We start from the raw sequence: 252,938 nt of genomic DNA, 5'->3' as shown, positions 1-252,938 counted from the left end.
CCATACAAGTAGAATACTTACCCGAAAGAAGGACTACCTCCTCCCACGCACCCTCACAATCCGCCTCGCCAAATCCGTCCTCCCGCCCAACACCTCCCTCCAAAAGGACGCGGTATTAGCCCTCCAGAAGGCGGCGACGGTGTTTGTCTCGTATTTGAGTTCGCAGTACGTTTCTTCCCCCCGTCCCCTGCATTCTTTTCTTGAGGTCACTCTACGGGCAAGTGTCGGGGTGGCCGTGGGTTGGGATAGGCGATGCCGGGCTTTTTGTTGAAGGCTGGGGCTGGGGCTGACGTTAAACGTGTGTAGCGCCAACGAGGCAACCCTCAAACGAACGGTCGCGCCGGCGGACGTGTTCCATGCGCTAACGGAGTTGGAGTTTGATTCGTTCCGCGGGCGGTTGGAGAAGGAGTTGGATGCGTTTACGGAGTTGAAGGCCGGGAAGAGGAGGGGGAAGGGTCAGGGGGGTAGTTCGGGAACAGCGGTGGCGGTGGGAGAGAAGGGTGTTGCTGGTGCTGGTGATGCTGATGCTGCTGCTGAGATGATGGAGGTGGATGAGGAGGACGAGGATCGCGGGGCGAAGAGGGTTAAGAGGGGTGCTGCTGCTGCTGCTGCTGCTGCTGCTGCCGCTGCTAGTGCGAAGGATGATCAGAAAATGTCAGATGGGGATGAGACGCAGGAGGAGCCGGGGCGGGGGGATGGGGATGGGGATGAGACGGAGGAGGTGGAGGAGGTAGAGGAAGAGGATGACGAGGATGAAGACGACGACGAAGACGAGGAGGATGAGGACGAGGAGGAGGGCGAGGAGGAACCCAAGGAGGAGGACGATATCGACCGGGTCGAGGATCTGGATGGAGGCGACGCCAGGCATCGCGCCAGAGTCATGAACCCGGATGTCGACGGGGATGAGACCGACAGTGAGAATGAGTCTGGGCCCGGGAACCAGCTGAGGGGGGAATTGGGTTGACCACTTTTCAGGAAAGATCCGTGTCTAATGCTTGCAATGTACAAATGCGTGTTGATACCCAAATCAACTACAGTTATCCTAATACTTCAAAGTCGTCATATGCCATAGAACTTGCCTCCGACAACGCCAGCGGTTGCCATATTATGCATTGTGATAGTACAGTTGAACCCGTAGGCTCGGGTAGAGGTAGAAACAACTGAGCTAAGCCAGAGCGGACGCAGCCCTCCCTTCCATCAATAAATGCTCTCGTGGACATCCTCCATTTCCTGCCGAACACCTGAAACGCCAGCACCCCGAATAGTCTATCATTGGTATCTCCGTAAACCAGATCCGAACAAATCCCCGACTGAAATCCCGCAAAAACAAAACATCAAGCAGTATTTACGCAGCCGGCTCGTTGAGAAGGCTGCTCATCCCATTGGGAACCGATTTCGGCGAGATGGTCTCCGGCTGTTGCCATCGGCTGGTGCTCCGAGGAGGCGTCGATTCGCCCTTGCCCACCAGCTGAGGAACCATCGGGCCATTGTTGCGCGCAGCGCCCGGAGGCAGGGGAACCATCGGCTTGCTGTCTTCCTTCTCCAACTTGACAGCCTTGTCGCCGTCGGCCGGGACCTTCTGCGCCTTAGTGACTTTTCCGAAGTTGTTGATCTTCGAATTCTTGGCCGGCTCTGTCTTCCTCGTCCGCTTCTTCGGCACAGTTTTCTTGGGCGCAGCCTTCCTCGTGCCGTTGGTCTTGGAGGCTTGGAGGACGTCCTGAAGACTGCGTCCGCGGCTAGCGGGATTGGGACACGCGGATATGGATAGTGCCTCGGACAAGTCCTTCGAAATCTCCTCGTCATGGCTGGAAGACGGAGTAAGAAACCCAGTCGGTGTGCGCTGCTTCTTCCGGGGCGTCTGGATGACAATCTCGACTTCTCCTTGCTCATTTTTCACCCGCTCGGCCTCGGACAGATTGCATTCATCAAATACCTCCTCTGGAGCATCCCAGCGCTTGAGCCCTGCGAGCCGAGCGACTTCTTCGCAGTCCCCCTTGACCATCAGATCCCAGCAGTCCTCGAATTCTTTCCCACTGGGGGGTTCGTTATTGATCCACATGGTCACACCGTTGCGACGACTTCGAATCACCGAGCACAGGCTCTTTACTAGGCGACGGACACCGGGGATTTTCAAACTCGTGCCCACCACAATCAAAGCATCCGGGCGAGAGCGAATGTCTGCATTCATGACGGAGGTGATGGCTTCTTCATCCGGGTTGTGTTCGTTGTAGAGGACGAGGCGCGGTCGCATCTTGCCGATCCCGTGACTTCGCTGGCCCGTGTCCATGCGGAATTGGTTGTTGATGACGCACTCGGGACACTCAGGGGCATCCGGCCGATCGAACAAACTCCCATCAAAGTTGCTCAAATGGCGGCACTTCTGACACACCATTTTCTCGAGACTGCCGTGCAATTGGATGGTGCGCGGCCATGGCGCTTTGACATTAAGAGGAATCTGGGTGGCCAGCGGGGGCATTGATGTCTCAATCCCATCAATGTTCTGAGTGTAGAGGCGCGTCAGGCGGTTTTCCTGGCCCAAACGAGCCAGCATGTGGTGGAACGCGGTCGGGGAGGTGTTGGCAGCCTCCTCCGACAGCGACCGGACCATGTCCTGGAAAGAAGCGGTCAAGGTTTCATCCTGATACACCGCAGCATCGAAGAGGAGCTTTCCCGACGCTTTGAGGTTGTGTTTCTTTTGAAGAGTTTTGAAGAGACCATCGCTGGAGCGAAAATCGGGAACTAGCAGGAACAATCAAATTAGAATTAAATGCCATCATTGTGGTGTGGGGGGTGGGGGGGCTAACGAAGGGGGGGAGGAAGTATAGGAAGGGTTTCTTTTGAGGCAGAGTGATGATCAGGGCAAGGGAGGTTGCATACTTCCTGCAGACGTGGAAATGCCAGCACCGGCAATGACGACAATTTTGCGATGACGGCGGAGAGTCTTGACGAGATAATCGATCTGCGACTGCTGCTGATCATAGGAGAGGGAGGCGCCAGACGATAGGTCAAGATGCTGAGTGCAGCGTTCCTTAGGGGCGGCCACCCGACGCTTCTTCCGAGCGGGCGGCAAGTCGTCTTGGCTGCGGGCGGCAGCACTACCACTACCACTACTAGCTTCCTCCGTTTCTTGCTGCGATGGGGGCGGCGACGGATAGAACTCCGGTGGTGTCATCGGTGAGGGGGGAGCTGAGCTCAGGCTCGAACAATCCGAATCATCATCCATGCCTAGAGAGGCTAGCTGATTGTGTGGTGTTGAACACGAAGAGTTGAAGGAGGAGGTGGTGGTGGTGTTGGAGGAGGTGTTGGTCTGGGTTCGAGATCGTGAAGTAGGCGCCATTTGGTCAGACCGGGAGGAGGTTGAGGAGCAAAGAGAAACACAAAAAGTTTGAATCACACGAAAAAAGGTGGCCGGTCGACAGCAACGGCTTTTGGGACGGAAGTTGTCGGGTACTCGTACTAGAGATCCGTGGAGAGTAGCATCGAGCACGGATGAGAGAATTGGAACATCAATTGCAGACGAGGAAGGACCGGTAAGGGGCGCGGGTTCCGAGCAGAGAATTTAATTCCCTCCAGTCTTCCTTTGTTCGGAGGGGAGAGGGAGGGGGGGGGCTGGAAAGAAATTGGCAAACGACCTGGAACCAGACACGGAGAAGTAAAGATATTTAACAATCAGAAGGGGGGAAAAAAAGAAAAGAATAGCGACTCAAACAGAGAGGAAGAGGGAGAAAGGGAAGAAGAAAGAGGACGAGGACGAGACACCAGAAACAGAACAGAACACTCGAGCCCCGTGACTATTGGGGGTCAAGGGAGAATGATGAGGTCAAGTGGGATGATGGTGGCTGAATAGGTGAACAGATGAATGGAACAACAAGGGAGAAAGAAATCTAGCCAGGAAGAGGAGAGGAGGAAAGGAACTAGAAAACTGGAAACGCTGAAGGAATTGGAACTGGAACACCCGTCCGGCTGCCGGTCAGATCCTCTCTTTTTTCGCTTGCAGCGTGTTTATTTTGACCCACGGGCAAAGAGAGGAGAGAGGAGCCAAGTTGTCGAAGAGAGAGAGAGAGAGAGATAGGGCACAATGCCAATGCTGGCTGCTGCTGTTGCTGTCGGGAGTCTAGTGGGTAAAAGGCGGGGGTGGAAGTCCAGAGAAGAGAAAACTAAGAGAAGACAGCAACGGTCGGTATGTTTCGAAGAATGTATGAATTAATTGGGTTGACGGTTATAGTTGGTTGGTATCTCTATAGATGCTATCTGGCTCGTTGTTGCATGGCGAGGCTGTGATAACTACGGTAGTTATATATTATTATATCATCGGACAGGGCAGGGCAGAGATGGGAAAAAGGAAGAGGGTAACGAAAATTCTGGTAAAGCCATACGCAGTGGGGGAGTGTGTTTCCACAGTGTTGGCTGATCTCGTTACCGGACTCTTACGCTGCGAAGAGAATCGCGGTTCGACACTCCCGTGTCTACTTCCTCCTCCACTTCGTCTGATTGGCGGAACCAGCATAGTTTTTATAGTCCAGGTTAGTTAACTGGCGCAGTGAGTGAGTGAGTGCTGCTGTTCCCCCTCCCAAAGTCGCCCGGTCGCATTGTGTCTGGCAGTCCATTGACAAGTCATCGATCTTCAAGTAACATGTTCCTGGGACTGACGGTGGTCATCAACCCATATTTTTGATTTTCGTGATGTCTATTGAAGTTGCTCAGGGCTCCAGCTGGCTAGTAAAACTTCCAATTTCAGCTAGCCCCCGTCCGCTCAACACTTCCAGCTCGATAGCATGGATCCCATGCTAGCACACAGGATGATATCCCAACATGATTCCTTTTCTGGGACCCTAACAACAACACACCGAGACGCGTCTTGAGGTGCAGATCTCACTACCTGAGTATCAGCCACATCCAAAGAGCTGTCCACTTAATAAAGACCAATCTCTAGTAGATTCCGTACATCTGTCGTAAAGCACATGTAGAATGGTTACTGCCGAGCAGCGATCTCTAATCTAGTAGTTCGTAGTTACATTCTGTCCACAGCTGCATCCATCCATCCATCCATGGAGACGTTTTGACTTGGATCAGGGTTGATGATGTCGCGTGAATCGGAAGTGGGGGAGGGTTTTGATTGGCTCGCCCGTTGGCCCGGCTACGGCAGGCAGCACATGATCTCACATGACGCTGACTAAGGGGCTCCGGGGAGGGGATCCACCCACGCCCACCAACTAGTTAGTCAGTTAGTGACTTACAAATGAAACTAACATCATGAGCATCGTCTGGATTCATGCTTTTTGTTCGCCCTGTGTGTGAGTAAGGGTGGATTACGAGCTTCGCAGAGTGGGAGGTTATGAGGTACTTACTTCTCTGATCTCTGAAACAATTCCCAATTTTGCCCTGCCTGGCGTCTGCTAGTCGTGTTCTTCAACACCCCACCCCCCGTTGTGACTGTTTCCGGGGTCTATCGCTTTAAACTATGCTGCCGGGCCAGTGCGATATCGCTCTCCCTTTTAGGCATTTTGATAACTGTTAATCAAACCTTTCCCCGACCCCATCATGCCCCTGATGATGGAGGACGGTATCAATGTTGACGATCTCTTCGGGGAGCCTGCCTCCTTGGAGCTGGGCCTGCCATCTACCACTTCCACTAAAGGCCTGGCCGAGCGCTTGGATGAAATGCGCTTGCTCGGTTGCTGCCAGTGAGTCGCAACCCCCCCCCCCCCACAGCAGATCATCTTCAGACTTTGCCAGCTAACATCCGAACCAGGAAAATTGCATGGTCCAAATTAGGCTGCATTGCCTACGTCGCCCAGGATCCGTCCAAAGTGCATGTCCGTTATCTTCAGTGCCAGCCGACTGATGGCAAATGGACGCTCAGTGATGAGACACCCTTGCTGCCTGTCACGGAAGCCCATGGTGGCACCGCCTTGGTGCATCTTAGTTGGAACGAGTCTGGCTCTGAGTTGGCTGTAGTTGATCTGTCGGGCCGACTCTCCATTTATTCAATTCCGATAGCGCTCAACAGTGTCAACGGGCTTCGACCACCGTCCTTGGAACCCGACGATAGTGCGCAGATAGTCGGGATGCTGTGGTTGAACACCCAACGCTCCGTGAGTACCCTAGGAAGCTTTGCTGGAGTATGCTCTTAACCTTCTTCAGGTGCACGCTTTTTATCAAGCCGCCAAAGTGCAAGGTCGCTGGGCTTATTCGCCATATCGTCGTCGGCCAATTGGTCCCTTCCACCCAGCCAACAAGGCTGCGCTGGTCTACATCACCAGGTCTGGAATGATCAAGCTCTTGTATCAAAACCCGGATGGGAAATGGGCCGAGATATCTGCCGAGCTGAAGAACACCAGTTACTCGGACCGGATGTTAACCCACGCGGCATTGGTAGCGACCCAAACTGGGATTCTCGTTGCCACATACTCAGCTTGCCAGAAGATCTGTGTCTACCGAGTGCACATCAACTGGAATCCTCCTCAGTATGATCCTGCGCAGCAGCCTAAACAAACGCCTCCCCAATTTCCGGTTCCCAGCTTTCGTTTCGCACATTGTAAGGTCGAGACCTCCTGCAATGTTCCTGGTCCCGCGCGAAACAATGGGGATCCCTCCGATAATCTTCACCAACCTTTTCCTAACTCTCTTTACTGTCTCACCCGCTTGGACGTCATCCTTCCAACGTCTGATAATGCGGCAGGGTCCTCTGCAACCCCGTGGATCGTTGCAACATTTTCCATCCTCCCTCAGATCGCCCCTGACCATCCACACCAGCAGGGACCGTCGAGTATTATTGTACGATGGCAACTTGAATCTGCGCCCCTCACTCTCCACCCCAAATTCGATGAAGTCACGACAAAGAGAAATAGCATGCAGATCAAGGCAAGTCTCTCGCAAAAAGCGAAAATATGGGAATGAGAAGTGCTAACATACGTCCAGGCCAAGGCTGTCCTCAATCGATTAGACGATATCTTTTGTGATAGATACGTCGTGTCAATAGATCACATTGAATATGCCAATGTGCTAGCCGTGATCTACGATGACAGCTCTATCTCTTTTTACGATCCAAAAACCATGGCTGCATTCAACGGAGTTGATGATGCGAACACGGTGACTAGCCTGGCCCAAGCAGGTTTCCATTATTCTCCCAACACTCCAGGTCAGTATTCATTCTTTCCCTCGATACTGAGTATCACTAAGCACTAGATTTAGGCCTTCATTTCAGCTTTTCACCCAGCGCCTGTGCTGCTGTTATGTTGGACAGCAGCGGGCACGTCCAGCTTCGGGTGATGGAGCACTCATATGGAGCAGACAATGGCCTCTACGACGAGAGTACGTCCTTCCACCCAAGTCAGACCGGCTCATGCTCTAATATCATGATTCAGATAAATTCTCAGCAGCTATCGCTTCATTGACATTGGCATTCTGTCGTGGATGTGGAAGTGAAGTTAACACGGACGATATCTTATTAATATTAATACGTCAACTCTCCTCTGGTCAGTTACCTTCTTGTACTTTTCATGGCCATGTTTTGAGACTAACGACAATTACAGACGCTCAAACCTCCTTCATCAACGAAGTCTACCGCGCGCTGCCCATCAATTGCAACTTCACCGTGGAACAGGACAAGCTCATGAACCACCCGTATATCCCACGTTGTCTCAGCATTCAGGCTGCACTGGGCAACAAGGGTAAAAATCACCAGCGAGGCTTCGCATCTTCTGTCTCGTGGTTTATCCTCCAACTGCGCCACGCCTCAATTCTCTACCCGTTCTTCTTTCAGTATAATAAGGGGATTCAAGCAGAGCCCCATGACCCTGGTATGATCACTCCGTGCGCCCAATTGAGATCCTCACTAACCATATACTACTCATAGATGTTCTTCGTATGGTCCTCGGTAACACCAAATGGGCCCTTGACTTTTCACTTTATATCCTCCACGAACTTTTCAACCTTGCAGACGAATTCGAAGATGTATCTTCCGACCAAGAGGCTTTCAACCAGAAACGTAAGTTGGCGACTCTTGTCTTAGGAATGAAAGTTAACCTCAATGTCTTATGACAGTCAAAACCACCAACTCTCTCTCTCTCATAATCCTCCTCTCTAGCATGTCTCGGGCCTTTCTTCGCTTCATTTGCCGTGGCCTGCGCGGCATTCACGCCGGCTACGCCAATGCCCCGCTCACGGGCGAAGCTCGCGTGTATTACGCGGAGATCTGCCAGGCTGTAGAAACGTCGCCTGCTGCCATCGACGTGTACGAGAAATTCCTCGCCGGCGTCGACTCCGCCGTCCGCCACGCTTACCACGGCGCCGGGTTTGGCGACGCAGAACGCCCCGGCCCCGAGAAGGAGTTACTGGTCAACGCGCGCATTCCGCCGGTCCTGGTGACCGCCGTCTCCACCATCCTGCGGCAGACGATCCCAAGCCTCCGGTCCGACGTGAACCGCATGGATATCTACATGCGTGACTACAGCTGGCTTGGGGTGGACTCGGATCGCCCCACGGAGCTGTACCGCCGCACCCGCGGACTGGACATCATCAAGAAGATTCCCATCCGGCTGAACCCCGCCACAAATGGGACTGCGCAACCGTCGCTGGGTGAGATCAAGTCGAAGGACGGCCATGCGGCGACGGGGGTAGCGGCCGGCCAGCCGTTACGAAGGAGGTGTGTGCGTTGCTGTGAGGTCTCGGAGGGGTCGTATCCGCCGCGCTCGGTGCTGGCGTTCCGGATGATCTTCAAACTCGGACATTTACGGGCGTGCATTTGTTGTGGGATGTGGATTCTGGAGGCTGGATCTGGTTCGTCGGAGGCGGGAAAGCCGATGGGCGCTTAATTCTTTTCTTCTCACTTCCGCGGAAATCTAGAGTGGACTCCAGTTAAAGGTCCCGGGAGGAATTCAGGTATGATATATGATGTATGGACAGTTTAGGTCACGAGCGTGTGTACATAGACCAATTGTCTTGGCACTGTTAAGTCTGAAGTTGGACTTTACTCGTAATAAGGGTGGTGAGAGCAACGGACATCCTGATAGCATGAGAAGGGCCCGCAGAGCAGCTACGTAGTCTACTATCTGAAGAAACTACCAATGCCCGCCGTCATCCTACTCTACACATGGGAAATGACAACCCTCTACTACTACCCGTTGAAGCAAGATAAAAGTTTGGAAAAGGTGTGTGGTATCATGTCATGTAAAGCCTTTCATTGAAGGGAGAGAGAGAGAGACCGAAGAGAAACAAAAATTTTATAGTCAAATGATTAATTTGCAATCTTTACTTTTTCCGCAAGACAACAAAAGTTTAACCAATTTTCAATAAAAATTTTTTATTTCTTCTTTCTCTTCTTCCCTAGATGGATTAACCGGACCCCCTTTCCCACACAAGGTTGCCACAGGTCAAAACCGCGCCCCTTTGTTCCATCATCAAGTCTTTTTGGTTTGCAGAACAATTGGCGTGTTCCCCCGTCTTCAAAGAAAAACAAACTCCATCCCTTTGCCCCTTAAGGTTTCTTTACATTTAAGCCTGTATGCGGAGAAAGAGTTAGTGTGGGTGCTTTTTTTTGTGGTGTTCCCATTCGTCGCCCGAGGGAAGAACAGGTTGGCTTGGTGGGTGGTAGATGGTGGATGGTGGATGGTGGCATATCGTACCTTAACAGCGTACTTGCGCTGGGGGAAGTGGATCTCCTTCTTGCGCTGGCGCTCGGTCTTGAGGGTGGCCTCGTGCTTGGTGAGGCGGCGGCGGATGGCGCGGGTCTGCTTGGCGCGGAGGTCGAGGGGAGCGTACTTCTTGTTCTGGTAGAACAGGCGGAGCTGGGCGCGCTGGTTGGCGTTGATGACGGTGAGAACGCGAGCGATCGACTTGCGAACGTCGTGGCTGTTTTTGCGAGGGGGAATCAATCAGCATTTCCAGTCCTGAAATTCCTTTTTTGTTTTTGAGGTGCTGTGAGAGTCTTGTCGGGATTGTGAATGCGATGCGAAATTGAGAATTGCGCCTGTCTGATGTCGAGTTTTTTTTCTTGTCCCTTCTTCAGGGTGGATTCGAATGCGGGGTTTGATTGTAGTTGATTTGATCGAATTCCTTCCATGTTGAATCGTGACTCCTTCTGATGTTCTTATCCCCGCGGTGTTGTCGGAGTCGCTCTCAATTTGTCGTGGTGGTGTGTATACCGTATTATCGAATCCCCTTCTCCATCCTCCTCCTTTCCCTCCGGGTTTCCCGACAGGTCGCAATTTCTCGCATCACAAACACATACACACACACAAAGACAAGGGGGCAGAAAACAGGGCTATAAAACGCACATTCTCGTGGTCTTCGACGAGGCACCGTTGGCGATCTTCTGGACACGGAGCTGGCTGAGCTCGGTCTTCAACTCCTCCAACTGCTTGGTGAGGTCATCCTTGCTCTTTCCCCAGAGCTGACCAGCCTTGACCTTGGACGACTATTTGGTGGAAAATATCAGTTCCCTGTGCTCGTAGCTCGAACAGCAATCCAACATACCATGGTGGGCGGCTTCGTGTCGGTATCGTAACGGGTTGTCGACGTGAAGGGGATTGAAGATGGACCGGGTCAATTTGGTGATGGTCGTTGTGGGACTAGGGTTTGATTTTTTCTGGGTGTGCGGCGGCTTAAGCGGGCACGTGATGTGTGGCTGGTGCTGTCGGGGGGAGAAGGTGTGGATGGTGGGCGGTGGGCGGTGGGCGGTGTAGGTCTGGGCGGTGTAGGTCTGGGTGCCTGGACTGTCTGACTTTGACAGGGCGGCGCCGGCGCCGGCGCTGGCGCTGCGGACGGAGGGCGGCGTCATCCTTTGACTTGGCGGCCAGTCCAGTCCAGTCTCCAAAGCTATCCTCATCTAGTCCGTAGACTAAGTCAACTACAGCCCGTGTGTGTGTGTGTGTGTGTGTATGTTGATGAGAAACTTAGTTTCCGCAGGCCGGACGGAGGTTCTCTGACTATTCATGACTTACTACTTTACTGGTTCTACTTACTTCTTGATCCACACACCCCATTAATCCGTCAACCTCGCTATATTCATGGCTACATCAACCGGTACCGGCTGGGCACAGCTGCGGCAACAGGCCCGATCACTGGAGACTCAGGTACAGTACCACCCCTCTCACATCCAAACTACGTATTTTCGTCATCACAACACATATTCTAACACCCTCCAAAACAGACCGAAACCCTCTTCCACACCTACTCACAATACGCCGCCCTAACCAAACCACCCCCCACCCCATCCGAAGAAGAACTCCGCACCGAATCCCAACTGAAGGAGATCCTCGATCGAGTGCGCAAACCCACCTGTCCCCTCCCCCTCCCCCATCTTCCGCCTCTCACTAACTCCCCGGAAAAAAGCGAGAAACAACAATAACCCACCTCTCGCGCCTCCTCGACAGCGAAGCCACCCTGACCGCCTCCGCCCTGAAGCAGAACAACCTCGCCCGCCACCGCGAGATTCTCGCCGACCACCGCCGCGAGTTCGCCCGCATCACCGCCGCCATCGCCGAGGCCCGCGACCGCGCCAATCTGCTGAGCCATGTTCGCCACGACATCGACGCCTTCCGCTCCCAGAACCAGTCCGAGGCCGACTACATGCTCGAGGAGCGCGGCCGCATCGACGAGAGCCACAACATGATCGACGGCGTGCTGAGCCAGGCGTACGCCATCAATGAGAACTTCGGGCTGCAGCGCGAGACGCTGGCGAGCATTAATCGGCGGATCGTCGGCGCGGCGGGCGCCGTGCCCGGCATGAATGCGTTGATTGGGAAGATTGGGAATAAGCGGCGGAGGGATGCGGTGATTCTGGGGGCGTTTGTCGGGGTGTGTTTCTTGGTGGTGTTTTTCTTGAGATGAATTTTCTTGCGGTGAGGGTATATCGCATCGGATGGTTTGGGAGGGGAGGGGGGTGAACTGGGAATATGGGATATACTGGGCCGGGGATATGGGCAGGGTGGTGGTGGTGGTTGTGGGCTGAGAGTGAGTTTGATTAATTTGACGGTATGAGAAGGCGTTCGGGAATGTTTCTTGTCTTGCTATACAGAGTATACTAATAGGAGAGGGGAGATAGTTTGTATCTCCCTCTTCGGTGTTGGGAGAGGTGTCTCGATATTTTTGCGTGCTAGCATATACCTAGTATCTATCTTACAGTGCGGCATCCCCCAACCAATGCTACTTGATATGTACATACACATCCAACCGCCATATGCTTGGCTATCATGGCTGCCCCAAATCAAGGCACCACAACCCTAGCCTTCTTCACCTGCTCGGGCTTCTGCTCGCTGGCCCACTCCGCCGCCGGCGTCTCACTCTCCACACTCACGCGGCGCTCCTGCGCCAGCTTCCGGACGCCGTTGTTCAGCGCCTCCTTCTCCTCCGGCTCGGCGTTGCCACTGCCCGCCCACCGGATGCGGCAGTTCTCGTCCAGCAGGTAGACATACCCGACCTTGGAGTTCATCATGCCGATCGTCTCGCGCAGCCGCTCGTCCACGCCCTTGGTCACGAGGAAGTACTTGTCGTGCTGCGCGCTGGGCAGGTTCCGGCGCATCGACCACATGAACATCTTGACGATCGCCCCCTTAAGCGGGTTCTGCTCGAGGTTGATGTCGACCTTCTGCACGATGTTCTTGTCGTGGGAACCCTCCACTGCTGCCTGAAACGCCTCGTACAAACCCGGGTTCTTCTCCCGGTGCGTGAACGTCGACGTCTGGTTCTCGGCCCACAGGCTCGAGAAGATGTTGACCACGGTGATGCGGCCCCGGAAGAGCGGGGTCGTGTCGCGCGGCTGCCGCTTCGAGGCCAGCGTGATGCCCCGCATGTTGGGGAAGTACAGGGCCTTGTCGCGCTTAAAGAGCCGCGTGTTCGCCACGAAGCTCTTGCCTTCGTGGTGGCGCATGTTGTTCCATTCGCGGAAATACGGCTTGGCTACTTGGTGGGCTCTGTGATGGCGGGGTTGAGTGGTTAGTTATGTCTCTTCTGTTTTTGTTTCTTCGTGTTGTAAAGAGGAGGTGGGGGTTGGAGGGGAGTTAGGAGGTCATGAGTTTTTGGCGGGGGAAGAGGCAAGTGTATAGAGATGGACCTTGCGACGAGGTGAGATATCTGCCCAGAAAAAAGGCGACGTACAGTTGTTTCCGTCTTTCCAAGTGTCTCTCATAGTTAACAAAGTCATCTCGTCGTTGCCCGAATGATCGCTCGTCGACACCGGTGTTTTGTCCCTCACTCGGAGGCACGGGAGACCCGATGGGTCGATCTAGAGGCGGAGGCACGAAGTCTTGGCCGGGTGTTGGGGTTGGAATCTTGGAGGCTGTTGGAGAGTAGACGGGTTTGGAGGGGACTTTGGTTGTAGCTGGCGTGGGCGAGGGTTTACTGCTGCTGGCATAGTACCGCAGCGCAGGTCTGTCAAGGTGCGCAGTCGCCTTGCGCAATTGACAGCTGAGACAGCGACCATTTTGCAAGTCTGAAAGAGACGACAGCAGCCTATTAGGCTTCCACATGGTGATGTTTCTTGGGTGGAATGGATGAGACAAAGACAGTGCGGCAATGCTTGTTGTAAGTCGTTGCTTGCTGGAGTACTGTACAAAACTGCCGGTCCGCACTACGGAGACTCGGTCGGAATGAATGGGGCCCACTTCAAAGCCCGTCCCCGAGTTTAATTGCTTTCCAGAGGTCCCGTGACTTGGTGGCATTTTCGTGGTTCGGGCTACGCGTGACTGTCCTCGCCGGTCGTGTCATCCCTCGGTCATTCCTCTTTGGTCTCGGACTGAATTTATGTGAATGTGAGAGTGAGAGTGCTTTTTCTAAGAGCCTTGCTGTCGCCTGCTAGGCCGCAGTCACGCAGAAGACTATCACTCATGGCTCGACGGTCTCTGGCTCTGGGCGTCGGGACCTCAGCCACCATACCATGGCGTCCGCGGATGCGGCCAAAAAGGCCTTCTTTGAGGGCTTGGAGCGGCTGGATTCTTTGTCCGAGGACGAGGAAGACCGAATGACTCTGAGATCTCATTCAAAGATCAAGAAAGTGTTAAGAGATGAGGGATCCGCTGTCATGAAGCTTAGGTCTACCGTCACGAAAACTGAAGTCCGAGTGATTGCACCTTCCACTCTTGAAGCTTGCCCTGAGCGTAAGAAACGCCCTCGTTGCGTTGCTGCTGCTGCAAGATCAGACGAGACTTTCACAGAAGTGACTGTGCAGAGCACCTCAAGGACAGCGGGAGAGATGCCTCGAAATAAGAAAGCTGTGCCTGTCTCGGGCAAGGGAAAACGACAATGCTCGTCCAGGACCGTTCCGGAAGAGCAGCAGATCTTCAAAGGTCTTGTCTTCTGTAGGTCTTCCTTCACTTTCGGGTTCTCATCTTGGATTCTCGAGCTTACCCCGTTTGTATCTCAGTCTTCTTTCCGAACAAGAGTGCCTCAGCCCTTCGACGCCTGCGTATCCAGCGCGCGCAGGATTACGGTGCTTCTGCTGCAGAAAACTGGGGCGACCAAGTCACTCATGTTATAGTGGATAAGGGAATCACTTTTCACGACGTCAAAAAGCATCTCCATGTCGAATCATTTCCGGTAGGTGAAGCAGACAACAGGCCTGGTGAGACCCATTCTCTGTTGACACGGACACAGTCCACTGTCGCGCTCGTCGACGAAAGCTACCCTTCTGAGTGTGTCAAGTTTCGCACTGTGTTGAACACAGCTCAGGTTCGGTTCCGCGTCAGCGGTACACCTGTCCCTGCAGGAGATAAAGGCTCTTCGCCTGTGATTGAACCCTCAGGTGGTGATTCCTTATCGATCAAACCGAGCCGACGAGAGCAGCAACAACAACACGAAACACAATCGCATACCGAGCTACACAGTCTGACTACTGAAGGACAAACTGCTGGGCGGCAGGCTACCGAACAACAAACCTCTGAGCTGTATACTGCGGAGCAGGTGGTTGAGTGCTCGAATGACCTACATACTGTTTCCGAACCTGTTCGAGAGCAGGATGCCTTGGATGATCTCATCGAAGAAGCAAAGGCTGTAAAAGATCTGGTAAGGACCAACAGAAGAAGCCCGCCTGGATTGTCAATCTAATAGAGAGTAGCCGTTAGATTCTGAGGATGAGCAAAGTACGGCTGAAACATCTGATCCCGAGGCGTCTGACTCGGGCGAATCACAGCCGAAGAAGAGGAAGATGAGCGCACGTAGGAGTGAGGCGCAATCTGACTGGCAGCAGAATTTTGTATGCATGCAGAGGCATGATTCAAAGGCCAATGCTGAAAATGCAAACAATCGGACCATTGCCGTCCTACAGCAAATGCTGGACTACTATGATCGATCAGGTGACCAATGGCGCACGCTCGCCTATCGCAAGGCGATCAGTGCCCTTCGGAAACAACCGAAGAAAATTGCCACCAGATCCCAGGCTTTGTCACTGCCAGGGATTGGCACACGTCTGGCCGACAAGATTGAAGAGATTGTGTTCACGAATCGCCTGCGTCGGTTGGAAAACGCCAACAGCACTCCTGAAGATCGGATACTCCTGGAGTTTCTAGGCGTCTATGGGGCTGGCGTTTCCCAAGCCTCGAGATGGCTTGCTCAAGGCTACCGGTCGCTGGAAGACCTGAAAGCCAAAGCGCCCCTTACGCAGAATCAACGGGTGGGCGTGGAGCATTATCATGATTTCGCCCAGCGTATTCCACGGAACGAGGTTGAAGTGCATGGAGAGATCGTGCGGGAGGCAGTGCGAAAGGCTGATCCAGAGATGCAGGTCATTATTGGGGGTTCCTACAGACGTGGTTCGTCCACTTCAGGCGACATTGACCTGATTATCACCAAGCCCTCCGCTACGATAGAGCAGATTCGGACCATCATGATCGAAACCGTCGTCCCGGGACTCTTCCAGGCAGGCTTCCTACAGACCAGCCTGGCTGCCACCTCCCGCGGCGATGGATCCAAATGGCACGGGGCCTCGAAGCTTTCTAACGGTCGGCTCTGGCGACGGATCGACCTGCTTTTCGTGCCCGGATCTGAAATCGGAGCAGCTTTGATCTACTTCACTGGCAACGACATCTTCAACAGGAGCATGAGACTCCTGGCCAGCAAGAAGGGCATGCGGCTGAACCAGCGAGGGCTTTACGCCGACGTGCTACGCGGACCTCAGCGAGTCAAACTGACCACAGGCCGGCTGGTCGAAGGACGCGATGAGCGGCGAATCTTCGAGATTCTGGGAGTCCCTTGGTGGCCTCCCGAGCATCGCATCTGCTGAAGTGCCCAAAATATATTTTTTTTGGTTTGGTTTACCTCAAGAGACACGTAGGGACAAGACGGGGAGCCAGGGTGACAGATAACATCGGAGCTGCCAGTGGGGATCCATTGATGATGCATTTGCTTTTTTGTCATCCCAGACCGACTTCTCTCCGTGCGTCAGAACTTTTCGCTGTATGTGCTTGACATACATACACGGCAACAGCAGCGAGGAGGCCCGAAATTCCCGCAGTGGATATGGAACTGGACGGCTGGGATGGAAGGAGCCGGGGAGGGTTTTCTTTTTGGGAAACCTTTTTGTCTTTTCTGTTCTTTTGGCATTGATTTGTATTTACGTTGAACTTGAGATAGCCACTAGTAATAATGATTCCACTATGTGTATATTCGTGTTTGTGTAGTAAAAGATAGTAATGTTATACTTTGTTGTCCATCCAAAGTTTGATTCGGAGCCGAGACCGAACAAAAGGCGGTCACCGAAATTCCCTAGAATCCATAGTTGAGAGTGAGGGCAGCCACCGAGTACGGAGAGAGAAGCGGAGAGAGGAAAGAAGGCAGTGGTGGCAGTCAGTTAGGGAGTCCAGTTTGGGTGTGGGAGGTGGACCAGCCAATTAGCCAGCAATGGTCGCACAGAAAGAAAAGGGTTTCTTAGCGAAGTGGTTGATGACGAACAGACCCAAGAGGAGCGGCTTCAAGTTTCTTTTTTTCCTTTCATCACCAAACCCATCGGGGATCAAGCTCCAGCTTGGATCTACGGAGTACTTCTGAATCTGATTCCTCGCAGTGTGCATTGCCCATTGCCCATTGCCATTCACCGAGTTCATCACCGCCTTTCATGCGGTGAAGCGCATCCCAACCGAAACCCGACCAACCCGTGACTTTGGAGGGCGGCCAGTGACAGACCGCCCGTGTAAAAGTCGGTGTTTTGCCGCGACTCGTAACATTAATCCCTTTCATCCCACTCCCTCCTCTTCTCCCCTACACCATTCCTCCCGTTCATTCTCATCTGCTGCCCCTCTGCAATTGCTGTCACTGCATCGCCACTGCTTCGCGCCTCTGTAGCGACTACTTCCATCTCTTTTGACCCGCGGAAACCTGATTTCGAGCGGTCAAGAGCCGGTGGTGGGTTCTGCCGGTCGGGATTGTGGCCAACTGCTATTTTGCCATCCGCTCGCCTTCTCCCACCCCTCGTCCGCTTTCCCCTGTGTGCGTCACTTTGGCTCTGTCCCCCATTTACTGCCGGTCTTTCACAAATCTATCTATTCAAGGAAATTCAAAAACAACGGTGATTAATCTACCCCCCCTCCCCCCCTCAAAACAGGGTCTGTGACTCGAGAGACTGTACTCGACTCCTTCGACCCTCGGATTCACAATCCTGGTGTCTCTTCTGCCCACCCACGCCTTTCGCAATGGGCAGAAAACCGAATCAGTTGATCCTCGAGTTCTTCATTCGCGGCCAGAAGCTCGAGGACGCCAGCAATCGCTACCAACACACCTGCAAAGCGTGCGGCGAGAAATTTCCCAAAGGTCGCATTGACAGCTTGACCAATCATCTCGTCAAGAAGTGTCAAGCCATTCCCTTGCGCGATCGTCAACGCGTCTTGTTGCGACTACACGAACTTCCCGATCTTGCCGACGGTGACCAAAACAAAGACGGAACGGGACCGAACAAAGGCAAGTCCGGGGATCTGCCCTTTGCAGCAGCTCGTCAGAACTTTGACGGGCTCAACGTGTTGGCCGAGGCCTCGAGACAGGTGGGCGCCTCCGACTCAACCAAACGGGGCGGGCCCGCGTACACTCAGTCGTTGACGGTTGGAGGCAAGATGGTCGTCGTGGATCCTGCCCTCGAGGCTGAAGGCTTCCAGGGCAATCCGACTCAGCCAGAGACAGTGGAGGAGGATGCGAAGCCGCCTGGTAAGCACTTTGTTTTGTTTTTAATTTCTAGTCTTTGCGATTTTCATGTGTGCATCGAACTCAGTAACACTTCTGCTGGGCTCTCATTCACTAATACTGTCTTCGCCGCACAGGGACCCCCCAACAAGCTGCCTCCAACGCCTCGTCTCTACCTTCCCTCCCTGGTAGCTCCCCAGCCGAACCACAACCATCCGCATCTCCTGCAATGGCGGAAGCGTCTCTTGCAACTGACTCGGCTGCCAACGCGCGCCAGTCACAATTATCCATGATCGCCGCTTCAGCGAGTGAGATGGTCCCACACGGACTACCGATGGACCAGGACTCCAACGTCGGACTTGGTGATGGACTTGCTAAGATGAGTCCCCCATGGAACCAGCAGCTATCCACCCAGGAACAGCTCCTTTTCGACAGCCTTCATGAACACGATCCTACCTTGACTGCTGCTACCCAGCGCGCCGCATCTTTTCCCCGTCCGATTGCGATGAACCCGAACTCGCAAACCAAAGGTTTTGTGAACGAGTTTGGGAACTCAACCAAGCCTACAAAACCTAAAGTGCGCGGTCGGTTCTCTGCTGCACGACGCCGGGAGGTCCAGGAGGTCAGAAAGCGGGGTGCTTGCATTCGCTGTCGTATGCTGAAGAAGCCGGTATGTGCTGATCTTTCAATATCGATCAGCGTGCGGCTAACAAATCTATGCCTAGTGCTCCGGAGACAGTCCTTGCACCACATGTGCCAGCGTTGAGAGCGCTCGCCTGTGGAAGCACCCATGCATTCGTACTCGAATTGCGGAAGAATTCGAGCTTTATAACGCAAGTATGTATTGTTTGTGGTCCCGTTCATGCCTGGATTGGAGCTAACTGTCGAAGACTTACACGCTACGCTGGCCTATCACGATGTGAGCAGCATCCGCAACCAGGTCAAGTTCGAACATTACGCTGGTCGTATTGAGGTTACTCACTTTGAGGAGAGCTTGGTCTATGTCACATTTAGCGGACTACAGGGTCACAAGCCTTCTGCCTCGACACTTGATCCCCAGCTACAGGGCCTGGGCGACGAGCCACAATTTCAGGGACCTCTTTCTGAGCTCTATTTGCTGGATAGTGATACCGATGATTTGCCGGGAAAGATTGAGATGTACATCAAGAAAACCGCACCATTCTTCTATGAGCGTGAGACTTCAGAGTTCATGCGGCCCACTTTGATGCTTGCTGCAGAGCTAAGTCAGCAGAAGAAGGTAAATACCGCCCATCACTGGATCTCAGAGCTGCGCCGCTAACAGGTGTAGGATCTGTTGTTGGAACGTGTGTTGGAGTTGTGGATCGCCACTCACATTCTAGTGGATTCGGAACTGCAGTGGAAGACGTACTGCAACCCAACTCTTCCGCCTACCTCGGTGCATTCTCTCGCACAGCCCTCGGACGACGGTAGAACACCTATCGACGAGGTGACCAACACTGAGTCGTATGCTCTGCTGTGCAGCCAGTTGCGTGCCGCGACCGAGAAACGTGCGTCTCAGCTGAGCAAGTCGGTGATGAACGATTTGGAGCGACGACTGCTGCAGCGCCAGCAGAGTGGCTGGTTTGAGACCTTCCTGGTAGCGATCATCTTGTTGAACTGTGTTGAGAGGACTTGCTGGCTGTTCCGCTCATGGGAAGACGAAAATTTCGCTCAGCGTGTAAGTTGTGCACCATTTGAGATGTGCTCCGGCATTCTAATGTTTCAGCAGTGGCCTCTGGATAAGCGCCCTCCCTACTATGCCAGCCAGGGCGATCGATTCTCGGATATCCTACATATGCTGTTGAAGATGCGCAGCTTACCGCCCAAGGCCACTCCGCGCCCCGACACCGGAATTCTCAAGGCGGTGGACGGTAGCGACGAGAACGCCGCGCGCTGGTTCGACTCCATCAAAATTACCTGTAAGAACTTTCTTTCCATCGTTCACAAACACATTCTCATGGCATCACTAGCTCTTTTCCTCGAACAACGTCAAGCCACCGTCTTCGACCCGGCCGACTCTCGTTCCCTCGACCTGCGCTACGGCGCCAAACTCCTCCCTCCCTCCAACGTCTACACCTAATCCTGTTCCCCTCGTCTACTCTATCTTACCTACCTATCTAACGCCTAGCTAGCTAGTTGAAACAATCGTGTACCATCACCATCACAATTATCATGTGAAAGAGAAGTAGGAAGAATGACGCGCAAACCAAGCAGACCCAAGAAGGAAAACCTGCGGAACGACCCTGATGATGAAGAAATCTCAACCGAATCCTAACTTTGTTTTTCTATGTTCTTGCTACTACTATTCTACTATACATTAAGCGGGTTTTCATTCTCTCGCCGATTTCCTTTCCTTTCCTATTTCGGTGTTCCATCTGTGTGTGTGTGTGTGTGTGTGTGTGTGTGTGTCAGAGTCGGGAAGTCTGTTTGACTTGTTTTTCTCCGTTATTGTTATTTCCAGTAAAAGGGTTTTTTATATCCGACGGAATCAAGGAGAATTGTCATGTTACTAAGGGTGGTTGGGAGGGGGGGAGGAGTCTTGAGTCTTGAGTCTTTTGTCGGGAGGTTCATGGGGAGGGTATGGTTGGGCTTTAGTGTGTCTCTTCAGTCTTTCCTTTCCTGTCCAACGAGACTTTTGCTTGGGCGAAGGTGTGGAAGGGGGCGGCTTGTTAATGGATCTGAATACCTAAATCAATCATGATTTCTTTATTTACTATGGCTCTCTCTCTCTCAAGCTTATGGGTTCTTTTGTTGTCATAGGGAGGGAATGATTGTATATACCAGTGTGGGTGAGGTGTATGGGATTAGTGTCTCTTCATGATATTCCATACAATTTGACAACGGGTCAGAAATGGTCGTCGACCGATTTATCCTTTCACTTCTTCGAATCTTCATTTGCGCATTAACCTTCGCCTGTTGGACACAGCAGGGACGGCTGGGTAATCGAGGGAAATTTTTGGGATCTTTTTTTTTTTTTTTTTTTTTTTTTGGTTTTAAGGAAGGGGCGGTGACGGTGCTGCTGTTGTCCTTGACGAGGAGGAGCTAGAGCTGTATCTGGATTTGCGCAGCTCTCTCTTTCCCCATTTCCCATTCCCCATGCCCCCCTCTCCAGGGCGAGTCATCGCCCGTCCATGAGTCCAAGATCCTTGGTGTTATGTCCAATCCAAAGAGAAGGGAGGAGGCTATGTTTTGCCGGACTACCCTGGGAGTTTCTGAATCCCTCCCTCTTTCACCCCCCTGCCCCAGAAACAAACCCCGAGAAATGCGCATGATCACAGCCCAGCCCTGTAAGCCCCATGTCATGTCCGAATCTAGCCCGGACTCTTGGCAGGGACGGTGTTTGTTTCGCTGGATCGAGTGGAATGGTTGGGAAGTTCCAGCGACTGAATGGTTTGGATGCTTGGGATCCAGAACTGAACAGGTACGTGGGGCGATTTCCTGCCCCTGGGTATTGTTGAACTTGATTTCGAGGTACGTGGTATGTGCTGCGCTTGGAGGAGTTGGCTCTGGCGCTGTTCATCTTTTTTTTTTGGTTTGGTTCTTTGGTTTGGAGGTCGTGTAGGCTGTTGTATTGCAGCTGGATCGAGGATGTTTTCTTTTTCCTTTTTCTTTGTGGGATCCGTGAGAAATGTGGTTGGGCTAGGTCTTTGGTTCGGTCAATGGACATTGTATGGTTGGGTTATTTTCTGGGGAGAGGAGAGTATTGTTGAGTTCGGTCTTGAGCTTGATATGGGGTGAGGAGCTTGGTTAAAGTCTGCTCTCTTGATGGCTTCCGGGATTGGAAGTATGGTTGCTTTGAGAGAGGACGGAGGAGGACAGGGGAACGTGTTTGATGCTGATCTTGTTTCTCATGGAGGTTGCGGTTCGTGTGGATCTTATTGATGCTTGGTTTGATGAATAGACGACTTCGACGGTTGTGAGTGAGATATAACCAACCGTGTGGAGACCGTGAATATCGGTCAATGATCAGACGAGTTGGCGATCAAGCGTTGGATGGGTGTACCCACCCAATCGAGTATGCCCCTCCCCCCACAGATGACTGAAGTCCGATAACGAACACCGACACATCATTTCGCCCCCTACTCTCGCAAGGGAGTAAGCGAGAAGACCGGACGTTCAATGACCTCGCCATCAGGGTCGCGGTGGCGCCGGGTCCGAAGGTACCTCGGACAGATCCGGATGTCGATGTTCGTGACGGCCGGGTGGAAGCGGACTCTTTTGTGCTTCTTTGTCCGTGTTGGCGCTGATGAAGAAGGTGAGCAAGCGACGTGCATGGATCGGGGGCCCGAGATCTGGGGATTGTGTTGGCAGTGGTTGTAGATCGGAGAAGAGATGTCGTTCACGAAGAGGTTCTTCCAGCTGTTGAAGCGGGTGAGTCGGTCGAGCTCGAGGGAAGACAGGGCCTCGAGATTTACACTGGGAGGGGAAGAATCCTCTTCCAGCATTGGACGACGAGTGCCGCGTTCCGAAGAGTGATGGGGCTTGGAGGAACAGGATTGCAGGGGATTGATGATGGTGCTGTTCGAGGCAGGGGTTGCGGGTTCGCTGGGTTTCTTTCCAGGCGGAATTGCAATACTGAAATGGGGAGGCGCTGGGGTAGATTGGGGGGCTGTGCGAGGGAGTCTGAGGTGAGAGACGGGGGTTTGAGCGTTCTTTTTAGGGACAATGGCTCTGGGAATAATAGTGGTGTGTTCCTCGTGTGTAGCAGCATGTTGCTGCTGATCGATGTATTTTTTCAGTTCTTCGATTACTTCGTCGAAGGAGGAGGCGGGCTCATGTGTGAGGTTGTTGGGGAGAGAAGTGTCGTCGAGTTCTGGGTCTGTAAGCCAGACCTCCGAGAGCTTCTCGTCAAGGGTCCCGGTCAGGAAATCATCTGTGTCGATAGTGGAAACGCTAAAGGTAGGGCAGGCGCAGGAGGTTGTCGGACTGTAGGGGAAGGGCGTGAGTTCGGTTTCATCGTCAGAATCTGGGTATGGCTCTGAGAGATACTCGTCAAGAAGAAGATCTAGAGCACAGCTTGACTGAGAGTCGAACGAGTTGAAGTTAGAGTCAGCCGCTGGCTCGCAATCATCAACCAATTTTGGAGATGCGGTCGAGAATGCAGTCTCAGATGTTTGAGAGGACGGAAAGTCGGGTGAGTCCGAGGGATAGTAGCGGTAGTCATCAAGTATATCATCCAGAGAGTCCCAGTCAAAGTATTCAAGGCTGGAGACAAGGTCTGGAGGAAAGAGAGTATCGTCTGGTGTATCAAACTCGAGGGTTGCCAGCTCCTCCTCTTTGATGGATTCGGCCTTGTTGATAACGAAAGTGGAAGGCCAACGGTTCATCATGATACTGTCGTCTGCTAAGGCATTGGAGGCCCTAAGCGAGGCAGCATATTCACGAAGCTCATCAGGTGAAGTCCCAGTCTCGTATTTGACGTCAGTCAGTCTCTCCTCCTTCTCCTCCTCTTTCTCTTCCTCTTCCATCTTCTCGTCTGTCAAGTGAACCCCAACATCAACATCCCGCTCGGCCCACTTCCGGAAACCCTCAACAAAAGGCACCAAAACCCACTGAAAACCGAGCACCAGACACCAAACAATCTTCCTGACGCCAAAATATCCATCCGCAGGAGGGCTTGGGGTCGCGTCCGCGCCAACGTCTTCATCTTCAACTTCATCTCCATCACGACCATAATCGCCATAGCCATACCCGGGCACATCGCCATGAACGCCATCCCACACATGTGGAAACGAAGGATAAGGCCCCAGCACGGCCTCCCAATCACCTACAATGGGTGTCTCGACGACGACCGTGTTGTTTGTTTCGAAGTGCACGCTATGGTGCATGTGACTGGCTAGATAGCTGCCGCTGAGTAGGAGCCCTAGTAGTTAGCTTTGGGTTTTCGGGCAATGAGGGGGTATGTACCATGCTGCTAGGAGGATGCACGCGCGCATTTTGTCGGTGATGATGCCTAGGAGGTCTAGGGTGGTGAATAGCAAGATGCTTGTGAGGGGGATGAGCAGGTCGATGTTCGGTGGGGAGAGGGAGGGGCTGGAGGATGCGAGGGGGAACTCGGTGGTGGTGTAGTTGTTGTATGACATCTTGGGTTTGGGTGTTAGCTTTTGTAGGAGGTGTGTGTGTGTGGTTAGTGGTGTGGTGTGGGGTTGAGATGCTGGAGGAGGGGAGGGGGCCTTACTTTGTAGATGGGGAGTTTAGATATTGGATGATGAGGTTTTGGCTAGATGGCAGGCAGGTACTGTTACTTGTTATTATTTGAGGATAAGCTCGGGCGAGCTCTTGATGACTGGGTGGGATGAGATGAAGAGGTTTATCGGATGATAGTGGTTGGTAGCAGGATGCTTACTTTGTATGGAAGCAGGTTGAAGATTGAGTCTGTTGGAGTTCAGAAGGAACGAGAGAGGAGGGAGAGGGAGAAAAGCTCGAGAAGCGAACCTCGTGAGATAATATACCCATGGTAGGCGTGAGCCAGTGAATGCAATTGAACGAGGTTTGGCAATTTATGGTAGTATATCCATGATAGTTATCCTCATTCACCGGGAGGTCGAGGCGGTGGATGGCTGTAGACGGCCATTGAAATGATGTCCACCACTACGCCCAGAATCGTCCGAGACAAGCAGAAAAGCACTCCTGCTTACATCCATTCTCGAGCTCTCCTCTGGTTGGAACGTACAGCAAGGGCAAGAGTCAAGTAGAAACCTCTCTTCAATCGATATACTAGACACATGGACAACCAGCCCAAACGGAGAAACAGAACCAGCCGACTCACAATCCAAAAGCGCAATCGACGCTAGGACCTCAATTCCAAGACAAACGGGGCTATATGATTCGGAGTAGGTAGAAATCAGTCACAATCTCCACCATAACATAAGACAAGATACAGTACTACAAATGCCGACTCCTCGACCCAGACGCAAAGCAACTCCACCAACCCACTCTAATCTATCAACAAGTAGACAAGCAGCAGAGCCAACTATCATACCTTCAAATAATACACGTATCAAGTATAGCATAACACATAGACGCCCATGGAAAAAAAATAATGAACATCAACAACAGCAGCAGTGACCACTTCCCGCATTCCAATCTACAATATCGCTCCCATCGAATCCGCATGCTGCGCCGACGCCGTCTGCTCCAACACAACAGCATAATATTTCCCTTCCTCCGAGGTATCATGGTACGGCCCCGCAGCCACAATAGCCCTAATCTCGAAGGTCAGCGGAACCCCATACCCAGACTAAGAGGCATGCGTAGACTAAGAGCCTCAAACTTGAAACAACGGGGTGGGGGGGGGCACTCACCATCCCTTATACTTCGGCTGGTTGAAGATCTCTGTAAACGCCTTCAGAATCCTCAGCGGCAATTCCAGGATGGAGGGTAGGTCCGGTCCATCACCGCAGATGGGGAGGCCCAGTTTGTTCACGGGCAAGTACACGACCTCGGCTGTCTGGGGGTGGCGCGCCTCTTGGAAGATGAGGAGGCGGCGGGATGGGGGTGGCGGCGGAGACATGGTTATGCGATAAGATGTTGGGGATGGGGCTTGTTCTTTCAAGCAGATTGAAGGAAAGGATCTCTCGTGAGGATGAGAGTCTCGTCCTCGAGAGTATGGAGTCGACAGGGGTTTTGGCGGGGGACCCTCTTATCGCCGTTTCACAAGCTCGACACAAGAGAAAAAAAAAATTCTCCGTCTTGCGCTTGCTTTAATCCGCCCTCGTTGGAATAAAAAGCGATGCGCACGAGCAATTGAGCGCTTCTTCTCCCTATATAGAGAATGAATGTAGTCAGGTCCTCGTCGTGTCAAGCCTGTCTGCGTTGGTCCACTTAGATGTTTGTAAATATCTGTGGCTGAATGTCAGACGGAATTATGCGATTCGAGATGCGGGGCAAAGGAGGCATCAGAAATTGAGGAGAATTGACACCAACCAGCACACAGAGTCCAGCTCAGTACGGGATCACTCAATGGGTGTCCAGGGCTCAAAGAGTAATTCCAAAGGACTGATGATGACAATGGCAGTGGCCCTCATTGCCATAATGGGATTATTTACTTTCAGGGTTGAATGTTGAATGTGGCTGCTGCGCGTGGCGCTTCGGAGATCAAAGCATTGCGAAAGCACGTGCACGGATGGGGGTGGGGCCAACGGCACTCTGTATACAACGCCTGTTTGCTTTTGAGTATCCAATACCTGCAACTATAGTATACAAGAACAGAGGCTGCATTGGCCAAATCGAGTATCGAATATCGAATATCAGGGTATCATATCCAAGCTTCCACCTGGACTGCTTTAACAGCAAAACGCAAAAAAACAATAGCACTGTCCACCGAGCCCCCATAACTATTCCAGAATTGTTTTATTTACTCCTTTATACCTAGATTTAGGTGTCCAATTCTCCGTCCAGCACTCGTCGAGCGGCGTCTAGTCGTCGTCTCAACAGCCGCACCTGTTTCGGATCCGGCTGCGCAGAGGTTGTAATCGTCTGAAGCTCCGTACAAACATCCCCCAAGCTTTGGAATAACTGTTCCAAAAGTTTCGTATCATCGTCATTCAGCCCCATATTGCCATTGGCTGATGCACTTGGATGGGCGCTGCGTACTGTTGACACAAGCGACGACGCAAGGGACGTTGGGGTCGCGGCTCCTGTCATTGCCGAGTCGGATCGTGGTGAGACTGTGGGGGCCTTGAGAGACAATGCGCTGTTTACTCGTCGACTGGGCTGTCGGCGAAAAGTACGAAGATTTCCTCCGGTTTCCAAATCAGCTCCCTTCGAGCTGTCGATGCCCGGCGTATGGCGACCTTTAAATTCTAGACAGGACATTAGCACAAGTCCGAGCTGTAAGTGAAACACAGGAACCTACCATCGTTGAATTTCCGATCCCAATAGAGAACGCTCTCCAGTCCATCGTGGTTGCCCTCAATGGCAGTTTCAAACGTCGCAACGGAAGAAAGTGATGTTGCACTGTTGGCCCGGGAGTGACGAACGGAGCGGTGGTCGGTTGGGCGCGTGGTTTCGACCGAACTGGTCGATAGATTGCTCTCACGGCGCGTGCGAGCTTGGCTATAATTGCCCAGGGCGCTATGCAGAATGAAGTGCTCGTAGTCAAAAGCATCCTCTCGCTCCTCATGAGGTTTGTCCTGCAAACTTTGTGGTACGGGAGGGAAAGCCTCCAACGTATCATCCAAGTTATTATCCACGGACTCCTGGTCGAGACCAGATGTCAAAAAGCCGCTCTCATCATAGTCACCCTCTTGTGCATCCTCATAAAGACTCTCGTTCACTGACTGCGCATCATCGAATTCGTAGGCATCATCTTGTTGATGATGCGTCTTCCCCGGGGATGAATGTTCTAGAGCTTGTCTGTGTGTTTCGGCCTGTCGAGCCTTCACATCAGGCTCGTATCTAGCGGAGCCAGATTCGTCGCTGAATTGATTTTCTGCAGAGTGGGCCGGTGACTGACCCTGACCAGCGCTAGGTCTAGGATTGCCCTGGCGGCCTCTTAGTTCCAAAGCATTGGGGTACCATTGGTCAGCAGCATTCAAGGGACTCGGGGTCCGCAGGCTCTGCATACTACGACGGCGCAAATTATCCTCCTGGGTTTTGACTTTCAGACTGGAAATTTTGATGTGAAGGCCCTTCATCTGATTGTGCAGGTCCCGAACTTGCATTTGCGACTGGGAACGAGATGGCGGGTCCTGCGCGGGATAGACTCCGTTGGACCCCTCCGTGCTCGAGCTGAGGTTCTCAGTCTCCTCCTCGGTAGATATGCCTAAGCCCCTGGGTGACTCAGAGGATGCTCGCTCCTTCACCATTGTTGGTGAGCGGGCCGATGGCCTCTGCATGGACGAGATAGAAGCCCGGTGGGTCAGATACGACCGCGAGGGGTCATAACGGAAAGTCCGCTCATCACTTCTATACTTGGATGCACTAGTTGATCCCAAGGCACTGAGCGACCGAGATAGACTGGTGTCGGATGTGGGAAGACCTGGGTGCGCCGCTGATGGCAATTTGGTCTCACTGTAGACGCGCGAATGGCGGTTGCCCGTCGCATCTTGGGATGAGGTATATGTTGTGCGTGGACGATGATTTGAGGCCCGACGGTCCGCGCGAGAAATCGACTGATACAGGCCGCCGACGGGTTGGCCCAGCCCCAGATGCGACTGCCCCATAGGCGGCGTTGGCGAAGTGGGAAGCGACGGAGATACTCGCACCGACGTGCGAGCCCGATTCAGGTTCCCTTCCATAAGCTACAGCAATTGTTAGCGATTGCTTTCATAATCCACAATCTTCTCTATCTCGGACATACCGTCAGGCGCTTCTTCGCGTTCTCGAGGATCCTTTCCGCCTCGGTGCTCAGTACGGCCGATGACAGCTCCACTCCCGACCCATCCTCCTGTGTACTTTGTACTATGCGTGGAGTTTTATCATTGCCATCGACAGCTTCTGTGGCACTGTCCTCCAGCGGGTGCTGGTGGTCCTTGGCGCCGTGACCGTCCTGGTGGCCTTTCGTCCCGTCCCAAGACGAGTCACTAGCAGCACTAGCTGTCGAGCTAGACGAGCCACTCCATGTCCCCGTCTCCCTAGTCTCCAACTCGCCCGTCTCGCGTTGCGAAACGGGAGACCCTCCCGCCCGTCCTGTTTGCGGAACAATTCGAGATGCACCAGAGAACCCAGGGAAGTGCGCATAAGATGACGAAGAGTCCTCCTCTCCGATATCCGACAGACGACGAGCATCATAGCCCTCTTGCAGCCATGTATGCCGTGGGTATAGTTTGCTCTGGGGGCGATTGCCGTAAGACAGAGCAACACCCGGTTGCGCGATTCCCTGAGTCTGGTCCGTATTGTCATCGAGAGCGGGACGCCTTGCGTAGAACGCCTGCAGGTTGGATAGTGAAGGTAGGTTGAACGGAGGCGACGGGGTGGAGGATTCGCGCTCGTTGGAGTCAAACGGTAAGATCATGTCGGGGTTGGATAACGTCGGCGACGGAGGTATGGGCGGGAGATGTTGACGAGAAGGGTGACCAGCGTCCTCCCCGGGGGACGAGGTGACCATCATGCTTTATGCCTGCTTGGCTGACTGTTCGGGTCAATTGAGGCATTCAATACTTTGGTACACGACAGGAACTATTCCGCTCAGGCCCAAGCCATCTGCAACCAGGGAAGGGGGGTGGTTGTGCGAGTTTGGTTGCACTTTCGACGGCCCGGGCGGTGCAGATAAAGTTGGGAAATGAAGGGATCGGAGTGTACGTCCTGCGAAAGACTGTTGCTGGGGAGGGGAATTGAACGATGCAGTCGCAGATGAGATCTGAGACTAGGCAGGCGCAGGCTTCTCGACGAATCAGATGAGCGCGGGGGGATATTATATCGCGAAAGCAAAACAAAAAGAGATGATTAGATATTAAGAATTAGAATTAGCCATAGTAGAAGGAAGGTATGAAGGGAGCACCAGCGACGCGACAGGGAACGAAAGAACGAAGCGAGCGAAGAGAGGAGCGAAAGAAAAAGAAGAAGATGATGAGAAGGAGAAGAAAGAAAGACGATGGAGGCGAAGGAAGGAATTAATTAGATTAGCACACACGCCGGACTGACTACTCGATGCTGACGGAGAGGGGGCATTGTTGGTTTCTACTCGTGTCCCTTTTTTTTTCTGGCCAGCCCCAATCAGGCAGGGATCCGTTGCCGTCACGTCCTGGAGATCTTCGGCCATTGATTAAAGGAAGACCGATAAGGAGGTCTTTGCACGGGATATTGTTTCAATGGAGAGAAAGCAGCAGTAGATGTAGATGTAGATGTAGATGTAGATGATGAAAGACAAGCGAGATGTGATTGAGATCAAGAGAAGTAGAGTCGATCTGGGGAAAGAATACAAGGGGTGGGTGGGATATGCATAAACGCTCTCCCGTTTGCTAGACTAAAGGTAATCATCCTCGTTCTGGCATTCGGCGGGTAGCGACAGGATCGAGGGGATCGAGGCACTCGAATCATTCGATCAACAATCAACAACAGTCAACAGATAAGGTCATGGGAATGAGTGGTCCTCTTTTTTTTTTGCCGATACGTAGTAGAATGGATACTAGAATAGAACTAGTTAAGAGTCAAAGATTCAAAAAAACAAACCAAGTGAGTGCAATGGCAGGAGAGATGGAGATCGTCATTTAAAGATCAGCCAATGTTGATATCTGCACCTGCTGGTTCCATGGTTCCCCCCAGCAGCTTAAGCCCTTTTCAGCGGCAAAGAGACGTCCGAGGTCCTTGCGTTCGGCTGCCACCACGCCATAAGTGTAAGGTAAGGTATTCGACGGGAAACTACTAGGTACAGTACCACCCCTGAAAGGCTGAGACGGCTCTCTCCCGTCTCAATGCATCACTCAGTGCGTAGTCAACTATAACTAGGCCTGCTTTGCACTCTGACACTACTTGCACCTTTGTACTACTATCTCCTTAGCAATTGACAATTGAGCCGGTCCTTGGAGCAAATGCTTATCCACGGAAGTCAAGTCATTTCTCACCTAGCAAGTGAAAACATATTGTTGTCTGCGTGCTCTTCTAGCTGCGCTCAGGGGTTTTTCTTCAGCCTCACCCAGGAAAAACATACTGAATTCTACGGACTCATCGCCTATAATGCATGCTACTAATGGACTGACGTTGCCTCGGGACGAGTCAATTTGGAACCAGAAAAAAAGATTATCGAGTACTTTTTGGCTTCATTGATCCCAATAAATTTATCACAGATCCTGTACAAGCGAAGAATAGATATCTCACGGTATAAAAAGAGAAAAAGAAAATAGTATAGAAATAAGAATAGAACACCAAAGAGATATGCTTTTGCAGTCAACCGGCCGATATTACGAACATGTCATGCATCCTGAACTGGTAGAAATTGGCTCCCCTGCGGACTCTACCGGATCTTCTCCAGAAGGATCTTAGCACCACTGCTGGCAGGGCTGCCCTTCTTGCCATCCTTGGTGGTCTCTGAGGAGGCCTTCTCCAAGGCCTTCTTGTTCTTCTTCAGCGTCTTCAGCAGGTCGGCCTTCTTCGCGAAATCGTCCGACTCCGCAAGAGCCACAACAACGAAGGTATTCGAACCGGTGGCCCACGACATGATCTCGGGCTGAATCTGCTCGTACAGCAGATCGTGGAAGTTCAGTGCTGGCTGGACCTTCTCGATCTTCTTCTCCGCGCTGTTGAACCGTCCACCCTGGACAAGCGACTTCAACAACCGGCCCACGAATGGGGCCTCCTTGGTGTCCGCGCGGGACTTGGCCGCCTCGGCGACAGCAGCAAGAGCGGCGCTCTTGTCGCCATCAGCGTCGAAGAAGACCTCAGAGATGAACTGACAGCCGAAGCTGGTCTCCAACAGGGAGTCCGCACGAGCTGCGATCAGCTCGAGAACAGTGGGGGAAGCGGCCTTGACCAGCTCCTGTCTGCGGACCTCGGGCTCCTTCTTCGACGTTTCTGCGCGGATCTCGCGGATCTCCTTCAACAGCTCATTATCCTGCTCGGGCAGAAGCCACTTGGCGCGGTCGCCAGCGAATGGATACAAGATGGGGATACGAGCCGTCAGGTCAGTCACTTGCCAGAGCAACTCTTCGTTGCGGGCTTCAGCGTCCATTCCTTGGTTCAGAAGCTCGGGGAAAACGAGTTTCGAGGTAAGCTTGGTATCATCGATGACTTCGTAGGCTGCCAAGATGACCGTGTGTCCATTGAGGTCACCTGCCATCATCTTGATCGTATCGCGATAGAAACGGGTCAGAAGCTTGCGGTCCTTGGCGTTCGAGTAGGCAAGAGCCCGAGACATGACTCGTGAGCCTGACTTGGTGAAAGCCAAGTTCTTGACAAGATCGCCCTCTTCATCGCCCTTCAGGAGTTCAACAAACTCATTGGCCTCCTCGCTGCCGACCTTCACGTTGAGATAGTATTGAAGCATAGCATCGTGTAAAATAGTGAAACCCGAGGTCTTCTTCTGGATCAGCTGGTTGATGAGCTCAAACAAAAAGTGCATGATAGGTCCTCTCTTCTCGGGGTTTTTGCTCAGAATCTCAGAGAGCTCCGCGGTTCCATCCTCCTGCTTGAAGATAACGAACTCGGGTCCGTACCACTCACGCAGAAGGTTGGCCCTCTGCTGCTTCGTCGCGACCGTCCGGTAGATATCGTCGAGAATCCAGGATCCCTCGGGGTGTCGGATGAGGCGCTTGACGTGTCCGTAGAATTCGGGGATGATCAAGTCGCGAATCTCATTGTCGCCGTGAACAATCAGCTTGCCAACCAAGAACTTGGCATACCGGCTCTGAGCAAGCTCACGGTAGCTGCCCTTGAGCTCTGTTGCGATCTGTTTCCGTTGCTCGAGGTTGGCATATTTCAGAGCGGTCTGGATGACACGGACCGAGTCGTGCTTGAACACAAAGTCCTTGACACGGCCGGTGATGATCTCAAACAGCTCCTTGATGAGCTTCTTCCGCTGCTCGAGGGGGACGTGGGATTTCCGACGCAGCTGCTCCCAAAGCTTCTTAGACCGGGCGATGATATCGGCGTTGGGCTTTGCGGCTTTGCGCTCTTGCTGCATCGCCTTCTGCTTGATATGCGATTCGCGGGATGTGGACTTGTCTGCACAGTTGAAAGAGAGATCTGGTTAGTTCCCAATAGCTTCAAAGCAGTAACCTCTGAAAAAGAAATCCACCTACTTGGATCCGCCGCCTTCGCGGGCTTAGACTCCTTCTCCTCCTCCTCGTCCTCTTCGTCGTCTTCCTCAACACCACCCATATCGACGTCCTCGTCCTCCTCAGCCTCCAGCTCATCCAATTCATCAATCTCCGAATCCTCAACATCATCCAAATCGAACTCGTCGTCGTCTTCGTCTTCGGATTCTTCCTTCTGCACCTTCTTGCCCTTCTTGCTGCTCAGGTCTTTCTTGTCCTTCTTTCCACCCTTGTCGCTACCCTTCTTGAAGTCGGACTTCTTCGCCGACTTCACGGGCGCCGACTTGGAGCCGCCCTTCTTCGTCGGCGCGGACACGGCAGTCTTGGTCTTCGTCCGCTTGCCATCGCGATCATCGCCGTTATCGACGCGGCGCTTTACCCCGACCATGATGTGTGGAGATTTGAGATTTCGTCAATGGAAAAGAAAAAGAAAGAAAAGAAAGGGTCAGGAATAGACTGATTTGGGCGGGATCAAAGAATGAAAGGTGATATAGGCCGCCCGCGGAGTCTAGGTTTTCCTGCTTAAGATTATCGCCGCGGCCGCCCGTCCTACTTTTTTTTTTCTTACATTTTTTTTGCCCGTTCGAGGGCGGTCGACCGCTGTTTGTCTGGTTTGCAGGCTCACCGATAAGGCGGGTGTGCGGGATAAGGACGGAGCGGGCAGCCATCTTTCCCCTCTCCCGTCTGTCCACATGGTTTATTTTGAGGAAAAGAGGTCGGAATAGAATCGTAGCATTGACGGAAATAGTCATATAACGAAAGTCTTAAAACTATGTACATGAATGATTATCTATTGAGGTGGACAGTAAAATGCCAGAATAGTGAAGTTCGACAGCATGAGAAACACGCAATGCATTCCGTTCGTTCGTCGAGCCCGCAAGCAAGCGGGGCTGACTGACAGCAAAACTCATCGGCGAGTCCCACGAATGGAGCGATTTAAAAAGCAAACCTCGGTCACTGGCAAATCAATCATCCCAGTGGCCCCCGAGTCATGGTATATTGGTTACAGAAATCCTGCGATTTGTATCATGCATCATTAGTTTCGGATCCGGCACTCGCCGGTGGGGACTTGAAAGGGCCTAACTCCGAGCCCACGTTGCTCTGTCCTCGTTTGCGGCCAGGGATGTGAAACCCCAGAGACGAGGATTTGGTGGTGCTGGATGAGTGCGAATCGCTTGTCAGATCGCCGAACCGAGAGAAAATGCTCTTCCTCTTGGGCTTAACCTCGGTTTCGTCGTCAAGACCCACGTCCTCGAATTGCTCCTCCTCCATCGATTCGGGCTGTCTGCAGAGGCCTGTGTGTAGTGTGGATGGCGGTGATGTCATTCGAGAGACGCGCGAGTCGAGCGATGTCCGCGAGGGCAGTGCGTCGGTGTAGCACACAGGGGAGCGGGCGGAGATGTCCTGGCATACAGGAGATTAGTCCCGAGGTCTATAGGTGCGGAAAGTAAATGCTGATTGTGCGCAGACTCACGAAGGAACGACGGTAGGAGTCGAACGACTCCCGCGATATCGAGAATGGTTCGTTTTCATCGACAAGGTCGCGATGATGTGAGGATTTGGGTGAACCGGGGTATTTGGGCCAGAAGCTCTGTTTCTCGGGTGGTGATGGCTGCATCGAGAGCAACCGACTTAGCAATCATGTAGGATCAATGCGCGACATGGTCAGTGGGACTGTAGAGTAAAATACCGGAAGATAAGCGCCATTGGCATCGACGACTGTTTGCAGATAATCAAGTTAGCGGGGATAAACCTCCCGACCCTCCATGCCCGTTCAATGATTTCATACCACTCAGTTTATATTCCGGTGGCTCTTTCTCAAAGCTCTTCCTGAAACTCAGAGGTGTTGAGCGCTGGCCGTCAATTGATAACCGGCTGGTGCTGGTATTGTCAAGGGTGGTGATCTCCCCGCCATTGGATGGTGCGGCGGATTTTCGAGACAGGAAGTTACGGAATGGGGCCATTGTGAGGGAGTAATTAAGGAAAGCAATAGGGATGCGTGGCGCAAAGCCAGTTGCGTGGGCGCAATCCAGAAAAAAAGAGAGCCGAGAAAGATATAAGGCTGGAGGGAGCGTACAGCGCAAGCGGCAGTGGTCAGATCCTCTTAAAGAGAGAGTTGGATTGGATGTACTGTAATAATGCACGAACACTCGACCCTCACATGATCGGCGGCCTCGGGCGTCGGTTCATTTTATGAAAGGGTGGTTCATCCCACCTGGCAAATGGATCAACAACATGAGAAAATTCTATTAATGAATCTGTGGTTGGGGCCCCCTCTCTGATCCCCTGGAGAATGTTACTCGTACCATAGACCGTGGCTATGTTTGCCACCGCGCCATGTGCCTGACTTCAATCGTTATCATTAGTGGAAAACTTGGTTGTACGTATATCATCATCGTTTAGTCTGGAGTTAGCCATGCCCATAGCGTCATCAGGAGGACTAGTGAACTACCAAGTAACTTCCCATCCATTTAAGTTTCCAGGATGAGGAGCACTTATGCAGCTTATGCGACTGTAACGTGATATATCCGCATAAGTGCAGTACAGTACATAAATAATGACGAGCGCCCGAATACATAACTACTATGCTAGGAGCTGTTTCATGTTACATTCTTTGAGTTCAATTCATACATTTAAGTTTGATCATTGTTGTGTCCGATTGCACATGAATGATGAGATTTGTTATCAGTATAGGAAGCACTAATCGGCTCGCATGGCTTAGATGGTAAAGCGCAGCACTAGTAATGCTGAGATCCTCGGTTCGAGTCCGAGTGTGAGCATCTCTTCTTTTTGCCAATCTCTGGGTCGTTCTCTCTATATTGTATCCAAGGAGCAATCGCAGAGCTACACAGACTTTTTGAGTTGAGGGGCCTTCGTAGTCACATCTTCATCTTGTCCTTGTAGGAAGGAGAGAAGGTCGACAGTGTCGATGAACCTAGAGCAGTCTCAAATCCTGTGAGCAGTTGGACAATAGTACAAGCATACATTTTGGAACATTGAAATACCCATTGGTGTTGCGTTGATTGACTATGCCGGTGTTTACCACGGCTCTGGTCGGAGCTTGGTGTGCCCTTGAGAAAGCAATAACTAACTATCCGTCATCTCTGGTTTTTACGCGCTCAGATCGTACTGCATGAACAACGCCCTGCTCGATATGCGTAGGCCGGCACTAAAGCTGGGGTCCCTGGGTGTTTATTTGTATTCATGAAAAGATTCGGTCAATCAATGGCCGGCAATGACGATAGGACAACGACAAAGGAGCTTCTCTGCGAGTCCTCAACAGGCTGGTCTCGCTGACAAGAAATAATGTAGCCATAGTTCCATTCAACTGCATACCTTGAATCTCCTCCTAATGGGAAGTGCCGTATGAGTAGGTACGTATTACCTGCCGTGCATTGATGTCCAGGGCGCATGAAGAGAGACTAGGCAGTCGCTGCACGGAAAGCCGTTGCTTCCTATCTTATTTCGAGCCTGCCTTATCGTTGAGTGTGCAGTCCACTCCTTCCCATCTAGATCATCAGGTCGTAGGGCCTTATAACCTCAGCCATCCCTCTCGGGATTGTAATCATCCTCTCCCTCTACAACATCCTCCTATCCATACATCTACCCATCCAGTCACTCATCCCCACATATCCAGTCATTTGGTTACTCAGACAACTCCTGCTTAGCCATACCTATACCCACACGGACATATACTTCTCGATCAAGGTACCATTCGAATTGTCTGACTCCTAGATCGGGAATGTGTAGGAGCGGGCGTGAGTAAGGATTGAGCTGACATTTCTCTTTTCTTCCCAGTCAATCCTTTCGATCGACAAGCATCATGCCTAGCCTTGCGACTTCGATCGTCTCCGGTGTTGCCGTCCTCATGGTCATCGGAGGAGTTGCTGCGAGTGCCGTTCCTCCTCATACTCAAACACGAAACCTCACGGTGGCCTACCCCGGCGTGCATGTTGACAGTGAGAGCTATCGCTCCCTGCCTATTCTGGATCGAGGAGATGCGGAGGGCTTCGTGGATGCCACCGACGACGAGCTAGACTCGTCCGCGGACAGCGATGCCGCCATCGATACCTGCTACAACAGATCCCAATGCGAAGTCGGATACACATGCCTCAACAGTCGTTGCACTCTGAGCTGCATTACCGACAGTGACTGCTCCCGTCTGCATACATGTGCCAATGGGACATGCATGGATCCTCGTGGCGGAGCATGCCTTTCGAACAGAAACCGCTGCACTCATGACTATCAGTGCTGCTCCGGCCGATGCGACCGATTTGTCTCTGTGTTTGGCAGCAAGAAGTGCAGAAGCTCCATCAAAATCTTCCCCTGAGCGAATCAGCCTGTGGATCGGACGGGGTGGTGTCCTGTCGTTTGGCAGTGCTCGTTTTTGTTGATCCTGGATCCTTGTTCATTCTATTATTGATATGTGCCTGTGGCGGGGATGTGAGTGGTTGGTCTTCCTACCGGAGTAGAGTGTAGGAGTTATCACTCAAGTAATACTATTCCTAATGTGAAATTCAATCGTCTCTTGTTATTGTACTGGACTTGTGGATTGACGTAGCTTCATGAGTGTGTATGTGCTGGATATAAATTGCTGTTGATACCATATTCTTTAATCTGTTATGGATAGTCCAGTGGGAGGTCGGCCGTTAAGTCAGTAACCTTGCTTAGGTAATTGCCAGCGGGACCGGTGCCTGGTACGAATCCGGGGGTCGTCGTTGTACTCGTGCGAGTAGTCCACGATTGCTACACGGCGCTAAGCAATGGAAGTGACCCTTGAGGGAAGCAATTCTGCAGAGACATTTCCACCCTAGGATGGCGTCACCAGATTACACCGTCCCGTTACAGGGAAGTTGGCAGTTTGGCTGGACAACTACTTTTTGTTTTTGGTCTTTATAGACTGCCTCCTCACCACTATAGCGCCCTGCATTCTATTTCTTTCTTCGACTACTCATTTCTTCTCGCTAGCTTTGATTATTGACTGATCCTCGGTCTCGGGCGTAAATATTGCATTCATTGACTATTGCAACATATTACTCGAAGTATATATGTCCACCGACAAAAACCGCTCTCCGAACTTCGAGTCACCGTAGCCACTACCCTGCAAAATCTACACTGAGAATACAAGATCGCATTCCAAACAGCTATGTCACACTGGACCGTAGCAGTCTGAAATCATCACCCAGTACAATCATGCCTGTGTTGACGGACGAGCGGAACTAGAGTCACCTTCCATTTACGTACATCACCCTCACAGAGCGCTCGTACTTTCCGCCCTCGATTGTGTTGAGAGTGATTGCCTGTGTCCCACGACAGCTGAACCTCTTTCCTAACAAACATGGTGGCAATACTTCTCACCTCTCCCAAGAGAGCTGAAAAGAAAGGCATGCTGCCGGTACTCTCGTTCTGCATCCATTCCATAGCCCACACAGGTTATAACCACGTTCATCACCAACGCCGGACACCCATCGAATACACCTCCGAGGTGGCCCCGAGATATCCTGGCATAGCCTAAAATGCGGTTCTGGTTCGGATGGGCGCTGTGGGAGAAGCTGAGCTTCGTGAGCCCCCTTGACTCAGAGTCAAGAAGCCGACAAATATGGCTAACGAGAGAGATAGGTACTTGCGGGTCTTCTGGTAAGGTGCTAAGTCATGTACCACGGGCCGTATGACTGATGCAACAAGGCCATCGTTCTGATCTATTCATTCTGTGTTCTCGCGTACAACCGAAGGGTGACAAACAAGTACGCTGCTGCCGAGGAACGTGAGAGGACCGAGCAGGCCACCGAAATGCAGAGGATCTTGGCCGAGACAACCGAGATTCCGTTCGGTGCCAGGGCGCTAGAAAAGGGCATCCAAGTCGAAGGCATTTGGACTCCCAAGGAGTATTCACCGAGGCAGTCCATCATTATGCCGGGAGATACGCCAGAACTCCCCAGTCCCGCACAGAGTCAGCCATCGCTTGTCCCACCAAGTGGCGTCCAGCGGCCAAGCCGATCATATCAATTGGCGCCAAACCATAACCTGCTCAACCCACGCCTTTCCATGAAGATCTCAGACATCGAGCTCGGGGCCGAGGCAATGCGTGTGTTCTCCACACACAGCGCATCGCAGCCAACAATCCGTGCCAACAGTGAAGCCGAGACGCCCGTTGACCCAGGAAAAAAGAGACGGTCGAGGGGTTGGTTCCATCCTCGGAATTCCTGGGTAAGAAAGCCGTTCGAGAGCTATAAGCGCATGTCAAAACTTGAAGGTATGTCACGTCGAGAAAGTAAGCTATGTTCGGATGAGGACAGCGCTCACTGTTGCTCAGGGCATCATCGAACCTCATCCGAAAGCTTTCGACGTAGGATCAGCAAGCTGATCGACGAGAGCATTCAGACAGGCTCGACTGAGACATACCAGTTGAGACCCATCAACCAGGGACCCATCAAGCAGGGGACCATAGATAGCCCTAGGATTTAGTGACTGGACAAATGCTACACTGCAATGCGTCGGAAGCATGGAGCAGGCTAGTCTGTCTTCATGATGCCTTTGTCACATGTCACCATCAGCAATCATTGTATTTGGGGGTAGTTTATGAGAGCTTTTCGATTCATAAAGCCCGCGAGGCTCTAGGTCTCAGGCGAAGCGCTGGTGAGACATTGAGAGATAAAGCTTATTATAATATGGCATCCAGCAATCGGTCTTACTCAGTATCGAGGAAGCCACTAGACTAGGCCTTTCGCATCTGTAATTGTACGCATGCTAAACCCGAAGTAGTCGGTTGGCCCCGGCCCTCAGGCAGCAACGCCTGATAGGCATCAGTATCGGCACGTGACATCGCGCCTGCCTCAACGCGTCCAATTTCCATCACTGTTGAGAGATGAGCAATAAGGCTAATTCGCCACCCTCCCTTCAAAATCGCCAGCGTCCTGGGAAACAGCAGGATCAGAAAGACAGATATACTACAGAGCTCATTACGCTCCTATCACCATCGGCCCAGTCAATTCTGATCCAGGACGGCACGACCGATCTAGAACACGCGTCTCGCGTTCAGCCCGTCCGCTTTGTGCATTTCCTAGTCATCTCGCAAGTCGAACAAGTCGAACAGGCTGTCGGTTGTCGTCAAACTGAAAGCTCAGGAGAAAATGACAGCAGACATAGAGACTCAAAATGACTACGAGGAAGGACTTCCTGGTCCTGGGGCCCCAACGCCGCTCTCAGCCTTAGAGGTAAGCATCTGGTGGCATCGTGGGATCCTTGGAAGCAATAACGCGGCCTTCCGCATTGCACGAGGTGTACTGATTAGTCTTACGAAAGGGAGTTGCGGGTCTAACTGGCCGAGATATCAAACTGTTCGTTGACGCTGGCTATCACACGGTTGAGTCAATCGCATACACGTAAGTCAACTGATAGTGGATTCTACAAGTCATTGCATAGTATCTTCCGAGATTACTGACAACCGGTTTTCGTGCTTTTCCAGTCCGAAGCGCTTGCTGGAACAGATCAAGGGTATCTCCGAACAGAAGGCTACCAAGGTTCTTGTTGAAGGTAACTCTGACGTGATCCTGACAAGCATTCACAATAACATAACTGACGACTATGTATCCTGCAGCGGCGAAACTCGTACCCATGGGATTTACCACGGCCACGGAGATGCATGCGCGGCGAAGCGAGCTCATATCGATCACAACAGGATCCAAACAACTAGACACTCTCCTTGGCGGAGGCATTGAGACAGGATCTATCACGGAGATCTTCGGCGAGTTCAGAACAGGGAAGAGTCAAATTTGCCATACCCTTGCGGTGACCTGTCAGCTTCCTTTTGACATGGGCGGTGGAGAAGGAAAGTGTCTGTATATTGATACCGAGGGTACTTTCCGTCCCGTGCGCCTGTTAGCGGTTGCGCAACGATATGGGCTTGTCGGCGAAGAGGTTCTCGATAACGTGGCATATGCTCGAGCCTACAACTCGGACCATCAGCTTCAGCTGCTGAATCAGGCCTCCCAGATGATGTGCGAGACTCGCTTCTCGCTGCTCGTCGTCGACTCGGCCACTTCATTGTACCGGACAGATTTCAACGGCCGTGGAGAATTGTCCACGCGCCAGACCCATCTGGCGAAGTTCATGCGCACTCTGCAGCGCCTTGCAGACGAGTTCGGAATCGCGGTTGTTATCACAAACCAGGTCGTCGCCCAGGTAGACGGCGGCCCCAACATGTTCAATCCCGACCCGAAAAAGCCCATTGGTGGAAACATCATTGCACATGCTAGTACGACGAGATTGAGTCTGAAGAAGGGACGAGGTGAGACACGAGTATGTAAGATCTACGACAGTCCATGTCTGCCGGAGAGTGACTGTCTCTTTGCCATCAATGAGGATGGAATTGGAGACCCAAGCCCCAAGGATCTGGAGCATGAGTGATTGATGGAGGGGTGCATATAATATTATCTGAAGCTATGAATTAATGATTATGCTATGTATAATTTGTACTGTATGATGCCTCTTGTCGCAAGCACAAGGTTAGCACATGGCAAGCACATATGTCACGTAGAGATATTTCTTGGTAGACAACCGGCAAAGGCGGTGGAGCGACTTTTTGGGCGCGTTGCTTCCGGCCGCGCCAAGACCTGTTTTTTGGAGGCGGCGCAAGAGCTGCGGCTTCTGCCCTTCAACTCCGCTGTGTTGCGATACTCTTTCTCCGCTTCTTCTCCAATCGGCCATGGAGACTTGAGTTGACCTCTTTTCATTATCGCGGAGAGTGGTCATATCTCAGTTCTCGATTCCATCATGGCGAAAATCTACAAGGATACCCGGGTCGACCTCCGACCGCACTCCCCTAGCACGGTCGTTAACATTCAGATTCCAACAGAAGCGAGCACCCAAAGCCGAGCTCGTTTCGCAATTTCCACCTTCAGCAGCCAAGAGCTACCGGTAGCGAGAGACGAAGAGGACTTCACCAAGCGATACTTGGCGACACAAGGATCGATTTACTTTCGCAAACGCAGCGTCTACCCCCGGGCCTTCCTCTGGCGAGTTGTCGATGACAGCAAGGTTCTGGAAATCCAGTGTGTCGATTTAACGAAGGGTGGGGTCGAACACCACGAATTCAATGTGACTTTGCGCTTGGAATTTGAGGAAGGCATCGTCCCTTCGGGTGTCGATCTTGCAGACTTAGAAGAGCACGAAGCGTTGAGCGTGTTCGTCCTTACGGCCGACAAGCACTTGCACACCTTGACCCTACGCCCTGAGTTCTTCCGGAGGACGGAGGCGATCGACGAGAATATCTCGGACTGGTGCAAGTCTTATGTTCCGGCGCCGCTGACATTTACGAATCCTCATCGACTACACGCGAGTAGCCCGCTGGAGTTGTTCATTTCTCTTGACAATGGCGCCCTGTTGCGTTTAACGAGGAAGTCCAGTGATGACGGTAACCCTTCCCCAGTTCCTTTCTCACTATTTAATACCCAAAATTTTGATTCTGGGTTACAGTACTAATGCGTCCGGTATTTAGGGTCAAACTGGACATCGATTACTTTTGACGAGAGGACATGGGGTGCGTCGATCCGCGGCTTGGTCAGATGGCAGGCGCAGCCTTCAATAAGATACAAGGGGCGCACGCTCGATACGAATGTCGCGAACGCCATCACAACGACGTCTGACCAGACCTATGTTTTCGCCGTCTGCCTCAATCATACCTTGAAGATTTGGAACCTCGCGACCAACAAGCTAGCTGCCACGAAAGATCTGCTGGACCGTGAAATCCAGCAGCCAGACGAATCATCATATTCGCTGAATCCGGCCGAATCGTCGTTCATTCGGGTCTTCAACATGGAGCGCGCGTTGGATGGAGGCTACCGCTATTATGTCGTCACATATTCGCCCTTCGAAGACGGCCGCTTCAAGTTTTGGGCGGTGAAGGGCGGCCTGACTTCGCCGCTGGTGATTGAGGACCTGTACCCCGGGGTGGCTCTGAAGCCGGTCGACCCAGATTCAACCGGAAGTATGTTCTGGAGTATTGCCGATTTCCAGATCAAGCCGGCCGAGGAGGGCAAGCGTATGGAGCTGTGGGTTTTGTGGAGGAATAGCAGTCTCTATCAGCTGTATACGCTGCACTTCAACTTTGAGTCTCTGCCCAAGGATTGGAATACCAACTGGGTATCCACCGTCATGGACAGCCGCTGGCAGGAGCCGCCACCCGTCATAGCCACTTCTGATGTTGTTGACCCAACGGAGAAATGGCTGGAATACTTGTTGAAGCCGAATAGGTTCTCGCCAGAGGTCCTCGAAACCGCTCTGGCAATCTATCAAGAGGCCCTCAAACCAATGTCGCCGTCCGGTTTCCCGAAGAAGACCCACAGCCTTGAAGAGCGGCTTTGTTTCACTATTGGTGCCCATGTATCTCTTCGAAAGCACGCCGATGATGAGATGGATTATACTCGCTATCGCATGGACACAGATTCCAAATGGCGCCAATTCTGGCAGATTGCGGATGATGTCAACAAACGGCGTTTCGAGCCGGTAGCCCTCGCGTATGACGTTTATTATGAGACACCCTGGATGCTTCTCTCGGACGGCTGCGCGATTATTCGTGAATGTAGCTCTGCGGAGCTTATTCTGCACAACTCTGGCGCCGAGCTTCGCTCAGATGGGCCGGTCATTGTTGATCGCTGGAGGCATCGCAAACTGGAGACAGATATTGGCAGTCTATTCGAGCAGGCGTCCCATCTGATCACTGTTGCGTCCGGTTTCCGCAAGGCGTTCTCCGCTGAGCTGGAAGCTGCTTGCCAGGAGGCCCTTGACGCCGAGATTTTCACCGAGCCCTCTACGTCTGTGCAAGACAGGATGGATACTTTCCGCGAGCGGTGTGATTTCGGAGAGCAGGTATCTAATAAAGCATATGATACTTTGGTCTCCGTGATGAGTGAGCACCTGAACATCTCCAGGATGCCTAACGACGTGTTCTACACCATCATTGATACTATTCCGCTCGACTTCCCCGGCAAAAACTCCGATCTCTTCCACACCCATTTTGGAATTAAGGTTATCGTCAATGGTGTCCAGGAGACCATTATACTGACGCGGAAGACCCTGGCGGACCTTCTCTTCCTCGTTCTGTTTGTGGACGGAGAGGTCGAGCAGGAGGCCGGCTCGGACTTCGATGCGGCGGATCTGTTCGTGACTCTTACTACTCTGCTGAGGGAGTATGAGATGATGTCCTGGTTAAGCTCGCATTCACGAAAGTGCACCGACCGACCGACCAAATCGCCGGGTGGCTCTTCTCCTGTGGCCCTGAAGGACTCTTCTCGTAAGGATAAGGGACAAAGAACGGCCACCATTCTCGAGGATTTGTTTGCCAGTGACATCAAGCCGCGCCAAACCATCGGACTTCCTCAAAGCTACACCATTACCCTGGGAATCCGTGATATTCTGTCATGGGTCACCCGCCAAGGGGAGGTTGCCTACCCCAATGCTTTGGTTTACATACAATGCGACCTCATCGCTAAGAACAACATTGACCTTGCTTGGGACTTTCTCCGGTTCCAAGCAAGCACGTCTTGGGCGACCTACGTCAAGGGTCGACTATATGTGGCCATGTCTGAATACGACACTGCGGCTTTGTACTTCCGCAAAGCTGCTTACCTACTTTGTAAGTCGAATCGGCCCAGAACTGATCTGGAATCCGCAGTAACTAACAGAACTTAGCTTGTGGAAAGCCTCTAGGTAACTTGCACGAGATGTCGTCAACATTGCTGGACATTGTCGCGGTCGATTGCTTCCACAACGGCCTTCCCAAGTACTTCCAGCACATAGTGACGATTTTCGAACATGCACGCTCGTTCTCGCATGTCGCCGACTTTGCGAGCCTGGCGCTGCAGGCACTTGCAAGTGAGCACGGGAGCCAGCAACATGATGTGGACTACTCTAGCCTGCGCTCAGATCTTCTCTCGCGCTTGTTCTATGCCTCATTGCAGAACTGCCAATTTGACCAGGCATACTCTGCTCTTTCCAGATACAAGGATCGAACTTTGCAGAAGTCCGCCCTGGGCTCTCTTATCACCGGCATTCTGACGGCCTCAGGGCCCGGCACGGCGGGTCTCCGGCAGATTCTCCACTTCCCCACGACTCTCATTCCTAACATTGCATCCTACGTGGACGAAGCTTTGACTTCCCTTGCTCAAAAGCAGACCTCCTTCACCTCCTACCTTGAGTCGGACAACAAGTGGAGCGACGGCACTCCGGACTACCAACGCATCCTACAAGCGTACCGTATTGAAAGGGGCGATTACCGTGGCGCCGCTGAGATTGCCTACCGGAACGTGCAGCGCCTCCGCCACGCCCGCGACGTTTCCACGCATCTCATTCTCACCAGGGCAAGAGAAGCCGACGACAGTCACCCAATCGAAGAAGATGACCCAGAAAGCAAGGAAATCCGACATGAGCTCCTATCGCTCATTAACCTTCTTGCTTGCGTCGACAAGAGCGAATCGTACATCCTCGTGAACAAGGAGGACCCCCAACAGCCACTACCGTCATCTCCCGAGGCTAGACGCCGCAGCTTCCAGCACCATATGCAGCCAGACCACGAGGGCAACCAGCCCATGGATGACGCCGTCGCCGCCTCTCCTTCACCCAACCCCGCCCCCATGGGCGGATCCCCCTCCGGGCGCCGTCTCAGCGCTAGCGCGACGGCAATCCGGCCCTCTAGCCGCCGCGACAGCAAGGCCTCCATCAGCAGTGCCGTCTTGAGCATCCCACAGAAGCGGGTAATAGTGACGCTGGATCACCTCCGTCGTGAATACCAGGCCGAATTAGACCGGGTCAGCCGGATCGAACGCGGTGATTGGGAGTTTGGGCTTCTTGATCCTGTTGGCGCTGAGGATGGCCACAACCACGACGAAGACACTACAATGGTGCTCGGGTAGAGTTGCCCATGTTGACTGGGGTCTGATTTCTTTTTCTTCGTGCTCTTTCAGAAATCCGGGTTCTGGGCGTCTGTGTATATCCTGTGTACAACTAGTTTTTAGTCTCTGTTAAAACTAGACTAGTAGCTGACTTGGGTCACTTTTTTGATGTGTATGGATGTAGTGTAGTGAGGTATGCTTTGAGCTTACTTCTTGTCGCGTGTCGATGTTCTATATTGAAGGAGAGCCTGGAGTAGAAGGTTTCCATGCTCTGATTGCAGGCTTGTTGCAGTGAAGCCGGCGGCGGGCAGCAACAAATCTTCGCATACTCAAACTATAGTCAATTCAATTCTCTGACCACAATCAATCCAGAATTCAGACACCATATCAGTTGACCACCTCCAACAATCCAATCCAGTGCAACCCCCTCCCCAAGGCTAGATCGACCCCCGCAATGATACCGCCGCGTAGGAACCTGATCCCCGATTCCCCGATCGATTCCCCCCCTCGATCCAGGCTGTCCCTGGACAATGAATTCCAAGCCTCAAGAACCATGGCATCATCGCGGGAAAGGAGTAACAGTGCCGAGTAGTACAAAGAACCAACCAAAACAAAAACAAAAAACCCCCCCAAATCCTGAATGCAGATCCTATCCAGCAAACGCTACAACTCTACGAGCAAAACTTGGTAAATCAGTCTAGATTCTCGACTCCAGGCGTGCTTCATTCAAGGGCTGCATTAGCCGAGCACATTATGCCGGGCTATCCCGATTCCTGTTTTGCGGCGGGGATGGCATGCCGGTGGAGTGGGGGAGTCTCTCTCGCTTAATGCGCAAGCGCAATCCCATTGCTATGGGGTATGCTAACTTACTGACGATCATCGCTTGGTGTTGTGTTGGATGTGGCGATGATGTGATGGTGCTGCCTGGGTTTTTGGTGTTGTATACAGGGTTGAGACTGGACTGGACTGACTGCAGGTGGGATTTCCGTTTTGGGTGTGGGTGTGTGGGTGCCCGTGCAGCTGGGGATTGATCTGCGGTGGAATACTACGGTACCGGTCTGCTACGCTATGAGTACTTGTGACGTGACTTGACTTGGGGTCTGGATTTGTGATTCTGGGGGTTGGATGCAGTGGTTTTATTGAGGAATAATAAATTAAATTGGAGCAAATGCAGGGAAACTTCAGGAGGGAAGGGACAAAGGACAGCCAGCTACAGGGGAACGGGACAGGGCAGGGCAGGGATAACTTTTTTAATCCTTGTGTCCTTGGACAATAGTTTACCTTATTTCTCGGGGGCAGAATTTGTACATGTACAGTTTACAGCTGGAATTAGTGGTTGGTTGGAGGTAGCTTAGAGCTAGGTACCTAGTTACCGTGGACTCTTGTGGGAGGTTAGATGGGATGCTACGTTGGTTGTTTTCCCTTGCGGGCAGGGCTGGCCTACTACTAGGTACCAAGTTAGGTACCTGGTTAGGTAACTAGTTACCCACGACGAACAGGTTGCGAGAGCGCAAAGTCACGAAAAGGGCACGGTAACTTAGCCGTCTTGGTACCATTCAGCACCAGCACAGTACCCAAAATACAACCGGCCTCCGAACTAACTCAAAGTACTGTACTTTCGAACAGCATTATTGCCGATCTCAGGCCCCATCTGCAGGGATCATAAATGATGTTCAAGCACAAAGGCAACAGCAAAGGAAGGAAACCTAGACTACTGGACTATGTGGAATCGGGGACGGAGCTACTAGCTCAGCAGCTACTTAACTACACCTACGCTAGGCAGGGAAGTAGGGCTGGGTGGATGGAAGCAAATCCCGAGGGGTGTAAGTAAGCGCTAGACTGACTAGCCTAGCTTGAGTGGCAGGCTAATTTGTGCAAAGGATTTAGGTTCTATTCGGCGTCTTTTGGTTGTTCGTTCGACTATACGACGGCAGTAGTTGGAAGAGAATCATCTTTATCGGTACTCTCTCTGGAAGGGGGCGGAACGCAAAAAAAGTAATGGCATCCCGGACCCTGGAGATATTTTCAGGACAGGCAGTCCAAAAAAAGGAAATCGGCCCGAGCCGCGGATCGAACGCGGGACCTCTCGCAGATATGCTTGGGGTTTGTAATCCCTAAGCGAGAATCATACCACTAGACCACCCGGGCGAATTGTTGGAGTTGGCATTTTTCTTTGGCCTTCTGACGAAATTACAAAAGGGTAAAGGTAGGGCTGGGACTTTCGTGGGCTCAGGTGGTAGATGTGCTTGGCTGCTTGAGGGGGTATTTTGAGTCGGGTGTGGCTTAGTGGAGGTATGGCCGTGGAGTGACATTGTGTGGTAGTTGAGGTGATGTTGGACTGTGCTGTTATCTAGCATCCTGGGAATTGCTTTGGGGTAGATATATAGACCATGGGAGGGCGGGTATGCCGGCCAGTATATGTACTGGGGCTGGGTATTGAAACCACCACGGTAGCTCGGCCTTTTGTCTTTCCCATAGACCACACATACATGATTATTATTACATTGGATACAGATGTCCAAAAACACCCAACAGCCCTGAAACTCAATAAGACCCGAAGAAAGAAAGACAAAAAGAAAGGTGGAAATCATTACCATGAACCGAACACCATTGACAAGGCCTTTCTTTTTATGACCACAATGCACCGCGCACCCCATCACCGCGTTACTCTTGAGCCTCCCCATCTGTCGAAAGACTAGCGTACAGCCTGCTAAAGTGCGACTTGTCCGAAGCAAGCAATTCGTGCGGAGCACCGGTCTCCACGACGCGTCCCGCCTCCATGACAATGATCTTGTCATAGTCGAGGATGGTATCGAGCTTATGTGCCACCGTCACAATGGTGTGGGCGCTGAACTTCTCACGGATGACCCGTTGCATGGTATGGTCGGTTTTTGCGTCAACACTACACGAGCACATTAGACGATATCCAAACAGGAGGTGAATAGATGTATGTACCTGCTCGTAGCTTCATCCAGCACGAGGATGTTACCCGGACGAAGTATAGCCCGCGCCAGACAGAAGAGTTGCTGTTGTCCATGAGATAGGAAAATTTCAGTGATATCGGTGTCCAGATCCCCCTTCTCTTGCATCTGGGAGTAAATGCCCACACTCTTGAGAGCATTGCTAATGGCCTGATCCGAGAAAACACCCGTGGGATCCATGTTAGTTCGTATACTGCCTTTCATCAGAAACGGACTCTGGGAGACGCCATTCAGGCGAGAGCGAATCTCCTGGCGTGGTAGTTTAGTGATGTCCAACCCGTCAACCAGGATCTGACCCGAGCTAATGTCGAGCATGCGGAACATGCACATGACGAGGGAGGTTTTGCCACTATGATAGGATTTAGTAACATGGCGACGTTCTCTGTGCGCAGTGGTAACGTACCTGCCCGTTCTTCCGCAGATGCCGACTTTCTCACCCGCCCGAATAGATAGAGAAACATCGCTGAGCACTGGCTCAGATGGTCTATGGTGACGCGTTAGAAGATCATAAATTGCGACGAGGTGACTGCGACATACCTGTACTCAGCGAAAACACCGTTGAATTCGATGCGCCCCAGCGACGGCCAGTCCGGCGGAATCTCATCCCTCTCCGAAGGTTGGTTCTCTGACGGTATGTTCCGCGTGAACCACCTCACTCTCTGTATCGAGCCGATATGTGTTTCGAGATTGGTCCAAAATGTGATCAACAGTTTGATGCTCTGGCTGAATTGGATGACGTTAAGAAGTGCGACTCCGACGTACCCTATGCTGATGGATCCGTGCAAGACGACAACAAGGGTGATCAGTAAAACGGCAATACCTGCCACTACCATATCCAGGGTGAGTGTAAGCCAGCGCTGAATAGAATATAGAAGATAGAATGGTCTTTGGGAATAGTCCAACAGCCTGTTATTCTTTTCCTGGAACTCGCGCTGCCACCCGAAAGATCTAAGGGTTACCAGACCACCAAGGCAATCCGTGAAATGAGAGAAGAGCGGCGCTTTTGCTTCGAGGTCAAGGTATCGCAGCTGACGCGAAGTTCGAAGGTAGATCTTCTGTATCAAGTAGACAATGGTGATTACCACAGGGAAGGAGATCGCCACGTATTTGGAAGCGACCGCCATGAGTATCATCTGAGCTATGCAAAGAGCGAACGCTGCAGAACGATGAGCGCAAATCAACCTATGGCAGCAGGCAACAACTCACTAACGAATGTGTTTATAGCAGCGATTGGAAGCTCCATATCAATGAGCTGCAAGTCTTGGCTAAATCTATTGAGAATAGTGCCGGTATCCGTCTTGGTAAAGAATGACATGGGTGCACTTTCAGGTCAGTCTCATCACTGCTGACTGGATAATCTGAGAATCTTACCTCAGAACTGTGCTCAGAAGAGCTTTGTGAAAGACTTCACCGGATCGTGGCACCATGGTTATTACCATTTGCCTATGCGAAATCAGCCAAATAGCCCCAGAGGAGCGCAACAGAAGAAGACTGACCAGCACCCGACAATTAGGGATATCATGCCGATAGCCCCAAGCATCGCATAAATCCCCATATAGAACCCTGTATGCTTACCAGGCTCTGCATCGTTTGAGCTAGCCCACCATTTCACCCAGATACCTGTTTTGGTATTAGCAGATGTGAATGAAGATGATATCCTGCGGGAGGCCTACTCGGAAACGACAAACAGAAGACGAAGCTAAGCATAGCAACAAGAAAAACCATCGTGGGAAGCCATCCGATAGCACGGACATAGTACAAGTAAATGGACACGTCGCCACCTTTCTCATGCGTCTTCTTTTCAGCTTCATCAACCTTCTCAACTGTCTTGACTTGAACATCCGGTGCAGGTAGCAAGCCGCCTTTATAGCTCCAATCTGGAAGGCTTAGGTTAAAGCTCGAGATGTAGCCTCCAGCAGAATCAAGAGACTTGAAGCTCCCCTGTTCTGCGGCGCAACCGTTACTGTCAAGCACCAGGATGTGATCTGCATAAGGAACACGCTTCACTGCTGCATTGTTAACGAAAATGCGCAAGAATGTCTCATTAGAATTGGCATACCTGAAGAGGATGCAAGTATGACAGTGGAGCCAATTGAGCGTAGAAGACCATGGGCACCAAGCAAGTGATGAAAGATATGATCCTCAGTTGTCGCATCAAGACTACTGAACACATCGTCAAGTATAACGATGTCTTTGCGAGCGTAGACAGCCCTTGCAAGTGCCTATACGCAAGTTCAGTAACCGTGGAACCCAACATAGAAACATGCATACTCACAATTCGCTGACTTTGACCGCCGCTGAGAGCTATGCCTTTGCTCCCAATGACTGTTTTATCGCCACGGGGTAGCTGCTTGAAGTCCTCCGCCAAAGCACATGCGTATATGACAGAGCTATACCATCTGGCATCGTACCCAGCTATTGCCACTATGCAATCCTCAATTGTCCCATTCGTATGCCAAGGCGTCTGCTCACAAAATGCAATGCTCTGGGGTAGAACTTGTATGCTACCACCCAGACAGGGCACCTCACCGAGAATGGCCTTCAAGAGAGTGGATTTCCCGCAACCGGACGGCCCGATGACAGTAACAAAGCTTCCATGAGAGATTGTGATGTTCAGATTCTTCAGTATGGGTTTTTTTGCAGTATCCCACCCAAAATCCCCTCCCTGAATTGTAACAGCATTGTGAAATGACGTCGAGGAACTACCTTTCCATGATTTTGAGGACGTCGATCCGTTGGTCAGGGTTTCGGCATCGGTTATCACAGACACTATTTTCTTATCTTCTGGCACCAGCATGGGAAGTTCGGATGATCGGTTTCTTGGATCCGAGTGGCTATCCTTCTCCAGGAAATCTTGGACTCTCTGGAATGAACCGACCGACGCGACGTAGTTCATCAGAGCCATCACAAGTGAGAGGAGGGGATCCGAAAGAAGGGAGAATAGAGATAGAGCAGTATACACAACCGAAGTTGTCAGGGCGCGGTCATCACCTCGATCGTGAGCGATTCCAACAAATGCTCCAAAGGCGAAAATTGGAGCAAAGATTCGAGTCGACCATGCTGAGACAGGTGAGTACACATCATCCCAGTGGGTTGTAAGGCAACCGGCTTACCTAGAGCCATATTCCAGACCAAGAGCTTCCGAAAAGCTCGAGAAATCCTCAACTCATCTATCCGCAGGTTATGGACGCATGTCAAAAGCGCAGATTGTAACCCAAGCATTTTTATCCCTTTCATCGAAGCAAGCATCGAAGATGTCGAGGAGATCCGCCTTTCAATCGCTTGCAACCACGAAGCTTGCTTTAACATAACTGAGGACATTGCTATAATCGAACCAACAAGTGCCACTAGAGAGAAACACGATTAGTCAGTGAATGGCTCCAAGGTGGCATTAATTGGACACCCACCAACGGCAACGGCAACTGGAACCACACATGCAACTCCCAGCTGTCTTTCAAGAAGATAGATGGCTAACGCAATCTCCAGAGCATTCCCCCAAATATCGTGCATGGTCTGCCAGCCTTGAACGATCCGCTCGATATCGGCACTCATTAGAGTAACAGACGCAGCAGGATCGGCGTCTTTGGTACTTAAAGAACACGCCTTCTTGTAGATCATTGACACAAGCGCACCTCGAACCATTGTGATAGAGCGGTATGTCAGATGCTGGTACTGACCCATGGTGACCTAAGAAGAGCGCAGCGATTAGAGACAAGGCGGAACAAAACCGCGGAGCGCAAAATTCATCGAACTCACTGCCAACCCAGTATAGACCAAAATGTAGGCTCCAATCAAACCGTAACCGATATTCTTCGTGGAAGGATTTGAAGCTTGCTCGGTGAAGGTCAATGATCTCTCAAGCAGCAAAGGCTGACAGATGTTGAGTGCTGCCAGCATGAGTCTTGGTGGGATCACCGCGCACACGTGCCATTTGAATGACCGTAGACATGCAGATAATAAGCTACTCGAGCAATTGTTCCGACCTATGTTGGTTCAGACTGGATCAGCATGTCGCAAGCGTATCGGACTATGCGAAGCCGCATACCTTTCTTCCATTCGGCTTCGACCTCACGGTGCAGGCGCTTAGCCTCCAATTGCTTATCGAGGACAAAGAGGTCATCCACAGCCAAGATCTTGGAGAAGCCACTTTTGAACAAAGGATTGAGCCACCAGAAGAATGATCTATTGTAGATACCAGCAAGAGCTTCCGGTGAGTAGCCTTTGTACTCCGGCCTGAGGAAGCGTCTCTTCTCCAAGGCTTCAAGTAGGAACAGCAGAGATTTGATGCCAACACCGAGCGAGGTGACAATGGCGATAGATTTGTTGATTCCGCCCGGGTCGCGAAGCCATAGTGTTCTCGTCTTTGCGATGTCAAAAAGAAGAGTGACCGCAAGATAAAGATTAATGACAAAGGACGGTCTCACTGAGCGATTGTGTTCGCTATATGAAAGTGCACCAAGCACCAGAGTACCCACGATGGTAACGGCATTAACCGCGACTGAGGCTTGTGTTCGTGTTACCAAAGGGAGCGCCCAGAGAACAGTAAGGACCAGTTGCGTGACACCCAAGGCGGTCCATAGTATCTGCGGAGACCAACAACAATCAGCATCACGGGACCACGGTAGTAGTAGTAGTAGTAGTAGTAGTAGCAGGAAAAAGTCACGCACCAATTTGGCCCAGAAAGGCCAAGAGCCTACCACCACCTTGCGCACTCGCCGGGCATCACGCCATAGTTGCACGCATGCCAGTACGATAAAGATTCCCAGAGGCAAAATGCCCAGAATCAGCTCCTCAAACAGAAGAGAGAAGTCGAATCCGCTCCGACACGAGGATGGAGGGAAATGTAACGAGTTGTCCACTCGTTTGCACGTTGGGTTTACCGCCATGATTGACCCCGAGATTCCATATACAGCCGCCGAGGAAGCCTGAGTGGGAATAATGGCATGCAGGAATCCTCTTCCACACTTCACCGCAGTGCTTGTGGAGATCTCGGCTTTATGTTACTACGATTATTTCACGCACATTGATGTCGGACCATTGACGATAGTTTCTTCTTCCTGTCTTGCTTTCAGGGTGACATGTGTTCGTCCAGGCTAGTTATGTTCATGGGCAGTCATGGTACGTACAGTGTGTATTGCTCATTACCAGGGGAGGAATTAGTAGCCTGACCTCGCATGAGATGATAGATTCTGGCCCCCCTTCCTCGCGTTCTTCACCTTTCGAGGCGTCAAAGGCGATTAGCTACAATGCAGCGCTATAAAAATGCAGATTGCCACTGCGCCTTGGGCTGAAGATCCACCACCCAAGTATGCATGGGACAGGCTAGCGGGGCAGTTTGAAGACCGGCGATTTGGCTTGTTCCACTGGGGGCTTTGCTAAGAGCTCCTTTTGCTTTTTCCGTATGCTCCTTCAGCTCTGCTTTCCTGAGAATTATAGGCCATCAATTTTCCCTCCTCCTCATCTGCAACGTCAAGATGACCTAAACCATGCCAACACGAGTTCCTGCAAAACATCGGGGCTGGCGGTGGCCAAGGCTGCGAGGGCAGGCAAAAGCAAAAGGTCAAAATTTGGACAATGAAAATTGGATTTGTTAATATCACTCATGCATTGGATATGCACACTATAATGAGAATCCAGAAAAGAACACCCGTACTAAAATTAACAAGAAAATAGCGACACGAGAACCTTGCCAACTAGCCGATTCCACCAAATAGCGCGAACTGATCCAGTCAGCGACTGATGTGCCTCCCCCCACAGGCCCAGAGCCACCGACGTCTCCTCTGCCACTTGAGGCTTTGTGGGCTACCACCGGAGCACACCATGCTGCATGTATGTACTTAGTATGCACCGCTTGAGTCTTTTCGCCATCGCGTCCCGGTAGGTGCATGCTACTTCGGGATGCCAGTCAACCACGAGCGGGCCAGATTGTGACTAGAATGCCTTGAATCAACGCCTCCCGGCACCTGCTCAGAGTCATCCTCCGTGAAGGTATAGTAGGACTGTAGCTGATGACCGTGGAGACTGGCGACTTGGGGTGGGCGGAGGGTGCTGTGCTCAGATCCAAATCCCGAGTGACACAAAACGCCGCTCCACCACCAATCATGGATGGTCACCGTCAATGCCTCATCCGGATGACTTGCGGAGTGGTTGGAGAATTAACCTCGCTTTGCGCCCCTCTTGTGGGTGTACTGTATCCTGTGGATTGATGGTGGGTTAGAGTTGACACCTGTGACTTGGAAACAGAGGACTGTCAGTGTCATGCCTAGGAAGTGAATTCCAAATTGCGCCGAGCAAGCAACTCGGGGTGGGCTAAGCTTGATTGGAGTTGATGGGATGGGGATCTGCTCTTTACGTCAGATCCGACGGGAATCCCGACCAGCCAACTCAGAGACAACTGCCAACTTTTTCAACAACAACTCGTAACCACCTAGATTCAAGTGGATCCCGGCTAGCCTTAGTCCTGAGTACGTACCTAGTAGGTACTACTACATGAGTGTGTACTAATATGTAGTAATCTGACAGTAGGTACATACTCCAATTACCGGTGAAATACCCGCAGTCGCAAATCCTCCTGCCGATGGTCAGCTCGTTTCTCCTACCCTAGTACCGATACGAGCACAATTGATGGGATCATGGATGGTTTCATCACGATCGCTCCTATGGTGGACTGGTAACCCACCGCTGTCAACGACCAGTACGTACTTGGTTGATGCTCCGCTGCGGAGGAGGCGAGAAGCTGGCAATAAACAAGGTAGCACGGAAGGGGAAGGTACCACAACTCACCTAGACGACTAGACTACTGAACTACAGGGCACAGGATCGAGCCCATTCGAGATCAGTTACTGGTTCAAGGATTTAGCAGACTGAGAAGTCATATTGTGTACTGAGTAGGTAGTTAGTTCTGTGGGGATCCTCCTCTGCGCTAGAAAGCTCCAGGCTCTCTTGTTTGTTGGGAGATCGAGAACTGCGACCGACTAGAGTGCACAAGGATTAGCCAAGCGAGCTGGAAAGACCACTTGATCATCCATTCTTCCCTTGCTGCTTTGAGGCCTAAAAGACAGATGATTGAAGGATTTATAGCGGCTGCGGAGGGTGCAAAATGCCACTATCACTCGGTAAGGAGAAGGTTAGTAGCTAGAATAAATTAATTGTGCTTGCTCGGCTGCAATTTACTTGAGTTGCGGGTGGTGGAGATCAGATTGCACACAATCGCAGTTGCAGAGTGCGGTAATTGGAAGAAGTGGCTTGGTTCCTGCCTATACCTACCTTAGTAGTAGTCTGTGTGGGCGGAAGACTTCCGACTGCCGTTACCCGCTCCCCCATGCTGGGTGACTAACCCATCCATTGATGACTATCGAAGAATTTGACTAGTTAGTGTCCCTTTATAATCTACGTTATTATGAGTACTACTGTACTACTGCTTATTATTCCATCCATCCGAAAATCCTGTCACTCCCTGAATCCCGAAAGTACGATCTACTGAAGGTCTGTTAGTCTGATGGGGTCTAGAAGATGTAGCGCCCAGCTTCGAATTGAAGATGCCTAATTAGTATGCCCCATCTCTACGGGCAGGAAGGATTCATTCACTACCTAGACTGAAGGTTCGGAATTAACATGAAAAGCATATCGACTCTTGCTAAGCTGGTCCACCCACGCACAAGGCAGAAATCGGCCATCTTCTTGCAGCCTGTCGCTTCCGTTTACTCTTTTCTATGGTGTGTTTCTCCCTCGAGGAGGTTTGAGCGTCAGATCTCCGATGACGATGGTGCTAAGATCGATCATTTCCCTGATTCAGGTCGTTTGTAATCCTCCGGAATTTAACCTCTGGAATATGGATTTTGGGCTTGAGTCAACCATGGTACGTACCAAACACTAGCCGTCATCGGTTGCTGTCGCCCGAGTGGGTAGAGATCAACGGCCCCCGAGCCGCCTGTACCTGAATTAATCATCAGTGCTTTTTCTTTGTTTTTTCCCCGACCGACCGCTCTTAACGAGTTTGCTTGAGGTCCTGGTGAGGATCAGCGTCCGCCCCCGACCGCCGAGCGGTAACAAGCCTATTCATAGAAATTTTCTCTCCCGCCATGATGTTCCGCGTCGGAGACCGCGGTGCAAGAAACCTATCTACATGGTGCTCATGTCATATGCCGCAGTTTATGCAGACTCCCTTGCTAGCCACCAATTGTCCAAGCACATGCATGTATGTAGAGTTGTGGCAAAGGGCTAAGGTAGCTACACCTCCAACATACCGGTACTCCGTACAGACTGTAGAGTTTTGTTCACAGTTCCCCTGCAGTCCTTGCATAATAACCAGAAGTTTAGTTCATTTATGCCCCCCCCGTGACCTGTGGACAATAAGAAGTCTAGAAGAGTTTGAATCTTGCCCTAAGGTAAAGGACCGAGTCAGAGGGCGTATCCGCGCAAGCCAATGGGAATCGGCGTGGAAAAGCAGGAGCCCAACTCTCTCCCCGCCCCTCTCGGAATTCCTTTTACGAGTGCCAATTATAAGCCGGGCTATGTACAGCGGTCAGCTGGAAGACTAAGACATACTACCGAAAACGTACATCAGATGCGATAGATATGTACTCAGTACCTTAGTTGTCGAGTTTCACCTGTTTCTCAATTCGCCCCTCCCCTTGATAAATAGTACATCTAAGCTGCATAAGCGAAGTAACTCCGTGATATGTCCGCCATATGGCGCCTATGCTATAGCATGCCTGTATAACGCCTAGCCACCTACTCACTCGGAACGTGACGGCTAATGTCGGTTCTCCCAGAGCGCTAATCTCAATAAATCCAGACAGGCTAGACTAGTTAAATAGAGCATTGTGAGGTCGCTGCAAATTTCGTTTAGAATGACGAATCCGTGGCTTTATAAGCCAACGTAACTATAACCAAGGCGAGCAAATAGGTTTGTTTGCATTTTCTGACTCTATAGCACCCAATAACTTATGGCGTTTGACCTAACCTTCGCTTGTCTGTGCGCGTCAGGGGCTCATAATGAATAGTCTGTGCTGAATTTTCCGCCTTAAGGGTGCTTCAAGAAGTCTAAACTGACTTTATGAATAGTATGAGTCTTTGTTTCCATTTTTGTCTCACGGATAGACTTTTTATGCTGTGGTTTGTGTATTGTAGTCACGTGTAACTTCGCTGATCTGCTTTTCCATTGTCGTCTCCTTTCGATCTTCCTCTTCTTGTGACCTCTCTGGGACATGAGACGAAGCTGCAGGAGAAAATTAGTGATGTCTGCTACTGTGCAGTGACTAAGTTACGGAGTAGAGAATGTCTACTTAGTGTCGGTTTAGCTGGCTTAGGTTTTGTTTGACAGATAACTACTAGTAACTAGTTACTAAGCTAGACTGGCTTAGTCAGTTGACACTTGTACCTTGGTACTTTGAATGAGCAAGGGTAGGCCAACTCCGCTGTTAATAACTCTATTTTCTCACTCCCGCGAAGGTGTTCATTCCAATGAGCTTCTTTTCTCTTCTGGCGTAAAGTCTATATCTATGAGTACTAGAAGAGGGGGATGTTCAACGTTACGAACTTCTATGACGTGATGCGAGATATCGAGGCCATGTGTAGGAGAATTCTCCGGCGGACCACGTATGCTGCTGCCCCTCTACCAACTTTTGTTTTTATCACATTTCTTCTCTTGCAACTCATGTGGAGAGCGCACGGGTGTTGAAGCTGGAAGACCCATGGGATTCGGGACTGACCATGGCCAGCCAGGGAACCTGTCGACCTGCGCTGCCACTCATGGACGTCGGAGTGGATCGGGCGGACTCATTAGGGCAAGTTTGCACGGGTGCGCCAATGAGGCCGCCCAAACTTCCGCTTCCCGATCAGGAACCGGACTTTTGTGACCTCAGTGGACCCTCTCGGTCTGGGACACGGAATTGATTTTCGATGTTTATTTTTCGATTTATTCTTTCTTTTTATTTTCTATTTTTTATTTTTATTTTTCATTTTTTATTTTCCCATACTTTTTCTCTCCCTGTTTCATTTTCACATTCGATTCCATGCCTGGTAACTAACTGCTTCGGAGTACAAGTCTTCAACATAGGTGATCATCGGCTTCGATCGTCTTTGACCAATTTCTTTATGAACGCCTTTTTCTCATTCCGTTCGACATGTAGCGTTGATGTAGGGTTCTTCTCTCGTATGTACGGAGTACATAGTACTCGTACGTAGCACTCCGTACGGGGTATTGCATCTGCTGCCAAATACGGATGGCAATGGAAACTCGAGTCGGGTAAACCTCCGCTCTCGGGGCCCCTCCTTCACTCCGCTGATAATCGATTCCCAATTTCTCCGGGCTGTTAACATCACTACCGGTCAGCTCGCAGATTCGTATATGTACTTGCAAGCATATTCTCCCGTAGGCACTTACATACTATGTAGTAGGAATTAGTGTGTTTGCAGATAATACAGTCTAGCCCACCAGAGGATTTCGTTAATTACGTACATAAACACAATTCTATTCGCCACCCCCTACACCCTGATCTCCGAGCCATCAAATATGGTGGGTCTTCTTTGTCTGGGGCCTGAATTAGTAAAAGTGGATGGGCTCTCCGCGAGTTCACAGTATATTCGACTCAACTCAACTCGTCGTTCGAGACTGACCTCGAAGTTCATGATGTTGCTGCCATTGCTAGTCAGGGCCAACGCTTCAGCCATGAACGTCATCCATGGCTGGTCGCCTTGATTTTGACAGCAACTACTCCATCCTTCTCCCTCTCCTTCTTCTCTTCTCAAGTTGGGCCGAATCATAAAAAAAGATCAAATTTTGATTTGATTTCTTTTTTGGAACTTTTTTTCCCTTTTCTAATTAATCCACTTCGCTTTGCCCTCTTATACTGCACCATATTCCTCTAGTGCTATCCCTCCCTGGGGTGATATTTTTGCCCCCCTCGTCTACACAACCCTTCTCCACTTCCTCCCTCCATGCCCATGGGCAGCCAGATGATCATTTCTCTCTCTTCCCTCCACCCCTGGACGTGCTCCACCAAGCAGACAGTGTCCGCTTCAATGGCATAGGGGCTTACCGCCCTGCAGAGGCTTGGTAGGAGAAGCCATGGAGTCAATTCCCTGTCTGTACCTCCAGCTCTAGACTAAGCAAGGGTATAGTGGGGTGGCCACGGTTCGAGCCATGCTTCAATGCTTTTTTTCACTGCCTCCAAACCATTGGTTGAGATGGGGGCGTTTCGTATCCTCCCTAGTAAAGAAATGTCTGGTAATCCGCAAGCCTTTCAAACCGTTCCATGCAATAGGGTCGTGGTCGACTCCATCGATCCATCCATCAATCTATTTCGGGCTAAGGCAATCGAAATTCCATGGCGATGCGAAGAAAAAACCCGAACATGTGGGTGTGGTGCGGCATCGGTTCCAATTTAAAGGTTAGATATAGTCGAGCTTTCGTCGTGGTGGTGGTGCTCTGCTCCTCGAATCTTTTCACAGCATTTCTTCCCAAACTTGCTCTCCCCGTGGTCGTCTCTCTAGGCAGGCAGACTTTTATTTTTTCTTGGTATATTCTTATTCCTCTGGAGTACCCAGTAGTTCCAGACTTTTTTCCCCCTCCTCCTTAGAGTCGACCATGGCGCAACCGATTCCATGCTGCCTGCCTAAGTTTGGCAGTGGTCACTCCGGGCCGAAGCGGCCGGCTTCTCTGAGGACCAGAATCAGTGGTGCGCAGACCAGGCAGTTACTGTCCGCTTGGGACCAGGGTCAACTAGACCCTCTCCTCCAGGCCTCCTGGGCCATTCTCTTACACCACTACACCGGGCTCGAAGAAATCTGCTTCGGCTACCAACCATCAACATCATCATCATCGTCATCTTCGATTCCATCTTCTGCTGCACATAATGATCTGAATGATCTTAATCACTTAATCTTTAATCTTTCAATCGCCGAGGATGATTCCCTGCAGAGCGTTCTGCGTAGAGCAGAATATAAGCACCATGGCTTCGGGGATGGTGACGCCGAGGGATGCGAAATCGCTTCCCCTGTTCATAGCGGCTACACTCTGTTCAACACCATTCTCATGCTACGCGATTGCCGCAAGCCGACACAAGATACTAGAACCCTTGCCATGCAACCGGTCTTGGCCAATCCCCTGCCAGAAGAGGTAAACCTTGTGTTGCATTTGTTCTTCATCCCCCCCCTCCAAAGTGTTTTCAACCAGACTGACCCAGCAACCGTCTCTCCCAGTGCCGAGTGAGGCTTCACGTGAAGATCTTGCAAGATGATGTGCGCATCTTCTTCGAGTATTGGAACCACGATATCTCTACCGAGCACGTGAGATGTGTCGCCGATTACTTCGAGGTGATCCTCGCCCATCTGCTGTCAGCGACGGATATTGCCGTCAAGGACGTGAGCCATCTCTCGGATCGCGACTGGGCCCGTATCTGCAGGTTCAACTCCGCCATGCCGGAATCGTACGACCGCTGCATCCATGAAGTCATTCAGGAACAGGTCTTGGTGCGCCCGGACAGCGAAGCCGTCTGTGCTTGGGACGGGAGTTTGACGTACAGAGATCTAGATCTGCTGTCGTCTCAAGTTGCATACCACTTATTCGCACAGGGAGTTCGACCCGAAACATGCGTTGCCCTGTGTTTTGATAAGTCGGTAAGTTGCCAGTTACTGAAACGCTATTGAGTCTTTCCGATAGCCATCGCGCGAGGAGCATTCGAAGGCTAATGCTGTGACTATGACAGAAATGGAACGTTGTGGCAATGCTAGGTGTTTTGAAGGCTGGCGGAGCCTTCGTTCCTATGGATCCAACTCATCCGCTTTCTCGTCTACAATATCTGGCGGGCGCCGTGAAGGCCGATATCTTGCTTTGCTCTAGAAATCATACGGAGGCTTTGAGTGAAGTCACCAAGACTATAATTCCCCTTGACCAGGAAACAATCGATGGCTTGCCTTCTATCGAAAATGCTGGTGCTTTACCGCAAGTGGAAGGTCGCAACGCAGCTTATGTGATATTCACTTCGGGATCCACGGGGGAGCCAAAGGTGCGTTTCCCCAGAGTTATTGCGAAATTCCTCTGACCTAGATAGGGTACCATGCTGGAACATCGGGCCTTTGTTTCGAGTGCCATGGCCCACGCTCCAAGACTTCACGTTTCTTCCACCAGCCGCATCCTACAGTTTGCAGCACACACTTTCGATGCAAGTCTGGTTGATTTGCTCACTACCTTGATTGTGGGTGGTTGCATCTGTATACCAAGCGAGGAGGAACGTTTGGGGGATATAGTCAAGGTGATCAACGATATGAAGATCAACAACGCTAGTTTGACCCCTTCGTTTGTTGAGTTTCTCGATATCTCGCTCGTTCCAGGATTGGAGGTTCTTACTCTGGCGGGTGAAGCCATGTCGCAGGCTCAGGCGTCCACCTGGTCAAAGATCCGTCTTGTCAACGGCTACGGACCGACGGAGGCCGCTGTTGCCGCCGTGATCAACTCCAATGTTACCGCGTCCACCGATTGTAAAGACATCGGCCTCCCCGTCGGCGCCCGTTGTTGGGTTGTGGCCCCCCACAACCATGATCAGCTCGTCCCTGTCGGTGCGCCCGGTGAATTGATATTGGAAGGCCCGACACTTGCCCGTGGTTACCTGAACAACCCGCAGAAGACGAACGAGTCCTTCATCTTCGATCCTGCTTGGACTAAACTGGACACCACCCACAACGCCACCCGCAGATTCTACAAGACCGGCGACCTGGTAAGGTACAATTCCGATACTGGCTCACTAACATATATAGGACGCAAAGACACGCAAGTCAAGTTTCATGGTCAGAGAATAGAGCTGGGAGAGATTGAGAGTCAGTTGGCGGCTGACCCCAATGTCAAACATTGCATGACTTTTCTGTCGAAGTCCGGGTTTTCATCGGGCAAGCTCGTTGCAGTATTCTCTCTTTCCGTTCAGTTCGAAGGCCAGCAAAGCTCAGACAAAGCACCACTCGAGCTCATTGATCCGACTAGAAAGGCACCCATCGTTGCTGAAATCCGGGAAAGATTGTCGACTTGCCTGCCGACCTACATGATCCCGGGCGTGTGGCTTTGCGTGGAATCACTGCCCTTGCTCGCATCCGGCAAAATCAACAGAAAGGCCACTGAAAAGTGGATTGGGGAGATGCCGGAGGACCCAGACCGCCAGGCTGTTACACTGGAGGCAGCAAACACGACCATGCTCCCAACTAGCACCACTGAGGAACAAATAGCTTCGATCTGGAGCCGTGTCCTCAATATCCCAAGGGCTCAAATCGGAATGGACCAGGGCTTTCTAAGCCTTGGTGGCGACTCGATCGCAGCAATCACTTGCTTGGGATTCTGCAAGAAGCTGGGGATGGGCTTAGGAGTACAGGATGTTCTCCACAGCAGATCGATTAGAGAATTAGCAACACATGTCAAGCGGATCGACCAGTCAGTTGTGTACGAGGAAGAGGTCGAGAAGCCCTTCGATCTTTCCCCGATTCAGAAGCTCCATTTTACGGTTCGAAACGAGGGACAGGGCCACTTCAACCAAAGTGTTCGCACACGCATAAACAAACACATTCCAGAGCATGACCTGCGATGTGCTGTCGAGAAAATCATCAGCCGCCACTCCATGCTCCGCTCACGTCTGGAGAGAAACAATGTCGATGGTGGCTATCAGCAGCGGATCACTGAGGATGTGTCTGGCTCGTACCGCTGGCGTGCACATGATGGTGTTAGCCAGAATAAGATTGATGCAGCCGTTGCCGAAAGCCAGTCTTCCATGAATGCTTTTGTGGGTCCGGTTTTTGCTGTGGACCTCTTCCATGAGAACGGCGTTAATACTCTGTTGTCCTTGGTTTCTCACCATATGGTTGTTGATATCGTTTCTTGGCGCATCATTCTGGAGGATCTGGAAGACTTGCTGTTCAACCCCGATCAACCCGTCTCCCAGAACGGATCTCTCCCCTTTCAGACTTGGTGCCGGCTGCAAGCCGAACAATGCCGACCCTCGGATTCGAGAACGATGGAAGAACTACCTGAAACTCCGGAGCCAAACTACTCTTACTGGGGACTTCAGCACAAGCAAACCACCTACGGTGATGTCGATTGTGAAACTTTCGAGCTTGATGCCGAAAGTACGCGCGCTGTCCTGATGGACTGCCATCAAACCTTTGCAACCGAGCCAATTGATGTTCTCCTGGCCGCCCTCTTGCATTCCTTTGGAGAAACATTCAAAGACCGTTCCTTGCCTGTCATTTACAACGAAGGCCATGGACGAGAGCCGTGGGACTCGACCATCGATATCTCGCGTACTGTTGGGTGGTTCACGACTGTGTATCCCATTCTTCTCTCAGCCCTCCCATCATCTAATCCATCCGAAACAGTTGTCCGTGTCAAGGATCTTCGTCGTCGCGCCGCCGACAATGGTCGTCAGGAGTTCGCTCGGCGCGTCTTAACAACTCGCGAAAACGGGACCTCCCTGCACTATAGCCCTTTCGAGATGTCATTCAACTATGTCGGCCAGCACCGTGACCTTCAAAGAAAGGATGGGCTCTTCCAGCTCATGAACCAGATGGCTGGAGAAACGGGTCAAGGTGGAGGTGCAGCTGACTTTGGTGCCGACACTCCTCGATTCGCGCTCTTCGAGATATCTGCCATGGTTGTCCAAGATAATCTCCGGTTCATATTTTCCTTTAACAGACACATGCAGCACCAAGCGCTCATCAAGGACTGGGTCCAGTGCTGCCGAAATTTGCTGCAGTCCATAGGTCGAAGTCTCCAATCTGCCCATCCAAAGCCAACACTGAGCAGTTTCCCCCTACTAAAGCTCTCATACGATGAATTGGATACTATAATCGCGAAGAAACTCCCGGACCTCGGTGTAACTTCATTTGAAGACTTGGAAGACATTTACCCCTGCTCAATGATGCAGCAGGGAATTCTTCTGAGTCGTTCCAGAGATACTACCCTCTATGCTGTACACGGTACTTTCGAGGTGTCAGGATTGAGAGGCAAGCCCACCGTGAATCGTCTGACGACAGCATGGCAAAGAGTTGTGGCTCACCATGCAATGCTGCGGACCTTGTTCTTGGAGAACCTGACAAGCAAAGACCTCTTCTGTCAGGTAGTTTTGAAGTCCTACGACGCCAAACCTCAATACTTGCGCTGTGGATCCGAGGCGGATGTACTGTCCACTCTTGATGCACAGCCAGCACCACTCTACGACCATTCTCATCCGCACCACCGATTTACGATCTGTGAGACCGCCAATGGGAAGCTGTTCTGTAGGCTTGAGTTTAACCATGTTGTCATCGATGGTAATTCGATTTCGATCATCCTGCGCGATCTTCAGCTGGCTTATCAAGGCGAACTTGAAGAGCCAAAGCCGAAGTTCAAGAACTATATGCAATACCTACAGCAGACGTCGCGGCGAGCTAGCATTGACTATTGGCAATCCTATCTAACAGAGATCAAGCCCTGCCACTTCCCCGTGCTCAACGATGGTAGCACTTCTATTAGGGAGTTACGGACCAAGAGACTGAGCCTTCCTTTCTTCAAAGAGCTTCGGAAAACATGTGAAGCGAATGGACTCACGTTACCCACTGCTTTCAGCGCTGCATGGGGTCTGACAGTTCGTGCTTTTTGCAATTCTGACGATGTCTCCTTCACATATTTGGCATCATTGCGAGATGTTCCTGTAGAAGGAGTTGAATCAGTCGTTGGACCCGTCATCAACACACTGACCTGTCGCATACAATTTCCTGCAAATATTCTGCTAAAGGAAGTTCTCTCTAGAGTTCAGAATGACAACATTGAGAACCTACCTTACCGGCACCTTCCTCTCGTTGACATCCAAAAGGCTCTTGGAATCTCGGATTCTCTTATCAACAGCGGCATCTCCTACAGAAAACTTCCGACATCAGATTTGAGGGCAAGAGGAGAAATTTGCCTTTCCGAGGTGGGAATAATTCACGATCCCGCCGAGTCTCCCGTGTTTATCAATGTCGAGGCTACTGATGAGAATGCCAATATTGAGTTGAACCATTGGACGGATCATCTCTCCGTTGGACAAGCTGAACATGTTGCCAGCACATTCCTCAAATCTCTTGAGAACATTGCTTTCCACATCCACGAGAACGTCCGCAAGCTCGATAACTTCAGTGACTTGAACAAGCAGCAAATTGAGGCCTGGAACAAGCATATGCCAGGTGCTGTGGATATTTGCATTCATGAAGTGATCGAGGCATATGCTAAGTCGACGCCGGACTCACCAGCCCTCATCGCTTGGGATGGAACTTTCACATACCACAGAGTTGACGAGCTTTCCTCGCTTCTTGCGGCCTATCTCATCAAGCTTGGTGTGAGCCCTGGCGATATCGTGCCAATTGACTTTGACAGATCTGGCTGGCAAATCATAGCAATCCTGGCTATCTCAAAGGCCGGAGGTGTCTGCGTTCCACTGAGTGATGACTTGCAGCAATCCATTGAAGACTGGTCGGTACTGGATGAGGCACAAGTTGCTCTCGTGTCCCCGACCCGTGCGCAATTCCTGGAAGGAACGGTTCCTTATGTCCTCCCTGTAGAGGAGTCTTTGTTTGAGTTCCTGCCTCGGACAGATGTGAGTTCGCAGTCACCTGCTGTCCCGTCGCAAGATGGATACGTGGTGTTCACCACTGCGAACTCCAAGGCCGTTGTTCTCAGCCACCGTGCAATCATGACCCGGGCAAGATTTTTCGCATCGGAGCTTGGCTTGAACAACAAGAATCGCATGTTCCAGTCGTCCCCTTGCACTTCAGATATGTTTCTGCAGGAGGCATTCGGTACGTTTTTGGCTGGTGGCAGTATCTGTATCCCGTCCAATACTAGCTCGGAACATCTCGCACGCGACTTCAAGAAGCTACAGGCAAACTCCATTAGCCTGGCGATATCAGCCGCGTCGGCGCTGAAGCCAGCATTTTTCAATAGTGTCGAGGTTCTCGCTCTGTGGGGCGAGGGCCTGACGAGGAAAGTTGCCGACACTCTGCCAAAGAGAGCCAAGGTTCGTGTCTTCTATGGAACGACTGAGTCCTCGTCTGCTTCCATCCAAGCCTCTGATTTCGCAACGTCTGATGACTATCTGGTCATTGGATCCACTGTCGGATGCGTCCCGTGGCTAGTTGATCCCAATGACTCTAGCGTTCTTGTTCCAGTGGGATGCGTGGGAGAACTAATCTTGGAGGGCCCTTGTCTCGCTCGCGGTTACCTCGATGACGAGGAACAAACAAAGGAATCTTTCATTGATAGCCCGGGATGGAGCTTTGGTCACGACAACGAGGCCGGTGAAGACTCCGAACCAGCACGCTGGTTGTTCAAGACCGGAGACCTTGCTCGTTTCAACTCGGACGGATCTCTTGTGTATGTGGGTAAGAAGAATGGCGGTAGTCGGACTGAAAGTCTGCATATTGAGCAGCGCCTGTCCACGTTGGCATCTATCAATACTCCATACGCCGTCGAAAGCATCTCTAAGAGCGGCGAACAGAATTCTCAAGAGGCCACGGCCGTGTTCATGTTCCATGGCGCGAAGGCCAACGTTGCTGAGAACCAGATCATTGCGTCTATGACACCTGAGTTCTGTGAAGATGCGAGCAAGTTACATGCTCAATTATCTCACCAGCTGCCAGAAGACCAAGTCCCTAGGTTCTACCTCCAGGTACCCAAGATGCCATTGACATCGAGTGGTAAATTGAACCGACAGCTACTGAAGGAAGCCTACAACCGCTTACCAGAGGCTTCTCGGCTGGCTTCTGACATAAAGGGGTTTAATGACTTCTGGAAATTCCAACTAGCCAATTCGTCTCAGCCTCAGCAGTTCCCATCTCGTGCGAGCTCATCTAACGCATATTCTCCCAAATTCGGAAGACAAACCGTGCAGATTGCCTGGTGTGATGCTGTCAGATCACTTAAGGGAGGTCTCAGGTCTGCTATTCTTTCTGCTTGGGCTCTCACCATGCACGGCTACAGTGAGTCCGACGATATCATCTTTGGGGAGTCTCTCATGGGTACCGAATCTCCGATCGATGACGCACAGCATGCAACCATCGTCCCCCGGCGTTTCAAGATTGACAACAACTCTGCTGTTGCTGGACTGCTAGAAGCGACCGCAAGCAACTTGACTGCAGCTCAGCACTACCAGTGGGCAGGGCTTCGCCGTATCCAGAGCCTCAACGCTGATACAGCGCGCGCCTGTACTTTTGGCAGCTTGCTTTCGGTGATAGGAGGAAATGAGCACCCAGGGTCAGAGGCTGTCGTCATTTCTCAGGATGAATTTGCTTCCTTCCCGTTGCTTGTGCAATGTATGCTCAAGGATCAAGATGTAGAGTTTGCTATACGTTATGACGAAGCGGCTCTGAACTCTGCCCAAGTTGAACGCTTGATGGCGCAATTTGTTGCTTGCTTGCGACTTCTGAGTTCCGGCAAAAACCAAACAGAGACGATCGCGGACCTTTCCAGGGCCCACGAAGGCTTCCGTACTTTCCAGGGTGGTATTCCTATCTGGAAGGAATATTTGGCGGATGTCGAGTCTTGCATGTTTCCTATTTTGTGTGCCACCTCATCCGAGAACTCGCGAGCTCATAAGACACTGGTCATCAGCAATGCGAGCGACCTGCAAGCTTTCTGCCGGAACAGCAGAGTCACAGATTCTCAGCTTGTCGAAATGGCCTGGGGCCTGACCCTCCGCTGCTATACCGGAATGGAAGATGTATGCTTTGGTATTCATGTACCAGAAATCGGCCGCGATGACGCGTTCAAATTTGCAGATACGGCTCCTTTGAACAACGTCATTGCTTGCAGACTCAAGCTTGATGACAACGTGACGCTTGAGCAAGCTATGCAAGAGAGAAAAGCCGACAGCGCGCGATTGTCGCACCACCAGCTACCTTTTGAGGCGATTCAACATGAACTTGGATTTGAAGATGCCATCTACAACACTGTTATTAGAAGCCCCGGAGCACCAGCGGACATTGACTTGAGTAAGTTTGTGATTGTTGTCGAGGCAAGATGTACGGAGGCGATCGGTGAAGTTTCATTCGAATATTCTACCCAAGATATCTCGAATGCCGACATGGAGGGCATCCTCGATGTCTTTGACCATGTCTTGAGCTCCGTCATTCACTCCTCTCTAGAGGATCGTACCATTGGCGAGATTGACTTCTTGAGTGAACAATCCTGTCAAAAACTGCGTGAGTGGAATGCAAACCTGGAGGATCGACCCGAGATATGTGTGCATGAGATCATTCAGCAAAGAGCATGTGCAAATCCATCGGCTCCTGCTATCAGTGCATGGGACGGCGAATTCACATATGCTGAACTCGATATCCTGTCGACTCGGCTCGCAGAGCACTTAGCAACCATGGGCGTCAAATCAGAAGTGTTTGTTGCAATGTTCTTCGAGAAGTCAGCATGGGCTGTTATTGCACAACTTGCTGTCTTGAAAGCTGGCGGTGCCTTCGCTTCCCTCGATCCTACTCACCCTACCGATCGCTTAAGCGGCATGATTGAGGACCTCGAAACCGAAATCATTCTGTGCTCCGAGAAGTATCAGGACAAGGCCCTTAGCCTCTGTGGATCTTCATTTGTTGTCAGCAGAGGTACAATTGAAGAACTACCTGAGCCCGCATCGTCACAAATCCAGCCTGCTAATGTCAACGACCCGGCTTACGCAATCTTCACATCCGGAACTACGGGAAAGCCCAAGGTGACTGTGCTGGAGCATGTTGGATTGAGTCTGGCTGCATCGGGCCATGCCAGGGGACTTGGCTTAGACTCGAATATCCGTGTCTTGCAGTTCTCAAGCTATACCTTCGATGTTAGCGTGTTTGAGATTATGGTTGTCCTTGCGAATGGAGGATGCGTGTGTGTGCCCAGCGAGGAGGAGCGCATCAATGATCTGGCTGGAGCTATGAAGAGGTTGCGGGTGAACTTCAGCAGCACGACTCCATCTATCATCAACACTCTTGATCCCAAGGCCATTCCCGATTTGGCTACTATTCTCACAGGTGGAGAGAAGATGCCCTCTGATTTCCTTGATCGCTGGTCGGACAGATGCATCATCAATGCCTATGGTCCCTCTGAGGGTACGGTAATGAACACAGTGGACTTCAAGAGAGATCGGAAAGCAAGACTTGTCAATGGTGACCTTGCCTCCATCGGCACTGCGATATTGGGCAGAACCTGGATAGTGGATGCCCGAGACTTCAATCGCCTAGTTCCCATCGGCGCAGTTGGAGAATTGGTGCTTGAGGGCTGCAACGTCGCACGTGGTTACCTTCATAATGAAGAAAAGACGAAGGCCGTATTTATAAACAACCCACAGTGGACGAACCGTGATGGACTGAAAGGACTTTTCCCACGCAAAGAACGGATGTACCGCACCGGGGACTTGGTACGTTACAACCATGACGGCTCCATTACATTCATCTCGCGTATCGATACGCAGGTGAAGCTCAATGGTGTGCGGATCGAATTGGGTGAAGTTGAGCAGGTGTGCGTTCGTAACCTCCCGGATGCCACCCACGTGGCTGTCGAAGTCGTTGCGCCGGAGTCGAAGATTGTCGGAAAGTGCTTGGCAGCTTTCTTCACAGTGACTGGTTACGGTCAGACGGACGAGCATGAATTGATCGTTCCCATGAATGACTCCTTGGTGGAAGTTGTCAAGCAGCTACATGAGGCCATGAACCAGTCTTTGCCCCCCGCGATGTTGCCTAAACTGTTCTTCCCTCTTCAGCGTATGCCTTTCGGATCTACGGGCAAAATCGACCGCAGAAAGCTTCGAGCTATGGTCGATATTCTTCCTAAGGAGCAGTTGAAGCCTTATGCCATTTTCAACCTCGGCAAGAAGAACGGTGCTGAGGTGGAGATGGTAGGAACTGAGGGTGCTCTTAGGAGTCTCTGGGAAGAAGTCCTCAGTCTCGCGCCTGGCTCTGTCACTCCCGAGGACAATTTCTTCGGCTTAGGTGGTGATTCTTTCTCGGCCATGAAACTCGTTGGTGCCGCTTCGACTCGAGGCGTCTCACTCACGGTTGCTGATATCTACAAGACACCTGTTTTCGTTGATATGGCGAGGATATGTGGGGCAATGGACTCTGACGCCTCTGTGGGGGAGATTCAGCCTTTCAGTCTGCTGCCTGATTCGATAACGCAGGATGAGGTATTGGACGAAGTTTCCGAGCAATGCTGCGTACCCAAGCAGCTGATAACCGACCTCTACCCTTGTAGCCCGGTGCAGGAGGGCTTGCTTACCCTCTCCATCAAGCAGAAAGGATCTTACATCGCTCGGCCTGTGTTTCAGCTTGCAGAGGATGTCGACCTGGATGATTTCAAGGCTGCCTGGCAACAGACAGTCGATGAAATGGACATCTTGCGTACTCGAGTCGTGCACACCGAGGCGGCGAACTTTCTCCAAGCTGTTCTTGCTGAGGCACCAATCACTTGGGATCACGCAAAAGACTTTGACGCTTTGGCTAACGAGGGCTTCGACTTGACAACGAACGATGGAGGCCCGCTTACTGGCTACGGAATTGTGGAACCTGAGGACTCCTCAGAACGCTACTTTGTGTGGACGGTACACCACGCTCTGTATGATGGATGGAGTGTCTCGCAAATACTCAGGAGGGTCGAGGAGATCTACTCGAACTCTGCAGCTTCCAGTCGTACCTTGCCCTATAACTTGTTCATCAACCACTTGTTGCAGACAGATGCTTCGGCATCTGACGAGTTCTGGAAGACATACCTGGCAAACCTGTCCTCAACACCATTCCCGCAGAACAAGACACCCATGGAGGATGCTATCCGCGTCGGAAACAGGCACTACAGCTCTGTTACCATCCCCCGGGTAGCCAACAGCCTCAGCCTGACAGTCCCGGAGTTGATCCGTGCGGCTTGGGCTTTGATAGTCTCCGTTCACACTGCGACCGGGGACGTTTGCTTCGGTGAAACGTTAATGGGAAGAAACACCAACATGCCTGGAGCCGCAGACGTTGCTGGCCCGGTTCTGACGACTGTCCCTACCCGTATTGTGGTGGACGGTGACATCAAGCTCGTTCAGTATCTTCAAAGCGTGCGTCAATTGGCTGCTGAGATGATTCCACACCAACATACTGGACTTCAGCGAATCCGGAAACTCAACCAGGACACAGCATCCGCTTGCGAGTTTCAGAATCTCTTGGTCATTCAGTCGGACGAAGGTCAGCTTAACAAGGATATCTGGGAACAAAAGAACAATCTGACCGAAGGTGACTTCTTCACTCACCCAATCGTCGTCGAATGCAAACTAGGACAAAGTCAAATTGCAATCACTCTTCACCACGACGAACTTGTCTTCGATAGTTGGCAGGCTAAGATGCTTGTTGGACAATTTAGTTTTGTACTGGAGCAGTTGCTCGCCATCACCAAGGAAGATTCAAGGAAGGTTGGTGAGCTAGAGGTGTCTGGCCCGGTTGACAAGAAGGAAATCGCTGCCTGGAACCAGAGAAATCCTCCATGCGTCGACCGTTGCGTCCATCATATCATCGAAGAGAAAGCATCAAGCCGACCCGATGCTCAAGCTATCTGCTCCTGGGATGGCCAGTTGAATTATCGGGAACTCATCCACTTGGCTTCTTCCTTTGCTGCTTACCTGAGCTCGCGCGGTGTCGGGCCAGAGACTCTGGTGCCAATCTGCATGGATAAGTCTGCGTGGGCTGTGGTCACTATTCTCGGTATCCTGATTGCTGGTGGCGCGTTCGTTCCCCTTGATCCTGCTCACCCTACTTCAAGACACCAAGAGATTTTGGCCGAGGTAGACGCTCGGGTGGTCCTCTGCTCTCCTAAATACCAGAGCCGTTACTCGGGCTCTGTGAAGACTATTATTCCGGTCAGCAAGGATACTGTCAAGGCATACTGCACACTTGCAACTTCGAGCACGAAGCCCTCTAGCCGGGCAGTTCCCACAAACATGGCCTTCGCTATCTTCACTTCCGGAAGTACCGGCCGTGCCAAGGGTATTATCATTGACCACAAGGCACTTGCAAGCAGTGGCATGGCGTTCGGACCCATGGTACACATGGACCAAGATACCAGAGCTTTCCAGTTCGCTTCTCTCACTTTCGATGCTGCTGTAATGGAAGTGCTCGTGACTCTTATGCACGGAGGCTGTGTCTGTATCCCGAGCGAAGACGAGCGCCTGAACGATGTTGCTGGTGCTATCAGACGTATGAACGTTTCGTGGTCATTCCTGACTCCGTCTATTGCTAGTATCATTGAGCCGTCTTCTGTGCCCTCATTGAAGCACCTTGTGTGCGGTGGAGAGAAGATGTCACGCGAGGTGATAACCAAGTGGGCGCACCGGGTCAGGTTGATGAACGGTTATGGGCCTACCGAGACGACCATTTTCGCAGTCATCAACACCGACGTTGCTGCTATCCCCGAGCCTGCTTGCATCGGCTACGGTATTCCCTGTACCCTGACCTGGGTTGTTGACCCCGACAACCACGACAGGTTGACACCCCTGGGTGCCGTCGGTGAGCTGGCCTTAGAGGGCCCGGCGCTTGCTCGGGAATATCTCAAGAATCCTTCAAAGACGGCTGAGACGTTCGTGAACGAGCCAGTCTGGATCAAGAGCTTCCCCAGCTCTCTGCCCGCACCGAGAAGAATTTACAAGACTGGAGATCTGGTCAAGTACAACCCCGACGGAACTGTGCACTACATTGGCCGCAAGGACCACCAAGTCAAACTTCACGGCCAGCGCATGGAACTTGGAGAGATTGAGCATCGCCTATATGAGGATGCCCGCGTCCGTCATGCCGTAGTTCTCCTGCCATCGACGGGGCCTCTTAAGCAACGTCTGGTGACGGTTCTGTCCTTGAACTCGTTGACTTCTGAGAGAAGCATCATCTCGGACAATGCTTGCGAGCTTGTCGCCAAGAACCGCTCCACCCAGTCTGCATACCATGAACTTGTGGCTATTCAGAAGAATCTCGAGTCGCAATTGCCAATCTATATGGTTCCTCAAGCCTGGGCTCTCATCAAGCAGTTGCCGATGCTTGTTTCTGGAAAGCTGGACCGAAAGCGCATCACTGCTTGGCTCGAACGCATTGACGATGCTTCCTACGAGCGTATTATGCAAGATTACGACAATATTAAGCGAGGAGAGGTCGAGGAGGAGATCGAGGATGAGATCGAAGAGGCAGATGATACTGAGTCCTCTGCCAAGCTCCTCCGCGAGATTTTCTCGCAGGTCCTCAACATTCCAGAGAACAAGGTCGATCCTAACCGGTCGTTTGTCAGCCTAGGTAAGTCAAATCGCCCACAAATGCGAACCGGAGTATCGCTAACAAAACCACACAGGCGGTGATAGTATCACTGGAATGGCTGTCATCTCGCGCGCACGCAAGCAGGGACTTACCCTGACCCTTCACGGCGTGCTGCAGAGCAAGTCAATCAGGGATCTCGCTCAGACCTCTGAGACCAAAATTAAAGCTCTCAAGAGTGAGGAGAAGTCGGATGAACATTTCAAGTTGTCTCCGATCCAGGACCTGTACATGCAATCGGCCGATAAGTTCATGGGCGAAGCTCGCTTCAACCAGAGCATGACGGTGCGTGTCACCCGGAAGATCAAGCCGGAAGACATGAAGCAGGCCGTTCGAGCTGTCATTCAACAACACTCTATGTTCCGTGCACGGTTTTCGAAGCTTCACGGAAAGTGGCAGCAGAAGATCATCGATGTGAGTTCTCTATTGCATGACAACTTCCCACAGGCTCAGAAGCTAATTACTCCGCAGGATGTTGATGCTTCTTATCGATTCCGCCATCATTCTGTGAGCAATGAGAAGGATATCCTGCCCCTCATCGCCGATAGCCAGTGTTCGTTGGACATCGAGAATGGGCCGATTTTTGCTGCCGATTTGTTCGAGGTCAATGGAGGCCAGCAGATCCTGTTCCTAACGGCCAGTCACATGTGCGTTGATATGGTATCATGGCGCATTGTCTTGCAGGACATCCAGGAGTTCCTCGACTCCGGTTCGCTATCGGGAGAAAAGCCCCTGTCTTTCCAGACTTGGTGCAGTCTTCAGCTTGAGGAAAGCAAGAAGAGAATGGGAGCTATTCAGCTGCCATTCTCTGTGCATCGGCCTAACCTTAGCTACTGGGGCATAGATAAGTCTGCGAACTGTTATGGTCAGATCAAGATGGAAGGCTTCACCCTGGATGCAGCGACAACTGCCCAGATTCTCGATGCATGCAAGGCGGTTCTCCGCACCGAGACCATTGAAGTTGTTCTCGCTGCTGTGGTCCAGTCCTTCCGCCACACTTTCACTGACAGAGAGGTCCCGACAATTTACAACGAAGGCCATGGTCGTGAATCCTGGGATTCCTCCATTGACCTTTCCAGAACTGTGGGCTGGTTCACAACTATGTGTCCTTTGCATATAGATGGAACCACAGGTCAGTTTATTTCCTTTCCCCTTTGCGATGATAATACTTACTGTCTTGCAGACATCCTTGATACTTTGAAGCATGTCAAGGATACGAGACGTCAAATTTCTAGCAGCAGCCGACCTTACTTCGCTGAGAACCTTCTGCACAAGAACGCGTCTGACTTCCCGGTTCCGCTTGAGGTTCTTTTCAACTATCTCGGTCAACTGCAACAACTTGAGCGTGACGATGCACTTTTCAAGCATCACAGAGAAGCACTCAATGCTGAGACATTTGAGGTGGCAGGCGACATGGGTCCTGAAACGCCCCGTTTCGCACTCTTTGAGATTACAGCACTCATCATCAAAGACCAACTCCAGATCTCGTTCACTTACAACCGCCACATGCAGCACGAGCCACGTATCCATGGGTGGATTTCCGAATGCAAGCGTGTTCTCCAGGAGGATATGCTCCGCCTCCGAGAATCTTCACCTGAGCCAACACTTAGCGATTACCCCTTGCTGCCAATTACCTATCAAGGTCTTAGCAACATGGTCAAGAGTGCCTTCCCCAAGGCCGGCGTTGATAGCTGGGACGATGTTGAAGATGTCTACCCTTGTTCTCCGGTGCAGGAAGGTATCCTGCTTAGCCAGCTGAGAGACCCAGAAGGATATCTGTTCAACGTTATCTTCGAAGTGCATCCCCAAAATAAGGGTGATAAGATTGATGCCAAGAAGCTTCGCAAGGCTTGGTCTATGGTCGTCAGCCGTCATCCTGTTCTTAGAACTGTCTTTATCGACAGCAACTACAAGGGCGGCTCGTTTGACCAGGTGGTTACGAAGAAGCTTGAGGACGAGGTCATTGAGTTCGAATGCGAAGATACAGAGTCATTGGGAACCATCGACGCTATCAAGCTCCGTGACATCAATGCCAAAAGGTCGACTAAGCTTACACACCAAGTGAGCATCTGCACCACCTCTTCCGGCCGTGTTCTTTTCAAGATTGACATGAACCATGCCATCATCGACGGTGGGTCAGTGGACCTGATCCTCAGAGACGTGACACTGGCCTACAATGATCAACTTCCCGAGGGCTCTGGACCTCTTTTCAGTGAATACATCAAGTACATCAAAGGTCAGACTCAAACCGAGGCACTGGATCACTGGACGAGATATCTTTCCGGTGTTCAGCCCTGCCATCTGCAATTATCGGGTGCTACCAACGTCACTAGGACGCTCGGTGAGCGCTTCATGGACTTCACACGCTTCTCAGAGCTACAAAAATTCTGTGAGCAGCACTCGATCACTCTTGCGAACCTGACACTCTGTGCTTGGGCAATCGTCCTCCAGAGCTGCACGGGCTCGGATGATGTTTGCTTCGGCTACCCGTCCGCTGGTCGTGACTCCCCTGTCCTCGGGATTCAGGACGCCGTGGGTATCTTTATCAACATGCTGTGCTGCAGAGTCAAGTTCAGCCCTAAAAAGTCACTTCTCGAGGTTGCCAAGACGGTGCAGGATGATTTCATGAAGAATATCCCTTACCAGCACTGCTCCCTGGCTCAGATTCAGCACGAACTTGGGTGGCACGGAAAGTCGCTTTTCAACACGACTCTCTCGATTCAGAACCGTACTGCCAACAAGGATGCTGCCAACAGATCAATCGGCTTCGAGATGCAAAAGGCCTATGACCCAACTGAGGTGAGTTATTTTGATATACAATACAGAACAGTGCTAACAGGACAACAGTACCCGGTGACCGTCAACGTCGAGACGACTAAGGGTCGGGAGGGTGTCTTGTTGAGATACTGGTCCGACTCCGTGACCGAAACCCAGGCCAAGGATCTATCCGATGCGATTGCTAAGATCTTCACGTGCTTTATTGAGAAGCCGTCCAGGCTCGTTGCGGACGTGGGTCTGCATAATCTACGCCCTGCCTCTCAATTCACGAAGGGCCCTCTCATCGCAGATCAACTGATCGACAACTATGCCCTGCAGCAGTTCATTGACAGCCGTGTGAACGAGATCATTGGCAATATGCTCAAGGAAGGAAAGCTCTCTGTTCCCCTCGTGCAAAGAAGCGAGACAAGGTACTCCAATGGTGCCGTTCACCTCAAAATGGTCGAGGCTTCCATCCGCGACCCTGATGCAGGCGAAAATAATCTGTCGGATTCGATTCCTTCCCTGACCGACGATGGATCAAGCTCCAGTGACACCGAAAGACGTCTCTGGGACCTCTGGAAATCTACCCTCGGCCTCAAATCCGACAACGTCGGCTACCGCGATAGCTTCTTCAAGCTTGGTGGAGATAGCATCACCGCGATGAAGATGGTCAGCGCTGCTCGCGAGGAAGGACTGCAGTTGACCGTAGCAGATGTTTTCAACAACCCTGTATTCGAAGACATGCTTGCTATCGTCACACCTCGCAGCAGCCCGACCTCCAATGCGGAGACACAGGGCGAAAACAACATCGAGAAGCTGCTCGAGACTGAAATCACGGATATCCCCCAGGTTGAGCAGAAGACCATGATGCCACGTCCCGTGGACCTCGATGTGATGTCTCTTCAGGATGCGATTTGTCCCAAGATTGGTGTCTTCAAGGGCGGCATTGCGGATGTTCTCCCAGTCACCGATTTCCAGTCGCTATCGATCGCCGCCACTCTGTTCGGGTCCAGGTGGATGCTGAACTACTTCTTCCTGGATGGTAACGGCCCACTGGACATCAGACGACTCCGAGAGAGCTTCCTGCGCGTTGTTGACGCGTTCGACATCCTGCGCACCGTCTTCGTTGTCCATCGGGGACAGTTCTACCAGGTGGTTCTGCGCAAGATCCACCCTGAGATTATCGTTCATGAGACGGAGAAGAGCCTTGATGAATACACTGATGACCTCCAGAAGCGGGATCGCGAACAAGATCCCCGCCAAGGAGAGCAATACGTGCATTTCTACATCGTCAAGCAGAAGAAGAGCGACCACCACCGCATCCTCATCCGGATGTCCCACGCTCAATTTGACGGTGTCTGCCTGCCCAAGATCATGAATGCTATCAAGCTGGGCTACGAGGGCAGCACCCTACCTCCCGTCTTCTCTTTCTCCAATTACATGCGGATGCTGCCTGGCAATATCACCCCAGCCCATTATCACCACTGGTCTACGATCCTGAAGGGCTCGAAGATGACCGAGATCATCCACCGTACGCAACCCAACACTTTCCTGCACATCGGTTCTTTCGCGGAGCACAAGAAGACCATCAATCTTCCATCCACCGCCACGGGCAATGTCACGCTCGCGACGGTCATGCAATCCGCTTGGGCCATTACCCTAGCCAAGCTGACTGCCCAATCTGATGTTGTCTTCGGACTCACTGTCAACGGTCGCAACGCCGGCGTCCCCGGTATCGAGACCACCGTTGGACCCTGTCTCAACATGCTGCCGATCAGGGTCAAGTTCCGGGAGCACTGGACGGGCATCGATCTGTTCCGCTACCTCCAGGATCAGCAGATTGCCAACATGCCGTATGAATCGCTCGGGTTCCGGGAGATCATCCGCAACTGCACCGACTGGCCGCAAAGCACCTATTTCACGACCTCCGTGTTTCACCAGAACGTCGACTACGAGGGCCAAATGCAGCTGGACGGTGTCGACTACCGGATGGGCGGCGTGGGTGTCATCGACAATTTCACCGATCTCACGCTGGCGTCCAAGTCGTGCGGATCCGAGAAGCTCGACGTGTCAGTCGGCTACTCGACCAAAGGACCCATTCCCTCCAGCTTCGTGCGAAAGGCCCTGGAGATGGTTTGCGAGACAGTGCAGAGCCTGATCGCCAATCCCAGCGTGCCGCTCGCTTCCCCGTCCACCGTCCGCTCCCTACCCAGCCAAGTCATCCACGATACGCCACGCTCCTCCGACACGACCTTCCAGCTGTCCCGCCTGAACACGCGCAGCAAGGAGGAGATCCTCATCCATTCGGACATCCTCACCCGGACCTGGCAGCAGGTGCTCCCGCGCCGCACCGCGTCCGGCTCCCACACCGCCGCCGCCGCTTACCAGCTCGACTCGTCCTTCTTCGACCTCGGCGGCGACATCATGAACATGGCGCAGGTGGTCTGGATCCTGCAACAAGAAGGCTTCCAGGTCCGTCTCGAGGACCTGCTGGAGCACCACACCTTCTTGGGCCAGTTGGCCGTCATGGCCGAGCACCACAAGCAGCAGCCGCAACCGCAATTAGTCGATGGGACCCTTCCTTCGGTTGCCAGCCCGGTCTCCGATGAGGAGCGGACCGCTTCGCTGATCAAGAGCGGAAGCTGGACCTCTCTGGGCAAGGCTGTCACTTTGGCGAAGCGGTTCACCAAATGGGGAAGTGTTTCCACTCGGAAGTGATACCGTCTGCACCTACCACCATTATATGATTAGATGAACATTCTTTTGGTTTAACCGTTTTCATTCTGTTAGATTGGTGATTTGGATTTGTATATATGTTTTGTTCTGTTTTTGGACATTGATATGATGCTAAGCTCTGGACATAAATTGTCTGGCTGGCTAGCTGGCTGCCTGTCTTTTAGAACTTTGCTCGTTTGTTTTGTGAGGTGGAACCTTATCTTGACGAAGTGATTATGCTGTTTTTTTAGAGATTTTGTACACATTATCCAATCATTCAGTTCATCAAATCTCGCAAGTTCAGAGTAGCAATCCACAGTAGTCCAAGTGTAGACCATGTAATCTGTAGCTACCAGTGTATCGGTTATTCCGAACTCATCACCTGTAACCCAACAGTATGATACTAAGTCAATGTCCATGCCCATCCGAGCGCAACAACCCGGACCACGATCACAATCCTAGTAAGAAATATCCGCATACTTAGCCATGGAACCTCCCACTATTATGATAGATACGAACCGATCTTACCACACACCACACCACCTAGGGAGAACACCAAATCAACCAACCAACCTACCCCCAGACCCTCACATCCCCCAAAGCACCACTCGTACACGCCTTATCCAGCCAATCCCCCGTCACATTCCGCGCGGCAGCCCCTTTCCCAAACTCAACAATCGAGCCGCCATCCACCCCCGCAGGATCGAACGGCACCCACCCCACCGTCTCCGCCAGGGAAGCTGCGTCCATCATAAAGGCGAGGAAATGATCCTGCATCGTTTCGGACGTCAGCACCTCCAGCTCGGGGACGGCCCCGATCTGCTTCATGTACGTCCCGAAGACCATCAGCAGGTCGGAGGAGTGGTAGGCGCCCAGCCAGGGGGTGGGAGAGATGTTGGTGAAGTTTCCTGGTTTCGGGTCGTTTGTTGTCAGTGGGGTGTCGTAGTACTATTTAGAGTGGAAGAAGGGGTTGCGGGAGAGTCAGGGGAGGGGACTTTTGGATTATGCTGCTGCTGCTGCTGCTGTGAAACATACCGGCCCAGAAATACCGATACGTGTCTAGTCCGATAGCCCTCCGCAGCGCTGCATCCGTTGCAGTGGCGCAGCTCCATTCCATCTCGGTGAGGGCGGAGGCGGTCAGGTTCGTGCTGGCGGATTCGCGGTCCACGTTGGAGCGGATGGCCGGTCCGCGGGCGACGTGGCCGGATCGGTAGCGCTGGGTCTCGTTGGCGAAGATGTATTTCTCGTCCGCTTGGAGGTCGTTTTGATTAGAAAGGAGGAGAGAAGGATGGGAGATGGTGATGGGGTAGGTGCGGGGAGGGGGAAACTAACGGATGTAGCTGCTGAATGAGATCGAGGGAGAGGCGTTGTAGCGGTTGATGAATTCGGAGATCTGCACCCAGGAGACTTTGCGCATGCACTCTAGACTGGCGGTGGCGTCGCGGCCGTAGTTGCAGCCTAGCGCTTGGGCCACGATGTCGAAATCTTGGTAGACGTCGTCGGTGGTGCTGAGGTCGATGGTGACAGAGGGAGGCTGGGAGAGGATGCCGAATTTGGCGGCTAGGGGGTCGTCGGGAAAGGCGAGGGTGTAAAGATGCGTGAGAGCGGCGCCTTGGGATTGGCCCCATAACTATTGCGGGTGGTTAGTGTTAGGGTTGACTTGCGGTACAGCAAGGCGATGGAGATTGCTGACCATAATGTTGTCCTTGTTCCCGCCGAAGGATTCGATGTTCTCATAGACCCATTCCACCGCGGCCCGCACGTCGAGTAGCGTCAGTGACGTCTCATCCAAGGCTCTGGATTTGGGATCTGGCTGCTGTTAGCACGATCGAACGGGCTGCATACAATTTCGGGGTGCACCGACTCCCGAAGATGTTGACTCGGTAGTTCATCGTGACTACGATATGCTCCTGAGAGCGCGAGACCCAGTGCGGTGGCAGTTGGGATGGGATGGCAATGCCGCCGGTGACCCCGCCGCCGCCGGTCACAAAAAGTGCCACAGGGAGGTTGGAGCGGCGATTTGCCGATGCTGGAGTCCATATGGCCAGGGACAGGCAATCTTCTGCTGTCGACCAGGCGGTGGAGCCCTGAGTGCGCGTCTCCCCGAGATTGTAGAGTAAGGCGGTTGGCGAATACTCGGTCCAGATGCTGTCATAGGTAGAGACGTACTGCGGACACGCAGGGCCATAGCGAGTCGAGTCGAATTTCCGGTTCGTCTTCTTCAGCTTCTGAGGAGGTAGCCAGCGGAGATCTCCTACCGGTGGCTAGATCGAACTCGGTCAACTCAATCTCGGACTTACTGAGCGACTTCCCCTACCTGAGCGTAAGGGACGAGCAAGAACTGGCGAACGTCCGGATAGGTATCGTTCAGCATGCCGATGAATGTCCCCGTTTGAGTCTCAACGGTGAGGTTGCTCCAATTGGATAGAGTTCGAGGCTGCTCCCATGTCAGGTTCGCATAGTAGCCGGGTTCTGATTCGGCGCAGGCAGTGAGTGCCGAAGCTAATATTGCACAGGAGGTCAGGAGCTTCATGACGAGGGCGAAGAGCCGATACTATGGGTGAGCTTGACTTGCAGTCGATGATGGACATCCAGGAAGGACAGCACGCGGACTGGGGCGCCATTTTATGATATTTGCCGGCTATGTGACCCCGCATTTGTAGGAGCGAAGCATTCTTGCTTGCCTCTAGGAACCAGAACTCGCATGGACAAACACGTCATGTCTGTCAGCGCTATAGGGGCTTCATGTATGCAGGGTGCTGTCGCGATAGGCTCGGGTAAATTCAAAGCCATATGGCTAGGCTTGCCGTGCGTTATTTGCAGGAGTTCAATTGGACAGACTCGTTCCTGGAAAGCAGGAAGTGTGGTAGTGATGCTGGGAAGTGGATGAGGAGATTCATTCCCCCGCAGTTCTTGTTGTTGCCGGATCGGCCCGACCTCCAGTAACGTAGGTGTAACTTAGAGCAAGTAGTCAACTGAGGCAGGTAGTTATGCAAGCCGAGGCGGCCAGCAGCCCTTTGTCTGCCACCGCTTCTGCCACCGCCCAAACTGAACACTTTCCCAAGCCAGTTTTTCAGGACTGGAACTTCTTATATCCGCTTATATCCATGGTTTTTGTTGCGAGGTCGCCAGCGTTCTGCCGCGTCAGGCGGTCTGAAAGGCGGTCGGAAACCAAACGGTCTATCGCAGTACATGCAGTGGGACGCTAGTTACCAGTAACTTAGGTATCAAAGTAACTCTGTCTGCTTATTACTACGATTGTATCATCTTTCCAGACGAAAGCTTAACAAAATGTTGTGTGATATTGTATGGTCTGAGGCCCAATTCATTCCCTCCACTCCAGGTAGCCAGGTATATGTAGGTATCAGAGACGACCAACGCAGAAAGAGAAAAGTAATAGAACAAGCAGAAATAATTGGTTGAACACATGGCTTCAAACACAAACGTGTCCAGTCGCTCCTAAAGTTGGCATGATGGTATGATAAAAAAACAAAGACATGGATAGACAGATAGTGCATCAACAGCCAGACCAAGAGATATAGAAGAACAGAAAAGGAGATTATTGCCATGCAAACATCAAAATGTAAGAAGGTCCTCTCATGGTCGGATTCGACAACAAACACCCGTTCATAGATTGATCATGCCGGACGCCGTCGCCATGCTTGCCCAAAAAAATAAATGCTTATGTATGTACCCTGCAACTGACAACAAAGAATTTGAAAGAAACTCCTTCCACAACTATAGATCCCCTCATTTTATGTTCCAACAGCTCATTCGACGACATGAAACATCAAGGTCTACTTGACTCCCCATTCGGCGCGCTGGGCTGGGCAGGAGCCGCAGGCTTGCTGGCAGCGCTCAGCTTCTGATACATCTGTTGAAGTTTGGCACCTGCTGCCTCTTTGTTCGGCCAATAGTGGACTGCGACAAATTGCCTAAGAAATAAGTTAGCCCCGCAGCGACAGTGTTGATCGGCTGCTGACTTACCACAGGCGAGTCTCCAGAGAAGCCATTAAATCCCCCTCGAGATTCTGTTTGATGAATTCGCCAATCTTATCTAGAAGGCGCCGGAGCTCGAGGGCGCGCTGTGCTTTGTCCGGATAATTCTCCTTGGTGACTAGTGACACCTTTTTCAAATTGTCACGAATGGGCCTGAAGAACCTATATTCCATATCTTCTTTCCCTGCAGAGTGACCATTCTCGGTGGGCTTGCGGCGACGAATATCCTCACTGGAAGCATCCGACGTCCGGTGACGAGGTCGGTCGCCATCATGAGCGGCCCGCTGACGGGAATCATGACTAGGAGTATGGTGCCTGTCCATGCTGTCTCTAGCGTGGGTTTTAGAACGATGTCTGGATCGGTCCATCTCGCGATGCCCCTTGCGAGAAATGGATGGTGCAGGAGAGGCCGAGACACTATTGCTTGCGTGGGCGCGTGAGCCTTTGCGCCCTGATCGTTGGGGCTCGAGAGCTCGTCTTGCACTCATGCTTGCGCCGTTCGTCGATCGGTCTCTAAGGACAGATAGCAGGTAGTCCGCGCGCCGGACGAGATGAACTGCCCCCGGAGACTTTGTGGTTTTGTCCTCCGCATTCAGGCGCTCGTTCTTGCGCTCGACGCGGTGCTCTTCGAGGAAGAACTTATCTCCAAGTTGAAGATCCGGGTCATCCCTGATCTGGGACCAAGCACCATAGCCATGGCGTGCAATACCGACGCACAGCATGCCATCTTCCCGCGCGCCCCATGAGCAGGTGTAATCCGGAGCCTTGGTCGCGTCCGGAACACGGAAATTGTTAAAGCCAGCGACCTGAGCCACTGCCTCTTTCAGAATACGCATCTCGGTCGGACGTTCAACAATGGTATACGCGTTGAGCCGCTTGACCCCATGCAGGTCGAACAACACTGCCTTCTTTTCTTTCTTCGTCGGAGTCCTGCCAGAGTTCTCAAGAGCCTCCAATTTGGCCATGTCCTCCTTGACCAAAGACGCCGCTTTGTCCGTAATCTCACAGAGAGCAGCTTTGACTGTTTCCCTGTCACGATCAAGCAGCCGCGCCTCACGAATAATATCCTCTTCGCGATCAGCGAGATCGCCATAGCGGAGGAACGCTCTAAGAAGATGACGGTACTCTTTCTCTACCAGAGGACGTTTCGGGTCTGATTGAGCCATTGAGTCTGAATCGTCGCCGTTGTCCATACTGACTTGTGCTCGAGCTTGCCTCTTAGCTTTGCGCTCCTCGCGTGAATCCCGGAGATCACCGGGAACGTTGCGCTTGCGGGGCCGATTCTGCTCAATGACCTCGGCCAGATAACGCTCATCCGCTTTCTTCTTCTCTTCTGCTTTGATCTCCTCGAGTTGATCTTTAGGTATGATATCGTCCCAGCTAAGGTCGTCAACCTTGATGTCAACGTAATCAAAAGCCTTGAGGAACTCTTCACCACCATCAGCTTGGATGCCCTCCGCTTGTTCCGTCTGATGCAGTTCAGCATTGGCAAGAACCGAGTCAATATCCAGTTGCTCAAGTTTCGCTTGATTGCCGGTCTGCTCAAACATTTTCTGGCCACGACGCTTGAGAATACGTGAGATATCGTCCGTAGAGCTAGGCTCGGCAATAGAGATTCCACTCCGGGCCATCTTGTTCTGAATCTCCGAAGCCTCCTTGTCGGTTACACCACGCTGAATGGTGATGAACTCAAGGAGAAGCTTGTTTCTTGCTCGTTCAATGACTTCTTCTTCCACTGTATCCTTTGAGACCAGGCGATACACGCTCACCGGTCTCGTCTGGCCAATACGATGCGCTCGTGCCATCGCCTGCAAATCGGCCTGGGGGTTCCAGTCAGAGTCGAAGAGAACAACGGTGTCTGCAGTCATCAAATTAATCCCGAGACCACCAGCTCGAGTAGACAGAATGAAAGCGAAGTCATTGCTCCCAGGCGCGTTGTAATGTTCAATAGCTAGGCGACGCGCAGCAGCGGGAATAGTTCCATCGAGACGTTGATATGTGTATCCACGGTACTCCATATAGTCACCAAGGATGTCCAGCATCTTGACCATCTGACTAAAAATCAGTACGCGGTGACCGTCGCGTTTGAGCTTTGCTAAAAGCTGATCCAAGAGCATCATTTTACCACTGCTGGTAATCATGGCCCTTAGTACATCCTCTCGACGCGCACTGCCTTCCAGAAGCCTAGCTTCTGCGTTCGGAAACATGAAAGGATGATTACTCGCTTTCTTCAATTCCATCATGATGTTAAGGAGTGATTGTTTCTGGCCACGGGCACCATCATTGAGTGCAGCGTAGTTCTTGGTCAGGATGTTTTTGTAGTATTCCAGCTGGATATCCGAAAGCTCCACCCGAATGATCTTCTCGGTCTTGGGAGGAAGGTCAGACTCGACCTTCGACTTCGTGCGACGCAACATGAACGGCTGAATGGCTTTTGTCAGTTCTGCCAGCTTGTGTGAGGCAGCATCACAGTTCAAATCCATGTCAGCATCGATTTCAACCAAGCCTGGATTGAGAAAGTCCAAGAGCGCAGAGAGCTCAGCCAGGTTGTTCTGAATCGGAGTACCGGTAATCAGAAGTCGGGCAGGAGATCTGAATTCCAGCAGCTTCAAGTATAACTGCGACTCGCGGTTTTTTAGCCGATGAGCCTCGTCAATAGCCATGAATTGCCATTTAAACTGGCTCAGGAAGCCTGAGTCTAAGAGAACATATTCATAAGTCGTCAACAGAACGTTGAATTTCGGTCGCTTGGGGTTCCCATCAACCATAAGCTCATGCTCTCGCAAGACTGTGCGCGCAGCTTCGTTGCCGTTATAGACAACGTAGTTCAAATCAGGTGTCCAGTTATCGAAAGTCTCAGCCCATGAGGGCATGGTAGAGAGGGGGACAACGACGACGAAAGGGCCCTGTTGATGCCGTATATGGCGTAGCCAGTTGATGAAGGAGACTGTCTGCACAGTTTTGCCCAGACCCATCTCATCTGCAAGGACAACATTGCGGTTCTTCACCCAGTTGAATGCCATGAAGTTGACACCCTTGACCTGGAATTCCTTCAACTGACCATTTTGCAGGAAGGACGGGGTGCCTTTGATGGTCTCGAATGGCTTCCGCGTAGCTGGATTCGTTTCCGACTTGTCAGAGACCGGGGGCCGAGAGGAACGGTCTAGAAAACGGTCTATCTCGCGTTGCGCGATGTTACTGACTAAGTCTTCGTCCTCCCATGTACAGGAGTCGTAGAAGAGGCGTTTCCATTTCACGAGGTACTCTGTTCCGTCGTCGCCCTCTCGCATACCGATCACTCGTTCAACTTGTTTGTAGTCCTCGATAGCATCTACATCCCGTTCTCGGTCGAGGTTCCACTTTTCTCGATCCTCAGGAGCGACGTCTTCGTCATTTCGCAAGCGGATGTCTTCAGAGAGGATTTTGCGAATGTAGTTGTCGAGACGGCGGGTACTACGACAATTGGCGAGGCCTTCGGTAGTTTCCCATGACGCGTGGTAATGGGATTTCCCTTGCCATTTAATGTAGAATTCAAAGTCATGACGACTGAGGTCGGGGCTACTGGACTCCACGCCTTCCCTGAGGCGGTGATTGAGCACAACATCGACGGCTGGGCGGTCATCCTCCACAGTGTTGACCCAGTAATTGTCCATCATCTCTTCGTCCGGGTCATCTTCAAACATGGAATCATCTTCATCCTCGTTGTAATTAGAGACCCGGGACGCATTTCTGGTGGAGAACCGGACTTCGGGCTGGGAAGGAAGGTTGTTCGAGGATGACTGAAGAAGTTTTCGCCGCCTCGCCCTGTTTGTGCGAGCCCGGCTTCCGCCGTACTCATCACTATCCGAATCTTCAGAGTATGAGGACTGGGTTGCAGACCGGGAGGGCCGCTTGGAGGGCGGTTGTGAGACAACGGCGCGTCGACGCTTTGAGCGGGGTGCTACCGCATCGGACTCGGATTCGGAAGGGGAGTCGACTACTTGACGCGTTGTGCGCGCTCTTGTACTCCGACGAAGTCCATACAGATCGGGATTCTGTCGCATATAGTCCGATTCGTTGACCGACGGTGACTTACGCTGGTAGCCATGATTGCGTTCCGACGATGAAGAATTTTCATCGCTGGACTGGCTGCTCTCGTTCACGTCATTCTCGGTCTCAAAAGCGTCCTCGTCCCCCTCAGCATCAGGGGAGCCGGCATCATAGGAATCGTCGGCGGCGTCTGCTTCGGGAGAGGAGGAATCGCGTTCGGCATGGTTCGCATGAGTATCGAAATCGTTGCTACCACTGTCGCTGATGGCTAGGTCATCCCTCATGCTGGCAGTATTGGGAGTAGACGAGGCCGAATAGCCATTTACCAAGCCCATTGTTGCGGAGGGGTCGGAAATTGATGGGATCACCATGCTAGTAGCTATTGAGGACGATACGCATCAGCATTGAAGCTCAGCACAAGCCCGAGGGGGGACGAAAGGAACAGTGTCGTATGAAACAGACATACGCGACGCAGATTCCAGCCGAATTGAGTCGAATCGATGGGTGAACAAGGTAGGAGATAAAGGTATGATGCAAGGACATGTTTTTGATGACGGATTCGATGGAACGCGACGGAGAGTGTTGTGGAGAGATGGGAGGAACAGAGGGGGAAATGCAGATCAAATCCGTGAAAATGCAAAGGAAACCACGCAGACAATGAGCGAAAAGGTCACAAAGCCCCTTTTACTCGAACACATCAAGATATAATACAGGTTCTCCGGTGGGTCGAGATCGTGGAGAAGTACTGCAGCGGGCAGTGCCAGAGCACGCCTGCGAGGCAAGGAGAAGAGATCAAATTACTTACAGTCCATAGCTTGGTGACCCCGATTCAGGGGAGGCTGAACCAATAAATTGTGAAAACGTCAAAGGAAAAAGGTGGGGGTGGAAGGAGAATGAACTGGTGGAGGCAACAGAGGGACGATGGGAGGCCGCTGAGAAACTGATGAGGGAGTAGGAAGAGAGTTGTACGTCGGCGGGAGGAGGACGAGTCGCTGTGAAGGGATTGGCTGCAGCGCCTGAGCCTTCAGGCTGCAACTAACCACCAGCCTTGAAACAGCTTAGCGCGCCACAAGCGAGACCCCAACGGGGATAGCGGGGGTGGTAAGTCACGTGTATATCGGCTCGGAACAATGCTGATCCCGATCGAGTCTCGGTGGCAGAACCCATGGGCCAATCACTGCGACAGGAAATAATGCAGGAGCATGTCTCAGCCTGAGGCCGCCACGGCTGCCCACAATGCCCGGCAAGTTTTCTCGCCCAGAGCCCCTCTTCGTCGCGCATCTCCAGCAACGTCCCTCCTCTTCTCCTGCCCTGGTGCTCTTTGCGCAGATATCTGGCATTTCTCACGTTCGGCCAGAACAACTGTCGCATCGTTTTCTGCCTCATTTCCTCGAGACCCTCGGTTCCGTCGACGTACCCGTCTCTTGACTGCTGGATTCGACTTTTGTCCATACACATATACTGTCCCGCGTGTTCAATTTGATCTGAACTTCAGGCACCATGTCCGACAAGCTTACCAGGTATGTTTTACACGGCGGACTTTCAGTCTCACTCCAAATCTACAAAGAGAAGGGTAAGCTAATTATTCTACGTGTACAGAGTTGCTATTGTCAACAGTGACAAGGTAAGTCTCAAGTACCCCGCAGCATGAAAGGCATGCTACGGCCTGTCGCATATATGACAACTACTGAGACACATCGCTTTGCTCGTCATAGTGCAAGCCCAAGGTATGTCCCTACTAATACCTCTTGGTGATCTCCTCGTCATCAGTTTGCTAACGATCTTCTTTTTTCTTTGTCTAGAAATGTCGTCAGGAATGTAAGAAGTCTTGCCCCGTCGTCCGTACGGGCAAGCTCTGTATCGAGGTCACCCCCGAGTCCAAGATCGCTTTCATCTCCGAGCGCCTCTGTATCGGTTGTGGTATCTGTCCCAAGAAATGTCCCTTCGGTGCCATTCACATCATCAACCTGCCCACCAACTTGGAGACTCAGGTCACCCACCGTTACTCTGCGAACAGCTTCAAGCTTCACCGTCTTCCCATGCCCCGTCCCGGTCAGGTCCTCGGTCTCGTCGGTACCAACGGTATTGGAAAGAGTACGGCTTTGAAGATTCTCAGCGGCAAATTGAAGCCCAACCTTGGCCGTTACGACAACCCTCCCGACTGGGAAGAGATTCTCAAGTACTTCCGTGGTTCCGAGCTTCAGAGTACGTCAAAAATGAAATGAGGGGAATTAACGGAATCATGCGCACTAACAATCTACAGACTATTTCACCAAGGTCCTGGAAGACAACCTGAAGGCTGTTGTTAAGCCTCAGTACGTTGATCAGATTCCTAAGGCCGTCAAGGGACCCGTCAAGAACGTCGGTGCGCTCATCAAGGCCCGTACTCAGCTGAATAACTTGGACCACATTCTGGACGTCCTGGGTAAGATAATTGTTAATCATGTCGACGATATCTTCTGCTGACAGTGCATAGAACTGAGACAGGTTCAGGACCGTGACATTGACCATTTGTCCGGTGGAGAACTTCAGCGTTTCGCCATTGGTCTGGTCTGTGTCCAGCAGGCTGATGTGTAAGGATGACCAGATTTTTGAGATATCTTGAGCGCTGACATTCTTCTAGCTACATGTTTGACGAGCCTTCGTCCTACCTTGATGTTAAGCAGCGTCTGGCTGCTGCCCGTACCATCAGAGAGCTTCTCCGCCCCGACGACTATGTCATCGTTGTCGAGCACGATTTGTCCGTGCTTGATTATCTTTCCGACTTTGTTTGCGTTCTTTACGGAAGACCTGCCGCCTACGGTGTCGTTACTCTGCCTTCCTCGGTCCGTGAAGGTATCAACATCTTCTTGGATGGTCACATCCCCACTGAGAACCTTCGGTTCCGTGACGAGTCTCTCACTTTCCGTCTCGCCGAAGCTGGTGATGACTTCATGGTTGACAAGGCTCGTGCCTTCAAGTACCCGAGCCTGGAGAAGACCCTTGGCAACTTCCACCTGAAGATCGACGCCGGTGACTTCACCGACTCTGAAATCATTGTCATGATGGGAGAGAACGGAACCGGAAAGACCACTTTCTGTAGAATGCTTGCTGGTGTCGAGAAGCCCGATAACGGCATCACCATTCCCCGCTTGAACATCAGCATGAAGCCCCAGAAGATCACCCCCAAGTTCCAGGGTACCGTCCGTCAGCTATTCTTCAAGCGTATCAAGGCCGCTTTCCTGTCGCCCCAGTTCCAGACCGATGTCTACAAGCCCCTCAAGATCGACGACTTCATCGACCAGGAGGTTCAGAACTTGTCTGGTGGTGAATTGCAGCGTGTCGCCATCGTCCTGGCTCTGGGAATGCCCGCTGATATCTACCTGATTGACGAGCCCAGTGCTTACCTCGATTCCGAGCAGCGTATTGTGGCTGCCAGAGTCATCAAGCGTTTCATCATGCACACCAAGAAGACCGCTTTCATCGTCGAGCACGATTTCATCATGGCCACCTACCTGGCTGACCGTGTCATCGTCTTCGACGGTAAGCCCTCCATTGATGCGCACGCCAACTCCCCCGAGTCCCTCGTCACTGGTTGCAACACCTTCTTGAAGAACTTGGACGTCACCTTCCGTCGTGATCCCAACAGCTACCGTCCCCGTATCAACAAGCACCAGTCCCAGATGGACCAGGAGCAGAAGCTCCAGGGCAACTACGTAAGTTCTGCCCCTTGTGACACTCTTCAGCATCGTACTAACCTTGCATTTTCCAGTTCTTCTTGGAAGAGGAGCAGTGAAACGGCCGTTTTTGGCAAATATAACCGCGTGCCTCGCCATGGCGACGGCCGCGATTTCGACCGGCGGCGCCGCCACCACCGACGTCGCCGGGACCGGAGGAAGAGGTACCTTCGGCTAGTGGCGTTTTTCGGCGTTACCAAGGCCTCTGCGGCTCGGTGCCGGTGCTGCCGTCGTCGCGGTGGTCGCCGGCCCAGTGCAGGGCGTGGTGATGTGGAGGAGACGGAGGAGGAGGATGAAGATGACGACGAGGAAAACGACATGCTCAACTATCATCTGTAGCTAGTGGTGGGGGGGGGGAATTTTCTTTAATTCCCACCTCTATCCCAGCTGTAGAGAAAGGTCCTCAGCCGACCGCTGATCTTGTCGCCCCCTTTAGGTCTGCCTTCCCTCCATTTTCCCAATCATCCACCGCCCCGAATAAACCCGCAACAGGCTGGCATCTGTCTTCTTTTCTCCCGCGATGCTACGAGAAGTTGGAATGAAGAAAACGCGAGCACGAATATTAATAAAGAGTTCCGTTTAGAGAAAGATTTTCAACATTTGGGTTTCTCACACAAATGGATGGGTTTTTTGGTTCTGGTGGGAAGGAGCTGGCGTCAAAGTCATGTCGGAGTTTGAATTCGAGATTCTGTTTTGCTGTTGTGTCAAAAGTCGATTTTTTATTCTTTTTTCTTTCTTTCCTCGTGAATATACTTCTGTTCTTTTCCATTTTTCATCCACCGCATGAAATGGTTAAAATCACCGACAACGAGGGTTGGCTGAGGGTCCTCGATGTCGGTGTATGCGTGTGTGTGGGAAGTAGCCACTGTCTATACGATTTAAAGGCATATATTCATTCTTTAACGTTGTATTTATGGTGTAATTCATTATCCTTTCTGAAGGACAGGCTCTATTTCTCCTACCAATTTTCAAAGCGAGTGAAGCCAACTAGGCAATGCGCAGGTTGATCCTTGGTGGTTGTTGGCTCGGAAATAGTGGAAATATATATCGGCTGTTCCGGACCACTCAATGCACTCTCCTTCGACTTCTACGGTGGACAACCTCCACGCTATGCAGTAAATCAGACCTTCCTCAGCCAATATTGTTCATTTTGGTTCTTCGTTGACTATACTTGACTCTGACTGAGTTATATTTGACCAAGTTATAGTCTCGAGTATACACCTCACCTCAACTCCAGTAGATTTTGATACGCGCTCTTGATACTATATAACCTACGCTAGATTACAAAATCTAGGACACAACATCCGTACATTCGTTGTCAATTCGAGAAAAAATGACATGAATTCGGCTGTAATCTGTCTAAGCCTCGGAAAGGGGGAGGTAAAGGCAAAAAAAAGGGAAGGAACCCTGCCAGAATGGCGATTTGTCGAGGTAGTCGTCATTGACCAGGATTGCGGGACCAGAATCGTAAACCAGCTAGCTAGGTACCTAGCTTAGTCTTCTTCGATCTCGCCCTCCTCGCTACCGGAATGGACTGCCTTCTCCTCTTTCTTGGCTTCTTCCGCCACGGCTGCTGCAGGACCTGGGACGGCCGAAGCAGGCGCCGCAGCGGCGCCTGTGCCGGCGACGACGGGGGTTCGTTCGCGCCGGTCTCTCTCCCCTGCGGTTCCCCTGCGAGCACCAACACCACCTCTGCTGCGATCGCGTTCTCGGCTTTCCCGCCGGTACCGCTTGGCAGAGCGACTGGCTACGCTCTCGGCGTCACTGTCCCGTCTGCGCCGCCGGTCGGTGCTGGCGGTGCTCTTCGTGTCGGCGCCGTAGTCCAGTTCGTCACGGCTGCCGCGAGGGTCGCCGCGGGTGCGGTAGAGGCGCTCACGTTCCTCTTCGCGATCGCGACGCTCGCGGTCGTAGTGGCTCAGGGAGCGAGCGCTGCGGTCCCGGTCCCAGTCGCGGTCCCGATCCCGGTCGCGGTCCCGGTCGCGGTCCCGGTCGCGGTCCCGCTCACGCTCACGCTCACGATCCCGATCCCGATCCCGATCCCGTTCGCGCTCGCGGTAGCGCTCACGGTCTCGATCACGGTCTTCGCGACGCTCGCGCACCGGCGAGAGGCCGCTGGCTTTGCGGTAGGAGCGTTCGCGGTCGGCCTGGGCTTTGCGGCGGTCGGCCTCATAGGCGTCGGGCTCCGGGGTCCGGCTCAGGCGGCTGGATGCTCCTCGCCGTTCGCCACGGTGGGAGAGACTGCTGCGATGGTCGCGATCGCGGTCGCGGTCGCGCTCACGGTCCCGATCCCGATCCCGATCGTGGTGGTCGCGACGGCTGCCGCCGCGATCTCGGTCACGGACCTCCCGGTCTCGCTCAGCGTCTTCTTCTTTCTCCTTCAGGCGCCGGATCACCTTGTCGAAGGCCGCCTGGCGGAGATCGTCGGTTTCCAGGGCCTTGTATTCCTCGAACCGCTCAATCCTGGGTCGTACTTGGTCCCATGTATCGTTGGCTCTGACAGGGGGTTCAAGGCGTTTGATGCGCGAGCGGAGTGCGTCGATGGCACGTCGCTGATGGCGATCTGCGGCATGCTTCTCCTCTTCGTTGCGTCGAATGGCCTTTTCTTGAATCCGCTGGAAAATCAGTTGCAGGATTTCGGGGTCAATGTTCGCTGTCCGGCGATCGGCGGATACGATTGCGTTGAACTCTTCGAAGGTGGTCTTTGGCGCAACCTCGAAACGTTTGTCCTAGAAGCTAGGTTAGCGGAGTTTGCAAGGGTAGAATACGAGGGGTTCTCACATCAAGTACATCCAAGACATCGTTGCGTGGGCCGCGCAGCGACCGCTCCTCCTCCTCTACCACATCCCAGAAGAGATCGATCGGAGACGACCCAGCATTTCCCAGCATGCCAAGGTACCGGGGGTCTTCGTTAACTAGAGGATAGATATTCATCCATTTGCTGCCGGCCTTGATCTTGCCCTGTGATCTTAATTCCTTAAGGAGCTCAATGTACTGCTCTCGAGCATGGCGCTCCTTTCGGGCCTTCGCGGCTTTCTGCTGCTGACGGGCATCATTGAATGCTCGCTCCAGCGCCTTGATGTGGTTCTCAAATGCGGTCAAGATATCAGACTTGCTCAGCGTCTTGAACTTATCATCGCTCTGGACTTTGTCGTTGGATTGGATGATCGCCTGCGCCTCAGACCAGCGTGTATAAGGCTCGAGGTCCAAGGATTTCAAGATATTGACCAATTCGTCCATGGCAGCCTTGCGCTTCACCGCTTCCTGTTCGACGTGCTCCTTCTTGAGCTCAATGATGTATTCCTCAAACAACTGGCGTCTCTCAGCCTCGTCGTCTGTGGACCTGAAGATAGTCTCACCCTCAATAATCGGCCGAATGGTCTTCCACCGGCTGTAATGCTTGATTTCAGGATGACGCTTCAGCATGATATTGAAATCTGCTCTGAGCTTAGCAAATCTTTCTTTCGCCCGATCCTTTTCCTGCATTCGAACCTCGACCGCGTACTTCTCAAAGGCTGCTTTGCGGTCTCTAGGGTCTTTTAGGGCACGATACTGAGGATCTTTGATGGTCTCGCGCATTGTCTGCTCCCAAGTCCAGTCGGGTTGCACATTGTGGCGTTTCAGCATCTTCATGAATGCACCCTCGGCCTCTTCAAGGGAAGCGTATTCGGGATCGGCTTGCTGATTCCCTAGGACGGGTGCCGCTGCAAGACCATTAGTGTCCATTGCATTATAGCCTCCACGGCGATCGCCATAGCCTCGATCGTAGTCATCGCGTTCTCTCTGCTGGGGGTACGATGGAAACGAGCTGACTCCACCTGCAACGAATGTTGGAGCTCTGCTCAGGAAAACGTTAGCACATCATTCACAAATACATGGACACAGTCGATCGCGCCACTCACGCTATAGGGGGAGGCTGAGGAGGCTGAGCCTGCGCCAGAGCATTTTTGTAAGCATCTGGAATCTCCCAGGTGCTCTGCTTGGTTTCGGTGTTGTACCAGTATTTCCGCCCATTATCCGTCGTGTATTCCTTCCACGGTTGATTCGCCAACGCGCGCTAGAATTGTAACACGTATCAGATTAGCTTGAGACATGCAGAGTAGGGATAGAAAGGAGTATACAAACCTCAACCGGTGTCATTAGCTCGACGGGTTTCGCCCATTGCGTGGCTTTGGTCTGAACATTGTAGTAGTAGACGCGACCTTCAGCGTTGCGGGCCTCCTGCCACAGGGCGGGCGCACCGCCTGGACCATTCATTGGATTCATGTTGTCAGTGCAGAGGCTCCCAAGATGAAGGGGACTTGCGGTTGCCAGCGATGAATGAAGGCGAGAAAAAGTAACACGGAGCGGCGGTGGTTCGCAGAAGCTCCTCCGGGGTTCCTGCACTAAGTGTGTTTGTCCTGTTTGCATCGACTCCTTCCCAGGGTCCGTCCGTCCGTCCATCCCATAATAACATGGAGTGCCTCCATCCCTCCCTCCACTTGTCGGTCCCTGGCTTGCCATGCGACTGTCTAATTGGTGATTTGTTTGTGACCCTCGGTGGATTTGTCGCGTGTCAATCACTGTTCGTTCAATACCCGGAAGAGGACTATGCGATCATTGTCACCCCGCTAGTATGCCGAGTCTTGATATCCCCGGGGAATTCCTCAGGCATGCTGTTCTAGATACAGTTGTCCCGCATGCTTCAGATGTAGACTTGGAGGCTGCTCTGACGTCTGCTCTGGAAGGAGGCGCAGATGACCTGACCTCAGTACTTTCGCAAATATCCCAACGCTCCGTTCTCTTCTTCGGTATGTTATGACCTGTCGTCCAACTCGAGCTCTGTCTCTTACTCATCTATAGCGGGATACAGATGAGTTCTGCACCGTCCGCATCGTCCTCCGACTCTCTAATTGTTCACCTGCTAGCCTCAAACAATACCTTCCACAGCTCGAGGTCGGCCTAGATGCCTTTGCTATCGATCCGGCCGAGACTGTTGCAGAGAACCCGACTTCGACCAGAGATCTGATCTTCTCAGGGGCCGTCAAGGCACAGGAGCCGCTTGTGGTTGTCAACGAGTTCGAGGGCGATGCAGGAGAAGGCAACCATGTCTATGTGATTTGGAGCATCGAAACTTTTCTCAGTAAGGGGCTTCCGGGACCTCTGCCTTTGCTCGGGTTGTGCTAATTGCTATAGAACGCCCGCGCATACGCATCACTCATCCTTCCCTTCTTTTCATCGCCTCCGCCAATCTCAATCTAGCGAAGAACCAACAACAAACATCTCGTGGGGACGACTACCTTCCACCGTTGATACCAGCATCCGCCAACGTACTACAGCCTCTGTCTTCGGACAAATGCCTCTCTCTCAAAGATCCTTTCCTCCCAGCGTCCCGACTTTTGCGTGTTGTACCGGCACAACAGACCGAAGACCCCATTTACCATATTCAACAACGTTCAGGGCATCCGATCCGAGTTGTTCCAGCTGCGAGTGCGAGGATACGATATGCTCGGCTGAACTCTTATAGCGGGCGGCCAACCACTGTCGCCAGCCTTGACTTTGAAGTGACACCATTTCTCACCTGCGATGTGACATTTGATAAGGCCGAGCTCCGGTTGTCAGATGGAACCATCGAGACACTTTCAGATGCGCCAGGACTTGTCCCACCCATCAGATGCCTACCACGAGATGATATAACCCTGGTATACAAATTGACCCCTGAGGAAGGGCAGAATCCAAGTCCGTCAACGACGGTCTTGGTCAGTGTCCTCGATATATCCTTGGAGGCCGTGATCCACCTATCGCACAATTGCAATCCACGAATTCTGATGCAGTGGAGGACCAACGTGGACTTTTCTATGCCACTCAACCCTACCTTTGGTGCTCCCAGCCAGGCCCTGCAGCGGAATAACCGTCCGGCTAGCCTTCCTATGAATCAAAATCTCAACAACGCGATGGCAGGAGGGACAGGAGTTAATCGTAGCTCTTTAAGGGATAGAGCATACTCTACGACAGATCTCGGGGTGTCAATCACGTTCACTGGGCCTCCTCGAGTGGAAGTCGGCAAGCCATTCTCGTGGAATGTCTTCATTGTGAATCGGTCCACAACCGTTCGAAAGTTTGCCATGATAGCCATCCCTCGACGGAAGAGACCCGATCCCCGGACCCATACGGCGCGCCCCTCATCCTCATCAGCATCTATTCGCAAGGAAGCCCAGATTGCAGAAGCCGTGACTGACGACAACATCGTGCATGCGCTCCAGAAGAGTGTGGCTGGCCAGGAAGCCGAGCTTGTTTCAATGAGCACAGATGTTCGCGCTGGGTAAGTGATATCCTGAGCCATTATTGTTTGACAGGATGATTAATGACTAGCCTCGCAGACCACTTCTGCCGGGGACTTGCTTTGCGACCGAATTGAAATTGTTGCCATTGGCCGTGGGCGCCCTCCGTCTGGAAGCCGTGCGTCTAGTGGATGTCAATACGAACGAAACGACAGACATCCGAGACCTTCCGGATATTCTCTCCTTTGACAGGAACATGACAGCTTGAATGCCGCCTACGATGTAAACTTGTGTGTATAGATCTGATTGTTTGCATGCCTGACTGATGTGTAAACGGCCATGAGAGGACGATTCTGGTGCAGGGTTTGTGCAATATTTGTATGGAATAAATTAATAGATTATATCCTATGCCACATGGTGCACAACCGAGAAAGGAGTAGAGTAACTTACATATGTGTAGTCTAATATTGCCAAGCTAAAGCGGCAACAAGATGGGGGCGTGAACTAACTACTAGGTAGTGAGGGGGGCGCAATTCAGCCCTAAAGCGGCAATGAAGGGGGGGGGGGGGGGGGAGTGCGCCCGGTCGGCCTGCCGGGCGGAGAAGGGCGGAAGATCACGCGAGTGGATGATGAGAGGAGAGGAGGGGAAGTGAATGATGCATGGAGTTGACTGTCTGACTGTAGAATGACCTCGACCTTTGCGCATCTTCACTGCCTCAGCCTCCAACCTCAACCTCAAACACTCCTAAAAGTCCTGCTGACTTGGCCTGATTTACTCGCTGGACGAAGAGGCTCATATCATCATCATCATCATCATTTATTCTCCTTGACCTTCCTGTCTCCTCTTACTTCATCGCATTTGTGCCCACTTGACAGACGATCCCCAACCTCTTTCTCCCCCTTTCTTACTGAGCATTCAGTTGTTGCTTGTGCACCCACCCAAACCCCGAACCCTTTTTTACTTAAACTTATCTATCCTTTGCGTCATACCTTCGCCGTCTCTGCCAGCCCGGCCTTTCCTTGCCCTCGCCTTCGATTTACTTCCATCCCGTGAATCCCTACTCCCCCCCCATTACATTATTGAAATCTGTCTCCGTCATGTTCTCCGCTGGTCGTCGCAGCATTCTCGATGGACTCAATCGGCGGTACATCTACGGTCGCTTGGTATGTACTAGATAGACACTCTCAATTTCTTCTTTCTTAATTTCCCACAACTCCACATATTACTACAACAATTCACCACTACATACCTCATTTCTTAAAGATCTCTTTTTTGCTACCACAGCACGAAGAATTGAGACTGACGTTGCCCCTCGTCCATTTCTCACCCATAGCCACTGCTTCATACGATAATCTTTCTTATCGAGATGGCGGCGGCAACGCGGCTTGCCGCCAAATTTAACTCCTACTATTCGGAGAAACCAGGTAGGATTCAGCGAGGCGCCCTGGAGCGTTTTGCCAGTTGACTGACTCAACTTGTCGCCTATAGTCCTCACTACTATGGTCACCAACGCGGTAAGAGCCCGCAAAAGAAGCGCAATGCGGAAGACGCATTCGAGACAATCATACTGACTGTGGACGGTGACAATAGATCCTGGGTGGAATCGCAGACACTGTAGCACAACTGATCACGGCTGTCAGAGCTGGCTCCGCACGCCGCTCGTCCAATGGTGGGGACTTCATCTCGATTGAGATCCACGATCTAGACAAGGAGAAGCCGCCTGCTCTCGGGGAGCTGGGCCATGCGCGACACGCGATTCCAGCGTTTGACTTTGAGCGCCTCACCCGGTTCATGTCGTACGGCTTCTTCATGGCCCCGGTTCAATTCCACTGGTTTGGCTTCTTGTCCCGCACTTTCCCTCTCACGAAGAAGAACCCGAGCATTCCGGCGCTGAAGCGGGTGGCTTTTGACCAGCTCATGTTCGCTCCTTTCGGTATGGTGAACCTTAAGGTCAAGTTACTGTGTGCGGACGGATGGATCGCTAACCAGGTGTACAGGGTTGGCGTGCTTCTTCACATTCATGACGGTGGCTGAAGGTGGTGGAAAGCGGGCCTTGACGCGCAAGTTCCAAGACGTATACTTGCCTACGCTGAAGGCCAACTTTGTTCTCTGGCCTGCCGTCCAGATCCTCAACTTCCGTGTCATCCCCATCCAGTTCCAGATTGTAAGTTTCCATGGTCGGTGCCTGGTGGTATGTTGCGCCATGCTGATTAAATGCTATATAGCCTTTTGTGTCATCTGTTGGCATCGCCTGGACTGCTTATCTGTCATTGACCAACTCTTCGGAGGAAGAGTGAAAAAAGAACGAATTCTCATCTTGAGGCATATCGAGAATCGTGCGAAGGTGCCATTCTTTCACGCCATATTGTTTCACTAGGCCCTGCTTTTCGGTCATTTGTATGCTTACGGGGGCGTTGTATATCAATGGTTGGGTTAGGGGAATTGCTTGTTCTTGTCGCATGGGTGGAGTCTTGGTTATCTTCCATGCCGGCAATGTTGTTTGATGCGCATTGACAGGTTTTCGCTCACTAATATACATGTGCTTCGATTGTTTTGAGAAGGGGATGAAGATAAATACACAGTGTTTGTTGTTTTGTTCAGCAGTGCCGAGGATATGAAGATTTGGGGAATAGGTTGTTTTGGTCCAGGGTGGATGACTTCTCCGGGTTCGGGGGGGAGGATCACGGAACGGGACGGAGTCAATAGTTCCATCAGAGCCGAGATGGCTAAAGCTGCCCATGGGGTGTAGACCCGTTGTACGGTTGTAGGGACTCCAGTATACTTAGTTAGTACATCTAGGCTCTAGGTAGTCTCCAGGAAATCCCTATATGATCCGAAGCGGGATTGACTGATTTCTGCGGCAGTGACATCAGTCCCGCAACAGCCCGAGCAGCAGGCGAATCTCTCAGCTCAGCTCACCGGCCGCCCCACCAATTCCCAAAACAATTACCCCGCCAGTCTGCAACCAAACCCGCTGTAACCAGACTCGGTCACCGTGAGATCTCTCGAGTCTCCCCTCCGTGCTCATAAAGTAAAAAGCCCATTTTCCATTCCAATTTTCCTTCCTTCTTCTCTCCTTCTTCCTTTTCTTCTCTGAACCAATTCCCACGGATTCATTAGTCACCATGTCTCTCTCCAACAAGCTCGCTATCACTGACGTCGACCTCAAGGACAAGCGTGTCTTGATCCGCGTACGTTTACCCCTCACTTTCTTCTCTGCAGCAGCAATTGAATCCCCATACTAACAAAGGGACTTACAGGTCGACTTCAACGTCCCTCTTGATGCCAACAAGAACATCACCAACAACCAGCGTATCGTTGGAGCTCTCCCCACCATCAAGTACGCCGTTGAGAATGGCGCCAAGGCGGTCATCCTTATGTCTCACCTCGGCCGTCCCGACGGCAAGGCCAACCCCAAGTACAGCCTGAAGCCTGTCCAGGCCGAGCTCGAGAAGCTGCTAGGCAAGTCCGTCATCTTCACCGAGGACTGCGTCGGCAAGGAGGTTGAGGAGACCGTCAACAAGGCCAGCGGCGGCCAGATCGTTCTCCTGGAGAACCTGCGTTTCCACGCCGAGGAGGAGGGCAGCTCCAAGGACGCCGAGGGCAAGAAGGTCAAGGCCGACAAGGAGGCCGTTGCTGAGTTCCGCAAGGGACTGACTGCCCTGGGTGACATCTACATCAGTACGTTGCTTCTGTCTGGCTAATGCATTGTATGAGGCTAATGTCTATCTCCCTAAAACCAGACGACGCTTTCGGCACCGCTCACCGTGCTCACTCCTCCATGGTCGGAGTCGACCTTCCCCAGAAGGCCTCCGGCTTCTTGGTCAAGAAGGAGCTGGACTACTTCGCCCAGGCCCTTGAGAGCCCCAAGCGGCCCTTCCTGGCCATCCTGGGCGGCGCCAAGGTCTCCGACAAGATCCAGCTGATCGACAACCTGCTGCCCAAGGTCAACAGCCTGATCATCACGGGCGCCATGGCCTTCACCTTCAAGAAGACCCTGGAGAACGTCAAGATCGGCAACAGCCTGTTCGACGAGGCCGGCAGCAAGATCGTCGGCGAGGTCATGGAGAAGGCCAAGAAGCACAACGTCAAGGTCGTCCTGCCCGTCGACTACATCACGGCCGACAAGTTCGCCGAGGACGCGCAGACCGGCAAGGCCACCGACGCCGAGGGCATCCCCGAGGGCTTCATGGGCCTGGACGTCGGCGAGAAGTCCGTGGCCCTGTACAAGGAGGTCATCGCCGAGGCCAAGACCATCCTCTGGAACGGCCCCTGCGGTGTCTTCGAGATGAAGCCCTTCGCCAAGGGCACCGAGGACACCCTTGACGCCGTCGTCCAGGCCGCCCAGTCCGGCTCCATCGTCATCATCGGTGGTGGTGACACTGCTACCGTCGCCGCCAAGTACGGCGTTGAGGACAAGCTCAGCCACGTCTCCACCGGTGGTGGTGCCTCCCTCGAGCTCCTCGAGGGTAAGGACCTCCCCGGTGTCTCTGCTCTGTCCAGTAAGTAAAAATATTACCAATATATCTAATGTCTCACCGGAGGCGTAGGGCACGGTTTCCTGTAGGCGTGCAGTGTGGGGGATGAATGTGGGAGGGAGAGAGAGAGAGTGTGTGTGCATATATGCGTGCGTCATGTTTGCCTGTCTGGTCTTGTTCGTTCGGTCCCCCTTGCGTGTCTGTCTGTCTCGGGGAATTTTTGTGCGGTCTTATGCTTTCAACGAATGTAATGTACAAGGATGATGATAATTTCAAATGTTTTTGACTGTACTTCTTTCTGATCCGAGGTTTCTGTTCAGTGACAGGGTCGAAGCTGTGAATGATTGACAAATGTCGGAGCTTGTGTGTAGACTGGGAAGCTCCTACCTTATTAGTTAGATAATCATGTAGTACTCTGCTAGTCCTCTAAAGGCCACATCATATCCACCTTGCCAGAATATAGTAGCAGACCCTCCATGCTCGAGACAGATGTGTCCCCTGATCGAGCCAGTTACCTGACACGAGCACCCTCCCCCAATCCAGAAACACTACTGTACACCCGTACCTAGGTAAATACACCACTCCCACTGCATAATCATCCCCCCTCCCTTACCATCTCATAAAAAACCACTCTACGACCCACAACCCCTCCACCATGCACCATGCACCCTACACCCAAATCATCCCCTAAAAAGACAAGGGAAGAAAGTCTAACATCAATGCCATTCTTCATACCATCACAAGATCACAAGCATAACCCTCATCAACAACCTCCTCCCCGCAGTTGCTATCAACGAGACGCATCCACCTTTTTCAACTCCTCTCTGTAGACACACAATGTACCAATCAGCCTTATCCTTATGCCCAGAAAATGCTCGAAACAAAGCCTCCAGACTCAACGGAGAGAGCCGGATGGCGCCACAGTGCCCAGCACTCATCAAGCCGGGTACGTAAAGAGGTTGTGTTATGGAGAGGGGAAAGACCTACTTCAACTGCTTCGAAAAGTCCTCGGCGGCGTCGTCATCGTCCCAGCTTTCCTCCCACAAGTGGGCGTCGGTGCCGTTGGCGGTGGCGGTGCCTTGTTCGGTTTCGTCTTGGGGCCAGTCTGTTTTTTTTGGGGGACAGGGTCAGGTTGGTTGGTTGATTTCGGGGAGAGGGGGAGGTTAAGGGTGCTGGGTGATGGGGTGTATGATGTAGGGTAGGGATGGTGGTGCGGCGTGGGAATTGGTTGTTGGGAAGGGGTGTGGTGTGGTGTGGTTTACGCACCTTCCACGGGGAAGTCCTCGAACTCATCGTCTTCTTCCAGGACGGAGGGCTTCTGTTGTTGTTGGGGCTGTTGGCTGGGTTCGGCCTTGTCTTGGGGTTGGGTGCTGGTGCTGGACATGATGGGCGGGGAAAGAGAGTGGTGGTTTCGGGGGGGGTGGTTCGGGGGTGGTTGCGTGGGTTGGTTGGTGTCGCGATGGAAGATTGAGTGTATGTAGTCGTGATTCTATTCCGGGTCAAACTGTGGGTTGAGGGTTGAGGTGGTGTTGAAGGTGATTGATGGGGATGATGGTGATGGTGATGGTGATGAGGGGAAAGCAAGCAAGCAAGCAAGCGCGCGCAAGCCGCAGCGAGCAGCAGCAGTAGCAATGACAAGCTCACCGCACTCAGCTCCGATATTCCGCCCAACTGGGTTTAGCTTGATGAAATTGTGCATTGATAATTATACACTAATTACTCACTATGCATGACTCGAACCATTATGCCCTCATTCATTCCCTCTGACGCAACATCCACAATCTCACTCACTCCCTCCTTGGTCTGGTCCAACGGAGTTAAGCAGCAACACTCAAGCTTTCCGCCTAAACAAGGCTGCCTTCACGAACACTACCCTCTTAGACTCTACCGAGTGAACACATCTCCCCCGGTCGGGAATCACTGAGGAAGCGGAGCTGCATCATCTATTCTTATCGTTTCAAATTATTGGTTTCGAGTCTACCACCAGCGTTACCTCCGCCTCGCCTCGCCGCTCCGCCGCCGCCGCCGTCGCCGCAAGTGGACACGGCTTAGATCACTCCCGGACCCTTCATCTGGTACTTGTGTGCTTATAATATCGGTCCCCAAGTCGAGTCCCTTTCCTCTCTCTCCCCCCTAGGATTATTTCTTACCTTTCTGTTCTTCCCTTTCTCGTTCCTGCCCTGTTCTACAAGGTTATGTCCCCGGAAAGTCTCTACGCTGCTGCTTTGATGGGAGATTCGCCGTCTCTCCCTCTCCGTCTGCTTTTTCTTCCTTTGGGCTCCGGGCCCCTCCGGCTCGTGACTGGAATCTGATCCTCCCCTCCCTCCCCTCAAAGTTGTCTCGTGCCCACCTTTCTTTGTTTATTTGTTTAATCTTCGCCAAATCCATCTTGAATTTTTTCTCCAATCAAGGATGTTTAGAGTCGGCTCATGGCTGTACGGCAAGAAGCCGGGCGCCAATGCCTCCACCCAGTCTCTGGACTCTTTGTCCGAACTACGGGATCGTGAGTGATTCCTTCTCCATGTGTTGAGGTTTGGCGCCAAAATCATTACGTACGGAATGCTGACTTCGCATCTTTGACTAGTTGAGGATGCCATGAGGGGTATGTTCTTTGCATGAACCTCGAATCTTTGATCTAAAACACCCCCGCTCTTTCCGGGGGCTAGCGCTGCAGGTGTATATTGGTTCTAACGAAGTCGGGACACAGCCGCTACTTTGATCCTCAATGACGACGTGGATGGTGCCGAGGATGGCCTGTCGGAAGGCACCTCCTCCTTCCACAATGTATGTATGCTATTCTGGATGAGTATTGTGCCTCTGCTGATCGAGGTCGGTGTTCTTTCTTGTCCGGTCGTGTAGCTCGGAAGAGGTGTGGTCGCTTTCATCCGTGCCACCTTGGGGTTTGAACAGGAGATCATGCGTCAAGGTAGGTTGCCCTACTAGATCTACTGAGTCGGGAACCTTACTGATGGCGTATTGTTCATAGCCTCGGAGCGACTCAATGCCGCCGAAACCAGTGCCGCCAATGATCAACATCGAGCGCAGCACAACTCCAATGCGCCCAACTCGTACCACTCTCAGATCTATGCGCCCGGGACGGAATTTGCGCTCTGCCAGGCAATGGCGCAGCTCATGAGTGCGGTTGTCGGGGTTCTGAACGAGAGCCTGACGGAGAGTATCAAAGGGTTCTACCGACTACGCAAGGCCTACATCACGTTGGATGCCATTCTGAAGATGGAGCAGAAGTTCATCATGCAGGAGCGGAGCTCTGGAGATAGTACTCCTACGGAGAGAAACAGCTCCATGACCAAACTTCCAGGGCCCAGTGTCACGACTAGCACGGCTCCTGCATCGCCCGTGGACGCGGCCGGGCTTTCAAAGCAACTGACCGGTCTGACGGTCACGGGCAGCACCGAGACCTTGACCACCACCTCAGACATGCTAGACCAGGATCCGGAGTCTGACATTTTCAAGAACCAGATCGATGTGTTCATCCACTCGGGCTCTAATTTCTGTTTCGGCATCCTCCTGGTCCTGATCTCCATGGTCCCGCCCGTGTTCAGTAAATTGCTCGGAATCATCGGATTCCACGGAGATAAAGAGCGCGGGCTCAAGATGTTGTGGCAGGCGAGTAAGTTCCACAATCTGATCGGAGCCCTCTCCGCATTCGCAATCCTCGGCTACTCCAATGGGTTCGTCCGCTACTGCGACATCATGCCCGACCCCGCCTCGCCGGACGACGTGCAAGGCTACCCTCAAGAGCGCCTTGAGGCTCTGTTGGCATTGATGAGGGAACGATTCCCTAAAAGTCAGCTGTGGCTACTGGAAGAGTCGCGCATGAACGGCGCCAACCGCAAGCTGGACGTTGCCTTGGAGCTCCTGTGCGGGAAGGACCGCAGTCCCCTCAAACAGGTCGAGGCACTGCGAATATTCGAACGTAGTCTGAATGCGATGTATCTCCACAGATACGAATTGTGTGCAGAGTCTTTCATTGAGGTGGGTCATCTTACGAGCATTCTGAAATGTAACAATGTTACTGACCTTGTTAGTGCGTGGATCTCAACTCGTGGTCTCGCTCGCTCTACTACTACATTGCAGGCGCCTCGCATCTGAGCCTGTATCGGGGTCTGTCCACGACCGATCCCACCGCTGCGGCCAAGCACGCCGAAAAGGCGACCGAGTACTTCCGCGCGGCCCCGCCCTTGGCCGGCAAGAAGAAGTTCATGGCGCGTCAGCTGCCTTTCGATGTGTTTGTCTCGCGCAAGATTGCCAAGTGGGAAGCCCGCGCCAAGGAATGGAAGGTCTCCCTCGTTGAGGCGGTGGGCGTTGATCCGATTGAGGAGATGATCTTTTTTTGGAATGGCCACAGCCGCATGACCCAGGCCCAGTTGGAGGAGTCGCTCTCGAAGCTGGCCTGGTCCGAGGGCCCAGACAACAAGGCGACCTGGGCGCGTGAGGGCCCGGAGGAGAAGGCCATCCTGCAGATTCTGCGCGCGGCTGTCTACCGCGCCATGCGGCGGCACGACGAGGCCAAGGAGCTGATCCAGACGGGGATCTTCACGCAGGACAAGTCGCTGTTCACGGGCCATCTGCGAGACAACTGGATCTACCCGGTCGCGCACTTTGAAATGGCCGCCAACCTGTGGATGGAACGGCCGACGTACCAGGCGCTGCACGGCAAGGCGGTCACCGCCGAGGAGACTGGCGGTGAGAGCGACCCGTTGCAGCTGGAGCGGCGGCAGGTGCGGGAGTGCAAGGAGCACCTCGAGAAGGCGGCCAAGTGGGAGAGCTACGAGCTGGACGCGCGCATCGGCCTGAAGGTCACGGCGGCCATGGAGGCGGTGCAGAAGTGGGAAACGGCTCACAATACCAGCGTCTAATGGGAGTTGGGGCATCTATACATACCAGGGGTGAGTCGATGACGATTGACGAGTTCTAATGACGGGTTGTACAAATATCCGCCGGCGTACATGATACAGAGGAATATATTTACACACCGCGAATCAATCAGGAATAGATAGATGGGGAAATGAATGCGATTTCGACTGCAATGTCAATCATGGATGGCAGCGAATATTTCCTAACTAAGTATTTCCTAACTAAGTAAAGGGATATACTTATCTAGGTGATTCTTGAGCCGACGGTCACGTGCCTGTCTTTTTTGTTCTAGAGAATGAATAGAATCTCCACCAAGTACGGAGTGTCTATTTTCGCAACAACGATTTTCTCGTTACAGCAAAGTTATCGACCATTCCCAATTGATTCGTTATAGCGAGAATCCGCAGTATGTACACCGCGGTTCGTCATCACTAGAAAGTTCAACGCGGTATCAGCTGTCTTCCGTAGTTCCAGGTTAGGCATAGATGCAAGTTCTGAAGTGGCGTCTCGGATTCTCGGCACCGGATTTATATCCGAGTCCACCAGCGATATGTCCGAGGAGCTCGGGCGGATGCTCCGACGGATGGCTCCGACGATGCTGAGGATCGCTCTTCGTTTCAGGTGACAGGGCTGAATCCAGTGTCTGCATAGGTTTCTGATGTATGTGATAGGTTTGAATTGTGTGAGTCATTCACCAATACTTTTCTCGAGCGTGCAAGTGATTAGGATGTGGTCGGTGAACTGAGGCCGTCGGTGACGGTGCTCGGCTTTGCTCGCCGAAGGGTGCAGATGCACATCGATACCTGGGACTAAACAAGTTGGTGATGATAGCTAATCCGTGCTAGCGTATAGGTTAGGTAGGCCTGACTGCGTCATATTAGCGCTGGTCCCTCTTACCGCTGCTTAGAGGACAGGGCAGGTAGACCCTATCCTAGCAGTAGCGCATGCTCTCGCGCAATCTAGACTTCATCTGGACCCCTTCTGTCGACACAATTATCGTCGAGTGCGAAGCAGACACTTGACTCTATCCATCGCAGAAAACTGGAACGGATCTGCAGGTCAATCACAGCAGCACACATGTACATAGGGTACATACATACTCAGTGAATGATCTATCAATCCACATATTATGTCAAGACCCTCGGCGACTGAACCAGCAAACGCCGAGATAAGACCCAAGGATCGGAGGTCCGACAACGGCACAGTGGGGAGGGGAGTGGGAGTGGGAGTGGGAGTGGGCACCCAAGAGTTTTTTTTTTGCAAGTGGATGTAAGTATATCCTCTGGGCTCTATCACTCTAAGTATATTAACAGCGGACTGTTCCGTTGCAGTGACGTTGGACTTCCTCCCAATCTTTTTTCTTGACGGCAGTTCAACCTACTTCTGCTGGAGTGACTTCGAGGGATAAATTGACATCATCTACCTAGTATACATACTGTGTACTGCTTGCGAGAGAACAATCTTGGTCAATTTACTCTACAATCTACGTGAACTCTTTCTCAATTTTAATTTTATAGATTCTGTTGCCAAAACTCTATCTATAGTCGAGAATCGGGGAATTTGAACGGTGGAATTTTGCGAAATACCAAGAAACGATCAACATGTCACTTCCGGCCCACGAGGGCAGCGGCAGCAATTCCCAACCCCATAATCACCACCAGCCAAACCAGAATCAACTGTCATCGTCGCATTCCGTCATCTCATCCACTTCCACCTCCAGTTCCAGCTCCCATCACCACCACCACCACCACCACCATGCCTCTCAATCCGAACCTCAATACCACGACATCAACAATGCTGACCCGGACCCCAACGCCCTCGAGAAGCAATCCACCGTCGCCTCGGGCTTCTCCGCCACCCTGGAGACCCGCACGCACTCGATCGTCTCGCGCATCCGCAGCCGCGAGCCGGGCCAAACCGCCCGCTTCACCCACCCGCTTTCCCACACCAAGACCACCGAGGACGTCATCGTCGACTTTGACGGGCCGGATGATCCCTATCGGCCCATGAATTGGAGCTTTCGGAAGAAGGCGATCACGACGGTTTTGTACGGGTTGACGACAATGGGTATGTTTCCAGGTTTATCTTATCTCCGGGGAGGGATTAGAGTTGGGTGGTGGCGCATGCATGCGGGTGCATTTCGGAGGGGTTCTGCTCTATGAGGATGATATGCCTATGCTAATACTTCTTATTTTCGGTGAATAGGTGCTACGTGGGCGAGTTCGATGTATGTTATCCCCAAGCTTATTTGGAGTGGTGTGTGAGTACAATTGGTTTAGGTGATGATGCTAACAAGATGCGCATCTAGTTACTCCACCGGTACAACGCAAGTCGACTCGGAGTTTCATGTTGGCGAGGAAGTCGGGACATTGGGGACGACGTTGTTGCTTTTCGGGTTCGGTACGTCTACGCCCTTCCACCATCACTTGCAACCATTCTATGAAGGGAATTTTCAAATTGACTAACAGATGAACAGGCCTCGGCCCACTGATCTGGGCGCCCATCTCCGAAGTCTACGGCCGCAAACCCGCCGTGCTGGCCCCCTACTTCATCGCCGCGATCTTCTCCTTCGGCACCGCCACCGCGAAAGACCTGCAGACCGTGATGCTGACCCGCTTCTTTACGGGCTTTTTTGGGTCTGCCCCGGTCACCAACACCGGCGGCGTGCTCAGCGACATCTGGACGGCGGAGCAGCGCGGCGCGGCGATCGTGGGCTACGCGATGGCCGTTGTCGGCGGGCCCGTACTGGGACCCATCGTCGGCGGGGCGATCACGCAAAGCTACCTCGGCTGGCGGTGGACGCAATACATCACGGGCATCATGATGATGTTCTTCCTCGCTCTCGACCTTTTATGTTTGGACGAATCCTACCCTCCGGTTCTCCTGGTGTACAAAGCGCAACGCCTGCGCTTCAGCACCGGCAACTGGGCCTTGCACGCGCGCCACGAAGAATGGGACGTGACGCTGCGCGAGCTCGGCAACAAATACATGATCCGTCCCTTCGCGCTCCTGACCACGCCCATCTGCTTCCTCGTGGCGCTCTACGCCTCCTTCGTCTACGGCATCCTCTACCTCAGTCTCGCCGCCTTCCCCATCGAATTCCAGCGCATCCGGGGCTGGAACCCCGTCGTCGGCGCCCTGCCCTTCCTGGCGTATCTGATCGGCATCCTCTGCGGCGCCGCCATCAACCTCTTCAACCAGCGCTTCTACGTCCGCCGCTTCAAGGCCAACGGCAACCGCCCCGTCCCCGAAGCCCGGCTCCCGCCCATGATGCTCGGCTCGGTGTTTTTCGCGGGAGGGTTGTTTCTGTTCGGCTGGACCGGCACCCTCAAGTTTCACTGGATCTGTCCCTGCATCGGGGCCGTGTTCATGGGCTTCGGGTTCTTCACCATCTTCCAGGCCGCCCTCAACTATCTGATCGACACCTTTCAGGCGGTCTCGGCCAGCGCCGTCGCGGCCAATACCTTCATGCGCAGTCTCTTCGCGGGCTGTTTCCCCCTATTTGCGAATATCATGTTCACGAAGATGGGGGTGCCCTGGGCGGCGAGTGTGTTGGGGTTCGTGGCCGTGGCGTTGATCCCCATTCCCTATCTGTTTTATATTTACGGGAAGCGCATTCGGGCGCGCGGAAAGTGGTCGCGCGCTTCGGTTTATGATTGATTTACTCTTCGTCTTTCTAGTTGGAGATTATATCTGGGGAATGGGGTTGGGTCCCAGGGTGGGTCATTCGGCAGCACGGCTTCTGCTCTGAAAAGTGATTTGTGATTTATGATACCTCTGATGAACCCGGTTGGATTTCGTGTTGTGTGTTTTGTCTTTCCTTGCATGACCTGTATATATGCATACGACATGATCGGGGATGTTAGATACCCACTTTCGTTCTTACATGATAATGTTAGTCACTAATAGATTTGTTGTTTTGATTTTTTTTTCGACTTGATGTGAGCTCGTGGTTGCTATTGTTGTATCTGCATAATGTAGTTATCACTGCTGATTACGCTTAGTCATCAATACACAGACTCACAGTAAATGCACCGACCCATTTACGAGGACAGGTATTCTGCTTCGCCGGTAATAGGCAGCAGGCAGATGAGTGGATGAGACACCACGCTATCCTCTTCTAATACAGCTACAGCAGAGAGAAGTCTTCATCACTGGGTATAATGGAGGTTTTATGGATATGCTACCGTGAAGCATCTACAGGAACTGGTCTGGTTTGTTGTTCGGGTTTACGCGAGTCAGCTGCGTAGGTAGGGTGCTGGGTGCAGGGCACTGAGGCAGAGAGTCGCTTAGTTAGTCTCCAGCTCAACATGTGATTTCCCCCCTCTCGGAAAAACTCCCAATCTCGTTGGCAAATTACGTCAGGTAGGGGGAGAAGGGTGGGGGGGAAGCACGAGACTGGAGACTGAAGACTGGAGACTGGAGAGGGGGAAGGGAGGGAGAAGGAGAAAAAGAAAAAAAAACAGAGCAAGCAAGCAAGCACCCTGCGGGCGGCAGTGAGTGAGTGGGTCCCGTCTGGGTTGAAACGGTCGGGAGACCGAGTCTCTGGATGGGGTGTTGCTGCTTGCTGCTGCTTGCTGGTCCTGCTGCTGGTGGTGTTCGAGAGTCATCTATAAATAGATGGATGGATAAGCCGAGGCTCTGGCCCGGTCAGACTTGATGATATGGGTTTTTTGTGATCGATTGAGGTGAGATGACATGATTCAGGTGAGTGCGTCTGTTGGTGTAGTTGGTGGCTGATTGTCTATGGATATTGGATGTGAAAGCGACAGAAAGAGTGAGTAAGATGGAATAAGTTAATAGAATAATCAGAGACAATCAATAAAGAAATAATCAATAGGGATGGAGATTAATCTGCGTCATCCCTGTTCGTGCAGCACCGGTTCCTGACTAGCCTGCCCTGCCCCCACTTTCTTTACAGAAAAGAAAGAAAAGAGAAAAACATCACCTGAGGTTACGCAGTATCACTGATGTTCATCTGTCTGACTCAAGACTCAGGACTCAGGACTCAAGACATAAGTTATAGCTATTTAGCTATCTTCCTACCCTTGGGTTGATTGATCCATTGAGGGTTAAGTGTTGTAGCTGTGCTCCTCATCTTTGGGGCCAATGCGATCGTCCGGCTCACTCACCACTGGGCGAAACACCGTCCAACCCTCCAACTCCCCTGAAATACTGTCGTACTGTCGGTATCTTGGGGGCCACCATCCACCCGGTAAAAGCGTCTGTAGAGTTCCTGTAGCAATTGTTAATCAGGTCGGTGTCCTTGCAGCAGTTCTTATGCAGGAACCAAAGGAGAGGAGAAGCAGGAAAGGGAACCGTGGAAAGGGTCTTTCCCCCTCCTTTTTGATCCCAACCTCCTTCCTCCAACTGAATCACTCCATCCATCAATCAATCAATCAATCAATCAACAAACAAGTCTTCATCTCGTCAGGCAGATACTCCAGGACATAAGTTAATCATGGGCTAGTAGTAATTCGGTTTCATTGTTCCTCTCTTCCTTTTGGCCCTCCTTTTCCTCGTGTTCTCTCTCTCTCTCTCTCTCTCCTTCCTTTCCTCCTTGGGCTACTAGTCCACTAGGCTGCTCTCTCCGCCCTGACAGGGACTGTTTACTCCTCGTTCTCGTCACTCCCTCCTACACGCGGACCACCCCGACCACAACGTGCTGGGCACTCGTGCTGGCGCTCACTTCTTCTATTCTGATCTATCGATATCACAATCGTTGAATTCTCCGACCGCGACCTCGAAATCCAAACTCTGAATGCTCCAGCTCCACTGTAAGTTGCTCTACACGCGGGCTAGTATTGGTCTAAGCTTGCCCGCCGGCGTTTCATCCTCCACTGTTCGCCCAGACACTACTACCACTACCTCTACCACTACCACTAACGTTACTACCTTACACTCTCACTCTCTCCCCTTCTCTCCCTCTCCTGATCTTGGCTGTTCCTTTCCCTCCCCTCCCCTCCCCTCCGTCCTTTGCTCCTCCTCCTTCTGGCTTCCTGCCCTCTTCCCTCTCGTTCTTTCGTCGTTCGTATCGCATTCTTCCCTCCTCGACCCCTCGTCGCTTTCGTTCCCTTCACCTTCCTTCTACTGCCGATTTGATATCGTGCACCACGGCTATCCTTTTCGCCCCTGAAAAATTGACATCGCCCCTCGCTCAATTAACACTCGCGCAACTAGGTCGCCATTCGTTTGTGCCTTCCCGCCTTCTCGCCATACCCTCAATTTCCCCAGTCCCGTCTGCGCGCGTATCCTTCTCTTGACAAACGTCACTCACCCGCCCTCGACGCACCATAGCTGTCGCTACCGTTCGCGCCTTGTCCCCCCTGTTCACTTCGTCCGAGACGACCATCCGCGATTCTCCTCGACCATGCGATAGTGCTCCGGCAGTCCTTTCCACCCCCAAGATCAATCTCCGTCCTCGTCCCTACGCCCGCGTGCTGACCTAGGACGGCTGGCCATTCCCGTAGCTTCTTCGGCTGGTATCATCGAAGAACACTCCTTCCCTTCTCGCCTTTCGCTCGTTTACACGCTATGCTGGCTCCGAAGCCCCCTGTGGACTTGGAGGGCCATTGCTCCGTCATCTATGATAACACTCTTTACGCTTACTCCGCCAATGGCTTTGTGTCGATTCCTCTCGAACTTAATGCGACATGGACCAACCTGACCATGGGAGAGCCGGTCTCCGATGCGGCATGTGTGACGGGTGGTATCGATGGAGACGAAGACCAGCATGCGCTCTACGTGGTCGGCGGTTCCGGTTCTCAGTCCAACCTTTCCGGCCTACAGCGTTACTCCTTCCAAGACAAAAACTGGACGGCTATCCCCCAAGAGAACCTGGCCAATCGAACTCGACACCAGGCGGTCTATCTTTCTAATTCTTCCAGCATTCTGGTCTACGGCGGCCACACCTCGGATCAATCCGTCGCCTCGTCAGATACCTTTGCCGCGTACACCACGCCCCCATATGTATTAGACGCCTTCTCAGCCTCGAATGCATCTCCAGCCTACTATCCTGTATTGTTGCGCTGGAGCGATAGCGAAGCGGTCCTGGTAGGCGGCACGACCACCCCGAAGGGAGTCCATCTATTCAACCCGACCCGTGGCTGGTTTGATTCTAATATTACCCTGGCCGATTCACTTTCCAGCGATGTCCAAGCCGCCCTTTTCGAAGGAACAAATGGTACCAAGGTTCTTGAGGCTTTCGATATGAGTGTATCGCCAAACACAGTCTCTAGCGTAGAGCTAGTCAAGCCAGGCGGTACGCCTGCCAACCCCGCAACCGCCTTGACGACCAATTCTTCGTCGAGTAGCCAGAAGAGAGAGGATTCCTCGAGCGATTACCTAACGTATTCCAGCAAACTGGCCTCCTCAACCACGAGACAAAACTATTCCCTAGCGCAGGGTGAGGATGGACTAGTTGTCATCTCCAGTGGAAGCGGCACAAGTTCGCTTGCCATCTTCAACCAGACCGCCAACAGCTGGGTGAACACCACACATCTGTTCTATGGGAATGAGTCGGAGCAGCAAATCCTCGGATCGTTGACGCACACGACATCCACCACTGCATCGACCAGCAGCTCCTCAGCCAGCTCCTCCGCGAGCACGTCGTCCAGCGCTGCTGCCGGCGGAGGCTCATCGAGCAGCGACATTGGAACCATTGTGGGTGCTACACTCGGTGCGATTGTGGGTGTAGGCGTCATCCTGATCCTCATTCTTCTCTGGATCAAACGCAAGAAACAAAGCATCAAACTGGCCCAGGGTGGCGACAAAGATCGACTCAGCTTCCAGGATCGGGGGGTGGAGCCCCTAGCACAATCAGCGTACCCCATGGCAAAAAGTCCCGCCCCCTTGGCTGCCGCCTCCGTCGACTCCCTAGCGATTTTCTCGGGATCAATGGGCGATGAGAAGACACCGCGATCCGCTGGAGCGCGCCCCCCCTACGCGCAAAACACAAGTCCGTTGAAGCCGAGTCCGCTAGTGACTGTGCAGTCCCCCGACGCCTCTCCTAGTACATACTCGCCGAGTGCGTACTCTAGTGCTGCCCTTGACAAAGAGCTGTCCGTCAAAGAATTACACCCCGGGGGCAACCCCGGCGATCGGTTAACGAATGAAGGGTGGAGTCGGTACTTTCAAGATAATAGTGCGACGGACCTGGCCGGAATGCAGCCACAAACTCTTCAGCCTCCTGCTCCGGGGCTGAGGAGCAATCGTACTGACTCCAGCAGCACCGCATGGCCAATCAAGCTGACGCCCCTCAACTTCGGGTTCTTGGATGAACCCAAGCCACTCGGCGGTCAGGTGATCAGCGGCAGTCCGACCACCGAACATGCGTCGTCGATCATTTCCTCCGAGGGTCGACAGATGATCATCCCCGAGAGTCAGTCCGCCCGCATCTCGACCGCCTCCTCCATTGGCGACGATTTGGAGAACGATCCGCACTGGCAAACACGCAGCTGGATGGGCCGCCCGCCCAGTAGCACCTACAGTCGCAGCTACTATAATCCCAGCACTCGTGCGCCTTCCATGGCACCCTCCATGGCCATGCCCTCTGACGGCGATTCCCGTCTCGATCCATCCAGCGCTTACAACCACCGTGGATCCAGCATCCTCATCCCCGATAGCCTGGAGCCGATGCCGGAACACGAGGAGCCCGGGCACAGCGGCAGCGGCCAGAAAGCCAATGTCAATTCAGATATGAGCTGGTTGAATCTTCACGGCGACAAATGAGAATGCCTTGACATATCCTCTATCTCTTGTCCATCAACCCACCTTTGCCTCTCCGAGCTCCAATCCTCTCTCTTCCGCCCTCACTATCCACCATCCACTTTACATCACCGGTCCCTTTCGGGACCTTCCGTGTAAAAAAGTTTCCTTCCCATGACCGCACCCATCTATCCGCCATAGATGGTCTGTACAGCTAGCTGCGCTCGTCTTTCTATCTCTTTTTCACGTCGACTCTTTTCACTCTCATTCCGCGCTTGTTGTTCCCATCTCTCTATATTATGTCTAATAACTAGACCCATCCATCTAGCGCCAATCATTGATCGAACCTCGTTGATTCTACGATACCTCTCTCTCTCCCTCTGTGTGTGTGTGTGTGTGTCGCGGACTATACTCCGTCCCACCATCATATTTACCGTTCATGCGCCCATCAGCATTATCTCTGATTCCCAGTTCTGTTGTGTCTTCCTCTCTATCTATCCCTGTGTGTGTGTATGTATATGTCTACTACTCTCTATATGCCACATAACTTGTCTGTGTTCTGATGTGGACGAGCTGCTTTGCTTTCTGGTTTGTTGTGGATAGAATCATGTTGAGCATGGGTACGTGCCTGGAATGGAATAATGCCCCGTTAATTCTTCAACTCCATCTCCACCACGAAGTATGCGCCTACTGTAGATCTGCCAGTCGATATTGACTGAGCCAGTTCCTGGTAATCATATGGAGTAATTCTCGAACACAATGATAGACCAGATTGCCCCAGCGTTCGACCAGCCATCCATTATCGATACGTAACTAAACCGTCCAGCCAAACGAACCCTAATTCCAACCGTCCGTCCCGCCCAAAGTGGATCCTACCACAGTCATTGCCGTATAATGGCAAAATCTCCCCCACTCAGCATCAATAGTCAGTGTGGCCGAGTGGTTAAGGCGATAGACTAGAAATCTATTGGGTTCGCCCGCACAGGTTCAAATCCTGTCGCTGACGTTTTTTTTGTTGTGGCCTAGTTTTTTCTGGGAGGATCCGATCGTCGTGCAATATAAAGGCAGTAGGGGATGGGGATTGGTTTTTTTTTTTTTTTTTTTTTTTTTTCATTGATAGCCTTTGGAGTGATCATCGCCCGGGTCGAGTACATCTTATCTCTTTCTTTCTAGGGAGCGGGTAACTTGTAACTTATGTAGTACACGAGCAGGTAGGTAGTCGGTTGATTCTTTGGCAACTTGGGGCTGGGTTGGGGTTGGGTAGATTGCGTCGGTCTGTATTGATTGATGAGGATGAGGATTCGAGTTAGCATGGTTTCTGTTGGTGGTGGTGGTGGTGGTGTTGGGCAAGAGAACAAACCAGTTTCGGGCTTTTTTGGGGGGGGTTGTGTATATAGCGTGTGTTTTCGTTGGTTGATTGAATGGATGTACCGTGTATTCCGTTGGGTTTTGTTTGTAAACCGGGGGGGGTTCTTACAATGGATGGCGATATTGGCGGGATTGAATTACAAGACACTAACTAGATGTCAGATGTTATTGCGGCAGCTGCTGCCTTGTTGTTCATGGTGTTTTGTGAAGTGCTGTACAGTACGGCTAGCAGACATCCAGCACAAGTAGAGAGAAGAAGAAGCACAGAGCACAAATTTTGTGTGTCGGACTGTGAATGCAGAATTGAAAAGGTAAATTGCTCTCATTATCTATGACGCTGGCTGAATATCATATCTGAATATCTCTATGCGATTGTTCTATTTTTCATGTCACCCCGCCCGCCCACCCTCTTGCCCTGACTATCCATCCATCCATCCAATTCCCAAAGTTGAAGCACAACCCCCCACGCTATTTTGTTGCTCCCGAATCCATACCGAAAAAAATCCCAAGACTCCCGTACCCGTGAAACCCTTGCAAAAGGAAAAGGAAAACTCAAGCGCCAGTCCAGACCAGACTCCATATCCCAGAACACCGGTACGAAACCAGATCAAAATCACGTAAACTCCGTCCGCAGAATCCAAACATCGAAAAAAGGCATAGGCGAAAGATGAAACCGACTAGAGAGTCAACTCATCCCGACTATCGAACGCGGCCTTCAGCACATCCTCGAGCCGCTGCTTGAGCGAGCTGATGAACCCCTGGGGGTCCTCGGTGGGCTTGGGGAGGTCCTCGTTCTTGTTGTTGTTGTTGTTGTTGTTGTTGTTGTTGTTGTTGTTGTTGTTGTTGTTGTTGTTGTTGTTGTTGTTGGAGGGCGTGGACGCCGGTGGGGAGAGCAGCAGGCCGTTGTTGATGTTGTCCAGGTCTTCGTCGTTCTCAATGTCATCGCCGATGGAGTCCACGGTTGGGGTCAGGCTGTTGCCGTCGTCGATGGCCGGGGTCCAGTTGTCCTTGAAGTTCTTGTAGTAATCCGGGATGAAGGAGTGGGCGTGCGCGTGGGGGTCGGAGTCCGAGTCTTCTGAGTCTGTTTCGGCTGGGGTGTTTGTGGCGTCGTCGTCGTCGTTGTCGTTGTTGTCGGAATCGGAATCTTTGTCCGAGTCATCGGTGTGTGAGGGTTGAGGCTCCGTGGTGGCTTTCCAGTGACTGAGCTTGGAGAGGCTGGGGAGGCCGATGGCTTCGAGCAGGCCGTTCAGTAGGCCCTTTTCTTCGTCGCTGTTGGGGATCTCGCGCTGTTGGGGTGGATATGTTAGTGAGGGGGTTGTGGAGGTGGTGGTGGTTTGTGGGATTTGGGAAGGGAGAGCGTACCGGTGAACGGGCGGCCAAGGCCATGGAGGAGACTCTGGATGGAGTGTTGGAGCCGGGGACAGGAAGTGCCTGGATGACGGAGGAGAAGAAGAAGAGGCAGGCGATGAGGAAGCAAGCCAGAGAAGCTGTCTTTGCGAGAATGGCCATTGTGATTGATTGATTGGGGGATTGGGTGAGATGATGTTGCTTGGAGCGAGCTAGGAATGAAGCTGATCAATGAGACGAGAGGCTTGAGAGATTAGACTCTGTGATGATGAAGCTGAAGCTGATGATGATGATGAGGATGATGATGATGATGATGATGATGGAGAAGGAGTGACGACGTCGTGGTAGATATAGTTTTTGGGATCGCCATGAAGAGCCCTGGACGAAGAAGTCTGCCGCCCCCTGGAATGTTGACGGCTGGGGAAGCATCGCGGGGAAATGCCACTCGGTTGGCTCAAATTGCACTTTCGGACACATTCCTGACCATCGATCGGGTGGCCGGTCGTGATTTCGCGCGCGATGGGCCGAATTATTCGGAATCTCGCCGACGGATTTGAAACGGAGAAGAGGCTGGTATCTACATCTCCCGCCAGGATCTCCTATAGATCTAGATGCCTTCCAAACCGAGTACAGAGACCCCTACCCTCACGTAGACCGACTTGGAACCCGACAAGGGCCTCGGAATTTCTTCCTGGTTTCATAGATTGATCTGAGACTCGGCATGCGAGGCTCGGGTCGTGGACCATCACTCCTCGAGTCGGCGGACGCGCGAATCGCGATCTCACATTCCAAGCGGCCGGCGATCAACATGCCAGAACAGCTTCCAAGAATCCTCGCCACTCGCCACGATTGTGATAAGGGCTTTGCCAGCAGTCTGCCCTCTCCTGGAATGTGTGTCGATAAGGGCTAGATCGCACCCGCCACATTCCTGGTCAGGGCAAGTTGGTATAACGCAGCCTCCCGGTTGCCCACGACGCGCCTCGGTATGTGTTCATCTGCGATAACAGCGGTGGTTGGTAAAACAGCCGAGTCGATCGGATCTCCATCCATGCTGATGGCGATAGTGGACCGATGCTGACAATCTGTCATGGACTCATCTCGGCCTGGGTCCGATGCTTCGAGGAATGGAATGCGATGCTTGCGGGTTTCGCTCCTGTCGATAGAACCCGCATGCGTCCTTCTATCATTCTATCAGACAGTCTTCCCGCCATTTTCACGATCGGCCTCAACACTTCCAGATGCAAAAGTATGATGGGGATCGCGCTTACCCCACAGTGGTCGACCCCAACCCCGCCAATTTCCCCCCGCGCTGGATTCCATGGCTTCCCACGCGTCGCGAGATCCACGACCCATGCAAGTCGTGAGCGCCGGATTGGGGTAGGAAGGTAGAACAGAATCAACCATGCCAGGGTTGCAAATAGCCTAGCCTGATAGCAAGTGAGACTTTGCTTGCACTAAGTCCGCATGGCTGAGCTAGCGATGCATGTCTAGGGTGTGGTGCGCAATGGCCTCACAGAACTGGTATTTCGGAAAGCATGGCGTATTATTGTGAGGATGAATGCGTTCTGAGTGATGAGATGTGTCAGTTGAGAGATTATCAAAACTGAAGACGATCCAAAGACTGACGCGATCGAGTGGTAACGGCCGTTTAGACATACCCATGTGTGCTTCTTGTATCTGACTTCAAAAAGAAACAGTCATCAGTGTAAACTCAGTGGCTGCACCAGAGACATCGCAGGGGTTCTTTGTAGGTACGTACAGTCGCATCCTCGTGTTCAGACTCCGCATAGCACGAGTCAGTCTGAGGGAGGTGATATGATATGATATGAAATGGCGAGAATATGAATAGCTCGGGCGGTCCAGCAAGCAAACAGTTACAAACAGTTGACCTGCGTATGACTTGCCAGACAACCTGCAAGACCACACCCTCCATACCGTGCGCCACCGCATCAACTGCGAAGTGAAAGGGCAAGCATGACCCTGGATTTCCGATAACCATGCCAGATCATGGCCGAGTCAAGCTTCTCTCCAATCGAGGCCCCCCGCTAACGCATACCACGGCAATGACAACGAGCCAAGTGTCCTCCCCCCGCCCCCCTCCCTTGAATCAACCTTACCTTCGCCCCCGATCTAGAAAAGGAAAGTGAGATGTACCGCTGTGGGCGTGTACTGCACTGGACGAGACAATCCAACACCGCGAGCGATTTACAAGGCTTGTTGCGCGGTGGCTGCTTACCCTGACGACGCCATGCGCGGGCTTTTGCGTCTTCCATCTACCCAATCTCGGAATCAAGTCGTCATCCTCGAGGGCCGGATGATGTCTGTATTGTCCTGTCGTGAGGTGCTCGACGCCACTAGCACTGACTAGGCATGATTTTCCCTGCAGGTTTACTTTGCGTACCGCAAGTGCGACTCGATACGCTGCTGCGCCGTCCTAGACGCACGAGACCCTTTTTCTCCGCACTCGAGACGGGGGGATGGGAGGCTGTTGGGCTACGGTGGCTGACTGAGTGACTTCCTTTTCCTCTTCGAATGTACTGTAAACATGCTGAATATGCTGCTTGCAGGAAGAGAGGGGGGGCCGGCGGATGTTACGAGGCAGCAAAGCTTATGTTGCTTTTACTTCGCCCCCCAAGGAGTCGACCCTACAGCAGAGAGACATCACAAGTGCACACGTAGGCTCTTTCCTCCTGCAGGGCAGTACGTACTTACTTCCCGGCTGAGGGGGGGCGGCTGTCCGAGATAGCACGCCTCGTTATCAACCAGCCCACTGGGGCGGACAGAGACCAGCTTAGCTTCGAGATTGGGGCTCCCCTGTGTCTCCTCCTGAGCAAGCCTCACAAGTGTCCATATTGTACAAGGAGCAGGGAGGGGGGGGAGGGGAATCGAGGAGTCCCGAGATTGTCCTTCCATCCAGGCAGAAAGATATCGATGAACAATGCGGTAGCGGTAGATGATACCAAGTTGAAGCCGCCGGTTTCTCCTCTCTCCCATCACGCAAAGCGACAGACAGATCCGACGGAGCGCCCTGCGTCCCCATAAATCCGCCCATTTTAGTGCTAAGTTACCTCCGTAGTCGGCGCCAAATAATCTTGTTCTCTTCCATCCAATCTTCCCCCCGCCAGCCCTAATTATCGAACCGCTAATTGGAGTCCCACTCATTCGTAGGCGTCCACGTAAACTGACATGCCCCGAAGGGCATTCGCAGTCGATTGTGAGTGCTGGGGCTGGTTTCGCGAGGGGGATTGTGCAGCATACCGTTCGCCCAGACAAACGAAGTAAACAAGATAAGAGCAGGCCTCCACCATGGCGAATCAAAGCGGCAATGCTGAGGGGGAGGGAAGCCAAGGGAAACAAGAATTACGCAAATTGGCGCTAGATATGATACCAATCTCATCATCTGCGGCTGTAGGAGCGTTTCGCTAGTAGTCTAATCGTGGTCCCTGAAATGGAGACAAGCCCCGCGTCGTCGTCGTCGTCTTTGATGTCGTCGTCGTCGTCCTCGGCATTGCTGTTATCGGCGCCGAGCATGCTTATTCCTCTTCGTGCATAGCAACTTACCCAATGTCCAGGGACTGTGTTCTCTTCGCAAAGGCTTCTCCATTGAGGTAAGTTATATCTGGCTTACGTGTGTCACTTACAAGATTCAACGGACTTAATCCCTTATTCAAGTCATCTCTTCGTGTTTTCGATAGCATTACCTACTCCAGTAGTGTCAAACCCACATGATGTTCCCATCAAGCAGCATGGGCCCTGTGAGGGCTGATATTAGCCCATCTCCTCCTCGTTTACACCCAAGTAGTCTAGACTAGGTAGAGCGAAGGCAGGGCATACACCAACCACAGATACGCTCGCCCTGACCATCCTCCTCTCACTAGTAAACCCAGGTTAGGCATTTTCGGGACTAGTGTCCGGCAAGAAGCAAAACCCCAAGCGTATTATTCTACTCAGTATCTTCCGGCCATGCAGAAGGAGAGGAAGAAGGAGGGGGGAAACGAATCTAATTTTCTACCGCGCGGCATGTCAAATCTCGCGGACCCCACTGAGTGACGTCTCTGCTTACGCAGCCCTGTGTGAATTGTGGATTTTAGTTGACCCTAGTGGCTTTTTGTTTTGGTCAGGATTTTTTTTTCTCTGTTTTGTTGACTATTGTGTTGTGATAAGGTAGGTAAAGGGGGTCGGTCGGTGATGGTGGTGGTTGATAGTAATGATATCAGGCCACATGGTTGGAAAGGATCTGCTGTATACCAGGGCTTGTTTACCCCAACTTTCTGGATGTTAATCATTCGGAACATCCTTCTGATCTTTCCCAGCAAGTAAAAACATCACAATCAATTTGGATGAGAGAAAAAAAACATCAAGCCCTCTAACAAAAATCACCGAATTTCCTGCATGCTAGACCGAACCGAGCCCCCCCTCTCTTCCCTCCCTCCAAGCCCAGCAAAGAACACTAGCAAACTCTAGGGTAAAAGCCAAGCGAAGCCCATTTTTCCCTGCACTAGTGATATTCCACCCACTTGGAGAAAGAAGCCAATGGGACATGACTGGAGGAAAGCATATGCGTGGGTCTGAGATTCTGGAAAAATTTAATTCCCAAGAAGAAAAGGAAAAAAAAAAAAAAAAAGAAAAAGAAAAACACAAGAACGACGACCCTGAGCTGGGAATGCAAGCTCGCACTCGTATTCTGTTCGGGGATTGTTTGAAGTGGGCCTACGTAATAAATCCGACCAAGCTACGGTTCCCAAACTTTCTTTTCGGACCCTGAAGATCTCAGGGCCGAGGAGAGTCAAGTGTTCTGAGGACGTACGTACGTGTATTGTAGACTACTTGTAGTCAGTGAGTCGGAGGAGGCCTGAGCCTGTGGTTGATGATTACTGTAGGACTTTCTTCTATTCTTGTTTCCTTTCGGTTCAATGGCAGAGTTCTGTGCTTATGAAGGGACGAGACTAACCCCAACCAACCAACATGTTGACATTGGCAGATGTGGTATCGTCCCTCACGGTGGGGGACCATGTACTTCCTGTGTATCTACATCCGAGTCGCCCTTCAACGGCCAATATTGATCCAGTCGCAGTAAGGTCCAATCCGATCACGCTCTCGTGGCGAGTCCAGCACCCTTTTCCCGATCCGGTATCCGTGACGACTTAAAAAGTAGGGTCGTTGATCTGGCTAGACCCCTCGACCTCTTGGATTGTGCACCTACTATGGACGTCGATCTGCGAATCATCAAGTCTTAACCTATCTGTCTACTGCGTCCTCACTGCTCAAGTTAGTGCCGCTCAAAGTCATCACCACCCATCAACCACGAGACGCACTCGTGATCACTATTGCCCATCCCGTCTCGGCTGTTTTTTCTTCATGCGGAGAGAGAGCGAGCGCGAGAGAAAAGGGTCGTCAACAAACCCTGCAGTTCCGTGGCTTGTCAGGCTAACCTTAAATCCGAGGGGTGCACACGCGTCCCTTTCCCCTCTCTCCGTCTGTTGTGGCGCAAGCATGTAGTAAGTCAAGTTGGTGGTGGCTGTTAGGGTACGGGATTGATGTTCTCCGAGACGACTCAAGATGAAAGAAGACTAACTAGTCTACAGTACGTCTCTTCGTTGTACTCCGTCAGGCTCGAATCTCACTCGAACATAACGACTCATGAACACCTGGTCGCTTCGCTTCGATCTGAATCATTGTCTCAGCCCGGATATTGCTGTCCGTTACCCTACACCGTTTTCCACATGCAAAAGACATTGTTGGCGTTTCCCTCTTGCTCCGGAATTCCCGACAGAAGGGAAAGGGAAGAGCTAGACCCGAGCCAAGACACGACCAAGATAGAGAAAAGAAAAAACAGAACAACCGCGTATCATGACTTACCGTTTCGTACACTAGAGACACACATCGCCCCTGGTCCCCTCCGAGCGCGTCGTTAGTTCAGTGGGCTTTAATCTCCAGAGGCTTGGCTCCGTGCTAGTTCGGGGTAGCACCGTAGCAGAATTCGAAGTTGAGGATTAAGGGTCCATAGGGCTTTTGTCTCTCTGGCCTGCCGCCTGCTTCTTTTTGGGTGTCTGTCTCTGACTTTTTTTTCTCGGCACCTGTCCCACTGTTTTTGTTTTCTTGGTTCCCGTGTTTATTATTGTTTACTTTTGGGGTAAATCGGATTGTGAGGAAGATGATTCGTCGGCTGGCCGACGGGTGGGGAAAAGTTCTTTGATTGTGTGTGTGTGTGTGTGTGTGTGTGTGTGTGTGTGTGTATCTGTAAAGTCAATTTTCTGATAGATTGGATCCTCGTTCCGAGTCTGTCTGCCAGTATACTCTAAGCAAATTGAATAGGCAGGAAAAGTTTACTGCAGAGCCAGCCAGGCGTTGACAGTTGGGTCGCGCACGCCTTCCGGGTAAAATATTATACGCAGAGTTCCGTGCCGGGTTGGCTGTCCAGGGGCTCGGGACTTGGGAATCTATGGGTCTGGGTCGCGGTCACGGATCCAGGGACCAAAGATGGGATTTTGCGTCGTACGTGCTCCGTTACAGTATATGTAGATACGGAGGCGATGTATCTGGATGAGCTTCATCTAGTTATGACAACGAGTACTATCAAAGTAGTTCTCTGCTGTTGAGTCAGCGGTTGTTTCAACTTGTGGGCGGGGATAGCCAGGAATAGAGAACCACTACGGAAGGGTCAATCAGGGTCGTCGTCGTCACTTTTACTGAATACTCCGTAGTTAGTTGTGTCGGATTATGCACATACGTACTCCGTACAGTACGTACGTACCCAGAATCGAAACTGGGCTTGGCGGTCTCGCTTACAGATCGTCTCAGTCTAGATCAGGGACAGGGTGCACCATCGTTTGCTACGATCATCACCGAAATAGAGGAAAATGATTGAGTCCTAAAGTGGTTGAGGTGAAGAAGGTTAAGGGGGTGGTTTGAGCGACATCTGTCTTCAGAAGAATCTCGTGAAGATCTGATCTGGACCGTTGTTTCTTCATGCTGCGTATCTCCATCTTAAGCAGATTTCTGGTCCATGGGAACCAATAACCCTTGACCGGGAAGGGTTTTCGCCTTACGGGTACCAAGCTTACTCACTTGCCGCTTAGTCAATCCAGCCTTTTGTCTGCTGCCAAGACATTCTGGCAGATCTTCTTCCGCTTCCCTTCTTGTTCCACGAGGATCATCTCATCATCATTTGATCATGTGAGTTTCCGAAGCGGGAAAAACTTGCTTTCTTTTCCTTTCCTTGGGACATTGGCTGGGCATTAGTCTCAGGTACTGGAGGATGTCATCCAGATTATCACCGGCGTCAATCGTTCGTTGAGAAACAGTACCCAAAAAAAAAACAAAACAAAACAAAACAAAAACAGGCTGATCTGCAGCGCCTCGGTTGGCTCGGCAGCGGGCGGATGACTAAGTGCCGATGATGGAGGGTTTTGTCTGGATTTTGCCCGGCTATTTGCTGTAAGCGATTATGGGTACGTGGTGGGTTTGGTTCTTTGATTATGGTTCCAGATGAGGGAAGGGGGACAACCTGACCCTAGATCTTCTTTTCTTCCACAATCTATAGACAAGTGCCACTCGAGTAGATTGTGTACGTAGATAGTGTCTGCCACAAGTCTTGGTGCTGTAGGGACTCGTATACCCTGCGCTAGCTCAGCCACGCCACCTCAGCCTGCGGGATGGAGGTCATAAGGTCGGACCTTATCACTACTTTTAGCCTTTCATTGTGAATGCTCGATGGCTGTTGTCACGAACAAAAGGGTCATGAAGCAAAGAGATGACTGTATACCTCGTAGTGAGCAGTTCCAGCCCCCAGTCTCGGAAAAACCCCCCCTAGCACCTTCGCCCTATCCATGTCTCACTCCCGAGACATCATCGGCAAAAGTCAGTGTCAGGATCAGGGTCAGGTTCAGAGGTAGGAAATTACTCATCGGTATACTCCCAGCCCGATGGGCGCTTAGACTAACAGTACGCATACGCGGCTGCGTCAGATCGCAAACCAAAAAGAAACACCAACACAGTTTCTGATTGAACGGCCTTTTCCCTCGAGATGCTTGGCATCGCAGTTAGTTTTCTGCTTTCCGGGTCCAATTCCTCGAAATCTAGCCGCTGCTGTCAGAAGCTGCGCGGCCCTGCAGATTAGGTAGATTGGAAGCTGTGTGGTCCCCCGGGGGCTCTTCTCCCCCCCCCCCCCCCCTTCCCCCGTCTTGAGATCCATGCCCATGCCCATGCCATCCAAGTTGGCTAGGACATGATTTCGATGACTAAGATCTTCAAATCACCGGAATCATGGATGGTCACTGGGTCCTCCGTACAGTACCACACATTGTCCTACTCCGAGGTTTTGCCCCGGATAAAGATTGGAAAGGCTTATCTCGGAAGACAGAAGTGTCAAGTTTTAACGGAGTACAACAACTCGTACATATGTGTACTGTACAGTACATGCACTGTGCTCGCTTTACCCACCAGCGGATGTTCATTAAACCGTGAGGGTGGCCGTTTTGCGTCACCTGTCTCCCCGAACAGCACAAATGTCACTTATTGTCAACGATTCGAGTCCCTAGGCATCAACATTCTTGAATTCCCTTGGATCTGGCCAATGATGGTTCTCCAGGGCCCTGGCGAGGAGATTAGTTGGGGCTCGGGGGGGGGGGTTAGCGAAGGGCAGGAGAGAGGGGCGGACTACTCTTCCCTGACGTTATATCCGATCCTCTGACGCGTCTGATGGATCAAGAACTGAGAGGGGTTTCCACAGTTCCTTAGTTTTGCTTCTGGATGAACTACGTAGTAGATCGTACAGATGGAAGACGCAAGCGAAGGCTGAGACGATCAATCACCACCACCAGTGCGCTGCTGGTCGGGATTCAGGGTCCAAGGGGAGCAAGCATGTCTGCCAGCTTGGAATGAGCACGAGTAGCGTGTATGGTATATAACATAGATGGGCTATTGGGTGGTGCGCATCCAGCTACCCTAGTTGATATCCCCTTGAGATGTTATCTACATCTACTCTACTAGTCTACCTGGCGAATACAAGGAAATAGACACCCTCTGAAAGTGATGCAGCAGCTAATTGTGATTGGGGAAGGGGGGGCCAGCGCATGGCGCGTCGGAGCCCCGGCCAGATGGGGCACCGGCGACGTTTAGCCAAAGTACACGTATGCATGGATTAACCATGATTGACCAAAGTTCGTGTTTAGCCAGGAAGCCAAGCTCGGTTTAGCATTTTTAGCGTTATGGAACACTTCGATGGAGATTTCGTTATGTGAGGGAGATTTGAAAGAGGGGGGGGGCCCTGGATTGATCGTGGGTTGATTGGTGCCTACTGTGGTTACTGTACATGATTTCCCTTCTTGACTGACAGGGACGATCAGGCAATCCGGCACCCGAGATGGAAAGACATCACTTGTCATGATGAAGTCATTTGCCCATAGTGAATGCATTATAGGGATGTTGATTGAGACACAACAGTCAGATGATATGAGAGGGATATATGCATCCTTTGCAGCCGTTGGGCGCTGTCATCTGCTCACCGGCAGGAGTCAGCAAGCCGGGGAGGGGTCAAGAAACCATTGTCGTTTTTGTGATGATCACAAAAGCGCACAGTAAGCGATGACTTGTCCCCTGGGGCTATTATTGGTAGACAGAAAGAAAGAGTCCCGACCGAAACTGTGTGCCTCGCCGCCGCTACTATTGGAATCGAAGCTATTTCCGGTTCTGGGTGGGGCGCTTTTCCAGAATGTCGGGATAATTTCTTTGGAGCTTGGGAAAGATGGAAAAGGAAAGGGAAAGAAAATTTAAGATACGGATGGGGCACAGGTTGTCTGCGCTATCTGTTGATACGCGTACCGATTAAACCCGTTCTTCTGAGAACCAGAGAACCAAACAGATTGAACTCTCTTTCGAAGTTCTCAGTCTCCCTCTTCCTCTCTCTCCACATCATGCGGACAGTTAACCGAGTTTCAAACACCCTCTCATAGAGTTCACTCGTCCGAGAGTTTCATCGCAAGGTTTAACCTCCGACCTCCGATCGGGGATCGGAGAAGAGTACCACAAAGGGACATTTGAGACGATCCCGGAGGTGAAGAAAATCAGCTCAGATCTCTGGTACTTTGACACCGTGTGCTCTCGGAGAAAAAAAAAAGTATCAGGATGTGTCGTAAGCGCTTGCTAAATTTTTTCTCTTTCCCTCTCTCCGGAGTACTCGGGGGTGGGAAAGAACAGTTTGAGGGTTTGATCCAGATTGACCTGCCCCATCGTCGCCAATCAAGGCACTGGACGTGATGCTAATTATCGTGACTAGCGTCAGATGCCCAGGTCAAACCCACTCATTTCGTCCCATCAGATTCCAGTACAGCGTGGCTAAAAGCTTGTCCGTAAGCCTCCTTCTGGGGATGGTGACCAGGGGGTGAGGAGGAGCAGGAGAAGGACGGAGGACGGAGCAATTGACATCTGGCCACGGCAGGCAACGATCTACGGCATTTGCTCCCGGTTAGAAACATGAGCAGGGCACTGTGTGGGCTATTTGCGCGGACTCTCAATGAATGTGTAAATACGCTTACTCTTAATCTATACAGCCCATACCTCATTCTCGGAGAGAAAGTGCTCGTCGAGGGTGGCAGGCTAGGGCAACAGGGAAGGACGGCAAGGCAACGGGTTGACCACCGGCTGGCTGCTTAATCATCGGGATTGATCTTGACAAGCAGCAGGTGTGGTTGTGGTTGCCACTCGGAAGACGATCGATACCAAATACCAATCAATACCATGCAGTCCTCGGGAACCCTGGAAAGTTTATGCTTGCATCTGGTTGGACTTAGTGCCGATAACCTGAACTGACAACAGCGGCCGAGACATCCATTCGTTGTTCATTCTTGCGTCTGATTGTCGTCTTTAGCTCAGCAATTGAGTTCCACACACACTCACATATCATCGATAGACATACAGCTGCCGTCTTCCTTTTGGTATCCTGCACTACATCTGTACTGGACAACACTGTACAATCGGTACAATCGACTGACACGATGGCCGAGACAGTGCGGGAACAATGCGCTCACCAGTTAGATACCACTGCTTTCTCTCCTCCCGCCCATTTAGCTGACGACAGGGACACGTACCAGCCAGGGATCTAGGTAGTTTAGATCCAAGCCTCGGTGGGAAGAAGAGGGGCTATTGGGCCCTGAAAGGGGGCCATCGGCCCTTTTTTAGCTGACGGACTCCCCCTCTGGATGACGAGGTCACCTCGGAGCTAAGCTTGAGTAGTCTTCCTTAGTCGTTACAAGATCCCAATGCAGAAACGGGGGGAAAACAAGCCCCGTTCCTAATGTTTTACTTCTTACTATTATTACCAGTATCGTTACGATGACAGGAGCCGAGCCACACCTCACACCCACTTCGACTGGTTCAATCCGCGTGGCTGTTGAGAAGATTGGATTGAAACCTTTTTTTCTTGGGGTTTTTGTTGGAAGTTTACCGTCTGACTGACTGACTGACTAAGGGGTTGGTTGTGCGGATAACTAGCGGGTAGAACTAATGCCGAAATGGTTATGCACTTCGGCGTTATCGGAGGGGCAAAGAGCAGAGGAAATCTGAAGGAAAGGAACGAGATTCATGGATGAATGGAAATCTGCATATCCGGGTTGAGACCTGATTATTCTTTTGTGCTCGTAACTACTGAGTACGGACCACGAAGGCATGAGTTATGAGTAGTAAAGGACAAGGAGAGACAAATGGGAAATTAAACCCCATCTAATCTGGTCGGCTCAAGAAGCGGGAGGACGCTATTGGCATAGACCCTGTGGCTGTTCTCCAGTTAGGGTCTTCCCAAGAGTCCGTTTCTCTTCTTGTCTGGCTCTCAGGCTCACCCAACGAACCAACCGAGAATTCTTTTTTTGTTTTTTTCCTTGCCGTCTTTTTTTTCTGTCTTCTTTTTCTGTAATTCTTGGTTTCGATTTTATCTTTTTTTTTTCCATTCCCATAACAGTTACCATAAATGATGATGCCTATTTTGTACTCCACCCCGACGAACTAGCGTCGTGGACATTATCCATGAATCCATTACCCATTAAATCCATTTCCCACCTACTATGAACTAGTCCACTAGTGAGTTAACTCAACTGACGGACTTTGGACATGGCCAGAGCTTCTGGAGAGACCCTGGACGGGTTTCAAGATGCTTCTTTTACTGCGACGAAAAGACGAAAAGTCGCTGGTTCGACCGTTCGTCACCTCTTGTGCCCACCCTCCACTTACCCTCTCACCCCTTCTCGCTCTCTCGCCTTTTAATATTCTTGGTCTGCCCGTCTCATTCGACATCCTCTCCCTAATTTCCAATTTTGATATCACCGACTCACACTAATCCTCAACTCCCATACTACCTTCCTTCCGAATCCTACTCGTCTCCCTCTTTCTCTCTTCCTGCGACACCTCAGGCTTTGTCTATCCTTCATTGCTCTGCAGCTTTCCCACTTTCGGCCGATCCTCATCTATCCGCTCTTATCGCCTCCTGTATCTACATACAACAACCACGGTCAGCTCACAGACAGAACATCAACCGCCTTGATCGCCGTGCAATTTGTTTGCGTGTGTGTGCGTGCGTGCGTGTGTGTGTCTCGAGTGTCATTCCGTCATTCTCTGTGCTTGTTGGGATTATCTCCGAGCCCTGCCAAATCGACTGGGCTGAATTGCAATTACTGTTTTATTTGCCCTACTCCTCCAGCAGCCGGTGGACCCCGCGCATCGACAGCCCTCGAAGTGATCGACATCGGGTGATTGTCTCGTTGTCTCAGTCACATCCGTGGGGAATTATCGCCTACAGCGAAATTTCTCCTATCCGACCAAAGACGGAAGACCCAGCAACGAGCTAACTGGGTGCATTGCATCTTCCATCTCAGCGCTCTCCAGGGGTCTTTCCTACAGATCGAGGGGGGTCCTCGTTACACGAACTAATTCCGACAAGGCAAACATTCTCCTTACTAACTGGGTACGTACTTCGGATCTCTTAGTTCCCTGACCATGCTTTCTTCGTATGTTTTTCGTTCCTTGAGTTTTTTTTTTGGTTCCCTTTGCCGAGGGTTGTTAGTCTGTTGAACCATTCGCGGAGATACATGGTCGACGGGAGCCGGAACTCCGAAGCACAGATAGATAGCTTAGATAAGAACGACAAAGCGATTGATGACAGAGGACAGAGGGACTGAACTCGGAACTAATCATGACTCGAACAGATCGATTGCATCTTGTGGACAAGATGGCTAGTTGTCAAGCAAGCTTTGTGTCGATCTTGAACAACGACGACAACCCGGCCTTTACTGTGCGGTCTGCCCCGGGGATCTCTCGACAAAACTCCAGCTCTTCATATTCCTCTTACCACTATGAGCCTCAATCAACGACGACGACGACGACAAGGACATTAACCCCTGATTTCCGCTACCACCATCAACACCACCACCACAACCATCACCACCATGCCTACACGAACTCCCCATCAGTATCCCCCGCTTTGGCGCGCCATCCTTACGAACCCGTGTCTGAACCCACGCAGCCCACGTCTCCCGGTTCCTCCGACTGTTCCTACGACTACATGAGCAGCGGCGCCAGCGTTCGATCGCATTACCACCTTAGTCGGCAAGAACCTCATGGCTACCGGCCCATGGCAGAGAAGCAGATCAGTGGGAGCTCGGTAGTCGAGCCTCCGTCCCCGCAGCCTTCGATTGGAAGCACGACCAAGGAAAGCATGGCTGCAAAATCGGGGGTCCGGAAGAACAAGTACCCTTGCCCTTTTGCTGCCAGCCATGGCTGCACCGCAACTTTTACCACCTCGGGCCATGCCGCCCGCCACGGCAAGAAGCACACCGGGGAGAAAAGCGTCCATTGCCCGATCTGCAACAAGGCGTTCACCCGCAAGGACAACATGAAGCAGCATATCCGGACGCACCGGACTCACTCTGAAGAGATGCCCACGGGGATGGCCACCGACCGGGAAAGCGATGGGAGCAGCAGCTGGTCGACCCGGAGAAGCACCGCTTCTTCCACCTACGCCCACCAGCGGTCGACCAGCCAGGCCCAGCGGGAGAAATCCTCTTACGATGCCATGCCACCACGAGTATGATGAGAGAACTGAGGATTTTTTCTGGTTTTTTACCTTATTCTCCTTCTCCTTCTCCTTCTTTCCGACCTTTTCCCTCATCCATGGTCAATCGAGCTCGATATGAGGGATTGACCGGCGCTGAGGGTGACCGCTGTGCGGTCCCCTGGAGCATACGCCTTCAGTATGGAGGTTTCCCTTTTTGTGCATCGTCCGAGCTGGACGAATTTTGGATTGCAGGATAGACTTTGTTCCATTTCTTTGGACAACTTGGGGCTTGATCCCCTCGTTCTTCTTCTATTCATCTGTTCTATTGTGTATAGACGGCACGGAGAGCCGCGTGTATTTGTTTTTCCCCCTCCATTTTCTCTCCATGCATTTCCTGCCTTGATTTCACTTCCTCAATTTGTCTTCTTGTCCATGTTTCCATTTGTGGTTACTCACTTTGCATATGCGACCAATTCTTTTGTTGGGTTGCATGGGTGTTCTCAAGCGTGTTAGATTCTGTTCTCCTGTCTGCCATGAATACCTCATCTGTCTTTGATTTGTTTCTTGCTTATCTGGAGTTTCTACCCGGGGGAAGGGATCCACCACAAAAAATGTGTTTTATACTGTACAATAAGTTTTGTGCCTATGTGTGAGGGCTACGAGGAATTGACAGGGTCACTACTGCATGACCGCCTGTCAAGATGGAATTTCCGAATGCGATGATATCCACCTGAAGATCTACAACAATCTGATCACTGCTTTTTCCATATACCCGAATTAGATGTTCTCTTCCAGTGCCTACCTAGTTAATTCACGTCGTGTGTAGTAAGTTATGTCGTATGGGTGTCTGCCGTATGCAATCCTCAGTAAGGGGATTTGAACCACGGAACGGGCGGGGACGGAAAAGCCGGGGAGACGAACACAAAGAGTGCAAGTCTGGAACAGCCACCGGGAAGGGACCACTTCTCTATCTCTACTTCATCCCTAACTTTTCTATACTTTCTATACTTCTTTACGGCTATAGGTTGGTCCTACGTGGATGCCTGTCCATCGACCTCATTGTTGACCAGGATGATGGTGGTGGTGGTGGTAGTTTGGGTAGACTTTGACTGACTCAGGCCGACGACGATGATGTCAGTTTAGCTGGGATGCTTTTGCTCACTGAGAGCGTCTGAGCCGAAGGACAACAAGACTCGGCTGAATGGGATGGTGACACGCCTTTCATCATGGGGGATAATGGTATGCTCTCGCCTCACCAATAGCCGAGCCCCATCCCCCACCGAGGGGATTTGTTTCACAATAGTGGAGGAAGGGTTGCCCGACTGACTGACTGACTGACTGACTGAGGGACAGTTCACTCGTGCTGTTTTGATGGACCCTCCTCCGGCCGAGATGGGCAGAAACAAACAATGGCCGTGGGAGACTCATCAAGAAGAGGGAGAAAGCAACAGGGTACCTGGATGGTACCTGAGTGAGTGGTGGATGTTCTAGCCTTTGCAGAAGTCACTGAGGGGTAGACTGGACTACGACGTCACTGAGGGAGAGGGAGGATTCTTTTGGTGAATCGAATGCAAGCCAGCCAGCCAGCCGTGCCGGTCGCCACTGCCAGATCGGGAGATCCAATGAAGTGCCTGTAAATGCCTGAATTGGCCTGAAAACTAGTAGACTACCAATAGTTACCAGCTGACTTTCCTTTTCATCCCATCATCACCTCTTCCAACTTCTTTTCTTCCACTCTCTCATTCCTCTCTTTTATCCCTTTTATCATCATCTCGTCCTCCTCCTTATTTCACCCCATCACTATCATCCCATCCATCCGTCAACCATCAACTCACCATTGTCTGCATGGCTTAGGTTAACCATCGCTGCATCTTGAACCCCTCCACCGAAACATCCAACCAACCCCCGCTTCGCCAGTTTGTGACTTTGTGACCATGGCCTACTACGACGGGCGCCAATATTCCTCTCGCCCTTCTGCTGGCTATAACCCTGACTACTATTATCCCCCCTCTCGCCATCAAACCGATGTTGTGCGTCATCATCGGGATGGCAGTGTCGAGTCCTTCGAGGCCGTCCACCGCGACTATCCCCCCGCCGATTATGGCTACGAGTACGGCTACGGCATTCCCCCGCAGGGAAAACCCACCCGCGCGTCCACCGTCCACGAAAGTGTGCGCCGTTCCCACTCCGTGAACCCCCGCGACCCTTACGACGACGGCTCCGACTACTATCGACACTCACATCGCCGCTCCAGACGCCATGACGATCGACGTACGTATATCCAGCAGATGTTCTCTCACACCAATTATCTCGGACGAGCTAGAATAAAGTCCCCAGTCAACCCAACGTGCTGACCTTGCCTAGATGACAGGGGTCGATACTCCCGGTCCCCCTCCGACAGCCGCTCGCCCCCACCGCGCCGACGCAAGTCCATCTCCGAGCAAGCCCTGGGGGCGCTGGGGTTGGGATCGCTTGCTTCGTCGGGCTCGAGACATCGGGAGCGCGGCCGCTCGCAGGCCCGCGACCGCAAATCCTACTCCTACTCGCCGTCTCCGACTCGCTCGCGGAGTCGCCATCGGCGCGAGAAAAGCGAGCAACGCATCGCACAGGCGATGCGGGCCGCTCTGACCGCCGGAGCCATCGAGGCATTCCGCGTCCGCAAGGACCCCGGGGAGTGGACCGGCGCCAAGGGGAAGCGGATCTTGACCGCTGCCATCGCGGCCGGGGGCACGGATGGACTGGTGGACCGCGATCCCAAGAAGCACTCGAAGCGTCATGTCGTGGAATCGACCCTGGCCGGGCTCGCCGCCAACCACTTCCTGAACGGGTCCCGATCCCGCTCCCGTTCCCGCGGCCGGCACCATGGACGCTCCCAGAGCAACAGTGGCGTGAAGAATCTCGCTGCCACAGGCGCCTTGGCTGCGATCGGCAAGGAAGCATACGATCGGTTCCGCTCCAGGTCCCGTCCCCGGGACCGGAGTCGGGGCCGATCTCTCTCGCAGGACAGCTACGAGGACCGTCGTCCGAGACCGCGGAGCAAGAGCGTCTCGGACTACATCCACAAGGGGATGGAGGCGCTGGGTCTGAGCGAGAAGGACCACCGCCGGGACAGCCGGGACAGCCGGGACCGAGATGGCCGCCGCTCGTCCCGTCGCGATGATTACCCCGACGACTATAGCGACTATGAGTATCGCCGTCACCGAAGCCCGCAGCGCTCCCGACATTCTAGAGATGTGAGTCGACCAATTGTTCACGCCGACGAAGCTGGCTATAGCCGTACCCGTGCCCCGGATGAGCCCCGTTCCAACTCCAACAGCACCGAGGATTGTGACTCTGACTTAGGAAGCAGTACCGATGAGGAGAAGCGCCAGAAGAAACTAACGCGCAAGACGCTGGTCAAGACCGGCCTGGCGACCGTGGCCACAATCCACGCCGCCCATGAGCTCTATGAAAACATGGAAAAACACAAGAAACGAGCCGAGCAGCTCCGCGAGGGCGAGATCACCCCGGAGGAAGCGCGCCGCCGGCGCCTCAAGGCCAATCTCGGCGATGTGGCCAGCGTGGGCATCGCCGCCTGGGGTATCAAAGGCGCCGCGGATGAATGGAAACATGCGGCTGAGCTCCGGAAGGAGCGCCAGAAGTTGCGTGAGGAGTGCGAACACAAGCGCGAACGGCGCCATCAGCGCGCGCAGAGCCACGCGGGATATGACCATCACCAACCACGGACCATGTACCCGGATGAGATCGAGGAGCACCATCCGTCCGAGTATGGGTCCACCCCGAGCCTTCGGTCTCGGTCGGCGGGACGGTCGAGGCGGGTGCCCATGGCGCAGTATGCTTGATTGCCTGTGCAAGGAGGAAAACTTGATATAAAGGGGCTCAGCGCCCGTTGGATGGTGCTGTGTGTAGGATGTGTGTGTTGCGATGATATGATGATGAGCTTATGACTTGATGAATTCGCGAGACGTGTCCGTCTTGGACTGATGTATTTTACTTCTGGGTGCTGTGGTTCCGTGGGTTGAAATTTTTTCTTTGATGCGTGGCTTTGTGATGCGTACGGCCCTACTGATGAAGAATTGATGATGGGATCTTGGGGGCCATCTACTCTACCATTGATGATTGTTTTGACATTGCTTGTTGAGATTATTTACTATATTACCAGAAGTGAGCTGGCTCGAGCCACAGCTAGTAGATTATGTGTCTTGTGTAGAGTGATACTGGAAGAGGAGCTTATCTCTACGACACCTCGAAGAATCGCCTGCTCTACCTTCCTCCCGCGGGTACTTCACACGCTACCCAGAGCACGTCCGCTAGGTCCTCCTGAGAGTCTGACGGGGATGGCGGAATCTGGCGGGGGATACCAGGGGCGATGCTGATTACGATGGTTACACATCGATTGGGATGAAGTTTGAGATTGCATGAATGATGGTATTATGGCTTGGATGTGATATGTATGATAGTTGTTGTTTAATGCCTGGATAAGCGGCTTGTCAGCTTCGTGTTGACAGAGCTTGGGGGCTTGAATAGCGAGAATCAAGGGATCGATAGATCAGATCAAGTGTAGAAGAGTCAACATCCAATCTCACAGTGTATTAGGAGACTGTCCGAATTGCAGAATTCTTCATTTTTGCTCATCATATCGGGGTTGTGTGGTTTGGCAGGGAGGATGAACAGCCAGACTTACACTTCTTGTTAGTTCGGAATAGAGGTGGATTAGACGTAAAACATTATTATCATTCAAATCTCTTGAGATTGCACTGCGCCTGCGCAGTTGACTGAGAAAGACGGAGGAAAGAAGAGAGAAGGAGGGGAAATGAATCTTGAAGGCAGTGGCCAGGTTTTGTTCCTCCGCCGATGACCGGTCACGTGCCTCTACCAAATCGGTATACTCGAGATGCGATCATGGATCGCATAATCTCCGGCCTCCGTCCGCGCCCTGTTGCTCTCTCTCCGTCTCCCAAACAACAACCATAATCTATTCCATCACCACCACCTGCATTCACTCCTATCCCTATCGCCAAAATTCCTCACTCACAAAATCACCTGACCTCCACTCCTCCACCCTCCAATCTGTCACAATGACAGAATCACCGGGTTCCCCCCTCTCCTCCATCGCCTCCGACGAGGACATGTCGGACCGCGACGACCTCAAGCAACCCTTCTCCCCCTCCGGCTCCGTCACCAACTCCAACATGCCCCCCTCGAAACGCCGTCGCACCGGCGCCGTCACCTCCTGGGACCGTGCCACCCCGGTCTCGACCACCTTCCCAGACGACCTCCCGCCGCCCTCGCCCTCGACCTCCATCTCCTCCGACACCTCGGGCGAGATCCCCAACTCGCCCGGCACGTACGCGCTGATCGGCGGCAGCATCGACGACGACTACAGCGGTCAGGCCAACGACCAGGTGACCGTGTGCCGCTGGGACGGGTGCGACGCCGGCGATTTGGGCAACATGGACGGACTGGTCAAGCACATCCACGACGAGCACGTCGGCAGCCGGCAGAAGAAGTACTCGTGCGAGTGGGCCGACTGCAGTCGGAAGGGGCAGACGCATGCCAGCGGCTATGCGTTGCGCGCCCATATGCGGAGCCACACCCGCGAGAAGCCGTTCTACTGCGCCTTGCCTGGTTCGTCCTTTGATCCTTTCTTTTTTTTTTTTTTTTGCCCCGCCGCAGAGACCTTTCTAGAGAGGTTCCCTCTTCCCCCGAGAATGGCATTTGGTACTAATTGACCCGACGGAAAAAAGAATGCGACCGCAGTTTCACCCGCTCCGACGCCCTGGCCAAACACATGCGCACCGTCCACGAAACCGAGGCCCTCCGCCCGTCGGACCCCGTCCCCAAACACCACACCACCCTCGCGGCGGCGGCCGCGGTCGCCGCCGCCGCCTCCTCCTCGGCCGCGCCGACCCCGACGGGGACGCCGGCGGGCAAGGTGCAGCGCATCAGGCTGAAGCTCTCGCAGCCCAAGGGCGGGGAGGAGCCGTTCGGCGACTACGGCGAGAGCGCGACCGAGGAGACGGAGGAGGATCTGTCCGTGCCGCCCGTGGGCTCGGAGAAGGGGTTCGACGTGCACGAGCTGCTGCTCGAGGGGCCCCAGCTGTACCGGCTGCTGCTGCGGCAGATCCACTGGGCGCGCAAGGAAGGCGAGCAGCTGCGGGCGGCCGGGGAGACGATCCTGGGCAAGCGCAAGGAGGCCTGGTTGGAGAAGGAGGCGATCTTCGATGATCTGGTCGAGGCGGAGCTGGGGCTGTTCCGCACGATAGCCGGCCAGGAAGGGGCGCTGCTGGCGGGGATGGAGCTGGATCCGCCGGCGGCGGAGGGGGAGGCGCAGCCGGAGCCGCTGGAGTCGACGGAGGGGGTGGAGGTGGAGGTGGAGGCGGAGGTGGAGGTCAAGGATGATTCGGAGGCTGTTCCGTCGTGATGCATCCTTCGCATCTTGATCCGCTCTTTCCGGTCCTTTTGACCAGAGGTTGTTGTCTGTTGCGTGCAGGCGGATCCAGAGTCTCGAATTCCGGGTTTCCTTTTTTTTTTTTTTGTGTCAATGTTTGCGGGTTTGTCAAAAATATCCCTGGTCTCTTTTTCTTGGTTTCGGTTCTCTCATCGCTCGTGTACTGTATGGTATGGGAAGGGGGGGAGTTTGGGCGCTACGATCCATCATCATGACTATTTAAGTAGTCATGGCAATTTACGATCATCTACCTCTGACACGAGCAAACCAGTTTCTGCTGCAATTTCTAATCACCTAGATGATGACCATCCTTAACGACTATTCAGCTAGAAGCAGACGAACATAACCGGGTTATGTGATCCCCTGATGCCCCAGCGAAGCAGAGCAGAACTGCAGAAGAATCAAGGTCTGCCTCCACACACACGACGCCGTCGATTACAAAACTTGCACTGTGTTATGCGATGCAGAGCATCAAAAATTCTCATTTCAAGTAATCCCATACCATATCATCATTTGACGAAGAACACAGGTCCAGGCCAAGAATAGCAAACACAACCTAGCCCACTGTATTCCCAAAAACAATTCAATATCTCATCAACAACACCCAGATTTGTCTTTGTCCAGACAGACACCAAAGTCAACACCGTTCCCAATCCGCCAGAATATTGTACCGTATCGAGTCCAACGCAAACACATGATGAATTCCAAGGTGACGGTGAGGGTGACGCTGACGCTGACGATCGAGGGAAAATACGGATGCCCCTATGCCCAGGCAGGTATGTTAGCATACTGTCATCCTCAAACTCCCCTCAGTGTTAAACCCTCCGCGCCTCAACCCCGACCAAGATTCCTTTGACTTACTAGAACCAAGTGTACTATCACCAAGTGGTGAAAACGTGACCAAAGTCCAATTGTCTTTGCCGATGGAACCAATCAGTATGTCACCCCGGACCCCATCCCCGGCGGCAGATCGTTGGGTCCCGAGCCGCAGTAGCACCGGTGGCCGCGCTTGGAGCAGTTGCAGTTGGTCCGGATGTGGCCGCAGTAGCAGTGCCGGTATTTGTCGCAGACGCCCCAGCATGGCTTGTATTGCATATGTTAGTCAGTGTATGTGGATATAAGTGGGGGGTTAGGTGGTGTGTGGATTGGACGGTAGGGCAGGGGGGCTGCTGCTTACCTCGCCACGCGCGACGAGCGGAGAATTTTCAGTTTCGATGCCCACCGGGGAGGTTGCGGTTTCGGTGTCAGTGGCGTCTTCCTCGGGGTTGAGGGGGCTGTCGTCCTGGGGGTTGAGTTCGGCGGTGGAGTCCTCAGTGGATGAGGTAGCGGGGTCTTCGATGACCGTATCATCTACCTCCGCCTCGTCACCGGGGAATGTGGGGATGGATTCAAGCTCCCGCGGGGGCAGGAAGGGGAAGACGCATTTGCAGTTCTCGCCGGGGATCTGGCAGCGACAGGTCTTGCCGCGGCAGTTGCATTTGTGCTTGCGGCTGCAGGTGCCGTAGCAGGTCTGTTTGGGGGGGTGGGTTAGTATCTGGCTGTGTGTGGTGGTGGTGGTTTTACTGTCTTGGGAGAATAGAAGTGGAGGAAAGGGGAGGACGTACTCGCTGGAGGGTGGAGAATTCATCGTTCACGGCGTGCGAGAAACCAGGTTGTGAGGACGCTTCCGCATCTTCGTCTTCGGGGGTGGGAGTAGGGGTGTTGTCATCAGCCACCGGAGTCGCAGGGGTGGTGGTGGTATCGACTGTCTCTGCCACAGCCGCATCGACACTGCCAGGAACATCATCATCGCGGCGCCAGTTCTTGCAGTAGCAGGGGGCACCGAGTCGGTGGCAGGGGCAGACGATGTTATAGGGCCCATGCTTGCAGTGGCATTTGCCGTCCTTGGAGCACATCACCCCGTGGCAGGTCTGCACTCACTCCGCGTTAGTAGCACATTCTAATGGTCCAAGGCCAAGGTAAGAACTGACCGTAGGTTTGGACTCCATGAGCTCGCTGTCGCTGACGAGAGAAACACCGGGGACTGGGACTGCTGCACCGTCGACATCATCTGCAGCTTCATCCGCGGCAGGTGTAGCGCTCTCCACTTCATCGGTTGCAGTGCTGTTGACCGAGGTAACGTCCCGAGCCGCACGCCACGGTCCCTTGCACTGGCACTTCTCCCCGAGTCTCTCGCACCCACAACGGGCGACGACATCGCGTCCCTTGCACAGACACTGGAGCTTGTCCTTGCAGTTGCCGAGGCACTTGGTGCACTTGCCGTGGCATTGCTGTTTCTGAAAGACTATCAGATTGTGCCGTGGTTATGGGGATATAGAAGGGGGAGGGGGCTTACGCCTTTGTTCGAGAGGATGCTGATGGGTGACGTGTCTTCGTCGGATGAGCCGATGTCTTCAGAAGCGTCGTAAGAGGGGACATTGTCAGAGACGGCCGCATCAGAGGAGCCAGCATCAGAGATATCAGCACCATCAACACCGACATCAGTAACCGTACCCTCATCAACGACAGCATCCTCTGCGTCAGCCTCGATCACGTCCCTGGAAGCCAGCGCGTCACGCCCACAGCTGCACTTCTTGCCGGGGGTTTCACAGTAGCAATACACCCGGACGCTCTTGTGCCTGCAGAGACACATGTTCGAGGGGGAGCACATGCCCCAGCAGCCCTTCTGGTATAAGTTAGCTTTGTACATGAACATTTTCTCAAAGGCGGAAGTCATACAGGCTTGCGATTCGGGAAAGTATCGGCAGAGGAGGTACTAGTAGTCATCTCATCGAGACTGTTATCAGAGATACCAGTAGTCACCTCAACGAGACCGTTGTCAGAGGTATCATCACCCAAGTCAGAAACAGCAGTGACAAATCCATTTCCAGGGGCCTGGGACGCGTTATCGTCGTCACCAGGAGTAACAACATCGGAAACAAGACCATAAGAGGTGGCCAGGACAGTCTGCATAAACAGACCAAAGAAGAGTAGGAGTATGAATTTGAAGGAGAGCATCTTGAAGGAAAGACTGAGTGTATCAGATGGAAAGGATCGAAAGAGAGGATCGATGATGGATGGTGATGATGAAGGAGAGACGAGAAGAGGAGGATGGATGAAAGAGAGAGAGGGTGGTGAGGAAGAAAGAAGGAGGGGGATCGGTGGTGATAGAGGCCATATTTATAGCCCAGTCCGTGAGGATCTAGAGAATCAGTGAATGAATGATGAAGAGATTGCCGGCCGGATTTGGTACGTTAAGCGAGTTTTACAGTGAATGATGCTAGATTTTGATATCCGGCACGCGTTGTTTGCACTTTCTTCCACGGTGTGTCAGAGAAAAGTCTTTCAGCTGATATGGGCCATGAGTTGGACCTGCAGGGTGGGACACTGAAGCACAGAAGACGATGGATGGCCTATCGAAGTCGACCTAACTGCGCTGTGGTGTTTCTCTCCAGGATATCGTCAAGAGTAAACCCGAGAGCTACTTTTCTTTAGTGAGTATGGATCAAGACTGGAAGGCAAAGCAGGCAGAACACTTATGAGGTGTCGTCTAATAGCTATAGCTTGTCTAGACGACTATCATGCGCACCATACTGAAACACAGTCTTCTAGGTTACATCTCCGTCTATCTCCAAGCGTTTGCGAACAACCATCCAAATGATTCATTAACGCTGACAACTTCGCACTCTGTCCAGTATCATGCTCTTCGATACACCCTGTCGGAATGGACCGCCAATCGGGTACTTCCTAAGGCTCCGGTTGCCTTCGATATAGATGCTCAATCGCAAGATGGCTTTTTTCCCAGGTAGCATGAGATCGGTGGATTGAACGTATATGACAGGGGATACGATTAATTGGACATGTCAACTTAGTCTTCGAACAGGGTGATTCTCGGAAGTAATGATACTGTAGTCATCCTGTTCTCTGTTCTTTTAGAGTTTTCTACAACACATAATATTCTCAGACGAATGAACTAATTATTTCTGGACTGTTGTTCGTAGGCTCGAAGCCTTAAGCAATAACGGTATGAAATGTTATTTGAAGTTCAAAGAAGGCAGTTCCAGGACTTTACCTAGGTCTTCATAGAACTTATCCATAGTATGCGGTCCGATACCGTACGTTGAAAAGGATACAACTTTCCGCAAAGAATACCCTTTTGTGCAGTGTACCAGGAAGCAGGTATACACACCACAACCAAGGGCAAATTCACTACCTCGTATGAAATCATACCAACCGACCCTCACTTCCCACTCTATCAATATAACTAACTTGCCCCATCCAGGGCCACCTGGGTTGACTGCCCGAGACGGTGTCCATCTCTGATGTATGTATATCCACCACGGAAAACAAACAAGGACCGTGCCATTCCCATGTAGCCATCTGAGGGGAAGCATGCACGGCTTTGCAGCTAGTCTGGCGCAGCTAAACCAGTCTCGAGACCTCAACAGTAACGAGATTCTTGTTCTGGGGCAAAAGCACGGGGGCAAATTGCGGGGTTGCGTGGGATTTTCGTGCTCTGGCGGCCTAATTAAGCCGAGCTTTTGCGGGACGAACGGGACGAACGGGACGAAACATATTATCCCCGCATATCTCAGGGCTTCTTTTGCACCATGAGGTGAATTTGATATGAGGACCGCGTAATAACTTAACCACCTGGCTCGGACAGAATCCATCGGGGTTCACAAAGCCGGATCATAAGTAGTCTCCCCCCTCCTCCCCAGCCCATGTATTGCGCTTTGCTTCGTGGACCAAAGAAAGATAACCAGGGATATTCACAATGAACAGGTATCTTCGAGCGCTTCTCCCCCTACTTCTGAGTAGTGGAACCGCCCATGCTACTCTTGACTGTGACTGGGATGCTGTAAACTCCCTCCTACCACCAAATGTCAGCCTCTCTTTTGTGACCGCGATTCCCGAGAACGGCACCTTCACAGTGCCCCGAGGGGATACGGGTTGGCCAACCGACCCGATCAATCTCCCCAGTCTCTGCGCAATTGGTGCCACCGTGTTGGGAGACACAGCCAACGCTAGCTTTGGCCTCGGTCTTTTCCTTCCCTCCCAATGGAATGGTCGTACGCTGTGAGTGGGCCAACCCTGAACTCATGTTCCCCCTTCCCTCTCCCGCACCTTTCAACACCATATAGGTACTCTACAGTACGATTTGACGTGTAACCTCTTCACACGCAGGACCGTTGGAAATGGAGGCTTGGCGGGAGGAGTGACTTGGGTGGACATGGTACGGAAATCACCCAGCACAGAATCCCAGCCCGTATCATCCCTCACAAATAACCTCCCGAGGGAGATAGGGCACCGGGGTGAAATATGGCCACGCCGTCTTCTCCACGGACACTGGTCACAACAGTACCGCAACCGATGCAAGTTGGGCGTTTCAAAACCCGGAATCGCAGGTCAATTGGGGGTGGCGGGCCTTGCACGAGACGGTGATATACGGCAAGCAGATCACCGAGGCCTTCTACAGGACCAGGCCCTCGTTCCGTTCCACTACTGTCAAGGCTGTAGCACTGGTGGCCGCCAAGGGTTCAAAGAGACGGAAGCATTCCCGAGGGATTTTGACGGAATTATCGCAGGCGCGCCTGCGTGGTGGACGGTGAGTGCTATGTAACCTGATGAACATTGCCTTTCCCCTCCCTCGCCCGTCTCGTCGCTCCTCTCTCCCTCTGACGGCTTCCTCAAAATTAGTCCCATCAGCAAATATGGCAGTTCTGGGTGGGATATGTGAACTACATTTCGAACATCACCATGATTCCTACGAGCAAATTTGATGTCATCGGCAGGGAGGTGCTGCGGCAGTGTGATGGCCAGGACGGTCTCGTTGATGTGAGTCTCGACTTTTTCTTACACCTAACAGTACACAAGTCGAGGTACGAGTTCGGGTCACTGAAAAACATGCTTAGACGACCATCTCCGATCCTCTTGGATGCAACTTCAACCCCGAAACGCTGCTATGCTCCTCGGCCGTGACCGATCCCACCGATGCGGAATGTCTGACGGCCGCGCAGCTGCAGACCTTCGACACCCTCAGTCGAGATTTCCGGGCCACGAACTCGACCCTGGTCTTCTCGGCCTGGCTTCGCGGCTCGGAGCACTTCTGGACTCTGAACATCGACGGCGGGGGCGCCGAACATCATCGGACTCGGATACATCCAATACATGCTGGGGTTGGGGCCCGAGTGGGCGTGGCAATCGTTCAACGAGGATGTGATCCAACTCTCCGAGCGGCTCGATCCCGGGCAGGCCGATGCGTCGGCCTACAATCTGAGTGCCTTCTACCACGGGGGAGGCAAGCTGCTCCATTATCATGGCATGAGTGACGGTGGCATCGCCACGGGGGCCAGTTACTACCTCTACGAGCAGATCGATCGCACTCTCACCCCTCAGGGTGTACACGTGGATGACTTCTATCGCTTCTTTCCTATCCCTGGGATAGGGTCAGTGGGATTTTCCCCTTAAAACTTTGTCAAGGATCCTTTTCCCCAGGCCGGTAACTAACTTGCTCGTCGTTGAACAGGCATTGCCTTGACACCGCCCATTACGTGAACGCTCCGTACTACATCGCCGGGATCAGCATGACAACCAACGGGAAGTACTCGGTGCCGAACTTCCACGATGCGAAGCATGACGTCCTGCTGGCGCTGATGGAATGGGTCGAGAATGGCACGGCGCCGGACGCGATCATCGGGACCGCCTACGCCAATTTTACCACAATGGATGCCATCACGCGCCAACGGCCCATTTGTGCCCATCCCAAGCTGGCCCAGTATCAGGGACGCGGGGATCCCGATCGTCCGGAGAACTGGAGGTGCCAGGCACTGGGTTCTTAGAGGAGAGAGAGAGAGAGGATGGTCTCTTGCAAGGTTCACCATTGTTGAAGGTCGGAACATAACACATTTGGGCGTATAAGTGTTAGCTTGCTAACAACTTTGGTCATAAAAGCCCAGAGATGAAGACCGTGGCCTGAAGAATGACATCTGTCAGTCTGTAAGCATCAAAATCGTGCTTCAAACTCAATTGAACCTTGGGATTTTTGAACCGTTCCCTTCACCCGAGTATTCAACTCTTCGCCAATCTGAAGTCAATTGAACTTAGTTGTAATCTAGGTGGCCAGGGTGGAGTGGTCATGTCATGGGTATAGTTGTAGTCCACTTTCCTTCGATCCAAGCCTATAGCAGACATCTTCTCGGGGTCGTGTTGTTTCAAGCCTCGAATGATGATTAAAAAGTATAAACTATAGATATATCAACTATATCAAGCAACTCACGCAAGCCATAGACCATCTCCATATTAGCTATGACCAGACCAGAAAAATTAGGCGATCAAATCATAGTACATTTCGAGGGTAGCCCGCATGGACCCTCTTTCTTTGCTGGCTGAGCTGCCTGAGCACTCCCACCACCACCACTACCCCCCTGCTGCACAATCCCCTCCGGCTGCGTCGCCTTCGCCGAATCCCCCTGCTGCCCCGCAGAAGTCACAGGGGCCTCCGCCTTAGCCGAACTATCATGTAGTCATGCGAAATTCACACGGGAGAGATGCTCGTAGAACGACTTCCCCTGCGTCTCGGCAATCTGGAGCTCCAACGCCGTCGGCTGGCGGGACCCATCGGCGCCCTAAATGCCATCAACAAGAATCAGCACACAATTCCCAAAGACCCCCTACCACACACACACACCCCCCTCTCAACCCCAACCAACCAACAAACCAACCAACCAAGAAAGAAAAAAAAAAAAAAGACATACCGCAAAAGTCCCCGCCCCCCACGCGGACCCGCCATGGATCTCCTCCAGATTCGCCAGCAGCGGGAAGGCCGTCTTGTAGCCGAGCGGCACGTACAGGAACCCGTGGTGGGCGAGGGTGCTCATGGCGGCGATGGCGGTCGACTCCTGGCCGCCGCCCAGCGTGCCCGTCGAGACGAAGAGGCCCGCGTACTTGCCGTAGAACCCGCCGGTCGCCCAGATGCCGCCGGTGCGGTCCCAGAAGGCCTTGAACTGCGCGGGGAAGTTGCCGTAGCGCGTGGGGATGCCGAAGAGCGCCGCGTCGTAGTCGAGGAGCTGCTCCGGTTTCTCGAGGATGGGGACGGCGGTGGATTTGGGCGGTGCGTGCATCTTGGCTAGGACCTCGTCGGGGAGGGTTTCTTTGATTCTGGAGCGGGTGTTAGGTTTGGGGGGGGGGGGGTGGGGGTGGGTGGAATGGGGGCAAGGGGCATGGGGCATGGGGCTTGAGGAGGGGGGAATCGTGGACGTGGTGTTTTGTGGGTGGTAGGGGCATGCTTACTGGTAGAGGTCGGCGGTGCCGCCTGCGGATTGGATACCCTTGAGCTCGGCTTGGGCGAGTTTCTCGATGTGGCCGTACATCGAGTACTGGAATCATCATATTCAGTGATTATTTGAGGTGTGGTTGATGGGAGAAGCCATTGGTGAGCAAGAAAGGGGACCATACATAGACGATGGCAATTCGGGGCGCCATGGTGAGGAGCTTATCTCTGCGAGAGAGAGAGAGGATCGAGGTAATAGACGTGGGGTAAAATCGAGAATGAAGTGGAGGTGGGAATCAATTCACAAATATGTACGGATGTTCTAACTCCTGGGGGCTTCCATCCATGTTAGTGTACATATAGTGGTGAGTAGTGATATCATGTCAATCATCACAGGGCGGGGTTGTGGGTGGTGTACATGTACTGCACTCCGCACTCCTGCCCCAGGGCGCTCCAACGTGATCTTTTTTTCAAATTCAATGCTTGGTTCCGAGTCACTGGTCCAGCGTCTGGGTCAGATTGTGTGCGTGAGGGCCCTCGTTGCAGCATCGGGAGGGTCCGGCAGTCGAGAACGGACCACAGAATTCACAGAATTTGGGAAGACGTCCTTTCGAGGACGTCACGCTCTTCTGTCTTGGGGCTACGGGCTGGGCCATAATCAGGCTGGATCTAAGCTACATCTATGATGCTGCAGAGGATCTCCATGACGTGGATATCTGCCAAACTGGTGAACCATGGGTCGTGCAGGTTGCATTTGAGGGCCGGTTCCGTGGACTGCGGGTTCCCCTCGGGAATCGTACCACCATCGCACAATTGAGCAACAACCTTTGACCAAGGGGTGGCAAAGGAACAAAAGGACAGAAAAGATGCGGCCTAGAAAGAAATTCTAGAATGAAAAGAAAATATCTACAGCGACATTGCTATGGTCGTCGTAGTATAGGTCGACTGATCCGTGCTGCCGCAATTGCTTTGAGGGGAGACGGCTAGACCCTACCCACGTTCTCACTTCAAATTTATGTTCTAATTCATGAGACGAATGTTCTAATCATTGTAGCAGAAGCAGGTTGAGATCTGCTTGACTTGATAGTCATCCATGGCAATTTGCCGCCATGCCCACGCCTAGATCGCATGAGCGTGTCTCACCTTCCCCTGCACTACTCATTTATACAATATACAACTAAGACATGGATATTTCAGTCATTTCAGTCAGAAACTGCATGCTTGTAACGATAGCAGACAGGTATGTATGATTGCAGCACTTTTTGGCTCGTGGGCTATACTCATAATAAAATAGGCTTGATGCGATAACAGATACCATCTCGTAATCAAGAATATATAAACCAGTGAGACTGGGGAGAAGCATAGACAAAGATACGCGTACTATTTTCTTCGGGCGCTGTGATACGAAAGCGTAGAAAAGGCCCAAATGATGTAGTGGGGAGCTGTTCCTTCCACTTGCATACTTTCCCCCCATTACCAACCGATGGTTGTGAGTTTGTTACGCATGCTGATTGATCCTGTTATCCCGCAACTTCCCACTAGTCCAGAATGTAGTGTAGAACATTCTAGGATCTTTTGACTAATTTATTTGGTTTTTGCAACCGGCGCTGTGCGCTCGGAAACCTCAATTTTCGGCATGCCGATACACTCACAACAAACGTGGCCCGAGAAATCGGCATGCCGTGCGGGATTTACACCGGTGTCCCGTCTTGGCCCGAAGACCCTGAGTGATTAATCTTTGACTAAGAACCTCGTAAATCAGTCTGTCAGGATGAGCAATCACGACCGGAGACTCTAGATTGGCCAGGTATCATTTCCAGGATCCACTCTTATACGGGGCGTTCCGCGCGGTTGATATTGTTAAGGCTTGATTCAGCAAATGGTCAGTCTTACCAAGCGTGAAGGATGACATTCCGGAGGTGGTGCCTGGTGCCTGCAGATGAGCTTGATAAGCACCCTCGTGCATGTTAGGCACGTGGTCGGGCTCGGGGTTTGTGTATAAAGAGACAGATCTTGACGTCTGATCATGGTGTGTGTCTGTCCATCATCACCTCAATCTACCGCCAGGATGCTTCTTCCCTCTCTTGCTCTTGCGGCCTTCTCGCTAGGCGCGGCGGCCAAGTCCCATACTGGCTCGCCCGCTCACTATGACTTCGTCATTGTCGGTGGAGGCACCAGCGGCTTGGTGGTGGCCAACCGCCTCTCGGAGATGAGCAATGTCACGGTGGCGGTCATCGAGGCCGGCGAGTCCGCGTTGAACAACTTCAACGTGTCGAATGTTATGGGCTACAGCACCGCATTTGGTACGCAGGTTGACTGGGCCTACCAAACTGAAAACCAGACCTACGCAGGGGGTCTGCAGCAGACGATCCGTGCTGGAAAGGCTCTTGGGGGTACCAGCACTATCAATGGTAGGCTTGTCTTCTTTCCTTCCAACGCAAACCCAAGCCAGAAAAAAAAACCATGCTGTGTACTGACCAGCTCTCCCGCGCAGGAATGTCCTACACCCGAGCCCAGGACGTGCAGATCGATCTCTGGGAGAAGTTCGGAAACGAAGGTTGGAACTGGGAGACCCTGTTGCAGTACTACAAGAAATCGGAGGGCTTCCAAGTGCCCACCAAGGACCAGATTGCCCACGGAGCCAGTTACAACGCCAGCTATCATGGCCTGCACGGCCCTCTGAAGGTCGGTTGGCCCACCTCCATGACCAACAGCAGCGTCTTCCCCGTCCTGGAGCAGACCTTTGCGAAGCTGGGCGTTGAGTACAACCCAGACTCGGAGGGAGGTCAGATGGTCGGATTCACCGTCCATCCTGACACCCTGGACCGGGAGATGAACGTTCGCGAAGACGCCGCCCGCGCCTACTACTGGCCCTACGAAGCCCGCTCGAACTTGAAGATCATCTCCAACACGCGCGCGAACAAGGTCATCTGGGCCAACACCACCCAAAGCGAGGAGGCTGTGGCCGTGGGAGTCGAGATCACCAACGAGTACGGCACGCAGACGATCTACGCAGACAAGGAGGTCATTCTATCGGCCGGTGCGCTGCGCTCGCCCGCCATTCTCGAGCTGTCGGGCGTGGGCAACCCGGCCCTCCTCAGCAAGCACAACATCCCCGTCAAGGTCAACCTGACCACCGTCGGCGAGAACCTGCAGGACCAGACCAACAACGGCCTCACCTGGGACGGCGTCGACACCCTGACTGGCCTGGCCACCTTCTCCGTCCTGCCCTCGGTCAACCAGCTGTACGGCGAGGACAACGCCACGGCGCTGGCTACCTACGTCAAGTCCCAGCTCGCCAGCTACGCGCAGACCGTCGCCAACGCCTCGCACGGGGCCGTCCAGGCCGCCAATCTCCTGGAGGCGTTCGAGCGCCAGTACGATCTGATCTTCGAGGCGCAGGTGCCCTACACGGAGGTCGTATTTGCCCCAAGCGGGCAGTCCTTCGCCATCGAGTACTGGCCCCTGCTCCCGTTCTCCCGCGGCAGCGTCCACATTCAGTCCGCCAACGCCTCCGACCTCCCTGCCATCAACCCCAATTACTTCATGTTCGCCCAGGACGCCGAGGCACAGGTCACGGTGGCGCAGTACATCCGCAAGGCGTTGGGGACCGCCCCGCTGAGCGGGCTGGTGGGCGAGGAGGTCTCCCCGGGCCTCCAGATGCTTCCGGCCAATGCAACCAGCGCTACGTGGACCAAGTGGATTGAGTCAACCTGTAAGATTTCCGTCCTTTCACATCTCTCCTCCTTTGGATGATGGCGATAAGCATAACCTGCAGCAGTCACCGCTAACCTGACAATGAAATCAGACCGCACCAACTACCACCCCGTCGGCACGAACAGCATGCTGCCCCGCGAGAAGGGCGGCGTCGTCAGCCCCGAGCTCAAGGTCTATGGCACCCGGAACCTCCGCGTGGTCGATGCCTCCATCCTCCCCTTCCAGCTCTGCGGGCATTTGACCAGCACTCTGTATGCGGTCGCCGAGCGGGCTTCCGATATCATTAAGGCAAGCTACTAGACTGAGGAGGTGCAGCAGTGCCAGGACTAGATTGTCCGATTGTTTCGCAGCGCGGAACGGCAAGATCCGTGAAGCATTGAATTGTATTTCCAATTTCAGTGGTCTGGCATGTAACCGATAGGGTTTGAAGCATCGCGCAATGTAAAAGTAGATAGAGGGAAGGGTTGGCTTTGACCCTTCTGGAAAAGAATAGCATAGCATAGATAGATAGATTCAATAGACTAATTCCTTCATTTCCCACTCCTTTGGGGAATACTAAGATACCCTTTTCGTATGATTCTATGCCATCTCAACTTTGTGATAGGGCGGATACCTAGTAAGAAATTATGGATTTCTAATGTGTGAATGGTGCTCTCCGAGATCGCTACACCGATGGTTAATTCACACTTCGGGCTGACGAACGAAGATTATCCTCATGCAAAAGAACATGCATAGAGATATTTGGAATAAGACGCAATTTCTCATTTCTACTACCTAGATAGGAATTTATGGATCAGAGTTTGGGTCGTTCCGAGTACTCCCAAGACAGTCGCCAGGACTTCGCACGCGGCGTTAGCTCCACCTCACCGATGAGAGAGACAAACCCGCCCGGACCGAGCTTGGTGATCCAGATCAAGAGTCAAAAAAGCTTTAACCAGGGTCCAGATACCGCCACTCTGATGCATTGATGTCACGACCGCCCATCCAACGGATACAATTACTGGTGCGCCCCCTCGCCTCCTCAGCGTGAGTTTCGGCGACGTCATGCGGATTTACGCCCGGCTATACGGATATAGTCACGAAGCTTCACGGGACTTTATAACACGGGCGTCTACTTTGGTAAATGACCGCAAATCCACACCAGGATCAATGTCTTAACTGGCTGGACTGCACACAATCGCCATGATCGAAACGATCCGCGACACCGGGTTTGGCAAGCTGGTGCGTCTGTTCAGCGGCGGCCAGCTTCTGCGCTTCCCCGAGGAAGAAGACCCCTCCATCTGGACCACATACGTCAAAACCTCGGAGGAGACCAAACCCGCGCAATCTGAGATATCGGGCTCGGAGTACGATAGCTATGAAGAAGACCTCGAAGCCTATGGTTTGTACACGGTTATGTCGCAGGCGTCCCGCGTGGGGAGAAGGACGTCCACTGTCACCTCCGCCCCGGCACTGCCCTCATCGGCACAGCGCGGCAGCCCTACCATCATCACTTGGGCGCCGGATGACCCCGAGGTATGGATGCCTTCATACATCACTCTACCCCTAGCACTGAGCCCCTTGCTAATAATACGAACAGAACCCCCAAAACTGGAGCATCCCCAAGAAACTCCTGGTTAGCTCGCAGATCTGGCTCCTCACCTTCGCCATCTACATCGGCTCCGCCATCTACTCGCCGGGAATCCCCTCGGCGGCGCAGCACTTCGGGATCAGCAGCGTGGCCGCGACGCTGGGGCTGACGCTCTTCGTGCTGGGGTACGGGGTGGGCCCGATGCTGCTGTCGCCTCTGTCCGAGCTCCCCGCCGTGGGCCGCAGCCCCACCTACGTGCTGACGCTGGTGGTCTTCGTCTTCTTCAACTTCGGGGTCATCTACGCCCGCAACCTGGGCATGTTCTTGGCCTTTCGGTTTCTGACGGGGTTCTTCGGCTCACCCGCGCTCGCCACGGGCGGCGCCTCGATGGGCGATATCTGGAGTCCGCGGGCCCGCGACTATATGATCGCCGTATGGGGGTGCTTCGCCATCTCGGCGCCCGTGCTGGGGCCGTTGGTGGGCGGGTTCGCGGCCGCCGCGAAGGGGTGGACCTGGACAATCTGGCCGCTGATGTGGGTGTCCGGGTTTACGTTGGTGGTGCTGTTCGTGGGCCTGCCGGAGACGTACGCGCCCAATATCCTCTCGCGGCGGGCGGCGCGCGTGCGCAAAATTACCGGGGATGCGGACTGTGTGTCTGAGTCGGAGCTGGAGTTGCGGAGGGTGAGCAAGAAGGTGAGCCTAATTCCTCCCTCTAGATCAGAGACAAGTCGAATCAGACCGTGACGCATCACACCCGGAAGCAATCTCTAATGGCATGGTGATGCGGGAACAACAGGACCTCCTCTTCGAAGCCCTAATCCGCCCCTTCCAACTCAGCTTCCTCGAGCCCATCGTCTTCCTCCTCAACCTCTACATCTCTTTGATTTACGGAATCCTCTACATCTGGTTCGAAGCCTTCCCCATCATCTTCGAAGACCTCCACGGCTTCAACGCCGGCCAAAACGGCCTCGCCTTCCTAGGCATTCTAGTCGGCACAATCTGCCTCGCCATCCCGGGCTACTTCTACTGGAAATCCCACTACCAGATCCGCTACCTCGATCGCAACGGCAACCTGCCCCCGGAGGCCCAGCTCCCCTCCGCCTGCGTCGGCGCCGTCTGTCTGGCCTTCTCCCTGTTCTGGTTCGGCTGGACCGGCAACTTCGCGAGTGTGCACTGGATTGTACCCATCCTCGCGTCCGGGCTGTTCTCGGTGGGCGGGTGTCTGATTTTCAATAGCATCTTCACGTACGAGGCGCACGCGTACCCCACGTACGCGGCCTCGGTGCTGGCGGGGAACGACTTTATGCGGTCGAGCTTCGGGGCGGCGTTCCCGCTGTTCGCGACGGCCATGTTTCGCAATCTGGGGGTTGGGTGGGCGTGTACGCTGCTCGGGTGTTTGGCTGTGTTGTTTGTGCCGTATCCGTTTGTGCTGCTCAGGTTTGGGAGGCGGTTGAGGTTGGCGAGTCGGTTCGCGAGGCATGATATTTGAAGTCCTTGCTTTTCAGGGCGGGGGGGGGTTGGGAGGTTGGGGGCGGTGGGTCTACCTATCGATCCTGTTGACATCCCCCATTGCTCTCTTGTTCGCGACACTACATCCCTGTCGCAGGAAGGGCCGTCCTTCAATCCTTATACTGGGTGGAAGAGTGGGTAAAAGAGACCCAGAGCAGCAAAAGAGCCTTCGGGAGTTGGACTCAACAGGATACTCCTGCCCTTTTTCTGCTCTAATGTATAATCAGAGGGCACCGTCTTGGATAGTCTACGGTGGGTTTTGAGGCCATGAAGCACAAGTAACTAGGGTTGCGGGGTACTTGCATACTGCATCAGCCATTGCGTAGCATACCAGCCATCATCATGACTATGCTCCTACCAACTGAGACCAAGGCAATTGGACGAGAATGACTAGAGTACTCCAGGGAAGGGAAAGGTCTCTGCTGATCTCGATTTGAGAGTTCCATCGCTTGGCGATAATCTTCACAATGCCACAGTCACATAGACTCCGGCTAGGTAGCTACGTAGGTAGGGTGGTAAACCTACCTCGGATGGCTAAAGTGGATAAAATGAAGAACTGCAACCTCGAGGCTGTCTAATTCAATGGCATGTGAAGTCCAACAGGGTAGCTAGCGGGTCTTCTGAAGGACCATTCAACGGTTTATTTTCCCCGGGGGATTCCGGCAGAAGTGTCTAGCTTCTGCGACTCTTTTTGCGGGGAACCTCATATGCAGAAGCTCGAACTCCGTTGGGGGAGGGGGGTGCTTATTGGCGAACCAGCCCCAGACCATTCAAAATGAGGACCCTTGTTTCACTACAAGACTGCAGGGTCCAGGTCGGAAACAGAGTGATAATCCTCATACTATGCCTGTACGCCAAGTGAGCGCCAAAGTCTTCCAAGGCTGAAGTGGGGACCCCCCCCCGTGGCGCTTCGTTTCGGCAGTTGTGGACGCTTGATAATTACCGTTGTTAATTACCCCGATGCACTAGCGCTGCAGTCAAGGCTGATCGCTTGCTGTTGCCGAGACGCCCCGGTGGAAGGTGAGTAACTTGGTAGCTGTGATTGGCCTCTTCCCTAATGTGCCGCGGACCCTGAATAAATGCCGATATGGCTTGGGGGAATCCCCAGACACTTCATTTATGGACAGCCACACGCGGCTGGTATCTGCATGATTTCGTGTTTCTAATCAGTCCGGGTAGCAGACACAGGATTGTAGAGTATCGTATTCAATTTACAGCTGTCGAAAGGTGCTTTTTCAGGGGTGAGGCGATGTTACAATGTAGAGCGCTTGCGGGCATATCACAATGAGCACTTATAGTGTGGGTGATTGCTGTTGCTTAGATCAAAGGGGTGGAAACCAGGGGGTGATAGCGTAGCTTAGAGTAAGATTGTGGCAGACAACGCGATTCTACTGGTCCGCCCTCAGGATTGCGGGTGAAATAATCTTGTATAAATAAAACGATGCTCACCATTGATCAATAAGAGAAGAGAAAGATTCAGCAACATAACGATGACTTCAGGTGAAAATACAAAAAAAGCAACCCGCAAGCCCCGAGTATTCATCCTACGATCACGACGACATTCCAGTCACTGGATTCACCGAGATTAAGCTGCGAGCTTTACCAGTGATAGAGACGACCACTAGAGAGCGTTCGCAATAGCGGTATAAGCAGCCTTGGGGTTGTAGTTGCTGTCGAAGAGCAGAGGGCTGGAGCTGGAGCGCCACGAGTCCTAAAAGAGAGATTCCGGTATTAGTATGCCACGTATTTCTTGTGATTCCGACCGGAGACAGGCACTTACGGGGTCAGCAACTCCCCAGACGGTGATACCGACGCACTTGGGCTGGTTCAGACACGCCTTGACGACCTAGATCTGTGTCAGTAAAATTGATCGTGTCACTTGCAGTGATGTAACTCACGTTCACGTAGTCGGTGGAGCTGGCGCCAGCGATGTCGAGCTCGGTAATAGCGACCTCCTTGGTGCCTGCACCAGCGAGAGCGTTGAGAGCTGTAAAGGACTGTCAGTTGTGCTGTAGTGCGAGACCAACGAATGGGGGGTACTTATCCTGAGACGGCAGCACCGGCACCCGCGCTCAGGTGGGTTTGGGAACCTGTTGTGAATAACATGTTAGATCGTATACACGCTGGCCTTCAATTTCGAATGTCGTGCGACTTACCAATTCCGTCGATGGGGACGCCAGCTGCGACCCACTTCTTGACGTGGTTGACCAGGCCGGTCAATTTCGGGTACGAGGCGGAATCCAGGCTACGGCGGGGTTAGAATCAGGGCTAGAATGCAAGGCATGAGACGAGAATCGAGAAGAATGACTTACTTGTAGTCGTTTATGTAAAGCTTGGCGTTGGGATCCACCGCGCGAGCGGTCTCGAAAGCGATGCGCACATAGTCCTCACCGATGACGTTGTAGAAGTGGCTCTGGCGAAGAGAGCCATCCTCGTTGAAGATCTCATTGACAACGTCCTTGCTTCGATTAGAAGGCGTCATGACTTGAAAGATCGCCATTTGGGGATGGCTTACCCAGGCGTAGACCTTGCCCTTGTAGCGCTGCATCACGGTGGTGATGTGATTCTGCATGACTTGGATCAGGGTGTTCTTATCGGAGATGGACTGCACCCAGGACGGAAGCTGTGAGTGCCAGACTGGTCGAGTTTAGTTGGCTTCTCAAGTATGGACTGTAGTACTGGGTCAATCGTACCGAGAGTGTGGCCACGGATCAGCTTTCCGTTAGACTGGGCGAAGTTGACCTGGAGGATGTAAGACTCGAGTGCACCTCTCGGCTTTTGTGAAGGATACATACCAGGTAATCCGACCCCGAGAAGGAGAACTGTCCTCGGTTGGCTATGCGCTGATCAGAATCAAATCACACTCGTTTCCTGCAAGGTCTGTGCTCACGCTCAGTAGCATCCCACTTCATGCTGTTCTCCGGAGTCAGCTGGCCAAAGTCGGCCTTGATGATCGCCGGGGTCTTTGCGTTCTTGTTGAGAGTGTACTGGTCGCCGATGGTGCCCAGGTACTTCTTGCCGTGCGCCTTGAATTTGGCATCGATGCTCACTGAGGCCTGGCGGGGCTCGATGGGGCTGGAGAGCACATTACTGGCGAAAAGGACAGCCAGAGCAGCTGCTTTGATTTGAACCATGTTGGAAAGAAGGGATGACTGCTCTTGAGCTTGAGGAATGAATTAAATGAATGAATGAATGTTGATGTTGATGTTGATGGAACGAGAGATGGGAATCGCAGCATCTACGTGGGAATGGAGCAGTATTTGTAGACAGAACGACTCAGCATCTGAAGGATACAAAGCTGATGCTCGAGGTCTAGCTGCTTGACCGGTGGAGTATCCCAATTGAGAACGGATATTGCATTGTTTCCCTTATTCAGATATCTACTTCATTGCTCGTAGGCGAGAAATGATACTTCGAATGGCGATTAGCCTGAACGGGTGAATGAAGAGGTTTAGGCTGGCTAGACCGAAACGCCAAGCTTGCTCACCGGAATTATGAAGGCCTACAGGGGTGGGGTCCGATGTTGCACGGTTGTCCTCATAGCCTACCGATGGTTGCCCATCAGGGTCCAGGGTCTACCTCGGTTCCAGAGATAACTTGATCTTGAATAAATTGTATGCGGGAATAGCCGATGCCAAGCATTTCCTGCGGAGACCTTTCGTTTTGAAGGGGGATTTGGTGGGTTATACACTGGGGATCTGCCACACTCCGGAGTCCGAAGGAGTCCCAAGGAGGTCAGCCAGAGACCACTGATATTTGGTCATTCATGAACCTCCATCAATGCTTACAGATACAATGGCAACTACAGCTGACCTTCATGCTGACAGGTGTCAATGATGTGGTCACTAGCAGTAAGGAGTTGAAGTTTAAATTGTTTTGGCATGAAACCCTCATCTCGGGGCAGTGTATCAGCCTAGAACCAATTGGCTTGGCACCCCACAACGATACACGTCTAGACTCGCGTGTACTTGCCAGGCAGTAACATGCTTCGGCAGCTGGTCCATGAAGCAATGCCGAAGCACATTATGCCACTATGATCTAACGGCTATCTTGGTGTGATGCTATTTTAAACCTCCGTTCTGATCAGGGCAATGGTCCGGTGGACAGGTGATTCTGGCTGATGTAGTTTAGGCGCCAGTGTGAGCTGGTGACTGCAACATACTTGGTGAGTTAGAATCAGACAACAAAAGAACCCTGCTTTTATCCGAAACACCTAGGCTTGTCTAGCGAGCGCAAAACCAAGACATTGCCCTGGACAAATTACGAATTCCTTTAGCCAGATTCGAAGGTATATCAACTGTGGTGCGGCCCTCTATCCATCACTTGTCTTTTGTACCCCAAGTCTTTCAATACCACCTCTTTATCTCTCCTTCTCTGCTGCAGAAGAGATCCCACCAACATGAAATTCCTCAAGGCCAAAGCTGGTCTGCTGTCGTCCGGCATCTGCCTTCTTGTCTCTGCACCCTTTGCCTCCGCAAGCTGCCCTCTTCCTTCTACCTACTCCTGGACCTCAACCGGAGCTCTCGCAACTCCGAAGTCGGGATGGACCAGCCTGAAAGACTTCACTGATGTTGTTTGGAATGGCAAGCACATCGTCTATGCATCAACCACCGATACCAAAGGTAGCTACGGGTCGATGACCTTCAGTCCATTCTCCAACTGGGCGGACATGGCTCAAGCCAGCCAAATCGCCACGAGCTTCGGTGCCGTGGCCCCCACCTTGTTCTACTTCCAGCCCAAGAACATCTGGGTGCTCGCCACCCAGTGGGGGTCCAGCACTTTCACCTACCGCACCTCCACCGACCCCACCAACGTCAACAGCTGGTCCGCAGAGCAGCCCCTATTCTCGGGCCAGATCGGTAGCGGAGAAAGTTCCGGCACGGGCGCCATCGACCAGACCGTGATCGGGGACGCCACAAACATGTATCTCTTCTTCGCCGGCGACAACGGCAAGATCTACCGGGCCAGCATGCCCATCGGCAACTTCCCTGGGAACTTCGGCACGCAGTACGAGGTGGTGCTCAGTGGCGCCCGGAACGATATCTTCGAGGCGGTCCAGGTGTACACTGTCCAGGGCGGCCAGGGCCAGAGCAAGTACCTGATGATCGTCGAGGCGATCGGCTCGACTGGGCGTCGGTACTTCCGGTCCTTCACGGCCAGCAGTCTCGGCGGGGCGTGGACGCCCCAGGCGGCCAGCGAGAACCAGCCCTTCGCGGGCAAGGCCAACAGTGGTGCCACCTGGACTCAGGACATTAGTCACGGCGACTTAGTGCGCAACAACCCGGACCAGACGATGACTGTCGATCCTTGTAACCTCCAGTTGCTCTATCAGGGCAAGGACCCCAACAGCAGTGGCGACTACAACACGCAACCGTGGCGGCCGGGTGTGCTCACTCTGAAGCACTGAAGGGGTCGGCTTGGATGGATTGACGGATCAGACTTTCGGGATGGGGACGATGTGAGATGTGAGATGCTCCTATAGCCAAGGTCATGTGGCACGGCATGCCCTAGTTACTCCTTATGTATGCCCAACCCCTACGAGAAATCTCTCCAGTTACCACGGAACCATTACCATCTCTTGAGCCTAAGGTAGTCAGCATCATCCGCTGAGTAGCTCCGAACTTAGTCTTTCACCTTTTGGCATGTCCTCGACCCTAACATGGAGACCTCCACCTCCTTCAACCACGTAAATTTACCCGCTGTGCTTGTAGTTCATCATGTGCCTAGGCGGGATAGGCAAGGGCTGGCAGCAACATCCCTCAGCTACTCGCTCACTCTGGTGACACGCGTGTACCAGCATGGTGACAATCTGATGTTTGGAGCAGTGACTGGGGTCCAGGCGAGAGAATATACGGAGTAAGCACTATAGCAAGCCGACCCGCACCGGAGCTGTGAGATGAAGCAAAATTTCGCGCTAATGCAGAAGCAGCCACTCAAATCATTGCACTGGTGCTCCACCATAAGCGGAAGATCGAATCAGAGTTAAGCTTGGGCGGTACCATCCGTTAGTCTAGGAGACATAGTGCGTGCACTACGCAGTCACCAAAAAGTCAGTTATACTAGGCTGACGACCTGAGGGCATCGCCTCGATCACGAACAACAGCATTATAAACCCCTCGTCTGCATGCTGTCAACTCTCTCCCTCTGACTCTCAATTTCTTCTTCATCCCTCAAATCGTACCCAGTCCACCCTCAAATTCCCAAATCCAACCATGTCGCACCCCAAGAAACCCATCTTCGTCCTCATCCCAGGCGCGTCGCAGAACCCGTCCCACTACGCCCACCTCCTCCACCTCCTCCAATCCGCCGGCCACGGCACCTTCACGGGTCTTCTGCCCAGCATCAGCGCCACCGACCCCATCACCGCCGCCGACGACACCCACTACATCCGCCACCGCCTGCTCCTGCCCCTACTGGATGTAGCCCGGCAGGACGTAATCCTGATCAGCCACTCCTACAGCGGAATGCCCGCCAGCGCCGCCGCAGTGGGGCTTGCTCGCGCCGACCGCGCCGCGGAGGGCAAGTCCACGGCGGTGCTGGGCCAGATCTTCATCGCCAGCATCCTTCCCCGCGGCGGGGATGGGTCGAGCGTGATTGATGGGTTTGGGGGCCAGTTGCCGCCTCATATCCAGTTTGATGTATGCCCTCTCCCCTCCTCGCCTTGGCCTTGGCGTTGCTTATCCCTACTAGCAAGACTTTCTGACGTTGCGGCTGGCTCGACAAATATGTCTGTCTACGATTTATCTCGAATGAAACTGATAGGTGTCTGTCTGTGCTCTAGGAGAAAGAGAACCTCCTCAAATGCGCCGACCCTATCCCCCCGCTCTTCTACGACGTCGAGCCCGTCCTCGCTGCCGCGGCGGCCCAGTCCGCTCTCAGTCAGGGGTATACCTCGTTTGCGAGTCCGTGTCCGCAGGCGAGCTGGGCGACGGAGGCGTTTCGTGGACGCGTGGCATACATCCATACCCTGCAGGACCGCGCGGTGCCGTATGAGGCGCAGCGGGCGATGGTGGAGGCGACGGGGGTGGAGTGGGTGACGCGAGAGCTGGACACGGGGCATAGTCCGCAGATGTCGGCGGCGGAGGAGTTAGTGGGGGTGATTTTGGAGGTGGCCGGGTTGTGGGTGTAGTGTTTGGGAGGGGGATAAACTGGGGTGTATGGCGGATTTTGAGATCTGCTGGGTTGGGTTGTTGTTACTTGTGGTCGTTGGGAGGGGTATTCCGTGAATGTTTCTAAGGTCTGTGGGATAGGGGTGGAAACAACGAGGGCTATACGGTATTTATCACTGCAAGCAGATCTTTTTTCGGCCACATATATCTTATTATGCCGATCTTACAAGGCTCCTGTGGATGAGCTTACTAGAGATTGAGAACAGAAGGCTTGGCGCGTTACAAACTGAATTAAATAGAACCAGCATCTAATACATTCTTCCACTCAGTCTCAATAAGAGTTCGACGAGACGGGCTCCGCGGCCGAAACTCGGCTTTGAAGGGCCGTGGCCGCGAGCTGATCCCCTGCGTCATGGCAAATGGGTCTGGCGGCTCATTCCCCACATACTGAATATGAAACGCCCACAGCATGCGCGAAATGACAAGATTCAACGAGTTACGAGCCAGATGCTCGCCGGGACAAAGCCTTCGCCCCATTCCGAACGCACAGGTTGGCAAATCGGGGTTCTCGATCCACCTCTCCGGGAGGAAGCTGTGCGGATCCTGGAAGACGTCTTCATCGAAGTCCAGCGACCAGTGGTTCTGGATGACAGTCGTACCTCGCGGAATGCGATAGCCCATGTACTCGTCGTCCTGAGTTGTGCAATGGTGCAGACCCCCAGGAACGACGGGCCGCCAGCGCAGCACCTCTTCCACGAAAGCCTGAAGGTACGGAAGCCGGGGCATATCGTCCAGTGTCGGCATCCGCTGAAAACCCACCACTTTGTCTAGTTCAGCCTGCGCGCGCAGCACGGCCGGTCGCTGCAGCACTACCACCAGGATGAAGACTTCGAGCACAAAGGCCGTGGTGTCGCTGCCGGCCTCGTAGTTGACTCCGACGACGTGGGCCATCTCGTTCTCGCTGAATGCCGACTCGGGCCATCGGGCGCAGGCGAGGTCGCGGATGGTACGACTCCATGTCTTTGTTTGTGTCGTTTGGAGCGCCCTCAGCATGTGGTGTGTGAAGAACCGCGCCTGGCTGTCCTGTAGTCGGGCGGCGCTTCTTCTCCACGGTGCCAGCCAGTCTGGCAGATGGTCCAGGATAGGGAACGCCACCCCTGGCAGGCACACCTCGCCCAGGAGCTCGCGCATGATGTGATCTATTTCTTTCACCTCTGGCTCATCCCCGCGCTCCAGTCGGCGCCCATACGCCAATGCAAAAGTCAAACTTGCGGCGAAGCGGTGGATTCGCCCCGCAAAGTCGTCGGTCCAGAGCAGCTCCCATAGTAGCTGCTTGCACTCGAGGTCCTGGAGACTGATGTAGTCCTTGCATCGGCGCTTGTTCAGCAATGTGGGGAGAAGGAGGCGGTGTCGGCGCCACTGGAGACCATATGGCAGAGCCACGGCCAGGGAGTCGCTGCCCATGGCATCGGCAAAGTACGCGGGGCGAGAGCCATAGATGGCCCCTCGTCGTTTGAAGAGCTCTTTCGCGCAATGGAAAGAACCGATGATGATCATCGGGCGGGAGCCCACCCAGACGGTGATGATGGGGCCGTGTCGATTGTGCCAGGTTTTTAGGGTTCGCCACGGATCCCGCCGTGGCAACTGGTGCAGATTGCCGATGATCGGGAGTGGCCGCGGCCCCGGTGGATATTGATGTCTTCTCTTGTTGAGTCGTAGCAGAAGGTACAAGTATCCAAAAATTGCTATTGTAAGGAAAACAATCATCGTCTCTATACCGGGGCGATAAGCAATATAAAAGATAACACTATATTGGCAGTATATTAGCGGTTTCGAGGCGCAGCTATCGATTCCTGCGAGTCCACGAGTATTTAAACGTGCCCACTAGTATAGAATTCACCTGCGCTATTTTCTGACCGAGAAACCCAGAAAAACGCTCACGACCGTCCTGATATACGTCCGGTTTATGTCGTCAATGGCGCGCATTGAATCGTGGCCTCTGCTCCGTAGACCTGTTTATGAAGACTGGGCGCAAGGTATAACTCAGTGTGGGTGTCATTCCAAAAGGTGTGCACCTAATAGATCCACTCATTCACGGGTACATACTCTCTGCACCTCTTCCCAGACAACACTGATATTGAATATTGGTACATATGCGTCGAATCTTATTGATCGTGCAGTCTGCACGAGTCATGTCGTAATTGACCTGCACCAGAATGAGGCCAGCAAGCGACGAGTTGTCTCTTGAATAGGAAAGAGCCATCGCCATTTGCTCTCTCAGCAAGAATTGTTGCTTCCTCGATGTCAACACTAAGTCATCGATACGTAAGTCCATGGACCAGCTTGCAATACACGTCGATGGGCTTCGAGGAGAGAGGGATATGACAGGTACGGAGACCTCAACCAAAATCCGCAACTGCAACCAAGGGCCCACAGAGCAAAAGTCAATCATTCAAGAAATAAGCGGCGAGTAGATCACATTCTACTGGTCGTCGAAGGACAAAAGCTCAGGTCACAAAAGTGCCCTTCTCGTGTAAGCATCTCGAAGGACATATAAGACAAGCTTCCGTCCATCCTCCAAAGCATATCATCCACAAACAAGTAAAGCCATCGTTATGATGTCCTCTACCACTGTTCTACTTGACCAAAATCTATTCAATCTTTCTTATAATAGTCTTTCAGAAGTGGATCAAACCCGGATGAGCGATCTCCGAGCTCGAAGCATCACAAGATACTATGGTGGGACGAGCATCCAATAGCAACTGTTTCACTACACTGACTGGCACTACTCTAGGCTTCGCGCCAAACGATATTTCACACCTAACACCCAAGTTCTGGGCCTTTCACCGTGATGATATTTGCGCTTTTGATATTTCCGCATTCTCACTCATCACCATCCAATGCAACCTTGTCGCCGGTACCTTGGCTACCTATGCTGAGAAGAGGACCGAGTACCAGAACCTTGTCAAGCGTGTGCTGAGCTTTGATGTTCAGTGAGTTCTTGACCCAGTGATAGACTCGTCTATTGACCAATTCGTCAGGGGGCAGTATATGCTCACCGAGCTAGGCCATGGCCTCGATGCCAAGCATCTAGAGACGACAGCAACCTTGTTGTCAGACGGTAGTTTCGATCTATACACTCCTCGCTTGCATGCGGCCAAGTAAGTCAAATCCACTCACAACCCCCCTGCACCGATGGCACAAAATCTAAAAAATTGCTCAGGTACATGCCTCCTACGTCACCGGTAGAGGGATTCCCACGGTTTGGGCTCGTCATGGCCAGACTTATAGTGGAGAACGAAGACCGAGACGTGCGGCCGTTTATTGTCTGGCTGAACAACGGCCGGGAAATGTGCCCTGGCGTTACATGCAGGTACGTGCTAGCCTCCTAAGTCTCCCAAATCGTCACTAGGATGACCAATCTCATTCCTCTTTGCGCGTAGAGTGCTTCCCCGTCGAGCCGGCTCCAAGCCCCTCGACCATTCGATCACCAGCTTCAACCACGTTCGGCTCCCAGCATCTGCGCTGCTGGGCTCTCTCGCCAAGCCGGACGATCCCCGCCAGAACTTCCTGCACGTCATCTCACGGATTGGGGTCGGCACGATGGCCATCTCGACCACCCTCCTCCCGATTCTCAAGCGCTGTGCGTTTGTGGCGGGGAAGTACAGCCTCCGCCGCCGCATCACCAACCCTGAAGGCAGTCTCATCTCGATATTCACCTTTCGGACCCAACAGCAACCCATTCTGCACGCGCTGGCCCAGATCGCCGTCTTCGAGGCCTGGATTCCCCAGTGCATTGCACAGTACACAGACCCAACCCTCACAGCCCCTGTCCGCCACGCACTCGGCGTCTGCGTCAAGGCCGTCCTATCCAAGGCAGTCCAGCACAGCGGGTTCCACCTCGCCGAGCGCTGCGGCGCCCAGGGGCTGTACGAGTACAACCACATTGTCGAATCGCAGCTCGAAAGCCGAGGGATTGCTGTCTCGGAGGGGGATACACTGGTTCTGAGTATTCGTATGTTGGCCCCAGTGCCCCGAACCCAAGCTCACCTATCACCATAGTCTCCCATTACCTGTCAAGAAACTAACACAAATTATGACAGTATAGGCCTAACAACCGAACTCCTCCTGAACCGCTACGCAATGCCCCAGTCCAGGCACCCTGCCACTCTTCTAGCCCAGCACGAGACCGGCCTGCTAGCTGCCACCCGCACGCGCCTCCACACAATGTCCGATGGCCACCGCGGCGCCGAATACAACCGCGTGCTCTTGCCCCAGTGCCTGCCCATCGTCGAGGCGATCGGCCAGCGCATGGCCTACGAGGCAGCGCTGGATGCCGGGGTTGAGCCGGATCTTCTGGCGCTGTACGAGGCGGGGGTGGTGTTGCAGGATCCGGCGTGGTATGCGGAGCACTGCGGGCTATCACGTGAGGCGCAACTGGACCAGGAACGGCGGGCGCTGGATGCGCTGGAGCCTAGGGTTGAGGAGCTGCTGGACGGGCTGGGGGTGGAACGGTTTTGCACGGCGCCGATTCTTTCGGCGGAGCGGATGGAAAGGTTTGTGGCGGGGTTGCCGACTTTTGGGGAGGACGGGAACAGGGAGGGGCAGAGGGAGAGTCGGCTATGACTTGGTCGTATCTGCTTCGCTTGAGTTTCCAGCGAGCAAAAAAGGGCGATCTATCTGGGGCATTTCTGAGCCCAGGGACAAAGCAGGGTGTGCTCAAGGAAGCATGCAGCCGAAAAGCCATCTGTAGCAAGCAGCACGCATGCTAACCCTAATTGTCGGGGTTGCCCCGCTGGGCTCTCGCCACAAGATCGTTCGATTAAGTGATGCAAAAGCAATCAACCGGGTCATTTGTTTTGCGTTATATTCGGAAACCCGGGGTTAGTCATTTACTTCGTATGTGAGCTAAAAGATCGAATCTGGATTATAAAGCACCAGGAGGCGCCAAGACCATCTATAGAAGAGGGTCCCACAACTGTGGGCCATGGAAGATATTTTCCGTCGTCCAGTCTACTGCTTCCAAACCGAAGACCCTGGACCCACATATCTTGAACCAGGGCGACAGTTATTCTTCGAATGATCAAGTATACCCAGGGAAGCTTCTACATACGTACAGACCAACATTGGTCAGCACCAACAGGTTTCGCTGAGCTTTCATGGCGGAATGATCGTGGGTATGCTCGTTCAAGATATGCTTGTCACCGCCAAGTCGCCCAAGTTAACAGGATATTCTACGGCTATAAATGCACTCGCATCGCCCAGAGAGCAATCCACATCCAGTCCATCAATCAAAACCCCTGCGATCAAAATGTCTACCACCATGAAAGTTGCTATAGTCGGAGCCAGCGGCGAGACAGGTCAATCCATCGTGAATGCGCTGTTAAGCTCCTCCACCCCGAAATTTGTAACACGATCCGCACACCCATGCATCATTCCACAACTCTCTAACAACAATCATACAACAGAAAATCACCGCCCTCACAAGACCACAGTCCATCAACAAACCCACCAATCTCGCCCTTCAAAGCCGGGGCGTCAACTCGTCTCCGCGGACCTCCGCGGCCCCATCGCCCCCCTTATCACCCTCCTCCAGGGCATCGACATCGTCATCTCAGCCATCCACTTCGACGCGCTCGCCGACGAAATCCCCCTCGCCGACGCCGCCAAAGCCGCTGGCGTCAAGCGATTCGTGCAGTCCGCGCTGATGATCATCATCCCGCCCAGGGGGGTGGTGGATTTCCGCGAAAAGGTGCGTCGTGCGCGAGATGCCCCCACCCCCCTCCACTATCACATCACACCACCAACGCAGCCAAAATCCCCAATCACAACCACAGTCCGATATACTAACAACCCCCCAGCAAGAAAAAAAAAGAAGGGAGAAAACCTGCACTACATCCAAAAGCTCCGTCTGCCGTATACCTACATCGACGCCGGCTGGTGGCACCAACTGAGCCTCCCGCGCCTGCCCTCGGGCCGCGTCGACCATCTCCTGCCCCCCGCAGCCCAGCACGACGGCTTCCCGCTGGGGCGCGATGGGAACGTGCCGACGGCGCTGGCGGACCTGCGCGACGTGGGGCGCTACGTCGCGCGGATCATCGCCGATCCGCGGACCTTGAATCGGCGGGTGCATGTGTACAATGAGGTGTATACGCTGAATCGGGTGTGTGAGGTGGTGGAGCGCGTGAGTGGGGAGAAGCTGGAGCGGAGATATGTGAGTCGAGTCCTTTTTTGGTTATACCGTTCTAGGTTGGAGGGGTAGGGAGGAGCTGACGTTGGGGTTGAACTAGGTATCCGAGGTGGAGGCGCGGGATGCGGTGGATAAGGCGCGGATGAGGCTGGCCCACAGCCCCGGGGATACCGGGGCCTTGCTGGCGCATGTTGCGGCGCAGTTGTTTTATTCTTGGGGGATCAGGGGGGATAATACTCCTGAGAATGCTGAGTACTTGGGGTACTTGAGTGGGAAGGACTTGTATCCGGATTTCGAGTATGTTTCTTTCGAGGAGTATATCAGGGAAGTCCTTAGAGGGGAAGTGAAGGGGGTTTATCAGAGTACGTGAGGGTGTGGCTGAATGGCTAGATTCTTGATGTTGCCAGAATTGAAAATATATACACAGCCGTGGGGAGTGAGAGCTCGCCTGTCTCGTAGGGTACAGGCGACAGAAAGCAGAGCTGAAGACGAAGAAATACAGGATGCATGCCAAGCCTGGAGACTGAAAGCAAGATTGGACAGTACATGGTCTTGACCACCCATTCTTCACCACCCCGTCAACGTCTACCTCTACTCCCTTACGTGGCGTCCGTCTCGCGACCCCACCCCCAACCACAGCAAATCCGGTCGGCTATAATGCCCACAGACATCGACAAAGGCTCTCGTCCGCTGAATCGGCCCATCCAGGTCCAAGTCCGCGTAGATGATCCCCTCCTCCGTGCTGGGGATGGGCGCCGAAAGCAGGCGGCCATCGGGCCCGAAGATCGCCGAACTGCCGCCTCCGGGGGTGCTCATCATGCTCCCCGTGGCGGTCTGCATCTTGTCAATCCCGGCCTGGCTGATGACGGCGGTGGTGTGCAGGACGTAGGACTGGGATTCGATTGCGTAGGTGCGGGCGAGGGCGATGGTTCCTGCAATCGATTCGCGATGTTAGCCGATACTGAGTGGGAAGGAAGTGGTCCCAATGGGGAAAGGGGAAGTACCCTCGCGCGACATGCTATACAAACACTCCTCTTTATTGTCCGCGTCGAACAGCGGCGGCCAGGCGGCGACGTGGATCTGCTCGCGCTGCGCATACGTGTGGTACTTGAGGAGGGGCTGGATGTGCTCCCAACACGAGAGGGCGCCGACGCGCCCGGCAGCGGTGGTGTCAACCACGCTGTTGAGGCAGTCGCCGAACGAGTCGCCGAAGATGGTCCGTTCCATGTGCGTGGCTTTGATCTTCTTGCGCAGCGCGAGGATCTTCCCGTCCGAGTCGACGATCGCCTGCGCGATGTACAGGGAGTGGTGGATGTGCTCCGAGAAGCCCAGCACCACGGCGATCTTGTGCTCCGCCGCGCAGCGCTGGATCGTCGCCATCTGCGGGGAGTCGACCTTCAAGGAGTTTTGGATGTACAGAGATGAAAGGTTCATGTCGACGGGGCGGGACCTAGAAGGATTTGTAGGAGTGCTTGCGTCAGGTTTGAGTGCCGGTTTGTTGGGGGAGATCGGGTTAGGGCAGGGCGAAGGGCGTGCCTTACCAGATCCAAGCAGGGTATCCCGGGATCCAGCATTCGGGGAAGCTGATCAACTGCGCGCCCTTTTTGGCGGCTTCAGCAATCAGAGTACATGTCTTCGCGACCGTTGCGTCGAGATCCAGCCACACCGGTTCGGCTTGGGTGACGGCGACGCGGACTGTTGAGGTGGCAGGGGCGCGCATGATGAGGTTATTGTGGTGCTGGATTTCTGGGTAGAGTACTGTGTGGGAGAGCTTCAGAAGCTCCGGTGCTGGAGGTTAAAGTATGCGCACTTTTAAGCTTCACTCAGCGCAAGCAGAGCAGAGACGGCGATAACTTTAATCAAGTGTTATGACTGTTGCAGCTCGTTCAGATAGCTTCTTATCAGATTATTGCGGGGTTATCGAGGCGGAATTTGTCTTCCGCCGCTTGACCCCGCCCAATTTTCGGCGAACTGTCAGACCACTTGAAGATGACCTTCTGGTCCTGATAAAACCACCCCAATGGCCGACGCGCTTGAGCAGGGTGAGAGCCGAAGGTACACCTAATTTAGAGCTGGTGGTCGTAAAAACGGATATTTAATAACTGTGGCGCGTCGGAAGTTGAAGTCCAAAGGAAATCGTGCTAGTAGTCTGTCATCCCAAACAAGTCGAAGCCGGACTCATGGAAGAGGTCCGGAAAGATGCTGGCGGTCCCTGTTTCTTCACTGTCAAATAAAGCCGTGTCCTCGTCCTCATGAGCCTCCTCCGCGGGCAACCATTCTGACTCAAGCTGCTCCTCTTCTGGCGCCTCCTCTCTCGGATTAGAGACAGCAGAAAACCCATGCTGCAAAGGCAAGGCCCCCATGACCTGCCATCTGCGCGCCAGCTGCCGCAAGAGACAAATCGCTCGCCTCGCTTTGACCCACCGCTGCTGCATCACCCACAGGACATGGAAACACACCCGAAACTGCGCAGTTGACGCGCTTCGTAGGGCCTGGTACGTCGAGGTCGCATTGCAGAGGTGCGTCACGGCGGCCGTGAGCACACTGTGAACCACGAACGGGGGCATGTGGTCGACCGGCGCGACCTTGCGGTACTCACGGAGGAGTCGGACAATCGACGCCGCGGCGGTGGACATGGCGCGAACGCATAGCTGGTACATGCTGCTTCGCTGGGTGGCTTGCTTGAGGTACGGCCGGTGGATGAGGATATGCGACATGTGGTACGAGATGTGCAAGTAGATGATCGAGGGCACGATCGCACGGGTCCGGCCCAACTGGATTTGAGGGTCCACCTGTCGTCGAAAAGCGTACAATTGGTCCCGCGCATTCAACAAGATATGGAACTTTTGGGCGCTGCTCAAGCTTGTGAATTCGAACGAGTAGCTGAAGGTTCAAGTTGAATGAGTCGGAGTTCTGGGTGGGTCCTGCTTCTGGGGCGGAAACATACATTCTATCCATGTGTTGATCATGGATGAACCACAAGCGGCATTGATGGTCAAAGGCTAGCTCGTCTAGGGAAGGTACCGGCCCAACGGTGCTGATAAAGAACTGGGTCTTGATCCGCCTCCATGGGAGCATACAGTTGCGTCCCAAAAGGGATGTTGCGATTCTGTCTCGGTGGCATCAGCTTGGAAGAATCGCATCGCGATGTTGCCTCTCACATACCGATCCATGAACACTGATGACCAGAGCGCTCTCAACTGAACGTGACGAGCGTGAACTTCTTGGTGTGAATTGATGGACTCAGCATCGGATAATTTGGTCTCCTGGGCCATGCTGACTGGTAGGCCTAGGTGAAGGGCCATGCTGGCACACATTGCTTCTCATGGTCATAGTTTGTCAGTTTGACATGGACCAGCCCACTGGAATCCCTCAGTGCACTCACAGTTGTACATCCACGCCATGTTGTGTTCCTCGAGCCCCAGCTCCCGCCAGCACATGATAGATAAAGCCTGTACGGTATGAACACTCGGCGATTCTCGACAGTGCTGCATGACCATGGCGTCAACCACGGCTGCAGCCTCCTCGCCAACCGTCCTGCTCTTGGCATCATCCGAGTAAAGTGCGCCAGCGGCTAACGCAGCGGTCTTGATTAGTGTGAGGTCTGCGTTCAGGTGATCGCCGTGCAGCTTATTCAGAGTCTCCGTGTCGACGAACTGGTGAATGGGGTTGACGCATTGTGTGAACAAAGCGAGCAGGTAGCTTGTAGTACTTCGTATGTCCGTCCGGCTAGATCCGGAGGATTCTTCCCAGGAGCTTGGACTAGGGAGAGTCGTAGAAGGCATATGCTTCTGTCCACCCGTGCTCAGATCCTCCCAGTGGGAGACAGGGAAACAGAAATTTCCCGACGGTCCAATAAACGCTTCTTCCCCATTGCTTTCAATACTCATACGCCAGATCAGGGCGCTGACGTCTTCGATCGCAGTTGACATGCTGTCTGGTATAGCAGAAGCAACAGTAGCAGGATCTGCCGTATTGTTATGGGAATTCGCACAAGCCTCCTTGCGTCCGAGCCGGACGTTCTCGGTCAAAGTGACGGCGTTGACGGGTTGGGATCGATGCAACTCCTCTTTGAGCATCGCGATCTGATCTTCCAGCCCCCTCACATAGTCCGCGTCAACTCTACGCCTGTCATGATGGAAAGATATGTTAGAACCGTGGCCGAAGACTATTCAATGGGGATGCAGACCTGTTGCGCTTTTCGGTATTGTACTGGCAAACTGCACGCTTGGTTATACACAACGAGCAAGCAGGACGCAAGCCATCACACTGGAGAAAGCTCCCTCATTACCAATCATTCACGGGGCTATTGAAGATGTGGCGTGAAGGCCGATTTGATGCTCTTACCTTGCGCTTCCGTCTGCGGCAGGTCTCACAGGCCACCGAGACGCGAGAATTTGAGCTATTGGAGTCCATAATGTGGGACTCGATAAGGCTCAAAGCTTGAGGCGGAATCTTCGTCGGTTTTAAGGCCTTCTTCCTTCAGTGGTGACACATAGCAGTGTGGTATCAAGAAGGTGATTTTACAGTAACTTAATGGTTGATTTGTATGCAGAGAGGAAGAGGATGATAAGCGACGCTGGAATCACGTAAGGCAACGCGATAAGCGATAAGGAAGCAACTGCTGCCTGAATAGTAGGGCATCAGGCGCCAATCCACTTACAGAATTCTGCCAGGCGGTGGGATCTGCTGCTGTGCCTGATCTCTCCAACCGTTCATCACTTTTGTAAAAAAAAAAAAAGAAAAGAAAAAGAAAGGGGAGAAAATAAATACCGTTTTATGATGGGATTATGAGTATTTATTTCCATTCTAAGACTATAATAAACAAAAAATCAGTAAAGAGTTTAAATATTTTAAGCTTAAGATTTAATTTTCTGAAATATTTAGTTTAAGTGCAGCTTCTGATTCTCTAGGAACAATTGCTTTTCTTCAAACTTAGGAAGAATATGTATGCCTGACTAATTCGGGCAATGAAAGAACCAGGAAACTGCATGTGCGGTAGAAAGTGGTACTAAGCAAGAGTCAGCCAAACTTCCCGACTGTAAAACAGCCTGATAAACCCGATTCCGGTTGTAGAATCTGAAGCCCGAGGGTGGCAACATGAAGGACAACAAAAGACAAAAGGAACTCTGGACCTTTCATATCCCACTCACCATGGCGCAAGATAAGAGACTGCGTGGCCATACCGGCAAACAAACCAAAGACTGTGAAGTTTACAACCATTGTTGCAGATTAAGTGGTGGTATATTGCTAACACTGAACTGGGCTCTGCAAAGAGCTTATATATTTTGAATATTGTTTAAGGTCTTTGAATATGTTAAATGTGGAATGATGCAACCTGTTATTTTCCAGTTGAAGAAAGATACAAAGCCTAAGAACTGGGCTATGTAGTGATTTTGTGGCACTATTTTTGCCACTGCGTTCTATACAAGGAGGTGGAATGTTAACAACACTTGCTTTGATGCGTTAAGATTGTCGTTTTTGCTACTATAATCGATCTACCGCCTTCATCTCCCCTTGCACTACTTCCTTACCAGGAATAATCTGAGGGTCATCAGCACATAGTACTCAGAGAACAAAATAAAACCGGCAGATCTGAGACTAGGGATAGAGACTCCACTGACAATTATAAGGGATCTAACTGAATACACAAGCCTGCATGCAGCATATCTCTGAAGAATGGATAAATCCTCCTATCCTTGCAGAAATAACCACATGCATGAAGAAAGAAATCTCGATCGAAATTTGAAGTCGCACAACTCGATTAACTTTTCTTTTGGCAAGATCATAGGCAAGCAAAGAATGGGAAACTTTTCGCCACCGCGCTTCTCACGCGATACATGGAAACATGTAGTTGATATAATATAGATTCATGATTTGCAAAGCGCTAGCTTTGCAACTCTGTAAGGGCCTGAACAAGGGTGGCGAACGCTGATTGGCTGACTCTTTATACGCAATTAAACAATCTGATTGATTTTTTTAAATAGTAGTCACATGATTTCTATCTCTGAATTACGCTTCGCCGGATAGCCGGGGGGGGGGGGGGGGTGGTTCTGAAGGGAATGGCAAGACCTTTTTCTAGCTGTAGATTCAGGCCGTAGGTCTAAATTAATAAAACATAGAAAGTATTAAAAAAGATACTTTAAAAGATACTTTAAAAGGTGCTTAAAAAGGTGCTTAAAAAGGTGCTTGAAAAGGTGCTTGAAAAGGTGCTTGAAAAGGTGCTTGAAAAGGTGCTTGAAAAGGTGCTTGAAAAGGTGCTTGAAAAGGTGCTTGAAAAGGTGCTTGAAAAGGTGCTTGAAAAGGTGCTTGAAAAGGTGCTTGAACAGCTGTAAGTATAGGCCCCGCTAAAGGCGCGTCGCAACGCCTTTGGCCAAGGGAGGAACCCGCAGGTCAGGCCCTCGTCAATTTCCAAGCTTTTATGCTCTTGATTCTACCTTATTGAAAGCCCCTATCAATCCTTAGTGAAGATGGAGTATTCTTTCAACGTTTCTGAGTCAACCAAACCATTATCTAGGAGCAGGGTCTGGTTTACAATTTTTCGGGGCGCCTTTTTAATGTAATTCATCATTTTTGGGAGCGCGCTCGCAGAAGCTGTCAAAGCTTTCTCTTGAAATATGCAGCTGATGTGACGCCACAACCTTCCTTATTAGCTTCTTTACTTTCTACCTCTGTTGTTCTCATATGGATCGAGTATTCTTTCCTTGGCGCCATACGCTAATCCTCTCGGATAATTCACTCGTCTGCTGATTCTGAATAGGAGGACAGAAGCTATATGATCGGTTTGTGAAGAAGTGACTATAGAACTTCCAATTGCCTGACTGTAAATCGTCTCCGGCATCGACGATATTGTATCTCAGGCTTGAGAACTCGCCTCAGCAAGCGGGAGGGAACGGGTTGCTTCATATGCAAGCCATATAAGATGCTGAAGTCATGGTACAGAAGTATCTTACAGCAAATGAACACATCTAGGTGGATGCAGACTATGACATAGTACATTTTCATTGTCGGTATCTTCCTAATTAGATTACTTGTGCATGTAGCCACCTCCATACGTAACATCTCTTTAGAGGTGGGAGTGATCGACTCCCGGTGGCTGAAGAATCTCAGCATCACCAGGTAGCACAACTGAGAGTGATATCTCATAACACCTATCAATATAAAGGACTGAAGATGTACCTTGGTTTAGAGATTCCATCTCCGAACACGGCATCCAATCCTCTGCTTAACATCTCTCTTCACGAATGATCGGATCGTTCTTCTTGTTTGACAAAAGCTGATCATGGCGTCTCAAGCAGAAAATGCACAAGCTTTCTCAAACCTCTTTGCTGAAAAAATTTCAGTGCGAAATCTCAAACTTCCGCTCAGGACCTTACCAGGCAGCTTGCAGGTGAAGTCTTCTGGCCCGCACTTGCATCCGCTGCAATAAAATCTAACCAACATCCAGCTTCAAGTTCCGTCCTTGCCATCGGAGATCACGGCAAGAATAGTACCATATGACAATGGCAATACGAACGACATTCCCCGTCTCATCAAATTGCTTCGTCTGTTACAGCCATGGGAGTCTGGCTGTTACCAGAGTCTCCTCACACAAGCAGATGCTATGCTGAAATCGGTCACTGAGATGTTTCCTCTCGAACTTCCAAGTGATATACGGTTGTGCCAGGCAGGCTGGCTTGCAGTGTTTCTGATGGTTGATGATCTCCTGGAGTCAATCCCGTCGTCGGAATCTCAAGATTGTATTCTTGAGGCAGTTGAAATGGTCAATGAATTCCCCAGGGAAACCTCTATGAGTATTTTGTGCCTTGACCCAACACCAATTCGCAGCAAAAACTGATTCTCTTAGGCATTTCCTCTGGAAACGCAACCGCCTGCAAAATACACCATTCCCTCCGCGTCATATACACATGGTTCGAGGGGATTCTCAATCCTCACTCAATCCTCATCTTCTCAACATGGTGACAAGAGAGATCATCAGCGTTCTCATTGGGTTTGCCATGGAAGCCCACTACAGGGAAAAAAAAGTGTATAGTCTTGGTTCGTACATGGCCGTTCGCACCAAGACAATCGGTATAGGTCCTTTCATGACTATGGCGATATGGGGCATTCTCGGACGTAGGATTGAGCACAAAGAGCTGAATGCCCTCATGGACAAGATTAAACATGTCGTTGGACTCCAGAATGATCTCATTGGGTTGGAAAAAGACATACGATCCGGAGAGTGCATGAATTCAGTTCTCATTTTGGCTCGCTCTGGTCAGGTCGGCGATGTCGTCAACGAACAGAAAACGATCCTCGCCCGTGCACAGAGAGTCTACGAAATGCACAACCAGTTGGTCATTGAGGCGGTGGAAATAGCTCAGAATTTCCTTTCGCGTCCAATCATTGATATGACATCGGAGGAAAAGGTCGCTGCAATGGAGACGATTCTTCTTGTCGCCCAACACCATCTGCATTGGTCCACCTCAGCAAGACGGTATGACGTTGTCGACCAGTAATGAGAATGGAAAGTGGGGTATGTCGATGGAAATTGCACTTTCGCCGGTGACTTACGATCAGCAGTATCGATGACTACCTCTTATACTAAGAATGCTTCAAGATTTGTCTGCTCATTACTCAAGCTCAACTTTATACAGAAATCCAGTTGTTCTCTAAAATTGCCAAATATCTTAGACAAGTAGGACCTTTCTCTCGCTTTCGGAAAACCTCGTAGAGTGATTTATCAGCCTTGCTATTTTCTTCAGGGATAAGATCTCAGTCTTAAGAATTGCGTAGCCACTTTGTAGGAGATCAATTGTCAGAATGTTCTTTCGTACCTGTCTCCACAGAGCCAAGTGATAGGCCAACCCTTACAGGCTACCATTTTCGCGAGACCGTCATGCAGTACAGATGCATATCACATAGGGCCATTCTGAATCAAAATGCAGTACATCATGGACTATACTCCTCTGGCTGTTTGCTACATCATGCAAGCATATCTCGTGGGCTTTTGTCTCGGATTTCCATAGCAAAGTCAGATGCCGTGATGCTAGGCAGCAATCAGTCTAGCGCATGACGAGCTCACAGCCACCGATGCTTAATCATTAGTCTAATAGAAATAAGCACTAGCACACTAGCACTGCTATCACTATGACGATTCTAGTTAGGAAAAGCCTAAGATATCCGACCAAGGCCGCAAAATATTACATGTTTTATCTGCAGACGTGTTCCCACCCCAACACTGACCCTCGCTCACACCAGATACACTCACTCCAAGTCGAAATGGTCACCAATCCGAAGGACAAGCCCAAGGTGACTTTGGAGGCGTTAGCCGACCTCCAAGTCCCTCGCGATCTGTCCATCTCCCCGGACGGCACCAAGATCGCCTATACACTACAATCCTTCAGCAAGAGCGGCGAGCATGCCACCTCATCGATTTGGATTGCGAAAGTGGGCGAGGAGAATAGCAGTCGCCAGATCACCTCGGGCTTATTCCACGACGAACAGCCCCGATGGTCTCGAGTCGCGGCGACCATCGCCTTCAAATCGGATCGCCACCGGCCGGGCACCAGCTCCGCCATATATGTGTTGCCGGTCGACGAGGGCGGCGAGGCGTACCCCGTCACTCCGGTGGACCGCGAGAAGCCCATTGTAGCGTTCGAATGGGATGCTACCGGCACGAGGATTGCATACACCAGCGCAGACGAGAAGACAGACAACCAGGTGGCCAGGGAGAAAGCGAAAGATGATCCGACGGTCTGGGGGGAAGACGACGGGGAATATCTCCGCCTGAGGGTCGCTCGTGTATCCGACACCAGGCAAGTCACCACGATTGTCGCGGGTCGTCGCCATGTCCATGGCTTTTCGTGGAGCCCGGACGCCCAGCAGATCTGCTTCGTGGCGCACCAAGGGCCCGATATCAATTCCCCTGGGTTCCATGGCGCCGAGATCTGGATCACATCGACCCCTGGACTGGAGTCGTCGCAGCGGATGGCCCGATTCCCGGGACCGATCAGCCAGATTGCGTGGGGCAGCTGTGGCGTCTACTTCGTAGCCGGCCATGTCCCGACGCACTGCCTGACCTCCCTCTCGCTCTACGAACTGGATCTCGACCAGGGATCCTATGCAGAGCGCAGCACCGAAGGCGATGCAGAGCACTGCTGCATCACAGTCCAAAAGAACAGCCAATCGCGCCTCTCCTGCCGGATCCAGCGGTACCTGGCCGACGAATTCTACTCGATCAACGACGACGGCACGCGGACCAAGGTCTACAGCGAAGAGTGCGAGATGACCTCGTTCGACCTCCTCCAGACGCCGGACAACAGCGCCATCCTAGCGATCACGAAGGGCGACGGGTCCCATCCCGAGGAGGTGTTTTCCGTGTCGGCGTGGGCGGGCACCGTCCAGCTGTCCGCGCACAATTCCGCCCTCGCCGCGCTCCAGATCGCCAGGTCGTGGGCCATCGCCACGCACGCCGCGGATGGATACTACCTCGATGGAATGATCTACGTCCCCTTCACTTACCACCCCAAGGATGGGCCCCTGCCCACCATACTCATGCCGCACGGAGGCCCCTACTGGCGGATCACCACCGGGTTTGCGGTCTGCCACTGTCTCGAGGCTCCGGTCCTGGTGTCCATGGGCTACGCGGTCCTGTGTCCCAACTACCGCGGTGGGAGCGGTCGCGGGGAAACCCACACGGCGTATGCTCGAGGCGGGGTGGGCACCGCCGACTACACCGACTGCATTGATATTCTGCGATACAGTATCTCCCAAGGCTGGGTGGACCCTGCCCGGGTGGTCATCGGCGGGTGGTCGCAGGGCGGCTTCCTGTCGTATCTGGCCATCACCCGCGAGGCGTTTCACTTCCGCGGCGCCATCTGTGGGGCGGGGATATCAGAATGGGACTCGATGGCGATGTCCAGTGATGCGTACTGGATGCAGGGGGAGGTGGCCGGCGGGGCGCCGTGGGATGTGGATGATGATGCCGCCGCCGTCACGCCGGATCCAGACTCGACGAGCGCGGCTAAGAAATGGATTAGTGACACCCACGGTCGGCGGGGCAGCGCACTCTGGCACATGCGGAACGTGACGACGCCCGTCTTGATCCTGCATGGTGAGAACGACGTGCGGGTGCCGGTCGCCCAGGCCATCGCCTTCTATCGCGCGTGTGTCCGCAACGGTGTGCCGGTCGAGATGGTGACGTACCCTCGTGAAGGACACTTTGTTGTGGAACGGAAACATCTGCTGGACATGTGGGCGCGGATGAGGAGGTTCTGTTATCGAAACTTGCAGTGAGTGACGCTGGGAATGCATGAAAGGGGGGCGAAAGGGATAAATACTGAGCGAGGCCATCAGAAAAGAAAGTAAATGAATAGACTGCGAGAAATAAGAGCAACCCTACCTTATCCTCTACATAGCCCTAAATGAAGCATCTCTCAATCTCCACAACCCATCTTGACTAGGATTCACCCCCTCGCCCTCCGCAGAAGATCACTCCGATCCGCCCACCGGCTTTTTTTCACAGAAGCAGGTTCCGTGCCTCCGACGTCTTGATCCTACATGCTAAAGCTGGGCTCATTTGAGAGTACTATTTAACTTCCATGTCCAACCCGAGCAAATCATACCCTTGTTCCACCATGGGGTGTGATACACCTCTCAACACCACATATACTTCGAAGCGTTCTCAATCAGGTAGCCCGGCAAGCAGTTACTCCACAGTTGACGCCGCAGGGGTCCACGTATTTTGTCATATCCGAGGTAGCTGAGACACACTCCCGAGTCCCGAGTCACGGACCGAGTCAATCGGAAAAGCAACGGGTCCACTCCGTGCTTCGATGGACAATAGGGAGTAGAGTCCTAAACAAACCCAAGTAGACTCTCAACCCAGCAGCAATCCCAAAACAACCCCCCCCCCCCCAAGAAGAACCCATTGTAACACCATGATCAACCAACCAGTTAAGCCTGCATTGTGTTCGAAGAACATATGCCATCCCCATCTATCGCGACGACTCGGTCATGTCTGCCCCCCGATCACGTGATGTCTCACCAAGCTTGGACGCTCTTCACTCATTCTCCCTCCTTGCTTCCCAGAGGACGAACGCAATTGTAAGATGTCCAGAGCCGATAGAGTCACAGGTGCGTATCCGAGTCTCGACTGATGTCCATGCATCACCGTGTGAGGTCCGTGGATTGTAGCGACTACTTTGTTTTCGAAGATAAAACACCCTGTCCGGAACAGTAACACGGTAGTCGAAGGGGAGCACTATATATATCGGCAGAGGTACCGTGAACGAGCGACGTTCAAAGGATCTGCGTCAATCGATAAGGGGTTCATCTGCGAATCGGTCGATATGGCTGTACTAGTAATCCGGCCTCGTGCCGCAACGCGGTTACCAGGCTGCTTCAACATGTTGATAATTCAGTTGGTTACCACCACCAAGAAAATCGAGAACACGTTCCAGTACCTTACATCTGAGGCTTTAGAATCGTTGACAGAATCCCTACCTAGCACAAGGGGGATCATCTGTTAGAAGTATTCTCTTGATTTTTAGAAGAAACCTCTTTCGACGCGCAGAGGTCCGGGCGAGTACATTGCATCCTTTGCATCACGATGAGTACTTCCCATCTCCCTACATCTACGATGAGAACATGCAATTTCCCTCAGTGAACACCTTTCAGCTATGCATGCATCCGTTTCGTCTACTGGAACGATCTCTCATTCGCCTCAGACAGAAAACAAACCGCCAGGCACGAGCTACTTCGTCCCGTCGAGAGACATACAAGTAATCCACAAAGCAACTACACTTCAAGAAAGTGGAGGATCAAGAAAGTGGAGGAGTAAAACTTTAGAAACAAAAATAATTGTATTTACAATTCGACTTCTGCAGAGTCATGATTCGTGATATCCAAATCGATCAGATCTATCTTATCAAAAAGTGCATTCGTACAAGGCCTCGAGTCCAGACCCTGGGGTATCTTCTAGCATCATCCATCATGTCGTCCCTCCCTTGTTTTGTGTCTCAAGACACCCAGTCTATCCATTAATGTAAAGGGGTATTTTTGTGTTGGTTCATCAAACTTTTTGTCGTCACGTCACTCAGCCAGCAATTTACAGCTGCTCGGCCCAAGGGGCGGAACCAGGCTGCATCTGATTGAGCCACTTGACGAGTTCAATGACCTCGGCGCGGCGCTCCTCCTCAAGCTGATCGGGGTCAGAGAGGACGGCCTGGAAGATGGGCAGGAACTGAGGGGTCAGCTCGCGGACGGTGGGGTCCTCCCACTTGTCTGTTGTGAAGTTAGTCGAATGTTGAATGGATGTATGTCCTCGAAAGTACTTACACATCTGGCAGATCATGCGGAACAGGGGGTCGTTCTCCTCATAATCGTTCTTGAGGGGAAGGATAGAGACGAGGACGGGAAGAACATCCTTGATGGGGACGCTCTCACGGTGCTTGAGGATCATGCGGGACAGACATCCGGTGGCGTTGTCCTGCAGACGGGAGGCGCTCATGTGGAGGCACTGCTCGAGACGGGAGAGGATGGTGGGGATCTCCTTGACGATCTGGTCGTTGGCGTTGGAGTGCTCGATGAGACGACCAACGGCGTAGGCCGCGTTGGAGCGGGTCTGGGGATCCTCATCGCCAAGACGGTGGACGAGAAGCTTCAAGAAAGCAGGGGTGAACTGAGTCACAGCGCCACCCATGCCGTTGATGCACTCAGCGAGGACACCGACAGCGGTGGCACGCTCAAGGGCCTCGGAGCTACCGGCATAGCGGATGATAATCTTCTCGAAGACCTTCCAGAGCTCAGCGAAGGTCGCGCCCAGAGCAGCAGCCAGACCAGAGACAACGTCCAGACCGGTGTCAACAACGACCCAGTCGAATTCGGAAGTCTCCTCACCGGCCTCGAGGGTCTCCTCTTCAGGACCGAACTCGAGTTGGCAGGGGTGCTTCTTGGTGATGATATCAGTGATCATGGTGATGACGTTGTGCAGGGTGGTCTCGTTGGCGATGAGAGCAGGACCGCAGTAGCGGAGGTTCTCAGCCATGTTGCGGTTGATGTCGGCGACGGTAGCCCTAAGATTGCCTGGTTAGAAACTATGGTAACCAGAGAATGAAGTGATAAAGGCAGCAAGATAATCAAAATATCAGAAGGTTGTGAGTAAATCGTGGTTGACAGCATGCACAACTTTTGTGTGTCTGAGTGAGCTGGGTAAACGAGGTGATCATCATATAAATTGACCCGCATGAGCGGACAAGACCTTTGCGTGCAGAACAAAAAAGCGGAAATATGTATACGTACCGGTCATCTTCCTCAGTCCACATCTTAATGGTGCAGGTCATAAGGATCTCACCGAATTTCTGCACCTCACGAGCAGGCTCAACCTGAAGGGGGAGACCAGGCTTCCACTTCTCCATCTGACCGCTCTCCTCGGCAATGCAGTACAGCATAGCGTAGGAGCGGTGAAGAGTGCTGATGGTGCTCTTGCGAACACCCTCGTAAGGATGCTCAGCGAGAGGGAGAACCATCTCGATAGTCTTCTCGAAGAAGGGGAGGTACGCGGCCTTGGTGTGAGTGACAAGGTCACCAATGACCTCGACGGCAATCTCCTTCTCCAAAGAGAGGGGAGTGGTGGCTGTGATGTCATCCCAGGCATCCTCGTCCTCATCGACATCAACATCCTCAATCTCACCATCCTCACCGACAGGCTCATCGTCATCATCAGCGCTGGCGACGCGGACCTTGCGGCCACCAATGGTCACCTCCTGGCCGACGAGATCCTTAGCGGCCTCACCAAGGGAGACATCCAGATCAGTCTCGTCCTGCTCGATGCAAGCGAACAGACCCTTGACGACACCGTCGAGGAAAGGAGAGAAGTGCTCGGCGTAGACCTTGGACATGGCACCCCAGAAGATGTAGGTGCTCTCCTTGAGGCGGGAGTGACCAAGGTGGAGAGCCTCCTCGGTAGCACGCATGAGGGGCTCGACGTAGGGCTGGTAGCGCTCAGGACCAGCAGCAGCAGCCATCTCGCCCATAGCGTCGGTGACGCTCGCACGAAGGTCGAGCTCCTCCTCGCTATCCTTGACCGTGGCATACTCCTGAAGAAGGTGCATGGACTCATCGAAGAAGGACAGGAAGGAGTCACCAGCAGAAGAGGCCAAAGAGCCGAGAGCACCGGCAGCAAGACCCTTGATTCTGAAGTCGGGGTGCTTGAAGAGCTTGTGGAGGATGGGAACCAACTCGTTCTGGTAGGGAGCAACATCCTTCTCATCGAGACCATCAACGACGGCATCAATGGCGCTGATACCAGCCTTCATGATGTCAATGGTAGGACCATCCTCCTCACCCTTGTACTCCTGCATGGCGCTGGCCAAGTTCTTAAAGAGCAAAGGCATCAATCTCTCGTGCTCCTGGCTCAGATCCTCGGCCAGATCGTCCGCGAGACGAGCAACAGCGTGGAGAGTAGCCTGGCGAACCTTGGGCTCGGGATCAGCCAGGAGCTGAAGGACCATGGGGAAGATCTCCTTCATCTGAGTGCTGATAAAGTCGGGAGCACCCTCAACAACCATGCCGAGAGCCATGATACCAGCACGACGGTAGTCGGGGTTGGTGTTGTTGAAATACTGGCCAAGGGATTGGAGCAGGGGAACGACGACCTGGCTGGGGGGCAGGCTCTGGGCAAGCATGTCCAACAGACCAAGGGCGGAGCGAGCAGGGGTGATGTCGTCGTCGAGGGCGGAAGCGTCACCGAGCTCAGTGACGATCTGGAGGGCGCTGCGGGTGAGCTGCTCACCGATGCGCATGCCCTGAACCTTCAGCTTGCGGTACTGGATGCACTGCATCAGGAAACTGATGGCCTGAGTACGGGTGTCCTCATCAGCCTCAGTGTTGGAGGCGATCTCGTTCATGAAGACAACGAGGTCCTTCAGGTGAACAGTCATGAGAGCAGGGTCGCAACCGAGCAGGGTCTGGAAGACCTCGAACGCCTGCATGACCTCATCATCCTGCTCCTTGTCAATGGCATCCTTGAGGACAGCCACCATGGAGGGCAGCAGGTTCTGGAAAGCGCGGACAGGGCCCATGTTCTCCTCAGAGTCCAGGTACATAGCGAGCTTGCTCAGAGCCATGAGGGTGTTGATCCGGACCTCCGAGCTCTCAGGGTCACTGATGGTCTTGCTGAAGAGGTTGAACAGGTCCTCGAACTTCTCCTCGAACGCGTCACCCAGAGTCTCCAGAATGGTCAACAAGATGTAGACACCGACAGCACGCTCTTCCTTGTTGCCACTGCTAGCAGCCTGCAGCAGGAAGTTGGGCAGCTCAGCCCACTCGCCATCGTTCAAGTCGATCTTGGCGATGGCAGAGATGACGCGAGCAACGGAGTGGCGGACCAACGAAGAGGCCTCGCCGAGAGCAGAGCGCAGCAGCTGCTCACGGATCTGGGGCTTCTGGTTGGCCTGGACCGCAACCCAGTGCTTGACCACGAGAGACCGGGCCTCGACGGCAGCCAACTGTCTCAAGTTGGCATCCTCGTGGCTAGTGGCAATCTGGATCAAGAACACAAGGGACTCGGGCTGCTTGTAGAACTCGCGCTGGAGGACGCCGGTAGCCTCCTTAACGTTGCCCTGAGAGGCTACACAGGACAGTTAGTCTTCTCCATTCACAACCAGCAGGGCTGTTGCAGTGTCCAGGAAAAACTCACGATTCAGGACAATCTGAAGTTGTTGCAGGAACCGTTGCTGATCCATGATGTGTGTAACGAACTTCTGTGAAGATCGGAAAGATTTTTGGAAAGATCCCACGGAGGGGTGCAAGAGCAGAACCTTCTTTTCAGAGAGGAACTGACGAGTTTGACGAGAGCCGGCTACACAAGCTGGACAACTCGTAGGGTATCACAAAAACAAAGATGGCACAAAAAGGAAAGAGAGACACACAACAAGGAAAAGGGAGAGAAGAGGGAGAGGTAGAGGGAGAGGGATGGAGAAGGAAGAGGGAGGAGAGTGAAGAAAAGAGAAGAGGAAGAAAAAGAAAAGGAGATGGAGGGGAAAAAATTGGCAATAAATGGGCGGAGAGACGGAGAGAGAGAGAAAAAAAAAAAATTATGGGTGGGTAAAATTGGAGAGTTCAGCGGTGCGCATTTAGCCCCTTCCGGGCTAGCGGTCTGTACCACTCGGTCTTGCGGCAGTCTCAGGGTAACTTACACAACCACAAAAGAGTGTTTTGGTGTGGTAATGGCAAAGGTAATGGTAAACATGGTTACTTCTTTGGGCCGCTGCCCGAACTCCCACAGTTTATGCTCACAACAACATTAGCAACAGCAACATTATTAGGTGGATCTACACTAACTACTGTACAGAAAAGGTTTACATGCAAGATGCATTCACTTCCACATGGGCCCACGGAAGGCTGCATGCATTCGCCTCGACTTGATCTCATGGTCGGCAACGAACCGATGGGCAAAAGGCAATGATTGATCCAATCTACTCACGTTTTGATTTGCTGCATGAACTGCTAAGACGGTGGGGTACTACCTTATGTACTCCCTTCCCACAGCAGTCGACGCAACCTCTCGGATTCTGTGCCATATGATGGATCCTAGCATATACAGTATACGCCGATCTCGTGACCGAAGCGAAACAAAACTCAATCAATGGATAACCTGGAACATGTCTCTCAATAACCATTATCAGCAGTACTACTCGCGGATGAAAAAGCATGCCAGACCCGACCCTAACAGAGAACCAGACCGTATAACCATCTCGCATTATGTCCAAAGAAAAGCCCACAAAGCAACCCTACAATAAAACTGCAAGCTTTCGTTTTGAAAGCATCCAGCACACCCAGCGGAGTTCTCCCCTCTTCACAAAGGCTCCCAAGAACCGAGCTTTCTAATCAATAACAATGCAGAAAGCCGTCTCCTCACCCACTCGAGAGCTATAAAACGCGGCCAGTCGAGTCCAAATTACTCTAGGATATCACTACAACACACCCAGTACATCCTCCACGCACCAACCCCCCGTGATATCTACCATGCCCGAAGAAGCAGCGAGTGTGTTGCCTGTCGCCGCAAGGCTGAAACTCAGGCAGGACCGGTGGCTCGAGACGCTCGGCAAAGTCTTTCTCGTGAGCGAGGGCTACATCGTCAGAAGGCCCCCATCGCTCCTCGAAGACCTGTACAAGGTGGTCACCGTCGAGATCTTCGGCAACGGTCGATGCTTCGTGGTGGTGATCATCGAGCCCCCCGTGGAAGAGGAAAACCGGTCCGCTTGCTGGGAGAGCCTGGACGCGCTCCAGCGGGAGGATTGGTTCCAGCCCGTCAGGGGACAGCCAAGAAATCAGGATATCTACGGGGCCTTGCAGATGGGGGACGAGGTGATCTTCACGAAGAAGGGCCAGGGCCCGCCAGCGAAAGACGGGGGGCACGTGCCAGCGTCGAGAACCTTCGAGGCCGAGACGGTGCTGAGCTGGGACGCGGATATCTCTGTGATCGAGTTCCACCTCGAACAAGTGAAGTCCAAAATTCAGATAGCTAGGCTTCGTCGGTTGCTTGGCTCGGTATCAAGGATGGTGGTGAGACAGGGAGTGTTTGAATTTGCATGAATCAGGTAGGAAGAGCTAACTAGTGAAAGCCGCAAAAGCTGCAGGTCTAGTTATAGATTACTGCCAGATACCAGATACACAGTTCATTGTACTCGGAAACCAGACTCCTTGGATGACAACCATGACAACTCCAAGCCCCCGAACATTGCAATGATAATCAAGAATGAAAAGAATATGAAACGATATTTCAGACCACTATGCGTGACATGAGTTGCAAAACACCATCTCCTCCATTGGACATTATAGACCACACCTACAAACAGCAAGTGTTCATCCAAGATCCCGTAGCTTCCCGTACTACATTTAATATTCATCAGAGTCGTAATCGTCATCGACCAGCAGGGAACGGTAGCCCCGCGCAGCAAGATTCTCCTCGAGGCCTCCGTCGGCTCCAGGATCAGCGTATCCTGTGTTTATTGTCAGCAACGAGTCTCTCATACGATACCGCAAAGCTGTCACTAGTGCCTTACCTTCTCCGCCGAAGTAACTGAGTGCCACCGGCAAGAACACGAGAGCGTGGGTGGCCGCAAACAGGACCAGTGCCAACCAAACCCGGAAATAGTAGATCTCGAAGATCTTGCTTCGGGTGAAAGCCAGGACACAGACACCGAGGAGCTTCGTCACTGTGATGCCGCTGAAAACACTCCCGCCGACGTTGACCAAAGCTGTCCATGCCCGCGCATCCTTGCCCCGGAACTTTGTCGGCACCTTCTCCAGGATACCCCGCGAAGGGAACATGAATGCACGAGCAATATGTGCACAGAATTCGACCGCAATTCCCACGCAGATGATCAGGTTGACGAGGGAGACAGCATTGAGGGAAACGCCGGCGACTGCCATCGCCCCAATAATGTCGATCATGATCATTACCACAGTTGTCGTCACCACCGCTCCAGTAGCCACGGATCCAAGCAAGGCAGAAGTAAGGATGAAAATGATAGCAATTGCGCATCCAAGCAAGGTTCCGGTCAGCCGGATGATCGACACATATTGATCGAAGTAGATATAGGTTTTCGAGTAGGGAAAAACGTCAATATCATGCTCCTTGGAGAGACCGTCAGCGATGCGCCGTGCTGAGATGTAAGACTTGATAAAGTCATCTTGGCTTCGGAGAGGAGTGTGGGTTGTTCTAAAATGGGTGGCATTGGTCATGATGCGTTTGGGATCGAGGACGAGCGCATTGCTGTAGGGGGCTTTGCCTCCAAGAGGGCAAGAGGCGTCCGTCGGAGCTTGAATCCATTTCTCAGCATAGTGCATGAACTCCTGCCCTGTGGGCATGCCATAAAGAGAGATGTTCCATGCCGGAGTCCTGTCCTCGAAACACACTTCGCCGTCCTCGGTGCAGCAGTCGTCTTGCGGGTTCAACCAGTAAAAAAAGTCATCGATCCAGCTCGCAGTTGATCCGGAGATGTAAGAAACGTTCGGACGCTTGGATTCTTGTTCCAGGACAAATGGCAGGGAGAACTCTTCACAGGTCGTGAACCGTCCACACAATTGTTGTTGATGACGCCGTTCAGTGACGTTGACATTTCTTGTCACAAAGTACACTGGTGGTCCGCTTCCAAAGTAAGCGTCCAGGTCGTTGAAGTACTGCACAAGATAGGAGTCGCTAGGCAGAGCAATGCGCTGGTCCAGGCCAAGGGCGACCTCGGGAACCAAAGCGATACCAGCCGTCAGAAGGCCTAAGAATGTAATCACCACGAAGACTTTGACCTTGCGCTCTAGCAGGAAAGTCGCATAGACTTTGCGGATAAATGATTGCAGGATACTTTCGCCATCGTGCTCGTCCAGTACCTGGTCTTCAGACATCCCAGAATGGGCCTTGCGGACGGTCAGGCACGGGAAGCAATCAGCGCGCAAACTTTCGACGCGTCTTTGATTCAGTGCTAGAACCGAGATAAACATGGTAACCTGCAAGACGGCATTGATGAAGACAGCCCCTGCTGCATAAACTGCAAAGTTCTTCACTGCCGGCATTCCGACGAAGACGCCCAGAGCAAAGGCAATAGTCTCCGTTGCAGCGGAGAGGAAGATACTGGGGCCGATGCGGCCGACTGCACGAGCAATCCGCTCGTCGATTTCTTCGTCCGGATGGCTGACGTTGATCCTTTCAAATTCGTGAACAATGAGGAAGATGTTGTCCACTCCGACAGCTAATACCAGGAAGGGGATGACCTCCGCGATGATCAATGTGACCTTGATGCCTGCCGCGGAGAACAGGCCGACCGAAGCAGACACAGACATCAGAACGATGATGATGCCCACAATACCAAGGGTGAACTTAGATTGCACCAGAGCGTTAGCCGGGTTCGTGAACAGCGACTTCCAGGTCACCGTGACCGATCCCAAGGCCAGGGACGCGTAAATGAACATGATGATATAGCTGATGACCACGATCTTGGCATCTGTGTTGCTGGACTTGTTCAATTCTTGCTCAACGCTGATCTCTGTGTTGAAAGACACACGGAGACCGCGGTCTTCGGCCTCTTCTTGTACGACTCGAAGAATCTGCTGGATGGTCTCTTCCCAGTCGATGGCGTTCGCTTCCTCTTCTGTGCCTTGGGCATAATTATTCACCACCCAGGTAGTGAACAACGCCTGCGCATCGAGCACATTGCCGGTACTCTCATATCCACCAAGAATCATTTCGGGTCTTAGAGGCTGCCCGAAGGCGGGTAAACAGCTTACATCTCCAGGGGACTCGGTACAATGCTGGAGTCGTTCTTGCCAGGTGTGAGGGTCTAGATTCGACAACGAGCCATCAAAATAACCGGTCAGAGACTGGACCACACAAGCATCGCCAGTAGGCTTGAAGCAAACGTCGTCGAGAAGGAGCCCCCGATCTTGGGACAATGTTCGGTGCACCCTCAGCTCTACACCAAACCACCAGCTGAGCGTATCGTAGCTCAGCACTGGTCCGGTATCATTGACCAGGAAGGCTTGCTCGGCTCGGTAAAATGGTCCGAAATGCTCATCGAAATAGGCTTTCTCCTGCGCGGCCGCCGAGGTCGGACTCACCCACAGGCGAACCGGGTCAGTTTCGACAGCAAAACGCAGCCATCCCAGGCTCAAAACTCCAACCAGTATAGTACTGGTGATGATAGTAATTGCAGGAAACCGAGCGCAGGCACCACCGATCCGATTGAACATTCGGTCCAGGGCGGCGTTGAGCTTGTAGACACCGTTAGGCTGTTCAATGTAACCGCCTGCTCGGACAATGTCGCCTTCGTCCTCATCGTCACTAGGGGCAGGATCCTGCAGAAGCCTAGCCCGCTCAGGCTTGTGGTACCGCCGCTCCCGATAGGTGAAGTAGCTCGATGCGGCCACGACGGTCAATAGGAAGACCGAGTAAATGAGGATTACTGCAAAGGACAAGCATGGGAGCAGGCCGACGTGACAGTATCGATCTGTCTTGACGGCAGGCAGTTCCGGACAGACATCCGGACAATCGACGCAGGAGCAGCGGAAGGCCTCGTCGGGGTCATTGCATGCTTTGGGCTTGATCGGCAAGGCTTCCATGCCCTGCGGGTCCGAACCTGCAGGTTCCGTCCTGAAGTTGATCTGGAAGGGGCTTCCCAGCAGCTTCTTGTCTCCCAGAAACTTCATGAAATGGGGATAGTCCTTGGCGCCTCCTCCGATGAAGTCAATGGCCTTGCCACCTGAGGCGCCATTCTTCACGTTCTTGCAGCTGTCGTAGAAGCCACTCTGGTATTCCTCCGACCAGACATTGTCAATTTCCGTGACCAACTTCTTCCCCGAGCCATTCTGCTCAATCTGCGTGACATTGACAAAGAGAGACTGGTCGGGCGAGCAGGTAAAAGTACAGAAGATGTTAAAGAAGTTCTCTTTGCAGGCGGGACATGAGGCGATGATTCCTTCGGCGAGTTTGAGGTTCTTCGAAAGCGCATCGATCTAACGGTACGGATCATCAGAGATGTTCCTGCGTTGGTGGGCAAAACGGGGTGGCATGACATACCTGTTCATCCTCACAACACACGGGCCCATCCTGCCACTTGCTACCGCACAGGTCGACCAGCTTCTTCCTCACCGCCGCTTCGGGCTGTTTGGCACGCCCATTGTCGGGACAAGGGAGCTCTCCGCCAAAGAATGATTTCTTGCCGCAATGCCCGCGAAGAGCGCAGCGGCCGGGCTCGTGGATATCGGTGTAGCCGGAGCTGTCCTGGGCCTGAGTCTGGGCCTGAGTCTGGGGTAGGAGAGCGCCAAGACCCGCGAGGATGGGGATCAAGCGGTATCCCCGCATTGCTCCTGAGGGGAGATAAGCTGTAGCTAGTGGGACGGAGGGGGGTGAGAATGTGATGGCATAAGAAGAATACTGAATAAGATTGATGCAAAGAGGGATGAGGAATCGAGAGGGTGATGGGGCGATGGGGGGAGGATGAGTTGTAAATAAGGTGCGGAGGCACCGAGCAAGCAAGCAGGCAAGCAAGCAAGCAGGGGAGCTTCGGAATGACGACCAGCCGCGGTTCGTACGTAAGCGGCGCTGGTTGGTTAGTCAAGTTACTCCATTGACCCTGGTTGCCTTAGCCGTCGGGCGGGAAAGTCAGGCACATCACTCGCATTTAGCCGTACGTACTCATGTTTCAGGCAATGGGGCAGTATGGCGTACTCCACTCGAAGCCGGAAGCGGTGAGACCTGCCGGGCGGTGATAAGTCTTTCTGCCACAGCTGACCCTTCCAACCAGTGTTTAGTACAGTTTCCAGTTCCCAGAGTCTGTACGACGTTGATATCTTATGAAGCAAGCTCAAAGTAGAAAGCGGTGAGATTTGGTGTTATGCATTCTGCCATCGCCTGGTATGATGGTCTCTGTAGCGCTTACCATTACCATTACCATTACCATTGACCTTGACCCTAAAGTCCGGATATATGGAAGCGGTAATGAGCCCGTTGACTCACATTTCGGTAGAACCATGATGATTCTCTTCCCTCATCAATGCATACTCGAAACAACATGTACGGCTTGGACCACCGCAATGACCCAATATCGCATCATACCATGAGCCAGGCCATCGTCATGCGGCACGATGCCGACAAATATTTTTTCAATCAGAGACTTGTTACTCATAGTGCGTATCCTCATGCGCTCTGCTAATATCCAGCGCGCTACGCGATTAGCCTACTGACACCTCTACCCAATTCATCATGCCATTCTGGTCTCGGAAGGGGTCAAAGACCAAAGCGGCGGACAGCTCCAAGCCAGTGGACAAGCCCGAGTCCGTGTCCAGGGAGGAAGAATGCAGGGAAAGGTACAACTACGCGAGGAACCGGTATCGTCGACTGGTTCCCACTGACACCGTTTATAAAACCCGTGAACAAAAAGAGGTCGAGGAATGGGCCGAACAATACACCAAAGAGGCAGCACTGGGCATCCTCATCCTCCAGCGCCTACATCGTCTGCAGTTGCTCGGGTCTCTCACGTCAGAAAGGCTCCGCCGGCACGGGGAAACTCTCACCAAAGTGAACGACAGCACGCCACCACCGGCTTACAGTAAGCCGGCGCAGGGGCATCCTCACCTGGAAGCAGAGGTAATCGAGCTCCGCAGAGACTACTGGAGGCATCAACTTCGGTTGCAGGGCGAGTATCGACGGCGTCCACATCCGGCAAGTCCACGCATGGAGCTGTTTCTGGTCGGCCATGAATATAAGAATCAGTATGGCCAGCCGTACGAATTCGTGGACTCGCAACAGGAATGTGCCAATGCAGGGGGCTGCTGCGCACGGTCGTGCGGGTGTTGTCAGAGGGGGCTTTATGCCATAGAAGCCAAGAAGGATCGAACGAGCCCCGTCTACGGCCACTGCACTCTGGAGTGCGCTTGCTGTATCCAGTTTCGTGAGTGTTATGTGCCTGATGAGCGTCTGTCGCCTCCGAAGACCAGGCCTCTGCTCAGATGAAGTTGTCTTGTGTATAGGGCTCTGTATTGGGTGCTCTCTTCCCCTCAATCGTTCGTGGCCCTTTCTTTTTTCTATCAAATAGCTTACAATCGGTCCCATCATGTCGATGACCCATCCCATTTCTATTTAATCTCTCTTCAGCCTGTTATCAACTATTCTTGAACTTTCTGCGACCCTTCTTCAAGCCCTCTTCAACCTCCAAGATACCGCTCGCCATCTTCTAGCTTACAATCAATCTAAGAAAATCAACTCTTGCGAATATCCAATGCCAACCACTCCTCCAACCCAACCTCAACCACCCCCAGCTCCATTCCTACCTTATGTCCCGTAAAAAGGAAGGTCCCACTACCCCCCAAAGACCCGAAAAAACACCCCCTCCACCCCCTCCCTAACGCCCACCCCACCCCTCCCCAGCAACATCCCCCTGAGCGCCCCAAACTCCCAAGCTGCCAGCCCCCTCCACACACTCCCCACAACGTCCACCGCACTAGCCTCGGGATCCCACCGATCCGCCGGCACCACCGCATTCACATCCGCCCCGAACTCCACAAACAGCCGCACGATCTCCGCCACCCGGCCGATCCCCTGCGGGTCCACATCGTAGTACCGCAGCCACCGACGACGCTCCGCCTCGCGCAGGCCCTCCAGCACATCGATCCAGGGCGTGCGCGCTCTGCCCTGGAGGTTGATGTACGGCTGGTTCGGGTCGATGCCCGCCTCGAGCAAGTCGCGGATGATCTGGGGGCTGGACAGCGGGTAGACGGTGTGGCGGCGGTGGGCGAGAAGATGTGTTGTGTGGGGGAGGAGGGGGATCACCCTTTTTGGTGTTGGGTCGTCTTCGCCGTCGGGATGAAGCGTGTCGTCGTCGTCTTGGGGGGGGTGTTTCTTTGCGGGATCGGGATTTTTTGCAGGGGGCGGGGGTACGGGTATGGGTACTTGGGCAGCTGCGGGTACTAGAGGCCGAAGTGTCCCATCGCGGATTTGTTGACGAATCAACCGCGCCAGCCCGAACTTCGCCGCGAGGGCGAGGAATGGGTGTTCGAAGGCCGCCCGCTTGCGCATCTCGTACGTCGAGAAGAGCGATTTGGCCCAGTGGTCGGTCTCCGCGGTGGCGCGGAAGGACCAGTGCTGGCATAGGGCGGTGTCGAAGGCGGGGATGAGGAGCAGTTCTGGCTCGGGGGAGGGGGAGAGGCGGGCGTGCGTGAAGGCAAGGGGGATGGCGGGCCACCATTCGTCGATCTGGCGGTGGCGGGTGAAGGGGTCGAGCGGGTGTTTGAGTTGGAGGATGTGGGAGGTCAGGAGGGAGTGGTGCGGGTCGAAAGTGTCTTTCAGCGGGTGGGTGAGGCGGGCCCAGATCTCGGGTTGGGAAAGGTAGTCTTTCACTGTGCGGTGGACGTATGTGACCTTGCGCTGGGCGAGGAGATGAGCTGGGGATGGGGTGGTGGCGTGGTGGACGCGGATGGTCGAAGGGTTGGGCCGGTGCGTTACGATCAGGCCTGCACATTCGTTGGTGAATCGGCTGGCTGTGAGGGAGCAGATTTGTTCGATTTGTTCGTCGCTGGCCTGTTGCACGTCTTCGGGGATGCTGAGCTCGGAGGCTTCGACTTGGTCGGCGAGGGCGAGCTCCCATAGTTGCATGGTGATGGCTTCTTCTTGGCCGGTGGCGTTGCAGGCGTCTTCGCGGGCGTTGAGGAGCTGGAAGATGCGGGAGATGGTGGTTGTTTGGTTGGTACTCGCTTGCTCGAAGATGAAATATGTGAAGAGGTCGTCTATATTGGTTGGGTGCTGGAGCAGGGATTCATGGAGCTGGGGGAAGTCGAGATGACTTCGCCGCGACAAGGATTGGACCGCCAGTGCTGCCCAGAGAAAGACACCATCAGCCCGATTCACGATGTCAAGAATGAGCTGTGATGCCTTCTCGGGATCCTTGCTGAAGAGGGACTGGATCTCCGGATCGGCAGATAGATGGTCTCGCGAGTAATCCAGCATATCCTGGCGCGTGCAGTCGTGGAGTTCCAGCTTAGGGTTCTTTCCGAAGGCTTCACGGAATACCGGCAGCGGCCGACTGGACAGGCAGAGCTTGAGGTGAGTGAACGAGGACACGAGCTCCTGCAGAAACGAGATCACATCTTCGTGATTGCCTGCGAACTCATCCAAGCCATCGATGAACAGACAAACTTTGGCTTCACCGGCTGTGTGCTGCATGAACCACCGCAATGCGTCCTTCAACTCCTTCAAGTCCCAGGCGACCGTCGCCTTGATCCGTTCTCGCGTAGTCAGGCGCCTGAGATGCTTCCACCGCGCCGGAAACACGACCGGGACAAGATGAGACTCCTGATCCAGCAGCTGGACCAGCAGATGACGCATTAGCCCCGTCTGGGACCTCTGCTCCAGGGTGCCACTGATCCAGAAATAGAACCCCGCTGTGATGAGTGGCTCATCCCCGGCCCATGTCGCCAGAAATGTCCTCGTGGTAGGATGGGACATCAAGAAGCGCATCAATGTTGACTTCCCGGACCCGGGTTTGCCGCTGACCCAGAAGATGCCGTCGTTGTTCCCACTGGATAGCCACTTCACCAGCGACTCCTGGACGCTAGAGCTGTGGTGATTCTCTGAGCCATCGGCAGCTAAGATCCAGTCGAAGGTGCCGTCGTGAGCGACCGCAACACTGTCTTCTCGATCAGTCATGGAACCGAACTTCAGGCTTTCGAGCAGAAAGTCCTGAAGGATCATTTCCTGGTCGGAGAATAGGGTCTCTTTGGTATATGTCTTCTCATCCTCGGGAATGCTCTTCTTCTGCCCGGGCTTCTTGCCAAAGAGCGACATCGCCTTCTTTCTAGCTGATAGCTTCCCATCTTCGTGCTGTGTGTCCGGCGGGTCCTGGTCGCGATGATCCTTGGTGGCGTCGAGCGCATCGAGTGCTTCACGGGTCGCAACGAGTTTGTTTGACTGAGTACTATCCATGTCTCAGTATGCTGACGGCTCCCAAGTGTTTGAGGGCATTCTCACCTGGGTAGATACTCCGCCGCAGACTCAATTGTGGCAATGATAGACTTGAGGCGTTCCTCCAACGTATCGACATCTTCCCGCGGCCATAGTTCTCTGAAGTTTCTCGCACTATGGGGAAGCTTGTGTTCATTGAGCTGTTCCAGAATATCGAGGCGACAAAGAATATTCTTGGTGATGACCTCACATGCATCGCGAACATTCTTGGATCGGTCCGGTTGTGTCAACGATTCTGCATTTGCCACGGAGACCCGGGAAAGCCTATCGCCCAATACACCGAACTCAGCTGCGACAGCATCTGCATCCCAGGAGTCCGTGAACTCCGCATCATCATCGAGATCATGAATTGCATACAAATTCTCAACCAGGCGCGTTCCGGCTTGGAGAAATTGTGCTATCTCCGTCGAGGGAGAAACGATGAACTCGCCCATTCTCTGAACGATAACTATGCAGCTTGGACGGTGGGCTGGCGTGGCGATGGAGATGACCCAGGAACAGAGATACAAGCAGGGAAACAGATTCACCGCGAGGTTGAGGTTCATCGCGGGGTACTGGATCACGCTATTAATAGATTAAATTGGTGGCTGCTTATCTCCGTCGGTGAGCACCTATAGGGCTCCAGGGAGACTATCGCGCGCAGCCATCATGGATATCATGGCGTGCTTCCGGATAAGTAGTCTTTCTCGCCTTTCAGGTGTTCGTCCGATATCCGGCCATTTTGATCACACCGTCTGTCATCTCTTCGCACAACGAATTGCGTATGCGGGGTAGCGATGGAGTGGCATTGCGGCAAAAGGCGCAGAGGAGCCGAGAATCACGCACACAACCAGCTGCAAGTGTCACCTTGTGAGGAAACTTGCTCAATGAGACTCTGAAACTCTGCGGGACATGCTTTTCAGATAAAGTCACAGGGTGTGGGTGAAAGCCTCTTTTGTATCCCGAGTATAAAACAAGGTCCAGCACGTAAGTTAAGTGAAACTGTATGACGGCTCCACCCCCGATAAGCTTCCCCGCAGAGCTTTCCGCGCACCCGAGCAAGTCTTCTTTCGAAAAGAATTACCTTATCAAGTAAAGAGATCCAGCCCCGGAAATGTAAAAAGCATACGCCCTCCCCTCAACCACCATCAAGGATCCCGCTCCCCCTTCCTCCTCCTTCTCCTCCTCCTCCTCCCACATCCCACCCAGATCTCATGCCACATAATACAACAATGCCCCCGAAACAACACATCCACATCGCCCTCCTGGACACCGACCTCCCCGTCCCCACCATCTACGCCCACCGCGGCCTCTACAGCACGCAGTTCCGACATCTCCTCCGCGCCGCCGCCGCCACCATCAACCCGGCCTACGAACTCCACACCACAGCCTTCGACGTGGTCGGCGGCCACCTCCCCGCCTACGCCAGTCTTTCCCAGCACTCCTCAACCCCAAACCCCGGAGCCAGCACCGCCTCCACCTCCAACCTTGCAGCCGAAGACACAGCCCTCAACCCCCTCTCCATCCCCATCACCGCCATCCTAATCACGGGCTCCGCCGCCGCGGCCTACGACCCCACCAAACCCTGGATCGCGGCCCTCACCACCTTCCTCCAAACCGTCCACTCTCAGTACCAGGGTGTCCGGCTCTTCGGCAGCTGTTTCGGACACCAGATCCTCGCCCGGGCGCTGCTGGAGCTGCAGGGAGCCGCGGGCCAGCAGCCCTACGTGCGCGTGGAGCCTGCGCCGCATGGGAAGGAGGTCGGGTTGAAGAGCGTCGTCCTCACCCCGGAGTTCACGGGGGCGTTTCCGGGGGCGTTTCCGGGGGCGTTTGCGTCTCCACACAGCCGGAATGTTCCGCCGGATGGGCAAGATGCAACGGACGCGGACGGGCGATGGAGGTGGAGGTGGAACATCCAGATGATCCACGGCGACCACGTCCGGGTCTGTCGGCCCTTGCCGGCGGGGTGGTGTGTGGTCGGGGCCAGTGCGGAGTGTGCGGTGCAGGGGCTTTATCGCCCGGGCAGGGTGCTGACCTATCAGGGGCATTTTGAGTTCGATGCCGAGGTGAACCGCGAGACGTGTCTGGAGTTTGGGAGGAGGGAGGGGTGGAAGGCTGAGGATGTGGAGAGGTGGGTGCAGGCGATTGGGGCGGATGGTGAGGGGAGTGATGCGGTGGGGGCAGCGGGGGTGGTGGTGAGGTTTTTTGCGGGGGAGGATGAGCACGGGGATGATATTGCTTTGGTGCGGGGTGGTGTTGGGGTGCTTGGGGAGGGGAAAGGGAAGGATGGTACAGAGAAGACGGGCTGGGGTTGGAATTGGTTTAAGCTGCTGGGGTGGAAGGATGGTTAGGTTTGGTTACTGGGACCAATTCAGTACATCGGTAGTGGAAAAGGTATAGACATAGCAAATAGAAATAATCAGAAAAAGTATTATATGAACATAATGAATTTGATAATGTAAGTATGATTTCTGCACGAGACCTACAGTATTTCACCAGCCTTGCCTAGAGCCCTAGGTATTGTACCTATTCCTTCTCAGCTTTCGGCTCAGTCTTCTGCTGAGGCTTCTGCTGAGGCTTCTGCTGAGGACTCTGCTGAGGGGTCTGCTGAGGCTTGCGCTGGGTCTGCTGTTGAGGCCTCTGCTCAGCCTTCTGCTCAGCCTTCTGTTGATGCCTCTGCTGAGGAGTCTGCTCAGGCGTCTGCTCAGTCTCCTGCGCAGGCTTCTGCTGAGAACTCTGCTGAGTCTTCAGCTCACCCTTCCTCCCACCCCTCTTCCCCGACTTTTTCGCCCTCAGCGGCCGCGGACGAAGCTCCGTCGCCTCGATATTCGCCCCATGCGGCTGCTGCTGTTCGAGCAGACGCAGCCAGTCGCGCTGGTGCGCGTCTTTCTCGTACAGGTCGGCGCGGTCTCGCCAGGTCTTCACGTCCAGCCGCAGGCGCCGGGGCGGGTCGAAGGTCTTCTCCTTGGGCGGCGGGACGCGCCGGACCCTCAGGAACTGGATGGCCTTGAGCCACGGGCGATCCGAGCCCTCGAAGGCGTCGTTGATCTTCTTGAGGATCACCTCCTCGGGCAGCGGACGCCACTTCTTGTCCAGGTACAGCTCCTGGTGCGAGCACACGAAGATGAACGGCTGCTCCCGGTACTCCGGCGTCTGCGGCTGCGTCTGCGTCGCCGCTGGTGCCGGGGCGGCAGTGGGTGCTGGGGGTGGAGCCACCACCGTCGAGTTCAGGGGGATCATGTCTGACAAGTTGAGGCGCACCATTCTGGCTGAGTTTCGGGGGGTCCTGTGAGTGTTTCTTTGGGTTAGGTGTGATCTGAGTTGTGGGTCAGGTCTGGGTTGTCGGAGGTGGACCGGTGGGAGGGGTGTATTTATATTGAACGCATGGGTCGAACTTGAGATTGTGGGAAAGAAGGGTTCCGGTATGTTCGTAAAGAATCCAACTTGGGCCATTGTACTGGTTAGGGACCAGGCCATGATCTGGAGGACGGATAAAGAAGCCTCTTGCATGTTGTGTGTCAACAAGGGATTAGCTGAAATGTTCATTCACATGGTCTTTGCTCTTCGTGAGATATTCACATCAGTGAGGTTTCATTGTATGGGTTGGTGTCATGGGCCGTCTGACTCTGATAGACCTTTGATGCAGGATGCATTCTTTGAGTGTGTGCTTTGTTGTGTTGGATATGAACAGGATTGTGGATAGCCTCTACTACGGGAGCTATCTCGAATGCCGGTATACTCCGTCTTGATCCGTAGTTATGGTTGGCTGGAACGACAAGGCTATCACAAGCCTGAGGGCCACCTGAGGAAGACTTCAGACTCATTTGATACCAAGCATACACGGTATGGTACGGAGAGGAAAGTAGGACTTCTTGAATGTCATTCGTGAGAAATGCTGCTAGAAGTAGCATGCCGGCCGCAGGTCCCCATGCGGAGACGATAAGATAAGCGTGACCGGAAATTTTTCGAAGGGGTTTGCGTGGCATCGCGGTGATTCTAGAGATGCAGCTTGGTCGTGATCAATCTACGTCGTGGATACCATTTCGAGTCCCAGGTGTTGTCGCTGCGGGGGAAGATCCAGATTTTCGCTACGATTGACTTACCGTCTTAAGAGCTATGCCACTAGTTACGAGATGACGGCCCAGGAAGACGCAGGGAAAGCACTACGAGAGGTCCAAAGCCTCGCGACAGGGACGCAGGGAAACGAAATGCAGCAATGCCCCAGCCCGACCTTGCATGTGTCCATCAGACAACACCCAGTCGCAACTGCGCGCACAACCCCAACTCATCGACCCAATCACCAAATCGAAAGAACTTACAGACCCCATTTTGAACGACGGATAGATGGGAAGCAGAACGCTCCCATCTATACACACCATTGTGAATCACAGCGAAAGAAAAAAATATAGATCAAGAATGGATATTTCATTTTTTTCATTCGTCCGTGATTGCGCCAGGATTCCGCAGGGTAGACGTGTCCATCTATACCCCTTGAGAATAAGTGGCTGGATCAGCGGGGAAGGCAAGGGGAGGGCCTCCGTGAATCCCGCGTCGTTTTTGATCGATAAAAATCAACTCCTGCCATTTTGCAAAAATAGGATGCACCCGGAACCCCACAAAACGCTCTTCCAGCAACAGTATCACATCAGAGGACCGCGCATTTAAGCGGACTTGACGGCCTCACGGCCCTTGGCCTTGCGGGCAAGGATCTCCTCACGGTCCTTGTCGAGGTGGAGCTTGGTGATGACGACGTTGGAGGGGTGGATGGGGAGAGGGACGCTCTGGCCGTTGGACTTCTCGCGGACGACGCGCTCAACGTGGATGCACCACTTGAGACGGTAGACGGAGGTGATCTTGCCGTCACGGCCCTTGTTGGAACCACGGACAATCTGGACCTCGTCACCCTTGCGGATAGGGATGGAGCGGACCTGTTGGTCGATGTGATTAGTAGAAGTTCGTTTGGTTGATCCCAGTGTGCAAAATTGACTCCGTTTACTTCGAAGGCGGATGGCAGATTTTGACCAGGCAAGTGGAAGATCGGTTCGTCGCAAACTTACACCGTACTTCTCGCGGAGCTCCTTGTTCAGGCTGGCGCTAAGGATCACGCGGCGCTCGGAGGACTAATTTGCTAGGTAAGTCTTCATGTCGTCGACCAAAGGGCGCTGGGGGAAAAACTCATACGGGAGCGCTGAAGTGAGCCTTACGGCTCTTGGAGCGGGAAGAAGCGACTGTGCATTTCATTAGTATCGAGAGTCAATCGAAGAGAGCATGCGCCGGGATAACATACCCTGAGTGTTGCGAACAGCCATTGTGCCGGGGTCCTTGAGGGTGTCGTGAAAGAGGATGGATGGGGCTCAAGTTGTCGGATTGTCGTTGATCGGGAGAAAAGACTTTTGTGGTCGTTTCAATATTCGATGTGGGCGGGTTGTGCGCCACGTGATCTGGCTGAGTAAGGCTAGGGCTGGGCTCTAGCCTCTGATTGGGACTGATCGGAAGACCCACCCTCCGCTCACTCACCGCTCAGAGCAACCAGTTCTGCCAGTTCTGCCGGCTGGTCTCGAAGCGGTCAGAGTTGGCATTCTTGGTTGTTTCAACTTTCCAGCTCGTAACTTACTGTACATCAGTTCCGGTCCTCGGTGTTTGTGCCCCGGGCTGCCACACTCCATCTCACTGGCAAACAATTTGTATTCTGTCAACACAATCTCATACCACTGATGTATGGGAGGGCTTACAGACATCTTTGATTTTTTTGTTTCATCAAAACTCATCGAAATCCGCCAATATCGATTTCTCCCTGCGGTGAACGGTGAGAATCAAGCTAAATCAGCCGCCGTCGTCATTGCATCTCATCACCGGTCTGCAGAAGAAGCACCTCGTAAAGAAGCTCCATAAGCAGCTCCATCGAGCCCCCACACTATCAAGGTACTGAGTACTTTACACCGTGAGAACATTCGGGCTAGGACATCCCGTTCGGAGCTATTTCGGAGTAGGTCGGCTGTTCTGCAGCAGACCAGGAAGCGCGCTAAAATATATACTTCGGCACGGGAGGGAAAGCGTGGGGGTTACCACTGATTCAACATCATGTAGGACAACCACCACAGGTAACAGAGACTGTTCCTGCGACCAACTTCAGCTCCAAAGAGCTTTCCACCGCTTTGAGTTATTGGGTTTCAGTGGTCATAGGCGTCTCTGTGGTGTCGCAGCACAACCTCATGAAAACCCGCGCGGTCCAAGAATGCCGTGGATGAGCTAAACATAAGCTTCGTGATGCATTTCTATCGTGATCAAGCTTACCGGGCGAATCCCCATTCTAAGACATGCCAAGCAGGCTGAAAGCATCAGAATCCTCACGTTCTAATAACGATTTGTCAAGCAGAAGATAAGAATCCCGCGAACAGGGCTGCAGATGCCAGCCACCAGTTACCCTGCAGATCTGGCACCGGCCAACACACCTGCAGAATGCAGATCCATTCCAATCGCGATCTTGCCCCCTCCTTCAAATCCCCTGCTCGTACAGTATTTAAGGGTCTATGAAGGGCCTGATAGCCACCGATTCCTCTTGCAAACTCACATTCGGACATTTATCCATCATGTCCCTGCGGTCGATTCTGTTCTCGCTTTCCGCCTCGTTGGCGTCGGCAACCAACCTCTATGCCACTCACTATAGCGGCACGGTCTACTCCCTCTCGCTGACGCACAGCAGCAATGGCAGCGACCTGGCCATCTCGTCGGAGATCCAGGGTTGTGGCCCCATGCCCAGCTGGCTGACCCTCGACCCCGCCACGCGCATCATTTACTGCAACGACGAGACGGGTGACGCCTCGACCAATGGCTCCCTGAACGCCCTCTCCGCGTCGACCGACGGTACCCTGAAGCTGATCGCCAGCACCGACGCCGCTCCGGGAGGTGGTGTGAACAGCGTCATTTACACCGGCGAACATGGTGTCCAATACCTGGCCATTGCACACTAGTATGTCTCACCACCGCATCTTATCCTACCTACTCCGGAGTAGTATTTACCGAGGCACCCCCACTAACAATCATTCCACCCCCTCAACAGCGGCGGCTCGGCTCTCTCCACTTTTACCCTTCCCCTCACCCCAGACTCGCAACCCTTGCAGGTTTTCCGCTACACCTTCTCCGACGACAACCCCAAACGCCGCCCCCAGCAAGATTCCCCACACCCGCACCAAGTTTTCCTCGACCCGACCGGCTCCTTCGTCCTCGTCCCTGATTTGGGGTCGGACCTCCTCCGCGTCTACGCCATCGACAAGGCCACTGGCAAGCTGCAGTCCCACTGCACTGACCTGAGCTACCCGACGGGCAGCGGACCCCGCCACGGTCTCTTCTGGGAGTCCGCCGACGACCACCACAGCATCCTGACCACCAACAACAACCGCAACACCCGCCGCAACACCCGCCGCAACCGCAACCAGGCCCAACAACAAGGCGCCGCCACCCTTTACACTGCCAACGAACTCGACGGCCACCTCAAAGTCTTCGACGTCTCCTACGTCTCCGACGGCTGCCTCTCCTTCCGCCAGCTCCAGGCCCTCGTGCCCTACCCGACCACTAACGACTCGCTCCCGACCGGGGCGACGCTGGCCGAGATCCGCAAGGCCGGTAATGGGCTGTATGTGTCGGTACGCTCCGACCACGGCTTCGCGCCCTACGACAGCATTGCCACGCTGACCCGCCATGCGAATGCAACCGTTGAGTTCGAGCGCTTGAGTTCCGCGTATGGTACCGTCCCCCGGACGTTTGTCATCAACAAGGCGGGCGACCTGGTGGCCATTGGCGACCAGGCTAGCTCCAACGTCGCGATCGTGGCACGTGACCCCGTCACGGGCGTCTTGGGCGAGAAGATCGCCGAGTTGCAGGTCGGGGAGCCCGGTGCGGTGGGCACGGCCGAGGGGTTGAGCAGCATCATCTGGGATGAGTGAGTGCTTTCCCCCTGGGGCTTGGAAAAAGTACATAGTTGGGGTTTGCATGCTGCATGCATGCCAGATACCGCGAGCGAGACTGAACAGTGTGAAATGTGTCGTCAGCAGTCGATTGACTTACCTACATACCTATATATTATGTGAATAAATGGACCCTTGGGCTTGTGTTTCAATCTTTCCACTCAGACATGATCCTGTAGCGTAAGGGACCGGGGGACATCGACACATCGGTCGGAAAACCCGCAGATCCCGTTCGGGACATCTCCAGCTCGGGCCATGGACACGGAGGACTTGAGTCGTGCCCAAGCTGAACAAGCCGGACAGATTATGTCGACCGTCACTAGACACGTATTCTTTGAACAACAATACATTGGAGGCTACTGCTTGGACCCTCGACGATCTGGGGATGCTGGACGCAATGCAGTATTTCTGGATAAGAGACGCCCATAGGAGTGTGATATAATGATATTGCCCGGGGAAAGTTGTAATGCCAGTGTGATGTCTTCCCTTCAGGTCTCAGCATGCATGCATCAACTGTGGGAGCAGAGAAGATGCTACGGAAGACCCTGCTTGCCCGGTCATGGTGGATGGACGGGCAGTACGAAAGGCGGTGTACTGAAGGTGACCGCTCGCCCCTCGCGTGCAGCTCGGTTCCATTCTGTTTCCGTAATTCTGCCACTCCTCCTTTTCCACCTTCCATACACTGACAGAATCTTGGGTACGGACTAGAGCTCTGCTCCATGCTCGGCTTCATGCTCAAGTGGGAATTTATCGTGTCGAAGACTGTTGATGACTTTATGATAAGTTACCACACGCCTGGCCCCGGGCCATGCCCTTATGTGTTCTAGCTTCCAAGCACTTGTCCAATCTCAGGCCTCCGTGCCCAAGACAGCGAGTGGATCTCCGGAGCTGGGCGGCGCCGATCTGCTCGGAAAAATGCCATTCGCACTGGTGACTGGAGGAGACCCGGGGAGCTGCATTTCCGAGCTGATGATGAACGAACTGCCTTTGTGAAACGGATCCATGGGACTCTCCCGCACTCTAATTCCCGAGCCGCAGAGCTGTCATTAATTCAGACGCACAGTAAGATACCATATGTGACAGCATCCTCGATGTCTCCACTGTTTGTCTTTCGTCTCGCTCTCTCAATTTCTTCCACCGCAAAGCCATGGCTGGGAGAGAGAGAGAGAGAGAGAGAGAGGAGGGATCTGTTGTTTTTCAGCTCCACCACGGACTGATCGGCTACTTTAGCGTGTGACAATCTACGCGATCGAACGCTATCGGACGCCATCTGCCGATCACTACCTTCCCGAGAACCATTCACAGCTTCGACAGCTGAATGACAGAGCAGAGCTTTGATCGAGGGGCCCGATTTGGGGCAATCAGAGGCGTCTCTCCAGCAACACCGCCTTTTCCCGGGACCTTCCACAAAGTTGCATCCTTTCGCAGCTCCGCAGATGGAAGCAGAAGCGGAGAGGTCAAGTGGATCTATTCTCAGCTGTGACAAAAGCAAAGTGGAAGCTCTCCGCGCTCTACGGCCATTGCTGCTCGAGGAGAGGATGGTTTTACTAGAGCATTACAGCCAGCCACCATATTCGAAGCATAAAGAGCAGTATCGACTCGTATCTTACTGTCCAGTGACCGTATACGGAACAACAAGAGCCACGACACTAGCATCCACCCACATGCAAGATGATCAGATCGTCCTTCGTCAAGAACCACACGGAGCATCTCGGGCCCCATTCTCATGGCTGATAGCTCCACTAGCCGGGAAAAGGGAGGGGTTTACTTTTCAGCGTGTCCAGGTCCCCAGGCGGCGGTCGTCCATCTTATAAAGGCCCTCCACCCAGAGCCCATTCCTCGAACGTTTCCATTTGCTCTTTCTTTCTTTGGGCGTCGCTGCAGACTTACGCCAGGGCCTAAGCACATAATTGCTGATACACCTTCCTCCCTTCCTCCTTCAATTCTCGCTCCCCGCCTTTCTATCGTTCGATTGTTAGACATCCCAACTACACATCACTTCACGATGGGAAATCTCTCCCGCCTTCTCACCGTGCTCTCAGCGGGAAGCGCGGCATGGGCGACGCAGGCTCCCCTCGGTTCCGCCAGTGCAGGCGCGAACCAGTGCCTCAGCATGACCGGCGGAGCCCCCCATACTAACTTCGATGCGTGCTGTGGAAGCAGCGCATCTGGCCGCGGCACCGTCGACGGCGTCGAGTTCACCTACACGTGCGGACAGTGGGCGACGCCCTACGCGACCAAACCCGTGACCGCCGCCAGCGCGCGCGAGTGTGCGCAGCTCTGCGCGGCCGCTGGCGCCCAATGTCCCGCGGCCGCCTGGATGTCCAAGGGGCAGTGTTACTTCATCACTTCTGGCGCTTACTCGGTCAGACCGTTGAAGGGGATCCTCTTGCTCGAGAAGACGGGAAAGCTGGTCGCTGGGGAGGAGCCCACGGAGCCGGAGGGTGGCTGCGACAAGGCCGCCGAGGAGGCGAAGACGCAGTGCGAGAAGGAGGCGGCGGAGCGATGCGAGGCGGACAAGACCCGCATCGGTGAGCAGTGCAAGGCGGATTGTGCTAAGCAGGTCGCTTCCGTCACGGAGCAATGCAATGCGGAGAAAGCGAAGCTGGAGGAGCAGATGAACACCAAATGTCGGGACCAGACCGCGGCTGCTGTGCAGGAGCAGGTCGCGAAATGCGAGAAGGAAAAGACCGACCTCGGAGGCTCCTGCGACGACCTCAAGAAGCAGGGCGAGGCCCAGTGTGAGAAGGATAAGACTGCCATCACCGAAGACGCGAAGAAGCAGTGCGATGCGGACAAGACTGTCATCACTGAAGATGCGAAGAAGCAGTGCGATGCGGACAAGGCGGCTCTGACGTCGGCCTGCGACGCAGAGAAGGACCGCCTCCAGAAGGCGCTCGACGAAGCCAACGAGAAGCTCAAGAAGCTTGAAGGCAGTGGTGGTGGCACCGGCACGTCGACCACCTCGCCGGCCAACGAAGCCCTGCTCGAGGAGATCGCGCGCGAGAATTTCAGCACCATCTGCCCGAAGTTCGGCGGCAAGACTTTCATCACCGTGGACTCCAAGGGCTACAAGCATGAGTGGATGCTTTACTGCCATACCGGGGTCACGGGTCAATCGACCCCCAACTACAACTGGAGCTGCCACACTCAAAACATCATCCAGCTTCTGAAGGAGCAGCAGGAACGGTCGGATCTCAAGGCTCTCTGGGTCAACACCAACAATGTCTGCACTCCTTGGACCGGGGGATATGTTAATGTCGGTGGGCCGTTCACGAACCACCATTTGGTGATGCCCACCCGCCAGCCTTGGAAATGATTGATCTGAGCTATACCGAGTTCAAATCCGGGGGGATGAAGTGCTAACAGTTGCGTCGAGTATAAATAGTCTTAATCTATAAGTGTAGTATGAGGGGTTCAAATCGAGATTAAGGAATGGATATTATGAATGACTAGTATCTTACACTGCTTGCTATGAAACACCTGTGATATCACCAGCAGTATAGTTCGAAGTGAAAATCAGTCCGCGTCTGAGAATCAAGTATGGCCATTAGGACGACTTCCATTCCTTCTCATGCTTCGACCTACCGGCAAACCATTGCTTCTGTCTGTGCACCAGAATACATGCTATACATCCCGCTTCACCATCGCAGCATCCGATAATCTATCTGAATGTGCCAGAATGGCATTCGCCTTTACATGCCTGACCGAGGGGGGCGGAAGGAAGGAAGAAAAAGCCTCAGGGTCTTGTTGGCATCGTGAACTGATCAATTTAGCTGTATCTGCAATGGTGGGACTTCCGCGACTCTCAACAGAGAAGCCACTCGATCGCTCAATCAGCTTGTTGTCGCCGGCAAGGCTTTGTATGTACCCGGGTGTAAGCGACACTCCGGCTTGGGTTCAGTTGTCAGCAAGGCCAACCAGTCAGTGTAAATTGAATACTTTCCACAGCAGCAAAAAAACAAGAACGCAAGGGCTTTCCTCCCTGGGGGAGGGAGAACGACTCAGCTAATGAAGAGAATCAATCAATCGCCAATCTACCGGGGACCGTTCGTTGGTGAGCCTCTCCGTCGAAAGACATGATTCCCATGATCCAGAATGAAGGAATGGACCTGGTATCCTGTATCCTCCAGCAACTCTCGGGAGTGGCTATTCTAGAAGAACCCCGCCGCTCAGGATCGAGAGAATCAGGATGTTCCCCCCTGCGACACCCACGAACGTGGCCGTGGCCGTGGCCGTGTCCGAGCCCCATCGAGCGGCAAAGATCAGCATGAAACACCATATACCACTATCACTGGAGTTGCGCTGCCATGCATCCGAGACAAGGCCCCCCGTATGACTTTTTCAGCATCGGATGCCGCAAGGGTGGAAAAATCTGGAGTCGATTACCGAAGGCCCTGAAGGTCTGTCTCCTGAGGTCTCCGTAGCCGAATAAGCCACCATGGCCGCATGAAGTTCAATTCATAGATTTCCCTCTATTGTGGAGCAAGATGACTCTAAAAGAGAGAAGCTGTGCAGAAAGCATGATAGATCCCTCTCTCCAAGCCCTAAACACAATTGGAGGATTACACCGAGCAAAGCCCCCTTCTCACCAAGGAGAAACATCAGACACTGGAACTTTCCAGGAGAAGGTAACAGCAAGCCATAAACTAGGCTGATTCTCCCTCTCTTGGAGAGATGGTAAACTATCTTCACGAGTGATAACACGAAAGCCAACAGATCCCGCCTCGGGTTGTTTACTCCTCCAGAGTACCCTTGATCACCACCCTCACCCCCGGGGAACCTTTTTTGGCAGCCGGGAAAAGACAGTCCCGGGCAAATTTGCAGTCTTCAATGGTAGTCTGATAGAGCTCCATATCCAACTGCCGGAAGAGCGTCGCGGTGGTGAGATACAATTCGGCCAGCGCAAAGCTACCCCACGTCAGCGTCTATGTCCCTCGAAGATGAAATGAAAACGTCAAGGGAGAAAGAACATACTGCATCCCTAAGCAACTTCTGCTCCCCTTCGTGAAAGAGACCATATATCTGTCCAACCGCTCTCCAGTCTCCGCAGCCGTGATCCAGCGCTGGGGGTCGAATTTCTCCGGGTCCGGGAAGATGCAAGGGTTCATGTTCATGAAGTACGTGGCGGTGCTCACTGGGGTCTATACGGTGTCAGCTTCCGGAACCTACCTTCTGGTTCACGTGCAGGAAGGAGCAGGTTAGAGAAATGAGGATGACACCCACCCCAGCAGGTATGACCCAGTCCTCGAAGTGGAGTTCTCCTGCGGCGCAATGCGCGGGAGTCTTGACGCAGTGCCCAGGCTCAATCGAAGGCCTTCCTGCACCACCCCGTTCTGCATCCTGTTAGCCTTACCCATATCCCCTCTATTTCACACAATAAGCCACCCCCCACCCCCCTCCTCCCTTCCCCCCGGCGAAACAAAAAAAAAGAGGAAGAAAGACAGTCCACTCACCAAAACCGGCAACTTCTCCAACTGATTCCACGACAGCGTATCCTCCAGCCGCGGCATCGCCGCCGTAAGCTCCTCCCTCAACCGCCCCAGAATCTCCCGATTATCCAACAGATGGAAGGCAATGTGCGTCAGGGCATTGGCGGTAGTCTCCGTCCCCGCCACGAGCAACATATGGCCCTGATCGGTCAACCGATCCTCGGTCCTCTCCTCCTTCGGGACGGAGGGGTCAATCAGCGCCTCGAAGATCGTCCCTTCCACCTGTTCTTTCTCCGCGCTCTCCTTGCTCCTGTTCTTGACCCCCACCGCCGGCGCCGACCCTAACAGCCTCCGAACCTGATCCCTCACCAAGCCCTCAATGTAGAAGATCTCCCCTACCCCGCCGGGACCAACCCACCGCACCACCCCGCGCGGTAGCAGCTTATACACGTCCAGCACAGGGAAATGCCGGAAAAAGTGGCCCGCGGAGGTGGAGCCGTTCACCGCCGTCTTCCACTTCGTGCGGTAGTCGGGCGCGTCCAGGTAGCCGTAGTCACGGCCATAGGCGTAGCGCGTGATGATGTCGCCGGTCATGGCGGTGAAGGCGTTGTTCAGCACAATGACGCCGTTGTCGTCGTCCCCGGTGGTGGTGCGGGCCTGGGCGGCCTGTTGGAACCGCCGCAGCAGCTTGGTGATGCCGGCGCGGAGAGCCGGCTCGCGGTTGGCGATGGTGCGCCGCGCGAAGTAGTTGCGCATCACGCGGTAGCGGCGCGCGTGCAGTTCGTGCGGGACGGTCGCCAGGAGCGAGTGCGGTATCGCGAACAGGCGCACGAACTCTGGGTCTTTGTCGCGGACGTGCGGCCCTGTCGCGTAGATCTGGTCGTAGAAGGTGGGGTCGGCGATGTGGAGTTCGCGCGGGTTGATGCGGATGATCGGGCCTGTGGGTTGGGTGGTTGTGGTTACTGGTTAGTGGTGGGCTTTGAACCTCGGGAAAGAGAGAGAGGGGGCGGGGGGCTTGCCGTATTCCTTGTGCATCCTCTCAATCTCGAAGATGAACTGGTGGTCGTGGATGAAGTCGTAGTAGAATTCGTAGAGGTGGGTGATGGCGGCGAGCCTGGGGCCGGGGAATCGGTGTAGTGGGTGTAGGAAGAGGCGGTAGATGATGAGGCTTGTTAGGTAGATCATTAGCACGGAGGCCACAAGGACGATGTGGTTCTATTGGTATCAGCATCAGTACACTGGTCCATTTCCATGGGAGATGGATGTATACCGTGGGCAATGGGATAGCCATGTTGATTCTGGACACTGGACAGAGATAAAGGCAAGTTGGGTTGTTGAATGTGGTTGAATGTGGTTGAATGATCATACAATACTAGAAGAGTGCAATGCGGGTTACAGAAGATGAAGAGAATTAGGGCTGTGTATCCCAGCCCGGGCGCGGCTATTCATAGCTGAGGGAGTGGCCATTTTCATTCATCATGTCTCGACTGTGAAAATCTTCAGAAAAAATCAAAAGACTGTTACACTACAGATTCAATACGCACGATCATCATAAGAGTGTCTGGCATAAAGTGACGAAGTGGTACAGATAGGAAGCAACCGAGGCATCCGCGCATATACACCCCTCCCGATCCAGCCAGCGGACAAGAAAGAACCCCCCCTTTCATTTCACCCCTTGCCTATCTTTCCCTTACAAGATGCCCCGTCGCCCGTGTATTGCGAAGAGTTCTGAAGAACTGGTGCGGCTATAATGCCGGCCCGCTCCTCTTGCTTGTTGCCAAATCCCGAATGAAGCCGGTAAAGAGAAGAACTTGTAGCATTCAACCATTGCTCACTCTTTCTAGATCCTTCAATCACACAGACTTAGAGTGAATCCAGATGCATTACATCGAAAGAACAGATTCAATGTATCTCAACACAGGCAGCAATAGCAAAACCAGGTTAGTTCGATCTTCCAAGCACAGCAACCTACTTTGCAATCCCCAGTTAGAGCCGATAAAGAGATGTAGTTGTGACATCAATTCATCATCCCCCTCTTTCCCGATGCTCCAATCAAGATTTTCGAATCGAGACATCCCTATAGTGGACCAAGATGCTTTGCGTCGAATGACCAGATCAAATGCATCTCATTGCAGATGGCAATGGCAGAACCGGGTTACTTCGACCTTCCAAGCGCAGCAGCCTACTTCGCATTTCCCACATAAAGCCAGTAAAAAGATGTAGTTGTGGCATTAATGCATCGTCTAGTCCTCTCAGATGCTCCAATTGAAATACTCAAATCGAGATGCTCGAATCGAGACAGCCCTGAAGCGAATCAAAATGCTTTACGTCGGAGGGGCAGATCAAATGCATCTTATTACGGATAACAATGACAGAACCAGATTACTTCGACCTTCCAAGCGCAACAACCTATTCTGTATCGCCTCTATGGGCAGGAAGTGTTACCGCAAAGGTGGCGATGTAGAAACAGCAGTGATCGTAATCGGAGTGCATCAACCCCGGGAGACTGTAAGTCAGTGGTGACAACATTCCTTGCGCTTTTCTCACAACACAGACAAGTCAGAATGCGTAGCATGATGCAAGCATCTGATCGATTGGACATTGACTTACAAGAAGAAAAGAGATGAGCGAATTACCTACCCATAAATCACTGAAGACCAATCAAGACCAGATACTACTGGTCGCCTCATGCCGCTGCGGAAATACCCTTCCGGTATCGGTAGGCCATGGATGGATAGCAAGGAATCAGGCAGCGTAAGAGATGTATTGTTACAATATGGCAATGTTTGTCTGCAGGAGGGCGATGATGGAAGCCCCCATGCACGCCTACGCAGTGAATGAGATGTGGACGCTGAGGTCGGAGGGTGGCTAGTCCTGAGCTCACTTAACCAGCCGACCATCTACCACCGGACCTATTTAAGCTGCAGTATTATCTCATGGTTTGGTCTCAGTTGCTCCCACAAGACCAACGACATCCCTCAATCTACATTCCCACCTCACACGACAAGAAGCTTGTCATCTAGCTTTCTACTGTTATTCTCAAAACATGCAAGCCCTTGATACCGGTCCTACCCGTATGAATAACCCCAAAAAGTATTCAACCATGGACCCCGACTTCGACGCCATAGTGGTAGGAGGCGGATTCGCCGGGATCCGCATGTTATACTTGTGTGTCCGCCCTCCTCCTATGCCTTCCCACCTTCTGACCAACCCTTTCACAGACTGAGGGAGAACGGCTTCACCGTCCGCGGGATCGAGCGTCAGGATGGCCTTGGGGGAGTCTGGTTCTCGAACCGCTACCCCGGCGCTCGCCCGGACAGCCCCCAACCCTTCTACCAGTTCCACGACGAGACGCTGGTCGACGAGTGGCAGTTCGGAGCGGTTCCCCGACCACAACGAGATGCGGGCGTACTTCCAGTACGTCGACCGCAAATGGCACGTCAGCCAGGACTACGACTTCGGGGTCGGGGTGGAAGGCGCCGCGTTCCAGGAGGACGGTCTCCTCTGGTCGATCTCCCTGTCCGACGGGCGATGCGTGACCGCGCGCTTCTTTATCCCCGCGGTAGGGTTCGCATCCACGCCGACCCTGCCCAAGATCCCGGGTATCGAGTCCTTCCAGGGCCCCCTGCGCCACACAGCCGACTGGCCGCACTCCGGCCTCGACGTGGCCGGCAAGCGGGTGGCCGTGATCGGCACGGGGGCCTCGGGGGCGCAGGTGGTCGCGCGTATCGCGCCCCAGGTCCAATCCCTGACGGTCTACCAGCGGACGCCCGTGGTAGCGATCCCAGCGTCTCCGGAGTCGGCCAAGGATGCCAACTTGCGCACGGCCACCCCGCTGACGCCGGACGGCTCGCGCGCGGCCTTCCAGCGCACAATGACCTCCTTCTCCGGCCTGGACTACTGCTTTCAGGACGCGGCGTCCGCAGCCGTCGGATCGCCGCTGCGGGACCTGTTCAACCGGCAGTTTTACAAGGAAGGCAGCCGGGCGCTGGTCTGGAGCAACTTCACGGACGTGTTCACCGATCCGGCGGCCAACGCGCCGCTACTACGAGGCCTTCAACCTGCCGCATGTGCAGGTCGTGGACGTGCGGGAGGCGCCCCTCACGGAGATCACGCCGACGGGGATCCGGAGCGGCAAGACGCACGTCGAGTACGACGTGATCGTCTGCGCCACTGGATTCCAGTCGAACAGTGCGGGGATCGCTCGCCTGAACATCACCGGCAGCCGCGGGGTGCCCCTGACGGAGGTCTGGAAGCACCGCGTCTGCTCGTACCTGGGCATGACCGTCCCTGGGTTTCCCAACATGTTCTACCTGTTCGGGCCGCAGGGCCCCACGGTCAAGGTGAACCTGCCCACGGCGATCGAGTGCCAGGCCCAGTGGATTCTGGCGTTCCTGAAAGCGCTTCGTACGGCGCGGGTGACCGGGTGCGAACCGACGCTGGCGGCCGCGCAGGCCTGGCAGGAGGAGTTGAGGGCACACTGGAAAGACACTTTGTACGCGAAGACAACCACCTGGGAGGCTCGCAATGCCTCCAATCAGCCGGAACCCCTTTGGTAAGTTTGTTTGAGGAACACCCCTCCTGCTCCAGATTCTGTGACTCATGCCGTGGATGGATACCGTAGGATCCGAGGGATTCACAGGTACAACGAGGCGTTGCAAGCGTCGCAGGCGCTCAGCTTCCGCGGCTTTACCGAATTGCAGCCGAAAAGAACCTCTGTGCTGTAGCCATGGTCGAATATTCGCCCTCGCAGGTCGCCTAGGGGAAGAGTTGGTTCGAGATCAAGCCGGAGAGAATAGTATGATGATCCACCATCCGGCGACGAAGAAAGAAGGCGAGCTCCGTTCCACGCTAGAAAATGTCATTTCGCAGTAATTAGGTCATTCCCTTGCACGAGAAATGCTTACTATACGGACTCGGAGAGATCCAAGGAAAAGATTGAGTCGATAGCGAGAGCAGTCACATAGTCTCAAGACAAAAAGAATCATATGCCTGTTACATTATGCTCCTCCAATCTACCCAGTTTCTACTTGTTAGGCTGCACGCACTCACTAGTCTACTTATAACCAGCGGCTGTATTACATTTTAGATCTACTATACATGATTCTGCCGCAGTCTCTACACAGTGGGATCCATTCAATCTGCCACGATTAGGGTTCCGAGGCGCACCAGTTGAGATTGGAAAAGAAAAATGGGAGAGGAGTAATGACAATTCTCAGACGCAACAATCTAAATCGATGATCAATCCCAAGCATACACTGGCTGTAACTCCAAGTAGTGCTATCGTAAAATAGGGGTTCCCTTCACGCGGAAATCAAATGCTGCTAGCGCTCAGCATCCCCTGCACCGGAGCTATCGCAGTCCAACATCAGCTCCGGATACTCGGGCAACCTCCAGCCACCACGTTCCTCACTCACAAACATCATCAAGAGATCCGGAATACGCAGGAAGCAAAGCACCTGCGCAACGAGCAAAAGGACCGCGGCGCCCAACCTTGTCCCCGGAAACGCAAACCCCAAGAACGACCGATTGAACTTCTGTATCTCCTGAAAAAAAGGCCGCAACGTCTCCTCATAGCTCCTCAACGCCCGTGGTAAATCCTCGGAATGTCTGGCAAAATCCCCAGCAAGCACACACGCACCGACCAAGGCGCCTGTCGTGCCCATCGCACTGAACGGGGGCGAGCAATGCGCCGCATCGCCCAGCAGAACCACCCTCCCCATCGACCACATGTCCGTACGGATCTGCACCATCTCCTGACAGTAGACATTATCCTTCGCCCGCAACCCCGTCCGCCAGTAGGGATCCGGTGGCGCGTGGACGGGTGGCTGCGGCTGCAACATTGCCCGCCGGATGCGCAAACGATGCATGTCCCCGCCCACCAGCAGGTCGAAGGTATCCGCTGTTGCCGTCAGAGAGAAATGCACCACCACGTCGTCGTCATGCTGGTTGAAACACTCGACTGTTTTTTCCAAAGAGATACTCCACGGTATCCTTGGTCGCGCGTTGTAGAGCATCCGGTTTAATTCCCCCCCGCATTATCTCGTACTCAGAGCTGGATGACTGCAGCCCTTGCCGAACCGGTTTGCTGTACAGTTGGTTCGGGCATGATATCCCTTCTCGGGCAAGCCAGCCAATCTTCAATCCAGTTCCAAGTTCACCGGGTTTTACTAGATTGGGCGCCAGTTTGCCGAGACTCGCTTCATCTCAACATGGAAGTGGGTCGAAGGCTAGGCTGCATTCACCGACTGGGCGGCTATTTCACCTTACCGATTCAAGTAGCATTCACGTCGTTTTCCAGTTGGTTCTAGACCCGGCTTGGGGCTGCTTGTCACTCATTCAGTGGCCTGGAGAATCGGGGAACGAAAAGAGCATTAACCCGAAGCAATCGTTAAGCATTCCTGTCGAGCTCGAACTAGATGAATCCATGTTTGAAAGTACTCGCCAAAGCCAACCCAGACTGGGACTACCCAGGCAACTTGTCTGAAATATAACTATAAAGGTCTGTTGAAGTCCGATATCACCTTCCACCCGTCCGAAACTCTCTCGACTCCGTCCCGAGGCATCTCTAGCCCTAAGCAACCCTCCACCCCACCGAAGCATCAAGGGTCTGATTCAGCAAGACCATGAAGACGTTGATTCTTCCCTTTGAAATCGTCGAGCAGATCGTGAATGAACTCGAACATGAAAGCGACATCAACGCCTTTGCCCGCACCCAGAGGACCCTCTATCCAACTGTGAACCAGATGCTGTACCGGCCCAACGTGCGCCATGGGAAAGGCTCGGCCTTTGGGGGGGGGGGGGGGGGTCCAGCACGGGATCCTGGCAACTGTACAACACACTTTCACGGCCGGTGCCTCGGCGTACCAGTGCGGTGAGCGCGGTCCTCGAGCTTCTCCTGAGCACCGGGAAATGGAATTCATTGCTGTCGCCCGTCCATTTGGACCCCTCCATCTGTGAGAAGGCTCTCGCGATTGCGACCGAGGCCGCACAGGTCCAAAACTTGCAGTGGCTGCTAGACCGGGGGTTCTTGCCAGTCCGAGGGCCCCAGTCGTCATCGTCGCCTCCGCCCACGGTCAATTTGCTGGGCCTTGTGGCACTCACAACGGGGGCAGACGACGCCGCCGCGGCCACTCTGGATCTCCTCCTCCGGGCTGGTCTGGATGTCAACGAGATCATCTCCCGTGAAACAGCGCTGACGCTCGTCGCCTGGCGTTGCGACCTGTGGCAAGAGTCTCAGCGCTGTCGCGTGCGCATGCGAATGCTGCTCGATCGCGGTGCCCATCTGCTACCGCCACAAAACCTCCCACATGCCACGCGCTGCGGCATCCTCGGGCCCCTCAGTCTCAAGCTGCTCGGTCGGCACCCCGAGCTGGACAGGCTGATCTTCCAGGAGTTGGAGGCGCGCCGCGAGCCATGGCCAGTGGGCGAACGTTTGTTCGGGTGGGCGGAGTATTGTGCGCATATCCGGGAAATAAGGCAGTACTCGTGGCGAGTCCGATATCTTATTTAAATAGTTCTTCTACCGTTCTTGTACTTCAAATAATATCCATTCCGTTTTCTATGACATGTCCAGGAAATCCTTCCCCGGGGCTGGTCTCCCTCATGACCCCAGAAAATGATGTCCGCTTCTGAAGATCTTTCCTCTCGTTTTGGATATTGCAGTCAATCCTCAAATTGACGTCACGGTAACAAAAGCTCTGTTTTTAACTAGATTCTATCTCCATCCCTGTACTGTATGATCATGGGTGAGCAGGTATTCAGCCCGCCGTGTGCACTATCTCGCAATTTTATGATTTTTCTTTCTCCGCAAGTAGCGCGCCAACTAGCTAGATACGCGTCTACTCCTTAGGTAAAATTCAACCCTGCAACAGGTCCCAGCACCAAGGTATTGTCCCCGTATGAATACTCACCCCACAATATGACGTTGACGTTGTCGTTGCGGAAAGAACTGTCCGGTTGCAGATGGTGATAAGCTTTATGCCAGATAAAGTTCATCTTCAGCCGTGGTACAAGAGCCGTCATGACTATGACGTCCAAATTGGCTGCAGTCCACCCAGTCCAATGTTAAAAGTGCATACGCAGAGCCTCGTTTTCTTGATTCGATCGAGGAAATCAAGCTCTGGGAGAACATATACCGGACAGATCAAGGAAGTAGGTCTGATTCACGCTTTCTAGCATACCTCAAGATCTCCTCGCCGCCGTCAGTTGATTGCCGCTGTCACTGCTGAAGGGGGGTTGACGAAAACAGCTTGAACTGATGGTAGACGTGATATCATCCCCAGCTGTGACCTCCGTAATAAAGGATGTTGCTTCTCCGGTACTCATCGGTGAGTCTCAATTGGCATAAGCTTCAGAGCAGCATGCCGTTTTCGGCCAGTAAGCATTGTTCCAGAGAATGACAGCTCGGGGCACACAAACAAGAAGAAACTTAAAAGAGTTGACCTCACTACAAGGCAATGAGCCTAAAATAAATCGGCTATCCGAGTAAGTCGCTCGGACATATCAAGGGAAGAAAGCCACCTCTCTAAGACCCGTATGCGCCTTTTCAAGGACAATCCCTGCTCCAACGCGCCCAGACACGCTCATCCTCTCCAAACAATTCACCAAGTCCCAAGAATAGGAACATAATCATCCACCTTCCAAAGACACCAAAATGACCTCGAAACTCCTCATCGCCAGCCTCATCCTCACCGCAAGCACAGCCAACGCCCTCCCCAACCACCCCAACCCACTCGAACAGCTCATGCAGCCCCTAAACAACCTTAACAACCCTCACGAAGTGCTAACCACCCCCTGCCCCGACCCACAACACCAACCCCAAAACCACCCCCACTGGCTCGACATCTCCTACGGCCAATGCTACCACCTCATCCACCCGGACTTCGGCCCCCTGGTCGACAGCACCTGGGGCCTCTCCGCGGCCCCCTTCCAATGGCTGGCCTTCAAGCAAGGCCACAAGCCGCGGCGCCTGCAGGTGTGCCGCACCGAGCACTGCGACGACGACGATGTAGGTGCCGTGGAGAACCACGGCACCTTCTACCTGCGCGACCTGCGCGGCTCGCCCAAGACGCAGTGGCAGCCGCGCTTCCTCAACGTGTTCGAGGGCCTCTCCAGCCAGGTGTGGCCCGATGCGCACGACGGGCAGGGCAAGCGAGCGCGCTTCACGGCGTCGGCGGTCGCGCACGGCGACTGGCTCCGCCTGCGGGTGGTGGAGAGTGCCACCGGGTACAATGGGTTGCATGTCAATTCGGATAGTTGGCCCGAGCATAGTTTTGTGTATACGGATCGGGTGGAGAATAGTTTGAGTTTTTGGTTTGTGAGGTGTGATGGGCATGATGATGGGGAGGGGGTAGATTAGAGGAGGGGTGGGAGTTGGGGGATGCTTTATTGTTGGTTGGGATTCGATGGAGTTGGGTAAGTGGGTGGCTGAAGCCTTGAAGAATGGGTGTGGGATTCGAGAGCCAAGGCTAGAGTTGTTGCTCTGGCTGTGTTTGAAGCACATTCATTCATCATGGCAAGACTCCGGGTGGTGATTTCTTTGTTGCATGTTTACTGTGTTCATTAGCTAACGTGCTTCAAACTGTAGCCCTTGTTCTCTGTGTGCGTCCCTGGTGATCTGGTCATGGTGGCTAACCATGGCATTTGCCTTGCTGATCCATGGACAGGGCTTTAGCACATTCATGTCGTCAATTACCACTCAGCCAACAGCTGGAAATTGAAAATCTATGGTTAGGTTGCCATCTGTGAAGTAGCGCATGGTATGGTCGGTATCCGGGATGAAGCAAGCCTTGTGTCAACGACTTTGAAACCTCAGAGGTAAAGTTGCTGGAACGTATCCGAGATTTTCTTGGTGGTTGGAACTATCTGCGATATCAACATGTGAAGCAGCCTGGTAACCGCGTTGCATCACGTGGCCGGATTACTCAGCCATTCCGACACCTTGCATCATAAGCGTATTGCACATTGGCATGACACTGCAGGACTTCTTCGATATGTGACTACCGCAATATGTAGGAGATACAAGGTAACAGGAGACAGAGAACAGGAAAGAGGATTCAACAACAGAAAGGAAAGACGAGAGTGGTCTGTCCCTTGAGTTTGTGATTGCAGATGATCATAAAATATACTAATTGTATGAGTCAACCATTTTTCTACTCATATGTTTTATCGCTTTCTGAAACTGCCATCGGCATAAGGATATGGGAACAATAAAGCCCATGGATCGGGTAAACTGCTCTAGCATCCTAATCCGTAAGACAATTGCCCGCGTTAAACTCAGTACTGGCATCGCCAGGCAGGCTGTTAGGGCTATAATGGTGCCTGTGCTGAGCAGGAGCTATTGCAGCGAGTCTTATAACATTATTTTAACACATTCTTACATCAAGGCAAGATGGCCGAGTTGGTCTAAGGCGTCAGGTTAAGGTTACCTTAGCAAACAGCTTCTACAAGCTTCCTGATCATCGTTTGATGGCGTGGGTTCGAATCCCACTCTTGTCATTACTTTTTGCCATTTAAGTTGTGTATTTGCGCAGCCCATATAGTGTAGTAAGCAATCAATAAACTAGCATCAATGATGCACATCCTTTGCACTTGGTTATCTTCTTCTTCAAAATCTTATCCTCAGAACGACCATAAACAAACGATGCTGAGATTACCCACCTCTGGGACAAAGAACTCCCCGGACTTGTTCTCTCGTTTGCTCCCTAAGCCTTTCCGTGGGCAGCTTTTCCCCACCACAGCAGTTCTCCCAGGGTCAGAAAATGACCATTTCAGAATGACAATTGGTATACACGCCCCTATATCGGAGTTCGTCAGACTGTAGATTTCAGCCTTGTTGCTGATCATTCAGCCAGACTGATATCCTCCACAACAGTTTTTTGTGGTTGGCAAGAAAGCCTTCCGATGCCACAGTATATAGTAAACCTCAAAATAATGTCGCAATCTCTAATACCCTCATAAAGCTCCCAGACCTTGCTGACCTCTCTTCTCGCCGTCATCAGATTCAACTGCCAGATTTTACGAGCAAAGATGAAGCACATCAACAAATTGGCCCTGGCTGTGGCCTGCCTACCCGGTATGGTCCTCAACGCCGCCCCGGTCCCCGAGGACAACACCGCTAACGTGTCCTCCCAGGTTGGTGCGGGTGAGATCGAGCGTGTCAATCCGGGTGCCGAGCCTGCCGCCGCCTCCAACAGCCCCGAGGGTCACGCGGCGGCGGCGACTCCCGGTGCCTGTGACTGCGAGGGCAGTGACTGTGCCGATGTCGAGGCCGGAGGCCGCGGTGGGTACAACATGGTTGATGATAACAACACCAATTGCAGTGACGATGGCTGCGATGACCACCCCGACTGTGATTCTGGTTCGTCTGATGGAAGTAGCGGGCACCGGGTGCTCGTTATCGGGTCCCCCGACTCCGATCCTATTGCCACTGTTGATTTTCTCTAAATCATGTGGGGTGCTCACTGCTAAGCGTTGGCCATAGCTCATTGACATTGGTTCGAGACGCTGAGCATGGTGAGCTCAACGACACGAAACATGGCGACGGAGTTTGATCGGGAGTTTTTATCATTATCACAATATACAAACAAAGTATGCCTAGTTTAGACTAGAAGAATAAAATAACCTTAACCAGAGTCCAGAATTTGGCAGCAACAACCTGATGTGAAGTATTGTCGTGTACATGGGTAATACATACATGGATTGTCTACAGGTAAATGTGGGCCAGGGACGACTGTTTATGACCGCTTTGAGCTCACCTCGAAGGCTGCTTGTATAGACAAGATATTAAGCCCATGTGCAGATACCACTTATAAGGTACAATAGAATCGACAAATCTCATATCAACTAATCAGCTCCACTGTTTACATCCTGAGAGGTCCCTATGAGTAGTAGGAAGTAAGATAAGTAAGACCAGTGCCGTGCGAGCCGGTTCATGGCCAGAAGAGTGTACGTACCTGCAAGAAATGAGTCTCGAACTATGAAAGATACATGATCGCATCGAACGACTGCATGGAGTAAGATAAGAAGTATGTAAGGTACTATCGCATGACGACAAACGTGTAAAAATGAGGCAGTATGCATCTTGTTCATGGCAAAGAGGCGTGCAATTTGCCACACACTACGTATCTGTTATCTACATACATGCGAAGTAGTGTGTTTCCAGAGCAATAGTGTTGATTTTAGAGTTTCCGATCTGGCACGACCATGACCCTGTTATTCCCAGAATAGAGCGTTCGACCGTGATGGACCCGCCCCTAGAGTCGACGGCTCGAAAACTAGCAGCGATCTCACCGAGAAATGCAACAAAGCCGCTATGAAAACAGGGGTACCACGGAGTCTAGAATTTGCATGGGCTCGGAGCCAATTGCGAAAGCATTGAAGGTGTAGGTAGGTTGGTTATCAAGGTCGATAGTAGAGGTTTTGATGTGCATCTTCCAAGGAAGGAAGGAAAGATTACTCGGCCACCAAACGCTTCCCCAAGGTTAAGCTCTCCAAGCATAATGCTTATCTCTGTTCTGTGGTGAAAGCAGCCGAGACAGAGAACCTCATGTTTAGGGCTGCACTCTTGTGGCGTCGGTTCTTTTCTCTTGACTCGTGCTCGGTGCACGACCCGGAACCAGAGTTCCGTGAGTGTTCCGGGATGCGGGATCATGCGAACTCTGAACTGACTCGGACTGACTCAGGTTGCTGGCTGAATTTGGGGTCAATTTGAAGACTCAGACTCACCCACTGGGTGGGATTTAGTCTCCGCGGACAAAAGTCAGTGCGGAGGAAATCCGAAGCATCTCTCTGAGAGTCGCAGTTGTGTTGCTGGCCACCTTACCTTGACTAGCCGTGGCCGCGCTGCCGACCGGTGTTATCGCATTGTGCTGGTTGTCTCTCCCACCTCCAGCTCAAGGTTCACGCCCGGAAATTGGCGCCCGAATCCATGGAACAGAAGAACCAGGTACGAAGGTTAATTGATCGCATCGTACCACTCAGCTCAGCGCTGGAAGCATCCTTGACCTGTTCCTGCTTCCCGGATCCCTGTGCATTGGCCAATCTGGCGATTAGGGCTGGAGGGCAGCGGGTACCTCCCGCCAGACCCCCGGGACGCCCACGGGGGGCCGCTGGCTGCTGCTGAATTTTCAGTGCTCGTCCTGAGTGAAAGTTTGGAACGGTGCAGACCAACCCAATGACTGAAGGCTTTGGTGAGAGCGCACAGGTGAATCCATTTGTCACCCAAACTTTGACATCCTTGGGTTCCCCACCGCGTCATTGAACTTTATTCCCGGATCCAGGACGGAGCGCACTCCTTGGATGAGCTTGGACCAGAAGCAATTTTCCAGTTGGGTCGGGTCGCCTTCATGCAGTGGGATCGGGGATCGAACCGCAAGCGAGATGGCGTGGAGCAAATTTCTTGCAGTCATCGAACAGGCTACTCGGCAACTTACTTCTGCAGAACTACCTCGTGGCGAGTGCGTCGGTTGACTGGTGCCCTCTGATATTTGGTCTAGTCTAGTGGCTTGGTCTAGATAATGAGGTCCCCACCCGAGCAATTTCTCAGAGTAGCCGACAGGAGCCGGCCAACTAAGAAACAGAACCCAGTCTCGATTCTCGAACCATGTGTGCAGAATCCGTGCCTAAAGTTTAAAACCCATCCCTGCAAGCGCCATCAGGAATAAATATAACTAAAACGGCGATCCCCGTTTTCTTTGCTCGAGGCGATCGTCGCCGCTATTGCTACAGTCCCCCCCCCCCCTCCCCCCATCTCTTGCCGTTTCTCACGATGCACAATCCCGACGGCTCTGCCCTGGAAAAGGGTATATGGGTGGCCGTCGGTATTGCGACGGTGATCCTTATCCTTCGCGTTGTTGCGAAAATCAAAATCCGCCAGCTGTATGTCGACGATGCGTTGATGTTCATCTCTTGGGTACGACAGCCCCTTGCCTCGGCATTTCACTCAGAAAGCTTTTGATCATGAGTCGCTAACGTCTCAATGTCTCCATTTAGGCGTTGGCCCTGTCCTCGACGCTCCTCCTGACGCTCTCCGTGCGCGAAGGCTTCGGCTCCGACCTCACACTGCTTCCCACCAAGAATGTGGAGCACATCCTCAAGTACATCGCGCTGGAGGTGCTGCTGGTGACGATCAGCACGGGCATCGCGCGCTGCTCCTTCGTGATCTATCTGCTGGGGATCCTGGGCGGCAACAAGAAGTACCAGCTCGCGCTGTGGGTGGCGATGCTGCTGCAGCTGGCGGCCAATATCGTGTCCGCGGTGCTGCCCATGAGCATCTGCCGGGACGACCGGATCCTGTGGAATGCGAACATCAAGACCACCTGCGGCAACACGGTGGCGGTGGTGCGGTTCTCCTACTTCTCGTCGTGTGAGTTCTGCCCACGAAACCCTTTCGAGCTCTCGCTTCTTCGATTCGAGTCAACCAGACTAACAAGGCATGGCGATGGATACAGCCGTCAACACTGCGACCGACCTCTTCCTCGCCGTCTTCCCGACCATCGTCTTCTGGAACCTGAACCTCCGCCTCCGGATCAAGATCAGTTTGATCGTGCTGTTGAGTCTGGGTCTGGTGTATGTGGACCCTACCCTACCCCGAGGCCTTAGCTTCCGCCTACACGTACAATCAATCCCCCAAAACTAACACCAAACTAGGGCAATGATCGCCTCGATCATCAAAACCACCAAGCTAAAGGACGTCCCCAGCGTGACCAACATCGGGGCCTCGGGCGGGGTGGAGCTGATCCGCTGGGGGTTCGCGGAGAGCCTGATCATCATCATCACGAGCTCGGTGCCCTGCGTGCGGCCCCTGCTGATCTCCTCGGTGCAGAAGCTCTCGTCCGCGGCGCGGTCGCGCTCCTACGAGCTGTCCGGCCCCTACTCCAAGGGCAAGGAGTCGGCCCCCGGCGGCCACTACTACGAGCGGCAGGCGTCGGGCCAGCGCGACGACGCCGACAGCATCGAGCAGATCCTGAAGGATCTCCATCGGCCTCCGTCGGGGTCCGACCGCCGCCGGGACGAGGAGGGGGGGGTCGTCGTGGAGGGTGGGATTCAGAAGCAGGTCGAGTTCTCTGTGGTGACGGCGCGGGACGAGTCGTAGGCTGTTCTAATTTACCTATGATCATCTTTAATTCTATTGTAGCATTATCATGGATTTTTGAATGTTGTGTTCCTGTCTCCAACGCAGGGACTACCGGCGGGCGGGCATGTTTCACCCCCCGCGGACCGGGGAGATGGTGCGCGCGGGGAGAGAAACCGAAACCTGGAATTTTTTTCTTTTTTTTTCTTTTTTTTTTTTTTCTTTTTGGCGGTGGTGCCAGTTGCCAGTTGCCACCCATGCCGGTTTTCCCGCTTCTCAAATTTGAGGAGGGGACCACATTACCTAAGGTAGTACCTAAAAGGCCCTCTCCCCGCTTGTAGCCGTTCGGTAGTTGTAATTGGGTAAACCCGCGACCATCGCTACCAGAGTCTCTTTCGGCTTTCAACCAGTCAATCGCAAAAAAAGGGGGAATGCACTGGGCTGGCAGACTTAAGGTGTCTCAGATAACCCAAGCTACTGGAATCCTTTCAATCAAGTGGGTCATTATTTTGCCGGTAGTTTACCTACGGAGTAGTACTAGGTAGTCTAGGGCTCCTGCTTCCCTTGGGGTTAGCGTGGCCTAACCTCGCTAAGTTAGAAGTATGCAGTGGCCCGGCGGCCGGGGCTAGTCCGGATGCCATTCATCTCCGGGACTTCGGATCCATCGCGTCTCGCTTGTTTGGCGTGCTAATTTTGGGGCGCTGATGACTTTTAGAATGGGTCATTTCTCGTATTTATTCCTCGATTGTTCCTCGTCGTCTGTGCTGGGAGGTTGTTGTGTGATGGTTCTCCTGTTGTGTCTTTCATTTCAACCGTACTTCGGCCGTGATGTAGGGGGTTTGTTTGGTTGTTTGGTTGTTGAGACGTATGAAGTGACATCTTGAAGGTTCTTGTGATGGATGTTGATGCACGGCTTTGCCTCAATTCAATACCTCTGAGCATTGTGAGCGTGTCTCTTAGACTACTACATGGCTCACAGGCTTCGAGGGGGAAAAAGGCTCTCTGCTTATGTGCTAAGAAAGATAGGCTGATCGCAAGCAAACAGCTACGCTTAAGTGTCCTGCAGACATAGAGAGACCCTTCAGCGCACTGATTCCTGAACAGCAAATTCCCACCCAAGAGGGGGTTTTGAGAAGGGGAAGAGAAAGGGTCAAATGGGGCCCACGTGCTCTAACCACTACTTGAGGCCTGCGAGCTCCTTTTCTATTCACTTGTTATGCTCGACTCAAGAGCCCTCCTCCTCAAGTCACTTTTCCTAAGTGAAGTCATTCATTTGACCAGACCCAATTGCTCTTCCTGTCCATGCGCCAGGCAGGCTTGCCTTCCCACTTCACAACTACTGTTTGCCAGTTGGATCACTCCATCGTGATCCTCCCCCCCACCAGACTCGATTCGAACACCGCACCTGCACTTCATCCTAAGCAACCAAGCGGCGGATACGAGCACAGTGCAGCTAGAAGAGAACAACCCGAGAACCCCCATCTTCAAAGCGCGAGGAAACAGTCCCGCTTCATAGTTACAAAGCTATATCCCCCTCCCCGAAATTAGGGCTACACTTCATACTAATACCCATCCACCACCCCTCTTTCCACCTCCTCCCTCCGCCGTTCCTCATCCACCGCCCACCACCACCCAACCAACTCATCCCCCTCCCCCTCCCCCTCCTCCCGATCAACCTGCCACGGCTTCACCGCAAAAATATAATGCACATTCTTCACCGCCCCATCCCGCCAGATCCCCGCATGCGTACCCTCACCCCCACCCTCACCCCCACCCCCACCCACCCCGCGCATCGGCTTCAACGCATTATACACATACGGCAACGCCCGCCACCGGCCCCGGAACACATTCGACAGCAGCTCCTGGTCCGCCAGCGCGTACCGTTTGACCTGCTCCGTGTCCTGGAGCGCCGTCTGCACCGCGACGAAGTCGGCCTGTCGGGGCTGCACGACCAGCAGCCCGCTGTTGAGCATCGCCACGCCCGCGGTAGCCGGGGGACCGGTGGTTTGCGCCGTGTCCGGGGTGGGGTGTTGGGTTGTGTAGGCGCAGTTTGCGGGGGTCCTTTTTTTTTTTCGGTTCGCAAAGTCAGTCTTGGATGTAGTGTATAGTGGTAGTTCGGGGATGGGGGGAAGTGGGTGGTTCTGGGCGGAGGGAGGCGAGGGTGGCGTACCAGTCCCTCGGATAATGCTGCTTTTTCAGCGGGTTGCAGGCGCAGGCGTGGCTGGCCGCCAGGATGCGGTCCTCATCGAGGGGAATCTCCATCAGCTCGTCCATGTTCTGCCGCACGAGCATGTCGCTGTCCAGCAGGACGATGCGGGCGTAGTCTTCCAGCGCGAACACGATGAGCTTCTTCCACGCTTCCGCGAAGCGGGGGTCGTGCTCGTGGGTGCAAGTCCCGGACGGGGTGATGGTGGGGACCTCGCGGGAGGGGATGCCGCGGGCGCGGAGGGCGGCGACGCCTTCGTCGGGGAAGGAGGTCGTGTAGAGGGCGATGAAGGGGTAGGGGGTGTTGGTGCGGTGGAGGGAGTGGGCGAGGGTTAGGAGGCCCGGCAGGTAGTTTAGGTTCGTGATCAGGGAGGCCCAGACTTGGGGTTGGGGTTAGTAAGTTAGTGGTCGGTCTGTAGGTGGGTAGGGCTGTACTGTACTGTACCTTTTTGCGGGGGTTCGGCCATGGTGATGGTTCTGCGGTGTCGATGGGAGGTTCTGCTCTGGGGTTCTGCGGGGGCGGGCTCAGGATGTTATCACCGCATACAGGCGGGGATCGAGAATGTATATATATGACGTACGCACCGTACTTTGTATCGCGATTGCTGGGCAGAGATCGAGATTTCGATCGATGGGTGCCGATCACGGAGATCAGCTCAGCTCGCCAGCGTGGGCAACCTGGAATTGAGAATTCAGCTCCAGACCCACTTCTTTATCTTGGCTGCGGAACTAAAGTTCCGGCACGGCCAATGAGAATGCTCGGACAGGGGTATGCTTGGAGCTGAGGGCTGTTTGTGCCCCTTGATGCTCGGTGTTCGTCCGGTTGAGGCAAGGTAGTCTTGCAGAACTGTCTCGTGCAGGTGCATGAATCGATTGTGGCAGTCGTGGATCCACCGCATGTTTGTTTTTCATTTGGATGAGCGGATGAGATCGAGTTTCTTGATACTCAATCAAATCATCACAAAGCACCAAATGGGGTATCCCGAGGGGGTTAGCTGCCTTTGTGCCCGAATGCTCAGTGCTGATCTCAGCTCATTCTCTTTCTTGATCTCCGTTGCGATTAGCCCTAATTCCCTGTAGAACTGAACCCCTGCATCAGGTTACACGTAGCAGTGATCATGCCCCGTCCCGACCCGCTCCGTCCCGTTCCCGTCCCAGATGGACAGCCGTCCTTATCCGCCCTAATCCGCCCCGAATCAAGGCAGTTCCACTAACATACAATTACAAGCAGCGACCGGGTGAGCAAGCTCTCTGACCCCGCTCAGCCTCGTGGCAAGATGTGAGACAACGGGTGTCCGGGCTGTAAAGGAGGATGGCTAGGAAAGTGGACCGATTTACAAGACTAACAGCACTAAAGGAACCAGATCGCGAAACTAAAGGCACTAAAGAGACCAGACCACAAGACTAACGACACTAAGGAGGCACAATCATATGACCAACCGCGTCAAAGGCACCTCAAAGTGCAGTAGAGCTAACTGGTCCGGACAGACCAGATAGAGACTTAGTCCCCTTTCCATCGAATGCGGATCTTCGCTGCCCTTTGAGACGATGATTTTTCCGGCCCGAATCCATCTAGAAGCGAACACAACACAACACTACCTACTACAGACACCCAACCCGGACACACCCAGTACCCAGCCCCGCGTAGCCCTCAGCCCTACCCCCTCTCCCACCGCGCTTTTGTCCTTCCTTCCCGGCCTCCTCCACCCACATATCTTCACCCCCCAACCTTCAAAGCACAATCGACTACTCCGCCGTCTGGACAAGCGCAGAGCCCTTCCTCCCCCCAATCCAGCACCAAACATTCAACAACCCACCGCCTGCACCCACGCCGCGCCCGCCAGCGTAGACAACGCCGTCAGCCCATGCCGGTAGAGCGGGGCATCGCCCGTCCGGAAGATCTGGCCCCCGCTGAATCCGGATAGATTGGCGGCCATAATGATGAGTCTGCTTGCGTTAGTTTTTCTTTTGATTCCAGTATTGAGCGAGTGATTTGTAGATGAGATACGAACGCAAGAGCCACGCTTCTTTCCTGGGGCATGGTGCAGTTCACTGCTAGCCAGGCGACGTTTACGATGCTTTGGAAAAAGTATTAGTTGCGTGGAAGAAAGAATAAATATGAAAGAAAGAAGGACAGAAAGACTGGGAAAGAAGGAAGGTAAGAATCGTCAGGGCAAGGACGTACTGCATGGCCGCATACCCCACGCTCGCCGCGACGGGGGTCCCGTCCTTATGCTGCCCGCTCGCGGTGGTGGGCATCTCGCGGAGGCAGATGTAGCCGATGAGGTTCCAGGTACTGCCTAGGTGGACGGGCGTCGGTCGTGCTTGTGGGTAGGAGGAGAGGGGAAAAGATGCCGATGAGGATGGTTATGAGGCCTTCAACTGTAAGGGTTTAGTATGCGGTGAATAGAGGGAGATAGAGGAGGGGATGCTACCAAGGGACACCCATCGCCACCCGGCTAACCCACGCGAGTGATCAATTTTCAACAGCCCGGCGGAGATCAGATTCGAGGTGGCGGCGGAGAACTTCTGGCCAAAGAAAAACAAGGTGACCCGGGAACTCAGCTCTTTCTTCTTGTACCAGGTCGACAGGTAGAACAAAGCCCCGAGGATGTATCCGCCCTCTAGCAGGCTAAGGAGTAGTCGCGTGGCGAGGAACGAGGCGTAGTTCGGCATCAACGCCTGGAAGGTGGCCACGAAGCCCCAGGCGAGCAGCTGGAAGGATCTCGGTGAGCACGATTCCGGCGGACAGCAGCTGTGAGCCGACGTTGATCTGGTTGGGGGTGATGGTGAGGTCTGAGGTGATTGTCGAGGTCAACACCGTGCTGATGTTTCCACAGTCGAGCTGCAGAGCGAAGAACGCGAGGCCTAAGATGGGCAGGAGCATGGAATCGATCCTATGTTAGAGTGGGCAAACATGTTATATAGGGTTGTGAGGGCAGGAGTGCTGGCTAGTGCTTACTTGCGACGGACACGTCATTCTTCCGATTGAGTCCATTGTGGTCTGCTAGGGTCAAGCTCCAACACCTCTCCATCCAGGCTTTTCCCAGCGATCTCGAACATCGTGCAGGGAAAAAGTGCTGTGATAACACCTTGATGGAATTAGGGAAGAATGTCAAGTGATGATAACTGGAGTCAGGAGGAGAGCAGCTTCCACCCTCCGTTAATATGTTCATAGATTCGACTTAGGGCTATTGCACCATCAGCCACCCAGATGAGCAGGCGTGAGACAACGCTCGTCTTGTCTAGCTAAACTCCGTGTACACGGCGAAAGACGGCATGGCAACAGACGGATAAGCACGCTTGAACGAGAGCATATCCATTGCCGGTGACACCATCAGATAGATGCTACAAGACGCGAACAAGTTTACTCGGCAGCTGCGTACATTGCCTATCTACAGATCACCCAGTGAGCCAGCCACAAGTGGTATTCCGGCGGCGAACTAAGGGGAACCCACTCTAACACATCTTATATTATCTACCTCATCGCGATGACCTCTAATGACCTCATCACAGCTCCAGTCTTATATGGTCGCTCGAATACTGGCCATTGCTACCAGCATTCGCAGACTCCCAAGGATAAAACGCATCATCCTGCACATTGACCGCGCTACTCCTTCCGAGCGACCGGCTTCTGGAGTCCAAGGCTTCAGCCAGAACACGCACCGACTCCTCGCCGACCAGAGACGCAGCGACCTGCGCCGTGAAAACAGTCTCGAATCCCGTCCGTTTCGCCTTTCCGATCGACTTGGCAACCTGGCCGTTTTTCTCCTGCGAGACTAAATAGAATTGCCACGTGCGTGTCTCGGTATCGCCATTCCAGGACACATACACCGTCAATCTACCCTGCTGGCTGCGCACCGCCAGGACCGCGGGCTCCTCAGGCGAGAAGCCGGTCCACTCGGCCCGAAACCCGCGGTAGCTCTGCACGTTCTTCGACGGCTCCGAATCCAGGTACGCATGGAAGAGCACCTCCCCGTCCTCGGCATACTCGGTCACCGCACCCGCCTGGCCCCAGTTGACGAAGACGTTTCCATTGGCCAGCAGCTGCACGTTGCCCTGGGACTTGGTGGACAGCGCGTCCGGGGGAGCGTATGTGCGCACCTCGGACGCCGTGCTGGCGGTGTGGTTGAGTTCCACGATGCGCGCCCGGGAGAACGAGTTCAGGGCATGGCCGGGGACGGTGTGCATCGCGTTGTCGAAAAAGGAGATCTGCTCGATGGTGCCGTCGGCGGAGCGGTACCGGAAGCGCGCGTCGTGCTGGTGGGCGAATTGCACACTGTCAGGGATCTCAAAGTCGGAGCCTGCGCGCCCGCCCAGCTGCCAGATGATCTCGCCGTCCGTGCCGTTGATCTTGAAGATGGCCGCGTAGTTGCGCGCGGAGATCAGGTAGTTGCCCTCGTCGTCCTTGTCCACGCTGTTGATGTGGAAGTAGTTCCAGGCGTCGAAGGAGGAGCGTCCTCCGAATGGGCCGGTTTCTTCCAAGGGGAAATGGGTGTCTACTCGAGAGATTGGGTTCGTGTTGTATTATGCTGGTGGTGGCTAAGCTGGGGGTACTCACATTTGGGGCTGACGTGGTCATAGCTGTACCATTCAAAGAGAACTTGACCGGTGTGGATATCGAGCTCTATGTTTTGAGAAGTAAGTATATTAGCTTGTGAAGATCAGGGCGGAGACTGAAGCTCACCTTGAAACCCATTCGTCACAACCCACGTCTGATTCTCATCACCCCCGTAGGGTGAAAGATCGGTAGGGATTGCGACCGGCGTCTCAATCAGAACAGTCTCTCCCTCTAGTACCTGGAACTCGTGGCACGAGACCAGTCGATGCGATCCTGCTCGGACCGTTTTGATGGCCTCGTAATGGTCGTCTAAGATGACATGATCCCCGTACATGCGGCCGTGCGGGGCATCGAGTCTCCCCTGAAAGGCACGCAGGACAAGCCTTTCGTCGACCACGGTGGGCCCAAAGTCTGCCACCCACCCGGCTAGATAGCCGGTGGCCGACCAGACCAGATCTCCATCGTTGGTGAAGATGTACGCGCCGGGCTGCTCGGGACCGATACTGCCGGCGTCGAACCCTAAGTACGGCGCGGTGAAGATGTAACCGGGAGCTGTGGAGGCGGCAGCGGAAACAGTGATGTTCAATTTGGGAGGAGATAGGTCTGGCCGTGATCTATACTGCCAGTCTGCAGTCGCCAAGCTAGCCAGCTGGCTAATCAAGGTGAAAAAGACAATCTGAGAGCGAGTCATTGGGGGTATTGACACCAGACGGAGATGCAGGGGAATCAATGTGGCCGTCAGCACAAGTAGCAACAACAATTTATAAGGTACTTTATACTCTACGTCGACTGTATTCGTTCCCGATGTTCTCCATTTTGATGCCATTTCGGAGATAATCACGTCACACGGGCCGGCTCGGTACGGCGGCCGTCTTGGCACGGCATTCACTATAAAACTCCGTGTCCATCCCCTCATCGCTCGATTGCTGTCACCACTTGGTTGCTGCATGATGTCCCTAAGCACTACTACCTCTAGTTCTGTTCCTAATTCCCGCCCACGGGCCAAGCAAGCCTGTCTGCCTTGTCGCAAGAAGAAATCCAAATGTCCCGGCCAGAGACCCGTATGCGCGCACTGTGCGCGATTGCGCCAACCGTGCTCGTATGACGATCGTCGAGCAGTTAGCCTCAGTCTACACAAAAGTCAAGTAATATTACAGGAGTTGAGTGACGCGCAGCCCAGTCCTGCCACAGGCCGTGTTCCAGTAGCACCCGATGTCCCCCTCACTAGGCTAGCCCTGCCGCCCTGGGTCCAAGTCTCAGAGATCGCGCAATTGTACTTGCAATGGGTGGAGTCGCAGCCGTTCCCACTTTTCCATCATGACACCTTCCTCAACACTCTCCAGTCCCGGGATATGAGGCTCATCTACGCGTTGCTTGCGGTGGCGGGGCGCTTCTCGCCCCATTCGGAGCATCCTGGCGGAGAGGAGGTCTATGCCGGGTACAGGCAGATCGCTAATCGGCTGGTTATGGAGCATATCCTCAGCGGGGACGTGGCTATATGGACGTTGCAGACTCTCGTCCTGCTTGCCACGGCTGCAGGGCTCGATGATGATATCCAGCACTTGCATTCCTACATATCACTGCTGGTGTTCTGGGCGAATGTAATACCCTGCTCGACAAGACCGGCTGGAAGGGCAGGGCTCGAGTACGACGACGAAGCTCTTCGATGCCGTTGGAGTATTATTCTCTTGCAGAAGTTCTACTCGACAGCCACACATCCTATGAGCGATGTCTTCACCGAAGATGCCCGCCTCAATGAGCAAGCGCCTCGACTTTTTCCCAGCAAAGTCAGCCCAACTCCTTCACCCGAGGAGTATCAGTACGCAGACCAAGGGATCGTGATGACGACCATCTATCTAAGTGAAGTCTGGTCCCAAGCACGATCATACGTCCGCAGCCGTGGACACGCCAACAACGGACCCCCGCCGTGGTCGTACAAGTCCGCATATTCCCAGCGGATGTCACTGCTGCTCCAGATCGGGGCCAACCTGCCTTCCTTCCATCGGTACGCAGTGGTCAATCCCGAGGCTCAGACCCTGGAAGACATCAACGCAGACCGGGAGTACTGGGCGCCGTGGTTTCTGAGTCGGTTTCTGTACCACACCACCGTCTGCCTCTTGAACCACCCGCTCCTGGTCATGCTCTGTGCCCGAGAGAGGTGTCCCGTGCCGGAGATCCATCTGCAGCAGACCTCCTCCCTCATCTCCCACCACACACGCTGGATCTCCGACCTCTTGATTCTCCTCGAAGAGAAAGCCTTCAGGATTACTGATCCCATCGTGGGGTACTGCGCTGCCATCGTGGCCACCATCGAGCTCCAGCTCCAATACACCGGGTCGACAGATGAGCGAGCAATTAAGAAGCAGCGGCTGCAGCGCTGCGTCGATATGGTCGACCAGCTGGGAGCGATTTGGCCCGCGCTGCGTAGACTCGTACGTTTTTGTCCTGGCCCCTATTCCATTTCTCTTCTTGCTTCCCCCGCTCTGCCCTCGCATCAGCAGTCTCTCAGGTACTGATTTGCTTTACGCATGGAAGTCCACCACCCTCCACCAACTCATCCACGACACCGCAACAGCCTACCAACAAAGCACCCAGCACAACACGGACTTTCGCGTCCGACTGTCCGGCTTCTGGGAGGTTCTCGAGTTTCCCACCTCCATTGCTGCAACTACAATGGCAGCAACAACGACACCCCAAAGCCAGTCCCGCAGAAGCGATCACCAGCGCTCGTGCCAGCCATCATCTCAGTCATCCCAACAACAACCAGAAGAAGACCCCGGGCTCTCCCGACTCGAGTACCCCTACCGAGTGACGCGATCCCGCCAACAGACCGGGCAGAAACATTACCCAGCCACAGAGCGAAACCCTGCTTCGCCCTCCGCCTCCATTAACGCGACTATTGCCTTACCGACTGCGTACAACAATACCGGCTTCATCGCTATGCCGGATCCTCTAGCCCTATGCCCCACAGACCCGCTCTTCGGGCCGGAGTTCTTCGAGTTCGGTGCACAGATTGGTAGGGGGCATTTTTGATTATGTCTTGTTGGCTGGATCGTATCAGGCACGGTAACGGTTACGGAACACTCTGGGTTGGACTGGGTTTTGGGAGTGTGGTGCTTGGTCGTTGCTGTTTGTAGTTACATGAAAGTCGATATAGGGTGGTGGACTCACTACAGGCGGTTGGTGAAATGTTGGCGTGTTGGAATTTATGATACCAATGTCCTTATTTGGATTTGAACAGGGGGTAAAGAGATATGTATGCAATTTTGAGTGAGGTAATCAAAGGGTATACAATGAACGACTCGAATGATATGGACAGAGGGTAATTTATATCACCCTCCCCCCCTTGAGAGTCATGCCTTGTGTGCTCTCTATCGGGTTACGAACGCCCCGTCGTTCTTATCCAATCGAGCAACCGAAACCTCGTCACGTCAGTCAATTCACACGTGAAACGTTCTCGAATCTCCCCACGGAATTCATCTCAATGCCGACCCTGGATTACGCGCCTCATGAGCAGGACGGATAAGCAGAGCGAGGCCATTGTCCACGTGATGACGGCTTAGGAGGGGTGGATAGAATCATCGCGGCTTCTGCTGCTTATCTCTGGGCTTTGAGTTGACGGTGAGAAGGTTTCATCGGGAGAGACAGGTTTGGCCATTTTGACTGTGAGTTGCAGGCCCAAGGTAACAAGGAAGACAGGCAACAAGGAAAGATGAAGATAAATAGTACCTGTTGGAAGCGGGAGGACCGGATGGAAAGGCCAATGGATCACGTGCATCTAGGGGTCTGAATCTACTCTTGTAACGTCTCCCCTATCGAATGCTTTGTACAACGAAAACGAACTGCACTGCGCAGACTCTGCTATCCTAGGCACAGAGCGGAGAGTGCGCTCCCTGGTATTTGGATTCACACGCTTTGCTCCACACACCTTTCGAGGGCTACCGGTGTTTCCGGTAGACGTAAAGGAGAAATATACCAACTGGCAGCATCCCCAGTGAGAGGATCGCTGTTCTGGGCAACTTGAATACAGCGTCCAACCAATTCACTCCCTGCTTCAATTACCATAGCTGACCTTCTCAATGTCCGCGAGAACCTAATCAGCCTTGGTGTATCGGGAGGTCCAGCACTGATGAATGATGTCTCCATATCGAATACCCTCCACCGGCGGAAATATTCCTCGAGAGTAGTTTTGTGCAATTGTCTCCCAATCATCGTCACCGATTTCCTCATACGGGCGGTACCCGGCCACGATCTCGAAGATCAGACAGCCCAGAGCAAAGAGATCGGTCTGAATGGATCGAGGGGACTCAGGAGACAGTCTATACCGGTCCTCTTCCGTGACCAGCGGCGGCATGTCGCCGATGCCCGAGCCGGCAAAGCCACACAGCTTGAGTGAGAGGTCATCCGCCACCAGGAAGTTGCGCGCGCTGATGTCTCCGTGGATCACGGCGTGGCTGTGAATGAATTGCACGGCGCGAACTGCATTCTGGATCCAGGTATCCTTGGTCGCATTGTCCACGTGCGCGTGGTTCTTGCGGATATGGTCTCGGAGATTAACATGGCGCATATAAGGGAAGCGGATGCCACTACTGAAAAAGGGGGTTCACAGATGTGTAAGCGGCAGCATATCTAAAATTACGACCTGCGGATCTCACGGTTGAAATATCGTGGTAGGTGAGTCAACTGGCGAACTGTTAGGTAGCACTTCCGTGCCGTACATCTCCGGATAGATGCCACCCCTAACCAGGTTTACTGGTTCATCAATGACCTTTATCCAGGATTCTTATCATAATGGGGATACAGACACGGATTCGGTATGCCTTAGCTAGGATTGAAGTAAGAACAATTAAGATCGACTGGAGCCAATGTTACCCCCACATATCGCTATGCGCGTCGTGCATCAAGCTTTTATCCTCAAGGCCTCTGCATTTTCAACAGGGTAAATCGGGCTATGCGGCGATCCTTTTTCCAGAGCGATGCGAGCTAGGGACTGGATCAACATGTGCATGAACATCGATCCTGCATGACTTTCCTGCATTGCCCCCAAAGCGCTCGTCAAAGAGAACCGTCGGCCAGAGGATATTCTTGAGCCGATATTTTTATGGCGCTTGCCGAGGCTGATGGTTGCTGGCTGAAACATTCTCGTTAGCTCGGCGTAGAGGAAAGTCAGTAACACGGACCTCGGCGCGGTACCAACAATATGGACCGTATTGACCTGGAACCTATTACTCGGGAACCTAGAATGTAGGTATCTTGCTATATTCTCGCTCGTGTCTGTCTCTCAGGCCCCGAGATAATTTTCGGCCCATACTGAGGTTTTGAAAAATTTAGTACGTGAGTGCCATCAGACAAGGCTTCCTGAGTCCATAGCCCAGCTCATCAGTGATCATCGTCAAAATGCAGTGTGAGAGCGACTACCTAGTGGACCTGGAAGCTGACAGTGGTATGACTTAATGATTGATTGCTATGAGCAGCCGGTGGGTAGTTTGGGCACAGGCAGAAAAACACCCTCGACCGTCTGATCTGAAATCTGAAACAGTTACAAAGTAGACTGCATCCGGCAAACAGCAATTCAGCATGCAGGTCCTTTCTGTGCTGGGGGGGTACGATTCTGGCCCAGTGGCAGTGGAACAATGGATGTGGTTCAACACCGTGAGTCAATGCTTGGGAGTTACTGAGGGAGAGTGAGCTGACGTCTTGAAGATGTAGCGTCTCAGTTCTTAAGGAATGGTCTTTTTTTGACATTGGTAAATCGAGTTTTTGTCTTCACTTCTCGGACAGCTAGAAGGATATCTCGTGGTTAAGACCTATAGGCACTGAGGTCCGCGTACACCACAACCAGATTCTATAGGCGCTGGCCCTCTCGTTTATCCACCACACCCTCGATCGCTTTCTTGATCTGCACTTGTACCTAGCAACTTGCGGGACCTGGAAAATGGAGGCTGCATGTTCAATCATTGAGACTAATCAATGGCTGATCACCGTCATTAGATCTGATCTGTGCGGTGTAGGACTCGAATTCTGTGTGATAGTATGTCGGATAGGCATTGTGACTTGATACCCATTCATGACAGTCATGGCTTTAGAAGAGATGAATATACCAATCTTTGATTACATGGCAGGGTAAAACCGCAGAGCAGCCAGCCACTAATCATCAAGCCATCGCAACGGGATTCTGACTATTACATCTACTTCAACCACTAATCCTCAATCTCATGAACAATCACATCATCACTCAGCTCCTTCAGCTTTTTGATGCACTCCTCACTGAGAGGCCTGAAAGATACCGTCAGTCTCTGAAACAATCAATTCAGTGGTCACAGGCTTACGGGGGGTAGCAGGTCGGAGGTAGCGCTCGGTTGCAGATCCAGATGTCCTGGTCGGTATCATCTTGGATGATTCTATTGTGGGTTTGGAGTCAGCCGCATCAGAATGGTTGGATTCGAGGTTGATTTGCACTCACTTCCTCACATTGTCATCGTACTTGTCGTACGCCTCGATGCTCTTGTAGCTGTAGTAGATTCTCTATGTATGATCAGCGGGTGAGCTTGGAGCCTCCGAGGGCCGGCGACTGTGGGGTTGACCTACCTTCTTATCAACCATTGTGTGTGATATGCCTTCCTTCTCCTGTGCAAGGAGGAAACTAAGACGAGTGGGTTACATGGCCCTTTTCTAATCTCGTTGTTCTCCTCCTCCACGGATTGAAATTCCGTCGGGTTGTCATCCGGACCAAACCTGGTTGCGTGTCAATCTCTAAGAAAAGTTCCCGTCGATTCCAAATGGAGTCCCGACGATCAGGCTTTTTGGACATGTCGTCAATTGGCTTGGGGGGCTGAGTAAGTGATATTGCTAATGTATCGCTGTGAAATATCTTGCAGTCAGAATCTATTCGCGTGACAACAGAGCCAAGGTTTATTCTACGCTATAACATAAAGATCCTACCTAGACTCCCTGTTACTGTGTGCAGTAGAGCCCGCGTGGAATTCATTCAAGCAGCGTGTTCTCCATAGCAGTAGCTAGTATGCTCTTCCATGACCCTCCGACCACCCTTACTACGTACCCCTCATCAAGACGCATGTGAATCATACCCATAGAGCACTGTAGTGTCTACCCTCATCAATACATCACCAGACACAACATAATTCAGCAGCCTATCAAAATATCATTATGTACCCCCGCTACCTAGTATGCTGCTGCCTGAAGAGATGATCCGAACCTATCAGCCCCAAGCCTTACGAGTCGCATCCCTCAATTCTAGATAAACAAAGTCAGTAATCCGCTCCACACTCGGAGAACAATTCCAACCCCACCAAATAGATCAGGTTCCCGTCCTCATTCTTGATTCGATCGGCCAGGTACAAGCCCTGCAACTCCCGGTATTCCCCGCCGGCACCTTTCAGAAAGGCCGTCAGCCGGGGCCCCCGCTCGGTCTGTTCGAGTTCGATGTCGCGTGCGCTGTGGCTGAAGTCATGTCCGCCCCATTGGAAGCCTCCTGTTGTGGTTCGAGCTGTCAGTCTTCACTGATCCTTCCAGAGAATCTCAACTCAAATTATGTTTTGATTTCAACTCGGGAAAGGTGGATACTGGGTACAGCTGGACTGACCGTTCGCATTCCCGATGTGACGATCCAAGGGAAACGTCCGTGCGACCATCTCGTTGTTGCGGCGGCGGACCTCGGCGTGGAGGATGGTGCGACCGTCCTCCTTGATGAGGTGAATGTTCTGGCAGGAGGTGTGGAAGGACATGTTGTTTGATATACAGTTCCAAAGGTGGAGGTGAAGGTATGTTGAAGCTGGGTCGAAGGTGGAAATGGGGAATCGGGGTGGACGGTCGCGGGGTTAGGGCTATATATGCGGGCGGAGATGTGGGTGTTGCGCATGGCTGCCCTTTGGGCGCTGCAGCGTGCATTCGACTGCACTGTACAGGCTGCATGACGACATCTTGCTTCGCGAGGTCGTGACCAGCGCGAATGGGGCACTGTTGTCACTCGTATGATGTGGAATGTCAGGTTGCGTTGCGTGGTGGGGTTCTGTGGGAATCGATTGCTTTTGTGAGGGCATAAGCGTTTACTACAGTATATTCACTGCCTTGCGAACGATCTTTCTATAGCTTATCTTCATCGATAATGTTCTTTCTCTTTTGATTAGCACACTCGGTGGATTATGCATCTCCTGTGGAAAAGCACGTTAGGAGATCTTCGCCAGTTATGATAGAAAGCGCCACGGCAGCTGGCTGATCACAATAAGAACCATACACTGTGGATTACCTACATTGATCGACGGGTAAGAGAAGAGATCAGGTGCATCACAATAGTCACAGCTACCACGAGCCGAGCCTTGATAGTTCTTTAATGAGAAGAATTCAGTGGTAAAAAGACAGCCTATGGATCTGGATTAGACCTTTCACTTAGGATATATTGCACTGGAAACCCTTCTCCGGGGAGCCTCTGAGTATCGTATGAGAAGACAGAACAAGCAGCATTGAGCTCCTAAATAGTAACTCAACAACTAAGTTCCATACATAGCCCTGCCGGCTTCGACCATATCTCCACCAAAAGAACATCTCATCTAGGTATGCAAGCAGAGTATTCTTTTTCCCCGAAGCCCAGTATCGAGAAGGTAAGTCCGACCAGCAGGGCGAATGCTCTGACATTCGAATCACCCTGAGATAAAAGGTCGCGGACGAGGTTCTCAACTTCCGGGTCGAGCAGACACCGGGCTTCTGTACCCTCATTCCTGATAACACTCTATGCCTAGGGATCTCTCGCTAGTTTGGAGAAGATTTGCCTCTACATTCAGCGTTTGGCTACCTATGAGCTGTCTGATGTTATAAATTTTGTGAAACGCATCCCACAGCAGCTGGGGGTACAAGAGAAATGGCCGTTGTCGGTATTGCTGGTTTTATTGAACGGTAAGTGGATGACTAGATTGTCCGTTGACTCAACATAATTCCTGGGAGCCGTAACCCGTGTCGCTCACTCAGGTAAGTGAAAATCATGAATCCAAAGTCATTGAGGTATGGGGCAATAAGATGCAGTCTAGGATGGAAGACTTGCTTGCTGGTAGTTGGTGAAATAAGGTGGATGAGGTTTCCGAGGTGGCCTGACAAGTGATTGTGCTAAAAGAAAAAGGAAAGTAAAAAAGACGTAAAAAATGAAACAAAAAACGCAAAAAACAGAAAAATTGGAATGAATCAGAGACTGTGTAGATGTTTGTTTGCCGATTCAAACATGATCGGATAAAGAATCCGAGATTCTAACGCGCCGGCACGCACCCGTGACTGGAAAAGAAAATTCAAAGTCGCGTCGGGCGACCTCCTTCCACCCTAGCAGAGATTGTTCAAGTTGGTCTGGTTATGAGCAGAGCCACTGAGCGATCAAATATTACACACATGCAAACTCTTCTTTATGGAGCCCATCATCCCAGCCCCATCATTCCCGTTCTCTTCATCTTCTACTAGGCCCAAGGTTAGGACAGCCCGCCTTCGCAAGGGGTCGGAATCGTGCGGCGAGTGTCAGCGACAAAAGACAATAGTAACAATCCCTCGCTTTCTCATTGATCCCTAACCATGGTTAAGATGACGATAGTGCCGACTTAGGGACGAGGCCGCTGCCTGCGAACGTTGTACCAAGCATCGACTCGCCTGTACCTTCCACACGGACCAAGATGGGCGACAGAGCTCGACCTCTCGGCGGAGATTTGAAGAAATGCGGGCGGAACGGGATACTCTGGTCGAGTTGTTCCAAGCTCTGAAGAACAGTTCAGACGCGGATATTGCGCCTTTGTTGGACCTCATTCGCAGCAAAGCAAGTCTTGCCGATATAAGACTGTATCTCGACAACGACAGATCTCAACATCGGCAACAGAGGTCCTCACCTCCCAACGTGGAAGATAAATCTTCAACCCTGGTCGAGAATGCTGAACATGCAAATCAGTGATAAGATACGACTCGTGGCAGATCAATGTGCTTTGCGCATGATACAGCTTCCCATAGTCCAAATGCAAGGAAGCACACCGGGAGGATGCCAAATGGCAAGGGCAGAACGTATCCGGCTCGATGAATTCACCCCCATAACACGAACTCAAAATCCAGGGAAAATTAATGCTTCACCCCCTACGAGATAGATCCCACCGACTTTGTTCCTGACAGCAATTTCACGGGCACCATGACACTTCGAGATACGCGATGTATTATACCGAATCACGCTATAGATCTCTTCGAGCAGCAACCTAAAAGTAACTCGCCACCGGCTCTCCCAACACCTCCAAGCGCGGCATGATCCCCAACCCGGGCGCTGTGGGCGCCGAGATCCTGCCATCACGCACCTCAAACTCCCCATCCGCCGTCTTGAGCGCCACCATATCGCGAGTCTCCAGGACACACCGCAGGGACCGCTCCGGCACGGTCTGGCCGAGATGCACGATGGCCGCGAACGCAATATCCGACCCCGTGGTCTCCTGCACGCTGACCGTATACCCGGCCGCGAGGCAGATATCCCGCTGCCTGCGGCCGCGCGTCAACCCCCCGTTCTTGGAGATCTTCAAGCCGATGCCCTCGGCGGCGTCGTCCGCCACGAGCTGGATCACCGACGCATCGTCCGTGGCCAACTCATCGAAGATGATGGGCACGTCGGTCCGCCGCCGCAGCGAGAGACACTCCCGCCACGTCGCGCAGGGGGCCTCGAGCACGAAGTCCAGCCCCGGCGGGACCAGCCGCAGCATCCGCAGCGCCATCTCCACCGTCAGCCCGCCGTTCGCATCGACGATGAAAAACTTCCCGGGTTGGCGATCTTGCAAGGAGGCGGTGATCCGCGCTGCGTCCGCGGCCGGATCATCGCCCGCGACCTTCACCGAGTGGCCCCGGTACCCCCGGGCGCGGTGGTCGGCGACGCGCTGCCGCATCTCGGCCGGCTCGCCCACGTGGATCGAGCTGATGACCGGCATGGGCGTTTTGGTGCGGCCCCCGAGCAACTCGCAGACTGGCAGGCCGACCGATTTGCCGAAGACGTCCCAGCAGGCGACGTCGAGGGCGGTCTTGGCGTGCGCGTGGCCCACCAGCGCCGCGTCCATCGCCTCGTTGATGCGGTCGACCCGTCGTGGGTCGAGGCCGAGGAGGTGCGGGGCGAGCTCGGCGATGCCCGCGCGCACGCCGCGCGCGTGCGAGGCGATGTACGTCGCGCCGAAGGGGGTGCTTTCGCCCCAGCCCTCGAGGCCGGTGTTGGTGGTGAGGCGGACGATGGTCGCGTCGAAGCTGGTGTAGGTGCGGCCGCCGGAGAGGTGGTAAAAGCCGCCGGCGTAGGGGAGGTCGACTTGGTAGACGTCGATGCGGGTGATTTTGAGGGTGGACATTTTGCTGGCCCAGCGGTGTGTAGTCGATAGACGAGAAATCCGATGCGTGGCTTCGTTGGTGCGGCTCATAGGCAGGAAAGACTGTCTCATATACCCTGGCAGTGGTCAGGTGAGATCCTGTGCACGTACCGTGTTCTTCACAAAGGGTCGTGGTCTCAGGGCTTGGCTGTGAAGATGAGCTGTGCGGTCTTGCAACACCGAAAGGGCAGACAATCCGCCCATTTCTGGGCTTGCGAATTATTTGCCCGGTTGGGATGTCTACGACCTTTGCAGTGTCTCCTTAATCTACTCGGCTGAATGCTGGTTGCTGGTCACTAGACCGAGTGCAGTATCAAACATGAGAGCCTGAGCTTATCTACTGCACTCCACATAGCCCCACCGAGTTTGATGGGTGGATTTGTCGAGATCATTGGCCACGCCAGTCCACCATCATCTCGTTAGACTAGGTATTGCGGGGTAAATTCGACCTAGTGCCTATCATGCAGAGCGCCCTACAATGTCCAGAGTATCTCGAAAAAAGCAAAGTTCGCCACCGCAGGTGCCTGTCAGTCTACTAGCTCAATCACCTCAATGCGAGTGGCCATCAACAACCCAGGAAAACACCTCTCCGTATCCGCAAATACCAAGACAATGCAGACAGCACCAAATAGGAATCGATCAGTAGAACTCTAGCGGTCAGACAGCGTTTCTCAAACGACCTTCTAAGATATCCCCAATTGCCCCCACCTCTCACCCCTGTTCCAGACACGTTGATAACTGCAATCCAACCACCAGACCAAAACCCTAACCCCTCGAACTCCCCTCAAACCTCTCCCCCACCGCCTCACACCCCGCAAACCACCCAGGCCGATGCCGCGTAAAACACTCAATCTGCGGCCGGAAGATTTCCAATCTACATCTCTGTCAACACCATACAAACCCGTTCCATCATCCCAGGAAGAAACGCACCCATTAGGAATCAACGCCGGCCGCACCACAACAATTCCCCCGCCCTCGGTTGCGCGCGGGACTGTGTAGACGGTGCATCCGCACCTTCCGCAGAAATACTTGTGCTTGGGGGCCCCGCTCGCAGTCTCGGTGATCGCGTAGGTGCGTAGCTGTCCTTGTGTGTTGTCGAGGGCGAATTGGGAGCGGGGGTAGCGTGCGGTCTGTATTTTTAGGATGGCTTCACTTCGGGGGGGGGGGGGGGGTCTGATGGGCGTTAGGCGGACTCACGATCTGGCAGGGTCCCCCGGCACCGAGGGAGCAGTCGCGGCAGTAGCAGCAGTAGACTGCGGTGGGGGGGCCGGTGACGGTGAAGTGGATGGCGCGGCAGAGGCAGGTGCCTGTGTGGGATGTGGACGGGGTGGATGTGGACATGGTGGGTGGTGATTCGGGCTGTGGATGAAGCTGAATGTGCGTTGGGAAATAGGTTTGAGTGTGTGGGTGAAGTTATCTAACTTAGCCTGTTGATGTTAAGATAAGAGTATGCGTGCGGGGGTGGGAGGGGTGAGTGATACGAGAGGCTCAGCTTACGTGGGGATCTGCCTCATGCATCTGGCGCCCGGCTCTCATCCAATATACCTGATTTGGTTAGACAGGCAGGCAGGCCGATTTGCGGTAGGGTTTTCGGTGCTCTCACTGGATCGGAGATACGTGGGGTAGGGTTGCTTTTCTCCGAGGGGGAGGTAGCATCTTGAGGCTTTGTCCTGAGACCCTCGTTATCAAGATGACGGTTTTGCGGGGCAATTGAGAAATAGTTGAAGATGTAATTGGCAAGTCTTACCCTCAAGTGCATTCATTGCTCTGCAGCTTGATGTTCATGCTTGTTGGATCATATTTCCGCCCAGTAGAGGTGCTAGGCTCCTAGTCAGTCGTGAAGCGAGGAGTCTCCTAAGACACTTAGAATGTTACTCCGTATATACGTCACCGTATTTGTGGTGATCATGTGTCTCCTGACATGAAGCTGAAGCCAGAGCTATGACTTTGAGAGAAGAAAATACCTCCTGCAAGGGAGCGTGCGAGTTGTTTGTTGTGGAGTGTATCAGCGGACAGATGGCCAAACATAGGGCTAGCCCAACGAGCAGCGCAGATGGGAACATTATCGCTTTTCTAACGCCCATCTCCCACCCAAGCTATTACAAACGTATCCACCCCAAGGACCACAAGCACATCTAACAATGTTCCACCTCAAGCCCCCAATCAGACAAAGCAACTCTCACCCCTCAACCCTTCTCCCCCTCCCCCTCCGCCACACCAACCCCACCACCTCCTCCCAGAACCCAGCCATCGGCCCCTCGAAGCTCGCCTCATACGCATCCACCGCCGGCGCCTCCCACACCAAATCCACCTCTTCCGGTTGGAGCAGCGTGGTCCCCTTCGCCCACTTCCACCCGAAAAACAGCACCGGCGCCACCAGCTGCATGGTATAGTTCTCAAAGAAGGCCTGCACATCCCACGGCGCGAACGCCGTATAGCCGTACCCGAGCAGCACGAACGCCATCGCCACCAGCCCGACCCACGCGCAGTATGGCTGGCCCCACCCGACATACGGCAAGGTCGCGCGGTCGAGGCCTTGCACCTGGCACGCGCGGTAGAATTGCAGGTAGGTGATGCACATGACCAAGAAATCGATCAAGGCGCCCGCCGTCATGAGCGAGACGAGCAGGTTGAGCACCCTGGCGGAGTTGTTCGACAGCTGGAGGAAGGAGAGGAAGGGAAAGCAGATGACGACGCCGAAGGCGTAGACGGGCACGCCGTTGCGGGTCTTGGTGAGCAGGCGGGGCGCGCGGCCCTCGAGGGCGAGGCCGTACAGGGAGCGCGTGGCGCAGTAGGTGAGGGTGTTGCCCGCCGAGAAGATGGAGGTGATCAGGAGGGCATTCACGAGGTGCGGGAGCCCCGTGATCTGGAGGTTGGCCATCGCGATCACGTACGGCGAGGCGGCGGCCCCGCTGGCGCGGCTCTGGCCGTGCAGGATGGCTTGGAGGGTCGGGTCCGTCCAGGGCACGACGATGCCGACGCAGGTCGCGCCGAGCACGAAGAACAGCCCGAAGCGCCAGTAGATGGTCTTGAAGGCGGCCTTGACCACGGTGCGCGGCCGCTGCGCCTCCGCCGCCGACATGGAGATGTACTCCGGTCCCACGATGGTGAAGGCTGCCGACCAGAGGGCGGCCAGGAAGCCCTCAAATCGACCGGTCTGTCCTGGATGGCGGTATTCGGCGAACGCGCTGGGGTGGCGCCAGTATCGGAAGCCGTAGGCGTCGTGCTGCGGGTTGCCGCCCACCATGGTGATGAAGGTGAAGAAGATGAGGGTGAAGATCAGCAGGATCTTGCCGCTCGAGAGCCAGAATTCGGCCTCGCCGTAGGCGCGCACCGCGAGGAAGTTGATCACGCTGTGGCAGGGGTTAGTTTCTGGCTTGTAGGGGTTGGGGGTAGGTATGCTGATCGTGGTGAGTTAGTAGCAGTTTGTGGAGGCTTCTGGGCGTACGTGTAAAGAGCAATGCAGGCGGCGCAGACCGCCGCCACGGGGATGTCGTCCCGCCAATACCCCAGCACCAGGTTGATGGCGGTGATCTCGTAGGGGATCATCAGCGCCTCGTAGAAGAAGAAGTTCCAGCCCACCATGAACCCCAGGGCGTCGTCGACCCATTTCCCGGCGAGCCGGATGAAGCCGCCGGACACGGGCTGCAGGACCGTCATCTCCGCTACGCAGTTGTTGATACACGCGATTACGAGCGCATACAGGGTGTAGGCCACCAGCAGGCTGCCGGGGCCCCCGGCGGCGAGCCCGTTGCCGATGCTGATGAACAGGGCGGTGCCTATCGACCCACCGATGGCGAGGAGTTGGGTCTGGCGGTTGTTCAGTCGGCGCTGGAGGCCTTGTGGCGCGAGGGGCTCCACGGGGCAGGACTGCACGTCGGCCTCGACGGCTTCCTCTAGTTTGCGGTCTATCTTGTCTTCTGACATTGTGCTGCGTGGGGTGATTTGGGTTTGATGGGACTGGGTGCGGAGGACTCAGATAAGAGCGGCACGAGAAACCCTTGCGCATAGCGGAGGAAGTTTCCAGCATTATAAATTGCTTCGAGACCGGTCTGTATAGAGTCTGGGACGCCACAGATAATTTCGGAGATAGGCATATGCAAGGAGCATCTGGAGTGGGGATGCATGCCGCAAACGGCGAGGCTAGACCATCCCAAGATGGCTCTCATTTTACATACCGCAATAGGAATTGTCCTGCACGGTTGGCTGTCAAGTGAGATAACCTTGCTATCTTCGAGATATCGAATTAAATCACTATCTCCAGTATGTTATCCGCCGATTGCAGGTGTTGTGCAGAAAGATAAATCGAGTGATTTGTGAGATGAAGCTACCTTGTCCCTCCTGGGGCGGATCTCATTACCCGATCGGCCTTAGCCCTAATTTGATGCCATTCATTCCCCGAATCCCCACCAAGATTCCCACGGTTCTCCACTCTAGCAGAGAAGCATCAGGAATTCTGGGGAAATGCGTTCTGCCATCGGAATGACGTGTAAACAGCTCCACACCTTCCTCGACCCTGTTTACTTCCGTCCCACATCCATGCGGGGGCATCAACCCCCCCTGACCATAAATCCTCACCCCCACCCTCCCCTCTCACACTTCACTCTCAACCACTTCACAACACCTCACAAACCCCCTAATACCAACCGCCAAAGATGCCCCCCACCCTCCCAACAACCCGCCGCGCCTTCCGCCGAACAGACGACTACACCCCGGGCACACCCAAACTCTACGCAGTCGACGAACCCCTCACGTCCCTGGGCCCCACCTCGGTGCTGATCAAAATCCACGCCATCGCCCTGAACTACCGGGACGCCAACATCGCCAACGGCGGAAACCCGTGGCCCGTCCTCCCGCACGGGATCCTATGTAACGACGCCGCAGGGGAAGTCCTCGCGGCCGGCGAGAAGGTCACCAGCCTGGCCGTCGGCGACCGCGTCGCCCCCATCATCGACACGCAGTTCGTGTCCGGCCGGGAGCTGGGCCGGAGCTGGCTCGCGGCCGACGAGGACGGGGTCATGGCGGACCACGTCGTCTTCGACGAGAGGGTGGTCGTCAAGCTTCCGACGTATCTCGACTGGAGCAGCGCCGCGACGATCCCCTGCGCGGGCGTCACGGCGTGGTCCGCGCTCAAGGGGATGAGTATCGGGCAGACGGTGCTGATTCAGGGTCTGCCTTTCTTGGTTATTGTCTTTTTGGAGAGTGCTGCGCTAACGGATAAATGGGCGGCAGGGACCGGCGGCGTGAGTGTGTTTGCGCTGAAGCTTGCGCGCGCGGCGGGCCTGCGCGTGATCTTGACTTCGTCGAGCGATGAGAAGCTGGCGGCCATGCAGAAGAAGTATGCGGAGCCGCCGTTGTTGACGGTCAATTACTCCAAGACTCCGGCGTGGGAGGAGGAGGTGCTGCGGTTGACGGACGGGGTGGGCGTGGACATTGTGGTCGAGAACGGGGGCACGCCGTCGCTCGTGCGGTCGATGAAGTGCACGCGGCGCGGCGGGGTCGTCAGCCAGGTCGGGTATCTGGGCAAGCAGAATGCGCAGGATCTGGCACAGTTGGTGCCGGTTATCATCGATCGGCGGGTCGTCTTGAGGTAAGCTTGATCTTTGGGTGGAGTGCGTGAGTCGGGAGCGATTGGCTAATTCGTGTGTCAGGGGTATCAATGCGGGCTCGAAGTTTGATACGGAGGACTTCTGTGCGGCGTTGGCGGCGACGCAGATTCGATTAGATGATTTGATTGATTCGGTGTTTCCCTTTGAGAAAGCGGAGGAGGCGGTCGAGTATATCTGGCAGGGGAAGCAGGTGGGGAAGATTGTGCTTCAGCTGTAGAGTTAGGGCTATTGGCTGGGGTGAAATCAGGGAAGATGAATGGAATGCCATCGCTTGTATGCGGGTCTTGCTATTCGCCAGTAAGACTGGTATCGATGCTCAGTTGTTGTATCAGTCTTGAGAACGGACTTGCGACAAGGCAAGGTGTTCAGAATCTATCCAAGCTGCTAGTATTTTAGTGCTTAAGCAGGGAAGAGTGGGGCCCAGGGTGGTTTTGTGTACGAATTGTAGGCCTAATTACACTAAGACGTTTATTGATCGTAAGGTATTGCGGTACAATGTTCTCCCCAAGCTTTCAGCTTGATAATACTCTTCAATAACTATGGTTGGCTACTTGCTTGCTGACAACAAAATCTTGTTTTAGGCACTATAGGAGCGATTCCACCTGTAGATGATAAGCTTGTTCTAGCTCGATCCTTCCGCCACGGGGCAGTGCAGGATCAAAGCTACAACAATGCGCATACATCATCACGCTTTCAACATCTTCCAAGATGTTGATAGTGATGCTTAAATCCGAGGTGACCCCCTATCGCAATTGTCCCACACTTGCTATCCGATCACTAGAACAAGATCGTTGACTATGAAGTTCACTGGGAAGGCTCATAACCGCATAGAGCGCTGTGAAGCTTCCTACATGGAAGATCCGATCCGCCTTCTCCTTGATCCCAACTCTAATGCGACGGACTAACTAACTGTGCTGACGCCATGTCAGCCCGAGTTAAATGGACCGACCCTCATCCCCGTCCATACCAGAGACTGCTAAGATCACGACTAAAGCCATCACGTGACTCATTTCCATGTATAACTTCTGCCTGGACCGCAACAGCCATGCATCCCAACCCTCCGTTTCTCCATCCCCCCATACCAACCATGGCCCTCCCCCCCAAACTCATAATCCTACTCCTAGCAGCCCTAGCCCTGACCACCATTTACCTCCTCACGAGAATCCACCGCACCCTCCGCCACCGCCACCTCTCCCGACGATATGGCTGCCGCCCCATCGCGCGGTCCTTCAACCGCGACCCGTTCCTGGGGCTAGACACCCTGCCCAGCACGATCCGCGCCATCCGCGCGCACCGCATCCTAGCACGGGGCTGCGAGCTGTTCGCACGGTACGGGCGCACCTTCACCACCCGCGAACTGCAGCACCGGATCATCCTGACCATCGAGCCCGAGAACATCAAGACCATCCTGTCGGTCAACTTCCAGGACTACGGGCTCGGCCACCGCACCAAGCCCTTCCGCCCGCTGCTGGGCCAGGGCATCTTCAACAGCGACGGCGCGCACTGGGCGGCCTCGCGCGCCCTGCTCCGCCCCAGCTTCGCACGGGACCAGGTCGTCGCCGACCTCGCCGTGCTGGAGGAGCTCATCCAGGATCTGTGGACTGTGTTGCCGCGGGACGGGGCTACCGTCGACCTGCAGGAGTGGCTTTTCAAGTATACGATCGACTCTGCGACGGGGTTCTTGTTCGGGGAGTCGGTGCATACGCTCCGCACGCCGGTGGGTCAGACCCGAAAAGAGGGGGTGGGGGTGGGGGTCGGCTTTGCGGAGGCGTTCCAGTATGCCCAGAAGGCGGTGCTGGTGCGGGGTACGCTGGGTTGGTTGAATGCGTTCTACCGCGATCGCAAGGCGGAGGAGTGTAACCGACGCTGTCGAGATTTCGTGCGCGTGTTCGTGGACGAGGCGGTGCGTGCGGTTGAGATGCGCAAGACTGGTGACGATCAGGAGGACGTGGACGCGGTGGAAGGGGAAAAGCCCAAGGGCAAGCGCATCTTCTCGCACGAGCTGGCGGCGCGGACGGCGGATAAAGAGCGCATTCTGGACGAGCTGATGGCCGTGCTGCTGGCCGGACGGGATACCACGGCCAGTCTGCTGGGGAATCTGTTCTTCATGCTCGCGAAGAGCCCCGCGATCTGGGCGAGGCTGCGCCGCGAGGTGGAGTGCTTGCAGGGTCGTCCGCCGAGTTATGAGGAGTTGCAGGGGTTGAGGTTTGTGGAGTGCTGTATTAAGGAGTGTATGTTCACTATCCCCTGATCCCCTCTTGCGTACAGTGTGGTACTAAGGAAAGAATGCCCCAGCCCTCCGCCTCCACCCCGTCGTCCCCCGCAACCAACGCGAGGCGATCCGCGACACCGTTCTCCCCCTCGGCGGCGGCGACGATGGCCTCGCCCCCGCGTTCGTGCCCAAGGGCACGCTCGTCGCCTACAACCTCTACGCCATGCACCGTCGGGCCGATCTCTACGGGGATGATGCCGACGACTTCCGCCCCGAGCGCTGGGAGGACGGCAAGTTGCAGCTGCGGCTGCGCTGGGCCTATCTGCCATTCAACGGCGGGCCGCGGATCTGCATCGGGCAGCGGTATGCCTTGACCGAGGCGAGCTACGTGCTGGTGCGCATGGTGCAGGAGTTTCGCCGGCTGGAGAGTCGGGATCCCGGGCCGTGGGAGGAGAGTCGGGGCCTCACGCTGTGTTCGCGCAATGGGACGCGCGTGGGGCTGATTCGTTGATTTGGGTTCGTGTTATTGCCGCCATAGCGTATGTCGCATTGTTCTAGGCTTTATCCTCTCTATGGTTGGTGCAATTCGGCTTGATCTCTCGAGACATGGGTATGTGAGTCCAGCGGGCTGAGCAGTTGAAGGCATGGTATAGTTGTATGTACACTGGTGGATTTGGGATCCGCAGCGAGCGACTGTAATCCAGAAAGTTATGGTAGGGTACAAGTCACATTGCTCTAAGCAAATTACATGCGCAAGCCTCTTTCAGGTAATGAGAAGGGTGAGGAGAAAGGTCAGTGTGAGGGAAGACAGAAGGGGGCTGAGAGTGTATCTTTCGAAAAGCAGAGCACAGAATCCGAGAAGTAAGATTTGACACTAGGAAAGAATATGGACTCACTGCAACGTGGTAGACGTATGTGTCGATATCGAGTGAGGTGTTGTAACCACTGACAATACATCAAAGCGAGATAGATCCTTACATATATCCAAACCCCTTTGATAATTACGCATAGCACAATAAGCCCCCGACAGCTCTAGCCCTAACTCAGACTCCACCAGCAACCCTCTGCACCAACTCCTCCACCTCCTCGGACCCCCACTCCCTCACCCCCAACAACCCATTATCATCCCTCTCCCACGGATACGCCAACTCCCGCGTAGCGATACAATACTGAATCTGCACCTCAAACGTCGCAGCCGTCACCTCCCTCCCCTCCCTGAGGTCTGCCAACGCCCCCTCCACCAACCCCCGCATATCCCTCTCACTCGTCTCCTCCCACCCCTCCACCCCCAGCACCTTCTTCACCACCCCGACCAACTGACTCTGCGACAAATACACCGAGTACACATACACCGCCCGATTCCGCGTCTCCTGCGGGTGCAGCAGCACCGCCGCCGTGGCGCGGCCCACATCCTCCAGCGTCGTCCAGGGGACGACGTTGTCCCCGGTGCCGAAGATTCGGACTTTTCGGCGGGGAAAGTCTAGACCTGCGAAGCCAGACCTCAGAGCCCAGTCTAGGAAGACTCCGCAGGCGACGACGGTGTAGGTTAGTGTGGATGCGGCGGCGTGGCGTTGCACGGCTTCGTAGGCGGCCTTTTTGCGGGCGAAAACGGGGAGTGCGTGGATTCCTGGGTTGGTGGGGTCGAGGCCGAAGTCGCTTGTTATGCTGTGCGCAAAGATGAGGGGCGTTCTGGTTAGTTGGGAAAGTTGGATGAAAAGGGTAGAAGGGGAAAGGGGAAGGGTAGGGACGAACAAGCGAGAGACACCGGCGGCGGCGGCGGCGTCGATGAGACGGAGCGGAGTGTGGATGTCCGAGGAAAAGGTCGTGTCGATCACGGCGTCTTGGCCGGCTAGGGCTGCGGTGAGGGAGGCGGGAGAGGCGAAGTCGACCTGCTTAACGGTGGCTGCTGCGGGGAAGGTGGTTGCGGTTGCAGGCTTGCGGGTGAGGATGGTCACGGTGAAGTCCTGGGCGAGCAGGGCGTGAAGAACTTGGCTGCCTACGTTGCCGCTGGCCTGGGGCTTGTTAGCTTCTTGAGCTTTGGTTGGGGGGTGGCTCGGGGGAGTTAGGGCTTACTCCTGCGAGGGCCACGTTCTTGATTGAGGACATTTTTTCGGGTTGGTAGTAGTCTTTGTGTGTTGACGGGCTTGACGAGCTTGGAGATGGATGGGCAACGGTTTGTATCAGCTGGCAATATTTAAACATTCCCGGTGTGCGGACATGGCCGGAGATCGAGGGTCAAAAGGCAGACAGCCCCGGTCTCCGGGCTAATGCCGGCAATGTAACACTTTTCCAGCTATTTCCGCGATTATCAGGGCTCAGGGTCTTTGGCTTGTTCTAGATAGGTCAAGCCACACGCCAGGGGATGGAGACCAGGCAGCCAGTTGTTGCCGCAGGTGAATGATCGGATGTCAGATTTTAGTGAGACATCTAGTTTGATTTGTAAGATTTATCCAAATCATGGCAGCATGTTCCTTTGCGTCGTTCCTACTCCACCCCCTCTGAGAACCCTCCAGGAACACTGAACAATTCTATCACCCTGTTCCGCATATTCTCGCATACCCAGAGCCTATCTCTCAGCTCACGACTGCCCCGGCAACTTCCTCATGTAGATCTCGCTAGCCAGACTTCCACCACCGCTACAAACACCCCACTCCCCAATCCCAAACCTCTCTGGAGCACGTCGACAATTCATCCCACTCCCCCCAATAATCACATTCCCCGGTCGATACTCAGAATCCGCCTTCATGCGCCTAATCGTCGAGCCATGGAACTTCGCATCCAACGGCGTATCGCGCGGGGCCCCGCGGTGCGGCGGCCAGTGGACCAGCGCCCACCTCCCATCCTTCTGCATCGCTGCCCGCCGTATAGGAATCCACTCCATGAACCGCCACAGCCAGGCCGTAGCCCGCGAGACCCCGTTTCCAGCATCTAGCGACGAATGCAGTAGTCCCTGCGTGCAGGAGTCGACCAGCGCAGCCTGGAATGGCGACGGCGACGGCGACGGCGACGACGACAACGACATCCCCAGCTCCTCCTCCAGACACCCCATCTCTTTCATCTTCTCGCGATCCAAGCGCAGCCCAGCCCGCTGCGCCTCCCGCACCATCCAGACAAGCGGAACGTGGCTAATCTGCGTGCGCTCCCGCGGTCCACGCTGGAACCCGCCCCCAATATCAGCGTGGTTGCCGGGGAACCAGACTTCCTCGAAATCTTGGGCGTCATCATCATCACCACCAACACCACCATGCCACAGCTCATCTAACACTCTCTCAGCCCTCTGCCCCCTTTCCCCCCTCCCATAAATCCCCAAAAGCACAGGCTGAAACTTCACCCTCCGTTCATCGATACCAACCGCATGCCTCACCACCCTCGCATTCGACCTCCCGTCATTGACCACCTCAAACTCCGCCACACTATTGACCGTATCGAACAGCCCCAGAAACCTCGCCGGCCGAACAGGCCGACACAACGTCTCCCGACAGTGCCTTAGATACGTCGCAGCCCTCTCCTGCGCTTCAGCCGTCTGATACCGCGTCAGCTTCAACTGCGAGAACGCCTCCCACACCAAGGGGATCATCTCCTCGTTGTCCGGGCCCAACAGGCCCGCCGCGTCCAGCATCTCCGCCAGAAACAGCGCCGTGTAGGCGCCGCGCGAGAAGCCGAAGATGTAGATGTCCGTGGCGGCGCGGTAGTGGCGCATGAGGAAGCGGTAGCCGCCCAGCACGTGCTGGTCGAAGGTGTGGCCCAGCGCTTGGCTGAGGGTTTTGCTCTTGCCTTGGGTTAGGGTCTTGTGGAGTTGGGTGGCGGCGAGGGCACTGGGGGTGATGGTGGTGCCGATTCCTGCTTTTCGGGGGTTAGGCTTTCTACCTGGGGAGGGGGGAGGGTGGGAGCCTACGTTGGTAGTAAACCACTACACATTACATTTCTATTAGCTTTGCGGTCACGTCACAACAAAATCTCAATCGG

At 53.3% G+C, this 252,938-nt stretch overlaps 83 protein-coding genes and 4 non-coding genes across 87 annotated transcripts in view; 47 read left to right on the top strand and 40 right to left on the bottom strand.

Moving 5' to 3' along the window:
* Nucleotides 1–1,050, top strand: part of cbfA (putative CBF/NF-Y family transcription factor) — a 1,729-nt gene extending 679 nt beyond the window's left edge. Inside the window, exons 2-3 of the mRNA XM_040947890.1 lie at nucleotides 32–165; nucleotides 307–1,050. Of these exons, the coding sequence (XP_040802222.1) occupies nucleotides 32–165; nucleotides 307–964 (792 nt within the window). The 3' untranslated portion in view covers nucleotides 965–1,050. The remainder of the gene's footprint in view (nucleotides 1–31; nucleotides 166–306) is intronic.
* A 295-nt stretch (nucleotides 1,051–1,345) lies between these two features.
* On the bottom strand, nucleotides 1,346–3,172 carry BO72DRAFT_495363 (putative SIR2 family histone deacetylase (Hst4); the record flags this gene model as incomplete). Its single annotated transcript, XM_040948542.1, has 2 exons — nucleotides 1,346–2,739; nucleotides 2,878–3,172. The coding sequence occupies 2 exons, from the start codon at nucleotides 3,170–3,172 to the stop codon at nucleotides 1,346–1,348; spliced, it is 1,689 nt and encodes a 562-aa protein (XP_040802221.1).
* Nucleotides 3,173–5,247: 2,075 nt separating this feature from the next.
* BO72DRAFT_447264 (mediator of RNA polymerase II transcription subunit 16) lies at nucleotides 5,248–8,944 on the top strand. The gene is made up of 9 exons (XM_040944493.1): nucleotides 5,248–5,684; nucleotides 5,753–6,095; nucleotides 6,145–6,864; nucleotides 6,922–7,141; nucleotides 7,195–7,314; nucleotides 7,368–7,478; nucleotides 7,536–7,802; nucleotides 7,859–7,990; nucleotides 8,047–8,944. Exons 1-9 carry the CDS (start codon nucleotides 5,542–5,544, stop codon nucleotides 8,814–8,816), a joined length of 2,826 nt encoding a protein of 941 aa, XP_040802220.1. The 5' UTR covers nucleotides 5,248–5,541; the 3' UTR covers nucleotides 8,817–8,944.
* A 198-nt stretch (nucleotides 8,945–9,142) lies between these two features.
* BO72DRAFT_447263 (60S ribosomal protein uL29) lies at nucleotides 9,143–10,518 on the bottom strand. The gene is made up of 4 exons (XM_040944492.1): nucleotides 10,477–10,518; nucleotides 10,278–10,417; nucleotides 9,627–9,852; nucleotides 9,143–9,501 (listed from the first exon to the last, which is right to left on the bottom strand). Exons 1-4 carry the CDS (start codon nucleotides 10,477–10,479, stop codon nucleotides 9,496–9,498), a joined length of 375 nt encoding a protein of 124 aa, XP_040802219.1. The 5' UTR covers nucleotides 10,480–10,518; the 3' UTR covers nucleotides 9,143–9,495.
* A 304-nt stretch (nucleotides 10,519–10,822) lies between these two features.
* BO72DRAFT_447262 (putative vesicle transport v-SNARE protein Gos1) lies at nucleotides 10,823–12,207 on the top strand (the record flags this gene model as incomplete). Its single annotated transcript, XM_040944491.1, has 3 exons — nucleotides 10,823–11,075; nucleotides 11,153–11,266; nucleotides 11,335–12,207. Coding segments are annotated over exons 1-3 (673 nt in total), but the record flags the coding sequence as incomplete, so codon positions are not given.
* BO72DRAFT_447261 (uncharacterized protein) lies at nucleotides 12,058–13,701 on the bottom strand. Its single transcript, XM_040944490.1, has 2 exons — nucleotides 13,099–13,701; nucleotides 12,058–12,914 (listed from the first exon to the last, which is right to left on the bottom strand). Exons 1-2 carry the CDS (start codon nucleotides 13,467–13,469, stop codon nucleotides 12,209–12,211), a joined length of 1,077 nt encoding a protein of 358 aa, XP_040802217.1. The 5' UTR covers nucleotides 13,470–13,701; the 3' UTR covers nucleotides 12,058–12,208.
* Nucleotides 13,702–13,876: 175 nt separating this feature from the next.
* BO72DRAFT_485415 (DNA-directed DNA polymerase IV) lies at nucleotides 13,877–16,588 on the top strand (the record flags this gene model as incomplete). Its single annotated transcript, XM_040947889.1, has 4 exons — nucleotides 13,877–14,297; nucleotides 14,363–14,535; nucleotides 14,593–15,000; nucleotides 15,053–16,588. 4 exons carry the CDS (start codon nucleotides 13,877–13,879, stop codon nucleotides 16,214–16,216), a joined length of 2,166 nt encoding a protein of 721 aa, XP_040802216.1. The 3' UTR covers nucleotides 16,217–16,588.
* Nucleotides 16,304–16,698, top strand: BO72DRAFT_78103 (uncharacterized protein). Its single transcript, XM_040950707.1, has one exon. It carries the CDS (start codon nucleotides 16,392–16,394, stop codon nucleotides 16,611–16,613), a length of 222 nt encoding a protein of 73 aa, XP_040802215.1. The 5' UTR covers nucleotides 16,304–16,391; the 3' UTR covers nucleotides 16,614–16,698.
* A 697-nt stretch (nucleotides 16,699–17,395) lies between these two features.
* BO72DRAFT_78040 (uncharacterized protein) lies at nucleotides 17,396–20,415 on the top strand. Its single transcript, XM_040950706.1, has 7 exons — nucleotides 17,396–18,126; nucleotides 18,240–18,772; nucleotides 18,828–18,939; nucleotides 18,993–19,360; nucleotides 19,412–19,801; nucleotides 19,853–20,042; nucleotides 20,094–20,415. The coding sequence occupies exons 1-7, from the start codon at nucleotides 17,622–17,624 to the stop codon at nucleotides 20,201–20,203; spliced, it is 2,208 nt and encodes a 735-aa protein (XP_040802214.1). The 5' UTR covers nucleotides 17,396–17,621; the 3' UTR covers nucleotides 20,204–20,415.
* Nucleotides 20,416–22,202: 1,787 nt separating this feature from the next.
* BO72DRAFT_495356 (uncharacterized protein) lies at nucleotides 22,203–24,206 on the bottom strand (the record flags this gene model as incomplete). The annotated part of the gene is made up of 2 exons (XM_040948541.1): nucleotides 22,203–23,973; nucleotides 24,031–24,206. 2 exons carry the CDS (start codon nucleotides 24,204–24,206, stop codon nucleotides 22,203–22,205), a joined length of 1,947 nt encoding a protein of 648 aa, XP_040802213.1.
* Nucleotides 24,207–25,246: 1,040 nt separating this feature from the next.
* On the bottom strand, nucleotides 25,247–25,615 carry BO72DRAFT_342576 (uncharacterized protein; the record flags this gene model as incomplete). The annotated part of the gene is made up of 2 exons (XM_040940630.1): nucleotides 25,247–25,328; nucleotides 25,428–25,615. Coding segments are annotated over 2 exons (270 nt in total), but the record flags the coding sequence as incomplete, so codon positions are not given.
* Nucleotides 25,616–26,224: 609 nt separating this feature from the next.
* Nucleotides 26,225–29,347, bottom strand: BO72DRAFT_77992 (uncharacterized protein). Its single transcript, XM_040950705.1, has 3 exons — nucleotides 28,427–29,347; nucleotides 26,981–28,367; nucleotides 26,225–26,927 (listed from the first exon to the last, which is right to left on the bottom strand). Exons 1-3 carry the CDS (start codon nucleotides 29,174–29,176, stop codon nucleotides 26,500–26,502), a joined length of 2,565 nt encoding a protein of 854 aa, XP_040802211.1. The 5' UTR covers nucleotides 29,177–29,347; the 3' UTR covers nucleotides 26,225–26,499.
* Nucleotides 29,348–30,800: 1,453 nt separating this feature from the next.
* On the bottom strand, nucleotides 30,801–33,350 carry BO72DRAFT_402303 (uncharacterized protein). Its single transcript, XM_040942204.1, has 2 exons — nucleotides 32,802–33,350; nucleotides 30,801–32,724 (listed from the first exon to the last, which is right to left on the bottom strand). Exons 1-2 carry the CDS (start codon nucleotides 33,202–33,204, stop codon nucleotides 31,019–31,021), a joined length of 2,109 nt encoding a protein of 702 aa, XP_040802210.1. The 5' UTR covers nucleotides 33,205–33,350; the 3' UTR covers nucleotides 30,801–31,018.
* Nucleotides 33,351–33,533: 183 nt separating this feature from the next.
* Nucleotides 33,534–35,085, bottom strand: BO72DRAFT_526976 (uncharacterized protein). Its single transcript, XM_040950074.1, has 4 exons — nucleotides 34,606–35,085; nucleotides 34,507–34,535; nucleotides 34,291–34,428; nucleotides 33,534–34,220 (listed from the first exon to the last, which is right to left on the bottom strand). Exons 1-4 carry the CDS (start codon nucleotides 34,778–34,780, stop codon nucleotides 33,843–33,845), a joined length of 720 nt encoding a protein of 239 aa, XP_040802209.1. The 5' UTR covers nucleotides 34,781–35,085; the 3' UTR covers nucleotides 33,534–33,842.
* Nucleotides 35,086–35,523: 438 nt separating this feature from the next.
* Nucleotides 35,524–35,596, top strand: BO72DRAFT_t112. Its single transcript has one exon. It is a non-coding gene; the product is annotated as a tRNA-Thr (tRNA).
* A 1,083-nt stretch (nucleotides 35,597–36,679) lies between these two features.
* Nucleotides 36,680–37,309, top strand: BO72DRAFT_447253 (uncharacterized protein). Its single transcript, XM_040944489.1, has one exon. It carries the CDS (start codon nucleotides 36,685–36,687, stop codon nucleotides 37,144–37,146), a length of 462 nt encoding a protein of 153 aa, XP_040802208.1. The 5' UTR covers nucleotides 36,680–36,684; the 3' UTR covers nucleotides 37,147–37,309.
* Nucleotides 37,310–38,332: 1,023 nt separating this feature from the next.
* BO72DRAFT_485408 (uncharacterized protein) lies at nucleotides 38,333–39,488 on the top strand (the record flags this gene model as incomplete). The annotated part of the gene is made up of 3 exons (XM_040947888.1): nucleotides 38,333–38,377; nucleotides 38,502–39,069; nucleotides 39,130–39,488. The coding sequence occupies 3 exons, from the start codon at nucleotides 38,333–38,335 to the stop codon at nucleotides 39,279–39,281; spliced, it is 765 nt and encodes a 254-aa protein (XP_040802207.1). The 3' UTR covers nucleotides 39,282–39,488.
* A 1,997-nt stretch (nucleotides 39,489–41,485) lies between these two features.
* On the top strand, nucleotides 41,486–45,987 carry BO72DRAFT_402295 (nucleoporin Nup120/160). Its single transcript, XM_040942203.1, has 3 exons — nucleotides 41,486–42,228; nucleotides 42,313–44,448; nucleotides 44,505–45,987. Exons 1-3 carry the CDS (start codon nucleotides 41,589–41,591, stop codon nucleotides 45,722–45,724), a joined length of 3,996 nt encoding a protein of 1,331 aa, XP_040802206.1. The 5' UTR covers nucleotides 41,486–41,588; the 3' UTR covers nucleotides 45,725–45,987.
* Nucleotides 45,988–47,758: 1,771 nt separating this feature from the next.
* BO72DRAFT_t109 lies at nucleotides 47,759–47,851 on the bottom strand. The gene has a single exon. It is a non-coding gene; the product is annotated as a tRNA-Pro (tRNA).
* Nucleotides 47,852–48,030: 179 nt separating this feature from the next.
* On the bottom strand, nucleotides 48,031–53,766 carry abcB (putative ABC multidrug transporter). The gene is made up of 15 exons (XM_040950073.1): nucleotides 53,352–53,766; nucleotides 52,730–53,267; nucleotides 52,441–52,667; nucleotides 52,092–52,371; nucleotides 51,798–52,031; nucleotides 50,960–51,744; nucleotides 50,744–50,906; nucleotides 50,358–50,690; nucleotides 50,181–50,304; nucleotides 50,056–50,127; nucleotides 49,891–50,006; nucleotides 49,222–49,840; nucleotides 49,088–49,168; nucleotides 48,659–49,033; nucleotides 48,031–48,605 (listed from the first exon to the last, which is right to left on the bottom strand). The coding sequence occupies exons 1-15, from the start codon at nucleotides 53,568–53,570 to the stop codon at nucleotides 48,368–48,370; spliced, it is 4,404 nt and encodes a 1,467-aa protein (XP_040802205.1). The 5' UTR covers nucleotides 53,571–53,766; the 3' UTR covers nucleotides 48,031–48,367.
* Nucleotides 53,767–60,123: 6,357 nt separating this feature from the next.
* nrps1 (nonribosomal peptide synthase Pes1) lies at nucleotides 60,124–79,910 on the top strand. Its single transcript, XM_040950072.1, has 8 exons — nucleotides 60,124–60,805; nucleotides 60,889–61,305; nucleotides 61,395–61,694; nucleotides 61,740–73,965; nucleotides 74,021–74,397; nucleotides 74,455–75,115; nucleotides 75,167–76,782; nucleotides 76,831–79,910. Exons 1-8 carry the CDS (start codon nucleotides 60,275–60,277, stop codon nucleotides 79,459–79,461), a joined length of 18,759 nt encoding a protein of 6,252 aa, XP_040802204.1. The 5' UTR covers nucleotides 60,124–60,274; the 3' UTR covers nucleotides 79,462–79,910.
* A 121-nt stretch (nucleotides 79,911–80,031) lies between these two features.
* Nucleotides 80,032–81,991, bottom strand: BO72DRAFT_376080 (carboxylesterase, type B; the record flags this gene model as incomplete). The annotated part of the gene is made up of 6 exons (XM_040941197.1): nucleotides 80,032–80,366; nucleotides 80,494–80,709; nucleotides 80,791–81,088; nucleotides 81,152–81,267; nucleotides 81,323–81,722; nucleotides 81,776–81,991. 6 exons carry the CDS (start codon nucleotides 81,989–81,991, stop codon nucleotides 80,032–80,034), a joined length of 1,581 nt encoding a protein of 526 aa, XP_040802203.1.
* Nucleotides 81,992–83,137: 1,146 nt separating this feature from the next.
* BO72DRAFT_77604 (chromatin-remodeling ATPase CHD1) lies at nucleotides 83,138–88,115 on the bottom strand. Its single transcript, XM_040950703.1, has 3 exons — nucleotides 87,953–88,115; nucleotides 83,446–87,865; nucleotides 83,138–83,393 (listed from the first exon to the last, which is right to left on the bottom strand). Exons 2-3 carry the CDS (start codon nucleotides 87,855–87,857, stop codon nucleotides 83,249–83,251), a joined length of 4,557 nt encoding a protein of 1,518 aa, XP_040802202.1. The 5' UTR covers nucleotides 87,858–87,865; nucleotides 87,953–88,115; the 3' UTR covers nucleotides 83,138–83,248.
* Nucleotides 88,116–89,956: 1,841 nt separating this feature from the next.
* BO72DRAFT_77585 (P-loop containing nucleoside triphosphate hydrolase protein) lies at nucleotides 89,957–91,319 on the top strand. The gene is made up of 2 exons (XM_040950702.1): nucleotides 89,957–91,181; nucleotides 91,238–91,319. Exons 1-2 carry the CDS (start codon nucleotides 90,114–90,116, stop codon nucleotides 91,259–91,261), a joined length of 1,092 nt encoding a protein of 363 aa, XP_040802201.1. The 5' UTR covers nucleotides 89,957–90,113; the 3' UTR covers nucleotides 91,262–91,319.
* Nucleotides 91,320–92,381: 1,062 nt separating this feature from the next.
* BO72DRAFT_427196 (snoRNA-splicing protein PRP40) lies at nucleotides 92,382–95,528 on the bottom strand. The gene is made up of 4 exons (XM_040942977.1): nucleotides 95,325–95,528; nucleotides 95,102–95,256; nucleotides 93,981–95,037; nucleotides 92,382–93,928 (listed from the first exon to the last, which is right to left on the bottom strand). Exons 1-4 carry the CDS (start codon nucleotides 95,463–95,465, stop codon nucleotides 92,696–92,698), a joined length of 2,586 nt encoding a protein of 861 aa, XP_040802200.1. The 5' UTR covers nucleotides 95,466–95,528; the 3' UTR covers nucleotides 92,382–92,695.
* A 286-nt stretch (nucleotides 95,529–95,814) lies between these two features.
* On the top strand, nucleotides 95,815–97,727 carry BO72DRAFT_376152 (TRAPP trafficking subunit Trs65 domain-containing protein; the record flags this gene model as incomplete). Its single annotated transcript, XM_040941199.1, has 4 exons — nucleotides 95,815–95,989; nucleotides 96,052–96,321; nucleotides 96,375–97,500; nucleotides 97,559–97,727. The coding sequence occupies 4 exons, from the start codon at nucleotides 95,815–95,817 to the stop codon at nucleotides 97,725–97,727; spliced, it is 1,740 nt and encodes a 579-aa protein (XP_040802199.1).
* A 380-nt stretch (nucleotides 97,728–98,107) lies between these two features.
* BO72DRAFT_447238 (Mpv17/PMP22 family protein) lies at nucleotides 98,108–99,768 on the top strand. Its single transcript, XM_040944488.1, has 6 exons — nucleotides 98,108–98,623; nucleotides 98,794–98,884; nucleotides 98,949–98,974; nucleotides 99,051–99,393; nucleotides 99,458–99,624; nucleotides 99,686–99,768. Exons 1-6 carry the CDS (start codon nucleotides 98,558–98,560, stop codon nucleotides 99,755–99,757), a joined length of 765 nt encoding a protein of 254 aa, XP_040802198.1. The 5' UTR covers nucleotides 98,108–98,557; the 3' UTR covers nucleotides 99,758–99,768.
* Nucleotides 99,769–100,585: 817 nt separating this feature from the next.
* On the top strand, nucleotides 100,586–102,372 carry pgkA (phosphoglycerate kinase pgkA; the record flags this gene model as incomplete). Its single annotated transcript, XM_040944487.1, has 3 exons — nucleotides 100,586–100,651; nucleotides 100,721–101,141; nucleotides 101,204–102,372. Coding segments are annotated over 3 exons (1,250 nt in total), but the record flags the coding sequence as incomplete, so codon positions are not given.
* A 270-nt stretch (nucleotides 102,373–102,642) lies between these two features.
* On the bottom strand, nucleotides 102,643–103,490 carry BO72DRAFT_447234 (proteasome regulatory particle lid subunit SEM1). Its single transcript, XM_040944486.1, has 3 exons — nucleotides 103,205–103,490; nucleotides 102,926–103,043; nucleotides 102,643–102,762 (listed from the first exon to the last, which is right to left on the bottom strand). Exons 1-3 carry the CDS (start codon nucleotides 103,320–103,322, stop codon nucleotides 102,729–102,731), a joined length of 270 nt encoding a protein of 89 aa, XP_040802196.1. The 5' UTR covers nucleotides 103,323–103,490; the 3' UTR covers nucleotides 102,643–102,728.
* A 1,418-nt stretch (nucleotides 103,491–104,908) lies between these two features.
* On the top strand, nucleotides 104,909–106,999 carry BO72DRAFT_77140 (uncharacterized protein). The gene is made up of 2 exons (XM_040950700.1): nucleotides 104,909–105,934; nucleotides 105,988–106,999. Exons 1-2 carry the CDS (start codon nucleotides 105,059–105,061, stop codon nucleotides 106,816–106,818), a joined length of 1,707 nt encoding a protein of 568 aa, XP_040802195.1. The 5' UTR covers nucleotides 104,909–105,058; the 3' UTR covers nucleotides 106,819–106,999.
* Nucleotides 107,000–108,417: 1,418 nt separating this feature from the next.
* BO72DRAFT_458028 (MFS transporter) lies at nucleotides 108,418–110,476 on the top strand (the record flags this gene model as incomplete). Its single annotated transcript, XM_040946362.1, has 4 exons — nucleotides 108,418–108,883; nucleotides 109,022–109,076; nucleotides 109,125–109,216; nucleotides 109,293–110,476. 4 exons carry the CDS (start codon nucleotides 108,418–108,420, stop codon nucleotides 110,474–110,476), a joined length of 1,797 nt encoding a protein of 598 aa, XP_040802194.1.
* A 2,783-nt stretch (nucleotides 110,477–113,259) lies between these two features.
* Nucleotides 113,260–115,635, top strand: BO72DRAFT_77115 (uncharacterized protein). Its single transcript, XM_040950698.1, has one exon. The coding sequence runs from the start codon at nucleotides 113,351–113,353 to the stop codon at nucleotides 115,544–115,546; it is 2,196 nt and encodes a 731-aa protein (XP_040802193.1). The 5' UTR covers nucleotides 113,260–113,350; the 3' UTR covers nucleotides 115,547–115,635.
* Nucleotides 115,636–116,201, top strand: BO72DRAFT_77116 (uncharacterized protein). Its single transcript, XM_040950699.1, has one exon. It carries the CDS (start codon nucleotides 115,724–115,726, stop codon nucleotides 116,123–116,125), a length of 402 nt encoding a protein of 133 aa, XP_040802192.1. The 5' UTR covers nucleotides 115,636–115,723; the 3' UTR covers nucleotides 116,126–116,201.
* Nucleotides 116,202–116,447: 246 nt separating this feature from the next.
* On the top strand, nucleotides 116,448–116,528 carry BO72DRAFT_t113. The gene has a single exon. It is a non-coding gene; the product is annotated as a tRNA-Ser (tRNA).
* Nucleotides 116,529–117,299: 771 nt separating this feature from the next.
* On the bottom strand, nucleotides 117,300–118,533 carry BO72DRAFT_447228 (uncharacterized protein). The gene is made up of 2 exons (XM_040944485.1): nucleotides 118,253–118,533; nucleotides 117,300–118,176 (listed from the first exon to the last, which is right to left on the bottom strand). Exons 1-2 carry the CDS (start codon nucleotides 118,397–118,399, stop codon nucleotides 117,568–117,570), a joined length of 756 nt encoding a protein of 251 aa, XP_040802191.1. The 5' UTR covers nucleotides 118,400–118,533; the 3' UTR covers nucleotides 117,300–117,567.
* A 425-nt stretch (nucleotides 118,534–118,958) lies between these two features.
* Nucleotides 118,959–119,601, top strand: BO72DRAFT_495333 (uncharacterized protein; the record flags this gene model as incomplete). The annotated part of the gene is made up of 3 exons (XM_040948540.1): nucleotides 118,959–119,128; nucleotides 119,302–119,483; nucleotides 119,513–119,601. The coding sequence occupies 3 exons, from the start codon at nucleotides 118,959–118,961 to the stop codon at nucleotides 119,599–119,601; spliced, it is 441 nt and encodes a 146-aa protein (XP_040802190.1).
* An 11,852-nt stretch (nucleotides 119,602–131,453) lies between these two features.
* Nucleotides 131,454–132,314, top strand: BO72DRAFT_376081 (C2H2-type zinc finger protein; the record flags this gene model as incomplete). The annotated part of the gene is made up of 1 exon (XM_040941198.1): nucleotides 131,454–132,314. One exon carries the CDS (start codon nucleotides 131,454–131,456, stop codon nucleotides 132,312–132,314), a length of 861 nt encoding a protein of 286 aa, XP_040802189.1.
* An 81-nt stretch (nucleotides 132,315–132,395) lies between these two features.
* BO72DRAFT_77066 (uncharacterized protein) lies at nucleotides 132,396–132,934 on the top strand. The gene has a single exon (XM_040950697.1). It carries the CDS (start codon nucleotides 132,477–132,479, stop codon nucleotides 132,789–132,791), a length of 315 nt encoding a protein of 104 aa, XP_040802188.1. The 5' UTR covers nucleotides 132,396–132,476; the 3' UTR covers nucleotides 132,792–132,934.
* Nucleotides 132,935–133,960: 1,026 nt separating this feature from the next.
* BO72DRAFT_447226 (uncharacterized protein) lies at nucleotides 133,961–136,503 on the top strand. Its single transcript, XM_040944484.1, has 2 exons — nucleotides 133,961–134,549; nucleotides 134,643–136,503. The coding sequence occupies exons 1-2, from the start codon at nucleotides 134,213–134,215 to the stop codon at nucleotides 136,118–136,120; spliced, it is 1,815 nt and encodes a 604-aa protein (XP_040802187.1). The 5' UTR covers nucleotides 133,961–134,212; the 3' UTR covers nucleotides 136,121–136,503.
* Nucleotides 136,504–137,216: 713 nt separating this feature from the next.
* Nucleotides 137,217–138,702, top strand: BO72DRAFT_427171 (C2H2-type zinc finger protein; the record flags this gene model as incomplete). The annotated part of the gene is made up of 2 exons (XM_040942976.1): nucleotides 137,217–137,906; nucleotides 138,026–138,702. Exons 1-2 carry the CDS (start codon nucleotides 137,357–137,359, stop codon nucleotides 138,700–138,702), a joined length of 1,227 nt encoding a protein of 408 aa, XP_040802186.1. The 5' UTR covers nucleotides 137,217–137,356.
* A 910-nt stretch (nucleotides 138,703–139,612) lies between these two features.
* Nucleotides 139,613–141,726, bottom strand: BO72DRAFT_485390 (uncharacterized protein; the record flags this gene model as incomplete). The annotated part of the gene is made up of 6 exons (XM_040947887.1): nucleotides 139,613–139,812; nucleotides 139,907–140,239; nucleotides 140,334–140,639; nucleotides 140,700–141,005; nucleotides 141,065–141,394; nucleotides 141,448–141,726. 6 exons carry the CDS (start codon nucleotides 141,724–141,726, stop codon nucleotides 139,663–139,665), a joined length of 1,704 nt encoding a protein of 567 aa, XP_040802185.1. The 3' UTR covers nucleotides 139,613–139,662.
* Nucleotides 141,727–143,485: 1,759 nt separating this feature from the next.
* BO72DRAFT_507480 (tannase and feruloyl esterase) lies at nucleotides 143,486–145,641 on the top strand (the record flags this gene model as incomplete). Its single annotated transcript, XM_040949262.1, has 8 exons — nucleotides 143,486–143,787; nucleotides 143,896–143,977; nucleotides 144,015–144,199; nucleotides 144,229–144,316; nucleotides 144,418–144,546; nucleotides 144,624–144,782; nucleotides 144,901–145,157; nucleotides 145,238–145,641. 8 exons carry the CDS (start codon nucleotides 143,486–143,488, stop codon nucleotides 145,548–145,550), a joined length of 1,515 nt encoding a protein of 504 aa, XP_040802184.1. The 3' UTR covers nucleotides 145,551–145,641.
* A 341-nt stretch (nucleotides 145,642–145,982) lies between these two features.
* Nucleotides 145,983–147,321, bottom strand: BO72DRAFT_447225 (flavoprotein WrbA). Its single transcript, XM_040944483.1, has 4 exons — nucleotides 147,166–147,321; nucleotides 147,001–147,086; nucleotides 146,466–146,868; nucleotides 145,983–146,336 (listed from the first exon to the last, which is right to left on the bottom strand). The coding sequence occupies exons 1-4, from the start codon at nucleotides 147,190–147,192 to the stop codon at nucleotides 146,235–146,237; spliced, it is 618 nt and encodes a 205-aa protein (XP_040802183.1). The 5' UTR covers nucleotides 147,193–147,321; the 3' UTR covers nucleotides 145,983–146,234.
* Nucleotides 147,322–149,013: 1,692 nt separating this feature from the next.
* On the top strand, nucleotides 149,014–150,997 carry BO72DRAFT_507475 (GMC family oxidoreductase; the record flags this gene model as incomplete). The annotated part of the gene is made up of 3 exons (XM_040949261.1): nucleotides 149,014–149,391; nucleotides 149,475–150,695; nucleotides 150,789–150,997. The coding sequence occupies exons 1-3, from the start codon at nucleotides 149,049–149,051 to the stop codon at nucleotides 150,995–150,997; spliced, it is 1,773 nt and encodes a 590-aa protein (XP_040802182.1). The 5' UTR covers nucleotides 149,014–149,048.
* Nucleotides 150,998–151,848: 851 nt separating this feature from the next.
* BO72DRAFT_427166 (MFS transporter) lies at nucleotides 151,849–153,756 on the top strand (the record flags this gene model as incomplete). The annotated part of the gene is made up of 3 exons (XM_040942975.1): nucleotides 151,849–152,212; nucleotides 152,277–152,960; nucleotides 153,064–153,756. Exons 1-3 carry the CDS (start codon nucleotides 151,880–151,882, stop codon nucleotides 153,754–153,756), a joined length of 1,710 nt encoding a protein of 569 aa, XP_040802181.1. The 5' UTR covers nucleotides 151,849–151,879.
* A 1,573-nt stretch (nucleotides 153,757–155,329) lies between these two features.
* Nucleotides 155,330–156,910, bottom strand: BO72DRAFT_427161 (endo-1,4-beta-xylanase; the record flags this gene model as incomplete). The annotated part of the gene is made up of 10 exons (XM_040942974.1): nucleotides 155,330–155,487; nucleotides 155,557–155,622; nucleotides 155,675–155,773; nucleotides 155,829–155,866; nucleotides 155,933–156,021; nucleotides 156,089–156,234; nucleotides 156,292–156,413; nucleotides 156,470–156,518; nucleotides 156,572–156,612; nucleotides 156,667–156,910. The coding sequence occupies 10 exons, from the start codon at nucleotides 156,908–156,910 to the stop codon at nucleotides 155,398–155,400; spliced, it is 984 nt and encodes a 327-aa protein (XP_040802180.1). The 3' UTR covers nucleotides 155,330–155,397.
* A 1,209-nt stretch (nucleotides 156,911–158,119) lies between these two features.
* On the top strand, nucleotides 158,120–159,246 carry BO72DRAFT_427160 (1,4-beta-D-arabinoxylan arabinofuranohydrolase axhA). Its single transcript, XM_040942973.1, has one exon. It carries the CDS (start codon nucleotides 158,176–158,178, stop codon nucleotides 159,181–159,183), a length of 1,008 nt encoding a protein of 335 aa, XP_040802179.1. The 5' UTR covers nucleotides 158,120–158,175; the 3' UTR covers nucleotides 159,184–159,246.
* A 742-nt stretch (nucleotides 159,247–159,988) lies between these two features.
* Nucleotides 159,989–160,905, top strand: BO72DRAFT_495321 (alpha/beta hydrolase; the record flags this gene model as incomplete). Its single annotated transcript, XM_040948539.1, has 2 exons — nucleotides 159,989–160,414; nucleotides 160,558–160,905. 2 exons carry the CDS (start codon nucleotides 159,989–159,991, stop codon nucleotides 160,903–160,905), a joined length of 774 nt encoding a protein of 257 aa, XP_040802178.1.
* Nucleotides 160,906–161,200: 295 nt separating this feature from the next.
* On the bottom strand, nucleotides 161,201–162,589 carry BO72DRAFT_337338 (cytochrome P450; the record flags this gene model as incomplete). The annotated part of the gene is made up of 1 exon (XM_040940564.1): nucleotides 161,201–162,589. A coding segment is annotated over one exon (1,389 nt), but the record flags the coding sequence as incomplete, so codon positions are not given.
* A 914-nt stretch (nucleotides 162,590–163,503) lies between these two features.
* Nucleotides 163,504–165,593, top strand: BO72DRAFT_507461 (acyl-CoA dehydrogenase NM domain-like protein; the record flags this gene model as incomplete). The annotated part of the gene is made up of 6 exons (XM_040949260.1): nucleotides 163,504–163,624; nucleotides 163,680–163,878; nucleotides 163,927–164,046; nucleotides 164,109–164,258; nucleotides 164,329–164,900; nucleotides 164,994–165,593. The coding sequence occupies 6 exons, from the start codon at nucleotides 163,504–163,506 to the stop codon at nucleotides 165,509–165,511; spliced, it is 1,680 nt and encodes a 559-aa protein (XP_040802176.1). The 3' UTR covers nucleotides 165,512–165,593.
* Nucleotides 165,594–166,208: 615 nt separating this feature from the next.
* BO72DRAFT_476809 (NAD(P)-binding protein) lies at nucleotides 166,209–167,445 on the top strand (the record flags this gene model as incomplete). Its single annotated transcript, XM_040947404.1, has 4 exons — nucleotides 166,209–166,292; nucleotides 166,416–166,644; nucleotides 166,747–167,099; nucleotides 167,176–167,445. 4 exons carry the CDS (start codon nucleotides 166,209–166,211, stop codon nucleotides 167,443–167,445), a joined length of 936 nt encoding a protein of 311 aa, XP_040802175.1.
* Nucleotides 167,446–167,648: 203 nt separating this feature from the next.
* On the bottom strand, nucleotides 167,649–169,005 carry BO72DRAFT_76948 (carbon-nitrogen hydrolase family protein). Its single transcript, XM_040950696.1, has 3 exons — nucleotides 168,617–169,005; nucleotides 168,080–168,525; nucleotides 167,649–168,007 (listed from the first exon to the last, which is right to left on the bottom strand). The coding sequence occupies exons 1-3, from the start codon at nucleotides 168,793–168,795 to the stop codon at nucleotides 167,667–167,669; spliced, it is 966 nt and encodes a 321-aa protein (XP_040802174.1). The 5' UTR covers nucleotides 168,796–169,005; the 3' UTR covers nucleotides 167,649–167,666.
* Nucleotides 169,006–169,216: 211 nt separating this feature from the next.
* BO72DRAFT_375892 (uncharacterized protein) lies at nucleotides 169,217–171,491 on the bottom strand (the record flags this gene model as incomplete). Its single annotated transcript, XM_040941193.1, has 6 exons — nucleotides 169,217–169,958; nucleotides 170,023–170,184; nucleotides 170,241–170,394; nucleotides 170,461–171,203; nucleotides 171,265–171,344; nucleotides 171,423–171,491. 6 exons carry the CDS (start codon nucleotides 171,489–171,491, stop codon nucleotides 169,217–169,219), a joined length of 1,950 nt encoding a protein of 649 aa, XP_040802173.1.
* A 3,674-nt stretch (nucleotides 171,492–175,165) lies between these two features.
* Nucleotides 175,166–175,573, top strand: BO72DRAFT_495315 (uncharacterized protein; the record flags this gene model as incomplete). The annotated part of the gene is made up of 1 exon (XM_040948538.1): nucleotides 175,166–175,573. The coding sequence occupies one exon, from the start codon at nucleotides 175,166–175,168 to the stop codon at nucleotides 175,571–175,573; it is 408 nt and encodes a 135-aa protein (XP_040802172.1).
* Nucleotides 175,574–176,260: 687 nt separating this feature from the next.
* On the top strand, nucleotides 176,261–178,465 carry BO72DRAFT_447222 (S9 family peptidase). The gene has a single exon (XM_040944482.1). The coding sequence runs from the start codon at nucleotides 176,337–176,339 to the stop codon at nucleotides 178,350–178,352; it is 2,016 nt and encodes a 671-aa protein (XP_040802171.1). The 5' UTR covers nucleotides 176,261–176,336; the 3' UTR covers nucleotides 178,353–178,465.
* A 1,415-nt stretch (nucleotides 178,466–179,880) lies between these two features.
* On the bottom strand, nucleotides 179,881–183,802 carry BO72DRAFT_485381 (putative importin beta-4 subunit; the record flags this gene model as incomplete). The annotated part of the gene is made up of 4 exons (XM_040947886.1): nucleotides 179,881–180,341; nucleotides 180,396–181,132; nucleotides 181,359–183,687; nucleotides 183,757–183,802. The coding sequence occupies 4 exons, from the start codon at nucleotides 183,800–183,802 to the stop codon at nucleotides 180,166–180,168; spliced, it is 3,288 nt and encodes a 1,095-aa protein (XP_040802170.1). The 3' UTR covers nucleotides 179,881–180,165.
* Nucleotides 183,803–185,049: 1,247 nt separating this feature from the next.
* On the top strand, nucleotides 185,050–185,806 carry BO72DRAFT_76897 (uncharacterized protein). The gene has a single exon (XM_040950695.1). The coding sequence runs from the start codon at nucleotides 185,085–185,087 to the stop codon at nucleotides 185,652–185,654; it is 570 nt and encodes a 189-aa protein (XP_040802169.1). The 5' UTR covers nucleotides 185,050–185,084; the 3' UTR covers nucleotides 185,655–185,806.
* On the bottom strand, nucleotides 185,584–190,064 carry ncr1 (sphingolipid transporter NCR1). The gene is made up of 3 exons (XM_040942201.1): nucleotides 189,631–190,064; nucleotides 186,125–189,566; nucleotides 185,584–186,061 (listed from the first exon to the last, which is right to left on the bottom strand). Exons 1-3 carry the CDS (start codon nucleotides 189,913–189,915, stop codon nucleotides 185,958–185,960), a joined length of 3,831 nt encoding a protein of 1,276 aa, XP_040802168.1. The 5' UTR covers nucleotides 189,916–190,064; the 3' UTR covers nucleotides 185,584–185,957.
* A 346-nt stretch (nucleotides 190,065–190,410) lies between these two features.
* Nucleotides 190,411–191,758, top strand: BO72DRAFT_526943 (uncharacterized protein). Its single transcript, XM_040950071.1, has one exon. The coding sequence runs from the start codon at nucleotides 190,816–190,818 to the stop codon at nucleotides 191,563–191,565; it is 750 nt and encodes a 249-aa protein (XP_040802167.1). The 5' UTR covers nucleotides 190,411–190,815; the 3' UTR covers nucleotides 191,566–191,758.
* A 152-nt stretch (nucleotides 191,759–191,910) lies between these two features.
* BO72DRAFT_458005 (uncharacterized protein) lies at nucleotides 191,911–194,529 on the bottom strand (the record flags this gene model as incomplete). Its single annotated transcript, XM_040946361.1, has 1 exon — nucleotides 191,911–194,529. The coding sequence occupies one exon, from the start codon at nucleotides 194,527–194,529 to the stop codon at nucleotides 191,911–191,913; it is 2,619 nt and encodes an 872-aa protein (XP_040802166.1).
* Nucleotides 194,530–195,779: 1,250 nt separating this feature from the next.
* Nucleotides 195,780–196,898, top strand: BO72DRAFT_375776 (uncharacterized protein; the record flags this gene model as incomplete). Its single annotated transcript, XM_040941190.1, has 1 exon — nucleotides 195,780–196,898. The coding sequence occupies one exon, from the start codon at nucleotides 195,780–195,782 to the stop codon at nucleotides 196,896–196,898; it is 1,119 nt and encodes a 372-aa protein (XP_040802165.1).
* Nucleotides 196,899–197,020: 122 nt separating this feature from the next.
* Nucleotides 197,021–198,390, bottom strand: BO72DRAFT_76864 (uncharacterized protein). The gene has a single exon (XM_040950694.1). The coding sequence runs from the start codon at nucleotides 198,091–198,093 to the stop codon at nucleotides 197,074–197,076; it is 1,020 nt and encodes a 339-aa protein (XP_040802164.1). The 5' UTR covers nucleotides 198,094–198,390; the 3' UTR covers nucleotides 197,021–197,073.
* An 818-nt stretch (nucleotides 198,391–199,208) lies between these two features.
* Nucleotides 199,209–199,856, bottom strand: BO72DRAFT_458002 (60S ribosomal protein uL24; the record flags this gene model as incomplete). Its single annotated transcript, XM_040946360.1, has 4 exons — nucleotides 199,209–199,475; nucleotides 199,605–199,667; nucleotides 199,729–199,775; nucleotides 199,835–199,856. 4 exons carry the CDS (start codon nucleotides 199,854–199,856, stop codon nucleotides 199,209–199,211), a joined length of 399 nt encoding a protein of 132 aa, XP_040802163.1.
* A 1,281-nt stretch (nucleotides 199,857–201,137) lies between these two features.
* On the top strand, nucleotides 201,138–202,490 carry BO72DRAFT_467822 (3-carboxy-cis,cis-mucoante lactonizing enzyme; the record flags this gene model as incomplete). The annotated part of the gene is made up of 2 exons (XM_040946864.1): nucleotides 201,138–201,517; nucleotides 201,608–202,490. The coding sequence occupies 2 exons, from the start codon at nucleotides 201,138–201,140 to the stop codon at nucleotides 202,488–202,490; spliced, it is 1,263 nt and encodes a 420-aa protein (XP_040802162.1).
* A 2,026-nt stretch (nucleotides 202,491–204,516) lies between these two features.
* On the top strand, nucleotides 204,517–205,830 carry BO72DRAFT_458000 (uncharacterized protein; the record flags this gene model as incomplete). The annotated part of the gene is made up of 1 exon (XM_040946359.1): nucleotides 204,517–205,830. One exon carries the CDS (start codon nucleotides 204,517–204,519, stop codon nucleotides 205,828–205,830), a length of 1,314 nt encoding a protein of 437 aa, XP_040802161.1.
* Nucleotides 205,831–207,247: 1,417 nt separating this feature from the next.
* Nucleotides 207,248–209,128, bottom strand: BO72DRAFT_507442 (cytochrome P450; the record flags this gene model as incomplete). The annotated part of the gene is made up of 5 exons (XM_040949259.1): nucleotides 207,248–207,422; nucleotides 207,489–207,655; nucleotides 207,734–207,847; nucleotides 207,968–208,881; nucleotides 208,963–209,128. The coding sequence occupies 5 exons, from the start codon at nucleotides 209,126–209,128 to the stop codon at nucleotides 207,248–207,250; spliced, it is 1,536 nt and encodes a 511-aa protein (XP_040802160.1).
* A 2,080-nt stretch (nucleotides 209,129–211,208) lies between these two features.
* On the top strand, nucleotides 211,209–212,670 carry BO72DRAFT_495302 (flavin-containing monooxygenase; the record flags this gene model as incomplete). Its single annotated transcript, XM_040948537.1, has 3 exons — nucleotides 211,209–211,955; nucleotides 212,020–212,498; nucleotides 212,568–212,670. The coding sequence occupies 3 exons, from the start codon at nucleotides 211,209–211,211 to the stop codon at nucleotides 212,668–212,670; spliced, it is 1,329 nt and encodes a 442-aa protein (XP_040802159.1).
* A 597-nt stretch (nucleotides 212,671–213,267) lies between these two features.
* Nucleotides 213,268–213,960, bottom strand: BO72DRAFT_495301 (uncharacterized protein; the record flags this gene model as incomplete). The annotated part of the gene is made up of 1 exon (XM_040948536.1): nucleotides 213,268–213,960. The coding sequence occupies one exon, from the start codon at nucleotides 213,958–213,960 to the stop codon at nucleotides 213,268–213,270; it is 693 nt and encodes a 230-aa protein (XP_040802158.1).
* A 667-nt stretch (nucleotides 213,961–214,627) lies between these two features.
* On the top strand, nucleotides 214,628–215,456 carry BO72DRAFT_495300 (uncharacterized protein; the record flags this gene model as incomplete). Its single annotated transcript, XM_040948535.1, has 2 exons — nucleotides 214,628–214,680; nucleotides 214,814–215,456. The coding sequence occupies 2 exons, from the start codon at nucleotides 214,628–214,630 to the stop codon at nucleotides 215,454–215,456; spliced, it is 696 nt and encodes a 231-aa protein (XP_040802157.1).
* A 996-nt stretch (nucleotides 215,457–216,452) lies between these two features.
* BO72DRAFT_526936 (uncharacterized protein) lies at nucleotides 216,453–219,391 on the top strand (the record flags this gene model as incomplete). The annotated part of the gene is made up of 2 exons (XM_040950070.1): nucleotides 216,453–217,171; nucleotides 218,908–219,391. The coding sequence occupies exons 1-2, from the start codon at nucleotides 216,600–216,602 to the stop codon at nucleotides 219,389–219,391; spliced, it is 1,056 nt and encodes a 351-aa protein (XP_040802156.1). The 5' UTR covers nucleotides 216,453–216,599.
* BO72DRAFT_t114 lies at nucleotides 218,331–218,443 on the top strand. Its single transcript has one exon. It is a non-coding gene; the product is annotated as a tRNA-Leu (tRNA).
* Nucleotides 219,392–221,676: 2,285 nt separating the features above from the next.
* Nucleotides 221,677–223,040, top strand: BO72DRAFT_476802 (uncharacterized protein; the record flags this gene model as incomplete). Its single annotated transcript, XM_040947403.1, has 4 exons — nucleotides 221,677–221,858; nucleotides 221,939–222,311; nucleotides 222,397–222,514; nucleotides 222,596–223,040. Exons 1-4 carry the CDS (start codon nucleotides 221,715–221,717, stop codon nucleotides 223,038–223,040), a joined length of 1,080 nt encoding a protein of 359 aa, XP_040802155.1. The 5' UTR covers nucleotides 221,677–221,714.
* A 1,114-nt stretch (nucleotides 223,041–224,154) lies between these two features.
* BO72DRAFT_447214 (uncharacterized protein) lies at nucleotides 224,155–224,615 on the bottom strand. The gene has a single exon (XM_040944481.1). The coding sequence runs from the start codon at nucleotides 224,499–224,501 to the stop codon at nucleotides 224,289–224,291; it is 213 nt and encodes a 70-aa protein (XP_040802154.1). The 5' UTR covers nucleotides 224,502–224,615; the 3' UTR covers nucleotides 224,155–224,288.
* Nucleotides 224,616–225,029: 414 nt separating this feature from the next.
* On the bottom strand, nucleotides 225,030–225,695 carry BO72DRAFT_447212 (nucleotide-diphospho-sugar transferase). Its single transcript, XM_040944480.1, has 2 exons — nucleotides 225,670–225,695; nucleotides 225,030–225,604 (listed from the first exon to the last, which is right to left on the bottom strand). The coding sequence occupies exons 1-2, from the start codon at nucleotides 225,689–225,691 to the stop codon at nucleotides 225,105–225,107; spliced, it is 522 nt and encodes a 173-aa protein (XP_040802153.1). The 5' UTR covers nucleotides 225,692–225,695; the 3' UTR covers nucleotides 225,030–225,104.
* Nucleotides 225,696–227,029: 1,334 nt separating this feature from the next.
* Nucleotides 227,030–228,111, bottom strand: BO72DRAFT_495296 (uncharacterized protein; the record flags this gene model as incomplete). The annotated part of the gene is made up of 5 exons (XM_040948534.1): nucleotides 227,030–227,171; nucleotides 227,237–227,302; nucleotides 227,410–227,524; nucleotides 227,693–227,939; nucleotides 227,992–228,111. The coding sequence occupies 5 exons, from the start codon at nucleotides 228,109–228,111 to the stop codon at nucleotides 227,030–227,032; spliced, it is 690 nt and encodes a 229-aa protein (XP_040802152.1).
* Nucleotides 228,112–228,591: 480 nt separating this feature from the next.
* On the bottom strand, nucleotides 228,592–230,494 carry BO72DRAFT_476800 (arylsulfotransferase family protein; the record flags this gene model as incomplete). Its single annotated transcript, XM_040947402.1, has 4 exons — nucleotides 229,912–230,494; nucleotides 229,786–229,851; nucleotides 228,936–229,723; nucleotides 228,592–228,615 (listed from the first exon to the last, which is right to left on the bottom strand). Exons 1-4 carry the CDS (start codon nucleotides 230,474–230,476, stop codon nucleotides 228,592–228,594), a joined length of 1,443 nt encoding a protein of 480 aa, XP_040802151.1. The 5' UTR covers nucleotides 230,477–230,494.
* A 241-nt stretch (nucleotides 230,495–230,735) lies between these two features.
* On the top strand, nucleotides 230,736–233,050 carry BO72DRAFT_427124 (uncharacterized protein; the record flags this gene model as incomplete). The annotated part of the gene is made up of 2 exons (XM_040942972.1): nucleotides 230,736–232,217; nucleotides 232,321–233,050. 2 exons carry the CDS (start codon nucleotides 230,736–230,738, stop codon nucleotides 232,816–232,818), a joined length of 1,980 nt encoding a protein of 659 aa, XP_040802150.1. The 3' UTR covers nucleotides 232,819–233,050.
* An 828-nt stretch (nucleotides 233,051–233,878) lies between these two features.
* BO72DRAFT_495293 (kinase-like protein) lies at nucleotides 233,879–234,505 on the bottom strand (the record flags this gene model as incomplete). Its single annotated transcript, XM_040948533.1, has 2 exons — nucleotides 233,879–234,374; nucleotides 234,441–234,505. The coding sequence occupies 2 exons, from the start codon at nucleotides 234,503–234,505 to the stop codon at nucleotides 233,879–233,881; spliced, it is 561 nt and encodes a 186-aa protein (XP_040802149.1).
* A 1,480-nt stretch (nucleotides 234,506–235,985) lies between these two features.
* BO72DRAFT_495292 (uncharacterized protein) lies at nucleotides 235,986–236,388 on the bottom strand (the record flags this gene model as incomplete). The annotated part of the gene is made up of 4 exons (XM_040948532.1): nucleotides 235,986–236,061; nucleotides 236,115–236,186; nucleotides 236,249–236,310; nucleotides 236,374–236,388. The coding sequence occupies 4 exons, from the start codon at nucleotides 236,386–236,388 to the stop codon at nucleotides 235,986–235,988; spliced, it is 225 nt and encodes a 74-aa protein (XP_040802148.1).
* A 369-nt stretch (nucleotides 236,389–236,757) lies between these two features.
* On the bottom strand, nucleotides 236,758–237,565 carry BO72DRAFT_526931 (CVNH domain-containing protein). The gene is made up of 3 exons (XM_040950069.1): nucleotides 237,389–237,565; nucleotides 237,096–237,277; nucleotides 236,758–237,039 (listed from the first exon to the last, which is right to left on the bottom strand). The coding sequence occupies exons 1-3, from the start codon at nucleotides 237,528–237,530 to the stop codon at nucleotides 237,034–237,036; spliced, it is 330 nt and encodes a 109-aa protein (XP_040802147.1). The 5' UTR covers nucleotides 237,531–237,565; the 3' UTR covers nucleotides 236,758–237,033.
* A 2,449-nt stretch (nucleotides 237,566–240,014) lies between these two features.
* Nucleotides 240,015–241,133, bottom strand: BO72DRAFT_467817 (mandelate racemase/muconate lactonizing enzyme family protein; the record flags this gene model as incomplete). Its single annotated transcript, XM_040946863.1, has 1 exon — nucleotides 240,015–241,133. One exon carries the CDS (start codon nucleotides 241,131–241,133, stop codon nucleotides 240,015–240,017), a length of 1,119 nt encoding a protein of 372 aa, XP_040802146.1.
* Nucleotides 241,134–241,510: 377 nt separating this feature from the next.
* Nucleotides 241,511–242,564, bottom strand: BO72DRAFT_447210 (GFA family protein). The gene is made up of 3 exons (XM_040944479.1): nucleotides 242,349–242,564; nucleotides 242,082–242,281; nucleotides 241,511–242,025 (listed from the first exon to the last, which is right to left on the bottom strand). Exons 1-3 carry the CDS (start codon nucleotides 242,490–242,492, stop codon nucleotides 241,917–241,919), a joined length of 453 nt encoding a protein of 150 aa, XP_040802145.1. The 5' UTR covers nucleotides 242,493–242,564; the 3' UTR covers nucleotides 241,511–241,916.
* A 346-nt stretch (nucleotides 242,565–242,910) lies between these two features.
* Nucleotides 242,911–245,078, bottom strand: BO72DRAFT_507427 (amino acid transporter; the record flags this gene model as incomplete). Its single annotated transcript, XM_040949258.1, has 4 exons — nucleotides 242,911–242,937; nucleotides 243,370–244,504; nucleotides 244,600–244,961; nucleotides 245,028–245,078. 4 exons carry the CDS (start codon nucleotides 245,076–245,078, stop codon nucleotides 242,911–242,913), a joined length of 1,575 nt encoding a protein of 524 aa, XP_040802144.1.
* A 331-nt stretch (nucleotides 245,079–245,409) lies between these two features.
* Nucleotides 245,410–247,145, top strand: BO72DRAFT_76726 (zinc-dependent alcohol dehydrogenase family protein). Its single transcript, XM_040950693.1, has one exon. It carries the CDS (start codon nucleotides 245,807–245,809, stop codon nucleotides 246,743–246,745), a length of 939 nt encoding a protein of 312 aa, XP_040802143.1. The 5' UTR covers nucleotides 245,410–245,806; the 3' UTR covers nucleotides 246,746–247,145.
* Nucleotides 247,146–247,540: 395 nt separating this feature from the next.
* BO72DRAFT_447208 (cytochrome P450) lies at nucleotides 247,541–249,911 on the top strand. The gene is made up of 2 exons (XM_040944478.1): nucleotides 247,541–248,991; nucleotides 249,056–249,911. Exons 1-2 carry the CDS (start codon nucleotides 247,848–247,850, stop codon nucleotides 249,481–249,483), a joined length of 1,572 nt encoding a protein of 523 aa, XP_040802142.1. The 5' UTR covers nucleotides 247,541–247,847; the 3' UTR covers nucleotides 249,484–249,911.
* Nucleotides 249,912–250,015: 104 nt separating this feature from the next.
* On the bottom strand, nucleotides 250,016–251,078 carry BO72DRAFT_467813 (aromatic alcohol reductase; the record flags this gene model as incomplete). Its single annotated transcript, XM_040946862.1, has 3 exons — nucleotides 250,016–250,637; nucleotides 250,725–250,984; nucleotides 251,046–251,078. The coding sequence occupies 3 exons, from the start codon at nucleotides 251,076–251,078 to the stop codon at nucleotides 250,016–250,018; spliced, it is 915 nt and encodes a 304-aa protein (XP_040802141.1).
* A 472-nt stretch (nucleotides 251,079–251,550) lies between these two features.
* BO72DRAFT_526925 (T6SS phospholipase effector Tle1-like catalytic domain-containing protein) lies at nucleotides 251,551–252,890 on the bottom strand (the record flags this gene model as incomplete). Its single annotated transcript, XM_040950068.1, has 2 exons — nucleotides 251,551–252,812; nucleotides 252,884–252,890. The coding sequence occupies 2 exons, from the start codon at nucleotides 252,888–252,890 to the stop codon at nucleotides 251,551–251,553; spliced, it is 1,269 nt and encodes a 422-aa protein (XP_040802140.1).
* Between the last annotated feature and the right edge of the window lie 48 nt (nucleotides 252,891–252,938).

Source organism: Aspergillus fijiensis (genome assembly GCF_003184825.1).
Source record: "Aspergillus fijiensis CBS 313.89 unplaced genomic scaffold BO72scaffold_18, whole genome shotgun sequence".
Classification (NCBI taxonomy): Eukaryota; Fungi; Ascomycota; class Eurotiomycetes; order Eurotiales; family Aspergillaceae; genus Aspergillus; species Aspergillus fijiensis.
The sequence above is the reverse complement of the archived record's forward strand: the minus strand, read 5'-3'. Positions and strand labels throughout refer to the sequence as shown.

What these genes read in the sequence shown, in the direction of transcription:
- BO72DRAFT_447264 (XM_040944493.1), top strand. Translation starts at nt 5,542, where the DNA reads ATGCCCCTGATGATGGAGGACGGTATCAATGTTGACGATCTCTTCGGG. An exon ending in GAAATAGCATGCAGATCAAG is followed by an intron (nt 6,865 to 6,921) that starts GCAAGTCTCTCG and finishes ACATACGTCCAG; the next exon opens with GCCAAGGCTGTCCTCAATCG. An exon ending in AGAGGCTTTCAACCAGAAAC is followed by an intron (nt 7,991 to 8,046) that starts GTAAGTTGGCGA and finishes GTCTTATGACAG; the next exon opens with TCAAAACCACCAACTCTCTC.
- BO72DRAFT_447263 (XM_040944492.1), bottom strand. An exon ending in TCGTCGAAGACCACGAGAAT is followed by an intron (nt 9,853 to 10,277) that starts GTGCGTTTTATA and finishes TCGCAAAAACAG; the next exon opens with CCACGACGTTCGCAAGTCGA.
- BO72DRAFT_447261 (XM_040944490.1), bottom strand. Translation starts at nt 13,469, where the DNA reads ATGTGGAAGCCTAATAGGCTGCTGTCGTCTCTTTCAGACTTGCAAAAT. An exon ending in TTGGAAAGACGGAAACAACT is followed by an intron (nt 12,915 to 13,098) that starts GTACGTCGCCTT and finishes CCGCCATCACAG; the next exon opens with AGCCCACCAAGTAGCCAAGC.
- BO72DRAFT_78103 (XM_040950707.1), top strand. Translation starts at nt 16,392, where the DNA reads ATGTGCTTGACATACATACACGGCAACAGCAGCGAGGAGGCCCGAAAT.
- BO72DRAFT_78040 (XM_040950706.1), top strand. Translation starts at nt 17,622, where the DNA reads ATGGGCAGAAAACCGAATCAGTTGATCCTCGAGTTCTTCATTCGCGGC. An exon ending in AGCTAAGTCAGCAGAAGAAG is followed by an intron (nt 19,361 to 19,411) that starts GTAAATACCGCC and finishes TAACAGGTGTAG; the next exon opens with GATCTGTTGTTGGAACGTGT. An exon ending in CGACTCCATCAAAATTACCT is followed by an intron (nt 20,043 to 20,093) that starts GTAAGAACTTTC and finishes TGGCATCACTAG; the next exon opens with CTCTTTTCCTCGAACAACGT.
- BO72DRAFT_77992 (XM_040950705.1), bottom strand. Translation starts at nt 29,176, where the DNA reads ATGATGGTCACCTCGTCCCCCGGGGAGGACGCTGGTCACCCTTCTCGT. An exon ending in ACGCGAAGAAGCGCCTGACG is followed by an intron (nt 28,368 to 28,426) that starts GTATGTCCGAGA and finishes CAATTGCTGTAG; the next exon opens with CTTATGGAAGGGAACCTGAA. An exon ending in GGATCGGAAATTCAACGATG is followed by an intron (nt 26,928 to 26,980) that starts GTAGGTTCCTGT and finishes TGTCCTGTCTAG; the next exon opens with AATTTAAAGGTCGCCATACG.
- BO72DRAFT_402303 (XM_040942204.1), bottom strand. Translation starts at nt 33,204, where the DNA reads ATGGTCGGGGTAAAGCGCCGCGTCGATAACGGCGATGATCGCGATGGC. An exon ending in CGCGAAGGCGGCGGATCCAA is followed by an intron (nt 32,725 to 32,801) that starts GTAGGTGGATTT and finishes TCAACTGTGCAG; the next exon opens with ACAAGTCCACATCCCGCGAA.
- BO72DRAFT_526976 (XM_040950074.1), bottom strand. Translation starts at nt 34,780, where the DNA reads ATGGCCCCATTCCGTAACTTCCTGTCTCGAAAATCCGCCGCACCATCC. An exon ending in ACCGGAATATAAACTGAGTG is followed by an intron (nt 34,536 to 34,605) that starts GTATGAAATCAT and finishes ATCTGCAAACAG; the next exon opens with TCGTCGATGCCAATGGCGCT. An exon ending in ACTCCTACCGTCGTTCCTTC is followed by an intron (nt 34,221 to 34,290) that starts GTGAGTCTGCGC and finishes CCTGTATGCCAG; the next exon opens with GACATCTCCGCCCGCTCCCC.
- BO72DRAFT_447253 (XM_040944489.1), top strand. Translation starts at nt 36,685, where the DNA reads ATGGTCATCGGAGGAGTTGCTGCGAGTGCCGTTCCTCCTCATACTCAA.
- BO72DRAFT_402295 (XM_040942203.1), top strand. Translation starts at nt 41,589, where the DNA reads ATGGCGAAAATCTACAAGGATACCCGGGTCGACCTCCGACCGCACTCC. An exon ending in GAGGAAGTCCAGTGATGACG is followed by an intron (nt 42,229 to 42,312) that starts GTAACCCTTCCC and finishes TCCGGTATTTAG; the next exon opens with GGTCAAACTGGACATCGATT. An exon ending in CAAAGCTGCTTACCTACTTT is followed by an intron (nt 44,449 to 44,504) that starts GTAAGTCGAATC and finishes AACAGAACTTAG; the next exon opens with CTTGTGGAAAGCCTCTAGGT.
- abcB (XM_040950073.1), bottom strand. Translation starts at nt 53,570, where the DNA reads ATGGCGGTAAACCCAACGTGCAAACGAGTGGACAACTCGTTACATTTC. An exon ending in CGAAGCCGAATGGAAGAAAG is followed by an intron (nt 52,668 to 52,729) that starts GTATGCGGCTTC and finishes GAACCAACATAG; the next exon opens with GTCGGAACAATTGCTCGAGT. An exon ending in CTTCTGTTTGTCGTTTCCGA is followed by an intron (nt 50,305 to 50,357) that starts GTAGGCCTCCCG and finishes ATACCAAAACAG; the next exon opens with GTATCTGGGTGAAATGGTGG.
- nrps1 (XM_040950072.1), top strand. Translation starts at nt 60,275, where the DNA reads ATGGCGCAACCGATTCCATGCTGCCTGCCTAAGTTTGGCAGTGGTCAC. An exon ending in CCCTGTGTTTTGATAAGTCG is followed by an intron (nt 61,306 to 61,394) that starts GTAAGTTGCCAG and finishes TGACTATGACAG; the next exon opens with AAATGGAACGTTGTGGCAAT. An exon ending in GATCCACGGGGGAGCCAAAG is followed by an intron (nt 61,695 to 61,739) that starts GTGCGTTTCCCC and finishes TGACCTAGATAG; the next exon opens with GGTACCATGCTGGAACATCG.
- BO72DRAFT_77604 (XM_040950703.1), bottom strand. Translation starts at nt 87,857, where the DNA reads ATGGTGATCCCATCAATTTCCGACCCCTCCGCAACAATGGGCTTGGTA. An exon ending in TCTCTGGAGACTCGCCTGTG is followed by an intron (nt 83,394 to 83,445) that starts GTAAGTCAGCAG and finishes CTTATTTCTTAG; the next exon opens with GCAATTTGTCGCAGTCCACT.
- BO72DRAFT_77585 (XM_040950702.1), top strand. Translation starts at nt 90,114, where the DNA reads ATGTTTGACGAGCCTTCGTCCTACCTTGATGTTAAGCAGCGTCTGGCT. An exon ending in AGAAGCTCCAGGGCAACTAC is followed by an intron (nt 91,182 to 91,237) that starts GTAAGTTCTGCC and finishes TGCATTTTCCAG; the next exon opens with TTCTTCTTGGAAGAGGAGCA.
- BO72DRAFT_427196 (XM_040942977.1), bottom strand. Translation starts at nt 95,465, where the DNA reads ATGAATCCAATGAATGGTCCAGGCGGTGCGCCCGCCCTGTGGCAGGAG. An exon ending in AGCTAATGACACCGGTTGAG is followed by an intron (nt 95,257 to 95,324) that starts GTTTGTATACTC and finishes TTACAATTCTAG; the next exon opens with CGCGCGTTGGCGAATCAACC. An exon ending in ATGTCTTGGATGTACTTGAT is followed by an intron (nt 93,929 to 93,980) that starts GTGAGAACCCCT and finishes CCTAGCTTCTAG; the next exon opens with GACAAACGTTTCGAGGTTGC.
- BO72DRAFT_447238 (XM_040944488.1), top strand. Translation starts at nt 98,558, where the DNA reads ATGTTCTCCGCTGGTCGTCGCAGCATTCTCGATGGACTCAATCGGCGG. An exon ending in CTACTATTCGGAGAAACCAG is followed by an intron (nt 98,885 to 98,948) that starts GTAGGATTCAGC and finishes TGTCGCCTATAG; the next exon opens with TCCTCACTACTATGGTCACC. An exon ending in CTACTATGGTCACCAACGCG is followed by an intron (nt 98,975 to 99,050) that starts GTAAGAGCCCGC and finishes CGGTGACAATAG; the next exon opens with ATCCTGGGTGGAATCGCAGA.
- BO72DRAFT_447234 (XM_040944486.1), bottom strand. Translation starts at nt 103,322, where the DNA reads ATGTCCAGCACCAGCACCCAACCCCAAGACAAGGCCGAACCCAGCCAA. An exon ending in CGAGGACTTCCCCGTGGAAG is followed by an intron (nt 103,044 to 103,204) that starts GTGCGTAAACCA and finishes CAAAAAAAACAG; the next exon opens with ACTGGCCCCAAGACGAAACC. An exon ending in GACTTTTCGAAGCAGTTGAA is followed by an intron (nt 102,763 to 102,925) that starts GTAGGTCTTTCC and finishes GTGTGTCTACAG; the next exon opens with AGAGGAGTTGAAAAAGGTGG.
- BO72DRAFT_77140 (XM_040950700.1), top strand. Translation starts at nt 105,059, where the DNA reads ATGGCGCAGCTCATGAGTGCGGTTGTCGGGGTTCTGAACGAGAGCCTG. An exon ending in GTGCAGAGTCTTTCATTGAG is followed by an intron (nt 105,935 to 105,987) that starts GTGGGTCATCTT and finishes TGACCTTGTTAG; the next exon opens with TGCGTGGATCTCAACTCGTG.
- BO72DRAFT_77115 (XM_040950698.1), top strand. Translation starts at nt 113,351, where the DNA reads ATGCTGGCTCCGAAGCCCCCTGTGGACTTGGAGGGCCATTGCTCCGTC.
- BO72DRAFT_77116 (XM_040950699.1), top strand. Translation starts at nt 115,724, where the DNA reads ATGGTCTGTACAGCTAGCTGCGCTCGTCTTTCTATCTCTTTTTCACGT.
- BO72DRAFT_447228 (XM_040944485.1), bottom strand. Translation starts at nt 118,399, where the DNA reads ATGGCCATTCTCGCAAAGACAGCTTCTCTGGCTTGCTTCCTCATCGCC. An exon ending in CCTTGGCCGCCCGTTCACCG is followed by an intron (nt 118,177 to 118,252) that starts GTACGCTCTCCC and finishes CCACCCCAACAG; the next exon opens with CGCGAGATCCCCAACAGCGA.
- BO72DRAFT_77066 (XM_040950697.1), top strand. Translation starts at nt 132,477, where the DNA reads ATGGAGGTTTCCCTTTTTGTGCATCGTCCGAGCTGGACGAATTTTGGA.
- BO72DRAFT_447226 (XM_040944484.1), top strand. Translation starts at nt 134,213, where the DNA reads ATGGCCTACTACGACGGGCGCCAATATTCCTCTCGCCCTTCTGCTGGC. An exon ending in CAGACGCCATGACGATCGAC is followed by an intron (nt 134,550 to 134,642) that starts GTACGTATATCC and finishes GACCTTGCCTAG; the next exon opens with ATGACAGGGGTCGATACTCC.
- BO72DRAFT_447225 (XM_040944483.1), bottom strand. Translation starts at nt 147,192, where the DNA reads ATGGCGCCCCGAATTGCCATCGTCTAT. An exon ending in CCCGAATTGCCATCGTCTAT is followed by an intron (nt 147,087 to 147,165) that starts GTATGGTCCCCT and finishes TGATGATTCCAG; the next exon opens with TACTCGATGTACGGCCACAT. An exon ending in GGGGGGCGGGGACTTTTGCG is followed by an intron (nt 146,337 to 146,465) that starts GTATGTCTTTTT and finishes GATGGCATTTAG; the next exon opens with GGCGCCGATGGGTCCCGCCA.
- BO72DRAFT_427160 (XM_040942973.1), top strand. Translation starts at nt 158,176, where the DNA reads ATGAAATTCCTCAAGGCCAAAGCTGGTCTGCTGTCGTCCGGCATCTGC.
- BO72DRAFT_76948 (XM_040950696.1), bottom strand. Translation starts at nt 168,795, where the DNA reads ATGCGCGCCCCTGCCACCTCAACAGTCCGCGTCGCCGTCACCCAAGCC. An exon ending in GGATACCCTGCTTGGATCTG is followed by an intron (nt 168,526 to 168,616) that starts GTAAGGCACGCC and finishes AAATCCTTCTAG; the next exon opens with GTCCCGCCCCGTCGACATGA. An exon ending in GTATAGCATGTCGCGCGAGG is followed by an intron (nt 168,008 to 168,079) that starts GTACTTCCCCTT and finishes AATCGATTGCAG; the next exon opens with GAACCATCGCCCTCGCCCGC.
- BO72DRAFT_447222 (XM_040944482.1), top strand. Translation starts at nt 176,337, where the DNA reads ATGGTCACCAATCCGAAGGACAAGCCCAAGGTGACTTTGGAGGCGTTA.
- BO72DRAFT_76897 (XM_040950695.1), top strand. Translation starts at nt 185,085, where the DNA reads ATGCCCGAAGAAGCAGCGAGTGTGTTGCCTGTCGCCGCAAGGCTGAAA.
- ncr1 (XM_040942201.1), bottom strand. Translation starts at nt 189,915, where the DNA reads ATGCGGGGATACCGCTTGATCCCCATCCTCGCGGGTCTTGGCGCTCTC. An exon ending in TGTGTTGTGAGGATGAACAG is followed by an intron (nt 189,567 to 189,630) that starts GTATGTCATGCC and finishes CCGTACCGTTAG; the next exon opens with ATCGATGCGCTTTCGAAGAA. An exon ending in CAGTTACTTCGGCGGAGAAG is followed by an intron (nt 186,062 to 186,124) that starts GTAAGGCACTAG and finishes CAATAAACACAG; the next exon opens with GATACGCTGATCCTGGAGCC.
- BO72DRAFT_526943 (XM_040950071.1), top strand. Translation starts at nt 190,816, where the DNA reads ATGCCATTCTGGTCTCGGAAGGGGTCAAAGACCAAAGCGGCGGACAGC.
- BO72DRAFT_76864 (XM_040950694.1), bottom strand. Translation starts at nt 198,093, where the DNA reads ATGAACATTTCAGCTAATCCCTTGTTGACACACAACATGCAAGAGGCT.
- BO72DRAFT_447214 (XM_040944481.1), bottom strand. Translation starts at nt 224,501, where the DNA reads ATGGGGGTTCTCGGGTTGTTCTCTTCTAGCTGCACTGTGCTCGTATCC.
- BO72DRAFT_447212 (XM_040944480.1), bottom strand. Translation starts at nt 225,691, where the DNA reads ATGGCCGAACCCCCGCAAAAAG. An exon ending in GGCCGAACCCCCGCAAAAAG is followed by an intron (nt 225,605 to 225,669) that starts GTACAGTACAGT and finishes CCCAACCCCAAG; the next exon opens with TCTGGGCCTCCCTGATCACG.
- BO72DRAFT_526931 (XM_040950069.1), bottom strand. Translation starts at nt 237,530, where the DNA reads ATGTCCTTCCACACCTCCTGCCAGAACATTCACCTCATCAAGGAGGAC. An exon ending in TCACATCGGGAATGCGAACG is followed by an intron (nt 237,278 to 237,388) that starts GTCAGTCCAGCT and finishes GAACCACAACAG; the next exon opens with GAGGCTTCCAATGGGGCGGA.
- BO72DRAFT_447210 (XM_040944479.1), bottom strand. Translation starts at nt 242,492, where the DNA reads ATGTCCACATCCACCCCGTCCACATCCCACACAGGCACCTGCCTCTGC. An exon ending in CCGGGGGACCCTGCCAGATC is followed by an intron (nt 242,282 to 242,348) that starts GTGAGTCCGCCT and finishes CTAAAAATACAG; the next exon opens with ACCGCACGCTACCCCCGCTC. An exon ending in CCGGCGTTGATTCCTAATGG is followed by an intron (nt 242,026 to 242,081) that starts GTGCGTTTCTTC and finishes ACAGAGATGTAG; the next exon opens with ATTGGAAATCTTCCGGCCGC.
- BO72DRAFT_76726 (XM_040950693.1), top strand. Translation starts at nt 245,807, where the DNA reads ATGCCCCCCACCCTCCCAACAACCCGCCGCGCCTTCCGCCGAACAGAC.
- BO72DRAFT_447208 (XM_040944478.1), top strand. Translation starts at nt 247,848, where the DNA reads ATGGCCCTCCCCCCCAAACTCATAATCCTACTCCTAGCAGCCCTAGCC. An exon ending in GGAGTGCTGTATTAAGGAGT is followed by an intron (nt 248,992 to 249,055) that starts GTATGTTCACTA and finishes AGAATGCCCCAG; the next exon opens with CCCTCCGCCTCCACCCCGTC.